Source organism: Homo sapiens, chromosome 1 (assembly GCF_000001405.40).
Source record: "Homo sapiens chromosome 1, GRCh38.p14 Primary Assembly".
Lineage (NCBI taxonomy): Eukaryota > Metazoa > Chordata > Mammalia > Primates > Hominidae > Homo > Homo sapiens.
The window spans coordinates 108,551,701-108,840,058 of record NC_000001.11 but is presented as its reverse complement, the minus strand read 5'-3'; the positions used below and the strand labels follow the sequence as shown (position 1 = coordinate 108,840,058).

General features: G+C 40.1%; 6 protein-coding genes, 2 long non-coding RNA genes and 1 pseudogene across 33 annotated transcripts in view, besides 19 other annotated features; 3 read left to right on the top strand and 6 right to left on the bottom strand.

Annotated features, from left to right (window-relative positions):
* The window catches only part of AKNAD1 (AKNA domain containing 1), a 42,344-nt gene extending 18,186 nt beyond the window's left edge, over window positions 1-24,158 (top strand). Inside the window, exons 7-16 of one of the 2 annotated variants that reach the window (NM_152763.5) lie at window positions 2,353-2,509; window positions 5,003-5,130; window positions 5,531-5,612; window positions 9,409-9,500; window positions 12,757-12,854; window positions 16,371-16,493; window positions 16,582-16,689; window positions 19,433-19,514; window positions 22,882-23,011; window positions 23,757-24,158. In NM_152763.5, the coding sequence (NP_689976.2) occupies window positions 2,353-2,509; window positions 5,003-5,130; window positions 5,531-5,612; window positions 9,409-9,500; window positions 12,757-12,854; window positions 16,371-16,493; window positions 16,582-16,689; window positions 19,433-19,514; window positions 22,882-23,011; window positions 23,757-23,888 (1,132 nt within the window). In that variant the 3' untranslated portion in view covers window positions 23,889-24,158. The remainder of the gene's footprint in view (window positions 1-2,352; window positions 2,510-5,002; window positions 5,131-5,530; window positions 5,613-9,408; window positions 9,501-12,756; window positions 12,855-16,370; window positions 16,494-16,581; window positions 16,690-19,432; window positions 19,515-22,881; window positions 23,012-23,756) is intronic. The other variant, NR_049760.2, reaches the window with a different exon arrangement.
* Window positions 2,851-26,469, bottom strand: LOC105378891 (uncharacterized). 4 transcript variants are annotated; one of them, XR_007066273.1, is made up of 5 exons: window positions 22,807-22,884; window positions 16,341-16,409; window positions 5,723-5,869; window positions 3,591-3,810; window positions 2,851-3,098 (listed from the first exon to the last, which is right to left on the bottom strand). It is a non-coding gene; the product is annotated as an uncharacterized LOC105378891 (long non-coding RNA). The 4 variants fall into 4 exon arrangements; XR_947687.3 differs by lacking the exon at window positions 22,807-22,884 and adding an exon at window positions 26,417-26,469 and having other exon boundaries at window positions 3,056-3,098; XR_007066280.1 differs by lacking the exons at window positions 2,851-3,098; window positions 3,591-3,810; window positions 5,723-5,869; window positions 22,807-22,884 and adding exons at window positions 15,384-16,028; window positions 26,417-26,469.
* Window positions 26,470-30,535: 4,066 nt separating this feature from the next.
* STXBP3 (syntaxin binding protein 3) lies at window positions 30,536-93,385 on the bottom strand. Its single transcript, NM_007269.4, has 19 exons — window positions 93,273-93,385; window positions 87,753-87,802; window positions 86,915-86,996; window positions 83,293-83,369; window positions 81,471-81,549; window positions 79,974-80,074; window positions 67,240-67,394; window positions 63,636-63,726; window positions 60,649-60,773; window positions 57,542-57,637; window positions 57,353-57,410; window positions 46,412-46,477; window positions 45,152-45,232; window positions 43,687-43,825; window positions 43,333-43,439; window positions 41,822-41,914; window positions 39,754-39,839; window positions 32,510-32,658; window positions 30,536-31,276 (listed from the first exon to the last, which is right to left on the bottom strand). The coding sequence occupies exons 1-19, from the start codon at window positions 93,319-93,321 to the stop codon at window positions 31,182-31,184; spliced, it is 1,779 nt and encodes a 592-aa protein (NP_009200.2). The 5' UTR covers window positions 93,322-93,385; the 3' UTR covers window positions 30,536-31,181.
* NANPP1 (NANP pseudogene 1) lies at window positions 72,414-77,560 on the top strand (annotated as a pseudogene).
* Window positions 92,884-93,003: a silencer, noted in NCBI's record as "silent region_1137". NCBI's record gives its function as "represses an Ori minimal core promoter by ATAC-STARR-seq in GM12878 lymphoblastoid cells {active_cell/tissue: GM12878}" and the evidence as "EXISTENCE:reporter gene assay evidence [ECO:0000049][PMID:35858748]".
* Window positions 93,136-93,706: an enhancer, noted in NCBI's record as "H3K27ac hESC enhancer chr1:109288975-109289545 (GRCh37/hg19 assembly coordinates)". NCBI's record gives its function as "activates a minimal SCP1, AML or CMV promoter by ChIP-STARR-seq in naive and primed H9 embryonic stem cells {active_cell/tissue: H9 hESC(naive and primed)}" and the evidence as "EXISTENCE:reporter gene assay evidence [ECO:0000049][PMID:30033119]".
* Window positions 93,204-93,613: an enhancer, noted in NCBI's record as "active region_1430". NCBI's record gives its function as "activates an Ori minimal core promoter by ATAC-STARR-seq in GM12878 lymphoblastoid cells {active_cell/tissue: GM12878}" and the evidence as "EXISTENCE:reporter gene assay evidence [ECO:0000049][PMID:35858748]".
* FNDC7 (fibronectin type III domain containing 7) lies at window positions 97,310-127,151 on the bottom strand. Its single transcript, NM_001144937.3, has 13 exons — window positions 127,063-127,151; window positions 126,530-126,548; window positions 122,028-122,282; window positions 121,010-121,270; window positions 117,467-117,724; window positions 114,055-114,309; window positions 111,994-112,251; window positions 111,173-111,427; window positions 109,131-109,385; window positions 106,527-106,787; window positions 102,535-102,564; window positions 98,218-98,286; window positions 97,310-98,134 (listed from the first exon to the last, which is right to left on the bottom strand). The coding sequence occupies exons 1-12, from the start codon at window positions 127,123-127,125 to the stop codon at window positions 98,255-98,257; spliced, it is 2,202 nt and encodes a 733-aa protein (NP_001138409.1). The 5' UTR covers window positions 127,126-127,151; the 3' UTR covers window positions 97,310-98,134; window positions 98,218-98,254.
* Window positions 117,477-117,536: an enhancer, noted in NCBI's record as "active region_1429". NCBI's record gives its function as "activates an Ori minimal core promoter by ATAC-STARR-seq in GM12878 lymphoblastoid cells {active_cell/tissue: GM12878}" and the evidence as "EXISTENCE:reporter gene assay evidence [ECO:0000049][PMID:35858748]".
* Window positions 117,557-117,666: an enhancer, noted in NCBI's record as "active region_1428". NCBI's record gives its function as "activates an Ori minimal core promoter by ATAC-STARR-seq in GM12878 lymphoblastoid cells {active_cell/tissue: GM12878}" and the evidence as "EXISTENCE:reporter gene assay evidence [ECO:0000049][PMID:35858748]".
* Window positions 136,457-136,546: an enhancer, noted in NCBI's record as "active region_1427". NCBI's record gives its function as "activates an Ori minimal core promoter by ATAC-STARR-seq in GM12878 lymphoblastoid cells {active_cell/tissue: GM12878}" and the evidence as "EXISTENCE:reporter gene assay evidence [ECO:0000049][PMID:35858748]".
* PRPF38B (pre-mRNA processing factor 38B) lies at window positions 137,131-147,749 on the bottom strand. 20 transcript variants are annotated; one of them, NM_001349758.2, is made up of 8 exons: window positions 147,192-147,749; window positions 146,417-146,469; window positions 144,279-144,357; window positions 143,865-144,016; window positions 143,722-143,782; window positions 142,196-142,249; window positions 141,232-141,455; window positions 137,131-140,897 (listed from the first exon to the last, which is right to left on the bottom strand). In NM_001349758.2, exons 6-8 carry the CDS (start codon window positions 142,199-142,201, stop codon window positions 140,039-140,041), a joined length of 1,089 nt encoding a protein of 362 aa, NP_001336687.1. In that variant the 5' UTR covers window positions 142,202-142,249; window positions 143,722-143,782; window positions 143,865-144,016; window positions 144,279-144,357; window positions 146,417-146,469; window positions 147,192-147,749; the 3' UTR covers window positions 137,131-140,038. The 20 variants fall into 20 exon arrangements, 18 of the variants coding, with proteins under 18 accessions (NP_001336687.1, NP_001336696.1, NP_001336699.1 ...); NM_001349767.2 differs by lacking the exon at window positions 142,196-142,249 and adding an exon at window positions 142,042-142,112; NM_001349770.2 differs by lacking the exon at window positions 142,196-142,249 and adding an exon at window positions 142,042-142,112 and having other exon boundaries at window positions 144,289-144,357.
* Window positions 146,287-146,847: an enhancer, noted in NCBI's record as "H3K27ac hESC enhancer chr1:109235834-109236394 (GRCh37/hg19 assembly coordinates)". NCBI's record gives its function as "activates a minimal SCP1, AML or CMV promoter by ChIP-STARR-seq in naive H9 embryonic stem cells {active_cell/tissue: H9 hESC(naive)}" and the evidence as "EXISTENCE:reporter gene assay evidence [ECO:0000049][PMID:30033119]".
* Window positions 147,410-147,970: an enhancer, noted in NCBI's record as "NANOG-H3K27ac-H3K4me1 hESC enhancer chr1:109234711-109235271 (GRCh37/hg19 assembly coordinates)". NCBI's record gives its function as "activates a minimal SCP1, AML or CMV promoter by ChIP-STARR-seq in naive H9 embryonic stem cells {active_cell/tissue: H9 hESC(naive)}" and the evidence as "EXISTENCE:reporter gene assay evidence [ECO:0000049][PMID:30033119]".
* Window positions 147,410-148,097: a biological region, named in NCBI's record as "NANOG-H3K27ac-H3K4me1 hESC enhancer GRCh37_chr1:109234711-109235271".
* Window positions 147,498-147,827: an enhancer, noted in NCBI's record as "active region_1426". NCBI's record gives its function as "activates an Ori minimal core promoter by ATAC-STARR-seq in GM12878 lymphoblastoid cells {active_cell/tissue: GM12878}" and the evidence as "EXISTENCE:reporter gene assay evidence [ECO:0000049][PMID:35858748]".
* Window positions 147,908-148,097: an enhancer, noted in NCBI's record as "active region_1425". NCBI's record gives its function as "activates an Ori minimal core promoter by ATAC-STARR-seq in GM12878 lymphoblastoid cells {active_cell/tissue: GM12878}" and the evidence as "EXISTENCE:reporter gene assay evidence [ECO:0000049][PMID:35858748]".
* On the bottom strand, window positions 173,218-175,792 carry LOC105378890 (uncharacterized). The gene is made up of 2 exons (XR_947679.3): window positions 175,090-175,792; window positions 173,218-174,309 (listed from the first exon to the last, which is right to left on the bottom strand). It is a non-coding gene; the product is annotated as an uncharacterized LOC105378890 (long non-coding RNA).
* Window positions 178,069-178,657: an enhancer, noted in NCBI's record as "H3K27ac-H3K4me1 hESC enhancer chr1:109204024-109204612 (GRCh37/hg19 assembly coordinates)". NCBI's record gives its function as "activates a minimal SCP1, AML or CMV promoter by ChIP-STARR-seq in naive H9 embryonic stem cells {active_cell/tissue: H9 hESC(naive)}" and the evidence as "EXISTENCE:reporter gene assay evidence [ECO:0000049][PMID:30033119]".
* On the top strand, window positions 178,585-191,764 carry HENMT1 (HEN methyltransferase 1). 3 transcript variants are annotated; one of them, NM_144584.3, is made up of 8 exons: window positions 178,585-178,875; window positions 180,097-180,195; window positions 182,480-182,608; window positions 184,361-184,473; window positions 185,209-185,343; window positions 188,850-189,029; window positions 189,671-189,848; window positions 191,068-191,764. In NM_144584.3, the coding sequence occupies exons 2-8, from the start codon at window positions 180,175-180,177 to the stop codon at window positions 191,491-191,493; spliced, it is 1,182 nt and encodes a 393-aa protein (NP_653185.2). In that variant the 5' UTR covers window positions 178,585-178,875; window positions 180,097-180,174; the 3' UTR covers window positions 191,494-191,764. The 3 variants fall into 3 exon arrangements, with proteins under 3 accessions (NP_653185.2, NP_001096062.1, XP_005270468.1); NM_001102592.2 differs by lacking the exon at window positions 178,585-178,875 and adding an exon at window positions 178,966-179,096; XM_005270411.2 differs by lacking the exons at window positions 178,585-178,875; window positions 180,097-180,195 and adding an exon at window positions 178,966-179,096.
* Window positions 178,658-179,247: an enhancer, noted in NCBI's record as "H3K27ac-H3K4me1 hESC enhancer chr1:109203434-109204023 (GRCh37/hg19 assembly coordinates)". NCBI's record gives its function as "activates a minimal SCP1, AML or CMV promoter by ChIP-STARR-seq in naive H9 embryonic stem cells {active_cell/tissue: H9 hESC(naive)}" and the evidence as "EXISTENCE:reporter gene assay evidence [ECO:0000049][PMID:30033119]".
* Window positions 178,833-179,002: a silencer, noted in NCBI's record as "silent region_1136". NCBI's record gives its function as "represses an Ori minimal core promoter by ATAC-STARR-seq in GM12878 lymphoblastoid cells {active_cell/tissue: GM12878}" and the evidence as "EXISTENCE:reporter gene assay evidence [ECO:0000049][PMID:35858748]".
* Window positions 197,321-197,521: a silencer, noted in NCBI's record as "peak351 fragment used in MPRA reporter construct". NCBI's record gives its function as "represses an SCP1 promoter by STARR-seq MPRAs in K562 erythroleukemia cells {active_cell/tissue: K562}" and the evidence as "EXISTENCE:reporter gene assay evidence [ECO:0000049][PMID:32103011]".
* On the bottom strand, window positions 200,737-279,959 carry EEIG2 (EEIG family member 2). The gene is made up of 11 exons (NM_001010883.3): window positions 279,494-279,959; window positions 239,373-239,493; window positions 233,807-233,836; window positions 227,765-227,881; window positions 223,631-223,677; window positions 215,311-215,414; window positions 211,797-211,892; window positions 211,475-211,664; window positions 211,255-211,382; window positions 210,402-210,471; window positions 200,737-204,951 (listed from the first exon to the last, which is right to left on the bottom strand). The coding sequence occupies exons 1-11, from the start codon at window positions 279,628-279,630 to the stop codon at window positions 204,909-204,911; spliced, it is 1,083 nt and encodes a 360-aa protein (NP_001010883.2). The 5' UTR covers window positions 279,631-279,959; the 3' UTR covers window positions 200,737-204,908.
* Window positions 271,019-271,234: a silencer, noted in NCBI's record as "fragment chr1:109111447-109111662 (GRCh37/hg19 assembly coordinates)". NCBI's record gives its function as "represses an EF-1alpha promoter that drives an FKBP-Casp9 reporter gene in an ReSE screen in HepG2 liver carcinoma cells {active_cell/tissue: HepG2}" and the evidence as "EXISTENCE:reporter gene assay evidence [ECO:0000049][PMID:32094911]".
* Window positions 278,756-278,805: an enhancer, noted in NCBI's record as "active region_1424". NCBI's record gives its function as "activates an Ori minimal core promoter by ATAC-STARR-seq in GM12878 lymphoblastoid cells {active_cell/tissue: GM12878}" and the evidence as "EXISTENCE:reporter gene assay evidence [ECO:0000049][PMID:35858748]".
* Window positions 279,269-279,368: an enhancer, noted in NCBI's record as "active region_1423". NCBI's record gives its function as "activates an Ori minimal core promoter by ATAC-STARR-seq in GM12878 lymphoblastoid cells {active_cell/tissue: GM12878}" and the evidence as "EXISTENCE:reporter gene assay evidence [ECO:0000049][PMID:35858748]".
* Window positions 279,759-280,298: a silencer, noted in NCBI's record as "silent region_1135". NCBI's record gives its function as "represses an Ori minimal core promoter by ATAC-STARR-seq in GM12878 lymphoblastoid cells {active_cell/tissue: GM12878}" and the evidence as "EXISTENCE:reporter gene assay evidence [ECO:0000049][PMID:35858748]".

Sequence of the window (288,358 nt, the reverse complement as noted above, 5' to 3'; positions counted from 1 at the left end):
AATTAATATTAGTGAAAGACAGCATTTTTTTTTTTTTCAGACAAAGTCTCACTCTTGTCCAGGCTGGAATGCAGTGGCACAATCATAGCTCATTGCAACCTCAAACTCCTGGACTCTGGGATCCTCCCACCTCAGCCTCCTGAGTAGCAGGGACTACAGGTGCATGCCACCACTCCCAGCTAATTAAAAAAAATTTTTTTTGTAGAGACATGGTCTCCCTATGTTTTCCAGGCTAGTCTCGAACTCCTGGGTTCAAGTGATACTCCCACACTGTGGTCTCCCAAAGTGTTAGGATTACCAGCGTGAGCCATAAAAGACAGCATTCTTGTCATGTTACTAATAATAATGAGAACTCTCCTAAGTATGATTCAAATAGATAAGCTTCATCAAGAGAGTTTTCTTCTATTCCTAGCTTTCTAGAATTAGGGCTTTTGTTGTTATTTAATTCAAGAAAATGTTTAATCAAATGGGATTTAGAAATCTAGTTTTTCTCCTTTAATCTATTAATTTAGTGGAATATGTTAATAAATATACTAACGTTGAACCACAGAATGAGTTGGGCAATTTTCCCTTTTCTTTTTTTTTTTATTGAGACGGAGTCTCGCTCCTCCAGGCTGGAGTGCAGTGGCGCGATCTTGGCTCGCTGCAAGCTCCGCCTCCCGGCTTCACGCCATTCTCCTGCCTCAGCCTCCCAAGTAGCTGAGACTACAAGCATCCGCCAAGTTTTCTGTATTTTTAGTAGAGACGGGGTTTCACCATGTTAGCCAGTATGGTCTTGATCTCCTGACCTCGTGATCCACCCACCTCGGCCTTCCAAAGTGCTGGGATTACAGGCGTGAACTACCGCGCCGGGCCCCTTTTCTTTTCATGTTCTGGAAGAGTCTAATAATATAGGACTTATCTGTTGCTTAAAAGTCTTGGTAGAATTATGTTTAGTGAACTCCAAGGTTCTATACACGTGCTTCGGGGTCTGCATATACTTGATTTAAATTTCTCCTTTAAAAATATATGTTGAAATATATGCTTTCAAACTGTTATAAATTACATTTTAAACTATGTAATACATAAAAATTAACATATTAGAGACATTGAAATTTTTTTTAAAAGGCTTGGTAGAACTCACCCATTATCCCACTCTTCATGCCTTTCATGGAGTAGATTTTTAACACTTTCCATTTTTCTCTGGTTGTTGGTCTTTTCATATTTTCTACTTTTTTAAAAGTGAATTTTAATAATTTATATTATTCTAGAAACTTGCCCAGTTCACCTAAATTTTAAATGGTGTTGATATGGATTTTTCAATGCCTTTTGATTTAAAATTTTTCCTATTTTTCCTTTCTCATTCTTAATGTTATTTGTTTTTCAGACTTCCAGTGGTTTGTTTCATAGATATTTTGGAAGAAAACATGTTTTATCTTATTGATCAAATTCTTTTAAGTCTCATTTATTTCTAGTAATTTTATGAATCCTTTTCTGTGGTTTATTTTATATTCCCTTTTCTATCTTCCTATTTTAAATAGTTGATTGATTTTTGATTTTTTCCCCCAATAATGCATTTAAGACTAGAAGTTTTCCTCAGAGTACTGCTTTAACTGCATTACATTGGTTTTCCTATGTTATTCTCTCATTTGTCATTGACTTGTAAGTTATGCCTAACATTCATTTTTATTTCCTACTTAATCCAAAGCTATTTAGGTATTAAAATTTCTAATTAAACAGGGTTTTTTTTGGGGGGGGGGCTATCTTTTTGTTGTTAATGTCTAGTGATAAGAGAATGTAGGTAGTATAATTTTTAATATTTTGGATTTTCTTGAAATTTTCCTTTGTGGACTGTTACGAGGTAAATTTTTATAAATGTAATGGATTTGAAGAAAATGGATTCTCTTTGTTGGGTAAAATATATATTTATATACACATACACATATATTCATATGGATTAGAACTTGTTAATTAAATTATTCAGATATCTAATATTCTTCCTCTTTTTAAATTAGCATAACAAGTAATTCCATAGAATCACAGTTCTTAGAATCCCTTGTAAGGGATCTCAAAATCATCAAATCCAGATAAGTAAGGTACAATATTGTTATCCCAGGTTATAAGTGAGACATTGGAGGCCCAGAAATACTAAGTGATTTATACAAGGATACGCAGCTAATGGACAGCAGGTGAAGATCAGAGCCCAGGCTGTCAGAGAAACTATGAACAGTCATGCGGGCTCCCATTATCCTTTGTGACAGAAGACAGGCCACATTAATAATATAAATCAATGCTGTATTCAAGAACTGTCATTATTAATTAGAATGCCAACCACATAGCCCAGAAGATGCCTGTGTGTTTATGTTTACTTAGAAAAGTGGAAGGTGAAATCTTCAAATTGGAGATGCTGCTTGAAGATGTTAAAGAGAAAATGGATGAAAGCAAATATACTTCAGCTCCTTCCCTTCCTGTGAGTTCTCCAGTTACCCTGGATGACTTGGCCTCCACCTTCTCTTCACTCTCAAATGAGGTAATACAGCAATGTACAGTCTAATTTTGTGCCAGGAAAAATGGTGTTTTTGCATTTATAGACTCCTAATTCATGGATTCACTGAATTCCATTTTTAATATCTCATGAAAATTTAACTTTCCAAAGTCCCATGAATTATATTATTTTAAATGGAACCAGCTTTTAAAGATTAGAAGCTATTTCAAGTGTTAATTTTTGAAACATCTTTATAGTTTAGGATGTAACAATGCTGTTTAAATCCATTAAACCACCGAAGAGCTATTTCTTCCAAATTAATAAGAAAATTTTTGTAGATCATGCCTGGAAGAAATAATTTTTTTTCTTCATAGTTTTGTACTCACCAGGCTGGAGTGTGGTAGCACGATCTCAGCTCACTGCAACCTTTGTCTCCCGGGCTCAAGTGATTCTCCTCCCTCAGCCTCCCAAGCAGCTGAGATTACAGGTGCATGCCACCACTGCCTGGCTAATTTTTTATATTTTTGGTAGAGATGGGGTTTCACCATGTTGGCCAGGCTGGTCTCAAACTCCTGACCTCAAGTGATCCGCCCGCTTGGCCTTCCAAAGTGTTGGGATTACAGGCATGAGCCACCTGAAAATAAAGAATAGCACACTCAGTGAAATAATTATTTCCCATGAATCCACTTCTGCATTTTCCTTCTCTCAAGTTAAATTCTTTTGGATTTCTACTTATGCAAGATTGGGAATTCAAATTAACCACCACTGTCTTTCTATACTTTTTGCCTTTGTAGCCTCAACTATCAGAACATTCAGACTAAAATCAAAATTCTGAGAAACAGAATCATTTAAATAAATACCTTAAATTGACTCTTTAGTTTCATACAGTATTTGAAGACACAGCCTGGGGCTGATATTCAAACTTGAATGAGGATTTTGTCAAAGCGAAGGACAAAGTGACAAAGATTATGTCAAGGTTAGCCCTTCCGAAGAAGTGTTTGCCTCCTCAAAGCACTTACTTGCCTGGCAAAATCTCACTCATTCAAGGCCCAGCTCTAGCGTCAGGTCATTTATGCATCCCTAGTCAGCCACCCTCCTCACCCCCAAGCCCCCCAATCCCCCGCACCTGGAGGAATTCTTGGCCCCGGCCTCTGTGTCCCCGCAGCACTGGGTCTCGTTTGTCTCTGTGACTCTGCACTCATCTTTGAATCCTGAATGTCCAGCTGAAAGCCCAGGAGAGTCGATGCTTCATAGAGGAAGCCCTGAGCCACCGTGGATGTAACAGCCCATCTCAAGGCACCCAAGCAGTTTCCAGGCTCACAGCGGCTGCCCTGCTAGTCTTGGACCTGCAGGAGTCACAAGTCTTTGTGAGGCCACCTCAGGGTTGGCCCTGCCCTCTACCTGGCAGCTCCCTGGGGTCTGGATCTGCTCTTCTTTACTTGGTCCCAAGTTTACAGCTACTGTTGTGAAATGATGAGAACTCTCTAAATAACTTTGTGGTAAGTGGTTCTGGAAAGAGTCTAGTGCTGGCATCCTTCATTCACTCAGCAGTATGTATTGCTATAGGCTAGCACTTTTCTAGGTATTGGGGATAAAACATGAACAACAAACAAATCACCTGCCCTCAAGATGCTTACATTTCTGTAAGAGAGACATATACTTAACAAATTAAGCCAGGTGCGGTGGCTCACGCCTGTAATTCCAGCACTTTGGGAGGCTGAGGCAGGCGGATCACGAGGTCAGGAGTTCGAGACCAGCCTGGCCAACATGGTGAAACCCCGTTTCTACTAAAGATACAAAAAATTAGCCGGGCGTGGTGGCGGGCGCCTGTAATCCCAGCTACTTGGGAGGCTGAGGCAGGAGAATCGCTTGAACCCGGGAGGCAGAGGTTGCAGTGAGCCGAGATTGCGCCATTGCACTCCAGTCTGGGTGACAGGGCAAGACTCCATCTCAAAAAAAAAAAAAAATTAAATTAACATATAATTATGAAATGTTAAAAAGCACAGTGCAGAAAATAATAATACATTCTGCGTGACTCTGAAGCCAGACTACCTGGGTTCACATACTGGCTCTGTCACTTATTAGTTTTGTGATCTTAGGAAAGTTATGCAACCTCTCTGTGCCTCAGTTCTCTCTTCTGTAAAATGCAGATAATAATATTTGCCTCACAGGGCTGTTATGATGTTTAAATGAGTTAATATAAGTAACGTACTGAAAATAGGGCCTGGCTCACAGTGAGTACATTACTCCTGGGTGTTAGCTATCATGACTATTAAGTAATGGGATATGACCAAAAGTAACTAAATGCAGAAGGTTTGAATTACTAAGGGAGAAGGTTTTTCAGAGAAGGTGAGATTTGGACTGAGTCTTGGAGGATGAGAAGACAGCTAGGTAAAGAGCTGGGGGAGACAGGGGTGGGGGGACGCCAGGCAGGATGTTATGGTGCCTTAGGGGTGCTGTAGGGATGCTGAACTGATTTTGAGTCACCTCCAGTGGGACTGTGGCTCTAATTCAAGTCTTTCTGTGTGGCTCCCCCAGATTCCCAAGGAGCACCCCGGCCACCCTTCTGGGCCTCGAGGCTCAGGTGGGAGTGAGGTAACAGGGACACCCCAAGGAGGGCCGCAGGAGGCCCCCAACGAGGAGCTCTGTGAGCTGGCCCCGCAGACGTGAGTCCTAGCCCTGGAGCCCCAGCAGACACAGGACACAGAAAGAGGCCCCTTCCTCATGCAGCCTCCAGGAAGGCCCATGAGGCTCCCACAGGAAAAGCAGTCTTGGACCACGAGTTACAAAGCCTGGTAGCCTGGCTCCTCACCTGCCCCACCAGCAGGGCCTGGCCAGCCTCTGCAACCCTCTGGGCAGAGATCTGAGGGACGGGACAGCTGGGGCTGGGGGACGCGGGGAGAGGTGAAGGTCAAGTGGCCGCATGAGGCCCATAGCACTCTCTGCCTTAGGTTGCTCGCTCCCACCATCCCAGGGGTGATGCCAAGTGATTCCAAATAGTGGAGCTCCCAGGTAGCTCAAGAACTGATTCTAACATTCAAACTGCTTTTTTTTTTTTTAAATTAGTTACCTAAACGGTCATTATGGAGATGCAGCTGCCCAGAACAAGCCAGACCAAGTGGCCATGAGGCTGTCTTCTAACTCTGGGGTAATGTCCTGCAGCCGGGGCCTGGCTGGGTTCTTCTCATTGTTGGCTCTTTAACTAAAACCAGTGTTGCTGAATGTGACTGTGAAATTGGCATAATCAAGATCACTTACCTCTTCCTAATGGCATCCTGGGTGTCAGTGCTGGTGATGGCTGGTACTGCTGACGGTTTCCCACTTTCTGCACTCCTGAGAATCTCGGCAGGCGTACCTAGACCGGAGCTTCTCCAACTTCTCCGAGCCTATGAATCACCTGCAGATCTTGTTAAAATGCAGGCTCTGAATCAGTAAGTTTGGGGCGAGCCTGCAATTCTGCATTGCTAACAAGCCCCAGGTGATGCCAAAGCTGCTGGTTCTGGTCTGCGGACCACATTTTAAATTCTGAGGGTCTAGAGATTATTTCATTTCGAATGAATTGGAAATGCTGGGATTACCAACCCCGGGGTCTTAAATGATATTATATTATAATATTATAATAAGCAGTAAACAATGATATAATAATTATGTTGGCTCAGAGCTTTACAGTTTGCAAAGACTTTTTGCAGAGGAAGAGTAGTTTAGAAAGGTGATATTTGTTCAGGGTAAATGATAGGTGATGCCCGGGTCTCCAACTCAGGTGGAGGGGCACCTCCCTGCATTCTGCTAATGTAAATCTGCCTTAAATGTCAGTGGAGGAGTAACCCTGTAAGCTCAGCAATGATAAAATATAAAAATTAAAAAAAAAAAACCATGGGAAAAATGGATGAAAAAACCCTTTTTTTTTAAATTATAAAACTGATACATGCTTATTACAAGAGAAATGAGAAAATAAAGAAAAGTATAAAGAAGAAACTTCCACTGAGAGGAAAATCAATCTAATTTTTTTTTTTTGAGACAGTCTCGCTTTGTTGTCCAGGCTGGAGTGCAATGGTGCGATCCCAGCTCACTGCAACCTCTGCCTCCTGGGTTCAAGTGATTCTCCTGCCTCAGCCTCCTGAGTAGCTGGGATTACAGGCATGTGCCACCACGTGCAGCTAATTTTTGTATTTTTAGTAGAGAGGAGGTTTCACCACGTTGCCCACACTGGTCTAGAACTCCCGACCTCAGGTGATCCACCCACCTCAGCCTCCCAAAGTGCTGGGATTACAGGCATGAGCCACTGCGCCTGGCCCATTGCTAATATTTTAGTGTATATCCTTCCAGTCTTTTTTTCTCCTATATATACATTTTGGCCAAAATAGGATTTTACTATATATATTGTTTTATGCTTTTCATTTAATGTTATATTTTGAGCAGCTCTCCACATCACTTAGAATAAACTATCGCTTCATTTTTGATGACTGTACTATATTTCATTATACTAATGTACTCTGACACATTTAGACAATCTCTTATTGATGGAGATTTAGTTTTTTCCAGTTCTTTGATATCATAAACACTGCTTCAGGTAACATCATTTGACATGCAAACATTTGTAGTTGATCATTTCCTTAGAATAAAACCCTAGGATTGCAGTTAATGGTTCAAATGGTACATGCTGAAAATTCTGATAATCTGGCCTTTAGGAAGTCCATGGGGGTTTATAGGCTGAGGGCAGTGCGTGGGAATGTTGGTGTCCCCAGTTTGAGCCTACCCCAGACATTTTTTTCTTTTTCCAACTTTTGCCAAATGCATAAGTGAAAACTGATATCTCATTATTTTAATCTTGCTATTTTTGAAACTCAATCTATTTTCATATGTTTCTTGGCCACTCGCACCTCCTCCTTGACAATATTGATATTTTAAGTTGTTTACAAAACTGAAACCACCATCAATTAAAAAAAATGTAGATAGACAACTGAGAAAATATTAAGGGCAAATAATGTTCATTGTTGAGAACTTCATTATATCAAATGCTGTGACAAATTCCCCAAGGAGCAGAACTGTGGTTAAGAACACAAGCATACTGGCCGGGTGCAGTGGCTCGCGCCTGTAATCCCAGCACTTTGGTAGGCCAAGGCGGGTGGATCACTTGAGGTCAGGAGTTCGAGACCAGCCTGACCAACATGGTGAAACTCTGTTTCTACTAAGACATACCAAAATTAGCTGGGTGGGGTGGTGTGTTCCTGTAGTCCCAGCTACTTGGAAGGGAGGCTGAGGTGGGAGAATCACTTGAAATTGGGAGGGAGGTGGAGGTTGCAGTGAGCCAAGATTGCGCCACTGCACTCCAGCCTGGGCAACACAGAGAAACTCCATCTCAAAAAAAAAAAAAAAAAAAAAAGAACACAGCATACCAGTCAGATAGGTAAAAGTTAAAATCCCAGCTTTCCCACTTACTCATGATGCAACCTTGCCAAATTGCTTAAATCCGCCAGGCCTCAGATCACTCACCATTAAAATGGCGACAACGTGCCAGGATGGTTGGAAGTATTAAGGAGACTATAAGGGAAGCACCTGGCACATCATGAACAACTAGCAAATGGTAACAGGAAAACACTGAAACCCTCCAAGAAAATTAATGGACAAAGGACATGAGCTAAAAAGTCACAAGTAAGGCCGGGCGCAGTGGCTCACACAATTACTCACAATTAAAGTAATCCCAGTACTTTGGGAGGCCGAGGTGGGCGAATCATGAGGTCAGGAGCTCAAGACCAGCCCGGCCAACATGGTGAAACTGTCTCCACTAAAAATACAAAAAATTAGCTGGGGGTAGTGGTGGGCACCTGTAATCCCAGCTACTTGGGGGGCTGAGCCAGAAGAATTGCTTGAACCCGGGAGCTGAGATTAGGCCACTGCACTCCAGCCTGGGCAACAGAGTGAGACTCCGTCTCAAAAAAAAAAAAAAAAGTCACAGGTAGGAAATACAACCAATAAATCAGCATATAGGAACAGACTTATTTCCTTTAGTCACAGAGGAAATGCAAATTAACACAAAAGGTGACACACCCCTCCCTTCAATTAACAGAAACATTTTCAAGTGATAATTCCTGATGCAGAGGAAGGTGTGGTCAAACTGAGCCGTCCACACTGTTGGTGGCTGTGAAATCTGTACAACTTTTGTGGAAAGCAATTTGGCAATATGGGTCATCACACAAACATGTTCGCAACCTTTGGCCCAGACATTTCCTCAGGAAGTAATCCAAGATGTGGAAAAAGCTATGTGTACAATGATGCTTCTGCCATTGTTTATAATGATGGGAAAAGTACATTTATTTTTTACTTACATAAAGGGTAAGACCTTAGTCAAAAATACACAGTGGGTGGTAACAGCCCTCACAGGTCAGTGGAGTAATTGTTTTGTGTTAAAGAGGGACATATAACCAATCATTTAGGCCCCCAGACAGTCCCTAAACCCTGTTTTAATTCATAGTTGAATATATTTATTTAGAAAGGCTTTTAGAGCTCTACTAGCCAGCGGTCAGATTAATAGATCTAAAAATTATGTTCCTAAATCTGTTCATTATCTGGCGAAGCTTGGAGTAATTTGAAACTAAGGGAAAGATAAAAAGGGGAGAGTATTCTGTCATCTGTACACCAGATTTTAAAATCTGTTTAGAGGAGGAAGGAAGCAAGCCAGGGTGGAAACTTCCATTCTTCAGCCCAGGCCATTAGAGGCGCAGCCCCGACTGAGTGACACATCAGAACTAAGGATGGGCTCTTTCTTCTTTCCCTCCTGTCCCCCTGCGCCTCCCTTTCCCCAACTGGAGGAGAGGTTTGGCGAGTCTCTCTGCCTGAGGTGGCAAGTTCAGCCGGACCTCAGCTGCTTGCTGGGCTGTGCGTGTGCAGCCGCGGCGTGAGTCACATCCTCTATCACATCTCCATCTGTGTGCTTTGTGGCGCAGGAGGATCCCAACGGCACTCCAAGAAGGCAGGATTGTGCAGAGATGACGGCACCCAGTCCGAGCTGTGCCTTCTGTCGCAGGCTCCTTGAATGGTGAGGGCTTCTTGTGGCTACATTCCCAGGGTGGATTGGAGTCAGTCCTGGCATAGTAACTCCAGTGAGAGTGGGCGGCAACTAACTGAGGCCACTGGCTGAGTTATAGAGTCACAGATCTCAGGCCTGGGCACAGAGCCCAGCCTCCCTCGCACCCTACAGATCCTCTAGCAGTGGTCCTCAACTGGGGAGACCATCAAAATCACCATGGGAGATTTTACAATCATGCACATGCCTCCATCCCACCTACTGTCTCAGCATCGCCAGCGGTGGGGCTCTGGTAGGAATATTGCTTTTAAATCTCCCCAGGTGATTCCGATAAGCCCCCTTGGTTAAGAATCATGGTTACAGCCCACGGAGGGTGGTCCTGTAGGCTTTTGATCATTGCCCACATGGGGGATTCTTATCCTGTATAACAAACAGCTCCCACCATCCCTACTCTCTCCTTATGATGAGCAAAAGTCTTCTCTGTTGGGTTTCACCTGAGCCCCCCAGTCCCAGGAACAAGCCTCATCCCTCTTCTCAGGGCTGATTTCTTCCCATTCCTAAGGACGAAATCTTCCAGAGCTAACAAGCTGTAAATCATGTAAAATCCTCAGGAGAAATCCTTTGTTTTTGAAACACCCATTGGTGCAACTATTAATCTGTGTCGATTCAGTATCATTTATTTGAAGCTTCTTTCAGGTAGCGAGAGATGTTACCTCTAAGCTCACTGTGGACTCCGGCCAAAGCTCGGCTCATTGACCTTTGGAAGGTCAAGAGTCAGGGAGGCAGCAGGTGTTTAGCAACCACTGTTATATGTACGTAATGGATTCTAATAGAAGCAGATGACAGGGTCTGAAAGACTGAGGCTTCCTGTTAGAAAGCATTCCATTGTGGGAATGGGCACCTGCCTTAAGAGTTCTAATGAGTGTCCACCCCTGAAAAAAGAAACTGCATGAAGCTCGTGCTAAAAATGGTCATGTGTCATTGTGTGTGGGTCATTAAACCACCATGTCAGTCATCAGCTTTGAGCTGCCCTTTAATCCAAGGGGCACTCATGAAGCTTACTCACTGAGTCATCCCAGGCCTACTATTTTTATTTATTGAATTAAAGTCTAATTTTGGATTTTTAAAGGTTTTACTAAGTATAATGAAAGTATTTTGACATTAAAGAACCATTTTTATTAAGCACTCAAGGTACTAAATTTCTCTCTTCTAAATTCCTAGTCTAGACCCTACAGAAGTACATTAAGTACCAAGACAGGGACCAATGTTCCAGACTAAATAATACTTTTTTATGATAGACAAGCTGGAAAGACAAGCACAACCAAGTGTAAAATCAAATCTCACAGTGAATCCACTGCTGGGGAGTGATGAGAAGATACACATGACTTATGAATTAAAATCTTGTAACTTACATAATCCCTGAGGAATTATTGATTGAAGGGAGGACTATATATTCTTTCTGTTAGAAGATTAAATCTCTCTCTGATGGGACTTGTCCTTTATGAAGCTTGCTGAGGTACATACTGTTTTCAGGATATTTGTAAATTGTTTATATATAAGTGGATAAATTACATATGTATAAAATGTAAAATATGCTTATCCCTTTATGTTATTTCTGATGCAAAACTTTGGATTTAAGTGTGTACTTTAGCTGCTTTGTCTTGTTGAAAAACTGTCTTCTCCAGAGGAATTATGTTTGGCCAGAAGATTTGAGTACACAAAGGAGTTTAAAAGCAGAAAAAGTCCTGTGTTGGACTGCATGCACTTGAGTGAGATCCAAGTTTCCCACTTTGGAGAGCAGATGTTCAAATGCCCCAGAGGAGAAGGGTGGAGACAGAAAATGAGGTGTGAGAAAATATGTGACTCAAGAGGACAGCATGTTTTTCCAAGAGGAGGGAAAGAGCCTGGCTTCTCAGCCCCAGCCCCACAAACCCGCAGCCCCATCCCTTCTCCGCCAACAGCAGGCCAGGGCACAGCGCGGCGAGCATGTGTTTGCCCAGCAATGCCTTGGGCTCAAACCCTAGCCCTGGGCAATCTGCCTCATTTATGCCAGGATATCTCGGGCACAGTGCCTTCCATACTAAGAATGAACAACTTTCCCTGGGGGCTATGACTGTATCCCAGGAGCTTAGCAAGAGCTTTGTTCAGAACTGTTATTAATTCGAATTCCTTTGGAGGAGTTGGGATTTCTGAGGAGGAGGGAGGAAGCTGCAGGTGGGCCACAGGAAGGCTCCTGAACAATGTCCATTGCAGTTGCTTCTTTCTGACGCCACCTGGTGGCCATGTGCAACTAAAATCACCTTCACGTGCTCCCTCAGCCTTTAGTCCCACAGACACCCGGCAAAGCCCACTTTGCTGGAGTTGTTGGATGTAATCAGCTTGTACTTCCAGGACCAAAGCTACGTGACCCATTACTGACGTATAGCATAGTTTCTTCCCCTGGTAGGAACTGTTTGTTTGTTTGTTTGTTTGTTTGTTTGTTTTTGAGATGAGGTTTTGCCATGTTGCCCTGGCTGACCTTGAACTCCTAGTCTCAAGCCATCCACCCTCCTTGGCCTCCCAAAGTGCTGGGATTACAGGCATGAGCCACCATACCCAGCCTGGAATGGATTTTGATGCATGAGGAAAACTCCAAATTTTATAATTCCATACTTCAAATGTGTTTTGTGAATGTGTATGTGATGATTAGATATTAACCTCGGCAGAACAAAACATTTATTTTTCATGTCTTGTATACATTTTCTTTTTTTTTTTTTTGAGTAGGAGTCTCGCTCTGTCACCCAGGCTGGAGTGCAGTGGCGCGATCTCGGCTCACTGCAAGCTCCGCCTCCCGGGTTCCCGCCATTCTCCTGCCTCAGCCTCCCGAGTAGCTGGGACTACAGGCACCCACTACGGCGCCCAGCTAATTTTTTGTACTTTTAGTAGAGACAGGGTTTCACCGTGTTAGCCAGGATGGTCTCGATCTCCTGACCTCGTGATCCGCCCGCCTCAGCCTCCCAAAGTGCTGGGATTACAGGCGTGAGCCACCGCGCCTGGCCTGTCTTGTATACATTTTCTTATCAGGCCAAATTGTGCTGGGGTGCAATTTCTTGTAGAAAAGCTCTCAAACAGGCAGGCAGAGGAGAGCTCTGTGTAGAGGATGACAAGCCCCTCCTACACTGTTCCAGGCTCTAATATAACAAAATTTAACGTTTCAACTTTACCAAAACTTTCCCTATCTATTGGAAATGCACTAAAAGTTTACAGGATCTTATGCACCTTTTTTTAGGAAGCAAAACGTGGAGAAAAAGGGCCACGGAAGGATCAACTGTGGAAGATTTTCAATTGTCCTTCATGAAAAGGCACCACACTCAGATTCAACTCCCAGTAAGTTGATGGGCTTGGGCTGGGTGCTCATTTTTCAGTGTCCCTCCCCATGGGGTCTGCTCGCAGTAGGCACCAGCTTGCCATCTGCCACTCCAAGAGCATTTCCCTACACTAGGATGTTGCATGTTGTATTTATTTATTTGCAAAATGTAAAGAATTAATAGGCTGGGCATGGGGGCTCATGCCTGTAATTCCAGCACTTTGGGAGGCTGAGGCGGGTGGATCACTTGAGCTCAGGAGTTCAAGACCAGCCTGGCCAACATGGTGACATTCCATCTGTACAAAAAAAATACAAAAATTAGCCAGGTGTGGTGGCTCACGCCTGTAGTCCCAGCTACTTGGGAGACTAAGGTGGGAAGATTGCTTGAGTCCGGGAGGTTGAGGCTGCAGTGAGCCATGATCATGCCACCGTACTCCAGCCTGGGCGACAGAGTAGGACCCTGTTTCAAAAAAAAAAAAAAAGAAAAAGAAAAGAAAAGAAAAAAAGAATCACTTTCAATAAGATGTGGTTAAGTAGAGTAAAGCATGAACACCTGTTTCTAGCTGAAAATGAAGGACTCCATGGACTCAATCACAAGATGTCATTCAGTCTGTCCATCCTCATCCTTCCCACATGACCCATAACTGTACCTGGTAAGGTTACTGGCTACGTGAGAATTGCTGCTGCTTTGGATATATGCATTTCATAGAAGCAAAGAAAGTTGGAGCTGGGAGGTGCCCCAGTACACGCAATTCAATGGCTTTTAGTCATAAGATCCTTTTTTTCAAAGATAGTTTAAGGAGAGAAACATCTAGCAGAACTGCCCTGGGAGAAGAGGTGGGGCTGGAGGCCTCTGCTCAGGCAGCTTCTGAGCTTAAAAATCACCTCTGAGCCTAACCTACCTACCCAGCTTGTCTCCCCAGCTTATGCACCAGGAAGCTGCACTGGAGAGCTACCCAGGCTTTCTTACATCTGCACTGCCTGTGGCCCAGAGCCATGCCTCCAGCTCTGCCTTCTGTTATGTCACACTTGGTTCTGCACTGGCTTCTCTGTAGATGACACATTTCCAAATAATAATAGGGTTCATTGATTGAAGACGTATTATGCCAGATGGTATAACAAAGTAGGAGTTTTCCAGGTGTAATCGGAGGGTCCCTGGGGTTTCCTGAAACCCTTTCGGGGGGGCCACCAGGTCCTTCCTTTACCAGCCATATAGCTGTGCAACGCTAGTATTACAGGCAACTGATGGAGATGCAGTTATGGAATCCAGTTGCCTTTTATTAAGCCAGATATTCAAGATATTTGCCAAAACGTAAAATGATGCCACTCTTCTCACTAAATTTTTTAGAAATAGTTATTTTCATTAAAAACTGCTATTTTGTTAATATGACATGGATTTATTACTTTTTAAATGCCATAATAAATAAAATTATCTTTTAAACCTCTCAGTTTAAAATTCTAAAAAAAAAGCGCCTTGGAACTGCTCATTTAGTTTTGGGAAATCTAAATGATTTGCACAAGCAAAAAATGACTAGTAATCTATACATTAGTACTTCTCTACCAATCCATCTGCAGTGGACTGAATGTTGAATGCTAGCTGTTCTCCAATGAGGGGGGATTTTCACCTCAGGTATATAAAATGGTATATATTATCATTTTATGGTAGATTAAAACCACAGAAACAAAGGCTGTTTAGGGTCCTCAATTTTAAGAGTGTAAAAGGGTTCTGGAATCAAAAGTTTGAAAACTGTTGCCAGTGTATGTCACATAACTCTCACAACATCCCTGTAATGCAGGAATGATTATCTTTATTTTATAGATAAGGAACTAGAGGCTCAGAGAAATTAAGTGACTTGACAGGACCAAAGAGTGAGTGTGAGTGAGTGTATTAGCTATCTATAGCTGTGTAACAAAGTATCCCAGAACTTAAGGCTGAAAACAACAAACATTTATCATCTTAGAGTTTCTGTGGGTCAGGAATTTGGGAGCACTTTAGCTGGGTGGTTCAGGCTCAGGGTCTCTCATGAGGTTTGGTCAAGTTGTCAGCCAAGGATGCCGTCATCTGAGGGCTTGACTGGGGCTGGAAGATCTGCTTCCAAGATGGCTCACTCACATGAGCATTGGCAGGAGGTCTCAGTTCCCTGACATGTGGGCCTCTCCAATAGGCTGCTTGAGTGTCATTATGACATGGCAGCCAGCTTCCCCCAGAGCAAGTGATCCAAGAGAGAAATACCGAGATGGAAGCTTCAGTGTCTTTCATGGCCTAGGTTTGGAAGTTATATGCCATCACTACCGCTTTATTTTATTTGTTAGAAGTGAGTCACTAAACCCAGCCTATACTCAAGGAGAGAGGAATTAGGCTCTACATTTTAAAGAGTGTCAGTTGGGTGTGGTGGCTTATGTCTGTAATCCCAGCACTTTGGGAGGCTGAACCAGGATTGCTTGAGCCCAGGAGTTCAAGACCAGGCTGGACAACATAGGGACCCAATATTTAAACATAAAAACAAAACAAAACAAAAAAAACACAGAAGGTTGAGGCTTATGATTGAGCCACTGCATTTCAGCCTGGGAGCAACAGAATGAAACCTTGGCTCAAAAAAAATAAAAATAGCACGTTAAAGAATTTGTAAACATATTTTCAACCATCATAGCTAATAAGTAGCAGAGCCAGGCTTCAACCCTGGGCCTTCAAACTCATTCCATTTGCTAATATGAAATGGATTTGTTATTATACAATGAAGTTACTATATATTGTATAATATGTTAAAAGTCAAGATGTCAGCCAGGGATGACTTCACTTTAATGTTAAAAATGAGTCTAACCATGAGTTCAGTAAGGCAAGAAGCATTGGAAGAGGCTTTGTCACTGCAGCATCTGTCCTGCAGCGAGATGTTGCTTGGACATTCAGTCCTGACATGCTCACCCGCCTGGCCCCAGGCTTTCATACTCTGGCCTTACCTGGAGTGCTGTTCCGTCCACAGCCTGCCAGACAGGTTCTAGACCTGCACCAGATACACATGCTGTCTGCTACTAGCTTCTTTGAGGCTAAGAGAGCAAAGTCATGATTCAGGTTCCCTTATAGGCTTATGAATGTCACATAGAAGAAACCCATCTTTCCAGTTGTCTGGATGACAAAATACAAGCTCTTGGCCACAGCAGGGTCTGAGAGAAAGAATGTGGATGTATCAGGCCAACTATGGAAAAACAAATACAAATACAAGGTTGTCTGATAGTTCAGTGGGCCAAATTGCCGCAGATCCATTCATTCAGCAGACCTTTACTAAGCCTAAATATGTATGCTACATCTTGAGATTTTCATACAAGAAATGTTAATTATCAAAACATTTCTCAGTTGTCAGAAGGGAATCCCAAATGTTACCCCAGGCTGGCAACTCCTCTTGGTGACACAGCCGGGACATTAAGCACTTTGGTGCCAAACACATACCCTGCACAGTTACAGCTCTGCTCTCCACACCGTATTTTATGACTATAATCAAGACACTTACCCTTCATTCATGCAACTTGGGCTTTTTCAGATTCTGATACAGGACACAGCTTCTGTTCTGATTCTGGCACTGAAATGCAGAGTAACAAATGTCAGGACTGTGGCACTAAGATTCCTACCTCCCGAAGAGCCTGCAGGAAAGAACCAACTAAAGGTAACACTCACCTGGGGCCTCAGAAAGGCGAGTGGGGACAGTCACTGTTCCCAGGCAATTAACTGTATTTTTAATCTTTTCTTCCCAGAATTTCATTATAGATACAACACTCCAGGACAGAATTACTCAAATCATAGCAAAAGAGGTGCCTTTGTCCAGCCCCATTCTTTAGATGAAAGTAAAAACTCTTCACCCTGTAAGTACATCTCCTGCATGACCCCATCCATATCAACAACCTAATGTCCCAGGTATGGGACATTCACATGACACTGGCCACTGCTTCCATCTGGGAAGCCCTGGCCTCTCCATTTTGCTGCCCAGGTCTTGTGCACTCACCTGACACTTCCAAATCCAGCCCTACATCTGGATGGCAAGAGGCTGAGCTGGGGCTGGAAAATATGAAATCGCAGTGACCAAGGACTTTGAAAGTTATTAAGGGCTACACCAGTGCAAGTTGGTAGCAACCCATAAATGTTTGCTGAACAAATAAATGACTTACTGGATAATCACTACTATTATTGTTACTATTCAGAGGTGGCTAATGCTTTACATATATCCCTACTAAGAGTCAGCATGTAGAGAAGTAGACTATTTTTACACTCCATAGACATCATGTTGCTAACTTCCAATGCAAAAATTTGCTGTCTTTGAAAAAAAATTAAAACCCTACAAACACATATTTAAAAAGATGAATGACATGGCTGCTCCTTCCCAAGCTCTTGAAAGAAAGAAACTCATACCCAAATAAGGAGAGCTCAAAGCAAAATGGGGTAAGTTCAAAAAGCAGGGCAAAGTGTGCCAAGGGAACAGGAAGGAGGGAAGGAAATACTCCTAGTTTTACCACTGAACGACAGCTATACCTGGTTCTCTGACAGGCGCTACATCCTTGGCCTCATACCTTCAGAGCTCTTCCTCTCCTTCTCTGGGAGAGGGCACCAGGGAGAATGTTTCTTATCTTTCTTGATGGTCAGTGCCCAAGACTTAAGAATGTCATTTACCTGACTGACCTCAGCTGTGTCTCCCCTCCCCACCTCCAGCTGCCACATCCTCCAATTGCATGTATTCTTTTGAAGTGACAGTCACTAAGACTGGAGAAGCCACAGGACAGATTTCTTCACTATCTCCTTGGTTTTGAGGTCTACAGCCTGTGACACTTGTCATGCCAGTATACGAACGAGGGCTGCAATGGATTCATCCACAATGTGATCTTGAACTCCATTAGCTAACTAAGGGGGTAGAAGTCATAAGGAGGCAGCTTTTCCTCCAGGTTACAAAGACCCTTACAGCAACTAGAGCAGACAGAAAATGGAGGGGGCTGTGGCAGGAGGTTGTGAGCTCATCTGTGGACTGGAAGGCAATGGATTTTGTCTGGAAGCTGTAGATCTGTACACTGGACTAGAACCGGACCAGGTGACACTGTGGTGCTTTCTAACTCTGAGTTTCCAGTAAAATCCAAAATTACATTTGGAGACCACCAAAGAATCAAGATTGAGCTCATTAGTGCCTCTTCATCATGCCCCAAGTCTAGGTGGTCAGCATGACTAAATCTTGGTTTCTGGCTTCTGCCCTGCCTTGCATGTCTGAGGGACAATCTCTCCCAGCATCCTTTGTCCAACGGGAGCCTCCTGAGTGTGAGTGAAGCCTGGCTACTTGACACCAATGAATAAGACAGGAGACCTGGAGGGAGAACGAGGGGAAGACAGAGAGAAGAAGAAGAAGAGGGAAAGGGAAGGGGAGAAGGGAGCCTTGGTGACAGAGAAGGCAGATTTCTTGGCCACTGACTCGTCTTTTTTCCTTTATCTGTCTTTCTTCTTGTTTTCCATGGTGACTTTTCCACATTTTCCTTCTGTGTTTAGACTCTATTTTCTGGAATTGTCTTTGTAACATAATCATTAATTTCTACTCCTAGAATCTTAACTCCTAAAATTGAAGAGGATTTCAGAAATCCATTTGGCCCAACCTCTTGGAAGATATTATTTCTCCATTTATCAGATGATGTGGTTGTTAAACCCAGAGAAGTCAGATGTCATGCACAGATCACACAGCAAGCACCCAGGGAACCTAAACTCCTGGTTTCTATCTGCTAATAAAACCTTTTTTGTTGTTTTGTTTTTTGAGACAGAGTCTCACTCTGTCACCCAGGCTGGAGTGCAGTGGCACTATCTTGGCTCACTGCAACCTCCACCTCCTGGGTTCAAATGACTCTCATGCCTCAGTCTCCCAAGTAGCTGGGATTACAGGCACCCACCACCACACCCGGCTAATTTTTGTATTTTTAGTAGAGACAGGGTTTCACCATGTTGACCAGGCTGGTCTTGAACTCCTGACCTCAGGTGATGTGCCCACCTCGGCCTCCCAAAGTGCTGGGATTAAAAACATGAGCCACCACGCCTGGCCTAAAACTCCCTTTAAAATTGAATTTCTTTTCCTAAGTTCAGAATACTTCATAGAAAGTTCTTTATTAAAAATTTCATTTTTAGAGACAGGGTCTAGCTCTGTCGCCCAGGCTGGAGGGCAGTGATGTGATCATAGCTCAATGCTTCCTTGAACTTCTGGGCTCTAGTGAACCTCCTGCCTCAGCCTCCTAAGTAGCTACAAAACTGTAGGCACATGCCACCATGCCCAGCTAAGTTAACAAAAAATGTATAGTTAGTATGGAAGGGGTTTATGAATTTTTTTTTTGTAGAGACAGGGAAGACTGGTCGCAAACTCCTGGCCTCAAACAATCCTCCCACCTTAGCCTCCCAAAGTGCTGGGATTACAGGCGTGAGCCACCGCGCCCAGCAAAAGTTCTTTGTTGTCTATGTTTCCCAGTTTTCTGATTTATTAAAATTTTATGAAATATTTCATTCATACAAAAAGTTCAAGGAATGATACATAGGCACCATTTGGGGCTCATTTTTGATACTCTGAATTTAATGATAGCTAACATTTTTCAGCTTTTTTAAAACCCAAACGGATCTGTTCTCAGAGAGTGAATTCAAAATCCTTTAAAGGTGAACATGAGCCCACACCAGGAAAGTAAGTATTATTTCATTATCAGTAACAAAATATTTCTCATTGGTTGGGTGGATACAGTGTACTTGATAGTGCATTAACTACCTACCCCAAGATAACCTAGATGATTAGGAGTAGAGCCAGGATTCAAACCTAAACCTATCTAATCCTTCAATCATTCATTTGTTTATTCAATAAACCAAGTCATTGTACTAGGTACTGAGAACACAGGACAAAGTCAGCCACTGTCCCTGCCCTCACAGAGCTTACTTTTTTGGCAGAGAAGCCGCATAGTCTTTGTAAGTGCCAAGAAGGGGACGTACAAAGTCCCATTGATCTAATTTGGGGGCTCAGGGAAGCTGAGCTTCGAAGGATAAGTATGAACGAACTAGCAAGGGGATCTGGGGGCAGTGAAGAACATTCCAGTCTAGGAAAGCTTCCTGTTGTGAGAAGGCACTTGGCAAGTTCAGGAATGGTGTGGCTGGAACCCAAAAGAGGGAGCGGCAGTGGAGCAAGATGAGGCTGATGAGGAAAGGTTGGTGGAATTGTCAGGGCCAGACCGTACAGAGACTTGTCAGCTCCAGGAAGTATTTCAGAATCTTAGGAGCAAGAGGAAGCCAATTAGGGTATTTTTTTTTTTTTTTTTTTTGCTGTTAATTCATTTTTATTTTTAGAGATAGGGTCTCCCTCTGTCACCCAGGATGGAGTGCAGTGGTGATCATATCTCACTGCAGCCTTGAACTCCTGGGCTCAAGTCATCCTCCCGCCTCAGCCTCCTGAGTAGCTAGGACTATAGGTGCACATTAAAAAAAAAAAATTTGTAGAGACAGAGTCTTGTTATGTTGCCCAGGCTAGTCTCAAACTCCTGACCTCAAGTGATCTTCCCACCTTGGTCACCCAAAGCACTGGAATTACAGGTGTCTGGCCCCCCAGTGAAGTTAAAAAAAAATTTTTTTTGAGGCAGGGTCTTGCTTTGTTGCCCAGGCTGGAGTGCAATCTTGGCTCACTGCAGCCTTGACCTCCTCGGCTCAAGTGATCCTCCTGGCACAGCTTCCTGGGTAGCTGGGAGTACAGGCATGTGATACCACAGCTAGCTACTTTTTTTTTTTTTTTGGTAGAGATGGGGTCTTACTATGTTGCCCAGGCTGATCTTGAACTCCTAGCCTCAGCAATCCTCCTACCTCAGTCACCCAAAGCACTGGGATTACAGGCATGAGCCACTGTGGCAGGCCCACCCAATTAAGTTTTTTAATCAGGGAATTTAAAAATTTCTTAGTGTTTTAAAGGGTCAGTCTAGCTACTGAAGGAGTGGAAACGAATTAGAGGAGTTAAGATTGGAGGACAAAGGCCAAATAAGAGGCCAGTGCAATAATTCAGGTGAGATGATGCAGCTTGACCAAGGGTGGTGGAGATGGAAAGAGAAAAGTCTGTGTATTCATTCAAGAGCTATTTAAGAGACAGAACCAATAGCGCAGCAGAGTGGCTAACAATTCAGGCTCTGCACTCAGAGCCACTCAGTCTGAACCTACTACCCTCCACCATAGTCTAGCACAGTGTTTAAGAACGTGACCTTTGGAGACTTCTTGGTTTTTTTTTTTTTTTTTTGAGATGGAGTTTCACTATTTCGCCCAGGCTGGAGTGAAGTGGCACGATCATGGCTCACTGCAACCTCTGCCCCACCAGGTTCAAGTGAGTCTCCTGCCTCAGCCTCCCGTGTAGCTGGGATTATAGGCACCCGCCACCATGCCCAGCTAATTTTTGTATTTTTAGTAGAGACGGGGTTTCGCTATGTTGACCAGGCTGGGCTCCAACTCTTGACCTCAGGTGATTCACCCACCTCGGCCTCCCAAAGTGCTGGGATTACAGGCGTGAGCCACCATGCCTGGCCGACTTCTTGGGTTTGTCTTGGTTCTGTGTCCTTGGGCAGGTTCCTTGACCTATGTGTGCCTCCATTTCCCCGCATGTAAAGTGGGAATCATAATGGTGCCAAACTCATTGAGGACTGAGTCCATACATATAAAGCACTTAGAATGGTACCAGGCTCATAATAAGTACTCAGCAAGCGATGGCTGTTATACTGTTGACAGTGGAGACTGATGGGATATGGGGAGAGAGAGGACTCTGCACCACTCTGCTATCCCCTGCCCAGAGTATTTCATTAGTTAGGGGCCCCGGATGCTGGACCACCTCTTGCCTGGAGGATCAATCCAATGTGTTAAAATAACTTGCAGAACCAATTGATGCTCCTATGGTAGGGGAGAGGGATGAAAGGATATTTTCTGGAGATGATATTCCTCACAAGTGTTTTATGCACCAAAGTAATGCTTAACAGAGGAAACCTGAAGCCGGAGGAAGCTGTGAGGGTGGCTCTATGACTGCTCAGTCAACAGGCAAGTTCTCATGGCATCCCTCAGGGCCACTGCTCATGCTTGAGAAAAGCCTAACTCCAGGCAGTGCCCTTCACAGACTATGCAAATAACCCCCTAGAGCCATGCTCTGCACAACCTTAACAGCCCAGTGGCCCTGCACCCCTCACTCACCTAGTGCAGACTTCTGGCCCATCCCTGAGAGAGAACCAATCACAGTGTAGCAGGCAAGGGGAGCCTGTTTACTTCAAAAGGAGCTGCTTTTATTTTTTGACTGCTTCTGCCTCCTTGGGGTGAAAGCTCACTGGTGCCAGAATGAACTCAACCCAAGGTACCTGCAATTGGCAGTTTTGTGTATTTGTTTTATAAAAATGCAAGGTAGAAAGTTGGCCCCAAAAGGCCGGACGCGGTGGCTCAGGCCTGTAATCCCAGCACTTTGGGAGGCCGAGGCGGGCGGATCACGAGGTCAGGAGATCGAGACCATCCTGGCTAACACGGTGAAACCCCATCTCTACTAAAAAAAAATACAAAAAATTAGCCGGGCGTGGTGGCGGGCGCCTGTAGTCCCAGCTACTCGGGAGGCTGAGGCACGAGAATGGCGTGAACCCGGGAGGCGGAGCTTGCAGCGAGCAGAGATCACACCACTGCACTCCAGCCTGGGCAACAGAGCGAGACTCTGTCTCAAAAAAAAAAAAAAAAAAAAAATTAAAAAAAAAAAAAGAAAGTTGGCCCCAAAAGAATGAAAACGGAATAAAAAATGTGTTTAGAGTCTTGCCTCTTTCTGTACTAGAGGAAAAGGAGATCAATTCCGGGAGAAAACACCCGCATGGTCATGGCAACAACCATTTTCTGAAGCCCAGCTGCGGTCAGCCACATGGGAGTATGAGAGCTAGGAGGGCAGCGGGTGCACGAATCCACCCACACCCAAACCACACAGAGCCATTACCTACCACAGAGCTGACGTGAACAGGAGTGTGCTTGAGGGTGGCGCTTGACACAAGTATCAATGTGCTTTTGTCTTCCAGAAAAAAACTTCAGGCTTTCATGACCTACAGCTCAGACCCTGCAACACCCTCACCCCATTTCTACTCCTGCAGGATTTCTGGAAGCAAATCCTTATGTGACTTTGATAGCACTGAAGAAATAAAATCTGAGGTGAGGACTTAGAAAATCATTCGAGAAGCATTGCAGCTCGTAAGTTTGATCTTGATGCCCACAGAACTGGCAGCTCTTAAGTTATTACAGTATCAGAGCTTCAGAAAATGCTCTGCTAAAGACAATTTTGTGCTCAGAACTAAGCTAAAGACACACAGCCTCAGCAGTCGCAAGGTTTGTATTATTCTAAATTGGTTCCAAGGGAAATTTCCTGGAGAAAGTGATTTGTGGGTGGTGCCTCAGCTACAGGATTTCCCTGGCCGGGGGTTGAAGGCACTGGGTCTGTTCCAGTGACACTGTGATCAGAGTTGCCAACAGTTTCCTATTTCAAATCACTAACTCGAATCCCCAGGCCACTTTCAAATGTTTCCATACGCATGCGCTGTATCCCTGAATACCCTCTCAGTGGTTATGGCCCCCCAATCCCCATCAATGGCCTCTAAGAGCTGTTCTTTTTTTCTCTTTCTCTGCGGCAGGGAAACAGCCCAGCTGGCGGCTGACCTCACCCTCTGATTCATGCTCATCAGTCACGTGCTGGTCTTTTTTTCAATCCCTTTCCCTAACAAATATATTCCATCTCAGACTGGTCTCCTAGGAAACCAACCCTCAAAAACAGAAATAGACCAAGAGGAAAACAGGAATACTCCCCAAATTCCACCTTGTAATGTTTAATAATGAGAGAACCCAAAGAACAGAAACAGCAGTTAGTTTATGTAATTAAAATGTGTGGACTTTTCCTCTGTAGATTTTAAACTCGGCTTTGGATCATGCCCTAAGGACAGCAACCATTTTGAAAGAAACTACAGATCAAATGATTAAAACGATTGCAGAAGACCTTGCTAAAGCACAGAGGTGGAGGAATCGACTGAAATACTAGTTCAACGCTAGGCTACCAAGGATTCAAAAGAAAAAAATGCAAAGAAAACTTGATCTTCCCCCAAAATGTATTTTACTTACTACACAATTTAGGAAGATGACTTTCTAGAGAAAACACAGAAACCATAAGAAATGGGTAACACAAAGTACTTAAAGGAAAAAGAAAAAAGAAAGGACTTCTGATTCTTAAAATCAAAAGCAACCAACAAGTATTTATTTTAAAATAAATCTATGTTCTTCTTAACTCATAATAAAAGAAATCAAAACAAAACAATGAATTTCCTTTTATCTATTAGTCTGAAAAAAGATTAAAGTTTGAAGAAACCCTGTGTCAGTGAGGATGGAGGGAAACTGGTACTCTCATATGCTGTTGGCAGAAATGCAACCTTTTTGGAAGACTATTTGGTAATATCTACCAAGTTCCACAAATTCCAAATCATGTACCTTCAGAGCAGCAATTCCACTTCTAGGAATTTCTTTTACATATAAGCCACACAATGTGGCATGATATATGTACAGGGAAGGGCACTGGAGCACTGATGGTAACAACCCCAAGGGGGAACTAATCTAAATACCCCCTGTGATGATTCATAAATGACAATACTTTGTGGCCACCGAAAAGAATGAGGTTGGATTATCTGCAAAAGTCAGTGAAAGAAGCAAGATGCCTAAGCATATATATAGAGAGTTGTAACCTCTGGGGTCTTTCTATGTTGCCCAGGCTGGACTTGAACTTCAAGCAATCCTCCCGCCTTAGCCTACTGAGTGGCTGGGACTACAGGCACACACCAATGTGCCTGGCTCTTCATTTGTGTATTTTTTTTAAAAGGGCATACGTATTTTCAGGAAAGATACCTAAAAATCTGAAGTGAACCTCTAGTAAAGGAAACTGGGAGTTTTGGGGGAGAAAGGGGTTTTTACCTTCTTTTCTGTACTATATGAAATTCTCACAATATACTTATAAGTCAAAATTATTTGTTTAAAGATCGCTTGAAGTCAGAAATATGTGAAAATAATAGCCTTAATGAAATTTTGGAAAAGACAATTCATTAAAACTGTGTACCAGAGATTAAGTACATTTTCATGCAGACCAGAGCAGGCTTTTTTTTTTTTCCTTCCAGATCAAGCTTTTGCTTTCCTTCTTTAAGAGTGATTTATTACCTCCTTAGTGACAGCACAGCAGGGTATTGGCTCTTTCCCCCTTCCCTGAAACTTCTGATTTTCATTCACCCTAGACATTCAACAAATGGTTTCCCAACTCCCAGAGTTTGGCTCAGTGGTCAGGAGGGAGTTGAATCTATTCCCACTTTAGATTTTCGTGCCAATGTGAGCAGCTGGTATTCGTCTAGCTGGCTGGAGAATGGACTGTTTTTAACTTTGGGGTTTGTAAATTGGTTTAGGGTGCCCTGGAAGAGATAATGCACAGGTCAGTCTGAAAATACCTCTGACTTTATGGCCAAATTTACTTCAGGCTGTGGCACTGTAAGGAAGATAGCAAGGAACCATGGCTGGTATTAGAAAAAACAGAGCTTAAACTGTGTATGTTCTATTAAATAAAACTTATGGGAGGTCATTTTTTTGGACTAAGCTCCTACAGGGGACCCCAACAGACCAGACCAAACTAGAATGGAGTCACTCATGCTAGGTGCCACGTAATCAAACTGAACTTTAAAATAGGTCAGTTTAAAAGAAAAAAAAAAGACCCAGAACATTCACAGTATCCCATTAGAAGGGGCCCCGTCAACCTGAGCTGGCATAAGGAAGTCCCCTCTGCTTTAACCCATATAAAGACACCTTTTGTTCCTTGTTTCCATTTTCTTCTGTTTTTTTCTGCCTATAAAGCCCACTCCTGTGCTCAGCCTTTCTATTTCATAGATAGGATGCTGCCTGATTCATAAATTGCTAATAAAAGCCAATTAGGTCATTAGACTTAATTTGTTGACATTTTGGTTTTTGGCAGTTCCAAGAGGCTTCCAGTATCATCACATATCTAAATTTAATCACAACTTGCTAATCTGTTTTGTATGTTAGTACCACTATCTCATCCCCAAGTTTAAAATCATATACTTCTCTGGCTTGAAGTGTTCTTATATGATTCATTAGTTCTTAACCTTTTTTGGGCTCATTTTTTGGGAATCTGGTGAAAGCTATGGAGTCTCCCTTCCCCCATGCTCTGCCTTCTCGTGGAAAAGAATACATTCATTTTTAAAAGTTCGTGGACACCATGAAACAAATCCATGGAACCTTGGTTAGAAACGTCTACCATTAACGAATATTTCTAAATCCCTCAAATTAACATTTATAGAAATTGGTAATTATAATCATTTTTGATTTAAAAATATGGCCCATTTCTGCTTTATCAAACCATATTCTAAATGTAATTTTCCATTTCCTTGAAGATTAGGGGTCATTATGAGCAATCACTGCAACACGACTAATCTAAGAAATAGCAAAAAAGGGCAGGCAATGCCCTTAAGGAGTTCCACAAAGACACTAGGCTCTGATTTACAAGGATAATTTTATACTTACTGATCCTGTAGTCTTGGCCATCTCCTCCCTCATGCAATTCTTGTGTCAATTCTAATGACCTCTCTTCTAATTCTGTTCGAGTAATAAACCAGAAAAACAAGCTTGTGAAGTAAAAGTAATGGTACCCCTAATGCTGGCATCAAGGGACTCAGCATTGCCTGAGGGCTGTAAAGAAACACCTGGCAGTCTCCAGGGTGCACAGGCCTCTCAGTATTTACTCCAAGGTCTAGCTGTGCTCTGGCCGCTGGAAGCTGCCAGCAGGATGCAATGGGACTGTCTATAGAGGGCTTTTTATCATCTTTTTATTATTTTTTTTTATTTTTATTTTTTTTGAGACGGAGTCTCACTCTGTCGCCCAGGCTGGAGTGCAATTGCGGGATCTCGGCTCACTGCAATCTCTGCCTCCCAGGTTCAAGTGATTCTCCTGCCTCAGCCTCCCGAGGGATTATAGGCACCCACCACCACACCCAGCTAATTTTTGTATTTTTAGTAGAGATGGGATTTCACCATGTTGGTCAGGCTGGTCTCCAATCCCTGACCTCAGGTGATCTGCCTGCCTCGGCCTTCCAAAGTGCTGGGATTACAGGCGTGAGCCACTGCGCCCGGCCTATCATCTTTAAGACAAAGTTCTAGCCATCCCCTTTAGTTAACTATTATAGTTTGCAAAAGAAATCTCATCTTTTTATCCTATTATAATCTTGCTGTTAATGAATTATATAAAATAGGCCTAATTTGTACTAAATACGAATATGTGTTTATATTTAATAGAAAAAACATTGTTTTGGTGTTAAAAATTTTCCTATAGAAGGAAGACATTTCTTGCTCCTTTGATTTTAGAAGAAATCTGCTTGCATTCCAATAGGACTTACAATGGGTACAAATACCTAGGGAAGAACTGAGTTATGGAGGTGTCGTATCTTACACAATAAACTGTGGGGTCAGGCCCTTTGGGGCTCAAATCCAAGACTTTTGAGATCTTGTGAACTCCTATTGTGATCCTGGAGCAGTAAAGGCTAAGGGTCTAGGAACCAGGATAACAGGATTAATAAAGATATCCTTATTTATTTACTAATATGATTGAAGAATGTGAATCCACTGTACTTTATAAATAAAGCACATTTCAACAGGAAGCAAATCTGTGTTTCAGAGACAGTGAATAAATGGTTTCCATTGGTTGCAACAACAAAAAAGTCTTTTTCTGGGTCTTGAAATCAAAACCTGTAATTTTTTTTTTTCAGACAGGGACTGACTCGCCCAGGCTGAAGTGCAGTGGTGTGATCACAGTTCACTGCAGCCTCCACCTCCTTGGTTCAAGCAATCCTCCTGCCTCAGCCTCTTGAGTAGTAGCTGGGATCACAGGTACGTGTCACCACACCCAGCTTTTTTTTTTTTCCTTTTTTTGTAAAGATGTGGTCTCACTTTTGGAATATTCATAGAACGAAAAAAAAAAAAAAAAGATGTGGTCTCACTATGTTGCTCAGGCTCGTCTCAAACTCCTGGGCTCAAGTGATCCTCCTGCTTTGGCCTGTAATTGCTAATTCTATGGGGGAAAAAAAATCAGCTTATACAAGGAATTTATGTGAGATGACGTCTTATGGCTTCAAATTCATAAGAGATTTTGTAAACAAAGGGTCTCTGCAATTCAAAGCTTAACATATATGTGAAATACAGGACTCAAAACATCCGATATCAGTGTGATCAGGGTAAAGTGGTCACTGAGATGTCAAGTGATCAAATGAATAAACAGTCCAGTGTTTGCTGTCATCACACTCTTAGTTCCATTTGTTCCAGGCCATTGGATTAATCTAAATACCTATTCCACACATGTTCTGACCCTGGAGAGGGAGTTACTGAGGCACACAAAGATCTCAGATAAAATGCAGACACCAAAAACTAATCCTCTTACTGGAGATATATTGTTTTCATGCGTAGTTTGCAAAGAGGGCTGTTTATTGTGCCAGGCCCTTCCTTTCCATGCACTCATCCACACCAAGTTACATCCATCTCTTTGTGTCGGTTTCCTCAGCTTTAAAATAAAGATGATAATCACAGTACCTATGCTCACAGGAATACACGAGAAGATGGAATGAATTAATAATAGAAAGCACTAAGTAAGCATTTGTATATTATTACTTTATTATCAATACTTAGTAAAGTTGTAAGATTAACATATCAAAAGTTGGCCAGGCACAATGGCTCACACCTGTAATCCCCACACTTTGGGAGGCTGAGAAGGAGGATTGCTTAAGCCCAGGAGTTTGAGACCAGCCAGGGCAACACAGTGAGACTGTCTATACAAAAAAACAAAAACAAAAACAAAAAAACCCAAAAATTAGCCATATGTGGTGGCCCATACCTGTAGTCCTGGCTACTTGGGAGGCTGAGGCAGGAAGATCACTATCGCCCAGGAGTTCAAAATTCCAGTGAGCTATGATCACATGACTGCACTCCAGCCTGGGTAACATAGCAAGACCCTGTCTCTATTTAAAAAAAAATAAATAAATTTCTATGTGTAAAAAACCATTTGAAAATAGTAGAAGATTCAACCCACAAAGGAACTACAAAAATATTTTGACAATGTGCAGTAACTATATGAAGAAAATGAAGATTCTGAAGGTTATGAAGATTTAAATGAAAAGACATTTCACATTCCTGAATATCAAAGTTTCAATATTATAAAAGATGTTGATTTTTCCTAAGTTAACCTAGGAACAATGCAAATCCTATGAAAATACCAAAATGGCTTTTTTTGGGAACTCAACAAAAGGATACTAAAATTCATCTAGAAAAATCTGATAGAAAATTTCTGAAAAATAATAGTAATTTAGGTGGATTGAATAGGAACTTCTTCCACTACATATTGAAACATACCATGAATTGAAATAGGGAAAAAGAAATACAAAACAAACTGTAGGTCATTAAAAGAGAATCCAGAAATAGACCACAATACAAATGGAAATTTAGTCTATGATAATGGTGGTATTTCAGATTAGTTGGGGAAAGAGAGATTATCCAATAGGATCTGGTATAACATCTGGCTGTTTAGAAAGGAGTGAAGCTGGACCACTATGAAATACTCCATCAAGTCAGGGTTCTGTGCAGGAAACAAACTTCTCTAGATATTTCAAGCAGAAAGGCATTTAATACAGAGAATTAGGTCGTTACAAAAATCACTGAAAAAGCAGTAGGAGCAGAAACTGGAGACCCACGATCATTTTACCATCTGTGACCCAAAGGACAGGAAGCTAGTGCTGCTGCCACAGCATTAACTCATACCCACGAAGCAGGCGACAAGACACTAAAATGTGGAGTCTGGTTGCTACAAACAATTCCTGTCTGCGGGAGATTGCTTACTGGCATAGTAGATGGCCTCTGCCTCCAAATCTTGACCAAGTGCACATCATTGGTAGAATATAAACTGTTCAGACCTTACTTATCCTAGAACCTGAAAAACTTCATGTTTAGCCTTTCATCCCCTGTGGTATGGGGTAAGGAGGCATGGGACGTCATGCCAAGTACTAAGAGACAATATCTAGCACACATTCTTACACTAAAATCAATTCCAGATGGGTGAGTTACCTGTAAAAAAATAGAATGAATCTATCAAAAATTTATAATCCTGGAGTGTGGAAGGTATTTCTAAGTAGCATGTGAAATTCAGAAGCCAAAATGGAAAAGCGATGGATTTACTTAAATAAAAATTAAAAATGGATATCCATCAATATTTAAATGCACAAATCCCTTGACCACTGCTAGGAATTTACATTATGGAAATGTCTGTGTAAGTCTGCAAAGGTATGTACCCAAACAACGCAGCATTATTTATAAGAGCAAAACTCTGAATCAATAAAACTATGGTCTGCCATATGACAGAACACTATGAGGGCAAGTAAAAGAAGAGATTTGAAACAAAGATGTTCCCTTTGTTTAACAAAACACATCTGCAGACATATATTATCTAACCCTATATAGAGATTACGTTATTTTTGAAAAAGTCATTAGGAGTTATCTTGGTGGGAATATTACGGTAGATTCCTTTTCTTCTTTGTTACTCTAATTTAGAACTTTTAAAATTTGTAACTTTCCCCTCTCCCCTACAGAAAACACAAACCAGAATAATTTTTTAAATTCTATATTTATTTTCTCTTAGAATGTTCATGATTTTTGGTTTTCTAATTTAAACATACATGATTTCAAAATTATATAAAATTGTGTTCTTTAGAAGTATGTGGCAAAACAGTACACACTGTGAAATCACTCCATTTCTATTAATGACTGAATTATTTTACACATAAACTGAATTTTAGTTGAAAGAAAAACTACACTTAGAGGAAACAATTCTATCATACATATACATTTACAGTTTTTTACTTTTACAATCTCTTTATTTAAAATCATTCTTTCCCAAAAACTATACTTCAGCATGAGACTTTTAGATATAAGTATCCAATGGGTAATTAGTATGTACATAGGTGGCTGTGAAAAATTACCCACAACTCTAATATATTCTCCTCCAAAGGTGAAAAAATTTCCTTTTAGAAAGCACTTTAACATTTCTTCTCATCATCTACAAAGCAGCAGCAATATTTAAATTATCAAAAATGACAAATCCAGTAATAATCATAAACAGTTCCTTAAGAAATGTATTTGAAAAGCCATTATTCCATAAAATATTTACATTGTTTAAATTACATGACAGCAACATTTTCTTTCTATTTTAGTTCAACATATTAGTAAGAATCTCTAAACCCTCCAAAAAGAAATGCTATTCATCTTTAATTAAGGAGACTTTATCCTTGGGTTTATTCAGCATCTTTATATCATCCAACAGCTTTTTGGGTGTTAAAACATGTGTAGAACCTGGTAGGAGAAAAGAGAATTTTTCAGAGGCCAGCAGTTAAATCAATTTTCCTTCGCTTAATATAATGTGTTGTCCTTCAAATATGTAAAGTGCAGTAGCCTGGGGTAATGTAACAAAATTTCTGTAAGACATCTTCCTGAAATCTGCCTATGCTGCAATATTTCAATCCTTCTTCACCACTGAGCATGTTCAGTAACTTTTCAGAAACAGCGGCCATTCCTAGTGCTTTGTCTACTTTGTGCTATACGTTGGTATAATGAAGGGCAAAACGGGATTATCCTATCCTCAGCACTATAACAGTTATTGTTCAATAATAGAGATCCACTAAGCAGTGCTGCAGGTCAAGGCTTAACACACAGATCCATCGCCTCCATGGGTCAGGAGAGTTTACCTATCATTGGCTTTGACTGAAATTCTTATTTTTTAATTTTTTGTAGAGACGGAGTTTTGCTTTATTGCCCAGGCTGGTTTCAAACTCCTGGCCTCAAGTGACCCTTCTGCTTTGGCCTCCCAAAGTGCTGGAATTACAGGCCTGAGCCACTAGCCTGGCCTGAAATTCTTAAAACTTAATTCCACACAGGCCTTGCCAATGTCATGTCCATATCCACAAAAAATTCAAAATATTTTTGAAGTAGAAATGTATTTGTGCCTCAAAAACTATTTAATGGTTAAACAAACGTACAGAACATACTATTTTAAAGGAGCAAGCTCCTTTTCCTCAAATAAGCACATTTTAAAATAAAACTATCAAAAAGTCAACTAGGAAAAAACTCCAGCACATCAGACAAAACACATTCTATGGTTAACAATTTTTTTGCATTAAATTTTGTCTCAAATGTATAACACAAGATAACATTTTACATGTATACTTTTGCATTTAGAGTTTGTTTAAAAACAGAAAAGAAGGCTGGGTGCGGTGGCTCATGTCTGTAATCCCAGCACTTTGGGAGGCCGAGGCGGGCGGATCACCTAAGGTCAGGAGTTTGAGACCAGCCTGGCCAACATGGTGAAACCCTGTCTCTACTAAAAATACAAAAATTAGCCAGGCGTGGTGGCAGACACCTGTAATTCCAGCTATTCAGGAGGCTGAGGCAGAAGAATCGCTTGAACCTGGGAGGCGGAGGTTGCGGTGAGCCAAGATTGCGCCATTCCACTCCAGCCTGGGGGACAAGACCGAGACTTAGTCTCAAAAAAAAAAAAAAAAACAGAAAAGAAGAAAATGAAAGTCTTACCAATAATAACTTCACAGGATTTATGTGCCTGAGAAACTTCATAAGCACAACGCACTTCAGAGTATGTGATCCCTCCAATTACAAAAACAATCAGCTTTGACCCATTTTTTCGGTCTTCTAAATAATTAGCTCTGGGTTTCTGGCGAGCACTAAAAAGTAATTTAAAAAAAAAAAAGTAAACATGTTATAAACATTTCCAAAGCCATAATGCTTGTAGACTTAAAAAGCCTAACTCAACCAAACTCAAACTTGCTACCAATTACATTGATTTTTTTTTTTTTTTTTTTTTTTTGAGGTGGAGTCTCACTTTGTAGCCCAGGCTGGACTGCAGTGGAGCGATCTTGGTTCACTGCAACCTCCGCCTCCTGGGTCACAGTTCAAGCAATTCTCCTGTTTCAGCCTCCCGAGTAGCTAGGATTACAGGCATGTGCCACCATGCCCAGCTAATTTTTGTATTTTTAGTAGAGACAGGGTTTCACCATGTTGGCCACGCTGGTCTTGAACTCCTGACCTCGTGATCTGCCTACCTTGGCCTCCCAAAGTGCTGGGATAACAGGCATAAGCCACCGCGCCCGGCCCAATTACATTGATTTTTAAGGAAATGACTTAACCATAGTATGACTAACCAAGACTTAAGCAGGACAGCCACATTTCAAAAACAATTCTAACAAATCATGCATAATCTGGCTTGGCATTTTAACATATAGAGTAGAGCTAACAACCTCCCTTATTATTTCATAAGAAGAAATAATATACCTGAGAAGTCTGCAGCTTCTTGAAATTAAAAAAAAATTAGAGAGTGGCACTGAAAAAGGTTTTGAAGATGTGAAGGGGAAAGGGGCAAGTAATACTTTGGAGCTGATATAGTATTAGGTTGTTCCTTGATGGAATGGAATTCAGGAACCTACGATGGTAGGAGGTTGGCTGTTAAGAATTAGACCTGTGTTTCGATTTTTATTCTGCTTGTTTTTGATTCAGTATGACTTTCAGAAAATTACTTAACTTCTCTCTAAACCTCAAAGGCTGTTACAAGGATGAAATGAAACAATGTACAGAACACACTAAGTACAGAATCTGGTGTTGGGTAAGTACTCAATAAATAGTAGTCATTACTTTTACCATTCCTCCTCCAGATTGCTCTAGATCCCCAGAATCCCATATAGTAGCCACTAGCCACATGAGGCTATTTAAATTTAAATTAGTTGAAATTAAATGAAATAAGAAATTCAGTTCTTCATCCATACTTAGCCACATATCCAGTACCCAAAAGCCACATGTAGCTAGTGGCTGTCATACTGGACAGTGCCAATATAGAACCTTTCTATCACTGCAGAAAGTTCTATTGGCTAGCACTGCTCTAGAGCATAGGAATTACTTTTTTTGTTCACAAGCTCCACTGGTAAAAATTTTTAGCTTTTATTTGAAAAGTAAATATTTCAAAATAAACATTCATTTATAAACAAATATATTAATGTGTAAATGACATATGTGTACTAGTATATATTAGTAAAACTTAATTTCTTCTTTTTTAGGTAAAAATAAGTACCCAATTGTTCATTTTGTTACCTACTTTGAGAGCCACTGTTCTGGATGACCTAGAATGCCTTGCAGTATAGGATCTCATAGCAAATTTTTGTTTTGTTAGAGATGGGGTCTTGCTATGTTGCCTAGGCTACAGTGCAGCAGCTGCGGACCAGCATCATCACAGGGCACTACAGCCTCGAACTCTTAGGCTCAAGCAATCCTCCCACCTCAGCCTCAAGTAGGTGGACTTACAGGGGTGCACCACGGCACCCAGCCCCATAGCAAACTTTTAATAATGTTCTTGGCTGGGCGTGGTGGCTCACGTCTGTAATCCCAGCACTTCGGGAGGCCGAGGTGGGCGGATCATGAAGTCAAGAGATCGAGACCATTCTGGCCAACATGGTGAAACCCCCTCTCTACTAAAAATACAAAAATTAGCTGGGCATGGTGGCGCATGCCTGTAGTCCCAGTTACTCAGGAAACTGAGGCAGAAGAATCGCTTGAACCTGGGAGGTGGAGGTTGCAGTGAGCCAAGATCACACCACTGGACTCTAGCCTGGGTGACAGAGCGAGACTCCGTCTCAAAAAAAAAAAAAAAAAAAAAAATCTGAATCTAGCCTTTCAGATGATTGCTTCCATTCATTACCTTAAAGAATGAGGCAGTGAACAACAGGAAACAAATTTTAAAAACTAAAATTAAAAATTTCCTTTCCTTTTGAAAGATGAAACAGGAACAAGACCCACTCTTGTTCCCAAAGTCAAGGACGTATTAATAACTTTGGCTTAAGAACTGTTTCAACAGAGAGAAATAGAGTAAGAAGGCAAAAGAAAAGGAGACAACACTGCTCAAAACAATTCTAACAATTTCTAAGCTTCTGAATAGCAATTTTAGAGTAACGGGATTATATTTAATTTGTTTCACACACATGTGAAGACTGAGAGATATAAAGATAATTAAATCCCTAGATCCTGAAAACTTCCCTCTAAATAGCACCAAGGAGCACTGATTAAGAGGAAACATGTTTTTAAAGCATAGCTGAGAGTAAACAAGTCAGAGAAATCTCCAGGGCTATTGGTAAAAAGGAAGCTAAATACTAGAATGGTAAACTGAGTTGAGGCTTGGTCTGCCTTGTGGAGTATTTTCTGATGTTAGCAAACAAGGGGCCGAGCCCTGGGTACTGTGCAAGGTACAGATTGGGAGCTGACACCCTGCATAAGGTCAGGACAACCTCAAAGGCAAGGGGAGATGCAAGGAAGCTTCTCCTCTGATAATTTAGCCACAGGCCTGTCTCACAGAGTCTTAGGTATTAATCATACTACCTTCATGGTCTGAGGAACCCCAAACTGAGACATTAATACAAAAAAGAAAAAACCTCTAATCTGGCAAAAGCACATGCAAAACCTGCCTGAAGGGATGCGTTCTCAATGCTGGCTACTGAAATAAACTCAGCATTCAAAATTACAAGACACATACTGAAATAAGTAACTATGAGTCTGCAGAAATAAAAGGCAACAGAATTGAACCCAAAGAGTATAAATTAGTGAATTTATTAGATATAGACTACAAATTAGGTATGTTTAAAATGACAATAGACAATAAAGGAGGATAGAGAGTATGACAAAATAAGAAATAACAAAAAGTCCAAGCATGTTTAAAAAAGAAACATGAGAACTTCTAAAACAGAAAAATAAAGTCACTGAAAATAGAAAAAGAAAAAACAGCTTATACAGCAGATGAGACACAGTGTAAGAGAGACCTAAAGAACTGAAAACTAAATCTGAAGAAAAATTTCTAGAATGAAACACCAGCAGAAGAAACAAAAAAGTTTAAGAAATTAAGAGACATTATGACAGAATAAGATGTTCTAACAAAACCAAGACTACAGAAGTGGCAATATTTGAAGAATTTATGAAAGATGTAAATCCTCAGATTCAGGAAACATAAATGAATTCCAAAGAAAGAAATAAAAATAAATCCTCAGATACACATAGCACAGAGAATATACAGAACCGAGGACAAAAAACAACCAGAGAAAAAAGGTTAATTATTTACAAAGGTACAAGACTGACAGAAAACACAACCCCCTCCACCTTCCCAAGAGCTAAAGTAGAACCCTGGAAACAGCAGAATATTTTCTACAAGTGTTGACTGAACATAACTCAGCTCTTAGAAATTCATAGCTGGCTAAGAACAACGACCAAATGAAGAAACGGATAAAACTGTAAAGACTACCACCGCTGGCCAGGCGTAGTGGCGCACACCTGTAATCCCAGCACTTTGGGAGGCCGAGGTGCGTAGATCAAAGGTCAGGAGTTTGAGACCAGCCTGGACAACATGGTGAAACCCTGTCTCTGCTAAAAATACAAAAATCAGCAGGGTGTGGTGGTGCACATCTGTAATCCCAGCTAGTCAGGAGGCTGAGACACGAGGACTGCTTGAGTCCGGGAGGCACAGGTTGTAGTGAGCCGAGATCGTGCCACTGCACTGCGGCCTGGATGACAGAGCAAGACTCTGTCTTGGAAAAAAATAAAAAATAAAAAAGACTACCACCAACAGACCCGCATCAAAGGATACACTTCAGAAAGAAAGAAACTGAGCCCACACGAAAGGGGTGGTGGGCGATTTAACAGGTTCACATGCACATACAACTGAATTTTAAAAAACCAATAATGCTGCTTAGTAATATGGGGGGTAAAAAAGATACAAAGTGAACACAAATGAAGTATTATAACATTTAAGGGGTGCATGGTTTACATCCAGTTGGTCTAAGGTTCTTGTATTGTTCAAGAGGAGGGCAGAGATACTAATTAATCTTCGACTTTGTTGAGTCAAATATGCTTAGTAATAAACTGCTACAAGAATAAAAATAGATAACATAACCTCCAAACCTTTTGTAGAAAAGGAAAAAATAAAACAAAAGTAAAGAAAAGTCCTCAGTCCAAGGGAAGCACCCTATCCAGATATACGTAAAAGTACAAGAATGCTCACTGCATACTGTTTGTAATAATGCCAGTTTTGAGATAGCCTAAATTTCTATCATGTGGAAAACAGATGAATAAGTTGCTATACTCATATAACTATATACCAACTAGCAGTGAAAATTTATGCATGTATCAGTCTGGGATAAATTTCACAAACATAATGTGACAGAAACAAAAAAGCAGGCTGCAGGAGGACACACAATATGACACTATATTAAGTTTAAAAACATAAGATAGAGAGCACTTGTGGTCATGGCAGAATAAGGTGGTCAGGAGATTCCCCTCTAAGAAAACAAGTATATTCCTGGATGAAATTGTGGGGAAAACAAAACAAAACATTTCAGGTTAACTGGAAACCATAGGCAGACAACAAATTGAGAAGCATTTAATCTTGAATATCTGCTAACATATCTGGTAAGAACGGTGGTGGTGAATATGTAACCTTCTAGCCTGGGCTGCATCTAACCCTCACTGCTCTCCCAGCTCAGTCAGATAAAAGTTATAGCTTTACTGCATTGGTGGAAGACTTGATTCAAGGTGGGGCAGTGAGGCGAGTACAAAATCCTGCAGCTTTGCTAGGTGTGGTCTCAACTTAGGATGGGCAGCCAATCAGGTACAAATAAATAAATTAATTAATTAATTAATTTGAGGTGGAGTCTTGCTCTGTCACCTAGGCTGGAGTGCAGTGGCATGATCTTGGCTCACTGCAACCTCCACCTCCCAGGTTCAAGCGATTCTCCTGCCTCAGCCTCCTGAATAGCTGGGATTACAGGAGTGTGCCACCATGCCCGGCTAATTTTTGTATTTTTAGTAGAGATGGGGTTTCACTATGTTGATCAGGCTGGTCTCGAACTCCTGACCTCAAGTGATCTGCCCGCCTCGGCCTCCCAAAGTGCTGGGATTACAGGCATGAGCCACCGCACCCGGCCAGGTAGAAATTTAATAAGGAAATCCCAGAAGTAAAGAAGCCAAAGAAAGAAAAGATAAGCTCTCTACACATCATTAGTTGACTGCTAAACTATGCATGTGTGGGGAAAACCTGAGAAAGTCCAGGAAAAAAAATGAGGGAAAAAAGGGCTGGCTGCAGTGTCTCACATCTATAATCCCAGTGCTTTGGGAGGCTGAGGCAGGAAGATCGCTTGAGCCCAGGAGTTCAAGACCAGCCTGGGCAACATAGTGAGACCCTGTCTCTACAAGACATTTAAAAATTAGCTGGGTGTGGTGGCATATACCTGGAACCTTAGCTACCTGGGAGGCTGAGGTGGGAGGCTCACCTGAGCCCATGCGTTTGAGTTTATAGTAAGCTACGATCATGCCACTGCACTCCTGCACTCCAGTGTGGGCAACAGAGAGAGGCCTTGCCTCTATTTAAAAAAAAAAAAAAAATTAAAAAAAGGAGGGAGACTTAAGAACTGCCTATTTTGGAATGCAACCCCTAACCCACACTCAGCTTGATCAGTAGAGGATGGAAGCCATACAGGCTTGAAGTGTCTGAACAGATAACTGACTGACCTCTAAACTACACAGACATAGGGGCAACCACTAGAAGCTAAGATAAAAAATTAAAAAATTTTAAAAACTCAACAAGGACATCAGTGGCTACAAGAGAGCAAGAGAGAAAGATTCCATAGTTCAAAGTCCACACAAATTACTAAAACAATTTGGAGTTGCTATAATACATTATCTAAAAGGTCCAATTTTCAACCAAAAATTAGTAGATATACAAAGAAACAGGAATGTGTGACTCATACTTGGGGGAAAAAAAAACATTCAGTAGGAATTAACCCTGAGTAGACTCAGATGTTAGGGACTTCCAAGCAATTATAAATATGATCAAAAGAATTAAAAAGAAAAATATGGTAACAAGTTAACAACAGGGAATCTCAACAGTCAGAAATGGAAATTTAAAAAAATCAAATGGAAATTCTACATGTGAAAGTACAATAACAAATTTTAAAAAGATGAAAGAAAAGAGCCTCAGTAACTCACAGGACAATGTCAAACCCTCCAACTTATGTGTAACAGGAGTTTCAGAAAGAAAGGAAGGAGAGAGAAAGGAGCAGAAAAATATTTGAAAAAAATAATGCCTGAAAACTTCCCAAATTTGATGAAAATTATTAACTTGCAGATTTAAGAAACTCAACAATCCTCAGGTAGAATAAACACAAAGAGAACTATACCTAGACACAACACAGTTAAAGGCTGAAAGCCAAAGATCAAGAGGAAATCCTGCAAGATATAACTCAAGACACTGTTTAGGATACAAACATATGTAGAAAAAGTATAAAGACATACAGGCAATAAACACCAAATTCAGGACAGAAAATAAGGGAAAATAATAAAACCATAGTGTGATATACAGGAAGCTTGAATTATAATGATTTAGTTAATAAGCTGGGCACTGGGCATAAGGGTATGCATTGTAACATTCTCTGTATCTTTTTAAATGTTTAAAGTACCTCAACACAAAAATAATTATCAAAAAGGATTAAGGTCTCTGCTATGTGAAGGAAGAGGAGGTGGGGAAGGAAATACTTCTTGTTTCATGAAAATATTTTTTATAATAAAGTACATTTTCATATTGCTTATCTGGATTCATTTAAAACAAGTTACAGTTAAAGAAAAAATACAGGATTATATACTTGAAAGAAAGTTGCCAAATATGAGTATCTGTGTACCATTTTAAATTATTAGTCCGTAGAATGAAAATTTCATTGATTTTCACTTGTAGAATTTACCTTACAGCTCCTGAACCATTCCATACTGCTGGACACTGGGAACAATATGGCCATTCTTTTGAATCTAATCTATTATCAATAGCATCCTAAGGAAGGAAAGAGTTAATTCCATCAATAAAATTGTAAATTGCAGGACTTTGTTTGGCATAAAGGTCAAAACTTGCATTTGCAATTGAGGAACCTTAGACATAAATATTTAGTATAAGATTAGTCTTTTCTTTGAAACTCACAAACCTTATTTCCTTCAAAAATCAGTGAAATCATTTACTTATTACACCAATATTTGCTGCATGACTCCCTTTCTTCATTTGGAGGGTCCCCATGCTGTTATAAGGATTCCAGGCACCTTATCAGAGCCTTTAGTTCTATGGTGCCGGGGGTCTCTAATCATTATTCCAGTCGTGACACACTTCTAAAGCTTTGCCCTTCATAGCTACTACTGCTATGGCCTAGGGGTACTCAAGACAATTCAATGGGATATGGGAAGTTTTCCTTTTCATTTTATTCTTTAAAATTTTCCCTTTTTTCAATGTTAGATTTTATGATATATGTATGTATATAAATATACTGTATACATAGATTATATATTTTTTATTACAGTAATGCTTAACTTATAAGTAAATAGGTTCATGCTCACATTTTTTTTATGGTTAGGTGTGCATGAACTGAAAAGTATGGAGACCACTGCTTTACGGCATGGTAGTACAAGTAGTATTAACAAGTGGGCACATGGATTGGGCACAAAGTACTCAGTAGTCCAAGAATATTTCAGTAAGACTGCAAGAAGGGAGGAAATCAAGTTTCAGGAGAAATTCTAAAGGCCTAAGACTGTCATGGATCCAAATGTGTATTTTCTGAATTTAACATGCAAATCTTTGTTAAGGGGTTCAAGAAAGTCATTTCTTATTTTACAAATACTAGCCATGGTAAACTGATTAGGAATATGTTTAAAAACAAAAAAACAAAAAACTAGCCATAAGAAACTACTTAGTTCTATATCATCCCTGTGAGAAAGGAAAAAAAATTCTTATGTTAGAGAAAACAAAGTCTAAATTCTTTAGATTTTTCATATATGTTTAAGCATGTGTGAATAACATAAAATTAGCCAAGCAAAACAGAGAAATCATAGTTATGCACTGTACCAAATTAGCTCCCCAAAGAAAGTATAAACTGGGGTTTAAGTCAAAGGAAAAGGGGAATAAAAACTATATGATCATGACCGAAGAATCAGTGTCATGATTTTATTAAGCTCATAATTTTAAAATTAGCTCATTTTATAATTTCCTATAATTGAATAATGTTCTCTAAGTGTAAACAGTATTAAAGGCATGATTCATCTGACAGCAAACTATAATGAAGTTTACATTTTAATCCAAAAACATTTCCAAGAATATTGGCATCTAATACTTTTTAATAGTGGTCCACATACAAATGTTATTTTGTTGAACTTTCATTCAAATAAATTATATTTTGCCACATACAGTTATTAAAACAAAGCAGTATTTTTTATAAAGCATATATGTGTTTATTTTATTTTTTTTGAAACAGTCAGTGGTGTGAGTTTGTCTGAGGTCTTTAAGAAAAGAATCTTCAGCCGGGCGCAGTGGCTCACACCTGTAATCCCAGCACTTTGGGAGGCCAAGGTGGGTGGATCATGAGGTCAGGAGTTCGAGACCAGCCTGGCCAACATAGTGAAACCCTGTCTCCACTAAAAATACAAAAATTAGCCAGGCATGGTGGCGTGTGCCTGTAGTCCCAGCTACTCGGGAGGCTGAGGCAAGAGAATTGCTGGAACCTGGGAGGCGAAGGTTGCAGTGAGCCAAGACTGTGCCACTGCACTCCAGCCTGGGTGATAGAGTGACACTCTGTCTCAAAAAGAAAAAAAAAAAAAAAAAAAAAGAAGAAGAATCTTCAAGAGTTTCCCAGATACAGGCTTTTTTGTGAAGCCTCCAACCACTGCAGAAACTTCCTGCCCAATACATATACTCAGACTGACATAAACTACAAAAAGTAAAGAATACTCTAAAGAGGGCACTCAGGTAGAAAAAAACATTTTAATGATTTTTACCTCCATAATATCTTTGATAAAAGGTGTCCACCGAGAGAGCTGAAAAGTTTCTTCTGCAGACCGATCCTTTCTTAACGGTTTGCCTTGTTGAGACTAATACAATTAGAGGAAAAAAATTAAAAACCAGTAATTCTATTCAAATATAATACTCTTACGTTTCCTAACGAAGATATTTAATTTACCAGTAAATACTATATTGTATTTGACTTAAAACTAAGAGTGGAGATGCCTATTTTAAAAAATCTGAGTGTGGTCGCATAACTCCACTGAACAGTATTTTGTGCTTTAATGCTAAAATTTATTTATAATCATATCAGAACATATGTCTATTAAAATAAAAGTATTATAAAACTTGATGGCTGTAGTCCCAGCTACTAGGGAGGCTGAGGCAGGAGAATGGCATAAACCCAGGAGGCAGAGCTTGCAGTGAGCCGAGATCGAGCCACTGCACTCCAGCCTGGGTGACAGAGTGAGACTACGTCTCAAAAAAAAAACACACACACACACATACACACAAAAAAACTTGATGGGGCCAGATGCAGTGGCTCACACCTGTAATCCCAGAACTTTGGGAGGCTGAGGCGGGCAGATCACCTGAGGTCAGGAGTTTGAGAGCAGCCTGGCCGACAGAGTGAAACCCTGTCTCTACTAAAAATACAAAAATTAGCTGGGCGGATGGCAGGCGCCTGTAATCCCAGATGGGAGGCTGAGGCAGGAAAGTTGCTTGAACCTGGGAGGCAGAGGTTGCCGTGAGCCGAGGTCATGCCACTGCACTCCAGCCTGTGCTACAGAGAGAGCCTCTGTCTCAAAAAAAAAAAAAAAAGATGGGAAAGAGTGAGATTCTAAATAGAGCTCTTCAAAATTTGACTTTGAGCCTTTTTTTTTTGTTTTTTTTTTTGAGACAGAGTCTCACTTTGTGCTGGAGTACAGTGGTGTGATTTTGGCCCACTGCAGCCTTGACCTCCTGAGCTTATGAGATCCTCAGCCTCCTGAGTAGCTGGGACTACAGGTACACACCAACACACCTGGTTATTTTTTTGTTTTTTGTAGAGGCGAGGTCTTACTATGATGCCCAGGCTGGTCTCGAACTCCTGGGCTCAAGAAATCCTCCTGCCTCAGCGTCTCCCAGAGTGTTGGGATTACAGGTGTGAGCCACCATACCCAGCGAGCCTAAATTTTTTTAATCAAGAAAATATATACTTATTTTCTCTGCCATATTATAGTTAAAGGTTACACGTTTAACTAAAATATGACAATTGTTATAAATGAATCATAAAGACAAAAATGTAAGTAGTGAATTATGACAGAAGCCATAAAATACAAATTCGCTAGAAAACTGCATTTGCCCAAATTACATATGGAAAAGAGAACAAAATCTTTAATTGCTTACTTATTCAAAATCTATAGAGTGAACTTAAGAAGACTGTCCACATAAAAAAAAAAAACAGTTAATACATACAACCATACATACACATACATATAAAGTATATACACAACATAAGACTTCTTACTTGGGGAACAATGGGAACACCAAGGTAACTCCAGTTACGAATCATGTCACTCTCATTTTCTATCTTTACATTCTGGATCAACCTGTCCAAATTTTCTTCCGTAGTTCCTTAAATAGGTAAAAATATGAGTGCACAATCACACAATTGCTACCAAAATAATTTCAAGGCTTTAGGTAGTACCCATGAATGAAGCTTTTAAAATAAAAAACAGTCAAATTATATCTCCTTCAGTCTTCTCTCGATTTCATATTTTCCCTTTTATCTTAACCAAGTTCAGCAACTATCTTTCAGTTTTCAAAGATTCTTTTATGATCAATAGTAAAATACTTATTAAAAAGTGATTATCTCCATTACCATTAATACTGAAGATATAAAGTAGAATTGCTCTTATTTTATCACAATTATCATGATTTTTGTTGAGTAGAACTGGAAGGAGTACTCGCATGGAATCTTTCACCTTCTGTCCTTCTGCATCAGTTCCAAGTGCCAGGTCCTTAATGAAAATAAAATATTGTCAGTGATCTATAACCAAAATTCATTTTTTAGTTAAAAACATCTATTATTGGCTGGGTACAGTGGCTCACGCCTGTAATCCCAGCACTTTGGGAGGCCAAGGCAGATCACCTGAGGTCAGGAGTTGGAGACTAGCCTGGCCAACATGGTAAAACCCCATCTGTACTAAAAATACAAAAAATTAGCCGGGCGTGGTGGCAGGTGCCTATAATCCCAGCTACTCGGGAGGCTGAGGCAGGAGACTCACTTGAACCCGGTGGGCAGAGGTTGCAGTGAGCCATGATTGGGCCATTGCACTCTAGCCTGGGCAACAAGAGCGAAACTCCGTCTCAAAAAAACAAAAAACAAACACACAAAATCTATTATTAAATCTTGTCAAATTTTAATGGAACACTGATGACATTACACAAGAAAATATGAACATCACTTGTAAACTATTGTTTATACAAAATACAAAAGGTCAAAAAATAAATCAGAGAAGATAAAAATCATTAATCTAAACCTATGCTATCCAGTACTGTGGCCACTAGCCACATATGACTACTGAACACTTGAAATGGGATCAGTCTGAATTAAGATGTGCTGTAGGTACAAAACACCAGGAGACTTGAAGTAATACAATGCAAAATTATCTAATTAATAACTTTTTATACTGATTATATGTTGAAATAATATTTTGAATACATCAGGTTGTCAAAGTTTTTTTTTTCTTTTTTTTTTTTAAAGAGACAGGGTCTTGCCCAGGCTGCCCTCAAACTCCTGGGATCAAGCAATCCTCCCACCTCAGCCTCCTGAATAGCTGGGACTATAAGCACACACCACTGCACCCAACTTATTCGTAAAATTAATTGCACTTTTTAATTTTTACCTGCATTAACATGGCTATTAGAATAATTAAAATTACATGCAGCTTGTATTCTATGAGGGGCAATGGTCTAAACAGTTGAGGCATGATATAAAAGGCCCCTTGTAAAATGAGCTCTGCTGGATGCTATATTAAATCCCGTACTGAGAAGGTCCTGCCAATAATGCCACCCTGAAATCATGCTCCCAAAATTTAAATCATTCCATTAAACAAAAAATATATAATATATTAGGAGGGACTGTTTACTAAGATACTCTACAGCTACTTGTTAATGTTAGCGGGGAATGACATTAAATACTGCCTAGGTGGCTCCCCTGATAAGAGAGAGTCTGTGATTCTGTAAAAACCAACCACTGTATCAAGCAAAAAGTTAGGTTTTAACTTACAAAGTTTATCCTTGAAATTTGTTATGAACAGAGGCATTTCTGACTCTGCACATACCTGTTCAGTTTTGCAGAGCTTTTCTATATTAAGCTTGAACTTATTCATGCAATCTTCTGCTAAGTTAAGATGGACAACTTGCTGAAAAACAGAAGAAATCAATCATTTAAAGGATTTTAATGACTTTTGTGCAACTGGTAATATTAAACTTTTGAGACAGGCCTGAAAGAAAGTATGGGCTGAGGTGAAAGAAGGTAACATGTAAGCAAGGGAACAGCTCAAGAAAGGAAGTAAATGAGAAGGTGATTTACAGGTGAAATGGTTTGGCTATGTCCCCACCTAAATCTCATCTTGTAGTTCCCATAATCCCCATGTGTTGTGGGAGGGACCTGATGGGAAGTGTTTGGAACATGGGATGATGGGAGTGATTTTCCCCATGCTGTTCTCATAATAGTAAGTGAGTTCTCATGAGATCTGATGGTTTTACAAGTGTCTGGCATGTGCCCTGCTTGTACTTCTCCCTCCTGTAGCTTTGTGAAGAAGGTGCCTGGCTTCCCCTTTGCTTTCTGCCATGACTGTAAGTTTCCTAAGGCCTTCCCAGCCATGTAGATCTGTGAGTCAATTAGACCGCTTTCCTTTATAAATTACCCAGTCCTGGGTATTTCCTTACAGCAATGTGAGAACAGACTAATACAACAGGAGGCAATCAACAGACAGCATAAATGGGATGGAAGCATTGAATTGTTGAATTTGTGTTGAGTTTGACAGTAATGAAAAATAACATGAGAAAAATACCCAGAAGTTCTTCAAGTTCATATTCTATTTATCTTTCTAAATGTTTCAAGTATTTTAACACACACAAAAATCATTGGTTGACTAGGGTGCAACATGACAAAAATGTTAAGATTATTCTGATAGTGTTTTTAAGGAGCAAAAAAATAGTTTACCTGACTAAACAGCTTAAATGCTCTTAAATCTACTAGTAAGTAACTATTACTTTAAAGAAACATGTAGAATAACATCCACTAGTCAATCTAGTGCTGAATTTCTTGTAAGGTTGATAAATGTGACTCTGTTAGGCTATTCAAGACAAAGATATAGAAACTTTAAGCTGGATTCAGATAAATCTAGGTTATACATATAGAGAAGTTATGAAGAAGCTTAGATATATGGGATATCTCTCAGACCTATAGTAAGGTTTTAGAGGACAAATAACACCAAGTATTCCACGAAACCCACTGCTAAATCGAACTACAGAACTGAATATAAACTGAATATAAACTAAAACTAATCAGGTATCTCATATACAATACTGCTTACCTTAGTAATCTGTTTTCGGAAATGGGGCATCTTTTTCATCAGCTGGGTAAGAGCACTAAGTGATGTCTAGGAAAAATCAAACATTTTTTTAGGCAAGCCTATGATTCAGTTATTCCATATTACAACTTTGAAATCCTAGAGTTTTACAAATTATCAAATCTAGTTAATTTACTGAATATTTGACAATTTTTTTGAAAGAAGAATTTAGGAGGCTTCCAGTTTCACTCACAATAACGTAGCTGATATCAACATTACTCTCCCTTCATAAATAAATAAGATTGGACAAATAAATAAAACAATAGCTTTCAAGTAATGGATAAAAATAGCTCACAGCTGAGACAGCTGAGTGAAGGAAAGCACCAAAGGTGATCCCTGCACGCACCCTTCCTTTCCCTAAAGATGTTTTCCAAACACCACTGAAAGGAAATACAGTTCAAGTAGAGAGCAATTATCTCCCTGGGTGCAAAAAAAAAAAAAAAAAAAAAAAAAATGGAGATAAGAGCTTGGGGCTGTGAGGTAGATTTTGGGAAGCAGAGTGCTAAAAAGAAAGGAGCTAGACAGAACATAACCCAAAAATGTGTAAAGAGATTGTCCTTGAACCCCTAAGCTGCACATGTACAGGGCATAACCCTCAAAGGTGTAGTAAAGAACAACTTCTGGGTGGCTAAATGTTGGACAAGATTTCAGAGGGGTCTTAGTGCTAAGAATATACTAGCATCTCCTGATCTAGACAAAGTAAAGAGACCTAAGTGAACATCCTACACATTCAGTCCTGGGACTATGCCTTAGGACTCAGTGCAAAAGTGAAATAAATTTACCATAACATTGTCTAACATGAAGTTACAACAGAATCACGATTATTCCTCAGCAACTTAACTGCCTGCCAGAACAAAACTCAACATTCTGTGTAGAGACAGCATCATCTAGAACCTCTGCAATGTATCATCCACCATGTCTAGCACAATAAAACATTAATAGGTGAAACAGGAAAGTGATTGATACTCAAGTGACAAAACAGTCAATAAAAGTAGACCCAAGATAAGGAATAAGTTCTAGTGTTTGATATCACAATGATGGCTATAGTTAACATATATTTTGTATTTCAAAATAGCTAGAGGAAAAGATTGGAAATGTCCCCAACACAAAGAAATAATAAATGTTCAAGGTGATGGGTATTCTAAATACAATGATTTGATCATTACACACTGTATGCACGTATAAACATATTACATGCCTCATAAATATGTACAGTTACTATGCATCAATAAAAAAGCTAAGAAAAGAACACCTCAAAATGTAAAAACAAAGAAACTCCCAAAAAGTAGACCTAAGATGTTGTTGGCAGAAAAAGACTTCAAAGTAACACATTTATGTTAAAGTGGAAACAGAGGAAAAGATGGACTACATGGATCAAAAGATGGAGTATTTTAACAGAGAACTAGAATTTATTTTCTAAAAATCCAATGAATGTCCTAGAGTTAAATATAAGACTTTAAGTTAGCAAATGATAACATCTGTTCATAGACATGAATGTCTGATATGAAGAAGGTGAATATTTTTAGTAGCTTTATTCATAATTGCCAACAACTGGAAAAACTAAAATGTTCTGAAACTGGTAAATTGATAAACAACTTGTGGTACATCCATATGATGGAATACTACTCAGCAATAAAAAGTAATGAAACTACTCTTGCATGCAGCATGAATGAATCTCAAATGCATTATGCTAAATGAAAAGAGCCATAGTGTATTACTCCATTCATTGGACATTCTGGAAAAGGCAAAACTACAGGGTCAGAAAACAGATTAGTAGTTGTCAGGGGATGGGGACTGAGTTAAGGGGTTATCTGCAAACGGGCATGAGGACATTTTGGGGGGTGATGACATTATTCTCTATCTTGATTGTGGTAGTGGTTATATGAGAGTGTGCATTTGTCAAAACTCACAGAACTGTATACTACAAAGGGGAAATTTTGCTTTATACCTCAGTTTTCAAAAGGATACAATGAATGGGTTTAATAGCAGACTGAATACAACAGAAGACAGAAGTAGGGGACTCAAAGTCAGGTTAATAGAGAACATTCAGTTGCAATGCGGAGAGGTTAAAAAAAAAAAGGTAACAGAATGCAAGAGATATAGAATACAGTCAAGAGATCTAAAAAACATGTTGACTGGGGTCCCAGAAAGAGAGAAGAGAGAGGATGGGACAAAAGGAAGATGTGAGGAGATAATGACCAAGAATTTTACAAACATAATGAAAGTTATCAACCCAGTGACTCAAGAAGCTCAGCAAACCCCATGGAGGATAAATAGCAAGCAAACCACATTACAGTAAGGCATATCATGGTCAAATTGCTAAAAAATCAAAGATACAGAGAAAATATTAATAAACACAGTTTATCTTCAGGAAAACAATAATACTTAACAGCTGCCTTTTTTCAGCAGAAATTATGGTAGCCAGAAGGTGATGTATTGAAAGCTTTAAATTGCTGAAAGGAAAAAAATTGCCAACTTTGAATTCCAAATCCAGCAAAAGTATCTTAGAAAAAATTGCAAAACGAAGATGCCCTCAGACAAAAAGAAAGCTGGGAGAATTCAATCTAACCCAGCTGGAAAAACTGAAGAGCAGTAAGAAATAAACAGTACCAGAATGTATAAATATGTGGGTAATAATAAAAGTCTACTGAGTGTTTATAACAAAATAACATCTTGCTTTTATTTTTTTGGGTTTTTCTTTCTGAAAAAAATAACATCTTGAGTTTATAACATACATTGAAGTAAAATACATGAAACAACTGCACAAAAGAGAAAGGGGATAAAGTTAAACTATTATAAGATTCCTGAATTATTCAGGACATGACATATTCAGGACATACTATTAAACTAGGGTAAGAATACATTTTTAAATTTCCAGTATAATAACTAAAGGAAGGACTAAAGGCAAAACACAAATGTTTATATTGGAGATGAAATGGAATTTATTTTTAAAAAAGACTTGATAAAGAAGGAAAAGAATAGAATATAAAAAATGAAGTGAAAACAAGATACTAGATATAAATTTAACTATATCAATAATTACATGAAATATATATGAACTAAACAAGCATTCTAATTAAAAGATTTTTGGGCTGGATAAAAAAACAAAATTCAACTACAAGCTCTTTTTAAGAAGCACATTTTAAATATCAAGACACAGGTAGTTGAAAGTAAAGGATGGGAAAAGATATACTATGTAAACACTAACAAAAGAAAGAAGATATAGTGGTATTAACATCAAAGTAGACCTCAAGACAAGAAATACTGCAAGTAATAAAAGGGACATTTTATGATGATAAAAGGCCAAATTCAACAGAAAGATAGCTATCTTAAATGTATAATGAACTTAACATAGCTTTATCAGTTAATATAACTTCAAAAGTTGAAAGGACTAAAGAAAAACAAACTAATTCACAGTCATGATCAGAGTTTTTAATATACCACTTCTAGTAACTGACAGAGCAGGTAAAAAAAAATCAGAAAAGAAATAGAAGATTTGAACATGATTAACCATCTTGATTTAACTGACACATACAGAATTTATATTCCTTTCAAGTACACATAGGGCACTTATGATAATATATGCTAGGTCAGAAATCAATTTTTTTTTTTTTTTTTTTGAGACAGAGTCTCACTCTGTTGCCCAGCCTCCTGAGTAGCTGGAGCCACAGGTGTGTGCCATCACACATGGCTAATTTTTGTATTTTTAGTAGAGATGGGGTTTCGCCATGTTGGCCAGGCTGGTCTTGAACTCCTAGCCACATGTGATTCGCCTGCCTTGGCCACTCAAAGTGCTGGGATTACAGGCACGAGCCACCATGCCCAGCCCCATAAATCAAGTCTTAACATATTTTAAAAGACTGATGTCATATAGTGCACATTCTCTGACCACTGTATAATTAAATTACAACTCAGTAACAGAAAGATAACTAGAAAATTCCCAAATGCTTTGAAATTTAAAAACGTATTCCCTATATAACACATGGGTCAAAGAAGAAATCATAATAAGGGTTAGAAAATGTTTTGAACTAAATGAAAATAAGTTATTCCAAAACTCCTGGGATGCAGCTAAGTTTGAAGATGTAAATAACTATAAAATATATACAATAGAACAGAAGAAAGGTTGGAAATCAATGTTCTAAAACTCCAACTCAGGAAGCTAGAAGAAAAAATTTAAACCAGGGGTGTCCGATATTTTGGCTTCCCTGGGCCACACTGGAAGAAGAACTGTCTTGGGCCACATATAAAATACACTAACAATAGCTGATGAGGTTAAAAAAAAAATCACAAAAACATCTCATAATGTTTTAAGAAAGTTTACAAATTTGTGTTGGGCCACATTCACAGCCGTCCTGGGCTGTATGTGACCCATGGGCCACAGGTTGGACAAGCTTCATTTAAAACAAAGTAAGCTGAAGGAAGGAAATAAAACTGAGTAAAAATCAGCTAATTAAAGATAAAACATGCAAGAGTGAAAATCAACAAAGACAAATGTTGGTTCTTTGAAATATTAATAACATATGCAGTGAATTTTATTTTATTTTTTTTTACATGGAGTCTCACTCTTTTCTCCAGGCTGAAGTGCAGTGGCACTATCTTGGCTCACTGCAACCTCCGTCTCCCAGGTTCAAGCAATTCTCCTGCCTCAGCTTCCCGAGTAGCTGGGATACAGGTAGGCACCATCAAGCTCGGCTAATTTTTGTATTTTTTTTAGTAGAGACAGGGTTTCACCATGTTGGCCAGACTGGTCTCAAACTCCTGACCTCAGGTGATCCGTCTGCCTTGGCCTCCCCAAGTGCTGGGATTACAGACGTGAGCCACCGTGCCCGGACTGCAGGGGATATTAATAATATATAGGGGAATAAACAAATTAACAATAGCAAGATTAGTAAATAAAATCTAACTATAGATTCTACACATATTGAAAGGATAAGAGGACATTTCAAAATTTAGATATAATAGACAAATTCCCTGAAAAATGCGATATCCCAAAACTAATGAAGAAAAAGTAAAAAACTAAATAGTTCTATATCTATTAAATAACTTATCATTAATTATAACGAAAGACCTCCCCATAAAGAAGTCTCTATGCCTGAACTGCTTCAATGGTGAATTCTTTCAAGCAGCAATAGAACAAGCAGTAACAATCTTACACAAACTCTTTCAGAGAATGGAATGACAAAGTGTGCATCACAATTCATTTCATAAGACCAAAAAAATCTTGCTGCTAAAACCTGACAAGAACATTACAAAAAAGGACTATTACAGAAAAGTATTTCTCATAAATATAGAAGCAAATATCCTACAACAAAATATTAGCAAACAAAATCCAGTGATAGAGGAAAAGGATGATGCATCATGATCAAGTGGAGTTTATTCTAGAAATGGTTACTTTTATGTTAGTAAGTCAATAAATGTAATTCATCACATTAACAGAATAAAGGGGAAAAAAAGACAATATCAAAATGCCTTTGATGAAATCCAACATCGAAATTTCCTGATTAAAAGAAAACAGAAACAGGCTGGGTGTGGTGGCTCACGCCTGTAATCTCAGCATTTCGAGAGGCTGAGGCAGGAGGATTGTCTGAGCTCAGGAGTTCGAGACCAGCCTGAGCAATATGGTGAAATTCTGTCTCTATTAAAAACACACAAAAATTAGCTGGGCATGGTGGTGCACACCTGTAATTCCAGCTGCTTGGGGGCCTGAGGTGGGAGGATCGTTTGAGCCCAAGAGGTTGAGGCTGCAGTGAGTTGAGACTGCACCACTGCACTCCAGCCTGGGTGACAGAACAAGACCCTGTCTCTTAAAAAAAAGAAAAAAGAAAAAAACAAAAAACAGAAACACATAAAAACCTGTTGGTAAACTAAGAATAGAAAGGAACATCCTTAATCTGATAAAAGAAAACTACCTAAAACTAACATAATACTTAATGATGAAATATTGAACTCATTTCCCATAAAGCTGGGAATGAGACAAGGACGCTCATTATCACCAGTTTGATTTCATGTTATACTGGAGGTATCAGCCAGAACCAGGAGGTATTAACTACTAAAAAAAAAAAATTTTAAACGTATGACAAGCTTGTCTAACCCACCTTATTTTGTTGTTGTTGTTGTTCTGTTTTGTTTTAGGCTTTTTGCAGCCTGAAGCCATGGTTTTTAGTTTCTGTCTCTAGTGATAAGTGGAAAAGAGGGATAAGGAAGGGACTTTACTAGCCGAAACAGAAACTAAGAACCCATGACTGTATTCTCTCCTTTGGACACCTCTGGAAGATTAATTTAGAAAGGAAGACACTAAATTTTCTTTATTCACAGATTATATTACTGTGTATATAAAAATCCAGCTAGGTGCACTGGTACCTGCCTGTAGTCCCAGCTACTAGGGAGGCAAGGGTGGGGGGATTGCTTGAATTCAGAGACTAGCCTGGCCAACAGAGTTCCGATCTCTTAAAAACAAAAAAGCCAATCTATAAACAAAGTACTAGAATTAAAAAATAAATTTAGCAAGGTCACCAGATCCAAGGTAAATATACAAAAATCAATCACATTTTATATACTAATAAAGTAAAATGGAATTTAAAAAATACCATTTATAACACCAAAAAATCAAATACCTAGAAATAAAGAAAAAATGTGCAATACCACTAAAATGAAAATTATAAAATGCGGCTGAGATAAACTATCTACATAAGTGGAGCTATATTCTATGTTCTTGGATCAGAAGATGCAATATTTTTGTCAGTTCTTCCCAAATTAGTGTACAGATTCATGTAATCCCAATCAAAATTTCAGTTAAATGTTTCTGTTGAAATTGTCAAGCAGAATCTAAAATGTGTATTAAAAGACAAAGGTTGTAACAGCTGAGACAATCTTGAAGAACAAAGCTGGAAGACTTATACTACCAAATTTCAAAACCATTACAAAGGTACACTAGTTAAGACAGTGTGGTCTTGTTACAAGGATAGACAAATTGACCATGGAAAAGGACATGGAGTCCACAGACCCACACATTTATGGTCACTTGATTCACAACAAATGCATTACTGCAACTCAATGGTGAAAGGATGGTCTTTACAATAAACAGTGCTTGAGTAATCAGATATGTATATCGAAATAAAATGAAGCTAGACCCTTACCTCACACCATAAATCAAAATTAATTTGAGTGAATGGCATGGTTTGGCTCTGTGTCTCCACCCAAATCTCACCTTGAATTGTAATAATCCCCACGCGTCAAGGGCAGGACCAAGTGGAGATAACTGAATAATGGGGGCAGTTTCCCCCATGCTGTTCTTGTGATAGTGAGTGAGTTCTCATGAGATCCGATGGTCTTATAAGGGGCTTCCTCCTTCACTCGGCATTCTTTCTCTCCCCTGCCACCCTGTGAAGAGGTGCCTTTCACCATGACTATAAGTTTCCTGAGGCCTCTGCAGCCATATGGAACTGTGAGTCAACTGAATCTCTTTATAAATTACCCAGTCTCAGGTATTTCTTCATAAAAGCGTGAGAATGGACTAATACAGTTTTGGTACCAGGAGTGGGGTGCTACTGTGAAGACACCTGAAAATGTGGAAGAAACTTTGGAACTGGGTAACAGGCAGAGGTTGAACAGTTTGGAGGGCTCAGAAGAAGACAGGAAAATGTGGGAAAGTTTGGAACTTCCTAGAAACTTGAGTGATTTTGGCCAAAATGCTGACAGTGATATGGATAATCAAATCCAGGCTGAGGTGGTATCAGCTGGAGATGATAAACTTCTTGGGAACTAGAGCAAAGGTGACTCTTGCTATGCTTTAGCAGAGATTAGTGGCATTTTGTCCTTGCCCTAGAGATCTGGGGAACTTTGATCTCAAGAGAGATGATTTAGGGTTATCTGGCAGAAGAAACTTCTCAGCAGTCATTTATTCAAGAGGTGACAGAGCATAAAAGTTTGAAAAATCTGCAGCCTGACGATATGATAGAAAAACCCATTTTCGGGGGAGAAATTCAAGCTGGCTGCTGAAATCTGCATAAGAAACAAGGAGCCAAATGTTAATCACCAAAACAACGGGGAAAATGTCTCCAGGGCATGTCAGAGACCTTCGTGGTAGCCCCTCCCATCACAGGTCCAGAGGCCAAGGAGGAAAAAATGGTTTCGTGGGTCAGGCTCAGAGCCTTGCCGCTTTGTGTGGTCTTGGGATTTGGTACCCTGCATCCCAGCTGTGGCTAAAAGGGGCCAAAGTAGAACTCAGGTCATTGCTTCAGATGGTGCAAGCTGGTGGCTTACACGTGGTGTTGGGCTTACAGGGTGCATAGAAGTCAAGAACTGAGGTTTGGGAACCTCTGCTTAGATTTCAGAGGATGTATAGAAATGTCTGGATGTCCAGGCCGGAGTTCGCTGCAGGGATGGAGCCCTCATGGAGAACCTCTGCTAGGGTAGTGCAGAAGGGAAATGTGGGGTTGGAACCTCCACACATAGTTGCCACTGGGGCACTGCCTAGTGAACTGTGAGAAGCGGGTCACCATCCTCCAGATCCCAGAATAGTAGATCCACCAACAGCTTGCAACATGTGCCTGGAAAAGCTGCATACACTCAACACCAGCCCATGAAAGCAGCTGGGAGAGGGGCTATATCCTGCAAAGCCACAGGGGCAGAGCTGCCTAGGGCCATGGGAACCCACCTTTTGCATCAACATGACCCAGATGTGAGACACGGAGTCAAAGGAGATCCTTTTGGAACTTTAAGATTTAATGACTGCCCTATTGGATTTTGGACCTGCATGGGGCCTGTAAGCCCCTCTGTTATGGCCAATTTCTCCCATTTGGAACAGGTGTATTTACCCAATGCCTGTACCTCCATTGTATCTAGGAAGTAACTAACTTGTTTTTGATTTTATAGGCTCATAGGCAGAAGGGACTTGCCTTATCTCAGATGAAACTCTGGACTTGGACTTTTGGGTTAATGCTGGAATGAGTTAAGACTGTAGGGGACTGTTGGAAGGGCATGATTGTGTTTTGAAATGTGAGGACATGAGATATGGGAGGTACCAGGGGCAGAATGATACGGTTTGGCTCTGTTTCCCTACCCAAATCTCACCTTGAACTGTAATAATCTCCACATGTCAAGGGCAGGACCAGGTAGAGATAACTGAATCATGGGGGCGGTTTGCCCCATGCTATTCTTGTGATAGTGCGTTCACACAAAATCTGATGGTTTTATAAGGGGCTTACCCCTTTGCTTGGCACTCATTCTCCCTGTGACATGGTGGCTTCTGCCATGATTGTTAAGTTTCCTGAGGCCTCCCCAGCCATGTGGAACTGTGAGTCAATTAAACCTCTTTTCTTTATAAATTACCCAGTCTCAGCTATTTATTCATGGCAGTGTGAGAATGGACTAATATAGTGAATTACAGACTTAAATGTAAAAGCTAAAATGATCAGCCTTACTGAAGAAAACAGAAGAATATATTAATGACCTCAGGGTAAGCCAAGACTTCTAAGGACACAGAGAAAGTATAAAAGAAATAAATTGATAAATTAGATTTCATTAAAATTGAGATCTTCTGTTCATCAAAAGATACATACATACATAAATACATGTATAGGACTCATATCCAGAAAATAACTTCTAGAAATAAGAAAAACAGACAACTCAATTAAAAATGGGCAAAAGACCTTCAATGGGCACTTCACAAAACAGAATATCCTAATGGCCAATATGCACAAGAACATTAGAGAAATTGAAATTAAAACCACAATAAGATACCATCTCGTGCAATGAAATTTTAATTGAAAATAAAGACAAGAATATATCAAGTGTTGGTGGCAATATGGAGCAACTAGAGCACTCAATTATTGCTGATGGGGATGTAAATCAGTTGAAACACTTTGCAAAACTTTTGGCATTACCTATTAAAGCTAAACACAATCCTACCCTATAACCCAATAATTTTACTCTTAATATACCCAAGAGAAAGAGTGTGTATGTCCACCAAATTACATGTACAAAAAAATCCATAGCAGCTTTGTTCATAATAATCCCAAACTGGAAACAAACTAAATGTCCATCAAAAGGAGACAAGATGAACAAATTGTTGTATATTTACATAATGGTATTACTACTATACACAAATGAAAAAAATGAATTACTAAAATACGTAACACAGGTGAATCTCATTATGTGAAGTTCAAGAACACAATCTATGGTGATGAAAATTAGAATAGAGTTTACCTCTGGCAGGAGGGGTACTGACAGGGAAAGGACAAGAGGGAATATTCTGGAATGATGAAAATGTTCTGTATCTTGATTTAAAGTGGTGGTTTCAAGGGTATATATAAGTAAAAGTTATCCAGTATAAATTTAAGATTTGTGTGCTTTACTTATAAATTATATCTGAATGTAAAATCCCAACAATGCATTGATAAAATTGACTAAATGGCCTTAAAATAAACTTTATGGCCAGGCACAGTGGCTCACACCTGTAATCCCAGCACCAAAGTGGGCAGATCACTTGAGGCCAGGAGTTTGAGACCAGCCTGGCCAACATGGCAAAACCTTGTCACTACTAAAAATACAAAAATTAGTCAGGTGTGGTGGTGCACACCAGTAATCCCGCTGAGGCAAAACAATCACTTGAGCCTGGGAGGCGGAGACTGCAGTGAGCTGAGATGGCGCAACTGCACTCCAGCCTGCATGGCAGAGTGAGACTATGTCTCAAAAAATAAAATAAAATAAAAAAATTTTAATGAAGCAGGACAGACAAAAATGTTGTTAACTATTGAAACTAGGCAATGGGTACGTAGGAGTTCATTCTCTACCTCCATGTTAGAACTTTCCAAAAATAAAAAGTTACAGAAATAAAATAAAGATTTTAAACAAACTTTAAAATTCACCTTCACTATTACTTTGAAAGTTAAGTAAGACTCTTACCTTTCCTTCTGTTGCTTTCTTTGTTGATGAAATTTCTTTCATAAGCTTGGGAATTTCCCTGTCAAATTGTGAGAGAATTCTTTAAATTTCTAAGATGTAATTCTTTACAGAACTATTTTAAGGTTACAAAATGTACTATCACATAGTGTCTAAAAATTATGGAACAAAAATTAAAATGAGTTCACATACTCTAACACAACCGCAATATGTCGATGTCGAATTCTAACCCAGAGGTCATCTTCTTCTTCAAGGATGGCCTCCTTTTCTTTTCCATCTGTTTTATATCTACAAGTAGACAGAAGCACTAAAACTTTTTGATTTTTTTCCCTCCAAAATCAAAAGAAACATTTTTACAAACAATAATTTCAAGACACAACTCAAGAAACTGAAAAGTAAAATCCACTATTTTAGGGGGGTAATGAATACCTACTCAAAACTAAGGCACGCTGCTATCCTTACATTAAAAATAAGTCCTAAGCCTACCAAGACATTTTCAAATATTCAGTTTAGGTGCCATTATTAGAGTTTTAGTTCAGCAAAATTGTACTTTATAAAAAAAATTCAACGTCCTACAGTTAACTTTAAGAACAAGACTCAATATACTAACGCTTTGTGTTCTAATTCCCTACAACATTGTTTTGATGTGCTAATAACCCACAGTACAATTATCAAATTTCCATTAAGAACAGGAATATCGGCCAGGTGCAGTGGCTCACGCCTGTAATTTTAGCACTTTCGGAGGCCAAGGTGGGCGGATCACTTGAGGTCAGGAGTTCAAAACCAGCCTGGCTAACAAGGTGAAACCCTGTCTCTAAAAAAAAATACAAAAACTTAGCAGGGTGTGGTGACACACACCTGTAATCCCAGTTACTCTGGAGGCTGAGGCAGGAGAATCACTTGAACCTGGGAGGCAGAGTTTGCAGTGAGCAGAGATCGCACCACTGCACTCCAGCCTGAGTGACAGCACAAGACTCTGACTCAAACAAAACAAAACAGGAATATCCTCCCCAATATAACCTATTAAATATTGAAGGTGTTTCAGAATTGGTACAAAATTCACAAACATTTATCATCTGTTTCTTTATTCTCCCCCAACCCTATAACCACATCTCCTTTACAGAATGAGAAAGAAAATGAGATTAAAAAAAATTAATGTAAGCCATAAAAATTGTGATAGCTTTAATGAGTTCTGCTGAAGTGAGCAACAATTTAAGGGATTCATGAAGCTATTCAAAATGGGCTTCCTGACTGATTCCCCTTATCTTTTTATGCAGACACCCTCCTTCCATTTGTGGAACTAGACAAGACTGAATCATCCTTGGAACTACTGATTTCCTGAGTCAAGATCAGGAAGGACTGCATTGAGTTTTCCTAGCTCTGAACTACAAATAATACATATAGACTTTGCTATATGAATATAATCGTTTCTATAACCCCCACAAATTACACATCAATCTATAAAACCATCCACCTGTGTGGATTACAGATGACCAAAGACAGAATCACTGTGCTCAATTATATAAGGCTGCACTAAGGATGAAAGCCCTTTTGTCATTTAAAATACCACTTTGTTCTTACACAATACCTTTGACTTATAAGTGATCTGTAAACAGAGATAAGAGTAACAAGCCTGACAATACTCAGGTGATGAATATCCCATTTTAAAAGTAAATTTAGTTGGGAGGCCGAGGTGGGTGGATCATGTGAGGCCAGGAGTTCGAGACCAGCCTGGCCAACACAGCAAAACCCCATTTCTACTAAAAACACAAAAATGAGCCAGGCGCAGTGGTGCACACTTGTAGTCCCAGTTACTTGGGAGGCTGAGGCTGGGAATCATTTGAACTCAGGGGACGAAGGCTGCAATGAGCAGAGATCGCGCCACTGCACTCCAGCCTGGGTGACAGAGTAAGACTCTGTCTCAAAAAAAGAAAAAAAAAAAAAAGTAAATTTAAAGAAGGCACCAACATGAAAACTTGAATCTGGACACTTAGAGCTTCCTGCTGCTTTGTATTCTGTTTCCATAAAAAACTGTGATGAAGGCTGGGCGTGGTGGCTCACCCCTGCAATCCCAGCACTTTGGGAGGCCGAGGCAGGGGGATCACCTGAGGTCAGGAGTTCAAGACTAGCCTGGCCAACATGGGGAAACCCTGCCTCTACTAAAAAAAAAAAAAAAAAAAAAAAAAATTGTGATGGAGCACAAACCACAGGGAGCTTTACTTCCATCTAATTCTTATCTCTGAATGTTTTTGATTCAGAAAGAAGGGAGTATAGTAGCTTTTTAAAAAATAAGTCTACTTAAAAGTTTAGAGACCTACAGGGTAACAGAGGTAAATAATATCCCCTCTGAATAAACTGCTTAAAATAACTTTTATATTAGAAAAATAGCTATGTTATCTAACATTAATACAGATAATACAGAGAAAAACTCAGAAACCAAGATTTGACCAGAATGCAAATAAAAATACAATAGAAAATACAAATTTTAACAATATTTAAGAAAAAAAACAGTATCATAACTATCACAAGTGTCTGTATCTTAAAACTAACAAATTAGTTTAAACATAAAATTTCAGAAAACTATTTTCATTTTTATTACTGTACTCAAGCAGTAAATCTTAGCTGACAAATACCAGTTTGGATTCAGAAATCATGACATCAAATAACATTTGTAATGTATGTAACACATACACCATAAATGATACAGAGATACAGTAAGATGATTCCTTGATAGAAAACTATTTCATTTTTCATTTAGGTTTTTATTTGACATTACTTTTAAAGTAAATATGTTTATACCAAGATTAACTCAGTAGAAGGTACCAAAATGGTAAAACTATGCCTGTTGTCCTCAATAGCCATCCTATTTAGTTTTCTAGTGTTCCAATCTTTTAAAATACTTTATGTTGATAAGACACATACACTTTTGAATGTATGATTCAGAACAATTATAGCCTAACAATTTTGAATATGGTTTCTCCTTCAATGATAGTGAGCCTGGTATTTACTTTTAAAAGCAAAAGGGCCAAATTCCCTGTGTTTAAATGTAGCTCTACTGTACACACAGTTAAGGAAGCAAACACACCAAAAATGCTCCAAAGCAATCAAATTACACTTTAATTTACAAGGTCAACATTATCTGTCAAAGACTATAACTGTAGGAATAAGAGAAGGATAAAGTCTCTGAATAGAAAAGGTTATAGGGGCTTTCAGATTTCTGGTGCCTATATAAATCATTAAATGCTCATATTCTATCCTGTTTGTATATGCCCTTTATATGCCCTTCAAGTTATACTTGCTTGTATGTATCATTCTCAATTGGTAGTAGATCATATGCCATTGCCTGAAAGGTCAGTTCATGCAGGACAGTGGACACAGGATCAAAGCCACGATCAATTATTAAGAGCTGTGAATGAGTTTTACCCTAGAATAACAAGATAAAATCATCTTAAGCAGCTTCAATTTCTTAGTGTGAACATAGTTTTAATATCTTAGAATACAAAGCACCCTTTTCCTAAGTTCTGTCCCTTTTCCCCACCAAAAACATACAACAGAACAAAACAAATGGTTAATTGTCTTAAGAATGTGAAGTTATAATAAAACAAAGAAAAATCTGAGTAGCCCAAGAGAGGAAAAATGAAGACTATATAACTAAAATCTAATTACTTTTGTAATTAGAGTAAGAGGGTATATTTAATAACTTGGGTTTGAACTGCATGGATGCACTTATACTCAGAGTTTTTTCAACTAAATAACAGATAGAAAATACAGTATTTGCAGGATGTGAAACCTGCGTGTATGAAGGGCTGACTTTCCAGATATGTAGGTTCTGTTGGGCTGATGCAGGACTTGAGTATGTGTGGATTTTGGTATACACAGGAGGTCCTGGAACCAACCCTCCTCTGTGTTTACCAAGGGACAACTGTATAATAGCTTGAAAATTCCTTTTAAAAAAGTAACATTTTGTTTGCACTATATCTATTTTCTTATGAATTGAGTTCCAAAAGCACTAAAACTTAAATTATGAATAGTAGCTACTATTTGAGCTCTAAATATTAGACATTTTACTAAACAAAAATACATGGACTATTTCATTTAATTCTTTTAGTAATCCTGTGAGACAGGCATTATTATCTCCAGTTGACCATGAGGGCATTGCGGTCTGAAATGAACTAACTTGCCCAAATCACACAGGTAGTAAGAGGCAGAATGGAGATTCAAATGCAGGTTTGCTCCAACATCTGTGCTCTTATCCATTATGCTATTTTAAAAGACTGTACTGATACCAACTAAGATGATAAATCACAATGAAAGCCTTGTTATCATTAATTCGCAAACATCACTAATCACTAAACAGTGAATAACAGTGCTGGAAACATTTATTGTTAATGTCAGTATCTTTCATATTTCATTTTAAAAAGTAATAAATTCTTTGGATTAGTATTCAAAGCAATAACAGATAACTACAGATCATTATACAAACATTTTCTATTTATTTACATATAACAAGTAAATTTTATAGGCTAGATTTTTAAAATATTTTAAAATTAAGCACATTAATTTAATTAAATTTTGAGACAGTATGATATGGTGGTTCAGAGCACAGCCTTGGAAATCAGCTAGGTCTGAATCTGAGTCCAGCCTTGACCACATCTTGCAGTACAAGTTTGGACAAAATGCTTATCCTGTTTACATGGCAGTATTCTCTTTGTAAAATGAACCACAATTATGGAATCTTTGCCTTATAAGATGACTGAAAAGGTTAAACATAATCATACTATGAAACACAGCACAGTAAGCCCTCAAAAATATGAGCTATGAATCTTCAGAAATATAAACAGGAAAAAGTGCAATATAAATTCTATAGCAGGCTTAGGGCTTATGATAGCATGTGGGAGGAAGCAACACTTGGCCTGAAGAGTCAAGGAAGGCTTCAAAAATAAGGTGACACTTTATCACTTTATCAGGTGTCCCTGAATAAAGGAAAGGTATCAAGTATTTGAAGGATGATTAATTTTCCAGGCAGAAAGAGTGGAAAGGACAAGTTTAATTTTTGTGGATTTTGCTCTTTTTCCACTGAAAACATGAAGGACTAAAAGCATATTTGATTGTATATCTCTTCATTCAACAAACATTTATTCACTATCTACGATGTGTACTAAGCCATTCTGTCTTCAAAACTACAACCAGAATAACAGCCTTCACCAGGCCTCTAAACCAAAAACAGGTTACTTTTAAGGTAACTAACCTAACATCTAAGTTTATATCTTCCATTCCAGCCACACTGTTTAATTGTGGATTTTGCCTTTTTCTCTATTGCCTCTACCTGAAGAATCCTGTTTTCCATGCAATGAACTCCCTCTTTATCATGTTACTTCATTCTTCAAGCTAAAGGGCCTCTTCTTCTTGGGATGCCTTCCAACACTCCAGTTTAGAAGATAAGCCCGGGACTATATTCCCATTATACTCTGTATATTCTTCTCTCATTCCACTTATTACACAGTATTGTAATTGGTGGTTTCCTGGCACAACTCCTCTTCTAAACTAGCAACAGTTCCTTTTCTTCATTCTCCAGCTACTGTAATATGGCTTCCTAGGCCTCTGGCACCACCTCTGTCAGTCTCCTCAAGCTCTTCATTCTCTCACCCACATGTAAATGCTGGTATTTCCCAGATTTCAACCTTAGTCTTTGATTATATTATTTCCATAGGATAACAATGGCTGCCATTTATTAAATTCACATTGGTGCCAAATACTTACATGCTAACTTAATCCTCATACCGCCTAGCAAGGTATATATTATTTCATCTATTTCACAGATGGAAAACTCAAGGTCACAGAACTAGTGATAATAGGAATTCCTACATTTATTAAATGTTTACACATTGGCAAGCATTATTCTAAGGACTTTCCATGTATTAACTCATTTAATCATAACTTTTAAAATAGGTATTCTTTTATTATCCCCATTTTATAGAAAAGAAAATGTAGTTACATAGAAGTTACATAATTTGCCCAAATAGACATTAACTATGAATTAAACGGCAGAACTAGATTTGGACACAGTGCTGACTTCAAAATCTGTTAGTTAATAGATCCCCCTCTAAACCATACCATCTATTAAGGTTTGCACGATTGTGTATGTTAATGATTCTCAAATCAGTATTGGAGATCTATGTTAATGACTCCCAAATCAATACTAGAAAATGAATGAGCAAGTTTCTTTGGCTTATAAAGAAATAAGACAGACTTTATGCATAGTCATTACTTGCCTTGCATACATTACCTTTATTAGGCTCTTTTCATCAATCTTGTAGTAGTCTTCAAGCTTTTTTTCAACAAGCTGTGCAAGCTTACTGGCATTATCTAGAGGTTTACTAGAAATGGAAAAAAGGATCAAACAATTATCTTTCTTTCAGTGTATACTTTATAATATCATGAAGTTTAATTCTAAAATTAAACTGAAATTTAAAAAATGTTTACAAAATGAAAAATTATTTTATAAACATGTAAAAGTTCAGATAATGTATCAAATAATCTTATATCGATATATTTGGAATTTACAAGGAAAAACCTTATCATATCTGCTTCAGATTTTTTAATATAAAGGAAATAAAATATTACATGTAAAGTTGCAGTTCCTTTTATTCCACTCCTAAGTCCTGGTCCTCTCCCATACCCCTGCCTCAAACCAAGGCAACCATTATAATTAATTTCATGTGTATTCTCCCTCCAGTCATTTCTGTTTCATATGTATGTGTGTGTGTGTGTGTGTGTGTGTGTGTGTGTTTGAGATTTATCTACATTGACATTGACACACATATCGGATTTATTCATTTTATCTCCTATACAGTATTCCATCATGATTATATTGGATTCTATGTATCGATTCCTCTAAAGATGGACATATGAGTCATTCTTATTACACTATTACAAATACTGAAACAAATGTTTCAGCCATAAAAAAGAATGGATCTTGACATTTACAACAACATGGATGGAACTGGCGGTCACCATGTTAAGCGAAATAAGCCAGGCACTGAAAGAACATTTCGCATGTTCTCACTTGCTTCCGGGAGCTAAAAATGAAAACAATTCTCATGCAGAAAGTAGAAAGATGGTTACCAGAGGCTGGAAAGGGGCAGGAGTGGTGGGTGACTGTTTAGTGGGGATGGGTAATGGGTACAAAAATATAGGTAGAATGAGTAAGATCTAGTATTTGATAGCACAACAGGGTGACTACAGTATATTTAAAAATAACTAAGAGTATAATTGGATTGTTTTTATCACAAAGAAAGGATAAATGCTTGAGGTGATAGATATCCCGTTTACCCTGATGTGACTATTATGCATTGTATGTCTGTATCAAAATGTGTCACGTACCCCATAAATATATACACCTACTATGTATCCACAAAAATTATTTAAGAAAAAAGAGAGAGAGAAAGAAAAAGGCTCTTCACCAGCATAACAACCTCAAAAATGGGAGGTCTCATTGTGAGGGCTTCAAAGTTTTACAGAATCTTTAGGTTGTATACCTTAAAAATAAATAATGTAACATCTATAAAGGGTAATTCAACTCTTTGTACAATAATTAAACTCTGTACAATAAATTGTACAATAAATTAATTGTACAATAAATTAAACTCTTTGTACTATATTTTCAAAAGAAAGAAACTTCATTTTTAAATTATACTTTATAAAGCGTAAAGGAATATTTTGTGGAAACAGGTAGAATTTTAAAAGACAGGATTACAGATTATTTATTAGCATAACTCAAAACTAGCCCTTATGTGAGTGATAAAATTATAAATTGGCTATATTTACTCATTTCCCTGAACGTAACCAATCACCAACAGTAGAAGCTTCAACAGTTACTAAACCCTTAACAGGAGCCAAACCACTTAGCTCCACTGAGTCCAGAATGTAATTAGCACATCTCTGACAAGAAAAAGATAATCCCAGCACTTTGGGAGGCAGAGGCAGGTGGATTGCTTGAGCCCAGGAGTTTGAGACCAGCCTGGGCAACACATAGAGACCCCCATCTCAAAAAAAAAAAAAAAAAAAAAGGAAAGAAAGAGAGAAAAAGAATGTTTCTAATACCCAAGGTATGAATAAAGAGCTTGTCTGGTAATACCTGAATTAAGGAGATAACTTAATCTCCAAGGAGATCACTATACTTTTTCTAAGTACTAATAGTGGAATTTTTAAATGGTAAGTGAAGAGTAATGTGACTTAAAGTACTACATGAATTTAAAATTAAACAGTTCAGCCAGCTAACTTGACAAATGCCAATGTTCAAATTAAAGGACTTTTTAAAAGACAAATGAGTAATACTTATTACGAGTAGTGCAATATATTTACTACCATATTTATTAGTGCTGAATGCTTTACAGATATTAATTCATTTAATTCTAAAAACAACTGTATATGGTAGGTATTATTATCATTCTTATTTCATAGATAAGGAAACTGAGGCGAGAGGGTCACACATGAACTAGCAGACCAAAATTAAAACTAAAACTGCCTGGCACACACAACAAACATGGATGACTCTCAGAAAATAATGTTGTGCAAAGAAGTCAAAAACAAAAAATATCATGTGGTTCCATTTATACCAGCTCAAAATCAAGCAAAATTTAACTATGTGTTAAAAGTCAGATGGTAGTCATCTCTAGGGAAGAAAAGGGACGGGAGAGCTGGGAGGGATCACAAGAGAGGCCTCTGAGATGCTGTTAATGTTCTATTTTTTTGACCTTGGTAGGGTTAGATGGATATGTTCATTTTGGAATGAATTAACATGCCATATCTAGCACGTCCTCAAATAATGTCATTTTGTTCGTCATCTCGATATAATGCAGAGGAAAAAAAAAAGATTCCTGGCTGAGGCCACTGTCTGTGTGGCGTTTGCATGATCCCTCCACGTCTGCATGGGTTTTCTCCTGGTACTCTGGTTTCCTCCCACATCCCAAAGATGTGCAGCATGTTTGGTTAACTGGCATGTCTAAATTGTCCCAGTCGAGTGAGTGTGGATGTGTGTGTAGTGTGCCCTGCAATGGGATGGTATCCTATAATCTGGGTGGGTTCCTGCCTTGTGCCATGAGCTGCTGGGATGAGCTCTGGCCATCCTTCTAATGAGCCTGAACTAGAATAACTGGGCAAAAAAATGATCCTGTTTTTATTAATCTTTCTTAAATGTACATATAGTCACATTTCTTTCAATGTTTAATATTCGAAGTGTTTCAGGTCTTTATGTAGAAGTTTGGTGACATTACATAACCAAGGAACTTAATTCTTGTTTATATCAATTAGCCTATGGTAAAATTGGTTTTGTCAGTTAACAAGAACCTATCAACAACATTTTAAGTGAGGACTTACTGTATAGACAATTTAGGCACTTTATAGTAAACTTCATTTTTAAAAAGAAGTATATAAGTCAAGGTATATTGTACTAAAGTTAAATTTTACCCCTTAAGAAAACCCCAAAATTTATTTAGAATAGGCAGATTAGATACTATAGATACTTTGACATTGTAACAGGTATCCAGAGAATATGGTCATTTAAATTTGTTGGTGATTTAATGAAAAACATTAACTGTAACACTGTATTCCCTATGTGACTATAAAGACATTTCCTCTAAGCGTTCTTTAAACTGATGAAAAACCGTCCGTAAATTGTACCAAATTTAGGCTCCGAAATTCAGTAACAGAAGCTATTTGCTAGTCTGAAATTTAAACCACAAGCTTTAAATCTCCTATATGTAGAGCATGGTAATCATACAAAGAAAATAAATTTTGCAAACCAACATGCCAAGGTACAGACACATTACTTACCTCTATAATGAATGGTAAATAGGAAGCATAACATGTGCAGATGCTCAGTGTCTTACCTTTTATATCTTACTCCGGGATTTTCATCCAAGGTGGCACACACTGTAACTATCTGGTCAGCCATTGTTTCCATAATGGCATCTTTTCCCTTTGCATTACCAGGGTCTGGACTATAACAGTAATAGAATGCATCTGGTACATCAAGAGTATACACCTAAGTTAAGACAAAAAAACTCACTGTTAATCTGGAGACCTGATTTAAAAAAAATATATATTTATATTTATGTTATATATAATGTATATATTATATAGATATATATCATATGTATTTATATATTATATAGATATATATCATATGTATTTATATATTATATATAGATAGATATCATGTATTTATATATTATACAGATAGATATATGTATTTATATATTATACAGATAGATATCATATGTATTTATATATACAGATAGATATCATATGTATTTATATATACAGATATCATATGTATTTATATATGATACAGATATCATATGTATTTATATATGATACAGATATCATATGTATTTATATATGATACAGATATCATATGTATTTATATATGATACAGATAGATATCATATGTATTTATATATGATACAGATAGATATCATGTATTTATATATGATACAGATAGATATCATGTATTTATATATGATATATAGATAGATATCATATGTATTTATATATGATATATAGATAGATATCATATGTATTTATATATGATATATAGATAGATATCATATGTATTTATATATGATATATAGATAGATATCATATGTATTTATATATGATATATAGATATCATATGTATTTATATATGATACAGATATCATATGTATTTATATATGATACAGATATCATATGTATTTATATATGATACAGATATCATATGTATTTATATATGATACAGATAGATATCATATGTATTTATATATGATATATAGATAGATATCATATGTATTTATATATGATATATAGATAGATATCATATGTATTTATATATGATATATAGATAGATATCATATATTTATATATGATATATATAGATAGATATCATATATTTATATATGATATATAGATAGATATCATATATATTTATATATGATATATATAGATAGATATCATATATATTTATATATGATATATATAGATAGATATCATATATATTTATATATGATATATATAGATATATATCATATATATTTATATATGATATATAGATATATATCATATATATTTATATATGATATATATAGATATATATCATATATATTTATATATCATATATATTTATATATGATATATATAGATATATATCATATATATTTATATATCATATATATTTATATATGATATATATAGATATATATCATATATATTTATATATGATATATATAGATATATATCATATATATTTATATATTATATATATAGATATATATCATATATATTTATATATTATATATATATAGATATATATCAAGAAAATGCAGCAACTATTTGGGGCAGTTAAAAAAATACTTGCACTAACCATGCTGTTTCCTGAAACAACTGTGTCTTTACCTTAATCAAATCTCATTTTCTCTGTCATCCTGATTTCATCCTTTATTTCTTTTCTCGCTCTCCTCTCCTGCTTTAGTCTACCTCTCTCCTTCAATTCTTGTTTCATACACAGATTGTACTATCTGCTTTTTACTACCAGTGCAACAGATGAAGGAATCTGAGATAGACTAAAATAAAAATCTAACTCCTAGCACAGAGAAACACAACATTACCAAAATCGGCCTATATCTCAGACATAAATTATAAACCTTAACCCATTAGAGAGTAACCCAAAAATCTCCCATAGTTGATACATGTCTTCCGTTCTTTAGCTTATACTCTTCATGTCCTTAAAATAAGAGACATATTTCCCCAAAAGACATGGCATTGTGCTAGACATAATATAAATCTTACTGTACGTATGTACAGCAAAACCTCACAGATACATTCATTCATTCAATTAACAAAATAATTTACTTATGTACAAAGAACTGGGTTAGAGGATTTGGAGGATACAAAAGCCAGGAGCTCCCTAAATGGTATTGAGAGTTCCCCGTTAAACTAAATTTTGTTGTTTTCTAAACAATGATAATTTCTCTTAAACTATGAAAATTTATTGTAAGTGAAAGTAGGCAAGTAATAAACATTATAGGTTAAGTAATGAATTATGAACAAACTTCTCGCATTTCCTTTTACACACAGTTATTCATTTCTCTGGACATAACCCAGCACCAACAGCAGCAGCCTGAACATAGATGAAAATTTAGCTGTGGCTCATCCACTTATCTCTTTCCTGCTCAAAAGGCTAGGATGCTGTATTAATTGTCAACAAGCACCCTACACTTGAACTGTGGCTTCCTCATAGTATAATATCCCACAGCAGGAGATAACATTATTCGATTAAAAACATTTATCGCACGGCCGCCCAAGGCTTCTCCCTCCCACTCACTGATACCAGGTTTAGCCATGGTCATGTGTAGGTTTGTTTTTGTCTTTGTTTTTTAAGATGGGGACTCACTCTGTCACCCAGGCTGGAGTGCAGTGGCATGGTTATGGCTGACTGAAGCCTTGAGGTCCTGGGCTCAAGCGATCCTCAATTTCAGCCTCCCACGTAGCTAGGACCACAGGTATGTGCCACCACACCTGGCTAATTCCTTTTTTAAGTTTCTTTGTAGAGACAAGGTCTCACTTTGTTGCCCAGGCTGGTCTAGTACTCCTGGGCTCAAGCAATCCTTCCGCCTTGGCCTCCTAAAGTCCTGGGATTACAGATGTGAGCCACCGTGCTCAGCCTGGAATGTATGTAGAAGATACACGTGCCACTTCCCAGCAGAAGCTTTAAAAGCTATTGTGTGGCTCCACTATTTTCTCTTTTCCCTCGGCTATGTCCCAGACTAGCCCTTCGGCCTCAGTACTAGAAGGTAGAGGATGTAGAGCAAAGCCCCAGCCAAACAACAATGGACAACACAAATGAGAAATAAACCTTTGTTGTAGTAATGCACTGAGATCTGGGGGGTTCCTACCACAAATTAATCTAAGCTATCTAATACCCCAATGTACCAAAGATAATCTGGGTGCTGGTTCTCATTCTATACTCACATTTCCTCCATTTCCCTCTTCCTCTATCTCCTCCCCACTTTCCATCACCATCATTAAAAGTTTTTTAAGACTACTGCCACATGCTTTTTTCATCTTTATAAACCTATAATCAGCTCCTTAAATACAGATCCTGTCTTCCATCTACTCTTCATGCTAATCTATAGCTAGCTTGTTTCTATCTCTACCAGATCCCTTCTAGTATCCTCTCTACTAACTGTACCAGACTCTCTGTACTCACTAAGGTTCACTGTAAACAAACTCCCTCATATTCTTGAATGCTTTCTATGTTTGTCTGACCCTTGAACAACAAGGGCTTGAAGTACACAGGTCCACTTATATGCAGATTTTTTTCAATAAAAGTTACAAAGAGTGTGCCTGCCTCCCCTGCCACCTCCTCTGCCTCTGCCACCCCATGAGACAGCAAGATCAATCCCTCCGCTTCCTCCACCTCTGCCTACTCAACTTGACAATGACAAGAATGAAGACCTTCATAATAATCCACTTCTATTTAATAGTAAGTATATTTTCTCTTCCTTTTGGTTTTCTTAATAACATTTTCTTTTCTCTAGCTTACTTTGTTAGAATATAGTAAAAACAATATTAAAATATGTGTTATTCTATTGTTTATGTTATCAGGAAGGCTTCCACTCAACAGCAGGCTATTGGTAGTTAAGTTTTTGGCGAGTTTAAAATTATACACAAATTTTTCAACTGCACAGGGGGTTGGTGCCCCTAACCCCTATGTTATTCAAGGATCAACTCTACTTGCCTTATTATATATGTGACAGCATCACTTACCTTAAATCCTCTGAAAGGGAAAGAAAGATCTTTCTTTAATCCCTTTGACTCATGGAATCACCATGAGTGAGTTAATCTTCTTCCTCTCCATGTAATTTCTAAATGTGCTGATGTCCAACTTTATTTCTTTGAAGCACTATCATATCTGACTTTACCAATCTCTCTGCAATGATCTCCTGACTTCTAGGATTCTACTTTTCATTAAGGACTTTACGACCAGTTCCACAGTTTTCTGCACCAGCTAATTTTCTGTCATTATTTTTGGTAGAACCAGGAGCCTCCTACGTACAATAGCCCCAACCTACCTACAGAGAGCCTATCTTTCATTCCTTCACCTCTTATAAGCCACATTCCTGCTGTTCTCCTGCACTCTTCTGATTCTGTATCTTTACATCTAGATTATTTTTACCTCCTAGGTTCTTTCCCTCTTCATTACTACCTTATAAAAATACATCCATTCTTCAAATATTTTCCCAATCTCCCAGTAAGAATTAGCCTCTCTCAATGCTGGTGCAGTGGCTCATTCCTGTAATCCCAGCACTTTGGGAAGCCGAGGCAGGCAGATTGCTTGAACCCGGGAGTTCGAGACCAGCCTGGGCAACCCCATCTCTACTAAAAATACAAACAAAACCTAACAAAACCTGGCTCCTAAATGCATGAAATGATGGATACATTCCTTGTATCATTATACAACACAGATATGTATCAAAACATCAAATTGTATCCCATAAATAGGTACAATTACAATGTGTCAAATAAATAAATATTTAAAAAGAGAATCTCCCTCCTTTTGTGGCCGACTACAAGATGCTTCTCCAACAAACATCCTCCCCTTTTCAGTAACTGCACTTCAGTTCTTTGTGAAGAACAGCCATATATGCCCAGCTAAAAAATTTTCTCAGTTTCCCATGCACTTATGTGTAGCCATGTGACTCAATTTTAGCTAATGAGATAAAAACGAAAATTATTCTCTCATTCTTTTGTATATCCTCAAATGATGATGTAATAATTCTACAGTATGGCTGGGAGTGGTGGCTCATGCCTGTCCCAGCACTTTGGGAGGCTGAGGTAGGAGGATTGCTTGAGCTCAGGAGTTCTAGATCATCCTGGGCAACATAGCAAGACCTCATCTCTGCTATAAATGAAGAAAAAATTAGCTGGGCGTGCTGGCATGCATCTGTGGTCCCAGCTACTTGGGAGGCTGAGGCGGGAGGACTGTTTGAGCGAGACCCTCTCTCAAAGAAAAAAACAAAATTGGGCCGCCCACCTTGCGCATGTGCAGGCAGCGACGTGGCAGGTTGCAGCAAGGCACAGGTGCTATGGGGCTGAGCCACGTGCAGGCCATTTTCTTTGACCTGGACAACACACTCATCAACACAGGTGTGACAAGCAGGAGAGGCATGTTGGAGGCAATAAAGCTCTTACAATCAAAATACCAGTATAAACAGGAGGCTGAATTCACCTGTGATAAAGCTCAAGTTAAACTCAAGAAGGAATGTTTTCACCATTACAATACATGCATTACTGATCTAAGGACTTCACAATGGGAGGAAGCAATCCAGGAAACAAAACATGGTGTAGCCAATAGGAAACTGGCTGAAGAACGTTACCTCCTTTGGAAAACCACACATTTACAGCACATGACACTAAGGTCAGTGAGATGTCAAAGCTATGCTCATTGAAATCAGAAAGGAGGTCTGCCTACTTTTAGTAATGAATGGGGTCAGACAGACCCAGAGGGAGAAGATGAGGCTTGTGTCTGTCAGTCCTATGTCCAAGTTGTTGTAGGTGAACAGCAGAGGGAGGAGAAGCCAGCACCTTCCATATTTTATTAATGCTGCAATCTCCTTGGAGTACAACCTGTGGACTGTGTGATGGTTGGTGACATGTTAGAAAGTGACACACAAGGGGGTCTCAAAGCAGGGTTGAAAGCAACAGTATGGATCAATAAAATTGGAATAGTGCCACTGAAGTCCTCCCCAGTTCCATATTACAGTTTCTTTTGTGCTAGAGTTACCTGCTCTCTTACAAAGTATAGACCACAAAGTCAGTATGCCCTCTTAAAGCAACTAAAAGGGCATGATTATGAATGTTAAGAGTCAATTTGGAGGGTTTGAGCTAAGAAAACTTAAGGCTTTCTGCTTACTATGGTCCAGTTCTAAGAATAATTTTACTTATGATTTAAGAGCCGATATTGTGAAGGTCCTCCCAACTCAACTGCTTTTAAGTTTTGACAACCAACCTCTCACTGGTATTTACATCTGAAAATTCAGATTGCATTAATATTAAGTCAGCAGTGTGGCCCAGAAAACTTGAAGAAATATATTCTTTGCTAGTCTGTGACTGAAGATTTTAAAACTTCTTTTATTAATCTTTTAGTATCTTGATTCCATACCAAGCAGGATAGCTTACACACGGATGCACAAATGTAACGTATATGTTCTGGCTTAAAAATAGATATTTTTAAAGAATAGCTATTCTAAAACATAGAGACTTATCATAGCAACTGGATATGGTTAATATGAAATAAGTACTAAGTCACATGCAAATCAAAGCATTTCATAGTGAAATTTTACATATTTTCTTTTTAAAACATAAACCATATTTTTGCCTACTTTAGATATATACATTTTTATATTAGGAATCTGATTTTCTTGCATGACCTTTTTTTTTTCAGGGGCGGGGGCAATTTTTCTGTGGTGTGTACATAACAAATAGATTTCTCCAGTTAAAAAAAAGCTATTAAAATCAGCTAGGCACGGTGGCTTGTAACTGTAACCCCAGCACTTTGGTAGGCCAAGGCGGACAGATCATTTGAGGTCAGGAGTTTGAGACTAACCTGGCCAACATAGTGAAACCCAGTCTCTACTAAAAATACAAAAAATCAGCTGGGCTTGGTGGCACATGCCTGTAATCCCAGCTACTCGGGAGGCTGAATCAGGAAAATCGCTTGAGCCCAGTAGACAGAGGCTGAAGTGAGCCAAGATCGCACCACTGCACTCCAGCCTGGTGACAGAGTGAGAATCTGTCTCCAAAAAAAAAAAAAAAAAAAAAAAATGCCGGGAGCAGTGGCTCACACCTGTAATCCCAGCACTTTGGGAGGTCAGGAGTTTGAGACCAGCCTGGTCAACATGGTGAAATCTCATTTCTACTAAAAGTACAAACATTAGCCCCGCGTGGGGGTACGTGTCTGTAATCCCAGCTACTCTGGAGGCTGAGGCAAGAAAAATGCTTGAACCTGGTGGAGGTTGCAGTGAAACGAGATTGCACCACTGCACTCCAGCCTGGATGATGGAATGAGACTCCGTCTCAAAAAAAAAAAAAAAAAAAAAATTAGCATGTGGTGCTTTTTACCATGACATTTTCACACCTTTGCACAGTGAGCTTGTAGCTTTGTTATAGTCTTTGCCTCTTATGGAAATATTTTCACTATCTTTTCCCAGACACACAATGGGGTTGAGGGAACTAGATTGTTTTGCTGGAGATAAGGACAAGCCACATGGCACCAAAAATTATTTTTCTTCTGTGGATCCATAAGAGGAAAATTCCCTTGGCGTGGGCCTACCCATGGAGGCTCCTGTTTGTTTTCTACTGACAATGGTTGCACCCATGTGATGAACCTAACAGAAAAGAAGGTTTTGCAACATGACACTGGTACAAAAACAGACACTCAGATCAATGAAACAGAATAGAGAGCCCATATATAAGGCCGCATACCTACAACCATCTGATATTCGACAAAGCTGACAAGAACAATGTGGAAAGGACTCCCTAATCAATAAATGGTGCTGGGATAACTGGCCAGCTACATGCAGAAGACTGAAACTGGACCCCTTCCATACACCATATACAAAAATCAACTCGAGATGGATTAAAGACTTAAAGGTAAAACCCAAAACTATAAAAACCCTGGAAGACAGCCTAGGCAGTACCATTCTGGACGTAGGAACTGGCAAAGATTTCAAGACAAAGACGCCAAAAGCAATTGCAACAAAAGCAACAACCGACAAATGAAATCTAATTAAACTGAAGAGCTTCTGTGCAACAAAAGGAACTATCAACAGAGTAAACAGACAACCTATACAATGGGAGAAAGTATTTGCAAACTATGCATCTGACAAAGGTCTAATATTCAGCATCTATAAGGAACTTAAATTTACAAGAAAAAAAACCATTAAAAAGTGGGCAAAGGATATCAACACTTTTCAAAAGACATACAGGTGACCCACAAGCATATGAAAAATGGCTCAAATCACTGATCATTAAAGAAATGCAAATCAAAACCACAATGAGATACTATCTCACACCAGTCAGAATGGCTATTTTTAAAAAGTCAAAAAATAACATATGCTGGTGAGGCCGCAGGGAAAAGGCAACGCTCACATTCCGTTGGTGGGAATGTATATTAGTTGAACCATTGTGGAAGACAGTGTGGTGATTCCTCAAAGACCTAAAAAACAGAACTACCATTTGCCCCAGCAATCGCATTACTAGGTATATACCCAAAAGAATATAAGTCTATCATAAGGACACATGCACGTATATGTTCACTGCAGCACTATTCACAATAGCAAAGACATGGAATCAACCTAAATGCCCATCAGTGGGAGACTGGATTAAAAAAAATGTGGTATCTCTCTCTATATATATATGTACCATAGAATACTAAGCAGCCATAAAAAAGAATGAGATTATGTCTTTAGCAGGAACATGGATGGAGCTAGAGGTCATTATCCTTAGCAAACTAATGCAGGAACAGAAAACCAAATACTACATGTTTTCACTTACAAGTAGGAGCTAAATGATGAGAATACACGGTCACAAAGAGAGGAACAATAGGCACTAGGCCTACTTGAGGGTAGAGGGTGGGAGGAGGGAAAGGAATAGAAAAAATAACTATTGGGTACTAGGCTTAGTACCTGGGTGATGAAATAATCTGTGTAACAAACCCCCTTGACATGAGTTTACCTATAACAAACTGGCAAATGTACTCCAAACCTAAAAGTTAACAAAAAAAGTTAGGGCCAGACGCAGTGGCTCATGCCTGTGATCCCAGCACTTTGGGAGGCTGAGGTGGGCAGATCACTTGAGGTCGGGAGTTCAAGACCACCCTGAACAACATGGAGAAACCCCATCTCTACTAAAAAAAAAAAATACAAAATTAGCTGGGCATGGTAGCACATGCCTGTAATCCCAGCTACTCGGGAGGCTGAGGCAGGAGAATCGCTTGAACTCGGGAAGTGGAGGTTGCAGTGAGCTGAGATCGCGCCACTGCACCCCAGCCTGGGTAACAAGAGTGAAACTCTGTCTCAAAAAAAAAAGTTGGGTTTTGCTATGAGCCATTTCCAGAGTGCCATTATAATACTTCAGTGACTCTTATTAGAGTTACCATCTGCCTTATCTGTTTTTCGTATTTTTGGAAATATATCATCATTTCATAAATATCTGCTTCAGTTCACTTGGAGCTTAATAATTAATGGTTCCACAGCAAGGCATCATCTTACACCCACAGAATTTTCCCTAGAGCATTAGGCTAGACAATCTCATGATTACACTAATCAAACCTGGAGTAAAGTGGCTGATAAAGGATAAAAGGGGTTATCCAATGGTTAATAAATATAATTTGGGTTGGTTTTTGGTAGGTTTTTCTTTTAAATATTGAATAAGAAACTACTAATGTAAAATATTAGATTGTATGTTGGAATGTATATAGCTATGTCTCCAAGTTTAATACTCAAAGAATCAAATTCTAGATTGTATCTATCTGTAAACCTATTTCTTTAGCCAGTTGTTTTCTGTCTATTGCCAAGAAACAGGATTCTGTGCCTTGTGCAAATATTCTTTTATGTTTACTTCTTACTCTTGATTTTAAAAAATGTGATTGTGTCCTAACCTGTCCCAGGATGCTGTTGCTGTAACACTGAATGTGTGTGAAAAGGGTATGTTTCTAGTTCCAGGTACAGTACCCATATGGCCTTGACTATATTTCAGCTATTTAAAAATTAAGTTGGAGGATTTTGGCAAAAGTAGTTATGTGTGTGATTGCTCTAACAGACTGGTTGGCATGTGATGCTGAGGTCTTGTCCTTTTAGCTGTCCTACAGGATAGATATAAGCAGTGTCACATTCATTATACTACGGGTGAAGGTTCATTGCTTCAACATGATGGTGGCAAATTTCAACAAGATCACTCCCAGGATATTAAGTGAGCAGTTCTTCAGCAAAAATGAGGTAGGAAGAAAAAATGGAATAACTGAATAATATAATATCACATTCCATTGGCACCCTTCCTATGGGAAGAATTTTGTTATCTACCTTCTGAGTGGAATGTTACAGAAGATATTTTAAAATATTGAAATAAGCCTATGATTTTTATAATGTTTTAAAATAACATTCCTTAAAATTAAAAAAAAGATATAACAGTAAAAAAAAAAAATTTACAATCATCTTAGATCATAAGGGCCATGCCTAGGAGACTAGACCCCTGACAATTTCATAGAGCCAGCATTATCACCCTTATATAGCCTATTCCTGATTTCTTGTGTATTAGGAAGAAATAAATTTCCGTGTTGTGTAATCCACTGAAAGTCCAGAGTTTTCTTTTAATTAGTTGAGCCTAGTCCTACTTGATTTAACCATGATTGAAACAGTTTTTGAAAATGTCTAATACTTTTTAATCTCTTTATAGTATTCAAATGAGGGTAGGACATATATCTTGCTCATCTTTTCACAGTAGACTGCTTTGCATTTAACAAACAACGTCCACTGAACATAATCTTGATAAATGCTCAGTAGGCCTTTGCTCACAGCTCAAAGCACCTAGTAGTATTTCATTTACATTTTCACTTGCAAACAATCAAAAATCCAAAATATTTTCAATGTAATTTCTCCAAAACAGTTAGATTTATTAAGTAGAACCTCTTTTTTTTTTGGAGATGGAGTCTCGCTCTGTTGCCCAGGCTGGAGTGCAGTGGTGCCATCTCGGCTCACTGCAACCTTTGCTTCCCCAGTTCAAATGATTCTCCTGCCTCAGGCTCCCAAGTAGCTGGGACTACAGGTGCTAATCACCATGCCCAGCTAATTTTTTTGTATTTTTAGTAGAGACGGGGTTTTACTATGTTGGCCAGGCTGGTCTTGAACTCCTGACCTCATAATCCACCCACCTCGGCCTCCCAAAGTGTTGGGATTACAGGGGTAAGCCACTGTGCCCAGTCAAGTATACCCTCCTAAGACTCTTTTCAAGTAAGTAAATTAAAAGAAAAAAATTCTTATAGGAAAACCATTCACAGATGGGACCTTACATAATCACAATATTTTGTAAAGACTGATAAGTAGAAACTTCTCAAGAGCATTCTCTAGACATGCAAAGACAGGTTATTTCTATTCACCATCAAATTATTCAGATATCTACACAAATCATTCCTTCAAATGCAGCAACTGCAGAATTTTAATAAATTCTGGGGCTAAAATTATATTTATCTTCTGTGAAGCGAGATGTTCTAGAAATGTTTGTAATATTTCTCACACTACCACTTAAATCCTACATCATTTTCAGAAGCTCATTTTCACCCTATACTAAACTTACATATTAAAATAATAAGTTTAAAGGAAACTTTTGGAAAACAGTTTAATGTTAAGCAGATATGTTAAAATCTTATAATTTGGATTATTATTTTTCTTTGTCAAAAACAGCAGTATCAGCTGGGCGTGGTGGCTCACACCCGTAATCCCAGCACTTGGGAAGGCCGAGGATACTGGATCACCTGAGGTCAGCAGTTCGAGACCAGCCTGACCAACATGGAGAAACCCCATCTCTTCTAAAAATACAAAAAAATTAGCCAGGTGTGGTGACGCATGCCTGTAATCTCAACTACTTGGGAGGCTGAGGCAGGAGAATCGCTTGAACTTGGGAGATGGAGGTTGCAGTGAGCCAAGATTGCGCCATTGCACTCCAGCCTGGGTGACAAAAGCGAAACTCAGTCTCAAAAAAAGAAAAAAACAAAAACAAAAAACCCAGCAGTATCTTAAAAGTAATATAGTAGAAATCCCTTGTCTAGGACTTGTCTATCCCTTAAAATATTGATCATAGTTCCAAACAACAGTCAACTATTTCAATTCTATAAAATGCTAGAATCCAAACACAGAGAACAGAGCAAAACAAACCTTAACAATTCATTAGCTGTGTGATTTGAGGCAAGGTACTTAACCTCTTTGATTTCTTGATCTTCAAAATGGAGAAGTACAATCTATTACTATGGCTATTGTGAGGATTAAATGAATAAATTTATGTAAAACACTCAGGAAAGTATATGACACATAGGGAGTATTATATGAGTGTTTGCTTATATCATTATAATCATTGCTATTATTAATTGAAGGCTCAATGTTCCAAAGGCAAAACAAGTCAAAAATCCCCTCACTTTATAAATTAAAATAATTTACATAATATTATATAAAAAGTTTATTAAAGAGCATTTGTTTTAATATCACAAAAGGTTACACAAGCTAAATGAAACACTTTTTTTGGAGTCATCTAACAAAGACTGTGCTCAAAACTCTCTTGATTTCATAACCTGGTAGTTCTGTAATTTGACAAAGGACTTGGTGGCAGATATGAAATTTAAGCCCTGCTATTCATTTTTAATTCCAATTTATTGCTCACGCGTCTGACTTCATCATGGGAAATGTCTATTTGTGGATTAGGTTCAAAATTCACCAAATACATATAAAAAATATCTTCAGAATATACTTTATTAACAATAAGCCATAAAACCAAATTTGAAACCTCTCATGAACTAAAAAATAAAAATAGAAAGTACCTGAGATTCATGTGGAATGAAGGAAATATTTATTTCTTTACATCTTCTTATTGACTTGGAGCAAGAAGCCTTAATTTTGTTAAAGAGATTATCAGGGCAAACTGAGGGGAAAAAAAAACAAAGCATATAGTTACATCTAGATTTTATTCCTTTTAAATAAATCATTCCAACATCCAAGAATAGTTATACATAATTACTGGCTTTCACAGTTATTATGAGGACATAAATAATATATAAATATTGTTATTTGCTTTACAAAAGATATATTCTACTGAAAAGGACTATAACAGAAATTCCATCTTTCCCATTCACATCCACCACAACCTCAGATGTATTTCCTTAAAGATCTGCTAACAGAGCAAACTGAAATTGTTAGGAAGAAAAATCAAGTCCAAACTTATGACTTAACAAACAGCAGCACTTTCAGGACATCTTAGAAATTTATACTACTTTTCCAAATTGCCACTAAGTGATCCATACTACAATCATACAACACAAATGGTTAATTTTTCCTTCAATTAAAGGCAGCTTTCTAACATTAGAAAATTCTAAGACTCTATAATACTAAGTTCTGGAACTCAGAGCCAGTGTTTTTCCCCTTTCATCAAAGAGTTTATCATTCCACTAGATCTAGGTTGGAATATCAACCACTGGCTCCTAGTATCTTTTAACATGATATTCTTTAGCCTTAAGATTCCTTAAGTTAAAAGAGGGTTCACATTCATTAAATTTCATCAATTCCATAAACATGATGCTCTGTATAATAAGGTTACATTACAAATACTTATGGTGTGACATTTTTAAAAATGCAAACTATTAGGCATGAGATAAAAATTTATAGGAAAAATGATATACTACTTACTTAAAGTGAGGAATCTCTAACAGCAGAGACCAAGACTTAACTTAGATATGATATTTTTATTTTGAAGTATATTATATAACATGTAACATAAGACAGAATTGTATGTGTCTTTGGACTTCTCTGTGATTCTTTAGTTACCAGTTTTCTATGTGATCATATGGCAGAGTAAGATAAATGTGACAGATTTTCTCCCTTTATATTTGCCAAACAGATGGCTGTTTTCTTCAGTGCCCTCTCAAAAGGTCTTTGTTTTTCACAAGAGAATCAAATCCCTAACTGAAATGCTGATTAAAAATATTTCTTCCTGTCACCAGCACAGGATTTGAGGGCTAGCCCTCTCCACCCATCCCTCACATCCCAGCATCCCAGCAAAATGACTGTCTTTTGAAAGCAGTTGGGAATAGTTTCTTTTAATTTTCTATCACCTTAATATGAATTAGGATAGATATAATCTTACATTTTTAGATTCTTTCTAGCCTAATTAGAACAAATGATAAATAGAAAATCACCAGGACTGAAATAATATTATAAAAAGTAGATACTTTAATGACATTTTGGGCTGATTTTTAAAAAGTCGACAGTTTAAAACCAATGGCATTTTGAACAATGAAGCAATAACTTTTTAAAAGACTTACAGTCAGTGAAGTAAATATATGCTGCTTTATACTTGTTCTCCGATTTACTTGCAAAATCATGTAAGAAACAATCTACAGACTTAAAAAAGGTTAGATGTTAATACACATTTTATTAAATATTAATTTAAATATGTTACCTTTTGAAATGACTAAGATTATTTTATTTCAGTGACAAAATAAAACTTTACTGGCTAAAAGTTTAATTTATAAACTGATTTTTTAAGATGCTATGTTCTCCAGCCAGTGATAGCTAATAAGGTAGTAAGGTAAAAAGAGTAAGGTAATATTAACCATTTTTGGTTTTGGAAAAAAAAAAAAAGAGTAAGGTAATATGTATGAACAGGATGCTCTTATTGGCAATGAAGAGGTCTAGGAAAACTGAAACAACATAGAAGACAAGACTATTGGAATATAACAGATTAAGGAACTAGAAACCAACATACTATAAGTATCATCTACATGGATAACGAACCACCAAGACTTATGACTGGAGAAGTGTTGAAGTGAGACACAGTGAGTGAGAAGCTTAAACTATCAAGTGATTAGAAAGATCCAAAGCTTGGTAGGTGACTGCAAGAATGAGGAATATACAATTTTGTATCTTGCTTTTGTCACTTAACATTCAAAATGAACATTTATCTAGGTCACTAACAACCCCTAGAAAAATTATTTTTAATGGCCACATGGGTTTTCATTTATTTATCATTTTATTCATATATTTCATTCAGATATCATCATATGGTCTATTATTTATTAATGCTAAAATTTAATTAGATTTATTTACTACTAGAAACTTAGCTAAACCATTTATTTATTTCCTAACAATAAACTCTAAAATATAAAACATTTTTTAAGGTTCTTGATAACAAATTACAAACTATTTTCCAAAAAGGCTGTATCAATCTATACTCCCACTAGCAGTATATGGCAGTTTCTGCTCCATTATCCACTGATAACCAGAATAGCCAGAATGCACACACACATACATACCCATATATATATATTTTAAATCCCTCTGCCAATTTGCTAGGTGAAAAATGGTACTTTTAAGTTGCATTTTTTTTTCCAATCATGAATTTTTCTCTTATGGAATTATATTACAGATAAGATATAAAATGTCATTAAAACCCACTAGCAGCCAACATGTAGAGACTAAAAAGTGTGTATCTTTTTGTTTTTTTAAAAATGTCTGCTAAAGTTTTTTAGAAGTGAAATGAAACAGAGATTGCCAAATTAACGTTCTACATGGGAATAAGTGAGAGATCAGGTTTTCAAAAATGCATTCTCAGATATTGTACAGAATAAAGAAATCTGATAATTTGGCTCTGAAAGGTTGGCATCAAGTATGAGTTAGGTCATAGAGTCAGATTATAAACTAAAGAATTTCCTTTCACATAAAATATATACATACACACATATATACCCATCTTCATATATACATACAAATATGCTACAGGAAAGTCACTGAGATAAAGAAGTAATCCAAGACTATAGATTATTTCTTTTACCTACATTACCATCCCCCCAAAAGGTATAGTTCAATAGGAACTGCATGAAAAACAAAACATGCAAAGAAATGTTATTTTATACAATTTAATTCTGCTTTCATATATGGGGAAAAAAGGAATCCTTTTACTTATACATTCTCATTCGGAAGAATGCAAATAATCTTCTAACACAGAAAAAAACTTTCCTAAGCAAACTAGTTTATGGCAATATTTTTCTACTAAAGTGTACTTTATTACTTTGAATTTTCTGTTAGTAAACCATAACAATGGTGAAATATTGATGAACCTGCTTTTTAAGGTCTCAAAATACTCACCTTTGATGTCGGAGTGATGAAATAAAGAGCTTTCATTTGTCTGACAGGTTCACGGTTCTTATAAATATTCTCTACAACTAACAAGAAAAAAGGTCATTTTATATAACCAAATATTTATATACTTAAAATAATTTTTAAATAAACTTTACTGTACTTTCCATTTATAATAATATGAAAATACATTTACAAATAATATGAAAACAAAAACATTTACTGGGTTTAACATTTTCTTTGTCTTCACTGGATACATTTTAAAATCCTGAAAAATGAAAAATAAAAATTCTTCATTTTCTTACATGAATAATGTAAGAAATTATTCATTTCTTAAATTAATAATTCATTTTCTTACATGAATTACTCATTAAAATTCATAATAACCTTGCAAGTATTTTACAAATGAGGAAACTGAAGCTTAAAGAAGTAACTTATCCAATCACACAGTTAGGAAGTGGAACAGGCAGGCTTCTAACCCAGATGTGACTCCAGAGCCCAAGTTTTTACCTGCCACAATGCTGTTTAAATAAATTGCCAATTAACGCCTATTCTTTCAAAACCACACATATTTATAAAGTATTTTTTCAACAACAGAACATCACTAGAATTTAGTCAATTATATTTTTTATTATGGAAATTAAGCAGTTTATAAGATTAGCTAAAGCAAAGTGAATATAAAGTTAATAAACTTTGTCAAATTAACTATTTAAAGCTACATATATATTTCTTAAAACTAATTTAAAGTATCCTTCAACAAATCCAGGGAACCATCTTTCAAGATTCATGTTGACAAAGGGCCTAGAAAGAATTAACATTAATGTGACGGGCAAGAGAGGTTACTGCTGGACTTCTCTTTTAAATATGGTGATTTCCTTTTCTCATTCCTAAATGTATATTAGTAATGTATAGGTTTATCATAACTACTACTAGACAATCAAATAATATTTCCAAGGAAAAATTTAATCTTTTTATCTTCATTCTCAACTATTATAGTTTTACTTGAAAAAATTAAGGTTTAATCTGTTTTCATTTATTTCAATTGTTTAATGTTCAAAATGGAGTGTCTTACAGTCATGCTATACATATTATTTTGTTTGGTGAATAATGTATTTGTTAAAACACTGAAAATACTGTGATAAATATGATTTAGGGCTCAGGCTCTGAAAATATTCTGAAATCTCTTTATTAATAACAGAAAGTGCCACTTCTCCATTCACTGAAAAATACACATCTATCAAACAACTAAAAAAACAAAGAGAAAGGTCTTTAATAGTGAAAAAAAAAATCTAATTCCCAGTCTGTTTTTTACTTTTTATTTATTTTTTTGAAATAAGGTCTCATTTTGTCACCCAGGCTGGAGTGTAGTGGCACAATCAGGGTTTACTGCAGCCTTGACTTCCCTGGCTCAAGCAATCCTCCTGCCTCAGTTCTCCAAGTAGCTGGGATTACAGGTATGTGCCACCATGCTTGGTTAATTTTTTTGGATTTTAGTAGAGACAAAGTCTCACTATATTGCCCAGGCTGGTCTTGAACTCCTGAGTTCAAGTGATCTTCCTGCCTCAGCCTCCCGAAGTGCTGGGATTACAGGCATGAGTCATTGTACCCAGCTTCAGTTTATTTTTTTTAAGGTTTTATACTTGACTTTATTCTCCACTCAAGTAGCAAATCCTGACAGAGCATTTTTTTTCCCGATTTTGTTTTAATCCCAAGACACTACTAAATATTTTCATGAATGACCTGAATGACAACAGAAAGTTTGACTGCTGAACCTGCCAGTGCCCAGTTTCATAGAGGGATTTTCAGGAGAGCTAATGTGGAACTCAAAAGGACTGTTTTGAGTTTAAGTTAGAAGATATGACTACAATTAAACCATAGCAAACTTAGGTGGTTCTGGAGGATATCAAAGGTATCCCACAGCAGCGAGCTCTATGATATACAGTCCTATGAAATGCTTCTCAAAAATAGCTTTCTGTGGCCAAATAAGTTTAGAAAACTGAATACTATCATTTTACCCAGGGGATCCACTTATACCTTGGCATATAAAGACTCTTAAGTCCTAAAGAAAGCTGTGGAGCTCTGTTTAATACTGTTTCCTAAATGTACTGGCCATGGAATCCCTTCCTTGAAGAATATCTATTAATAGTGAGCATACAGTAAGAAACAATGGTCTACAAAATGCAATAAAACCTCCCTACAGTGCATAATGGCTCTGCAGTTCCACAGAACTTTTATGTATTATCAAATGGTTCTCACCCTAGTTTCACATCAGAATGACCTTTCAGAACTTAAAAAACTTAAGTGGCTTAATCAATATTTCACTTATCCAGGAGTAGAAAAATCAAGGCTTCAATTTTCTAATTTCTAGTTTAGAGCTTTTTACATTGAGGGTCAGAAAGACCACAATTGAATATGTAATAAACAATAAAGGTTACTTTATGGCTGGGCATGGTGGCTTACACCTGTAATCCCAGCACTTTGGGAGGCCAAGGCAAGTGGATTACTTGAACCCAGGAGTTTGAGACCATCCTGGGCAACATGGTGAAACCCTGTTTCTATCCAAGAAAATATACAAATTAGCTGGGTGTGCTAGTGTGTGCCTGTAGTCCCAGCTACTTCGGAGACTGAGATGGGAGGATTGTTTGAACCCAGGAGGAGGAGGCTGCAGTGAGCCAAAATCGCACTACTGCACTCCAGCCTGGGTGACAGAGTGAGATCCTGTCTCAAAAAAAAAAAAAAAAAGATTATTTTATGTGTAAACATCAAAACATAAATATTATATGGTCAGACTTTCTTGAGAATACTGGGTATACTTTTGAACTTCATTAAGTTAGGAGTAACAGACGGTACATAAACTACATTAGGATCCAAAATATAAATGAATTATATTTCACTTGGAGCCTCAGATTCCTCATTACAAATGAGAGTATTTATCTGTCTTCATAGGGTTATTATGAAGATCAAATTTTAATAAGTGAGTTAAAGGATGATGAATTAAGAATAACATGATTATGCATGTTACAAGATATTGGTATTTTCCTCAATAGGTAATACAGATTAATATCTCAATAACATAATCCCGCCTAGAGGAAGATAACTTCTTATGACATTATGATTTTTTTTCAGAATCTGTAAGTATTTCAAATTTTCATACTAAAACTGATTTAAACTTATAATTATTTGTCTCATTTCTGGTAATAAAGATAAATTTACGAAGTCAGCATTATGCATTTGTAAACATGTACAACAGCTGATTTTATGACATAAATCTTGATATCCATTTTAAAGCGATATATGAAACCATAAACTAAATCAAAATACTGAAGTAAAGCTTGTGTATCAATATACAAAATTGTTTTATATATATATATGTATATATGAGTAAAACATTTAAAGAACAACCTCAACAAAGCAATTAAGTTAGGCTTGGTTAGAGGTCTTAATTATATGTCTCGGCTGAGGGAAAAAAACTGACAGAAGATTCAGAGAAAAGAATGTTAAATCTAATAGTTATGGCTACAGTAATTTAAAAAAATAAGCTCCTTAGAAACACAACTACTAACTAAAATTTAATACCTCAGATCTCCCCCAATTACAATTAAAAAGTGTTCATGCCAAGAATAACACTTACCAGTAATACCTTCTTCTAGAAGATCTGTCATTTTGCAACACGATGCCAAAAGCTTAGTGGTAAATTCATCTAAAAGCATTATCTTAAAACAAACACAAATTTAAAAATACTGTAAGCATCCTATTACCAAGAATGAAAAAAAGAATTTTATCCATTAAACTTTATAAGCCTTTTATAACACAAAATATCAGAACAGTAGGCAAAATGATCTCATCTTTTATCTTGCATGAGCTAGAGATTTTCTCAATATACATGCATATAGTATCGTACATAAGTAAACAAACAGAAATATTTCTAATTTGAAACATAGAGCTTATTCATTTTGAATGACACTGTTTAACATCAAATTTTCTTAAAATTACAATTGCCACTTGTAGAACAATTATTGCACAAAGCACTGTTTTAAGTAATTTCCATGGATTAATTCACCTCATATTTACAATTACCATATGAGGTATTACCATCACCATTTTTATAAACAAGGAAATGGGGCAGAGAGAGGTCAAGTAACTTGTGCAAGGAGCCACAGCTATTAAGTGGTGAAGTTAGTATTTGGAGCCAAGCAGTGTGATTCCAGACCCTATATAGTCATCCCTCGGTATCCATGGGGGTTCGAGGACCCCTGTGTATACCAAAAATCCATGGATGCTCAAATCTCTTATATAAAATAGTGTAGTGTTTGCATGTAACCTACACACATCCTCCCACATACGTCAAATTATCTTTAGATTACTTATACTAGAATACCTAATACCATGTAAATACTATGTAGTTTTTATACTGTATTGTTTTTAAAGTTTGTATTATTTTTTATAAGAGCAAGGTATGCAAACTCTACCTTCCATTCGCCTTCTTTCTTGCAGTCATCAAACACTGTTGCTTTTATCTCTGTTTAAAAAAGAAAGGAATTACTTAGGAATTAAATAAACAGAAACATAGTAATCCAAAGGGTCCAAAATGGCTAAGGAAAAATCCAATTTGAAATTTGTTAAACTACATAAAAAGCATACATATTTGTTAAACCTTACGGAAAAATCCAATTCTAATACCTAGCCTATACAGTACATTTAAACTGTAATCAATTTTTTAACTTTAAAAGGTATTATAAAAAGGGTTAATATATTTAAGTACATGAACGTACCGAGAAAATATTTCTAAAATTATTACCTGATTTGGTTTTTCCTATTCTACTTAAATCCCAAGTAAAACAAGATGAAAACAAAAAACCCACGGGAACATCCTTAAGTTGCCCATTGCTAAATTATATCTGATGATCAAATCTGCATAAACATTTTTCATACTGATTTACTACATTATGCTTTTCAACAATACATATCACAGCATTTGGATACCAATATTCAGTCTTGATTTATAATCAATAAATATGTTCCTTACAATGACTTTCAAAATTATCTAAATATGTTTTAAAAATTAGTTCACTGATTTAAAAACATTTTCCATTATGTATTAAATAATTCATGTGGACAATTTATACAAATATCTGTTCTACTTAATAAAACAATTTCCCACACTATGTTTTATTAATGTTCAATTGATTTTAAAATCGGTAGTAATACATAGTAATACATAAAATATAATTAAAATATAAATTATAGTAACCTATTTTTCATTAAATCTTATTAATGAGATGGTTATTTCATTAACTTAAGCTTTTCTATTTCCTAATTTATATTTAAGTTAATGCTTTTGGGAAATTTATCAACAAGTTTTTGGTAACAAGTCATGTTAAAAACTGACGGCTCTTCTATCAGAGGGTATAAATAATAACAGTTACTGTGGTACAATAAAAAATATTTGGTTTTTACCCCCTGTTCCTAGCACAGAGCCCCTAAAGACCTTGGAATCTCCTGAGTGATAGCATCTCTTCCGTCTGCAAATGAAATGACTCTTGGGTGAGGGGCCCCTATACAGCTTTAGATTGAGGGCTGGTCACCAGACCAAGCCATGTTTAGAGGGTTGGAACTTTCAGCCCCACCCCAGGACCTCTGGGAAAGAAGAGGGACTGGAGATTGAGTTCAATCACCAGTGATGTAATCATTCATGCTTATATAATGAAGCCTCCATAAAAACCCCTTAAGAGAGTTTGGAGAGCTCCCAAGGTGGTGAACAAACCATGTGCCAGGAGGGTGAGACACCCAACTCCATGTGGATAGAAGCACCTATGCTTAGGACCTTTTTTGACCTTACCCTATGTACCTCTCCAACCTGGCTGTTCATTTGTATCTTTTGTAATAAACTGGTAATAGTAAGTTAAGCGTTTTCTGAAGTTCTGTGAGCCATTCCAGCAAATTAATGAACCTGAAAGGGAAGGGAGGTTGTAGGAATTCCTGACTTTGTAGCCAAGACAGACAGAAGTGTGGGTAACCTAGGGACTTGGTACTGGCATTTGAAGTGAAGGCAGTATTGTGAGACTGAGCCCTTAAACCTGTGGAGTCTGACACTAACTAGTGTTCCTAGCTAACTAGTTCCTAACTAACTGGATATCCTACAATTCATTTCAATTCTGACACTAATACAGCTGGTGTCCAGAGTTGGAGAACTGGTTGGTGTGAGGGGGGAATAAAACACATATTTGGTGTCAGAAATGTTGTTAGTAAAAGCAATTCAGTTATTTATAGTCATTTTTAGAATTGTGATCTGGAAGGTTGTATTGTGATTGAGAAGATTTGGAAGTGTTATGAAATATCAATTGAGATAATTATATATTGTTTGCTAGGAGGATTATAGTGTTATATGAGAATTATGGTGAAAGTCCGAAATATTTAACCATAATTTAAGCCAAAAGCGCTGGCTTCTAGAACCCTACAGGCAAAAATAAAGGATTTTCTCCGGTAGAGCTCAGATACAGAAATATTATGCTGCTTTTCCTTTCAAAGCTAGCTTCATTCCTTATACCTCAAACAGCTGAAAATTGAAGACATTTGCTTGTTTTTATCAGATTTATTTGTGTCTTTCTCTTAAGAAATGAATGCTCATGGAATTTATGATGGAGCAGATTGGAGAAAAGCTCCCCAAGCAGAAGTCATCTCATTACAGTCTTTGAAACCTTAGAACTGCATTGTCCTAGATGGTGGAAACCAGCCATATCTGGCTATTGAGCACCTGAAATGTGGCTAGTCTGAACTGAGATATCCTGTAAGTACAGAATACATATGAGACTTCAAAAAACCTTAGCACAAAAAAAGGAATGTAAAAAACTTATTAGGTCAAATATAATATATTAATTTTACCTTTTTCTTTTTACCTTTTTATGTGACTACTAGAAAATTTAAAATTACATATGTGCTTTAAATTTCTAATGATAGAACTGTCTTGGAATCTGAAGATACTTGGATCTACCTGTGTCTGCCAGACGAAAAAATAAAAAGAATCTGAAGATACCTACAGAGTCAGTGTTATTGTCTAAAAGAACGAACTAGTTTTATGGAGATAGTAAGGGCACCCATAAAAAGTGACACAGTCACAGGTAGGTATGTTTAGAGAGGAGTCAAAGGAAATCATATCAACAAATACTATAGAACTAAGGAGGTATTTCCTCTAAATACTAATGAAAATCATTTGACCTTATATCCATTTCTCTAGCATCCTAAATATGGATATATCTCAAGACTCAATTCTCTTACTTTTGCTCTGCTTGTTCTCAGAGCAAAGGTAAGAGAATTTGCTCCTGTGGCTGGTCTTCTCAGAGACCATATTCATCATCAAAGTTTCATCTATCATATTAATCTTTCGATTTTCCACAATCTTACAGCCTTTCTCTCTTTGAACTTCATTCAACTACGCAATACAGATACAAGCAGCTACATGTCTCAAGTTGAGATTACAGCACCCTGAAAACTACTCTAGACTTATTTCTCTAAGTATTATTGTCATTTTCTTAGTCATTGTCTTTGTCTATTTCCTCCTTTCCCCACGCCCACCTATTAGGCATATTGATTGTTCTCCCTGGTAGCTATTATTTTTCATTGCTACTGTCACCCAGCATCGACTTGATTCTTCTCTCTCACTGAAGTACTGCAATAGAATCCTATCTGGATTTCCTGCTTTCCACCTCCAACACCTTTGCTATTTCAATCCATTTTTCACACAGCTGTCAGAGTCACCTTCCTGAAATACAACCCTTTGTTTATATTAATACACACCTCGAAATTCCCTCAAATGCTCACTCTTGCTTATAGAATAAAATCTAAACTCTACTATTTAACATCCTCCACTGACTGGCTTCTACCTAATCTCTAAATTAATCTTCCACTAGTCCAAAAGTTACCCAAATAATTTTTGTTTTTGTTTTTTGAGACTGAGTTATGCTCTGTCACCCAGGCTGAATTGAGTGGCATGATCACTGCTCACTGCAGCCTCAACTTCCCAGGCTCCAGCGATCCTCCCACTTCAGCCTCCCGAGTAGCTGGGACCACAGGTGTGCGTTACCACACCTGGCTAATTTTTGTATTTTTGATAGAGAGAGAGTTTCACCATGTTGCTCAGGCTGGTCTCGAACTCCTGAGCTCAAGCAATCCACCTGCTTTGGCCTCCCAAAGTGCTGTAATTACAGGCGTGAGCCACTGTGCCCGGGCTTACGCTAGCTATTTATTTATTTATTTAGACTCAGGGTCTTGCTCTGTCACCCAGGCTGGAGTGCGGTGGCACAATCAATGTCCACTGCAGCCTCAGCCTCCTGGGCTGAAGGGATCCTCCTGCCTCAGCCTCCCATGTAGGTGGGAACACAGGTGCATGTCACCAAACATGGTTAATTTTAAAATTTTTTTGTAGAGATGGGGTCTCACTTTGTTGCCCACTCCTAGGCTCAGGTGATCATCTTGCCCCGGCCTCCCAAAGTGTTGGGATTACAGGCGTGAACCACTGCACCTGGCCATAATTTTTTCTTTTCTTTTCTGCTATCAAAATTTTTTGCCACCTCAAGGTATTTAAAAAGCAATTTAAAATGTTAATTACGAGATTGTGAAGCAACATGAAAAATGTTGAGTCAATGTCAGTTGTTTAAAAAAAAGGAAGTCACAGAATGACAGATAATAAAAACAATGTCTTTATCTGTATGAGGATCAGAAGGAAAATGTGAAAAAGGGAAAAGCTTATGATTCAATATGTAAAGAACTGGCTTAAATACATACATGCGGATGTTAATCACATATATATCTTGGAAATTATACAACACAATTTGTTACCCATTTTCACATAAATGTATTTAAATACCATTGTTTTAAAACATCTCAAATCTTAAGTCAGCCATGTAAATCTTGAAAAAGCAAATGCCAACCTTAAAATTATCTAATCTTTTAAAAGATAATTTCATATTTTTCACCTATTTATACATTTGCTTAGTGCCTGCTATATGTTAAGCACTATCCCAGTTACTGATTTGGATTTTTAATTTTAGACAAGGAACTCTAACTCCCAGAATTCTGCTGACTAAATCATTTGTTTTTTGTTCAACAAGTTGGACTAAGAAATACTAATTAGATGCTACTCCCTTTCCACTACTAGGCCATAATTATCTTGAACTCAGAGATACCAAACAATGATGGTTATTCCTGTTGGGTGGTTTCATTCTTTCTCTAACCTGCCAGACCTAGGTTTGGAGCGATGTTTATGAAAGTTGTGGATGATACCGCAGAACATCAGTAACCAATAAGGAGTCCGGTCCTAACAGCAGGGAGGGGCCCCCGAGAGTAGGGAAAACGGAAGGAGCGGCTCTTGCCCAGGCTATGCAGGAAGATGTCACGGCTGGACACCGGTCATTCCAATGGTCTCTTCTCAAGAACTTTTCAGAAAGTAGGCTCCTCTCGGAATAGGGGAAGATGAGTCTGTTAAACAGTGAGGTTTTTTGAAAAGCACGGGTTGATACTAACACGAATAAGCAGAATAAACAGTCCTTGCAAACTCCAGTGTGGGGTGGAGATGGGGGCGGAATAAACAGCGCCCGAATTGTCTCGGATGGAGAGACATCCCCAACTGGTGGAGCGCGGACGGGAGCGGAGAAGAGTGGGGAGCGCGGCCGAGGGCACGCACGGGCTCCGCGGGAGGGAAAGCCGGGCCGGGCGGCTCACCCGGGGCGGAGCTTCGCGGCCAGAGCGCGGCCGAGGCGAGGGGGTGCCCGACGCCAACGAGAAGGCCGCGTCCCGTCGCACCCCGCCCATCCCTGGTGCTGGCAAGGAATAAGGCAGGGCAGGAAAGCAGGAAGAAGTCCTCACACAGGTCCCAAAGCAACAAGTGCTCGCGGCGGCTCCTCAACAGACCGCTGGGTTGGGGCTGCAAAACGAGGCCCGGCACGGCAGCCTCCCGGCCTTCCCTCTCTCAACCCCTACCCCACCGCACTCACTCTGCCACACGACGCTCTTTAGCCCCCTCTCTGCCACCGGCGGCGCCATCTTCCCGACACTGCGGAGCAGCAGCCACCACCTTCCACTCCCAACCTACTTTGGCCGCAGAAGCGGCGTTGGGGTGGCCCCGCCCCTTGCTGCAGGGGAATGCCCCACCCCCTCTAGCAGACCGCGCCCTCCGGTGACGTCACGCGCGTCAGCAAGGGAATTTCCGCCCACTCCCGGACGGAGGCTGCGCAGTACAGGTGGAACCTCCGTGGGAAGTCGGGAGCCCCCTAGCGGGAGGCTGCTGTCGCCCGAGGTTCGACGTCCTGTGGCCTAGGAACGCGAAGTGCCAAACCGATCGTGAGCCAAGGCCGTCTATGAAATTCCGAGTTCACACATACACGAAGACTGGAGGATCCTCCCCATTACAGAAGAACCCTTCACTTCGCAAGGCGATTCATAATAGACTTCACTCAGTAGCCAGCCCAACTACCCAATGGAAAATGTACTGTCCCCAAATGATTATTTCATTCATTTTTTCAAGGACACAGTAATTGCGTAGAACTGTGAGGTTCCCTCCAGTGTGCCAAGAACTGTGCTGGACTTTTAGGAAACTCAAAGAAATGAGAGATCAACTCTTTCCCCTGAATAATTTACAATCTAATTAAAGAGCACAATTCCTGGAATGCTGCAGGTAGTTAAAACTTAGTTTAAAAATTGAATGCCTTAATGATAAGATATACATAAATGAACCAACAAAAGAATAATCATTTATTAACAAATTTATGCAACAAATGTAGGGAGGGCCTGTTAATGCTTCAGAATCTACAATTATTGTTGAAAGTTGATTCACAGAGGAGGAGATCTGAGCTCAGAAAGTTTAGGTAGAGATCTGTTTACTGAGATGGTTCCTTTGGGACTTTAAATCAAAGTAATCAAACGTAAGTGAGATCAGTTTAGTTGCTAAGAGCCCTAACTGTGAGATAACCATGTGACATTGGCAGAAAGTAGGCTTTCCTAGAAGGATTTGCAAAGAACCAGTGGCTGTAAAGATTCAAATTGGTCACACAGGGAAGTAGAAGTGGTTAGATACTACTACTAATAATAATGTCTAATATTTACTGAGTGCTTACTTACCATATGCCAGGCACCATGCTAAGTAGATTACCTCACTGATCCTCAAAGCAACACTTACAACAAGGAAACTGAGGCTTAATGAAGTCAAGTAACTTGCCAAGGATGCACTTAGTGGTGGAGTGGGAACAAAGATCAGGCTTGGGCTACATGGAAAGCAATAGAGTAGTCTGTGGGGTAACCTGCAATTTTTAGGAGAGGAAAGGCAAATGAAGAATTAAGAACAGGCTGGGCATGGTGGCTCACACCTGTAATCCCAGCACTTTGGGAGGCCTAGGCAGGAGGACTGATAGAGGCCAGGAGTTTAAGACCAGCCTGGGCAACATAGCAAGACTGCTGTCTCCACCAAAAAAAAAAAAAAAATTAATAAAAAAGTTAGCTGGGCATGATGGCGCATGCTACCTGCAAGCTGAGGAGTCGTAGCTACTTGCGAGGCTGACGTAGGACGACTGCTTGAGCCTGGGAGTTCCAGGCTGCAGTGAGCTATGATCATGCAACTGTACTCCAGTTTGGGGAACAGAATGAGACCCTGTATCTAACAATAAAAAAGGCCATAAAATGGGTTCTGGCACAACCTATGGCTGAGTGGTTTTTCTGTTCAAGGCTTATATGAGAATAGAAGCTGGAGCCCTGACCTCCTTTAAACCTACTCTAAATTGATTCAGTTGCTCAATGTTTTAAACAAGTGCACATATGATTTCCCTCTCCCTTTTCATTTTAAGTTAGGTTCTGCTTAGTTTAGCAGGGTGAAGCCCCAATCCATAAGAAAAATATGTGCCAGGGAAAATTCACCCTTCTGAGGTGAAGCCCCTTGCTCTGAAGAGCCAAACCAAGAGGGAAGAGTGAGATGGGTGAGGTGCCTCCATCTCTTACCCTTCAGGAGAATGACCAGGTGCCAGGGAATAATACAGGTCCCTCTGGGTTGGAAGTTTGACTCTGGTCACATGGGGTGCAGTTCTGGCTCATGCTCCTGAAGGCCAGAGTCCTTGGTGGCACTGCGGAATAGTGGAGCAAGCATGGTCTTTAACTGCACGTAGGCATAGGTTTACATCCTACAAAATCTGGCTCTGCCTCTTACTAGCAGTGTGACCTCAAACACCTCAGTTTCATTGCACCTGTGTGCTGAATATGAATATATTATCTCAAACCTCGCAACAGCCCAGCAAGATGACCATTGCCATTTTACATATGAGAAAACTGAGTCTCAGGGAGGTTAAATAAATCATGAAAAATCTCAAAATGAGCTAGGATCTGGATCCATCTGGCTCCAAGGCCATTGCTCTTTCTAGTGTACCAAATTGCCTATCCTCCCAGGCTCCCCTAGATTTGCATAAGCTCCCTAAGCAGTTTCTCTACGTCTCCTCTAGTTTGCTTGCCTAAACAAATTGAAAAATGAACTTGGATTCCCTAAATGTGACACAGCAAAGTAGAAGGTAAAATCTGCTAACACTGGCCAGGGATGAAAAGCTGCTTTGTATAATTCAGAGCAGGTAAATGGCCAAAATAACCGAGGGTTGAATGTACACGCACTTGAGTTAGGGCAGATCACTCACTCACTATCCTATTCCCAGATCTCCTCTAATAAGCGATCACTTATTCATAATAATCTAGAGAAATATTTTCCATAAAGATATCATGGGAGGCCGGGCGCGGTGGCTCACGCCTGTAATCCCAGCACTTTGGGAGGCAGAGGCGGGTGGATCACAAGGTCAAGAGATCGAGACCATCCTGGCCAACATGGTGAAACCCCGTCTCTATTGAAAGTATAAAATTAGCTGGGCGTGGTGGCGGGTGCCTGTAGTCCCAGCTACTCGGGAGGCTGAGGCAGGAGAATCGCTTGAACCCAGGAGGTGGTGGTTGCAGTGAGCTGGGATCACGCCATTGCACTCCAGCCTGGGCGACAGAGCAAGACGCCATCTCAAAAAAACAAAAACAACAACAACAACAAAAAAAAACAAAAGATATCATGGGTACCTAACATAAAGATATGATAAATGCTTGAGGTAATGGATGCCCCAATTACCCTGATTTGATCATTATACATTGTATACCTGTATCAAAATGTGACATGTACCCCATAAATATATACAACTATTATGTACCCATAATAATTAAAATTAAAATTTTAACTGAAAGATAGCATGAATTAGCAGGTCTAACCAATGCTACTTACTTCTCTCCCTGAAACTTTGTGTTTGAACTGATTAGCCGTGTGAACATGGGTGGGCTACTTGACCTTTCTGGGCCCGTTTTTCCCTACCTGTATAAAGGAGATAATGTTATTACTTAGCTTGTAGGGTTGTTATGAGAATAAAACGAGCATATGGAGAGCACTTACAAGCTGGTAGTTTGTGCTATATACACGTTAAATAACCTAATTTTATCTTTACCCACTGTGGATCACATTTTCTTCTGTGACATTCTGACCAAAACAATTCAGCCTTAGGTGCCTAGCTAGGCAGATGGCTATTTCACTTTCTGTGCCTTGGTATTTGTAGGGTATTAGGTGTGCTCTCTGATGCTTCCAATTCCATTTTTAGAGATATATACCTTTGGCTTGTCTCTGTTCATGTACAGATGTTCTGGGGAAGATCTCTTATTAGTGACCCATTACGTATCTCTGATCAGTCTCATAGAGAAAGCATATCACTTCTCTCTTGCAGCGCACGTTGATAGGAAGTTGAGAGAACAGAAAGGGAAGTTTGTTCTTTCTTCCATGCTTAGTTCGAGCCTAATTCCATGGTCCAATTCCCCCTGGGCAGAGTTTTATGGTTGTTCCTAACTAGAGACATGCTTGGCTCCATAGCCATGTGTTTGGGGAGCAAGCACTATAACTGTGTGTGTGCATGTGCGTGTGTGTGTTATACAAGTCTACTCACATGTTTTAAATTAGGTTACTGATATTTGAAGGACAAACTTTTTTAGGTATGAGAGATTTATGTTATATTTCATTGCCTTCCCCCTCCAAAGATGAAAAAAGTAATTACAATATGAGTGGGGGATATGGCCAATAAGATGGATGGTCCTCCCCCAAAAGATGCACGCATGTCAGTCGGCCACAGTTTGAGGCTCTCCATTTGACATCTTCTCTCATGCAGAAAGCATAACTGCAACCCTTCTAGCAACAGGCTGGCAGCTCTGCTTTCCCAGATGCTCCCATAGATGTCACGCCACCTGATGCTTTGGCTCAGCGAACCCTGCAAGCAGCTCAGCTTTGCTCCTAACTTGCGATGAGGGCGTTTGTTATCTCAGGTTGCCCTGGCAGCTACTGCTTTCCAACCTATACTGAAGTCCTGCTGGAGGTTTGTCTTGGGATAAGTGCTGTCTGCATGTGGGTGGCTTGACTTTCTGGGAGTGAACATTTCCAGCCCCTGAGGGGGCTGCAGACAAGTGCTGTTGTAAAACACTCATGAAGTGGATGTGTTGAAGTCTGTGGTGTGTGTGGATGTGAAATCTCAGAATTTCTGCTAAGCAGAACTTTCTTGTTTCCAGGGTTCTCACAGTGTGCCAACTCAGGCTAGCAGCCGTCCAGGGGACTTTCTGGATTCATTTCTCTCCAGAGTCCTCACATAGCAGATCTCCAACTGCTGTGCAGGTGAGGACACACCTGACCTTGCCCTCAGGAAGCAGAGTCAGAGTTGTTCTTCTAAAGGCCAAAGGAGCTTTTCCTATCCTAGAGGCATTTTTATTCTACATTCTAGTAGATCTTTTCCATCTCTAATCACTAACAAATGAGACAACTCTGCAAGACAAATGGGAAAACATTTTAAACAAAGACAAAAAACTTTGCCATAAAATCACACAAAATCAATTTACGTTACTCACTTGGTCAAGTTTTTGTTTTTATCTGGGGCTCACTTTGTCATTCTTCATTTCTCTTCCCTCTATAAATCACTGAAAAGGGTAAGGAAGGGAAGCAGTAAAAGATGCATTCAATATGCAGACATTTTCTTAAAAAGCACCAGTGTCTGAGATTTTATGTGTATGTTGATTTGAAATGCTATTTTTGCAGCACTTCACGGCAAGTAAACATGAAACTATGACAACTGACAAAGTGTTCAAACTGATCAGCAGTTTCTAACCAGAGCAGTCTCTCTCCTGCTTCACCAAATGAACCCTCCCAGAGTCTCTTTAATCCCAGACCACTGGTTCAAAACAAAAGGACTTTCCTTTTCACCCCCAGGCCAACTTGCTGTGCTCCTCAGGGAACTCCAAAATTTTAATGACTCAGGGAGTTTTATATGGAAAACATAAACCTGTTTAGCTGCTAAGTATGTCACAGAGAGGAAGCTTCCTCAAAGTTGCCCAGGATGTACAGGTGACACTGAAACATGTTGGGTCCTAAAGATGAAGGAACACCCCCAGCCCCTGCTCATGGTGTGATGTCAGGCACAAACCCCTCCCATCTATCTACCTCTTGTTAGAGCCGCTATCACCTCAAATAGGTTTTTTTTTTCCTTTCCCTTCCAACTTGCATCAAATTTCCAGCATTGAAATAGCTTTCTTGAATTAAAGCCATGCTTTTTGTACTTTAGCATCCATCAGAAGCACTTTGAGGGCTTGTTGAAACAAAGAAGGCTGGGCCCTAGCCCCAGAATTTCTGATTCAATAGGTCTGTGGAAGAGTCTGAAAAATTGCATTTCTAAGAGGTTCCCAGCTGATGCTGATACTTTTGGCACCAGGACCACACTTAGAGAATCAATGAGGAAGTGTATTATGAGGACCAAGGTTAAAATGCAAATGTCTTCGTTAGAAGTAGCACATTAAAATGTTAATAATTGGTACATAATAGAATGTGATATGAGCTTAAACTGAATATGAATTAACAACTACCATTTATTAAGTAGTTGTTATGAGCCTATTATTGTGTCCAATAATTTACATTCTCATTTAATCCTGATTTTCTTTTATGAGGGATTATTATTTACTCTAATTTTCAGATGAGGAAACCTAGGCTCAGAGAGAATTTACACAACTTGACTAAGAGCAAGTGATGGTGGCAGGATTTGAATCCAGATCTCTCTTAAAAAGTCTGTTTATGGCCGGTGCGGTGGCTCACGCCTGTAATCCCAGCACTTCGGGAGGCCAAGGCAGGTGGATCGCATGAGTCTAGGAGTTCAAGACCAGCCTGGCCAACATAGTGAAACCCCATCTCTGCTAAAAATACAAAAATTAGCCAAGTGTGGTGGCGCACATCTGTAATCCCAGCTACTAAAGTGGCTGAGGCGCGAGAATCGCTTGAATCCCAGAGGTGGAGGTTGCAGTGAGCTGAGATTGCACCACTGCACTCCAGCCTGGATGACAGAGCAAAACTCCATCTCAAAAAAAAAAAAAAAAAAAAAAAAAAAGTTTGAAAAGCTTTAGGATACTCCAAGAGTCAAAGAAAACCCAAAGAAAACCTTAGACCAGCAAGATTCCCATGGCTCCCCTCAGCATATCCAGAGGCTCCAATGTCAGCCCAGGGACCTGATTGGACTTGCTCTGTGTTTGGGGAGGGGAAATGCTGAAATTGAAGACAGCAATTTAGAATTTCCCCCTAGATATAATGACTTCCATATGACCTTAGAAACCCTCAAATAATCTGGCTTACTCTTGTTTTTGGAGGGCCTTGCGGGATTTTTTTTTTTTTTTTTTTTTAGAGAGATGGCGTTGAGGGCAGGGGGCTCTCACTATGTTGCCAAGGTCGGCCTCAAACCCCTGGGCTCAAGTGATTCTCTACCTCAGCCTCCTGAATAGTTGGGACTACAGGTGTGTGACACTGTGTCTGGCTCCTACAGGATTTCTACAAATATCTACTTCAAGAGAGTAGCAGATTTCAGGCTAAAGACTGAGCCCTGGCTAAGGAAGGGAATGGTGAAGATAAGCTGAAGCCTAGAAGGACAGAAAAGAGGACATTAGTGATCTAAAGCAGTGCTCCTCAAACTTCATGTGTATCAAAATCACCTGGGAACCTGATGGAAATATAGAGGCACTTCACTAGGCCAGGACCTGGGCCTCTGCATTCATTATTAACTGTCCAGGAGATTCTAATACACAGCAGAGTTTAAGAGCAGTACCTAAGCAGTGCTACTCAAACTTGAATACATGCACGAATCACCTGGGGATTTAGTAGGTCAGGATGGGGCCCAAGACTGTACATTTCTAAAAAGCTCTCTGGTGATGCTGGTGTCTCACTCTGTCACCCAGGCTGGAGCGCAGTGGTGCTATCATAGCTCACTGCAGCCTTGAATTCCCAGCCTCAAGCAATCTTCTCACCTCACCCTCCCAAGTAGCTGGGACTACAGGGGAACTACAGGCACATGCCACCATGCCTGGCTACTTTATTTACACTTTGTAGAGACAAGGTCTCGTTTTGTTGGCCAGGCTGGTCTCCAACTCCAGGGCTCAAGCAATCCTGCTTTGGTCTCCCAAAGTGCTGAGATTACAGGCGTGAGCCACCATGCCTGCTCTCCTTGCCACCCCACCTTTTGTGTTTTTTGTTAAAACATAGACATTCTTTCTTTTCAAACATTTTTAAATTTTTTTTTTTACATTTTTACATTTTTATTTTTTTTGTTTTTATTTGAAACCCTTCCTTGAACAAAATCATAGGCAAGGCCAATATATCATACACCACTCCTCTCCCCTGGGGACCTAGGACACTTCTACCACACCTCTATGTCTCAGGGAGATACTGATTAAAGAATGCAGACCTAGGTCCATGTACCTTTCACTGAAGACCAGGGTGTATGGTCTCTACTACTTTGGGAGACTTTTTTATAATTAGAAGTGTCCTCACAGTTTGTTTTCAGTAAGCCAAGTCTGTTCCTTTTTGTAGTCATAGAAAACAAAAACTCTTGAAAAATTAATAAGGATTGTGCTTATTTCAGACCTGCAGGTGGGACAGGAATTGAAAAGTGTGTAACCTGCTGTGCTCAGAGAAGCAATAGACTGGGAGAGGAAGGGAGCCCAGGCAGAGAACAGGGAGTGGAGACTCTAGACCCAGTTCCTGCCAGTGGAAGGGGGTGTGGGTGGGGAGCCAGCCCCGACTGGAAGGCTGTCCAGTGGGGTTTACGGGCAAGAAGGCTTCATTTACACTCACACCATTCAAAATCAGCCATGTCTGAATGGGGAGGGGTGGGGTGGGGGTGGGCGGGAGAGAAGTTCTGTAGTTTGGGGTTGATAATATTCCCAGGGGATTTTTTCCTAAGGCCCCAGACCAAGCTGTCCCCTAAAAGGCTGTGGCAAGGACTCCTCATGAGGCAGCATACACTGCTTACTGGGTCAACACTCATGGCTCCATTTGCTCATCTCCACTGCCCTGCCAAGAGTCATCTCTGTGGGGGCAACCAAAATAGCCTAGACAAGATCATCCCTGAGCAAAACCAAGGAGGCAGTGAGGGTTCTCTTTATTCCAACTGCCCTTTCAGCACCCTCTCTCTCCACGGGGTATACCCACTCATGCAAACCAGGAGCAAACATCGTAGCTCTCTGCAGGCCGTTAACAGATTCTCTCTAACTCCTGGCTACTCCATGTGTGGTCAGACCAGCAGCCTCGGCATCGCCAGCATCACCTGGACCTTATGGAAATACGGAGTCTCAGACACTTCCTACACCGACCAAATCAGAATCTGGCTTTAACGAGGCCCCAGGTGATGTGTGTGCACAATAAAGTTTGAGAAGCACGGCTCTAAAGTAGCAGTTCTTAGCCTTGGCTATACTTCAGAATCACCTGAAGAGCTTTTACAACTCCTGATGCCCAGCTCTCACCCCAGACCCATTAAATCAAACTTTCTGGGGACAGAACCAGACATCAGTTAATTTTAAGCTCTCCAGGTGACTCCAGTGTACAGCTGAGCTGGGAATCACTTTCTGAAGTGTGAGGGATGAAGCCGCTGCCCCTCCCAAAACTATTTACATTTTCCTGTAGGATCCTAGAATACTAAAAAGACTTCAGAATTCAAAGAAATTCATCTCAACTGGTGGAATCTCAGAGGAGGCACTATAATGGGGAGAAAAAGTCATGGGATAAGAGAGCAGGAGCCCCTTGTATCAAAGAAAGAAAGCATTTGCTTTCTAATTGAAAAGTCAGCTGACTTCATTAACCCCAAAATGGAGCAACAAAAATCCTGTTCTATTTTATCCATGAGAAAAATGACTTACCCATTCCAAGTGTACTTCCAGAGCAAGTTACTGTAATAAAAACACAAGCATTTAAAATAAAATCTATTCATTTATGTATTTAAGATAGTGAAGATTTAACTTAAGAAAGAATAAAAGGAAAGTAAACCAAAAAACGAACAAGAACGAACTTGGGTGATAAGAGAAGGAGATACTACTAGCAGTATGACCTGGGCAAGTCACTTTACTGTGCCTCAATTTATCTGAAAAGCAGTAAGAATAAGCATACCAAGCTCAGCTGGGCGCAGTGACTCACACCTGTAATCCCAGCACTTTGGGAGGCCCAGGTGGGCAGATACCTGAGGTCAGGAGTTCAAGACCGGCCTGGCCAACATGGCGAAACCCCCATCTCTACCAAAAAATACAAAAATTAGCCGGGCATGGTAGTTGTGCACACCTGTAATCCCAGCTACTCAGGAGGCTGAGGAGGAGAATCACTTGAACCTGGGGAGCGGAGTTTGCAGTGAGCTGAGATTGCGCCATTGCACTCCAGCCTGGGTGACAGAGCAAGGCTCCATCTCAAAAAAAAAAAAAAAAAAAAAAGAATGCCAAGCTGATAGGTTTGTTGTAAGGACTGAGTTAATATATGTAAACCCCTTAGAACAGTGCCTGGCACATGGCATTCAATAAACATTAGTCGTTATTGTCATTTACAATATTGTCCTGATTATCAGAATAAGACATCACTGATACTGCAAACAAACAAAACCAAAAAACATCTCCCAAATGTATGGCTTTTACCAGGGACACTGAGCAAAGGAGGATTTCCTAACTTGAGTCTAGATACCTAATGTTACTAAGCTGAAATGGCTACAGGCTTGAGATGGCATCCCATCAAAGAACTTGAGTTCTAACTCACAAGGACTTCTGGTGGCTAACCAGCCCTCAGAGGAATGACTCTCTAAGGGTGAAATTGTGGGCATGGAGCAGGAGAAAGAACAAAAGACTTCCATCACTCACTTAGCTGTATATTCATTGATTCATTCTTTTTTAAATTTCAAATATATCAGGCAACAGTTACGTGCTACGTACTGGGAGTCAAATAGATAATCATTTATTAGGAGAAAAGCACACATTCAATTCACAGTAATATGTTGCAGTACAGATAAGGGTGCTGTGGGGTCATAAAGGAGGGAGAGAGAGAGGGCTAACTCTGCTTATGATAATTGGAGAAGGCTTCACAGACAAGGAAAATTGGGGCCAGTAGAGTTCTCTTGGTGGAAGTGGGGTGGAATTCCGGGCAAAGAGAAGAGCACTGCAGTAGCTCCAGAACATGACATAGAATAGGAGGTGTGTGTGGCCGAAGCAGGCACACGTTAATGATGCCAGATGCCTAGACTAGAGAATAGAGTCCTCTCAGGACGGATGTTGTGGAATGAGCCTAGAATTTCTCTGTTCAGGCTGGGCACAGTGGCTTATGCCTGTAATCTCAGCTCTTTGGGAGGCTGCGGCGAGAGGATTGCTTGAGCCCGGGAGTTCAAGACCAGCCTGGGCAACAAAGCAAGACCTTGTCTCTACAAAAAAATTTTAAAAATTAGCCAAGCATGGTGGGGCATGCCTATAGTCCCAGCTACTTGGGAGGCTGAGGCAGGAGGATTGCTTGAGCCCAGGAGGTCAAGGCTGCATTGAGCAGTGATTGCACCACTGAACTCTAGCCTGGATGAAAAAGCAAGACCCTTTCTCAATAAAAAACAAACAAAAAAACCCCACAAAAAAAAACAATTTCTCTGTCCAGTACAGTGGACACTGAAGTAGCTATTGAACATATGGCTAGTTTGAACTAAATGTACTATAAGTACAAAAGACACACCAGATTTCAAAGACAGTATGAAAAATGTACAAAATATCTATTAATAATTTTTATATTGATTAGATGTTGAAATGATAATATTTTGGATATATTGGGTTAACTAAAATATATTATGAAATTAATTTCACCTCTTTTTACTTTTTTAATATGGCTACTAGAAAATTTAATTTTTCATGCATGGTGCATATTAAATTTCTATTGAACAGTGCAGGTATAAGTAGACAGGGGACAGATTATAAGGGACTGTGAACACCATGCCCAGAGGATTGAATGTTATCTTATGGGGAAATGGAAAAGTTTTGAAGATGTGGCAGCATAAAAGTAACACAATTGGACCAGTGTCCTGGAATGATAACTCTGGTAGCATTACAGAGGCTGGAGTGAGGACAGGGAGATGGGACTGGTGCAGTAGTCTAGGGGAGAGGTGGTGAGGGCCTGAGGCATAGCAGTAGCTGTGGGAATGAAGAGAAGACTCGGGATTTAGGAACCATCATGAAGGTGACCAGGACGAGAATTCGAGATTACTTAGATATGGAGGGTGAGGGAGACAGAAGCTGACTCCAGGGTTTTTAGCTAATGTACCTGAAACAAGGACGATGGGAGGAAGATCAGAAACAGCAGAGGATCAGGAGTTCCTTTTGCCCCTGAGGGGTTTGAAATGCCTGGGCACCTCCAGGTGGAGGTATCAAATTTGAATACGGACTTAGGGGTCAGGAGAAGAGAAGAGTTGTAGATAGAGATTTGGGAGCCTCTGAGCTTCAGTTTTCTCATTTACAAAGTGGAGATAATGAAATATGTTGAGCCTATAGCATAGCATATTTTGAGCATTTGATGAGATTTGTGATATGAAACCACTGGATAAATTATAAAATATTATGCAGTTATGATGCAGTATTGTTATTGAGCTGTAGACTCATCTTCCTAAGAGCTCATCCTGACACCAGGAACCTATTCCTGTCCCTTCCCATAGGGCTATGCTTTGGGCCAGCTTGTCCTGTGGACCAAATAATGGAAAAACAAGGAATCAGAGCATGACAGCCAGGGACAATGAGAACAGCCCCTTGGGAGGAACTGTCCTCCTTCCATCACCAAGGGCCATCCTGAACCTCCTGTCACCTACATATCATTCAAAATTTTAGATTCTGGCTATCAGTAAGGGCTTGTGAGCCAATATTTATTCTTTTTTTCTGTGTTCACCTGCAAAATTCTAGGGCTTCATCATCTCTTTTCTTCTAGGAATACATGAAAAATATATGACTGTGCCCTGGGCAAGGTAGCAGAAGGTGCTGGAACACAGAGCGGAGAATTGCTAATGTTTTCCTGCCAGCTCTGGTGAGATGGTAGTTGCTGACAGCCATGCTTTGTGATCACAGATTGTCTGCCCACTCATATTGCCAAGCCTAGCTTGTGATTTATAAATTTATTTTTTCTGATCCTCTAACTTTTCCTCAGTCATAATTCTCAGTCTGTGCAAATAAAAGTTCAAGTTTCCTAATTTCCAACATCCCAGGATGTCTATCATTATCAGCAAGACTATGTTAAAAAATCTATCCCTAAATCTCAAAGCAGAAAATTATCTTAAATTTGCTTTACTAATTAAGCAGCAAGCATCTAGTCCTTTTTAGGAAGGGGAAGAGTGGGACAGAGAAGATAATCTCTAAATTAAATAAAGCATCACAATTCCAAAGAATCTTGGGGTCTTCCACAGCCAGAATCTGCCTGTGCTGTGTAGAAATTTTATACCCTTGACTGGGTGCAGTGGTTCATGCCTGTAATCCCAGCACTTTGGGAGGCTGAGGCAGGAGGATCACCTGAGGTCAGGAGTTCATGACCAGCCTGGCCAATATGCTGAAGCCCCGTCTCTACAAAAATACAAAAATTACTCAGGTATGATGCCAGGTGCCTGTAATCGCAGCTACTTGGGAGGCTGAGGCAGGAGAATTGCTTGACCCTGGGAGGTGGAGGTTGCAGTGAGCCAAGATCATGCCATTGCACTCCAGCCTGGGCGACAGAGTGAGACTGTCTCAAAAAAAAAAAAAAAAAAAAAGAAAGAAATTTTATACCCTCTGTGCCCTTCATACATAGTAAATAAGTTTGATTGCATCTTAATTCACAGATATGAGTTCAGGGTTAGTTTTAGATAAACTGTCATAACTTGCTTTACCTGAATATATTTTTTTTGGACAGAAAGTAAGCTTCAATCCTGTTTTAGCAACTGGTGAGACCATCACAGTGTATACATCCCCACAGGGTATCTCAGTGACATCACAGAAACTGAGGCCAGCACTCGGGGTGCACGTGAAAATGCCTTTGGAGCCATAGAGGTCAGTGCTGTAATTGGCAGAGCCCCTGGAGGCTTGCCAGTAGATCCGGATGCCATTAGGGCCCAGCCTATATAATTTCACCCCCAAAGGGCAGCAGGCACCTAGGCAATAAAAATAACAAACACAAAATCACTTGTTTTATTCCACCATCATCCAAAAATGGCCTTGATTACTGCAGGGAAAAAATATAAGCAAACTAGTCTAAGTAACAGGATTAATTACTGGTTAGATCAGAGCAAGATTTGAAGGGGTACTCGAGTTATTTCCATGGTGGGCCACATAATCAGAAATCCATGGGTGGCTGGGCATGATGGCTTATGCCTATAATCTGAGTACTTTGGGAGGCCAAGGCAGGAGGATCGCTTAAGCCCAGGAGTTTGAGACCAGCCTAGGCAACATAGGGAGACCCTGACTCTACAAAAAAAAAAAAAAAAAAATTAGCCAGTTGTGGTGGTGCACACCTGTGGTCCCCTTGGGAGGATGAGGCAGGAGGATGGCTTAAGGCCAGGAGTTCAAGGCTGCTGTGAGCTATGATTGTGCCACAGCACTCACTCCAGCCTAGGTGACAGAGCGAGATCCTGTCTAAAAAAAAGAAAGAAAAAGAAAGAAAGACAGACAGAAAGAAAGAAAGAAAAAAGAGAAAAGAGAGGGAGGGAGGGAAAGAAAGAAAGAGAGAGAGAGAGAAATCCATGTGTGAAGGTGGTGTGCAGTATGAATTTTTAATACAGAACAATGGTGAGTCAGAAAGGTCCAAAAATTGGCAGATACATATTGTACATGATTCAAACTGTGAGTCAAAGGCACAGAATCCTTGTCAAGATCCCTCATAATGCCCTAGTTTTATTTGATTTTGGTGGCATTAAACTTAAATATAATTAACTGCATTCAGCCTTAATTGAAGAACCAATTTTGCCGAGATGAGTAGTATGACACTTTAGGTGCAGCCATTTATACAACATGCCAGTGACCAAGTTTGCTGGTCCACGCTTCATCCATGGTAGCTGATTAGTATTTTTTTTTTTTTTTTTTTTGAGACGGAGTCTCGCTCTGTTGCCCAGGCTGGTCGGCTCACTGCAAACTCCGCCTCCCGGGTTCACGCCATTCTCCGGCCTCAGCCTCCCGAGTAGCTGGGACTACAGGCGCCCGCCACCACGCCTGGCTATTTTTTTGTATTTTTAGTAGAGACGGGGTTTCACCATGTTATCCAGGATGGTCTTGATCTCCTGACCTCGTGATCCGCCTGCCTCGGCCTCCCAAAGTGCTGGGATTACAGGCATGAGCCACCGCGCCAGGCCACTGATTAGTATTTTTTTCCTTTTCTAAATACCTTGAGCAAGCCACACATTAGGTGCCAATAAGGGCATCAAATGGATTCCTTAGTAACTAAGTTAAAGATCCTACTGTATAATTTTTAAAAGTTATTATAATCAGGCTTACTTGATTTATTCTTAAAAGAATAAGCAATGGGTCATATTCTGAGAACTGGATATCAAGGTGAGAACTTAAGCAGTAAATCTAATACAAGATAATGGGTCAAAAGAAAGTACATACCAGCTGACATACGTGCAGCATGTTCTGAATGTTCTCACATTATGATTTATTTTGATTCTCAAAACAACTTCGAAGGAAAATATTACTATTCCTGTCTTTTTCAATGAGGAGACAGAATCAGGGAAGATTAGGCAACACAGCTTATTAGAATCCATGTCTAATTTTGACTCCCAGTTAAGACTCTTTCTACTACCTCTAGGATGCCAAAATTATATTCCAACTCTTCCATCCCATGCCCCAGGCAGAGGTAACTTATCATTGTACTTTTTCTCCTTAAGCCTAGGAAGCATCCTCAAGAGTTTTATCAAAACCGTGTTACAAGCAGCCACTTCAGTGAATTAGAATCATGCAAGAGATTTGGTAACCTTGCACTGCTTTTACTTTCCCCTGCTATTCCCTAATGGTTTGGTCTTTGTGAAGAACAAGGTACAATACTGTCAGTAGACAGATGTCTTTGCTCTCTTAGCCTGTTGAAATAAGAAACCATTGAAGCAGCTGAAGAAGCTTAGAAAAGAGAGGTAGTAGCACAATAATAATGAGAAGAAAAAAATGCAAACCAAACAGAATGTGTGATCTAGCTTTCAGAAAACTCTGCCAGGCTACGTTACTCTGTGTTGCAAGTAGCTATGTCATATAAAGATACATGGTCCCTTCAGAAAAAGCATAGAGGAACATTGTTACTAGGGGAGTTAATTCACCAACTACCAACAGAAGCCTCTGAAGCTTTGAGGTTCTAAGTCAAAGGGAAACTATAACCATTTTAGAAAGTAATCTGAGTTTATAATGCAAACTAGGTGGAGATGCAGCATCTTTTTAAATGAGGAGGAAAGGCTCATGCCTGGATTGATAATAGTCAAGTCCTTACTGCTACTCTAGAGCTAGAGTTCACTTACCAGAGAAATAACTTTGGTAGGAGCAATCTGCAGTCAACCCGGTGGCACTAATTGCTTTTAATGTCACTGTGTAATTGATGCCACATGTGATGCATCCTAGGAGGCAGTGGTTTTGATGAGTGTGACACTTAGACTGTCCAGTGTGTGACTCCAGAACTGCAACATGGGTTTGAGCCACTCTCCCAATAGTCCAGCTCACGTTGATTACTGACTGGGTGATTTGAGTTACTGTCAGACCGGTTGGACAGCATGGCACTTAAATGGGATAAAAGAAAAAGAATTGGAGATTTATTTCCACTGAAGATTATTTGTGAAAAATGATAAAGAATGGTATTTTGCCTGTGTTTCACTCAATATCCTACATTCCCCAACTTTCCATTGTTAATAAAAAATTTCCTTTTGTTCATTCCCTCTGATGCGTCATGTAACATTCACTGTATATAGTGGGTACTTTCCCCAAGAATGCACTGCACCAACTGGCTGTTGCAGGTTTCCACCATTTTTTTTTTTCAGAATAAGAAAGACATCCTTTGTTGCCCCCATCTTCAACATTTTTTTTTTTTTTTTGAGAAGGAGATGGAGTCTCGCTCTGTTGCCAGGCTGGAGTGCAGTCAACCTCCACCTCCCAGGTTCAAGCGATTCTTCTGCCTCAGCCTCCTGAGTAGCTGGGACTACAGGTGCGTGCCACCATGCCCAGCTAATTTTTGTATTTTCAGTAGAGATGGGGTTTCACCATGTTGGCCAGGATGGTCTCAATCTCTTGACCTCATGATCTGCCTGCCTCAGCCTCCCAAAGTGCTGGGATTACAGGCATGAGCCACCATGCCCGGCCCATCTTCAACAATTCTAACTGCAAATTTCAAAGTAACGGTTGCTTTCACTTCTCCCAACAGAACATTTCATAGCATTAGCAATTAAGTATAATTTGCCTTTCTTGAAAATTTCATAGTACATCACTGATATAAAAGCTTGATTTCTTAGCTGTCTAAAATACCACAGCCATCTTGACTTTTCAGGGACCCATTACCCGAATATAGGATACCTAACATCTTCACGTATGCAGTATTTTGTATGGTCTCTATCTTACTGCTGGCTTCTTTTTTTAGGTATTTCAACTTTTATAGTCCAAAGTGCCATCTATCACTGTATATAAGAAAAACTAATGTCCACAGGCTTGAAGTGATTTGCCACGTTTCATTCATACACAATGCTACGCTGTAATAATAGTTTTCTTTTATGGAGCTCTTGCTGTGCATCAGGCATTATGCTAAGTGCTTTGCAGCATTAGTCAACTTAATACTCATAGCCACCCTATGAGGCCATTATCTCCCTTTTACCTATCAGGAAATTGAAAGTCAGAAAGCATTTTTTTTTTTTTTTGTGACGGAATCTCACTCTATTGCCCAGGCTGAAGTGCAGTGGCATGATCTCTGCTCACTGCAAGCTCCGCTTGCTGGGTTCACGCCATTCTCCTGCCTCAGCCTGCTGAGTAGCCAGGACTATAGGTGCCCACCACCCCGCCTAGCTAATTTTTTGTGTTTTCAGTAGAGACAGGGTTTCACCGTGTTAGCCAGGATGGTCTCGACCTCCTGACCTCGTGATCTGCCCGCCTCGGCCTCCCAAAGTGCTGGGATTACAGGCGTGAGCCACCATGCTGGCCAGAAAGCATTTTTTAAAGAGAAAAATTTGAAAGGGCTGAGCCAAAGAAATAAGTAACAACCCAGCTCATTTGGCTACTCATTTGTTAGCTGTTTCGATAGATTATATCATAGGGGAATATGAATTCAAATAAATGTTTTGCAGAATGAGTAAGTATTCCTTCTCTGATGCCAGTGAATGGATATACTAGTCTTGAGGATATTTTTACAGAACTTGTAAAATATTGAAAATTTTATTGTCTATGACCGGGACTCTTTGAAACGTCTCTGAGTTTAATGTATTTCTGTTGCACTGAGGGTAGATTAAATAAGGAAGTTCATGTCTTGAAACACTCCATAAGGACCCCACTGAAGTCAACATTCAGGCTGGTGGTTGCTACATACCTGTTTCCAGGGGCACACTGTAGCTGGGCAGGCTCCGTCCTGCCTGTGTTTCGGCCACAGCAGTGACAGAGAACACTGAGCCACAGGGCAAGCCCCGCATGGTGCAGGACTCTCCTGTGCTGCTGCACTGATACAGTCCTTTCTCCCCTTGGGCAGTCACCGTGTAAGTAGCATCATCATTAGTGGATCGCCAGTGCACATTAATCATGGAGAATGCATCCCTTGAAACATTTTTTATTTCAGGACTGCAAGGAGCTAAGACATTTTAGAGTATTAATTGAACCAGCATGAGTCAAAAATATCACATGTGCCATTTGGTCTAAAACTGATTTTGCCCCCAGTGAGATCATCACAGTTTTCAACCACGTCATGCATGCGGGCCAAATTCATAGTGCCTATGCGTGGGGAACTGTTGACATTAACACAGGGCATTGGGTTCATAGAGTACTGGACTAGCTGGAAAATGTTTAAAAGCATTGTGAACTCCAAAAGCAAAAGTAAGTAAGAAACATATTTATACACCTTCATGGTGTGAGTACAGGCAGGCCCCTCAAAGATAGGAGGAACCGAATGGCTGAAGTCATCATGGGCAAAACCTTCTACTCTCCCCGTGGTCTCCCCTTTTGTTTTCATTTTTTCCACTTTCCTCTTCTGCCTTCTCCTCTGCCTCTCCTTCGTACAACGGGGGCTCTCTTGGTCTCCACAAAGATTGATTAATGGGATTTAACCTTTTTATTGGTCTCACTGAATGCCCATCCTGAGGCTCAGAGCTGGGGTGAATCATTCAGACACCAGTGAGTGGAATGATAGCTGTGCCTTACCTGTGGTTATGAACTGGGGAGTACATGACATATTGCTGCCTCGGACTTCATTGAATGAATACACTGTGATGTTGTACTTGGTGTCACACTCTAGAGCCGAAAGGGTGCACGCAGGAGTAGTGTCATTGCACTCAACCATGTTGTACCCATCTACAGCCTTGGTTTCATACAGTTCGGCACCACGGACAGGAGACCAGACAATCTCAACTCTGTCACTGGACACCAACACGGGGTTAATGTCACTAGGACAACAGGGAGCTGAAAGCAGGAGCAGAGGGAAAATGGCGGTCCCATCAAGAGCAATGCAGCTGGGGGTACACTGTGTCCTGACCTCCCATGCCCAGAGCCTCTGCCACTGCCCTCCCTGATGACTACAGTGACTCCCTATGGGTCTGTCAAGGTCCAATCTTGGCCTAATTGCCACTGCATAGAGGGTAAATCCTCAGCATGACATTGAAGGTCATTGCAAGCTATAAGGTTCTGCTGTACTCCCCCCACTCCCTGCCACACCAGACTCCTCAATTCCCCCACGCCACGTGCGCCCTTGTTCTCTATGCAGAGAAGATTGCTGACCCCTCCACTGGAAAGCCATTCCCCTCTTCTGCCTGGTAAAATCATATGCAGTCTAACTTCTCAGATCCTGTCAGCCTTTCCAGACAGTAAACCAAATAAAACTGGGGGGTAGGGCTCACAGTTATATAAGTAGTTTTTTTGTTGTTGTTGTTGTTTTGTTTTTTCAAAGAGACAGGGTCTTGCTCTGCCACCCAGGCTGGAGTGCAGTGGTGTGATCTCAGCTCACAGCAACCTCTGCTTCCTGGGTTCAAGTGATTTTCAGGTCTTAGCCTCTGGAGTAGCTGGAATTACAGGCACATGCCACCACGTCCAGCTAATTTTTGCATTTTTAGCAGAGACAGAGTTTCTCCATGTTGCCCAGGCTGGTCTCAACTCCTGACCTCAAGTGATCTGCCTGCCTCGGCTTCCCAAAGTGTTGGGATTACAGGCGTGAACCACTGTGCCCGGCCGTATATAGGTAGGTCTTAAGAGACCCTAAAGAACCCCACTGGCAAATGTCTGACTCAGCTTGGAGTTTCCCTGGGATGCTCTTGCCCCACCTACATTCCCATTCATCCTTCAAGATCCAGTTCAAGGCCACTCTGGAGGGCCCTCTCGTGTCGGGACCTTATCGATAGCCTCTTTTTCCACATTCCAAAGGCACCAATGATTTAGATCCCTCATCCTGTCAAAATTTACTGTAATTCAGCTAGACTTTTACATAATTATGTTTGAGTATTCTTATTTGTAATGTAGTTATTTAATTTCAAATCACTCCACTCATTCTTCAAAACTTGAGCATCTCCCATATGCTGATCACACTATTATAAGCACTGAGGATGAAGAGATAAATAAGACATAATTCCTGCCTTGTACAAGATGCAAGCCTAGTAGAGGAGAATAATAGCAACAGCAACGGTGATGCTAATAATAAAAATATGTGCATCATGCTTTGTCACACACAAGACCTTTTTACATTCATGTTTTCATGATTTGTCCCATTTTGCAGTGGAGGATACTAAGGAACTAGCAAGGTGGGCATCATTATCCTCACTGAAGGAATGAATTAGTGGTCAAGTTAGGGTGTAAACCCAGGTGTCCTACTCCAAAGCCCTCCACACCATGTAGCGTCTTGGCCATTGTATGTCTGTCTTGGTCTCAGGGAAAGAGTGACCTCCTGAAACGGAGGCACTGCCTTCTCTCTGGCAGCAGCACATGCTAGAACACTCACTGAGTACATCTTTGTGGCGAGTTCAATCTTTCAGAGCAAGGTTGAACAACTACATTCTTTCTCCTCTTTTCACTCCCAAACCTTGCAGTCTAGTTATGCTTAGGTCCACAAAGCCAAAATTCCCTAGTCTGGAAAGAATGTGAGATAAGAGATTACTTTCTGTTCTTGGCTCTAGAATGACTCCCAGGTGGTAAGTCAATAAGTGGAATAGGTGATCCATTCTGCTGCTGAGGTTAGAGATCTCAGAACTCCCTTAACAAACATCAAATGGGACTTACCTGTGGTATAATTGAATATGTCACCCAAAGGACTTTGCCCTGCCTTGTTATAGACAAAAACACTAATAAAATAAGTGAAGCCACACTCAGATAAGAAGTTGCACTGAGTGAGAGATGTGTTGCAGTGTACTTCCAAGCCATCATCACTCTTCACAAAGACCACATAGTAGTCACCCAGATCTACACTGGACCAAGCCACAGACAGGTGGCCAGGGGGATCTTCTTGGATCGTCACTCTTCCGGGTGCACAAGCAACTAGGAAATGATCAATAATAAACATGAGACTACTGCAGGAGATTTTCTTCGCATCTTTGCAATTATCCAAGATTTCAATACAACCCAAATTAGCAACTCTGAGCTTTGTGACAGATTGAATTTGGTGCACAAAATGCAAAACTGTGCACTGGAAGCATTAGAAGATTTTCTTTATAGGACCAAAGGCTATGTTACAGGCCCCAAACCACTACAACAAATTTTAATGACCTCTCACATTCTCTTGTTATATGAAATATTGTTTGAAATAATGAGCCATCAGAGATTCATAGTCATCTTAAGACATACAAATTTTCATCGTTAGATTATTTGTTGAAATATTTGACTTCATCCAGAGATGAAGCTAGTCTGGCTTGAGTGGAATAATGAATATCCCAGAAGTTACCTGTTTTAGAGATTAAAATACAGACATCATTCATTGTGTTTTATATTAATATATTCTCTAATTCTTCCAGCAACTATCATCATTTTACAATTGAGGAAACTGAGGCTTATAGAGGTTGGTAAGTTGTCTAAGATCACATAAGTAGGAAGGAATGGAGCTGGGTCTTTCTGGGGGTTTATCTGTAAAGCCTCCATAGCATGGAAAATTCTTTTATTAAAAAAACTATTTTTTTAAATTTATTTTTTATTTTATTTATTATTTTTTTTGAGACAGAGTCTCACTCGGTTGCCCAGGCTGGAGCACAGTGATGTGATCTCGGCTCACTGCAACCTCCACCTCCTGGGCTGAAGTGATTCCCTTGCCTCAACCTCCCAAGCATCTGGGACTACAGGTGTGCACCACCATGCCCAACTAATTTTTGTACTTTTAGTAGAGACAAAGTTTCACCATGTTGGCCAGGCTGGTCTTGAACTCCTGACTTCAAGTGATCCTCCCCTCTCAGCCTCCCAAAGTGCTGGGATTACAGGCAGGAGCCAATGCGCCCAGCCTAAATTTATTTTTTAATTAATTAATTAATTAATTTTTTTTTTTTGGAGACAAGGTCTCGCTCTGTCACCCAGGCTGGAGTGCAGTGGTGCGATCTCAGCTCACTGCAACCTCTGCCTCCCAGGCTAAGGTGATCCTCCCACCTCAGCCTCGTGAGTAGCTGGAACTACAGGTGCATGCCACCATGAGCAGCTAATTTTTGTATTTTTTGTAGAGACGGGGTCTAGCCATGTTGCCCAGGCTAGTCTTGAACTCCTGGACTCAAGCAATCCACCCATCTCGGCCTCCTGAAGTGTTGAGATTACAGGCATGAGCCCCCGTGTGCAACCTGGAAAGTTTTTCTAACTGCAGCCTCTCATGCACTGAATGACAGAATACATTCTTATGCCCATTACATCCTCCAGGGAGCATCTTAAGCATAGAGTTAAGATACTAGATGCTACGAATAAGGAACAAATCAAATAGTATGTACAACTCAGTACAAACCCAGGAGACATTCTCAGATGTCCTAAAATTTATCTCACACAATAAGTGCTAGACTATGTCAAAAGCAGGCATGTATTGATTTGATTAATATTGACTGTTTCTCTGTGTTAAGGCAATACCTCATTTATCCACATAATGCCTCATTTATTGATGGAACAAAATCTTCTGAAAGAATGAATTCAAGTAAAGTTTGTTCATTCAAGTGCTAAGCTTTAAAAATTTTAGTTTTCTCTAGTGGAAATCTTCCCGAAATATATTACACACTTCTGGGCCCCAGGAGACACACCGTAGTTTGTAAACATAGTTCTTTTATTAATAAGTCAAGGTCATCCCTATGATCATGACTGTGTTATACACAAACTGCCTTAGAACATCCTGGACCTGTTAAGTGTGAAGGATTATTTCAATGGCACTTAACCCTGACTGCATAGTAGAATCAACTGGGGAGCTTTTACAAACTATTCATATCCAAATTCTATTCCCAGCAACTCCAGTTGGTCTTAAGTGGGACCTGGGTATTGGGATTTTGTAAAAGTTCCCCAGATGCTCTTAATGTGTGTCCAAGATTTAAAAACTCTGCATGGTTCTCCCCTGCATTAAATGCCTAACTGCGTAACTCAGAACTGCTATGCTTTTGAAAGTATTTTTTCTCTCTTCTCCCACTCTTAGCTATCTTGTCCTCATAATCGCTTCTAATGTACCATTCACATTAAATCACAGTTGTCAAAAGAGAAGCCAAATCATCAAGTTTGTTATCATTGACCTTAATTTAACATAACTATAAGAGAGTGCGGGCCTGAAAGAATAGCTTTATTTTTTTTTTCCTGTGGAATGGAGTGCATCAACTTGATGACAGCTCCTTTTCTTTCTGTTCAGAAGCTTTTTAAACTTAGAATGACATAACTGACTGTTAGATAAAGTAGATATTATTGTAATTGTCAACATTTTCTTTGGCTTTAAGCATTGGAATTAGGCAAACTTGAGCAGCTTGAATCTCAGCTCTACCACTTATTATCGGTGTGCCCTTAGGAAAATTATTTAACTTCTCTGAGCTTCAATTTTCTTATGTAAAAAAAGAGAAAATAGAACCCACCTCACTGAGTTGTCATGAGATTTAAATGAAATAACATACTTATAGTGCCAGAGACATAGTAGGTCTTCATTAAGTGTTAGTTTCATTAAGTGTTAGTTTCCATCCCCAAGACACATAGATATTTCTAAATAGAGGAGTCAACTTCCACATGTGTATGTGGTTATCTCTCTGATAAGAATGAAAATGGAAAAATATCTAAACGCATGTTCAGAACTAGAAATATCCTATCTTTTTCTTAAAAAATGGCGGCTCCCACCAAGCCTAGGACATGAGACATGACGCAAAGAAGACGCAGTTATCTGTATGCACAGTTAGAGCTGTGTACAACTCAAATCACATCTTAGAATTTTCACAGCTTTACAAAGGAAAAAGAAAAAACTAATTAATGAAAGATCTGGAATAGAAACCAGGCCTCCTAATTTTCCAAAAAGTGCTTTTTGCAATACACAATATCTCGCTTCACTATCAATATTATTCAAACTCATGAGAATGTCCAACTCTATGCTTTCATTTAGACCAGGCTTTCATTTTCATTTTTTCCAGAGTATTCAGAAACATTGTCAGTGAACGTCTCCCTTACAGCAGTCAGGGCTGCAAGCCCGACAGCAGTCTCACTCTTGTTTACATACCAGTTTTCAGGGTCATTGCTGAAGATGATTTGCTAGATCCAGCATCATTACTTGCTAAAACTGAAATCAAGTATTCAGTTCCACACTGGAGGGAAGAGATGGTGCAGGAACTGAAAGTTGTACTGCAGGTCAGCTCTGAAGAGTCGCTCAAAGCCATCACAGTATAATTGAAAGCTCCTTCTGCCCGTGCCCAGGAAAAAGATGCCTTCAGAGCTCCACTATCGAAAGAGACTTGAATGTTGGCAGGGGCCCGAGGACCTACATTTTAGAGAAACAATTAAGATTTTGTAGTAGCCTTACAAACTACGTAAGAGTTGGCATAACAATGTTGCAGAGCCTGGAGGATAAGGTACCCAATAGTTGGATAATTACAAGTGTTCAAAGCATAAAATTGGGATTTAGGATGATGCCTGGGAACTGGTAATTCATCTGCTACTATGCAAACTCATAATATACTGTGTGACCTTGACCCCATATTATTTACCCTTTTTGTTATTTATTTTTTTCTTATATCTAAATAGATCTAATAAGATCCATGCCTAACACCTATAGGTGCCAAAAGACATATTTTGAATGAATTAATGCATTATTTAATAAGTAGTTAAAATAGTTAAATGAAATTATAAATGGGGAGAACTAAAAGGGCCACGTGGGTACGTTATTATTAAGTGATAGGTCAAATATTTTCTGTTATTGATCAATGAAACTAAACATATCCCTTCGTTACTTTTGACATCTGCTACAACTTTTACTGTAATAGCTTTTCGGTCATAATTGTTTCTAGAGGAGCAGATTTTCTTTCCATTCATTATCAAAAGGAAGGAAGGAAGGTGTCAAGTGTGATGCATACATATTAAGGCAGTCTTTTAGTGTCTCCAAAACACTTAACCCTACATTCTTGTAAATATACCTTCCTTTCTTAAGAGTTACCGCATTAAAAAAGCGTAAGAAGGTGTCCTGGCCTGGGGAGGGGAGAAATTGGCCTCCGTTCTTTGGAATCTGTACTGTAATAACGCCCACGCAGCAGGCCTTAGGAAACTGCTTAAACAGTCTGTGAGCAGAGACCAGCATCCTCTGGACATGTCTGGGACAAACAGGGAAGGCCTCTTTTTTTTCTTTTTTTTGAGACGGAGCCTCGCTCTGTCGCCCAGGCTGGAGTGCAGTGTCGCAATCTTGGCTTACTGCAAACTCCGCCTCCGGGGTTCATGCCATTCTCCTGCCTCAGCCTCCTGAGTAGCTGGGACTACAGGCGCCCGGCACCATGCTCTGCTAATTTTTTGTATTTTTAGTAGAGACGGGGTTTCACCATGTTAGCCAGGATGTTCTTGATCTCCTGACCTCGTGATCCACCCGCCTCAGCCTCCCAAAGTGCTGGGATTACAGGCGTGAGCTACCGTGCCCGGCCGGGAAGGCCTCTTTGAGGACATGAGGACCTAACTCATTCTCTGTAAGGCAGGCATCTGCCATGATTTTCCCGTGGGCCATCTTGACAGGCCCCTTCCCACTGCATGGTCAGCTAGTCTGCAGAGGCAGTTCTGCTTTAGGGAAGTGCTGGGCCCAGGGCTGGTAGGGGTAGCCTGCAGTGTTTTAGGGCAACTTGCTTTTCCCACAGGAAGCATGGGAGAACTAGGAAAAATAGGTAGAGTAGTGAGAGCCTGTTATGAGTTGACTTGAGTTCCCTCCAAGTTCATATGTTGAAGTTCTTGCCCCTAGTACTCTCAGAATGTAGCCTTATTTGGAAATAGGGTCATAGCAGATGTAATCAGGTAAGATGAGATCATTAGGGTGGGCCCTCATCCAATATGGCTGATTTCCTTATTAAAAGAATAAATTTGGACACAGATACACATATATAGGGAAAATTCCATGTGAATGTGAAGATAACCATCTACAAGCCAAGGAGAGAGGCCTGGAACAGATTCTTCCTCACATCCCTCAGAAGGAACCAACCTAGCCAACACCTTGATTTCAGACTTCGTAGCCTCCAGAACCATGAAACCAAACATTTCTATTGTTCAAGTCACCCAGTTTGTGGTTCCAGCAGCCCTAGGAAACTAATCCAGAGGTGAAATCTAAACTCTGTAAAGCTTTGTAAAACATGGGGAAACCTATGTAGGGGAAGTCTTTAAGAAACAAGTTATTCTAGGGGATGCTGTCTCAGTGCCCCAGCCTGATGAAGATGCTGCCTCCTGTGCCTCGCTGTGTCGGCAGCCTTCTGCCAAAGCACTGGTCAGGTGAAACTGGAAACGCTGACTCACCATTGGTCTCTCCTTTGACATAGTCCATTCTTTGAATGGAGGGATCATGCTTTATTTGCTTTTGTATTTCCATCAGCTAACTTATGCCCAGCACACAGTGGGCCCTCAACAAATGTGGAAAGAAAAAAGCAGTGTGAAAGGGAAAGGAAAGGGAAGGACAGGAGGGGAAGATAAGGGAAGGAGGGAAGAAAGCAAGCCAGCCAGCCTAGGAAAAGGCCCAGGGAGACTGACTTGTCACAGACATCCTGACTCACCAAGACTGTCATGAATCACCGCAGGGCTATGATTATACTACCTCCCTAGGGAAATAGTATAAAAGGCAAACCCCTCTCTTCTCCCTACATTCTGCCTTGGCCCATACACTATGGGGCTTCCATTCCCCTCCAAACTTAGGGAAAGTTGGAGAGAACATTTCTGGTTTCTTTCCATCCTTTCCTGTGTCCTCCCCAAGTGGAGAAACAGCTAATCTGGTTGGTGAGAGTCTCCTATCTATGTAGGTTACATTGCCAGTGGATGGCTTACTCTGCCTCAAGGAAAGAAAAAACACCCCCTCTCGTTCTCTCTCTCTCTCTCTCTCTCTCTCTCTCTCATTCGCTTGGCTCACTCCAGCAGCTCAATTTGGACCTCCAGTTGTAATGCTGCAGAGTCCTTTGCTCGGGGGACCTCTAGGTGGGACGGTGAGAAAATGCACACCAAGCTTCAGCTTCTCCCCACAGCTGGAGGAGCAATAGTGGGAAGCCCCATGCTGACTTCAGACCCAAGCTGAGGCCTTTGGGAAACAGATCTGAAACATGAATTCCACTGCAGCATCAAGCACTGTGCCTGCAGAAACCTTGCTTTGCTTGCTGCTGTATCTCTAGAACAATGCCAGCTCAAAGTTGGCACACACTCACTCAGTATCTGCTGAACAAATGAATTCCTATTTGGCCCAATTCTTATACTAATTGGCCTGAACCCAGAAAGGGACAAGGGGTGATGGGTAAACTTAACAAGAATCATCTTCTTTTGTGTGAGGTCGAATGTGAATGCTGAAATTGAGTTGGATATTAGAGGGCGGAGCCATGCTGTGTGCATTCTGAGTAGCATTTCTTTATCCATGCAGGAAGCGTTTAAACTACCGAGGAGGAATAGACAAGGCACTATAAATAACTTTATAATAAATTTAAATAGCTGTTGCCAGCTGCTCTGTACTTGTCATGTAACACTGCCCTTGATGGCTGCAACACACAGCCCCCCTCATTAATCAAAAGTAGAATTGTTCGAGGCTGAGCTGAGAAGTTCTTACTTGTTCTCTGATTGCAGGTGGAGTCATCCCCAGGGATTCTGTTGGCATTCCATGCATAGGCCTTTATGGTGTAGAGAGTTCCGGCTTCTAAACTGGTGAATGTCAAGGAGGTGTTTGTAGTATTCTCTTTCCATATACTCCCCAAGCCATTGGCTCGCATAATGGACACGGAGAATGCAATTGCCATATATACAGCTTCCCACTGCACAAGAATGGAGTCTGAACTTGGAGAGCTTACTTCTAGAATTGGTGCAGCCAACACTAAAAAAATAAAAACACATGCATTTGTGTTACCAAAGTCCAATAGAGGATAATTCAAATTTAGAAGCAAGTAAATTGATATCCATAATATACAATAATTATTTGCTTTAGAAGAGCATTCACAACAAAGTTTCATTAAATAATTGCTATTTAAGTGTATACTAATCATAAATGACTTGGCAGAGGAATGGGAAACAGAGAAACGCTAAATATCAGGCACTACTTTTAACTGAAGTTAGTCAGAAATTAGATAAAACATTCCTATAATCATAATATAAATCAATGGGAAAATTAGGGGTTACACCATTTTAATGTGCACATAACTTTTCAGAAATATGCCTAGGTACAACTTTATCAAATCAATTTCAGTAATGCTGATGACAAACTCCAAATGCTTTTATTTGTTTTGTTAACATATATGCCATACGGTCAGAGTGCAGCAAAATCCCTTCTCTGTGTTCTTCATTTGGCGTGTTAAAACCAGAAATCCCTATTTCAGAGATTTAAAAGCTGGGATGCTTTTAAAGATGCCCAGAAATGGGCTTTATTTTCCAAAGCAAAGCAGCTGGCATTTAAATGCCACCTCCTCCGCAGATAGCTGAATTCTCAAACAGCATCATTTGGTAGCTTTCACTTCTGGGCCTTGAATTGTAGGCACTCATGTGACACCAAATCACATTCTGCATTTGCAGCACCAGGATAACTGATCCAAGTCACAAGCAAACACTCAACGGAGGATGAGCATCCATCCAGCCACCTGTCTTTGCCTGCTTTGGAGGTGACGCCTGGCTTCTCCCAGCAGCGCTGATGGATCTGATGGTGATTTCATACCAGGTTGCAGCCTTTAGTCCCGTCACAGTGCCTGGGGAATTGGCCACCGTGGTTTCAATGACTGTGTCCCCGTCTTCAGCCGTGAGGAGGTAACTGGTGGCACCCGGCACTGTAGCCCATTCTACAGTGATACTGTTGCTGAGTTTTGAATATGCCTGATCAATAGTGGGTATTTCAGGAGCTGAAAGAGGTTTTAGAGTTGTACATTAGCCAAGATACCTACGAGGATGACTTCTTTCATCATTTTACTCTTCAAGCTAAATCATTCTCATGCCTTCCTTCAGACAGAAGTTTTGCCCTTATTATTCAGATCAAGGAAAAACAGAGAAAAAGAAAGACAAAGCTACTCTCCAGAAGAGATCCAGAAAGCTCAAACCTCTCATTCAGGGATGGGATTTTAAAGTTTTCCCCAATTGCCTGTGGGGTAATTTGCACTTTTTGTACTTTTAAAAGAGCTAAATAAGAATGAGAAGTAATTACGGGAAAGAACTCTGGGAAGAGAGAGAGAATAATTGAGAGGCTTTCTTCCAGAGTATTCTACTCCAATTGGGCATTCTGTGACTTTTGCAGGCTGCTTTGCCATTGATCTCCCCTCCTGGTCCCACAGCCATCCCACTGCCTCCAGCTGGACCCATCTCCATTCCTCCTGCCTCCGCTCAGTGGCTGCGGTCACTCTCTCATGCACTTTGCACGTTTTCCAGATAACCTTTAATCCAATGGAGCAAGGAGGGAGGATTGAGTTCTTTGTTATAATTACTCCATAGCACTTTCTTTCATATTATCAGAGTGGAATAATTCTCAGATTCTTCCATACAAAATAAAAGTAAACTTTATTCTCCCTTTCTCTATCACAATATCTGCCTCAGCATAAGAATGTGATGGGCCGGGCTATGGTTTGCCAGGAGATATGAATGCTTATGTCATGGGCTTACACAAAGCATTCCTACACTCAGGAGTATGGAGTAGGAGATACAGCACAGTAATCAGATTGACTACTTTACAAAATTCCATAGATGCAAAAATGTCTTGGATATAGGAGATCTAAGTGGAAGAAAAGGTCAAACAAAAATAGCTGAGTTTTATTTGAAACTGGCACTTGGACTTTCAGGTTTAATGTACTCCACTTGCTGGGTAAAATCACTATATGTCAAATTCAAAACTAAAGGGAAGACAAACAAGCAGAACTATAGGGCAAAGAGGGAGAAGGAGTAAAGACAGACAGGTGATTCTCCAGCATCAGCTCCCCTTCTCCCAGAGCCAAGTCCCTATGTGCACGATACAGACAACTTTCTCTTTCTGTACCAATAGCCCAGAGAGTTAGCTTTGGCAGCATCTCAGAAATAACCATGCTGCAAAAATGAACAAAGTCTCCTCTGTGCCCTGGCCAGACATTCCTTGAACATCACCCAGGATAGTCTCTTTTGCCATTGAAAGAAAATTATGACACTTATATATGCTGGAGGAAAATCTCAGGCCTGCTCATCATAGCCACTTGCCAGTGGAAGCCAATTCTATAGGAAAGGGCTTCGCTCCCTCTCTCCCCTACAGAATAGAAAGCCCCAGCAGGGGCTCCCTCTTCCAACACACACACACACACACACACACACACACACACACACACACACACACACACACACCTCTCTTCTGCTCCCCAAGCTAATGATCCTGTGCTATATGCCTTCTTTCCTCTAATTTTCTGGTGTCTCTCAACTCCTTCTGTTTCCTCTGTCCCCAGAGTTAATCTTATCTCCTATGTTACCAGTTCTGTTCATTGGAATGAACTAACTTCCTGGGAAAATGACAGCCAAACTGGCCACAGACACAGGAGGCCGGATCATGCATTCACGGAGCAGTTTGAAAGGCATCTAAAAGGCTAGCATGACACAGACCCTCTCCCCACAGGCCTGTCATGGGGCCCGCGGGCTCCACAAAACTGGCCTCATGGAATTGATCTAGGAGAGGCACATTTGCTTGGAAGTCATAATGCAGGAAGCCAGTATCACAGAATGAAACTCGGGGTTGTGTGGTGGGAAAATAGCAAAGGGTTTGGATTCAGGAGCTCTGGGTTTGAGCCCTGGCCCTGCTATTTACTTTTGTGTGTGAAGGCATGCAAGTCATTTTACCTCTTCTAGACTTGTTACCTTCCTTGACAAATACGGATTATTAATACCTACATATTAGGATTTACTTTGAAATTTAAAATACCTGCATTTTAGGATTGTTGTAAAGAATAAGTGAAATAATGTATGTTAGGGCACTTGGAAAGTGTGTGTGTGTGTGTGTGTGCGCGCGCGCACGCACGCGCATGTTTGTGTATGAGCCAAGACAAGTAAATTTTGATGGGTTCGGAAAAGCCAGACCATATGGCGCTGCCATGGAGGGGTCCTGTGAAAGTGGGATTCTGAGGAGTATGCGGCAAACACAGGCTGGAGAGAGAGATTGTCTGTTTTACACCTGGTTTTAGGGCAGGCTGTGACCAGCATCAACAATGAAATGAGATCAACACCTATGTAGTATGTTGCCCTTTAGTAGATGAGAAGCTGGAGTGTAAAGTCCATAAAATAGCAGCAGTTCCTTACTCTTTCTTACTTCTATGTTTAGCCCACTGACTGGACTGATGAAAGAGAAAACTTTATTCCCTAGATGTGCAACCAACCACTCTGGTCAGTCAAAAATGAACCCTTTGATTCTCAGCATCTGTGCATTCCACCAGCTCAAAGAGATCTAAATTAGCCCACGAGGCCCCAGTGACCAGACACAGATACACAGCAATACCAGAGCCCAAAGAGAATCAAAACACACACAACCAAAATGAAACCTTCTATACAGTGTAGCTAAAACACATTCTATCTGTTGAAAAGCCGGGACTCAATTAGCAATTGAGTCAATTAGCAGCAGCATCAGTAGCTTAGCCTGACCCACCATTTCTCTAGATTAGTGCAGATGCTATAAACACCAAAAAGGGGCCTGTTCTGAGGGCTTGGTCTGTCCTGGGTGTGCTAGGACCTTGTAAGAGACGGCAGAGTTAGATTCTGTCCACCCAAAGTCGACTTATTTAAGAAGCCGGCCGGGCGCGGTGGCTCACGCTTGTAATCCCAGCACTTTGGGAGGCCGAGGCGGGCGGATCATGAGGTCAGGTGATCGAGACCACGGTGAAACCCTGTCTCTACTAAAAATACAAAAAATTAGCCGGGGGTAGTGGCGGGTGCCTGTAGTCCCAGCTGCTCGGAGAGGCTGAGGCAGGAGAATGGCCTGAACCTGGGAGGCAGAGCTTGCAGTGAACCGAGATTGCACCACTGCACTCCAGCCTGGGCGACAGAGACTCTGTCTCAAAAAAAAAAAAAAAAAAAAATGCCACTTTGTATATGGCCAAGCAGACCCTCCTATAGTTTCCTGGCTAATCCTAAAGATCTCTCAAGAATAAGACAAGTAAATAAGAATAAAGCAAGAGGTGGGGTGTTGCTATGTTGCCCAGGCTGGTCTTGAAATCCTGGGCTCAAGCAATCCTCCCATCTTGGCTTCCCAAAGTGCTGAGATTATAGGCGTGAGCCTTGGTACCTGGCCAGGAAATAGAAATTTTTAAAAACTTACTGTATATGCATGAATTTTATGAAATTTCATGGCTCAGACATGTATCTGTATCAAATTTTTTAACTGTCTTAATTTCACTTCCTTTTCTGTGGTGTAGACAAAATAATAAATAAAAATTTTTCTAATTTATGTTGAATCACTATGAGAATTTATCGGTGATATGGTTGATATTATGTGGTTCCTACAGATAAGTTAACCCTCCTAAAAATAAATTTCCATTCCAGGTACTTAGATTTCTAGCACAAATGAGCTAGGAGGGGCCTCTAGATAAATTATTTTTGCCTTCGGTTATCTACTCAAGAAAGATGGAGATCAACTATTTTTAAAAGAGGGTCCCCTTTCAGCCCTGAGTGACTATTGTCTATATTTCAAATATGCAATATTAGAAGTATAAAGTTCTTTTTAAAGTAGGGAATATTGACAATTTAATCAAATATAACATTTCTCATTTTCCCTCTAATTCCCCGGAAGATAAACAAGAACATTTGTATAAATTAGACTCTGTACAATATCTTAACTGGAATGATGATCATTGTAATATTTCACACATGGCTAACCGTATATGAGAAAATGCATGCCTACATGGCTCTGTACATTATAGTCCTCAGCAAGAACACTTTATGAAGATTTGTCTTTCGAGTTCAATCCATTTATTTGTCTTACCAGTTATTGTCTCCCCAGGACCCAATAGAGTGCTTAGCACCCAGTGTGAGTGCTCAGAAAATATTGAATTTTTTTTTCTCATATAGCCTTTAGATTTCAGGGTAGCCCGTGAATTAACAATGGAAATTAAAATCAAATACGAGAAGGAAAAACTTGCAGGTCAGAAAATTGTACCTGATTTTGCTGAAGCAACCTGAAAAGGAAAGTTTGGAAAATTAGAACCACACAGAAAAACACAACTTGAACAAACGTAAAACATGAATAAAAGCGGTAATAAATTAATCACAACATTTTTACATCTAACGTGAGCAGTCTTTCAATCCATACAAGTATTTCTCCACACAAATCATTTCCCAGCACCCAAATCTACCACAAAACAACTCTAAATAGAATTTAGAGGCTGGAGGCAGATCCCATTACTATTTCATTTTTTTCCCCTTTGAATCTGCCTATTGAACTAAGTCAGTAGCTGCTGACAGATTTTTCAGAAATCTTTGTTCTTAAAATATAATGATAATCTTGTTTTCTTTCTCTAGTATATGGCATTAAATTTCAAACACGCAAACATATACAACCTCGGTACAAACCAAAGTATTCTGATTTCTATCTCCCTATTCCCCAACTCCTCAAAAAAAAAAGGAGAGAAAAATAATGTGTCTTTCTTTTTTCCCCTAAATAGTTGTGGGTAGTTGGAATGATGAACTCACCATTTTAAGACAGATAAGAATGAATCCAATCAAAGGCAAACATGTCTCTCGTCCACCAGCCATCCTGTTGGACATAGTACTCACATGGCACAAAACAAAGCAATCCGGGTCCTCTTTGGCCCCCAGGAGTATAACACCGTTGGTCGCTGGGATGTAGGGCTGTGATGCTGGGAAGAGACCCTAGGAAGTAGCTCCTCCCCTTCAGTGTGGAGCTGACCTGTAACCAGGGGCACTTGGAGACCGGCAGGGACAGGTATTGCAAAGACTGAAAAGAAGAAGAGAGTTGGAGAAAGCCACGGCAAGCGGGCCAAAAAGCTACTGTAACCTTGGTTTCAAAGCAACCTTCTTTTTAAAACAATTTCTGTCTAAATAAAAATTTTAGAAAGCTGCACAGAAAGTTGTTGATGTGGTAGAATAATTATTTTGAACTCGGGGATGCTGACCAGTTTTATTTTTCTTTTTCACCTTTATTTGTTGTTGTTCTTTTAGTTCAAAGTAAGTGATTGGTCCTACTGTCAGGAAGAATTTGTTGCAAAACTTCAACATGGAATATGAAAGGGCAGGAGCATGTCCCTGTACTGAGAAAGATAGTGAGAGGTCCCTGGTGAGCACATTAAATTTATCCATCCCCCGTACCACCCTGCAGTTCCAGTACCTTTTTTTTTTTTTCATTTTTTTAGAGACAGGGTCTTGCTATTTTGCCAAGCAGCCTCCAACTCCTGGGCTCAAGCAATCCTCCCACCTCTGCCTCCTGAGTAGCTGAGACTACAGGCATGCACCACTGCGCCTGGCTAGTTCCTTTTATTTCCGGAGCTGTCTTCCTAGTTCACACTCTTAATAATAATTAGCATTTAATTTAAGAATTACAATGTATAATTTTAACAATGAACAGATACATAAATGAATAATAAACATAATTAATTGGCTTATCTGAAATCACACAAGAATTAAATGATCAAACTAGAGTTAAAACGCATCAGTCTGATTTCTACTTTCAACCAAGATAGGATTACAAAAAAGGGAAAAGAACTGCATTTACCGTCCCTGACTTTAAGATTTACCATAAAGCTAAAATAAAATAGAGACCGGGTGGTATTGGCATGAAGATAGATAAATAGATCAATGGGACAGAGAGTCCAAAAATAAACCCACGCATATATAGATAATTGATTTTCAACAAAGATACAAGGCAATCCAAAGGAGAAAGAATAGACTTTTCAACAGATGGTGCTGGAACAACTGGATAACCATATGCAGAAAACATAAACTTTGGTTCATACCTCACACCACATTAAAAAATGAACTCAAAATGGATCATAGATCTAAATGTAGCACCTGAAACTATAAAATGTCCAGAAAAAAAAACACAAGAGAATATCTTTGTGACTTTGGGTTAGGCAAAGATTTCTTATATACAACACTAAAAGTATAATCCATTTTTAAAATTTGATAAATTTGACTTCATTAAAATGAAGAATATCTGCACTATTAAGGGAATGAAAAGATAAGCCACAGACTGCGGGAAAATATATATCTTATAAAGGACTTGTATTCTGTGTGTGTGTATTCTCAAAACCCAGTAATAGGAAAACAACTCAATACAAAATGGGCAAAAGATATGAACAAACACTTTACAAAAGAAGACATACTCGTGGAAAATAAAGGCATGGAAAAAATCCTCAGCATCACTAGTCATTAGCAGAATGCAGAAAAGGTTTTTTTTTTTTTTTTTGGAGACGGGGTCTCATTCTGTCATCCAACCTGGAATGTAGTGGCGCAATCACACCTCACTGCAGTCTTGACCTCCCAGGCTCTAATGATCCTCCCACTTCAGCCTCCTGAGTAGCTGGGACCACAGGTGTGCAGCACTACACCTGGCTAATTTTTGTATTATTTGTAGAGATGGGGTTTCACCATGTTGCCCAGGCTGGTCTCAAACTCCTGGGCTCAAGCCATCTGCCCACCTTGGCCTCCCAAAGTGCTGGGATTATAAGCGTGAGCCATTGCGCTGGGCCCACAGAATGCAAATTAAAACCACAGTGAGATACATACTTATTGGATGTCTAAAATTAGAAGCTGGTCATTGTGGCTGTGCCTGTAATCCCAGCACTTTGAGAGACCAAAGCAACAGGATCACTTGGGGTCAGGAGTTTTGAGAACAGCCTAGGCAACATCGTAGGACCCTGTCTGTACAAAAAATTTTTTAAAATTAGCTGGATGTGGTGACATGCGCCTGTAGTGCCAGCTACTTGGGAGGCTGAGGCGGGAGGATCACTTGAACTCAGGAGGTCAAGCCTGCAGTGAGCCATGATCGCACCACTGCACTCCAGCCTGAGCAATAGAATGAGACCCTGTCTCAAATAATAAATAAATAAATAAATAAATAATAAAATTAGAAAGACTGAGTAAACTAAGTGTTGGCAAGGATGTGGAACAATCAGAAATCTCATACCTGGTAAGAATGAAAAATGGTACGATCATTTTGGAAAATAATTTGGCTGTTTCTTAAAAAGTTAAACACATGCCTCACCATTTCACTCCTAGGTATTGACTCAAAAAAAATGAAAGCATATGTCCATACAAAAACATACAGGAATATTCACAGTAGCATTATTTTTAACAATCCTCAAACTATAAGCAAACCAAATGTCTGTCAGCCAAAATAAGTAATAAACAAATGAAATTTTTCCCAGCAAAAAAAGGAACACACAAAAACATGGATGAATCTCAAAAAAAGTCAGACCTAAAAAAAGAATACAGATGGTTTGAACTAATCATATAAATTTCTAGAAAATGCAAACTACTCTTAAAAACAGAAAGCAAATCAGTGGCTGCCTGGGGATGGAGAATGGCAGGAAGGAGGGATTACAAAAGTGCAAGAGGAAACTCTTGGGGGTGAAGAACATGTTCATTATGTGAACTGTGGTGGTGAATTTATGAGTGTATACATATGTCAAAATGTATTGAGTTTATGTCTTAAATATGTGCAATTTATTAAATGCTACTTATACCTAAATAAAGGTGTTTTCAAAAATCAGTCTAACTCCAAACCCTAAGCTCCTTCCACTAAACCACTCTGCCTTATGAGCTGACTACTATGAATTTAAGGCGTTTCAATTTGTGCACCCATCAAATATATGTTGACATATTGAGGACCTAATGAAGACCAGGAACTATTCAGGACATGGAAGATACAAACAAATCAGAACCCTGTCCTCTTGGAGCATGCACTCTAGCAAAGGAAGGCCAAACCAAGCAGCTAAAGTAATAAAATATGTTGAGTGCTGCTAAATTTTATGAAGAAAAAGTGGAGTGATAGGAGAGAATACAGCTGTTAGGGAAGACCTCTCTGGCAACCAGATGCTTGAGCACAGGCCTAAGGGAAGTGAAGGAGTGCATCCTTTGGAAACTTAGGAAAAGAACATCCAGGCAGAAGGAAGTGGAAGTGCAAAAGCCCTGAGGAGGGAGCAGCTTGGTTAGAACAGCCTGTGCTCTTACGCCCCCAGCAGCAGGGAGTGTTGGTGGTTGACAGCTCCCGCTCAGTCTCTTGCAGACTTGCCCTTGGCTCATGAGAGCTGCCTGGCTCAAAGTCATACCTGCTCCCTGGGCCACCTACATCCAGTGATTGGTGGATAAAGGAATGTTAGTGCTCCTGGCCCGGATTCAGGACAACTCTGGAGGGGAGATCTGGATGGTACACCATGGTGTCCACCAGGGCAACGGAGGCACCTAGGGTGCAACATTTAAAGAACACCCACTCTCCAGTTCGCTGAAGCCCAGAGTTCCAGAAGGGGGCAGCACAAACCCCTCAAGTGGGTCATTGGGAGTGATGGCAAACAGGACCAGTCATGTTCAGTCACTTGTGTGCACAGAGTAGACAGAGAGTTGTATCTAACTTGGATTGGAGTATTACTAGACAAGGGTGATGGAGACCGCAGTAAGGGAGTTAAGAGTGTTTTCAAGGATGTGATTTATAATATTGTACAGTGGAAACTAAGCTGGGTAAGCAAGGAACTGTGGCTTGTAATACCTCACTGCAATGGAGGCTAAAGGGGCTGCAATGGAATGAAAAGTTGGCAGGAGCAATAGAATGGAGGACCCAAGGGAGTTAAAGAATTGTTGGAGAGGATCTTAGAGAAAGTAAGCAGGAAATATAGGAGTTGGTGATTAGAGAATGGGATGCTTGATTGAAATGGAAACCGTGGAGAAGTGCCAGTTATTGATGATGGCCAGGTCTATGATGTAACCATTGGAACTGGCAGCTGAGGTCAGATGGAGGAAAAAAATCATTGGAGGTCAGGAGGTCAAAAAATTGAGAGGTCTGAGTATTGGAAAGATTGTTCAATGGATATTGGAATCACTAAGAATTATGGCAAGAGTGGTGAAAGAGGTATTGAGCCTCTATTAAACTCTATAATTATTAAAATATTAGGGGAGTATCTATTGGGTATGGATGATATAGACAACTGAGGGACAGTAGATGGTGTAATCTGATGACGTGTTTTATAGGACCTAGGGGATTCAGGAAAGAGAGAAAAACAATGGTCTGGAAGTACAATGATTTTAAAGAAATGAGTTAGGAAAGATAATTATTGTGTTAGCAACCGTCTCTGGCTAATGTCAACTTCTTGGTTGTCAAAATAGGTAATGAGTGTTATCGCTGAACTGTTCCATTGGGAAACAATGCAAATAAAGCGGTTGCTTTTGTAATATGAATTTACTTTAAAGCTTTGAATGACTAAATTTACCAGCTGTCTGAAATTCTCGCTTCAGGAATGAGATTCTGCAAAGCAGTGAATGCATGAATTTTGATACTGAAGGGAATGGAGCTAAGACAACCAAGAGGGGAAATAGCTACAAGAGTAAGTCTATTTACACATTATTAGTGTACTAATAAGGTAATATCAGCAAATTTAAGATTAGTAAATAATGCAAAGGCCAGGAGAGGGACTGAAAATAAAAGATAAAGATAAGAGTCTGGAACGGAAGAGGGAGAAAATGTGAGGATGCTCCACACAAGAATCATCCACTTTCCAGACCACACATGCCTGTGTTGATGCTTCCTGACACCCACCCTCCTTCACTAAGCTCATGCGCACTACTTTAGCTTATGTTACTTGGTGTGCAATTCCAGATCTCAGAACTGTGATTAGTCGGGATTAGGTTTTGCTGAGAGTGGACAGAAAACCTATAACAGTGGCTTAACCAGAAGTTTCTTCCTGATATAAAATAGTAGAGGCAAAGCCTCCAGGAGTGGCGTGGCAATTCTATTCCACGGAGTCTTGAGAGACCCAGGCTCCTTTTTCCTCTTTAGTCTGCCATCCCTAGGAGGAGGCCCTCCTTCTTGGTCCAAGATAAAGTTCCAGCTATCACATTAAAGTTCTAAGCAGCAGAATTCAGTGAGAGGAGATAAAAGAGACTAACGATACATTCCAGTAATCTCTATTGGGGAACAATTGGCAGTCTACCACACAAATGAATGAATAAATAAATGTGATCTGGTGCATAGGTAGATCAGCCAAGGGCAGAATTTAAGACATGTAACGGAAAGATATAGAGAGAGGTGGCCAGGCGCATTGGTTCATGCCCATAATCCCAACACTTTGGGAGGCCAAGGCAGGTGGATCACTTGAGCCTAGGCGTTTGAGAGCAGCCTGGGCAACATGGAGAGACCCCATCTCTACCAAAAATATAAAAAAGTCTCCAGGTGGGGTGGCGTGTGCCTGTAGCCCCAGCTACTCAGCAGGCTGAGGTGGGAGGAGTGCTTGAGCCCAGGGAGGTCAAGGCTGCAGTAAATATGAATATGAAATGAATATGGAGATGAAGTAGGAACTTCAGAAACTAGTAAAGATTTGAAGTGGCCATTGTAGGGGATATCAAAAAGAAATATTTAGGGATATAGAAGGAATGTAGAGTAGGATTAACTCCAGGAAAACATTGGAAACTGCAAGATTTTTAGTGGCCCTAATCCATAATGTAGTCTTCCACCATGCCCTTACATCCCCCTTCTGCCAAAGGCAGACCATTTCCACCAAAAAAAAAAAAAAAAGAGGAATCATATAAAACTTCCTATTTGGGCCCAGCATGGTGTCTCATGCCCATAATCCCAGCATGTTGGGAGGCCAAGGTGGGAGGGTTACTTGAGCCCAAGAGTTCCAGACCAGCCTGGGCAATGCAGTGAGACCCCACCTCTATAAAAAATTAGCCAGGTGTGGTGGTGTGTGCCTATAGTCTCAGCTACTTGGGAGGCTGAGGTAGGAGGATCACTTGAGCTTGGGAGGTTGAGACTACAGTGAGCCACGATCGTGCCACTGTACTCCAGCCTGGGCAACGGAGCAAGACCATGTCTCAAACAAACAAACCCCACTTTTTGTCACAAACACACACCACTTTTTTTCTTCTTCACTCAAATTAAGTAGATGGTATTTTCTTGCTGGTACTAACAAGGATAAACAGATTAAAAACTCAATGTTAGAAAATATCAGGAAGACCCTTACTGATCAGAGATTCCTGGTTATTACAATAAAAGAAACCAGAGTTAGGCTCCTGTATTCCAGGGAAGAGAAACTCAGGCCACCTTAAGAAAAACAGAGAAATTGCAAGGATATCCACTGACCAGACTGGGAAAAAACTAGAAAGCCAGCAGGAAGTGAGGCAGCTTCAGGGTCCGGTGACTCTTTTACATGGTCACTGTTGTAAGACAACTATGCATCTTGTCCACTCTTCTAAGGACTGGCCAATTCTTAGTTTTCTGTTAAAATTCTGAAAGAAGCCTGTCTGATTCACTTACATAATTCTCAACAAACTTCTTGGGCTGAGCCCTTTATACTAGACTACTTCATCAGCCAGCCAAAGGAGGGAGCATCCATATGACTGGCATCATTTTAATACATTGTACCATTCAGGGTCCAGTCCAGAGACAGAAAACACACAGTAATTCCAAGAGGCAAAGTTTGATACAAAGAATTATTAACCAGTAACGGGGTTAACTACTAAAGGTAAAGAGAAGGCTAAAAAAATACAGTAATAGTGGATATAGGGAGCAGCCATTACCTCTAGTGCTGAGGCAGAGGACCCAAGAAAAGAACAAATGTGGGGGACGTGGCTGGGCACAGTGGCTCACATCTGTAATCTCAGCACTTTGGGAGGCCAAGGAGGGAGGATTGCTTGAGGCCAGGAGTTTGAGACCAGCTTGGGAAACACAGTAAGACCCAGTCCCTAGGAAGAAAAATAAAAATCAGCCAGTTGTAGGGGCACCCGCCCATAATAATCCTTCCTAACCACTCAGGAGGCTGAGGCTGGAGGATTGCTTGAGCCCTGGTTGAGTCTGCAGCGAGCTGAGATCGTGCCACTGCACTCCAGCCTGGGTGACAGAGCAAGGCTCTGTCTAAAACAACAATAACAACCAAAACAAAACAAACAAACAAAAAACGAAAACATTAGGAGACGTTCCCTTGCTAGACTGAGATTCAGACCTTGTTGGCGAGGGTGCAGTTGTGGCTTCTCAGCAAATGCTGAGAAGCTGAAGGTTGGAGCTGGAGAGCAGAGGTGTCAACAAAAGTAGCTAGGAGGCCACCCACTGGGGTGCCACTGAGACTTACTGGGAAACCTGTGAGGTCCTGCTGAAACTCCTGGGCAGGTGCCTGCTGGAGCACTAGCAAACTTGCTGGGAAGCGGGCAGGGGACTCGTGGACTTGCGGGGAACTCCCACTTCTCTCAATGAGATGGTACTGAAATTTGCTGGGGGATATATATTGCTGGGTGCTCTACATGCCACTGGCCCCTACACAATGGAGAAGCAAAAAGAAAAAAGAAAACACACCTCTCTGCTGCAGCTCCCTCCAGCATGCTCCACTGACACGCTTAACATTATGCCAGCCGGCAATGGAAAAATGTTTAAAAGGCCCAGCTCCAGAATCACGAAGCAGGGAAATAAAAGGTGGATGTGGAGCTAGAAAATGTATAAATAACTGGCACATCCACAAATCACTGGCTGTCCCTGCACAAGTTTCGGCTAACCCATGGAACACTTCATTCAGGAAATGTTCACCGAACCAGTACCTGGATTGGCTGGATGAGTGTTGCATTTAAGATTTTCCCTCTATTGGTATAGTCGAATATCCAGGACATTGACTTCAAAATTTCTAAATAAGAGGGAAGGAGAAGACAAGAGGTCTTCCCTTGCATTTGCTCAGCAAGCACTGCTTGTTTTCACTTAGATTATATGTTTATTTTGGATGTCAGAGGTTCATAGCTGATGGAATTTGTTGGAGGGCGGGGCAGGGATGTGTGTGACTAATTGCACTGACTCAAGAAACAGAGAAATAATTCAGCTTCAGAATGGCCAGAACAAGAATCAGCCAAGGAAAACCAACTGAAGATTGGTGGACTTTAAGTACCTGCAGATCAGGGAAGCTTATGTGAGGATTTCTTTACAATAAGTAGTTCTTTTTCCAATCCTTGTGGCAAAACCTCAGGGCTTACATGAAATGCTGTAAGGTCAGTTCTCTGTTTATGCAATAGGCTGAAAAAGCACCCCCCACCCCCTAACACACACATCTGGATACATATCTGTGCTACACATTGTGGATCATGATTATGTAAATAGAAATGCTTTGAATATCAATACTCTGAGAAATCAAATAACGGATTTTAAGTCAGCCATGATGCTAACATTTTCCAGTTGTGACAATGGTCCCAATAAATGCCATTTCAGAGGTACTTGCAAAGTACTGTGGGACTTTATAGGGTGGAATGACGGAGGGGAAATTTCAGAGTGACACTACCAAGAAGCGTTTCCTGCCACGTAAAATCATCTCTACTTAAGAGGTCCTATAATTTAGTCATTCAAGGCTGATTTCAGCATTTACGTAATAGAATCAAACTAGGAACAGAATCAACGCCCATCAGTTGGCCAATATCACCTGAGAATTGGTCCACTAGTCAGTGTTTGAGGTTGCACGTTGGCATCAGTTGAAAGATGTACAAACTGCCAGTGGTGGGACCTCATCTCTACTAACCAAAAACTTTATAATAAAGCACAACTTTTAGGGAAGAGAATTAAGTGAATACCATTGTCATTTTTTTCTTCCTCTGCAGCTCTAAGTAAAATAACAAAACAGATACTGCCTTTGCAACTAACTGCCTAAGTACTCTTAGGAACTTAAGTTTCTGGTTTATTAATTCCCAAACACTGTACATCTAAGCATAGTTTTAAAAAAATCAGTTAATGAACAGAACCAAAGTCCTAGGGCAGTTTGTGAGTTCCTTTGAAGTTACACACAAATTTTAAGGTACTTTTTGAGACACAGCCTCCTTCTCTCGCCCAGGCTGGAGTGCAGTGGTGAGATCTCGGCTAACCGCAACTTCCGCCTCCCAGGTTCTAAGCGACTCTGCTGCCTCAGCATCCGGAGTAGCTGGGATTACAGGCGTGCACCACCACACCCGGCGTATTTTGTATTTTGTATTTTGATTTTTTGAGACGGAGTCTTGCTCTGTCAACCAGGCTGGAGTGCAGTGGCGTGATCTCAGCTCACTGCAACCTCTGCCTCCTGGTTTCAAGGGATTCTCCTACCTCAGCCTCCCAAGTAGCTGAGACTACAGGCATACACCACCACACCCGGCTAATTTTTGTATTTTTATTAGAAACGGGGTTTCACTGTGTTAGCCAGGCTGGTCTCGAACTCCTGACCTTGTGATCTGCCCGCCTTGGCCTCCCAAAGTGCTGGGATTACAGGCATGAGCCACCACACCCGGCCCGTATTTTCCACTTTTTAGTAGACATGGGGTTTCAGCATGTTGGCCAGGCTGGTCTCAAACTCCTGACCTCAGGTGACCTACTGGCCTCGGACTCCCAAAGTGCTGGGATTACAGATGTGAGCCACTGCACCTAGTGGGGTACTTTTTTTTAGACAGGATGGTAGCTTTCATCAGATTACTAAAAAGTGGGCCCAGAACTCAAAACAACCATTGCCTTAGAGGAACTGAGGAACTAAATCAGAGTTAGGAGATAAAAACAGGGCAATATTAAAATGAACACTTTATATTAAAAGTTTAAGATTGATGATATACTCGCCCATGTATAGAATTTAATTGCAAATTGAACATTAAAAACAGGCAAAAGATTTTAATACATGGAAAGGTGAAATCATTCCAGTAAGTACAAAAACTGGATGGAGGATGCTTATTAAGCTGTATTAAAAATTTTTTTAAATTATACTTTAAGTTCAGATACATGTGCAGAACGTGCCGGTTTGTTACCTAGATATACATGTACCTTGGTGGTGAGCTGCACCCATCAACCTGTCATCTACATTAGGTATTTCTCCTAATATTATCCCTCCCCTAGTCCCCCACCCCACAACAGGCCCCGGCGTGTGATGTTCGTGTCCAAATGTTCTCATGTTTCAAGAAATGTGAGATGTCTTTCATAGCCACTTGTTTTCCCAGTTTCTTAGGAAGCCACTCTCCAAATAAATCATGCATATATATAGCAATAACTAGCACAATTTACATGTTCTCACACCTACCATAATTTTCCTCAAAAGCAAACATATTTAAAAATCGTAAGAAGGGACTGGAGTGGTGGCTCACACCTGTAATCACAGCGCTTTGGGAGGCTGAGGTGGGTGGATCACTTGAGGCCAGGAGTTCAAGACCAGCCTGGGCAACATGGCGAAATCCCAACCCTACCAAAAATACAAATTAGCCGGGTGTGCTAGCATGCACCTGTGGTCCCAGCTACTTAGGAGGCCAAGTTCGGAGGATCACTTGAGCCAGGGAAGTGGAGGCTGCAGTGAGCAGAGATTGCACCACTGCACTCCAGTCTGGGTGACAGAGCCAGGCCCGTCTCAAAACAAAAACAAACTAAAAACCCACAAGAAATCAAATGTAGTGACGATCATCGAACTGTCAATCGAGGTGATAGTTCTTTCACCTCCATGTGAAGTAATTTAAATTCTTTCCACATTTTACTTAAAATAGTCAGATAAAACATTTCACATGGAACCATATCCAAAGTAGTAGCTCCATAATTTAGGTATGCTAAAAGTAGATTTTCAACACAAGACAAATTTAGTGGCTTTCATATTATACAATAGGTTTTTCTAACTTCTGGGTGTCTATAGCACTAATTCACTTGATGCTCAATTTAAAAGACAAAGGAATTTTCTTAAAAAAGAAAAAAGCATATCATTTTTAGAAGAATTCATTTAATGAGATTTTTCTAAAATGGAGTGGTACATATGTTAAGCCCACATATGGAGGACTCTTGCAAGTGTACTCGTTTGCTCCATTTAACATTTTTGCAAGGTGGCTTCTGAGTGCGCATTAGTTGGCCAGTATAACCAGTGAGATAAAACAAACCTCAATGTGCGTGCCAGGTTCACTACACTGTCAGAATACTGAGTTTTAGCCCTAGCACTGACATCATTACTTTGGGCCTCTATTTTCTTTTCTAAAAAGAATTGGGTGAATTATCTTAAAGAATTTCAAGTCCAAATTTTAAAAAATGCTAACATATTGTCCAAGTAAAAGGTATCCCAATAAACGTCTTTGACATGGAACAAAGTAATCAAATGACACATGTAACAACCACTGACAAAGGGAACTGCCATTATCAAGTATTCTAATAAAGATTATTGATTACCACATGCCCAATCCCAGTCTATGCATTTCTCCAAAATTCACTTGTCATCTGGGCACTAAGACATCCCTGTACACAAAGTGTGACTCTACTGACGTTTCATCAATTTCCACAATATAAATATGCTAAAAAAATTTAACAAATGGGGGAAAAGCCAAGACCCAGGATAAAGGATTTAATCCAGTATTTATTCCACACTCATGATGGTTCTGTAATCAGAATACAAGTTGTAAGAACAATCTATCAAATAATTTGCTGATAGTCTTAAATAATGCAGCACAGCATTACTTTTAATACTCCTCTGTTCTAGATTAAGTTTAAAAACTCAAACAGCAATCTCCATTATCAATAAAAAAAGTTCTGAATTTTAAAAAAAGGACACTATATCAAGCTGTTTCATAATTTAAGGATTTTCCATTTATAAAAATGCTTTGGAAGCTTGAGGCTTGAATCTGTTTCTCTACTCATCTGCCCCACCCTCTCCCCATTACATGTTAGTATAGGGTTCTGCAAGAATGCTAGGCTTTAGACATTAATTTTTTTCTTTAATATAGTACTTTAAAATCTGAGAAAGAATTCAAGAAAAAAAGATTACATGTCATGTATTTTTTCAAATAAAAAAGGAAAACTAAGTGAATAAATTTTAGGCATACTAAGTGTCCCTTTGAGGTAGAATGCTAAAAGGACTTTTGATGAAATCACAGCCTAAAAACCTCTGCATCAGAAACTAACTTCTCATAAATTCTCTCTAAAGGTAACTGTGGAGAATATTAAGTGTAACATATTAACAAGAGCCTTCCAAGATAATATACAGTAGACAAGAATGTTAATCCTACAATGCTGCCTTCTTGTACATTGGCAGCACATACTTCTCCTATAATAGACATCCAAGATCCATTCTCAAAGTCTTTAGCATTCTATTACGAAAAGCACAGCCATGCTAACTTCAGTACACAAACCATAATCCCACACCTACAAAACAAAAATAGATTAGTGGCAGTTTATTGCCTTATACAAATTTAACCAACATGGCAACCATGCCAAAGGAATTAAAACATTTTCAGGACATATGTACAGACTGTACATTTCAAAAACAAACAATAAAAATGCAAGAACAATCTGTGCATCATGTATCAAACTTAACAATTGGGTGAAAACACCAATGCAATAAATGGAATTACAAAGGCACTTCCCTACACGAAAGAGGAAATGAAAATGCAGCCTACAGGGAGAGCTTGAGGAGTGCGAACTACTGCACAATCTCAACGTGGGGGAAAAAAGCAGATTTAATCATTTATAGGATTCAATGTGATCCACTTTTACAAAATATTTTCACACAGTCTCATCTTTGTTTTTATGCTGTTTTTCTTGGCTCTCTTGTTCTATACTTTGGCTCCTTCGACGATCATGTTTGTCTGACTGGTCCTTACTATCACTGTGATCTCGTTTGTGGGAACGTTCTTTGCTTCTACTACGCTTTCTAGATTTTTCTTTGCTGGGACTATGTTCCCGTTTTTTTGATTTTTCAACACTGTCAGTTCTTCCTTGACTGCCACTTCGACTTCGTTTATTTGATTTTTCTTTACTTTCATTTTTATGTTTACTTGATTTCTCTTTGCTTCTACTTCTACTTCGTTTCCCTGCATTTCTACTTCGACTCCTACTTCTGTGTTTCCTTTCTCTGCTTCTGCTTCTACTGTGTTTTTTCTCTTTCTTGGAATCTCTTTTGTCATCTCTGTGCCGCCTATCATCTTTGTCTTCTTTATGTTTCTTCTCTTCTACCTCTCCCCTACTTCTCTGTTCCTTGGACCTTTCTCTTGATCGCTCTCTCTCTTTTTCTCGTTCATTTCCTCTTTCCTTATCATAGTCACGATCTCGTCTTCTACCTCTCTCATTTTCTTTCTCTCTTTCTCGATCCCTGTCCCTTCTATCCCCTTTCCTATCACGACTTCGACTGCGACTTCTATGCCTTTCCCTACTTCTGCTGCGCCTGCGTTCTAACCCCCGGTCAATACTTCGGGATCTTCGCCGTTCTTTCTCCCTTTCTTTGGCTTCACGCTCTAGTCGCTGGCGTTCTTTCTCTCTTTCTAATTCTCTGTCAAAACTAGAAGACCCATGGCCCTCCCGATGATGACTTCTACTTCTTGACCTTCTTGGGGACCTCCGTGGACTCAGAGATCTCCTTGGAGACCTAAGGAAGGCGGAGGGAGAAAGAAAATTTCAATGAATAAAACATATGCAATTCTTTTCACAGTAAAACTTTCAACAGCATTATTTATTCATGTCCTCAAGCTTAAGGCCATGTCAAGAATCATTAAAGCAAAAAATTTTATTGTTCTCATTTACAGATGCATAATTTTATAGAAAAAGCCCTGAAAGGAAGAAAATAATCTTTGGGGGGTAAAAGTGACAAACTAATAAAATGAACAGTAAAAACAAATTCCTAAGAACTTGCTATTTCTCAGAACCATTAATTTTGTATAAAGCATATATGAAAAATAAGCATAATTCAAGAGTGACATTACCTTGAACGTCTGCGTTCAACATGTCTGTCTATTTCCTCAGCACCTTCCTTCCCATCTTTCTTGATTTTTCTAGGTCGGGTTTTAATCTGTTGATCAATATTCTTTTGAACTGGAACTGGAATTCTTGGAAACAAGGTAGAAAACCACTCCAGTTTTGTGAGAAAAGATCGTAGCATTTCTCCAATGGTCATTACACAGCCTCCACCAGCCTTCACATCTAGGTCCTACAGAAACACAAAAGATACCCTAGCCGTCAAAAAAAGTATTTCCATATATACATGAATATTATAAAAATATTACCATCTTTGGAATCTCAATACAAAAAAAACTAACAGAAAAATTTTATTTTCATATCCTGATCTGACAATGAATGAACAGAAATATTTGGGCTTAGTGTGTGCATGCAAGTGAGAACAAACCCTGCAGCCTCACAGGCATAAAGGGAACTGATCTCACTCAGTTAACAATATGAAAAAGCCCCTTACATTTCTAAACTATGCGGAACGATTGACTTAAATTTACATTCCACATACCTACTATGTATTTATTTCTGTGGACATATTTGCACACATCATATACCTTGCACCATAACCTAGCTACATATGATCTACTTTAGATAATTCCTGTCTAAAGGTTATCTTTTAACAGCTCTAATATAAAATGAAGCCCTAATAAAACTGGAAGCAATAGCAAACCAACTGCCATGAAGCAGTGAGGTTTCTAATTTAGTTATGTAGAAAATAAATAAATGAACAAATAATTGGAAACGCATAATCCATGATGACCATTGTCTCTGAAAAGGGTCATTACCGCATGAAGGCCTTCTTGCTATGCCCTCTCACAGCTCAGGACATGTTAGTCAGCTATTGTCAGTCCCAAACCTATAGTGCAAGCACACAAGGAAAGTGAGATTTGTTATCTAAACAGGAAAACAAGAGCTAAAGGTAAAACTGCTTGCACTCACACACATTTAAGTGTTCAGATATACAGTATTTCCAAATATAATCGCTGCAGATATCTAAGGAAGAAAACAATAAGTTAGCTTAAATAGAGGACCTCAGATTTGTAAACACAATAAAAAACATAAAATAGAGGCATCCAGAAACAAAACCAATACAACACCAATTATGAAGAGGAACATGCTTTTTTAAAGACAGAAGGGAGAAGCACTTCAGTCTGAAAAACTGATCTAAAGATAAAAAGACCTTAAAGATTGTGATTTAAAACACGTTTTGCTTCTTCTGAGTGAAGTAACTCAGTTAACAGGCAAAAAAAAAAAAAAAAAAAAAGAGAAAAATAAAAATTCTCCATGTCTAAATGAGATTTTTTTTTTTTTTAGGTGTGCATGTAATAACAAAACACAATAGATTTCCATTAGAACCATCCTTTAATTCAATAAATTCTTTGGATGAACTCTGTAAATAGACTACTGACACATAGCACTCAAAAAGTCTTATGAACCTTAAAACACAAAGTAGTAGACTGGGTAGACATAGGGACAATACAGCTCATCATTTCATTTTTGACATGTTGGACTTCACCATGCAAGTAAATTAATGCATATATGATATTTTGTTTTGTTTTGAGAAAGGGTCTTACTGTGTTACCCAGGCTGGAATGCAGTGGCAATGATCTTGGCTCACAGCAAATTCTGTCTCCTGGGCTCAAGTGATCCTCCCACCCCAGCCTCCCAAGTAGGTGGGACTAAGATGCATACCTCTATGCTCAGCTAATTTTTAAACTTTTTTTTGTAGAGATGAGGTCTCACTATATTGCTCAGGCTGGTCTTGAACTCTCGAAGTGTTGGGATTACAATGTGAGCCACCACGCCCAGCCAATGCATACACGATTTAAATCTAACTTAGTATTTCAGATTTCAAATTAGGGAGACTCGAATTACAATTTAAAAAATTTCTTTTTTAAAGGTGTGTGTGGTGTACTAGGAGTCAGAAAACTGGAATTAAAATTTTGTCACCTTGAACAAGTCATCCAAACACTTAGCCTATTTATGTAACACCCAACTCTTCAATTCTGCACTTCTATGCAAGTGGGAATACTGATATTTGGAAGAAGCTAGAGGGTGAAGAACTGAAATGTTCCAGAAGAAAAAAAAGCTACAATTAGTATTCTATGTGCATATCTTTTATTATCTGTTCGATCTTGAGCATGCCCCATCTTGAAAAGTCACTATTAACTATACAATTCAGGATCAATACAATACACAGAACATAATTAAGAAGAGAAAATTTTCCAATAGTTACCAAACACATTTAAACAATTTTAAAACAAGAAAATAAAACTTCAGAAATTTACCCTAAAATACATAAAAGCCATCAGGTCTCAGTAAAAGGACATTAATTCCAAAAGTATCTCACTGAAATAAATTTAACTACAGGAAGTTCTTGAAGACATTAAACCACCAATAAATAAAAGATAATAAAAATATGAGAGTAATCAGAAGAAAACAAATTATTACCCTTGTTGACATACCTCTTCATCATCAAGGAAGGATTCAAACCAGTCCCACAGATCTGTAGGGGGCTGTGTATATCTAGAATTACAAAAGACTATTATTAAACACATGTGAATTAAAATGAGATATTTACTGGAAATGTACATAAATGTACGCTCACCTTATATACATAAATCCAAGCGCTCTAATATATGGAGAGTCTGTGTGTGTTATAAGACCCATCACTTGCTTTCGAGTTAACTTCAGGGTAAATAATTTGTATAACAGGCAAAATGCTGTAGAAACAATTCCTCCTGTTCCAACACCTCGAACCTTTAGGGGAAACGAGTTAAGAAAAAGTAGTAAAATAATTAACGGACTCTTAACACCAATTGATTAATCCTGTTAGGTATCAATAACAATCCATAATCCAGAACTAAGGAGCATTAAAAAGTAACACTTTTCTAACCCTATTTCACTGAACACTTGAATTTGGATTAAAAAAATTGTCACTCAAGTGTATAATTGACAGGCCTCTAGTTCTCTAAATATAAACTTAGTTATTAGACACAGAAAAACTGAAAAATGCACGTACTTCTACTTACCCCTCCGCACATCCCTGTCTGGCCCGCTGTTTTCCTGCTTCCTTTCTCCCATGGTTCAACGTGCGTGACCTGAAAATAGAAAAGAGGAACACAACAAACATTCATACTTTGAATTTGTTTAAAAGCCTGATAAAAGTAAACCCAAGTCCATAATAGAGCAGCTCTTCCAAAATTATTTTGGCATTAAGTATATGTTTACTGATATTAAGTGTGTAAATCATTTTTGGAAAAACTGCTTAGACATTTAGACAGCACCCATAAAGCTACTAGGGTTTAACAAAACCTTAATAGCTTTGCAGAGGAGAAATCCCACTCAACTAGCTTTATAAAGAGCTGATATCTACATCTGGGAGTCAGAAAATTTCTATAGTCTCACTTGGTTGCAAAAACTATTTGGTAATATTTTAACTTTGATAATATTTGACAATTTAACTTATGGGTTGCTTAACATTTTCCTTTAAAAATGGATTTAAGTCTCCAATTTAAAGCAAAAAGTATTAACGTTAAGCATTAATTTAAAAACTTCAAAACACCTTCAATAGTTCAATTTTATTGTAATTTAAAATCTACATTATAAAATTAAGGAAAATTACTTGAAGAAAATTTTCTAAAACAGTAACGAGTTACTTGTGATGCAAAATTATGGAACTTTTTATTTGTACATTTTTTCCACCAGGGTCAGGTTTATTCCTGATTAAAGATAAAATTACAAAGGCCACACTTACAGAGATCATTGTTGTAATTAAGCTTCAGCCTAATTATGTGTGAACCAATCCAATTATTCCCCAGAATATAAATTGTGTCAAAAACTGAGTGTGAATAGTCACTGGCATATACTAAGTATCATCAAAGATGATACAGTATCATATTTGCTAAGAGGAACATCTTACAAAAACTAGTCCTTATCTAAAAATAGCAACAACAACAGCAACAACAACAAAAGAATATTAACTCTAAAATAGAATCCAAAAAGGTCTTTTGGGAAGACCCATCTTTGTTTTTTTTTAAAAACATAAAAAAAAATCCTGTTTTTTCACTGCATATTTCTAAAATTCTATTTCCACCCACATGGTAAATTTTGTAGTCCTGAACAATGGCTTTAGATAGAAAAGCGTGCATGTAAGTTTAAGCACTACACTATTTTGCAGTGCTTTAACGTTTCCTTTCTTCCCCACAGATTGCCATGTAAAAGATGTTTCAATTCCTTAAAAGCTAGCCAAAGGCAGGGCTGGATGCATACAAAATAAAATTACAAAGTTGGAAACTTATAAATTTCAGTGAGTATTTGATCTGAAAGTCTTAAGTCTTCTTAATATTAGTAAAAAAACTGGGTCTTTAGTTTTTTAACGGAATTTAAAAACAATTCCTGGTAGAATCTTGTTTCAAAACACATTTGAAACTTAAAAACGAGACTTTCCTCTATTACATTAACATTTTGCCTATGTTAGAAAACAGAACCTGCCGCAGAAAGAGCAGGAACCCAATTTTCAACTGTTTAAAGTTTACTGCATAAATAAAGCTAAGGATTAAATGTTATTCACCATACTGTATCCATGCTAAAAAGGTCTTACCTTTTAAAAGCTAAAAAAACTAATTCATAGAATTACAATCAGACCTACTCTCGTAAGAGGATTCCAAATTTATTTGTGTACTTTATCAACCCAAAGTTGAACTGTATTCAAGAGATGTTTTCTATAAAAAGCAACTAATCTCTCAAAATCCTTCAATAACCTAATTACTCAACTGGGGGAAAAGGTGGGCAAGACAAAAGAGAATGTCCTTTTGTTACCATCTCTACACATACGTTCAAATGATAGAAAACACTTTGTGCGGTCTGTCAAGTTTTTAAGAGTGAATATAGACAAAAATGGATTGTGTATTAGATGCTCCGGATAAAATTTTTAAAGACCACTAAGGCTATTATTAATATTCTTTAAAATAGAAATTAACTTTCGGAGGCCTGGAAGGTATTTTTTATACTACATAATTTGCAGGGAAGTGGAAAAAGCCTACCTAATTGGTGAAGGACCAAAAGCAATGGCCAAAAAAACCCACAAAAATCTAATTAGTCGTTCATTTAACCAGGGAAATGCATTTATGGCGATTGAGCATGATTAATAGTGCATACCTCTACCTGCGACCCTGGGCTGCTCCGAGCCTCGCTGCAAGACTGAGTCAATCCTGCTAACGAAACAAGAACTGAGACAAGAGTGCAGTGAGGAGGCGCCAGGTGAGCTCCCCAGCACAGCCAAGCCAGCACCGACCCTGCCGCAGAAGCCCAGGGCCCAGATAATTCTAAATTAGCCCAATGCACAGGTGGCTGAGACCTCTTACTCCTGACTTCCTGCTGGGAAAATTTCCAGGCCTTCTGTACACCTCTTGAAATGGCACCTCTCCACCCTCATCCCCCCACCCCACCCGACACACACGCACTGACCATTTCCCTGCCTGGATCGGATAGTGAGTACCAACAACACGAGGCCAATACTGAAGTCATTACACGCCCTGGCCAGGGGTGAGCGGGAGAAGCACCAACAAGTTGGCGCTCAGCAGATCCACGTCAAAAGGAATAATTTTAAAGCTGTAAACTGGAAAGGCTTCTGTTACTCTTTCCTCCTCTCCCCCATCCCTCTTGCCCAACTCCCCCCAGGGGTGGGCAGGAGGTTGGGGGAGGAGAGAGATCAATAGTGGCGGGCTCTCCCGGCCCTAAAAATCTAAAATGGAAACGAGAGGGCGGCCCCAGTCCGACCCCTCCCAGACACACTACAGGCCGCAGCCACCCCTCCGCCGAACCACCTTCCCCCACCCACAAATCTTCAGATTTCGGGGGCCGCCTTCGCCCGTTTCCTCCATACCCCCTCTTCCGAACTTACCCCCAAAGCCAAGGCCTACACACTTCGTACCTTAAAGTAGATCTCGTCCACCACCTCGTGGTAGGTCTTGAGCTCGTAGAGCTGTACTTTGAAGTAAGGCGACGACAGGATGTTGGTCAGGATCATGGGGTTGAGGTTCATGGTCTTCTCGTTGCCCCAGAGCGGGAGCACATTGCCCTGCTTGCCGGAGACCGCCGGCTTGGTAGCGCCGCCGCCGCCGCACTGCTGCTGTTGCTGAGCCGCAGCTGCAGCCGCCTGGTGCTGCGGCTGCGAGTTGCCTGTCAGCGCGGGGCTGTTGTTAGCCATGTTGCGGCGGAAGGAAGGAGGGAGGGAAGGAGGGGGGGGAGGGGGCCAAGCTCGATCTCGCTCTTCGGGACAACGGTCTGGGACCCTACTCCATCGAACGTCGTCGGGAGAAGGGGCCGCCTCGCTGTGCCCCAGCTGGGCAAGAGAGGGCACCCGACGCCGACAAAATGACCCCGGGCCAAGAGCAGACAGCGAAACCCAGACCGCGAGAACTCCACGCAGAAGGCGAGCCGGCAGCCAGGGAGCTCGATCTCTTCCGCCAACTGCCCCTGGGAACAAGATGGCGGGCCCGGCGGATATGACGCCACGCACCCCAGCGTTCCAAGCTGAGCTGGCGGCCAATCAGAGACGCTCAGTTGGGCTGGAGCGTCCTCTTCCTAGGTCCCCGCGTTCTCTGCACGCTGAAGTCGCTGCAGTGACCTCCGTACCTGACTCTTAGGGGATTTCTCCTGAGAATTTGGGGGCCGGGGGAGAGGGTTGTAGGCCTAATCCGTTGTTGTTGTATTTTGACTGGGGGCTTGATTTCTTTTGTCGGGAGCTGAGCCAGGAAGGGTTCGCATGGCTGCGGTGTGCTTGCTAATATCGTCACTCTGACTTCTGCAGAGTATCCGAGAGGGGTCTCCTGGGATCTCAGTTTTAAGGTTCTCTGGAAGGTACAATGGTCAGGGACCCCACTCCTCCAGGAGATTCTGATCAAAGGTCACGTACTTCGCCAGCCTCTAGTGTCCAGCCAGAAGTCTTAAATTTATTCATCCGTAAGATTGAGATAACATCTGGCTGGGCTGTTGTGAGCATTGAAAGAGCTAATGTACTTGTAGTGCCTAGTAGACTGTTCCAGGCATCTGGTAGGCGCCTTTTCTTTTTCTCCCTGCTCCAGATCTTTGGATTCTAGGAATGTATCCGGAGTGATAAACATTGGGCGAGATACTGTATATTGGGAGTGGGTGTGTGAATGTGTGGGGAGTTTGAATGTGGCAATCTTGACTTCAGTGGCGCATACACAGGAGGAGAAAAGGATAAGATGGAAACTTTGGGGAAAATCCACATCTGGATGAAAATAAACCAGAAGAGGAGAGAGAGAGAGCGAAGACCAGCAGAAAAGTATTTAAACCAAGAGACAGTTGTTTGACAGAATACAAGGAAATAGAAAAGATAAGTGAATGGAGTGATTGATTAGTGTTTGGAGCTGTACGGTACGAAAGTGGATATCCTGTCTGGTTCCTTTGTTTTAGGTTGCAAGAGAACTAGAACCCTGAGAGGAGAAGCAGTTTTCACCTTCTTACTAGCAAATCTTGTTTTTCTCTATAGTGGTTTTTATTAACTTCCAAAGGAAAACTGAAGATCCTAACCCCTGTGTCATGAGTTATCACGTTAAAAGTCCATAGAAAAAATTTTTTTTAACCCAGTTCTTTTTGTGTATATATTTTTTGCCTTGATAATACTAGTTTATTGAGTTTGCCGAGTGACACATTGCCAAATCTTATGCCCTATTTTTAATTCCTCAGATACATGATCTTTCTGTATAGTCTTAGACAGTCTTTACCCCTAGTCTGTTTGGATGAAGAGCTTGGTAGAGAGGTTGAGTTTGATATCTAAGTGTCAGCGGCATCAAACTCGGAGCCAGGTATTATGATAAAGTGCTTTAACATATTCAGTGAATCCCTACAACAGGCTGAAGATGTTATTTTTATCCCCATTTTTTAGAAAACTTTATTCAGTTATAATTGAAGACCTCTACGCTGCACATATATAAAGCCGTAAGTTTGGTTTGATCAGTTTTGACATATATGTATACCCATTAAACCACTACTACAATAAACATAATCTTCTGTCAATCCCAAAAGTTTTCTTGTGCCCTTTGTAATCCATCTCTCTTTCCAACCTCATACCGAAGCAACCACTTTCTGTCAGTAGAGACTAGTTTGCATTTTCTTGAATCTTAAATAAATGAAATCATTATCCCCACACAGTGTTCTCTTTTTTTTTGCCTCCTTATTGCATGTATCAGCAGGTTGTGTTTTGTTTTAATTACTGATTAGTATTCAGTTGTATGGATTTATCACTATTTTGTTTATCTAATCATTGATGGGAACAGCATTTTTATTTGTAATAGCCCCAAATTAGAAACAACACAAATTGTTGTTGAAAATGCTGTGAACATTTGTGACTAGACTGTCTGGATTTTTTTTTTTTTTTTTTGAGACAGAGTCCCACTCTCTGGCCCAGGCTGGAGAGCCCTCTTTCAGCAGGAAGTAGCCAGATAGACTTGACATCCCTCTTCACTATGCTATTTTCTCTTTCTTGAGACCATGATATGCAACAGGCTGACTTGAGCATGGGGGAATATAAAGGGTCCAAGATTTGACCAAGTTATTTGTCAGGGGAAAATGACCAGAGCAAAATTACCTGGTGACCATCCAGCAGGCCCTGGAGACAAAAACTTCTTATCTGAGGAATTCAGAAGTAATTAGACTTTCCTGTTATGTAACACAGGCATCTGGTTCCAGTTTTTTTTCCCCAAAATTTATAAGTAACTAGAATTTCTATACATCTCTTGAATGCATGCATATCAAAACTCATTGTGTGACCCTTGCTGACATTAAGGCACCAGAATGTCTACAAATGTAATCACTTATCATGACCTACATGGCTAATATGGTCCAAATTGCCCGTAAGCTCCCTCTTTGAGGTCCATAAATATCCCTAAGGAAAAATTCACTGGCACACTCAGTCCTCTCTTTCTGAGGCGCCCCGCTGCACTCTTTTGCAGCATTCTATTTAATAGAAGTTTCCTTTTTAAACCTATACTGTTGTCTGTAAATTCTTACCAACCCGTGAGTTGACCACTTTCTAGTGCTAGGGCTCTGACACCTCACCCAGCACTTATGAAATAGCCAAACTGTTTGCTGAGATGGTTGTACATTTTTCATTCCCACCAGCAGTGTATGACAGTTCCAGTTGCTCCATAACCTCACCAACACTTAGTTTTAGCTATTCTGGCTGGGAGCAGTGGCTCACACCTGTAATCCCAGTGCTTTGGGAGGCTGAGGAGGGAGGATCCCTTGAAGCCAGGAATTTGAGACCACCCGGACCAATGTAGTAATACCCATCTACAAAAAAATAAAAATCTAGCCAGGTGTAGTGGTGCTTGCCTGTAGATCCAGCTACTCAGGGGCGCAAGAGGGAGGATCACTAGAGCCCAGGGGTTTGAGACTGCAGTTAGCCATGATCCCAACACTGCACTCCGGTCTGGGTGACAGAGAAATCTTGTCTCTAAAAAGGAAAACAGAACATTTTTTTTTAGCCATTGTAATGGGTATAAGGTGGTATCTCATTGTGACTTTAATTTACATTTCTCTTACCACTAATGATGTTGAACATTTTTTCAGGTGCTTATTGTCATTTATATATTTTCTGCTGTGAAGTAACTTCAAATAATTTGCCAATTTTGTTATTTTGTTTGTCTTATTGTTGAGTGGCAAGGACTGGTTACATGATCTGTATGTAAGTCTTTTGTGTATATATGTGTTTCAAGTATTTTTACACAGTCTTTGGCTTGCTATTGAATTATCTTATTTTTCTTTTTTTGGAGACAGAGTCTCTTTCTGTCACCCTGGCTGGAGAGCAGTGGTGTGATCATAACTCACTGTAACCTCAAACTCCTGGGCTCACACAATCCTCCTGCCTCAGCCTCCCGAGTAACTAGGAGTACAGGCATGTGCCACCATACCCAGCTAATTATATATTTTTTGGTAGAGACAGGATCTCACTATGTTGCCCAGGCTGGTCTCAAACTCCTGGTCTCAAGCAATCCTCCCTTCTCAGCTTCCCCAAATGCTGGGATTACAAGTGTGAGCCCCTGTGCTGGGTTGCCTTTTCATTTTCTTAATGATGTCCTTCAAAGAGCAGTTTTTTTTTTTAATCAGGTTCAATTTATCCATTTTTTGTTTTGTTTATGTGATTCCTGCTTTTTGTGTTCTGAGAACTACCAATCTCAACCACACAGGAGAGTGTAATATTCTCCTATGTTTTCTAAAAAGGTATAGTTTGGATTTTTACATCTAGGTCTCAGATCCAGTTTGAATTAATTTTTGCTTATGGTGTGAGGTAGGGTTGATGTTCATTTTTTCCCCCCACAGGTCCTGAGTTGATCCAGCACAATTTGTTGAAAAGACCTTCCTTTCCGTTTGGAATTGCTTTAACACTTTGTCAAAAATCAATCAACCCTACCATGTGTGGGTCTACTTCTGGCTGTGTTCTATCGATCTTTGTGTTTATCTTTTCACTGATACAAAACTATCTTAACTACTATCACTTACAGTAAGTTTTGGAATCAGGTAGAGTAAGTATTCCAACTTGATTCTTCCTTTTAAAAGTCTCTTTGGTTACTCTAGGTCCTTTATATTTCCATCAATTAAAAAAAAAAGCCTGGCATATTGATATGTATTGGTGCTCAGTGAACATGTATCATTCTTGAATAAATGATTAAAATGATGACCATGTGTAACTAAAATAACAGAAACTGAACATTTCATCGTTCAGAACAACACAAATCTAGAGTAACATAAGAAGCCATTGACTAAAGTACGCAAGAACTAAAAATCTGAAGCAATTGGTGGTTTGTGTTGAAGAATCAAGGGTGTTGGACAAAACTACCCATCTCCTTGGTTATTACTTCAAAACACTGAATCAGATGAGTTATGAATTGAGAGTTAAGAATTACTTGGAGTTAACTAGGTGAATAAAGGGGAACAGATATTCTAGGTAGGGCAAACCTGTGCAAAGTCTCTGAGGCACGAAAGAACAGATGATGTGTTTGGAATGGGTTGTCACTATTAAGGCACTTGGCTATTTTTTCAGGGACAAATTAAAAACCAGTGGTGGCCTGGCATGGTGGCTCATGCCTGTAATCCCAGCACTTTGGGAGGCCAAGGCCGGTGGATCACTTGAGGTCAGGAGTTCGAGACCAGCCTGGCCAACATGGTGAAACCCCTTTTCTACCAAAAAAAAAAAAAAAAAAAAAAACCCAAAAATTAGCCGGGTGTGGTGGCTCATGCCTGTAATCCCAGCTTCTTGGGAGGCTGAGTCATGAGAATTTCTTGAACCTGGAAGGCATAGGTTGCAGTGAGCCCAAATCGTGCCACTACACTCCAGCCTGGGCAACAGAGTGAGACTCTGTCTCAAAAAAAATAAAAATAAAAACTAGTGGTTCATACAAATGCATACTTGCTGAAGAATGGGGCTGAATATCTGCTTGTCATCTCCGGCCACCAGAGGAAGGGTCTATGCCTTTCATCTAATCATTCCAGGCCCCAGGCACACAGTGATTGACATATAGTAGGTACTAAGTAAATATTTATTTATTGAGATAACAAATAAATGAAAGAATTATTGGTTCTACGTGGCTGGAAAGTAAGACTGATCCAAAGCCTTTAATGAATGTGAGAACAGTCCAGGAAGTCAGTTAAAGCCATGTCAGGGGAAAGAAGATATACGTCTCACAGATGCAGCAGTTTTATTCAAGGGAGGAATATTACAATGTAAGATAACATAAGAATGAACCTGAATTATTTAAATTATGGTCATTTGATTATGGCATGGGGTTATATATTTTAGAAAACTTTACATGAAAATTATTGAAGTTATTTAAATTCACCTTGAAAATGTTATAGAAGTCTTATTTTAAAAAATCTAACAGTTAACTTTAATTCCCATGAGGAATCTAAATTCTGATACAGTGTTTGCCAGGGACATTTTTGTGTGGCTGCCAACTATGTAGCATGGCCAGGGTTACAGATGGAAGTGATCTGCTCAGCAGATGGGTCATAAATTTGTTGATACTGGATTCATTTTAAGCTGCTGATAAGAAATATTCAGAGGTTATATCTCAAACCTTTGGAAAAATTACACAAGAGGGGATAACTGTCACTATCTTTTTTTTGAGATGGAGTCTTACTCTCTGTTACCCAGGCTGGAGAGCAGTGGTGGGATCTTGGCTCACTGCAACCTCCACTTCCTGGGTTCAAGTGATTCTCCTGCCTCAGCCTCCCGAGTAGCTGGGACTACAGGTGCCTGTCACCAGGCCCAGATAGTTTTTGTATTTATAGTAGGGATGGGATTTTGGTATGTTGGCCAGGCTGGTCTTGAACTTATGGCCTCAAGTGACCCTCCTGCCTCAGCCTCCCAAAGTGCTGGGATTAGAGGTTTGAGCTACCGCACCTAGCCCTTTTTTTTTTTTTTCTTTTTGAGACAGAGTCTCGCTCTCGTCACCCAGGCTGGAGTGCAGTGGTGCGATCTCGGCTCACTGCAACCTCCGCCTCTCGGGTTCAAGCGATTCTTCTGCCTCAGCCCCCCGAGTAGCTGGGATTACAGGCCTCCACCACCAAGCCTGGCTAATTTTTTTGTATTTTTAGTAGAGATGGGATTTCACCATGTTGGCCAGGCTGGTCTCGAACTCCTGACCTCAGGAGATCTATCCACCTCGGCCTCCCAAAGTGCTGGGATTACAGGCGTGAGCCACTGCACCTGGCCCAGCCTATCTTTTACAAGACAAGTCTTTGTATGTCTGATCAGAGACAGAGTACTGGACTGAATGAGTGATTGTCACACCTGGGCCCAAATGAGATTAGGTAATGGATTCCAAACCTTTTTTTATCCTTTTGTTAATTGCTTTTGCTGCAAAATGAAGTCAGGATTGAAGAGTTCTGACTGGTCCCTTCTTTATTTGGCCTTTGTAAACCCATTGCTCCTTGTAAGTGAAATTGTCTCATTCACAGTGCTATTGACAGGGCAAACTTATGTGGCCATGATTTATACCAAGCAACCCTGGCTCTCTCACCACAGCCAGTTGGACCACCTGTGGCACTAATCTACATGCTAGCCAGGCACCTGTTATATAGCTCCCTTGTGAATTGATCTAGGGTTTCCAGATCCTGGTAGGAATTTGAATGGGGAACAGAATCAAGCAGTTAGCAGTAGGCACTAAAAGAAAGAATGGAATGAGATAGGGAAGGAAACATTCAGGTTCATACCCAGGTTCTGAGTAAACAAAATAAGCAGGCGCTATGAAGTGGAGAAAAGATTAAGTTCTCAAGTCAGTATACTATGAAAATGTAGCATAATCAATATTACCCTTTAAAAATTTCTTAAATAACTTACAAGTAGTACAATAACATAGTTTTGTGAGGTTCTCCTGTATACATGGACATTCGGATTGTTTTAAGGGATTCACTTTTTCACTTTCCAGGTCCTCAACTTCTATGCTATATTTGTATCTAAAAGTGATGATGTAATATGGGTTCTCTTTTCCTGCCTCCTCCTCTTCCATGCTGCAAAAGAAAGGTACACATCTAACTCATCCAGATCTTACAATAGTGCGTTGTCCTGAGGTATAAAAACCTCAAGGTACCAAAGTGCCATTTTAAAAAAATGGTGTTGGAAAGACCAGGTAAAATTTCCTTTTGCAAGTCTGGTGGTTTCCAGTGTGCTGCTTTCAACAAAATAGGTGAAGGACCTAACCAAATTGTCCACTGAGAAATCATTAAACATATATATATATATTTTTGAGACAGGGTCTTGCCCAGGCTGGAGTGCAGCAGCTTCCGCTTTCTGGGCTCGAACTATCCTCCCACCTCAGCCTCCCAAGTAGCTGGGACTACAGGCATGTGCTATCATGCCCAGCTAATTATTTTTGTTTTTTTGTAAAGATGGGGGTCTTGCCATGTTGCCTAGGCCAGTGTTGAACACCTGGGCTTAAGTGATCTTCCCACTTTGGCTTCCCAAAGTGCTGGGATTACAGATGTGAGTCACTGCACCTGGTCATTCACCATAATTTTAGATGAAAGCTCACGAAGTCATTTTAGCATGTAACTTGGAACTTTTTCAAAGAATTGTCACACTGCTATAACAAAACTTTGAGACCCATTTACTCATTTACATAAATGAGGTTTCTCAACACATCTAATAAAAAAATAGGGATAGTATTGATGCTAAACTGTCTCATTTTTTGAATCAGTAATATTCATAAACAGCTATATGAATTGCTAAAAAGACATATCATCTCATCAAAAGACATAGTTACAATAAAATGCTACTTTTTGTGTTTAGTAATTACTTATCAATATTTATATCTATGTTATTTTGATATCAGTTATGTCCTAATAGTAACTGTTTAAACAGTCAAACAGAAGAAAAAAATTTCAGAACTTAACAGCCGTATTGGAAATGAAACATTTTTAAAACATAGGCAGTTTTATATAATAATGTGACCAATAGGAGATGTCTGAACATAAAAATATTTGTCACTAGGATAAAATTTTATCCACTCCATATCCAGATAGGGACTTTCTTGTTAGCAGATACCATTAGTTTGCCAGGTCTGTAATTACCATATTTATAAGAATCATATGTTTGCTTGCTTTCCTGGGAATATTGCTCTATAAAGGGAGAAGATGGATTATAGGTCTTCTACTTAACTCCTTCCTTCCCACTCACTGATAGATGAAAAATGGTATTTCATTGTTTATTTTAATTTACATTTTGAGTGACATTGAATATTTGTTCACATGCTTATAATTGATTTGCACTTCTTTTTCTGCCTTATAGAAATAGCAACAAAATATTGAAAACCTGCAAAGTAGATGAGTCAAGTGGTCGTTACCTGAGCAGACTTGAGAAATAGGGATCTTAGCAGGCTTTGGAGCAATCTGATTTACACAGCTAAACCCTGCATAAGGCTCAGGAATTGGGAGCACCAGCTAATCCTAGAAGACAGCATGATGGGCTAAAAATATAAGGAATGGTAGAAAGTCTGCTATAAGAATCAGTGAGATGCGGCTGGGCATGGTGGCTCACGCCTGTAATCCCACCACTTTGGGAGGCCAAGGCGGGCAGATCACGAGGAGGTCAGGAGTTCGAGACCAGCCTGGCCAATATGGTGAAACCCTGTCTGTACTAAAAATACAAAAATTAGCTGGGCATGGTGGCATGTGCCTGTAGTCCCAGCTACTCAGGAGGCTGAGGCAGGAGAATCACTTGAACCCGGGAGGCTGAGGTTGCAGTGAGCCGAGATTGTGCCACTGCACTCCAGCCTGGGTGACAAAGCAAGACTCCATCTCAAAAAAAAAAAAAAAAAAAAAAAAATCAGTGAGATGCTCAGATTCCTTCCCTAGCATAGCAGAAGCCCAGAGATTTAGCCTTGGAAAAGGGTAAGACATAGATTCTCCAGCTTGGAGGATACCAGGCCCATTTAAGAGTGAAGATCTCATGTAGAAAAAAAGCAAGAAAATTAGAGGACTGACCTCTGAATAAGGGAGCTCATAAAAAGATAGGGGAGGAAATAATCAAATAATTTAATCAATAATCAATAACTCAGTGCTATTTATAATCTTTCAGGCTGACCAGTTTATTTGATTCATATTACCTGTAAAATGACATTTTCTAAGTTTTCATAAATGTTGGGGATAGTCAAAGGGCCTTTGTTCAGGTGATTAAAGGAAGGGGTTTGCATTACCTCTCCCCTAAGCAATCATACCAAAGTGGCAGAACTAAAGAACTACGATTAAAAAACAAATTAAGAAACAAAAAGAATGGATAATTTATAGAAGCTGTGCAGTGACCTGCCTATAGAGCTCAATAATCATACCTTAAGTTGTCAGTGTATAAAGGCTGAGGCTGTAATTGGCTAAAGCTCTAACTGGCTAAACTACCAAGGCAGGAAGTCCCCCCTTACAAGCAAATATAAGATATATAATCAACCGTAGAAGAAAACAATCACTTCTGGGTCATCTATAGAGTCTGGGTAGTCTCACTGTCCTGTCCAGGCCATAAGAAGCTTTTCTTCTAAGTGAGGCATTTCAGTTCAAGCCAGCCTGACTCTGGGTTAGTAAACTCACAGGTAGTGAGTCTAACTGTGGGTTTTCTCTTATTTGTTTGAGGGGAATAGAGCAGTGGAGTGGCCATGCAAGGGCCATTTGCCATCTGAAACTTGAAGGTTCCCGTGTCTGGATCTAGCTATTCCAGGTTACAACTAAGGGATACAGGGAAAAGAACACTGAGTCCTCATCCCCAAATCTATCCAAACTAGCATGTAACTTTCAGGAAATCTCCTCTCTGGACCAGCTATTCCTACCATCTAAAAAAAGGAGCCTGGACTAGTAACGCTTAACATTTCCAAGTCTAGGATCAAATAGATCTCTTTTCTTCAGAAAAGTCCCTAGGCAAACACAAAGCAGGTCACCACCTTCTAAACGTCTCATTAATCCCAGTATGGAACCTCAGCGCCCATGGTGAGGGATGTCACAGAGCTTCCTACACCTCCCCAAGCACCCTCCACACATGGCCCCCAAGAGTCAGTTATTATTCCTCCCTAAAACACAGCATAATCTGGGGGATCAGGATCTAAACCACGTGTTAGGAATAACGCTTAAAATCCTAAGGAAATTGAACACTTCAACAAAGGATTCTTAGCAAAGCAATTTTACTTCTGTGCAGAGGGGTGCCTCCTTGGCCAGTCGCCATGAGAGCACACCTGAACAAAGGGGCACAAGAGCCTTTATTCCTGATGCAAGTCCTGCCCCTGTACCCTTTCCCCATTGGCCGGGGTCGGGTCATGCAATCTAAACTAATCCCGGTTGGCTAAACATTTGATTTTTTAGATAAGATGGGCCTGTAAAAGGAAGTAGAGAGGAAGGGAAGGGGTGTCTGTAATGAGCTGTAAAGTTAGTCCTCTTTCCAAATAAGGAAAGGAATGTGAGCTGGTACTGATAACACCTAGTACTGTGGTGTGCCTGGGCATTTAACAAAGGCAAAAAGGAAAAGAGGAGAAAAAGGAAAAAGTGGGAGGGGGATAAAGGATTGATCAGATTATTTGAAGAGAAACCTCATCATATCACACACGCACGTGGACCGGGGCTCCTCTGGGTAAAGACTCAAAGGTGGAATGAACTCCCTCAATGATCTCCATGTCTTCTACTTAAACTTTTGATGAAAAAATTTAGATATTAATTTAAAGATAGCTAAGAGACATTTCATAAAGGCACATGTAATAAAGGACTTTTATTCAAAATATACAAAGAACTCTTTTTTTTTTTTTGAGATGGAGTCTCACTCTGTCTCCAGGCTGGAGTGCAGTGGTGCGATCTTGGCTCACTGCAACCTCTGCCTCCCAGGTTCAAGTGATTCTCCTGCCTCAGCCACCCAAGTAGCTGGGACTACAGGTGCTCGCCACCACGCCCTGCTAATTTTTATATTTTTAGGAGAGATGGGGTTTCACCTTCCCAGGATGGTCTCGATCTCTTGACCTTGTGATCCGCCCACCTCGGCCTCCCAGAGTGCTGGGATTACAGGCGTGAGCCACTGCACCTGGCCACAAAGAACTCTTAACACTCAACAATAAGAAAAGAACTCAATTAAAAATTGGGGAAAAGACCTAAACAACACCTCACCAAAGAAGATACACAGGTGGCAAATAGGCATATGAAAAGATGTTCAAAAGCTGGGCATGGTGGCACACGCCTGTAGTCCCAGCTACCGGGGAGGCTGAGGGAAAGCAATTTGCTGGTGATTTAGCTGCCGAGCTTTTATATAAGCAGGTCAACATAGCAAGAAAGGCAATGAAACTTGAAATAAGCTTGTTGAAGAAATCTTGGAGAAGAACTGGCATATAATTTTACCATTAATTATATAACCATTAATTATATTACCATATAAAATAACCATTAATGGTTAAGAATTTTTTTCTTAACCATTAACAAAGTTGAAGCACCTTATTCAGGTGGAGATGAAGGAATTGACTGATAAAAACATTTATCTATTGGTTTTCAAATTGTTTGACAATGAAAGGACATGCAGTCATCCTACTTTATTTTTTATTTTTATTTATTTATTTATTTATTTATTTTTGAGACAGAGTCTCGCTTTGTTGCCCAGGCTGGAGTGCCGTGGCACCATCTCAGCTCACTGCAAGGTCCGCCTCCCGGGTTCATGCCATTCTCCTGCCTCAGCCTCCAGAGTAGCTGGGACTACAGGTGCATGCCAACACGCCCGGCTGATTTTTAGTATTTTTAGTAGAGACAGGGTTTCACCATGTTAGCCAGGATGGTCTCGATCTCCTGACCTCGTGATCCGCCCGCCTTGGTCTCCCAAAGTGCTGGGATTACAGGCGTGAGCCACCACGCCCAGCCCCTACTTTATTTTTAAGGCTTGATATTATTTTTTCTTTCTTTTTTTGACACAGAGTCTCACTCTGTTGCCCAGGCTGAAGTGCAGTGGTGTGATCACAGCTCACTGTAGCCATGACCTCCCAAGATCAAGCAATCCTCCCACCTCAGCCTCCCAAGAAGCTGGGACTACAGGCTGGCACCACCATACGTGGCTAATTGTTTATTTTTATTTTTTGTAAAGACAGGGTATCACTACGTCGCCCAGACTGGTCTCAAACTCCTGCGCTCAAGCAATCCTCCTACCTTGTCCTCCCAAAATGCTGGGATTACAGGTGTGAGCCACGGTACCTAGCCTGATAATTTTTCCTAACCCATTTCCTGTTTGCCCTGAGAAATGAGCACTGGCAGCGGAGTTGCACTTTCTTTTCCTAAACAGGAAATGGGTTAACACGTCCAGTTCAGCTTTTGTCAGTAACAAAGATGACATTTTAATCTCCATTTGTCTGAGTTAGCTGTCTGTTGATTCTGAATTCAAGCCCTGTCAAACACCTAACATCTAATATACCCAAAATAGGGTTAAAGGATCTGTTGTTTTGGGAAGGCGGCACTTCCTTTCCTTAGGTCAGAAAGACATGTGACCCATGGCAACAATAGCCAAAGCCTGCTGGCAATGTCTGGCAATAACAGACCTGAAGCATCATTGTTAAAACCTATTACGGCAATACAAAAAGGAAAGAGCAGGTTTTTGAGAGGCGAGGAACACTTACGTACAGTCATCCCTTGATATCCTTGGGGGACTGGTTCCAGGACCCCCCCAGGGATACCAAAATCCTCAGATGCTCAAGTCCCTTGTATAAAATGATGTAGTATTTGCATATAACCTCCCATATACTTTAAATCATCTCTAGATTACTTATTTATTTATTTTTTGTAAAGGTGGGGTTTCACCATGTTGCCCAGGCTGGTCTTGAACTCCTAGGCTCAAGCAATCTGCCAGCTCAGCCTCCCAAAGTGTGGGATTACAGGCATGAGCCACCATCCCAGCCTTATCTCTAGATTACTTATAATACTTAATGCAATGTAATACTTTGTAAATAATTATACTGTATTTTTTAATATATTATTTTGACTGTTGTATCTTATTTCTTGTTTCTTTCCCAAATATTTTCAATTCACTGTTATTTGAATCTGTGGATGCAGAACCTGCAGATATGGAGGACCAACTGTAGGTAATTGTTCTTCATTCTTCCTTATTCTAAAAAAGTTTTATGAAAGAGAAAGTAGAGGAAAAAAGTAGCAGAGGTGTAGGTTGGGAGGGTCAGATCAGGTAACCTGAAAACCCCAGCCTTTTTGCACTCCTGTATATAAATTGTGCATAGCACTTGGAGGGTATTTCCTCACCAAGGGAGAAAATATCAGTTCCCAGCTCCAACCAGAGCATGGTGAGAGCCAAACTGACCTGACCTCTCAGTCCAGCTCTGGTGCTTATGGAATTTATAATCTTGAGTAACTATAAATCTCAGTTCCTCATTTGTAAGATGGAATCAATGGAGCCAGCTGCAGTGGCACGTGCTTGTAGTCCCAGCTACTAGGGAGGTTGAAGCGGGAGGATCACTTGAGCCCAGGAGTTTGAGTCTGTAGAAAAAACTCTAGGAAAAAGAAAATAAACTTATCTGAGGAATGCAAGCGCCTTTAAATTATAAGACCCAGAAAGCCATCGAAAGTCGTGTCCCACACCCCACTTTGAGCTAAGTAATCTGCCTGCTATATGGACTCCAGACTGAGTGTCAACACCAATAGCCATAAATTAATCTAATGGAGTCATACTCTGGACACCATAACTCATACCCTATGGTTAAAAAATATATAGCCAATCACCAATCAATGTTATTTCTGTATACCAATGAAAATTCCTGGCAAACAACTTTTGTAATTGTCCCTTTCCTGATTTGTCCTTTTTTCTTTAAGAAAACTTGAGCCTCTTGGAGGTATTTCCTTGGTAGTTGTCCTGAACCTTGGCCCAAATAAACTCTCTGTATTAATTTTGACTCTATTTCTTTCTTAAGGTCAACAGATATGATCAAGACTGTGAATAGGGCCAGGCATGGTAGCTAACGCCTGTAATCCCAACACTTTGGGAGGCCAAGGTGGTAAGATTGATTGAGTCCAGGAGTTTGAGACCAGCCTGGGCAAAATAGTGAGACTTCATCTCTACAAAAAATAAACAAAATTAGCTGGGCACAGTGGTGTGTGCCTAGAGTTCCAGCTACTCAGGAGGGTGAGGTGGGAGGATTGCTTGAGCCTGGGAGGTTGAGGCTGCAGCAAGCCGAGATTGTGCCACTGCACTCCAGTGGCACAATCCTGGGTGACAGAGTGAGACCTTGTCTCAACAAACAAATAAACAAACAAACACTGCAAATAGCCACTGCACCCCAGCCTGGACAACCTAGTGAAATCCCATTTCTAAATGAAAAAAAGAATTAATGATACTCAGCTTGCAAGTTTTTATGAAGATTAAATGATTAATGTATGTAAAATATCTAGTACCACAATGTACACAGAGTAGTTGGTTACAAAAGGTCAGTTATCGTAAAGCTGGGTGTGGTAGTATGCACCTGTAGTCCCAGCTACTCAGGAGGCTGAGGCAGGAGGATTATTTAGCCCAGGAGTTCAAATCCAGCCTGAGCAACATACAGACCCCCATCTCTAAAATTTAAAAAGTTACAATAAAGTACTAATTTTTTAAAATTATTATGTCATTATTGACTGTAATCCAGCTCTTCTGGACTCTTTCTGTGGATTTTGTGGCTCGAGACATGAAGGCACACAGGTTAAGCATCCCTTATCTAAAATTTTTGGTGCCAGAAGTGTTTTAGATTTCAGATTTTGAAATATTTGCATGTACATAATGAGATATCTTGGGGCTAGGACCCAAACCTAAACATGAAATTCATTTGTATTTCATATACACCTTATACACATAACCTGAAGCCAACTTTATACAATATTTTATTTAAAAATTTTTCAATTTGTAATTTTTATGAGTACCTAGAAGGTGTATATATTTATGGAGTACATGAGATATTTTGACACAGGCATGTAATGCATAATAATCACATTATGGAAAATGGGGTATCCATCCCTTCAAGCATTTATCCTTTATGTTACAAACTATTTATTTATTTATTTATTTATTTATTTATTTATTCATTGAGACAGAGTCTGACTCTGTCACCCAGGCTGGAGTGCAGTGACATGATCTCAGCTTATTGCAACCTCTGCCTCCTGGGCTCAAGTGATTCTTGTGCCTCAGCCTCCCGAGTAGCAGGAATTACAGGTGTGTGCCACCACATCCGGCTAATTTTTGTATTTTTAGTAGAGATGGGGCTTTGCCATATTGGCCAGGCTGATCTCAAACTCCTGACCTCAAGTGATCTGCCCGCCTTGGCCTCTCAATGTGCTAGGATTACAGGCATGCGCCACCATGCCCAGCCATCCATTTATACTCTTAATTATTTTAAAATGTACATAGTATTAGTTCTTTAAATATTTGGTGGAATTCAGCAGTGAAGCCAGCAGGTCCTGGGCTTTTCTTTATTGGGAATTTTTTTTCTTTTTTTGTAGAAGGAAGGGCTTTATTCAGCTGGGAGCATCGGCAAGCTACTGCCTTAAAATCCGAGCTCCCCGAATGCACAATTTCTGTCCCTTTTTTTATTTTATTTTATTTTATTTTTATTGATAATTCTTGGGTGTTTCTCACAGAGGGGGATTTGGCAGGGTCATGGGACAATAGTGGAGGGAAGGTCAGCAGATAAACAAGTGAACAAAGGTCTCTGGTTTTCCTAGGTAGAGGACCCTGCGGCCTTCCGCAGTGTTTGTGTCCCTGATTACTTGAGATTAGGGAGTGGTGATGACTCTTAACGAGCATGCTGCCTTCAAGCATCTGTTTAACAAAGCACATCTTGCACCGCCCTTAATCCATTTAACCCTGAGTGGACACAGCACATGTTTCAGAGAGCACAGGGTTGGGGGTAAGGTCACAGATCTACAGGATCCCAAGGCAGAAGAATTTTTCTTAGTGCAGCACAAAATGAAAAGTCTCCCATGTCTACTTCTTTCTACACAGACACGGCAACCATCCGATTTCTCAATCTTTTCCCCACCTTTCCCCCCTTTCTATTCCACAAAACCGCCATTGTCATCATGGCCCATTCTCAATGAGCTGTTGGGCACACCTCCCAGACGGGGTGGTGGCCGGGCAGAGGGGCTCTTCACTTCCCAGTAGGGGCGGCCGGGCAGAGGCGCCCCTCACCTCCCGGACGGGGCGGCTGGCCGGGCGGGGGGCTGACCCCCCACCTCCCTCCCGGACGGGGCGGCTGGCCGGGCAGAGGGGCTCCTCACTTCCCAGTAGGGGCGGCCGGGCAGAGGCGCCCCTCACCTCCCGGACGGGGCGGCTGGCCGGGCGGGGGGCTGACCCCCTCACCTCCCTCCCGGATGGGGCGGCTGGCCGGGCGGGGGGCTGACCCCCCCCCACCTCCCTCCCGGACAGGGTGGCTGCCGGGCGGAGACGCTCCTCACTTCCCAGATGGGGTGGCTGCCGGGCAGAGAGGCTCCTCACTTCTCAGACGGGGCAGCTGCCGGGCGGAGGGGCTCCTCACTTCTCAGACGGGGTGGTTGCCAGGCAGAGGGTCTCCTCACTTCTCAGACGGGGCGGCCGGGCAGAGGCGCTCCTCACATCCCAGATGGGGTGGCGGGGCAGAGGCGCTCCCCACATCTCAGAGGATGGGCGGCCGGGCAGAGACGCTCCTCACTTCCTAGATGTGATGGCGGCCGGGCGGAGACGCTCCTCACTTTCCAGACTAGGCAGCCAGGCAGAGGGGCTCCTCACATCCCAGACGATGGGCGGCCAGGCAGAGACACTCCTCATCTCCCAGACGGGATGGTGGCCGGGCAGAGGCTGCAATCTCGGCAGTTTGGGATGCCAAGGCAGGCGGCTGGGAGGTGGAGGTTGTAGCCAGCCGAGATCACGCCACTGCACTCCAGCCTGGGCACCATTGAGCACTGAGTGAACGAGACTCCGTCTGCAATCCCGGCACCTCGGGAGGCCGAGGCTGGCGGATCACTCGCGGTTAGGGGCTGGAGACCGGCCCGGCCAACACAGCGAAACCCCGTCTCCACCAAAACCAGTCAGGCGTGGCGGCACGTGCCTGCAATCGCAGGCACTCGGCAGGCTGAGGCAGGAGAATCAGGCAGGGAGGTTGCAGTGAGCCGAGATGGCAGCAGTACAGTCCAGCTTCGGCTCCGCATGAGAGGGAGACCTTGGAAAGAGAGGGAGACCGTGGGGAGAGGGAGACGGAGAGGGAGAGGGAGAGGTAGAGGGAGAGCGGGAAACTTTTTATTACATCTTCGATCTCATTACTTGTTATTGATCTATTCAGGATTTGGATTTCTTCATGATTCAATCTTGGTGAGTCATGTCTAGGAATTATCCATACCTCTAGATTCTCTAGTTTATTGGCATATAGTTGCTAATAGTAGCCACTAATGATCCTTTGAATTTCTGTGGTATCAGTGGTAATGTCTCCTTTTTTGTCTCTGATTTTATTTGGGTCTTCTCCCTTTTTTTCTGTTAGTCTGGCTAAAGGTTTGCCAATTTTGTTTATCTTTTTAAAAAAAACCCAACTTTTGGTTTAGTTTATCTTTTGTATTGTTTTCTTCATTTCAGATTCACTTATTTCTGCTCTGATCTTTGCTATTTCTTTCCTTCTATTAATTGTGAGTTTGGTTTGCTCTTGCTTTCCTTGTTCTTTTAGATGCATGCACTGTTAGGTTATTATTTGAAGTTTTTCCTTTTTTTTGATGTAGGCTTTTATAGCTTTACATTTTTCTTAGTACTGCTTTCACTGTATCCCATAGGTTTGGGTATGTTGTGTTTCTATTTTTATTTTTTATTTTTATTTTTGAGACGGAGTCTCACTCTGTTGCCCAGGCTGGAGTGCAATGGCGCGATCTCGGCTCACTGCAAGCTCCGCCTCCCAGGTTCATGCCATTCTCCTGCCTCAGCCTCCAGAGTAGCTGGGACTACAGGCACCCACCACCAAGCCTGGCTAATTTTTTTTTGTATTTTTAGTAGAGACGGGGTTCCACTGTGTTAGCCCGGATGGTCTCAATCACCTGATATTGTGATCTGCCCTCCTCGGCCTCCCAAAGTGCTGGGATTATAGGCATGAGCCACTGTGCCCAGCCCATTGTGTTTCTATTATTTGTTTCAAGAAATTTTTCAGTTTCCTTCTTAATTTCTTCATTGACTCACTAGTCATTCAGGAGCATATTGTTTAAATTTCTATGTGTTTGTATTGTTTCCAAAATTCCTCTTGTTATTGATTTCTAGTTTTATTCCTTTGTGGTCAGAGAAAATGCTTGAAATTATTTCAATTTTTTTGAATGTTTTAATATTTGTTTTGTGATCTAACATATGGTCTATCCTTGAGAATGGTCCATATGCTAAAGAGAAGAATGTGTATTCTGCAGCTAGTGGATGAAATGTTCTTTTAATATCTATTATGTCTATTCGTTCTTTAGGGCAGATTAAGTCCAATGTTTCTTTGTTGAATTTCTGTAAGGGAGACTTGCCCAATGCTGAAAGTGGGGTGTTAGAGTCTCCAGCTATTATCCTATTGAGGTCTATCTCTCTCTTTAGTTCTAATAATATTTGCTTTATATATCTGGGTGCTCCGGTGTTGGGTGCATGTATGTTTACAATGGTTATATCCTCTTGCTGAATTGACCCTTTTATCATTATATGGTGACCTTCTTTGTCTCGCCTTACAGTTTTCATCTTGAAATATATTTTGTCTGATGTAAGTACAGCAACTCCTGCTGTGTTTTGGTTTCCATTGGCATGGAATATCCTTTTCGATCCTTTTATTTTCAGTCTGTATGTATCTTTATAGATGAAGTGTCTTTCTCGTAGGCAGCAGATCCGTGGGTCTTGTTTTTTTCATCCATTCAGCCTTTTTATTGGAGAGTTTAGTCCAGTTATATTCAATGTTATTATTGGTGAGGAGGGACTCACTCCTGCCATTTTGTTATTTGTTTTCTGGTTGTTTTGCAGTCTTCTCTTTTTTTTCCTTTATTCCTGTCTTTCTTTTAGTGAAGGTGATTTTCTCTGGTGGTATGATTTAATTTCTTGTGTATGTGTTGTATGATTTTTGATTTGCAGTTACCATGAGGCTTGCAAACACTATCTTATAACCCATTATTTTAAACAGATGACAAGTTAACACTGATTGCATAACAAACACACACAAAAAACTAACAAAAAATCTACACTTTGACTTCGTCCCCCTGCTTTTTAGCTTTGGTCCTCTTTATGTCTTATTGTATTGTCTACATCTTGAAAAGTTGTTGTAGTTATTATTTTTTATTTGTTCATTATTTAGTCTTTCTACTTAAGTCAAGAGAAGTTTACACACCACAGTTAGTGTTATACTATTCTGTGTTCTTACCCTTGCCAGTGAGTTTTGTACCTTCAGGTAGTCTCCTCTTGCTCATTAATATCCTTTTCTTTCAGACTGAAAAATTCACTTTATCATTTCTCACAGGACAGGTCTGGTATTGATGAAATCTCTCAGCTTTTGTTTGTCTGGGAAGGTTTTTTTTTCTCCTTCATGCTTGAAGAATATTTTTGCTGAATATATTATTCTAGGGTAAAAGTTTTTTTCCTTCAGCATTTTAAATATGTCATATCACTCTCTTTTGGCCTGTGAGGTTCCCACTGAAAAGTCTGCTTCCTGCCAGATGTATTGGAGCTCCAATGTTTGTTGGTTTTTTTCTCTTGCTGCTTTTAGAATCCTTTCTTTATCCTTAATATTGGGATTTGATTATTAAATGCCTTGAGGTAGTCTTCTTCGGGTTAAATCTGCTTGGGATTCTATAATCTTGTACTTGAATGTTGATAACTTTCTCTAGGTTTGGGATGCTCTCTGATACTATTGCTTTAATAAACTTTCTACCCCTATCTCTTTCTCTACCTCTTCTTTAAGGCCATTAACCCTTAGATTTCCCCTTTTGAGGCTATTTTCTAGATCTTGTAGGCATGCTTCATTCTTTTTTATTTTGTCTTCTCTGACTGTATTTTCAAATATCCTGTCTTCAAGCTCATTACTTTTTTCTTCTACTTGATCAGTTCTGCTATTAAGAGACTGATGCAGTCTTCAGTATGTCAATTGCACTTTTCAACTCTAGAATTTATGCTTGATTTTTAAAAATTATTTTAATCTCTTCGTTATATTTATTTGGTAGAATTCATAATTCCTTCTCGGTGTCATCTTGAATTTCTTTGAGTTTCCTCAAAACAGCTATTTTGAATTTTCTGTCTGAAGGTTAACATATCCCTGTCTCTCTAGAATTGGTCCCTAGTACCTTATTTAGTTTGTTTGGTGAAGTCATGTTTTCCTGAATGATCTTGATGCTTGTAGATGTTTGTCAGTGTCTGGGCATTAAAGAGTTAGGTATCTATTGTAATGTTTGCAGTCTGGGCTTGTTTGTGCCCATCCTTCTTGAGAAGGCTTTCCAGGTATTTGAAGGGACTTGGGCCCCAAGCCCAATAAAGCTGTATTTCTTGCATACTTACAGAGGTACTGCCTTGGTGGTCTTTGATAAGATCTGGAAGAATTTTCTGGACTACCAGGCAGAGACTCTTGTTCTCTTCCCGTACTTTCTCCCAAACAGAGTCTCTCCCTGTCCTGAGCCACCTGAAACTGGGGGTGTAGTGATGCAAGCACCCCTGTGGTCACCACCACTGGGACTGTACTGGGTCAGACCTGAAGCCAGCACAGCTCTGGGTCTTGCCCAAGGCCTGCTGTAACCACTACCTGGCTACTACCTATGTTCACTTAAGGCCCTAGGGCTGTACAATCAGCAGGTGGCAAAGCCAGCCAGGTTTATGTCCTTCCCTTCAGAGCAGCAAGTTCCCCTAGGCAGGTCCAGAGATGAGCCAGGGATTGGAGTCAAAAACCTGATACATTTGTCTGATATTCTAGTCTACTGTGGCTAAGCTGGCACTGAAACCACAATACAAAGTCCTTCCTGTTCCCCTCTCTGCTTTACTTAGGCAGAAGAGCCTCTGCCTATGGCCACCATCAGCCCAGAGCGGGGTTCTGCCAGGCCACTCTTGATTTTCACTTAAAGCCCAGGGGCTCTTCAGTCAGCTTGTAGTGAATGCTAAAAGGCCTGGGACTCACCTTTCAGGGCAGTGGGCTCCCCTCCGGCCCAGTGCAGGTCCAGAAATGCTGCCAAGAGCCTAGGTCTAGACTTGGGAACTGCAAGAGCCTGTTTGTTGCTCTACCCAACTGTGGCCAAGCTTGTATCCAAGGGGCAAGACAAAGTCCCCTTTCCCTTTCCCTCTGTTTTTCTTAATCAGATGGAGTGTGTCACCATAGCCACCACAGCTGGGAATGTACTATGTCTCACCTGAAGTCAGCACATCTCAGAGCCCAAGGCCCATGGCATACTGCCTGGGTATCATTGCTGGTTATACAGGGCCCAAGGGCTCTTTAGTGAGCAGGTGATGAATCCTGCCAGGACTGGGCCCTTCCCTTCAAGGCAGTGGGTTCCCTTTTGGCCCAAGGTATGTCTAGAAATGTCATCCTTGAGCAAGGGCCTTTAATGGGGGCCTTATGACTCTGTTCAGTGCTCTATCCTATTGCAGCTGAGCTGGTATGCAAGACAAAGTCCTCCTTACTCTTCACTCTCTTCTCCTTAAGCAGAAGGAAAGAGTCACTTTTGCCACTGTGAACTGCACTGCTTGGGGTTGTGGAAGCACTCCTTCAGCCACCCTGCCTGGTGTCTCTCTAGGTCACATACCATCCTAGTCCACTGGCTCAGAGCCCAGCCCAGCAATTAAGAATTGCCTAGGAATTGCAGTCTTTCTGTCCTAGACTGCCTTTCAACTTTACTAGGACCCCAGAGCACTTTGACTTGCAGTGGCGAGGCTTACCAAAAAAACTCAAGTTCTGACCACTGGGGTGGGTGATTCCCCGCTGGCTAGGTATGGTCCAAATGTTCCTTTCACGCGCAGGCACTGCCTGATTGCAGCACAGCTTTCCTCTCCTCTCCACTGTGACAGGGAAGCACTGAGTTCAATGTAAAGTTCCCCAGTCACTGTGCTCTCCCACCCCCAAGTGCATAGACTCTCTGTGCCAGGGGATGAGGAAAGGGTGGTGTTGGCGGTTCAGGACTGTCTCTCTGACCCTCTTCAATGCCTTTTTCAGTGATAGGAAGTCAAAATCAGGTACTGTGATAGCTCATCTGAGTTTTGGTTCTTGTGACGGTGCTTTTCTGTGTATAGATAGTTGTTAAAATTTGGTGTTCCTGCCAACGGGCAGGGGGCAAACAGTGTAGGCTTCTGTTCCACCATCTTACTCCCCTTTCTTATACAATATTTTAAATAATGTTGTGCTTGAAACAAAGTTTTAACTGCGTTTTGGCTGTGACTCATCATATGAGGTCAGGTGTGGAATTTTCCACTTGTGCCATCGTTTCGGGTGCTCAGAAGTTTCAGATTTTGTATTTTTCAAATTAGGGATACTCAACGTGTACTTTTCTGTGGTAGAAATTTGTTATTTGTAGATTTGAACACTGTCCCTACATTTCGGTAGTTTCCCACGTAATGATATTCATCTTACCCAAATGGAAGCCTCATCCCCACCACCTAAAACATTTTACAACCCAAGACCCTTGAAGCTGGAAATAACCTAGGCTCAATCCATTAGATACGTGGATTTGAGAATTAGATTCAGAAGCCAGTCATGGTGGTATGCATCTGTAATCCCAGCTACTTGAGAGGCTGAGGCAGGAGGATCGCTTGATCTCAGGAGTTTGAGACCAGGCTGGGCAACACAGCAAAACATTATCTCAATTTAAAAAATAAAATAATGAGTAGGGTTCTTTAGTTGTCTAAGAGATTGGGTGAGAGTTCAATAATAAATTACTTTTCGGCTGGGCGTGGTGGCTCATGCCTATAATCCCCACTTTGGAAGGCTAAGGCGGGTGGGTCACCTGAGGTCAGGAGTTTGAGAACAGCCTGGTCAACATGGCTAAACCCTATCTCTACCAAAAATGCAACAATTAGCTGGGCATGGTGGCAAGCGCCTGTAATCCCAGCTACTTGGGAGGCTGAGGGAAGAGAACTGCTTGAACCTGGGAGGCAGAGGCTTCAGTGAGCCAAGATCTCACCTTTGCACTCCAGCCTGGGCAACAAGAGTGAAACTCCATCTAAAAAAAAAAAATTACTTTTCTACTTAAACCAGCCTGAGTGCATTCCATTGTTTGCAATTAAGAACCCTGACTGAATACATACTTCCTCTCCCCTCCCTCCCTTTCTTCCTTCTTCCCTTCCTTCTTTCTTCCCCCTCCTTTCTTCCTTCTTCCCTCCCTCCCTTCTTTCCCTTGCTTTCCTCTTCCCTCCCTTCTTTCTTTCTCTTTCTCTGTCTCTCTTCCTCCCTCTCTCTCATTTTTATTTTTTTCTGACACAAGTTATCCAGGCTGGAGTGCAGTGGTGTGACCATAGTTCACTGCAGGCTTGAAATCCTGAGCTCAAGTGATTGATTGTCCCACCTCAGCCTCCCATGTAGCTGGGACTATAGGCATGGACGACCACACTGGCCAATTTTTAAATTTTTTATAGAGATGGGGTCTCGTCATGTTGTGTCTGGAGTTGGTGGGTTCTTGGTCTCACTGTCTTCAAGAATGAAGCAGCGGACCCTCGCGGTGAGTGTTACAGTTCTTAAAGGCAGCGTGTCCAGAGTTTGTTCCTTCTGATGTTCAGATGTGTTCGGGGTTTCTTCCTTCTGGTGGGTTCGTGGTCTCGCTGGCTCAGGAGTGAAGCTGCAGACCTTCGCAGTCAGTGTTACAGCTCTTAAGGTGGCGCGTCTGGAGTTGTTTGTTCCTCCCGGTGGGCTCGTGGTCTCGCTGGCTTCAGGAGTGAAGCTGCAGACCTTCACGGTGAGTGTTACAGCTCATAAAGGCAGTGTGGACCCAAAGAGTGAGCAGTAGCAAGATTTATTGCAAAGAGCAAAAGAACAAAGCTTCCACAGTGTGGAAGGGGACCCGAACAGGTTGCCACTGCTGACTCGGGCAGCCTGCTTTTATTCTCTTATCTGGCCCCACCCACATCCTGCTGATTGGTAGAGCTGAGTGGTCTGTTTTGACAGGGCGCTGATTGGTGCGTTTACAATCCCTGAGCTAGACACAAAAGTTCTCCAGGTCCCCACCAGATTAGCTAGATATAGAGTGTTGACACAAAGGTTCTCCAAGGCCCCACCAGAGTAGCTAGATACAGAGTGTCGATTGGTGCATTCACAAACTCTGAGCTAGACACAGGGTGCTGATTGGTGTGTTTACAAACCTTGAGCTAGATACAGAGTGCCGATTGGTGTATTTACAATCCCTGAGCTAGACATAAAGATTCTCCACTCCCCACCAGACTCAGGAACCCAGCTGGCTTCCCCCAGTGGATCCTGCACCAGAGCTGCAGGTGGAGCTGCCTGCCAGTCCCGCGCCATGCACCCGCACTCCTCAGCGCTTGAATGGTCGATGGGACTGGGCGCCGTGGAGCAAGGGGCGGTGCTCATCAGGGAGGCTCCAGCCGCACAGGAGCCCACGGAGGGGGTGGGAGGCTCAGGCATGGCAGGCTGCAGGTCCCGAGCCCTGCCCCGCGGGAGGGCAGCTAAGGCCAGGCGAGAAATCGAGCACAGCGCCGGTGGGCTGGCACTGCTGGGGGACCCAGTACAACCTCTGCAGCCACTGGCCCGGGTGCTAAGCCCCTCATTGCCCGGGGCCGGCAGGTCCCGCCGGCTGCTCCGAGTGCGGTCCCCGCCAAGCCCACGCCCACCCGAACTCCAGCTGGCCTGCAAGCGCTGCGTGCAGCCCGGGTTCCCGCTCCCGCCTCTCCCTCCACACCTCCCTGCACGCTGAGGGAGCCGGCTCTGGCCTTGGCCAGCCCAGAAAGGGGCTCCCACAGTGCAGCGGTGGGCTGAAGAGCTCCTCAAGTGCCACCAAAGTGGGAGCCCAGGCAGAGGAGGCGCCAAGAGTGAGCGAGGGCTGTGAGGACTGCCAACACACTGTCACCTCTCAATGTGGCCAGGCTGGTTTTGAACTCGTGGCCTCAAGTGACCCTCCTGCGTTGGCCTCTCAAAGTGCTGGGATTACAGGTATGGACCACCATGCCCAGCCTGGATACATTTCTAAGTATACAAATGTCAGAAACCTTTTCTCTTCATTTCATCTACCCCATCTTTGTGATCAGATCATCAACTTAGTGTTAGAGATCATTTTAGTTTTAAAAAACAATGGTAAATTTATACACTTCTTTACAAATTTTTTCACTTATCTCACCAGAATGACCCCCTGAAGTTGGTAGGTCTTATTAATCCTCATTCTATAGATAAGCAAACTGAGATGCAAGAAAAGTACTATATAGGTTAAAAAAAAAAAGCTCAATATTTTGGGGCCTTCAATGTGCTCAAAATATTTCCTCTCTGTATTAGTCCATTTTGTGTTGCTATAAGCGAATACCTGAAACTGGATGATTTATAAAGAAAAGTAGTTTATTTGGCTCATGATTCTGCAGGCTGTGCGTGAAGCATGGTACCAGCCTCCGCTTTTGGTGAAGGCCTCAGGAAGCTTCCATTCATAGCAGAAGGTGAAGGGAGCAGTTGTGCCATATGGCGAGAGGGGGAGCAAAAGCAGGGAGGGAGGTCCCAGACCTGCCCTCAACATTGAACATCAAATTTCAACATGAGATTTATAGGGGACAAATATCCAAATTATATTACTCTCTAACCATTTATCTCTTGAGAAGTCCTGCTCTCCCAAGTCCAGAGAGGCAGCCCTAAGTCCCTTGTGAGCCCAACCCTTTCTCTAACCCTTACACGTGATTGAACTAGGAAAGGAGACTTGGTCGAAATTAGCCCATCAGATTCTCTCTTGCGAAGTGGGACCTGGACCCACAGAACTACATCTGTTAAGTGTGAGAGTATTGCTGTAGACTCCAGAGCTGAGGTTACCACCTGCCCAAGGCCCTGCCGACCTGTATTGGGATAATGGAATTGTGATGGATAATTTTATGTGTTAAGTTGTCTGAGCCATGGGACTTAGATATTTGGTCAAATATTCTAAATGTTTCTGTGAAGGTTATTTATTTTTTTGTGGATGAGATTAATATTTAAATCAGTAAACTCTGAGCAAAGCAGGTTTCCCTCCATAATGTTACTGGGCCTCATCCAATCAGTTGAAGTCCTTGGTAGAGCAAAGCCTGACACCTCCCCTTTCCATCTACTCCTGCTTCCCCAGTGTTACCCAGCAAGAGGGAATTCTTCCAACCGACTTTGGACTTGAACTGCAACTCTTCTCTGGGTCTCCAGTCTGCCCATCTGCCTGCCCTACAGATTTTGGACTTGCACCTCCATAATTGCATGAGCCAACTCCTTAAAATAAGTCTTTCTTCACATATATACACATATCCTGTTGGCTCTGTTTCTCTGGAGAATGCTCACTGATGCAGGGATGATCAGATTGGTTGTGCTATTGTGGAAGTAGTAGTTTTCCTCTAGATGCTGATCCTGGCAGGGCAGATCCAGGTTTTGTGGGGCCTGAAGCTTATACAATGTCAGGGCCTGCTATAAGAAAAAGCATAAAGAATTATGGATATGAAATTACAACTTTGCATGTCTGACAACTGGAAGAATTTTCCAGACTCTTTTGGAATCATGCTTTTCAAATCTTATTTCTTCTTTGCTACTTTCATAGGTTCACAGCTGGCCCATAAAACACACTCATAGTGTGATTCAACTTCTGGCCCTGCACCTTCCCATCAGGATATGAGGCAGCTCAATGGCCATTCTTACACCGAGACAGCCAGCAATAATTTCACTACTGTGCAGAAAAAATATCCAACACTTGGAAATAGATTATTTCACAGTATTTAACATTTTCTAAAAAAAATTTATTTTTAATTTTGGAGACAAGGGCCGTTCCCAGGCTAGTCTCAAACTCCTGGCCTCAAGCAATCCTCCTGCCTCAGCTTCCCAAAGAGCTGGGATTACAGGCATGAGCCACTGCACATGGCTGACATTTTAGTAACATGCCAGAGAATTAAGCCTGTCTCTCAGGCATATGGCTCTCTTGGGGACTCTAACTTTCTCTGAGTCACTCCCTACAAACAAGAGAGTCCAAACAGTTAACAACCCTGAGAAGTTAGAGGTTAACTTGTAGAATATTGATAAGGTGAGAACGTTTTTGTTTCTTGCTTGGTAGAGAAGATGCTCCAAATGTGCTCTTATTGCTCCATAGGTGGTTATTCAGTTATGTACATAATTCAGTGTTATCAGTCAGCTTGGGTAGCTGTAACAAAATACCACAGACTGGATGGCTTAAACAACAAAAAATTATTTTCTTACAGTTCTGGAGGCCGGAAGTCTGAGATCACGGAGCTGGACTTTTATACATCCACACCGGTCAGTCATTAGCAAAGCACTACCTAGGAAAATGTAAATTTTCAGGCACTTCCCACTCTCTGTGCACATGGACAGAGCTGCTGTCTTCAGTCAGTTTAAATGGCTCACCGGGCCTGGAGGATTCACTTCCAACATGGCTCACTCACATGGCTGGCAAGACAAGGTGGTGCTGGCTGACAGCCTGGGATAGCGGGTGAGGGGGGATTGAGTTTTCTCCATGTGGGCCTCTCCGTGGGGCCCCTTAGTCTTCTTCGCAGATTGTCATTTGGGTTCCAAGAGTGGATGCGTTAAAAAACAGGAAGTAGAAGCTGCCAGTTTCTTAAGTCCTAGGCCCAAAAACTGGCAGAGGTATTCTATTCATTGGTGAAATCACAAAACCCATATAGATTCAAAAGGAAAAGAAATAGACCCCGTTTCTCTCAATAGGTGAGAAGGAATTCGTACATCTTAATCTGTTACAATCTTCCTTCTAGACACAAACTATTTACATTCCTCTTACATGGAATATACAATCACCCTCTTCTCAAGACCTCCAAATATTCCATCCTGTTAAGCATCAGGCTCAAACTGGCATCCAGAATAACTTAAAAAATTTTGTCAGGCGCGATGGCTCACGCCTGGAATCCCAGCACTTTGGGAGGCTGAGGCGGGCAGATCACTTGCGGTCAGGAGTTCGAGACCAGCCTGGCCAACATAGTGAAACCCTGTCTCTACTAAAAATACAAAAATTAGCTGGGCATGGTGGTGCGTGACTGTAATCCCAGCTGCTCATGAGGCTGAGGCAGGAGAATCGCTTGAACCTGGGAAGTGGAGGTTGCAGTGAGCCGAGATCACGCCACTGCACTCCAGCCTGGGTGACAGAACCAGACTCCGTTTTAAAATATTAAAAAATATTTTAAATTTTGAAATTAATTTTTTGTTAGACAGGGTCTCACTCTGTTGCCCAGGGAGTGCAGTGACATGATCACAGCTCACTGCAGCCTCAAACTCCCAGGCTCAAGCGATCCTCCTGCCTCAGCCTCCTGAGTACCTAGGAGTACAGGTGCCCGCCAGCATGGCCAGATAATGTTTTTTTTCTTTGTAGAGACAGGTCTCGCTATGTTGCCCAGGCTGGTTTTGAACTCCTAGCCTCAAGCCATCCTCCTGCCTCAGCCTCCCAAACTGCTGGGATTACAGTCATGAGCCACCTCACTCAGCCCAGGATAACTCTTGATTACCTATTGTGTGCCAGACACCTACACCTGCTGGACTGTAAAAGCTATGAAAGGATCTTTATCTGTCTTTTAAATTCAAACAAGTACTTGATCCATAATAAATACTCTATACACATTTACCAAATAAGTAATCATTTCTCATTTTTTAACTTAAAAAAACCCCCTAACACTCAGAGAGGATGCAACTTCCAAAGGTTATGCAGTAATAGTAAAATCTGGATTTAAGGCCTATTTGACTTAAAATCCACTCTAAAAGACGTTACATGGTCTATAACTCAGTAGGACTTACCTTGTGTACGAAGGAAAGATGAGTTATAATGACAAAATGAGATGACAAGGCTAAGCTATTAGCTGTGGGAAGGAACAGATGGTAGATGACAGCTTGAAGAAGTCAAAATTTGGTGATTGTCCAAGTGTGGGAAGGACAAAAATGGACAGAGCCAAGGATGATTTTTCAGACTCTAATAAGAGTAGGAGGCCAGGAGAATGATGAAATAGGCAAATTTGGAGAGGGAATGGACATGAGGAGCTCAAGTTCATAAATGGGCTAACCAGCAGGGGAGGCAAAAACCCTAGATCCAGGAATGCTGTATAGATGATAGCTTTTATGTTTTCCTTAAAATTTTTGAAACTGTGGTAAATATACATAAAACCACTTTAACAATTTTTAAGTTCAGTGGCATTCAGTGCAACCATCCTATCTACAAAACTTTTCCATCACCCATTAAACAACTCTCAATTCCCTCCTCCTCTCAGCCCGTAGCAACCACCATTCTACTTTGTCTCTATGAATTTGGCTACTCTAGGTACCTGATATAAATTGAATCATGCAGTATTTGTCCTTCCGTGACTGATTATATATCACTCAGCATATCATCATCAAGATTCATCCATGTGGCAGCAAATGTCAGAATTTCACTCCTTTTAAAGGTTGATTTTCCTGAAACTCTGATTGGAAAAATAAAGGCTGAATATTCCATTGTATGTATATCACATTTTGTTTATTCATCCTTTAATGGACATTTGGGTTGTTTCCACATTTTGGCTACTGTGAATAATGCTGTTACGAACTTTGGTGTACAAATACCTGTTTGAATTCCTGCTTTGAGTATATACCCAGAAGTGAATTTATTATTTAAACATTCTATTTTAAATTACATCCTGTAGTAAGGTGTACACTCCTTTAATGAAGTCTGCTAAAACTAGTTTCCCCAAGTCAACAGGAACCTCTCAAACTGTAATGTGAAATTATCACTGAGTGTTTTTTCTTTTTAGACATGGTCTGGTTCTGTCGCCCAGACTGGAGTGCAGTGGTGCAATCATAGCTCACTGCAGGCTCAGATTCCTGGGGTCAAGTGATCCTCCGGCCTCAGCCTCCCAAACAGTTGGGACCACAGGCAGGCACCACCATGCCCAGCTAATTTCTTTTTTTTTTTGGTAGAGACGGGGTCTCACACTCCGGGGCTCAAGTGATCCCCCAAAGTGCTGGGATTACAGGCGGAAGCCACGGTGCCGGGCCTTATGATTGAATTTTTGAAGCTTATTGTTAGTTATGTACTTCTTTACCTATGACACTAGACTCCCCAAAATGCCAAAAACAAGATTGGTGTAATTTATCATTGTGGTACCCTTAAGCTGTCAGCATAGTGCTTTGCATACAGCAGGCGTTAAATGTTTGAAAATACAGTTCCAATATATCATTTGTGGCATATTAATAGGCTATTAATTCAGTAGCAAAAACACCAGCTTTTGCATCTTTCAAAATATAAGTCAATCTTTTTTCCCTAAAGAAGGCAGCTTCGTCCCTCCCCTCACCCCCCTAATACTCTTCCATCATATACAGGAAAGAAAGTACTTATATATATTAAGTGGAGTCTCCAGAGGGAAGGATGGCAGGATACAATAACTTTTCCAAGAGATCAACAGTTCTATCCACAACACTCGGGGAAAACTATTTCGGGGGTCGGGTGGCGGTGGAGAGGGGGCGTTGGGAGCGGAAAGAACGTTTTTCTGAACGCAGGTGTCACTGGGCCAACTTCACCCAGCCTACATTCCTTTAAGGCCCCCGTGGACTGCTCTGGGATGAAAGCGGAGGCTGACTGGGACTCCAGCCGCCGGCCGCCTCGCGTGGAGCCTTGCTGCTCCTCTTGCCGCCTTCCGCTGGCCAGGACCGTTTTTAGGCCTTTGCCACGCCTCGGGAGCGCCACGAACTCAACAGCCGCCCAAGCCGCCTTCCGGCTCGCGGTCTGCGGACGCGCTCGGAGTTGGGGGCCTTCGCCAACAGCTGCCGTACCGTGCCGCGTCGCAGCCGCACGCTAGCGGGGTCAACGGCGCGGCAGGCGCAGGGGTCCTCGCCAAGGTTCGGAAGAGGACCTTGAAAATGGCTTCTGGGCATGCGCCACAGCGGCCGTTACGAGACGCAAAACCGACGCCTTGGAACTGAGAGCCTAGAGGGACGGAGCTCGGCGCACCATGAGGCTCCCGGGGCCCAAGGCCGACCGTGAGAGCGCACGAGGTTGGCGAGCCCCGCGGGGAGGCCGAGGCGCGGGTGCGGGCGCCGGCGTAGCCGCGGCGGTAGCGTCACGCAGCGAGGCCGTGCGTGCGCGGGCGTCAGGGCGGCGCTGAGTTGAGGACGCTGGCGGCTCCGCGACGAGCTTTGTTTTTTCGGTTGGGCATGCTGCTTACCGCAGGATGATGGAAGCGACGGCCCGTACAAAGACAGAAGCGTTGGTTTCAGTGAGCAGGGTTTCTTTTTCTTTTTCTTTTTTTTTTTTTGAGACGGAGTCTCGCTCTGTCGCCCAGGCTGGAGTGCAGTGGCGGGATCTCGGCTCACTGCAAGCTCCGCCTCCCGGGTTCATGCCATTCTCCTGCCTCAGCCTCCCAAGTAGCTGGGACTACAGGCGCCCGCCACTACGCCCGGCTAATTTTTTGTATTTTTAGTAGAGACGGGGTTTCACCGTTTTAGCCGGGATGGTCTCGATCTCCTGACCTCGTGATCCGCCCGCCTCGGCCTCCCAAAGTGCTGGGATTACAGGCGTGAGCCACCGCGCCCGGCCAGGGTTTCTTAATACAAGTTGGTGACTAACATGTTGCCTAGATTCCAGATTAAAGTCTAGTTGTTGGAGACACATGTGCAATAGAGAACTAAAATTTAAATTCAAGTTCGTGAGTGAATTGAATAGATGTTGGAGCATCTCTAGTTTATCAAGGACACTTTTTTTCCCCCTCGAAATTTCATTTTGACGATGTGTGGAAAAATTTTTGAAAAAATTTGAAGTTGAGGGTCTTAGCAATGAAATGGGCAGAACTCCTAAGATTGCTCCGTTTGTATCTAGTTGAACTATTCATGATAGTAAAGGGAAAGGATGGCTGTTTTCGCTCTTAGTAGGGTTTGACGTAGTGAAAAGTTACGCTTTCTGAGCCTGTTTGCGAATGTCTGAAAAAATACTGGATACATTCTGTGGATTAAATGGTAGTCCACATTTAATCCACAGATTGGCTATTGTGAATAATGCTATGAACTTCGGTGTATAAATATCTGTTCGAGTCCTGCTTTCGTGTTTTTTTTTTTTTTTTTGAGTACTCAGAGGTGAATTCATTATTTACTTTTAAGCGTTCTATTTAAATTATATACTGTAGTAAGGAGTAAGAAAGAGGCTTTCGTTCTTCCCTTCTGAACTAGGCAGCTATTTCTTTCAGGTATCGCTTTACAAAAACGGTTTTGTATTTATTACAGCTGAGTCAGTGCTGATTCTCTCAAATAGAGCTTGAAGGATAAATCTTCATTTTTGTTTCAACAAAACTTCGAAACAAAATGGAAGAAAATAATCTACAGGTAATGCCACCCTTCTTAGCTGCGTCTTTGACTCTTAAGAATTATCACCTGGATGTATTGTGAGATAATTGCAAACAAAATTGATCACATTTAGGTCCTAGCATTTCCCGGGGTGTTGGTTGAGGTAAACAAGGGTATACATAGATGAAAGAGTCACATTTGGTGTATGTAAGTAAAATAAATGTTTTTACTTTTATCACTAGGTGTTAAAGTAGCAAAATCTATTTTAAAAACACTCTAAGTAGTGTTCCCCAATGTGGTTGTGTATATGGATCACCTGGGGATTTTGTTAAGTTGCAGATTCTGTTTAAGGAGGTCTAGGGTGAGGCCCAAGCTTTTGTGTTTCTAAAGTTTCTAGGTGAAGATGCCACTGGTTTGGAAACCACATTGGGAGTACCTAGGGTGTAGCTCCCTGCTGTCCAGTAGCTACACATGGCAAGTGGGCACTTGAAATGTGGCTAGTGGAATTGAGGAACCGAACTTTAATTTTTTTTTTTTTTAAGACAGGGTCTTGCTCTGTTGCCCAGGCTGGAATGCACTTGCCCAGTCACGGTTAACTGCAACGCTGACCACCTGGGCTCATAACTTCATTTTTAATTTTAAGTTTAAAATTGGATATTTGATTACATTATTGGAAAAAAGTATGTTTGGAATAACTTGGGTATGTGCATGTATATTTTAAATGTAAAGTTTTTAAATCCAATACAGACAAGTATTTCTGATGAAGGTTTTGGAACTGAGACGCAGAAGTACAAAATATGTAGCACACTGGATTTTGAAGACTTAATGTGAAAAACAAGAATCTAAAATCTCTTATATTGATTTTATGTAAAAATTATATTTTCGATATATTGGTTTAAATATTCTAATTCCGATTATAATTCCAATTCTTGGGCTACAAGAAAGTTGCCTACTTGTATTTTATCTATTGGACAGTGCTACATCAGATATCAAATACCCTTTGGACTACTTTTATAATACTGCTGTATAGGAATAGTAACAGCTATTACAGATTAATCTTATAAATTCTGTTTTTTCTTGGGGTCATGTTAAAGAAAAAATTAGTCTGACTTTATTGAGGACTGTTGCAATAAGAACATTGCAAAGATGAAGAATTTGACCAGATAGGGTGATCAGATATCAGGGGTAGAAGATTCTGTCTAAACTGACTTAGAAGTATTCTTATTAAAACTGGGCTAGGCAGCCCAAAGATAGGATTGGGGCCAGGGTTTGAGGTCTATTCAAGAAGATGGCTCAGAGGAACCTGACTGAAGTTTGGTCAGTGAGAGAGTCTTTTGCTGGTGTGTTGGAATGTTCCTACAGATGCCCAACTACTCAGGAGGCCGAGGCCAGAGGATTGCTTGAGCCCAGGAATTTTAAACCAGCCTGGGCGACATAGTGAGATCCTCTCTCTCTCTTAAAAAGAGTGTTGGCTGGGTGTGGTGGCTTACACCTGTAATCCCAGCACTTTGGGAGGCCAAGGCGGGTGGATCACGAGGTCAGGAGTTCAAGAAGAGCCTGGCCAACATGGTGAAACCCGTCACTACTAAATACAAAAATTAGCCAGGCATGGTGGCGCATGCCTGTAATGTAATCCCAGCTACTCGGGAGGCTGAGGCAGGAGAATTGCTTGAATTGAGGGAGGCGGAGGTTGCAGTGAGCTGAGATCGCGCCACTGCACTCCAGCCTGGGTGACAGAGCAAGACTCCGTCTTGGGGGGAAAAAAAAAATATATATATATATATGTGTGTGTGTGTGTGTGTATATATGTGTGTGTGTGTGTGTGTGTGTGTACATATATATGTGTGTGTGTGTGTATATATATGTGTGTGTGTGTAAGTGTGTGTACATATATGTGTGTGTGTGTGTGTATATATATGTGTGTGTGTATATATATATAGTCAGTCATTATAAATATTTTCCAGCCTCCTGCCTACTTGGACCACAGGCTTTGGCGACTCACTCCACAAAAGGTCCCTTATGGTTAGGAGTCATCTAATTGTTTTCATTGAATACATTCATTGGTAATGTTCCCTTCAGCTGAAACTAAGCTATAGGGAGCATACAGCTAGATTCTCTCTTGTTAAAAGGCATGAGAGGATGCTTACATGAACTGTGGAGGAAATGCAGTGCTACCTAATGATTTTAGGACAAAGGGTATGTGAAGGCCAGTGTGTTTTTCAAAGTGATTGGGGGAAATAAAGTTTTTTTTTTTTTGCCCCTTATTTAATTTCTGAAGTCATGCATGATTTAGAACCTGTCTTTTTTTGTTTGTGAACTTCAGTGCAGTAGTGTGGTTGACGGTAATTTTGAAGAAGTTCCCAGGGAGACGGCAATTCAGTTTAAACCTCCACTATACAGACAGCGGTACCAGTTCGTTAAAAATTTAGTGGATCAACATGAGCCTAAGAAGGTAGGTATTTCTCTTTCCAAACATTTAATTATTAAGACTAGTAGACTAGTCATATGAGGTGTTTTGTCAAATGGATTAGTATGGAGAGACTTTTCACAGGGGTTATTGCAATAGGGAGAATGCCGTAACCACAAGATCTGCAGGTGTCTCAAGAGTTAAGCAAAAGGGGTTTTTCTTTTACTGGAGAAGTGAACAAAGCTAGAAACTAGGGAGGTGGGATGAGAGGGTGGTTTGAAAGGACAGTGGAATGGGGAGCCTTAAGGAGGGGGCTGTTTCCTCAGGCTGTAGTGCAGGGCCCTGGGGGAAGAAGTAAAGTTTGAATAAAGTATGGTTAAAAAAGGAATTTTCTTCCCATTGATCAGTGGGGACAAGTATTCATGATAATCATTTGAGGCAAAGAATGGAAACACAAGGAATCTTATCTAAGTTTTATGGAGGAGGGTGGTTTTTTGCAGTGAGCCCTTTCCTGGAACACAAAGCACAGGTGGATTCCTTTAGCAGATGCCAGAAACACAGGGCTCAGACAGAATTCAGCATTGTCAGGTTCAAATGTGAAGAAAATCTTAAGATTTTATAGTTGGATGTGATCTTGTAGGTACCGTACTTCTAGAGCATTTAGTTAGAATATCAGGCAAACTGGTATTGTAGCCACAGGTATTGTGGTTCTTTTAAAATTAGATGATAATGGGCCGGGTGCAATGGTTTACACCTGTAATTCCGGCACTTTGGGAGGCTGAGGCAGGTGGCTAGCTTGAGACCAGCCTGGCACCATAGTGAGACCCTGTGTCTACAAAAAATAAAATTAGCTGTGCATGGTGGTGCGTGCCTATAGTCCCAGTTACTCAGGAGGCTGAGGTGGGAGGATCCCTTGAGCCCAGGAGGTTGAGGCTGCAGTGAGCTGTTATCACCTGCATTCCAGCCTGGGCAACAGAGAAAGAGCCCGTCTCAAAAAGAAAATTAGATCATAATGAACCTACTCGGTTAACTTCAGAGTAAAGTCATAATTGCATATAATCTACATCCATCCATCCATACCTGGTTACTATACTAATGGATTGGATGTGAATTAGATGCGGGTAAGGTGAATTTCTAGATGAAAGCTTTCTTTTTCTGCTTGATGTTGAAGACTCAGTGAAGATTCCTGTGTGTGAAGGTTTCCCTTAACTCCACCACTACTGTTTCTACACTTGGACACAAAGGCGTAGGTATTAGTTTATATCTTTGTAGCCATCTAGGCATGTGTATTCAGGTAAAGCATCTAAAATTGGCTTTTTGGCAGCTCAGAGTTCAGTATGGAATTTCAGATGGTTTGAGGTAATTGTTTAATCAAATAAATGTGTGAGGGGTGAAAGCTAAGTTTTAGAAAGCTTTGTTTGCTGAAATATGCTGAGAATATTTGACTCCAAATTCTGATTCTGAATGGGAAAACTGTGTGTACGTAATTGTTTCTCATTAGTTCAATATAGACAATAACAGTTGTTCTGGAATAGGAATGGACCTTTCTATTTTAGTGTGATCAAATAGAAATTTGCCTATGGGCTTATAAAGTTTCAGGTTAGTGTGTGTGTGTGTGTGTGTGTGTGTGTGTGTGTGTGTGTGTGTAGCATCTTCTGCCAAAAAGATCCTTCCATATAATACTTTCATTATTTTATTACTGATATATACTCCACTCTCTCCTCCTCAAAAAAAAGTTTTTGATCATACTTCTCTTGCTATAAATGTCTTTGAAATAACATTCTGTCTCATCTACAGGTTGCAGACCTGGGATGTGGTGATACTTCACTCTTAAGGCTGCTAAAAGTCAATCCATGCATTGAATTGCTTGTTGGAGTAGATATTAATGAGGATAAATTACGATGGAGAGGGTAATACTTAGTTTCTGAAAGAATTATGCGTTAATCTAAAACTAATGGCATTATTGAGTTTAGAGAAAGTGTTGATTTTATATTTGTTTTAAAAGATTGGGGCCATTAGGGATCTTCAACTCACTGAATAATCAGGCTTTGCCATAACACTAAAAATACCTGCATTTTATTGCTACCAACTTAAAGAATAGCCTCAATTAAATGATTATAATAATCAAAGCATTGTAAATTAAAATTCAGATAGCAAAATCTCATCACTTTAATGCTGGACACTATGATAATTTATAGCAGAGGATTTAAAATGCCCCAGAACACTGAGGCCAAGGCTCCAGGCCACCGCCTGCATTTTGAACCATAGCATTTCTCCTATCTCTTGTATATATAGTATATATACATTAGATTTCCACAGATTGCTTCAAGAATATTCTTTTTCTAAAGAACAAAAATCTCAAAATCACTGAATCAAAGTAAGCTGGAAAACCAAAAGTATTACAAATGAAAACAATATAACAATATTAAATATTCAGTCTTTTTTTCATTGGCCAGTAACTTCCCACTGTGAGAGGAAGTTTCCCCATGACCTGGTCTTTAATATGTCAAGACAAGGAAAACAGGCTGTGTCAGACTTATATCAATAGAGGTAGAAGATAATTATCAGAGGATCTGAGTTCTGTAGCTGGTGAGAATTTTTAAATAGATAATGTTCAGAAAGTTTCTTCAATAATTATTTTGCAGGGATTCGTTAGCTCCTTTCCTGGGGGATTTTCTGAAACCTCGGGATCTGAATTTGACCATCACATTGTATCATGGCTCCGTTGTGGAGAGAGACTCTCGTTTGCTTGGATTTGACTTGATAACGTGTATTGAATTGTAAGTTTTAAACTGATACACTGTATAACTGTTCATTTGAAAAGCCTGAATAAGTCTCAGTGATCTTAGTGTCCTAAATATAATAGGTCTTGATTATTGTAAGGAAAACTGCTCATTGGTTGGGAATATCTTTTTACTCTGCTTTTCCAACATTTTACTTAGAAATTTCAAGTATACAGATAAATTGCCACAAATACATAGTACCAAGAATACCTATACCCCCCTTTATCCAGATGTTAACATCTCACTTTTTAAATCATTTGTACATTGCACCCTCCCTCTCCTGTTCACCCCTCCTCCATCTCCCTTTAGAGTTATTTTTTTTCCTGAATCAATTAAGGGTATACACATGGCCTTTTGCCTCTACTAAAAAATTCAGTTTAAAAGTTGGAGGCCTCACACTACTTGACTTGAAAATGTACTACAAAGCAGTAGTAATAAAAACATCGTGGTTCTGGTATAAAAACAGAGACATAGACCAATGGAACAGAATAGAGAGAACCCAGAAATAAATCCATGCATTTACAGCCAACTGATTTCAACAAAGACACCAAGAACATACATTGGCAAAAGGACACCCTCCTCAATAAATGGTACTGGGAAAACTGCATATCCATATGCAGAATGAAATTAGACTCCTATCTCTCACTGTATACAAGCATCAACTCAAGATGGATTAACGAGTTAATTGCAGACCTAAAACTATGAAAGTACTGGAAGAAAACAGGAAATGCTTCAGGACATTGGTCTAGGCAAAGATTTTGAGTAAGACTACAAAAGCACAGGCTACAAACAGAAATACACAAATGGGAATATATGAAACTGAAAGGTTTCTGCACAGCAAAGAATAGAGTGAACAGAACCTATAGAATGGGAGAAAATACTTGCAAAGTATTCATCAAGGGATTAATATCTAGAATATACAAGAATCTCAACAGCAAAAAAACCCCAAATAAAAAGTGGGCAAAGGACCTGAACAGATATTTCTCAAAAGACATACAGATGGTTAACAAGTAGATGAAAAAATGCTCAACATCACTAGTCATCAGGGAAATGCAACTCAACCACAGTGAGATATCTCACCCCATTTAGAATGGCTGTTATTAAAAAGACAGTAAATGCTGGCAAGGATGCAGAGAAAGGGAACTCATATAAACTGGTGTGAATGTAAATTAGTACAGCCGTTATTGAAAACAGTGTGGAGGTTTTTCAAAAAACTGAAAATAGAACTGCCATGTGATCTAGCAATCCCACTACTGGGTATTTATCCAAAGGAAAGAAATCAGTTATATTGAAGAGAGATGTGCACCCCAATGTTTATTAACAGCACAGTAGCCAGGATACGGAATCTACCTAAATGTCCATCAGTAGATGAATGGATAAAGAAAGTGTGGTATTTAGGCTGGGCATGGTGGCTCACGCCTGTAATCCCAGCACTTTGGGAGGCCGAGGCAGGTGGATCACCTGAGGTCAGGAGTTCAAGAGCAGCCTGGCCAACATGGTGAAACCCCGTCTCTAGTAAAAATACAAAAAAATTAGCTGGGCGTGATAATGGGCCCCTGTAATCCCAGCTACTTGGGAGGCTGAGGCAGGAGAATCACTTGAACCTTGGAGGCAGAGGTTGCAGTGAGCCAAGATCACGCCATTGCACAACGAGCAAAACTCCGTCTCAAAAAAAAAAAAGGGATGTATATGCACAATGGAATACTATTCAGCCCTAAAAAAGGAATGAAATTGTCATGGATGAACCTGGAGGGCATTAAGTGAAATAAGTCAGGCATAGAAACACTGTTGCCTGGGCTGGAGTGCAATGGCGCGATCTCGGCTCACTGCAACCTCTGCCTCCTGGGTTCAAGTGATTCTTTTGCCTCAGCCTCCCGAGCAGCTGGGATTACAGGTGCCTGCCACCACACCTGGCTAATTTTTTGTATTTTTAGTAGAGATGGGGTTTCACCCTATTGGCCAGGCTGGTCTTGAACCCCTGACCTCGTAATCTGCCCACCTCGGCCTCCCAAAGTGCTGGTATTACAGGCGTGAGCCACTGTGCCTGGCTGGTTTACAATTTTCTTGTGAATTGCATAGAAGCTCAGCCCTCTGTGAAGCATTTTTGTCAATGTCTAGTTTGCTTAGGACACACTGACTTAGATGGGATGGCAGCAAGACTTTGTCAGACCCGGTTTTGGTAACATTTAATTGTTATATAATTGCAAATTTACAGAAGTTGCAGGAATGGTCCAAGGAATTCTCATCTGTTCTTTACCTAGATTTACCACTTATTTATATTTGATCCTATTTACTGTGTCTTTTTCCCTAAATATAACTTTCTACGTGTATTTTTTATCTGAACCATCTCAGAGTAGGTTGGATACACTGTGTCCTGTTACCCTAGATACCTTGGTATGTATATTCTGAGAACAAAGACTTCTTACCATAACCATGTAATTCTATCAGGAAATTGAACATTGATACAGTACGATTACCTAATCTAAGTCCACATTCAGCATTCATCATTTGTTCCAGTAATGTCTTTCTATAGCTATTTTAAAATTTAGCTATAATTTAAAATGGCCCAAGATCACACAATGCATTTGTCACGTTTGCCTGGGCTCCTTTAATCTGAAGCAGGTCTGTGCAGCCTTTCTGCCTGGTCCTATTTGCCCTTGATATTTCTGAAGAATATGTGCTATTTTCTAGAATGTCGCTGTATCTGAGTGTCTCCTCATTATCAGATTCAGGGCATGCATTTTTGACAAGAATATCATAGAAGTGATTTTGTCCTCCTTGATGCATTATATCAGGGAGGTATAACCTCAGAGACTTTTTTTTAGAGGTATTGATAATGAGGCCATAGAGCACAGCAAAGGACCTTGGTTGGATAAGGGAGCCATCATAGATGGAGTTGGGGGGTAGGAAAGGATGAGAATATATGAATAATTGTTCTTTTTCCCCCTCCCCTCCCCTCCCTTCCCCTCTCTTCTCTTCTCTCTCTTTCTCTTTCTTTCTGTCTGTCTCTCTCTCTTTCTTTTCTTTCTTTCCTTCCTTCCTTCCTTCTTTCTTTTTCTTCTATCTTTCTTGACTGAGTTTTGCTTGTCACCCAGGCTGGAGAGCAATGGTGCAATCTTGGCTTGCTGCAACCTCTGCCTCCTGGGTTCAAGTGATTCTCCCGCCTCAGCCTCCCGAGTAGCTGGGATTACAGGCATGCACCACCACACCCAGCAAAATTTTGTATTTTTAGTAGAGACAAGGTTTCATCATGTTGGCCGGGCTGGTCTTTAACTCTTGACCTTGGGTGATCCATCCACCTTGGCCTCCCAAAGTGTTGGGATTACAGGCGTGAGCCACTGTGCCTGGCCCGAATAATTGTTCTTAGGTCATATAAGCATTATTACATATTCAAAGAAGGGAGAAATCGATACACAGATGGAAATTGTTTTTGATAAATCAATTAGAAAAATAGGTGCAAGTGAAGCTAGATTTTATTATGTCTTTCTCATTAACCATTTTAGAATAGAACATTTGGATTCAGGTGATCTGGCCAGATTTCCTGAAGTGGTATTTGGGTACCTGTCTCCATCCATGATTGTCATCAGCACACCAAACTCTGAATTCAATCCCCTGTTTCCATCAGTGACCTTAAGAGATTCAGATCATAAATTTGAGTGGACCAGAATGGAGTTTCAGACCTGGTAAGTTCAGAAGGGTTTTTGTTTATTTGGGATCCTGTTGGAGTTTAAAATCTTAGGAAATAAATATTGATATACATACATTACCTAAATTGTTTTGTACTTTCTTCCAATAAAATTGATTCCAATGTGTGACTTAGTATGTAATAAGATCACAAAGGAACCATTGCATTTGGGCAAGTGTGGAAAGGGGGTGTGGTTACTGGGCACCTTTTATGTGAAGGCATCTGTAGTACTGGCATGGAGATGAGGAACAAAACAGAGGGAAGGTTTGGGACAGTGAGAATGAGCCTCATGCCCCTCCCCGGGATATCTCCTGAGGCTTAGTCATGTTTTCTGGTGTAATTGCAAACCCAAATGGGTAGTTGGGTTGAGCACTTGTTGCCTCCTTGTCCACCCCTACACCCTGCCCATAATTTTCCTTTCGTCTTCCATATTCTTAGGGTAAATTGGAAACTGACACTATATCCTTGCCTTGACTTCTCTTAGAAATAAATACACTGGTGGTTAGGAATTTGTAACTTAGAAGTATTTATGTTCATTGTATTTTTCATGTTCTCTTTTACTGCTGACCAGAAATGGTTCCTTATTTAACAGTAGCTCTACATTTAGAAAAATGATTGCTGTCCTCGTTTTGGTTTCAGGGCTTTATATGTGGCAAATCGCTATGATTACTCTGTGGAGTTTACTGGTGTCGGGGAACCACCAGCTGGAGCTGAGAATGTTGGATACTGTACCCAGATAGGAATCTTCCGGAAAAATGGAGGAAAGGCAACAGAATCATGTCTTTCAGAGCAGCATGATCAGCATGTTTATAAAGCTGTGAGTATTCTTTGTGAGATAGCTATCAGGGCTAGAGATACATTAGGATGGTGAACTTTTTTGGGGAGTAAGAATCCCCAAAGTAGAGATGAGTGTAAATGACCTTGCTTTGTGGTTCACTCTAGGAGAATTCTTCAGGCCCCATGACTACTGTCCGAGTTAGCCTACGGTGTCCTTTGAGACTGCCTGGCCTTTTGGTGTTTCAAGGCATGTTAAAGGGAATGATCTGCTGGGGTTGTCTTAGAATACTTCAAAGTAGCTGGGTACAGTGGCTCACACCTGTGATCCTAGCATGTTGGGAGGCCAAGGTAGAAAGATTGCTTGAACCCAGGAGTTCGAGTGCAGCCTGGACAACATAGTGAGATCTCCCATCTCTACAAAAAAACACCCAGAATACTTGAAAGCAATAGTTGAGCAACCTCTTTTTGTAATCTGTTAGGATTATCAGTAGTAAAAAGGAAAGCCAGCAGCAGTTTCTCCCCAGCTTGGCTTAGGACATTACTCTTTGAGCCTACAAACTTCTCAGACCCTTTTGGTTTAAAGAGAGAAGAAGAAGAAACACTTCCTCCCCCTCTTTAAAAATTTTATTTAATTAGGGACAGGGTCTTGTTCTGTCACCGAGGCTGGAGTGCACCGGCACAATCATGGCTCACTGTAACCTTGAATTCCTGGGCACAAACGATCCTCCCACTTGAGCCTCCTAAGTAGCTAGGACGACAGGCGTGCACCACCATGCTCAGCTTTTTTTTGTTTTGTTTTTTGTTTTTTTTTCCGTAGAGACAGGGTCTCACTATGTTGCCCAGGCTGGTCTTGAACTTCCATCCTCAAGCAATCCTCCTGCCCCATCTTCCTAAAATGCTGAGATTACAGGTGTGAGTCACTGCACTTACCCACGTTTTCCCTTTTAACTGAACCATTTTTCATTTTTTTTTGCCCTTGCCCCTGTAATATCAAGTAGAAATACTGGGTTCATGTGACTTGGTAGAAACCTGGCTGGGAGACATTGGGCATTAGCATTAGAAAGCAAATCGGATAGTTAATTTCTATGTGTCAGTGATTTGATTCCCATTATAACTGAGGCATTTACGATTAGTAGGATCTGACATATATTCAATATGTACATTTATTCTTACATGGCAAAAAAGTTATTGATGGCTTTGAAAATTTATGTATGTTTATATTATTATACACTTGTAAGTGTTTTGTTTTTTCCCTTCAGGTTTTTACCACCTCATACCCAAGCTTACAGCAGGAAAGGTTCTTTAAACTTGTGTTGGTTAATGAGGTGTCCCAACAAGTGGAAAGCTTAAGAGTGAGCCACCTGCCAAGGCGGAAAGAACAGGCTGGGGAACGGGGTGATAAGCCCAAAGACATTGGTGGCTCAAAGGCCCCTGTCCCATGCTTTGGACCAGTCTTCACAGAGGTTGAGAAGGCCAAGATAGAGAACTCTCCCACACCCTTCTGTGTTGGAGATAAATTTTTCGTACCTCTGCAGAGACTCCTTGCGTATCCCAAGTTGAACCGCTTATGTGCTAATGAAGAGATGATGAGATCAGTCATTGCTGACTCAATTCCTCTGAGCAGTGATGGTTCTGCAGTGGTGGCTGACCTGCGTAATTATTTTGATGAACAGTTTGAGTTTTGAACCATGTTTATTTCCTGAAATTTCAGGGTCTCAGCGATAGTTGTGCTCACTTAGAATTTAGTTTTTTTTGTGTAATCCTAATTCAAGTAATGTTTTTAAAGTTTCACTGCAAAAGTCTATGTTCCAAGCCATTGGACAGACCTGCTTGAGATATGGCCAGACTGCAGTGAGCCCTGAGAAAGATATGAGGGTTTAAAACGGGTGCTTTCCTTTGATTTTGGACTTTTTTGTTTTCTCAAGAATAAAGAAGTTGGATGTGGTAATATGTTAATTTTGAACTTACCTATTTTTTTTGTGTTAAAGCCATGAGTTGATTGTTGTTAGTCTGTTCTCACATTGCTGTGAAGAACTACCTGAGACTGGGTAATTTATAAAGAAAAGAGGTTTAATTGACTTACAGTTCTGCAGGCTGCACAGGAAGCATGCAGGAAGCTGGGGAGGCCTCAGGAAACTTACAGTCTTGGTGGAAGGCGAAGGGGAAGCAGGCACGTCTTATATAGCTAGAGCCGGAGGAAGAGAGCTTGGGGAGGTCTACACACTTTTAAACAACCAGGTTTAATAACAAGAATAGCAAGGGGGAAATCCGCCCTCATAACCCAATCACCTCCCACCAGCCCCCTCCTCCAATATTGGGGATTACAATTTGACATGAGATTTGGGCAAGGACAGAAATACAAACCATATCAATTGTGATATTAAAAATTTAAGAGAAAGTTATCAAATATAGTGTTCAAAACCTTTTCTTTGGGGTAAGAGTAGCTTTAAAATTTTTCTGGGATTCTCTATCTCCTTAATGCCAAATTCTAACCTGTGTAATATTTAGCCTAGAACATCAATAAAACAGGAATGCAGGTGGTTGGAGGGCATAGAAGCCTCTTCATGATGTAATTGCTGTCCATGTTTTGTTGTTGTTGTTGTTGTTTTTTTGAGACAGGGTCTTGTTCTGTTACCCAGGCTGGAGTGCAGTGGCACAATCATGGCTCATTGTAGCCTCAGCCTCTGGGCTAAAATAATCCTCCCACCTCACCTCCTCCCCACCAGTAGCTTGAACTACTGGCATGTACCACCATGCCCAGCTAATTAAAAATTTGTAGAGATAGGGTCTCACTATGTTGCCCAGACTGGTCTTGAACTTCTGGGCTCAAGTGGTCCTCCTGCCTCAGCTTCCCAAAGTGCTGGGATTGTTTTTTGAGCACCCTCTTCTGAGGATGGAATTGGGGTGGTAGTACTTCTCTGGTTGGAATTGGGGTGGTAGTACTAATGGGAGAAAGAAACATAGCTTCACCTCATGGGGGAAAACAGTAGTTTAAATGAGAGGCATTTCTTAGGCACAGGAGTCCAGAGGTAAGCCCCAGGCATGGGAGCTCTGCCACTTTTGGGACCCAGACGTCCATCTTGCATGTTGTGGCTACTTAGTATGCCATCCAGGGACAGAGAGAGAGATTTGAGCTCTGGCTACTACTTTCATATTCTGAAACAGCAGAAAGAAGAGAAGGGACAAAGGGCACACACAAGCTGTCTGGTAAAGCTTGCTGTGGGTTGTTACGCAACACGACTGCTTACTTCCTGTTGATCAGAATGTGGTCTTCAGGCCACACAAAGGGAAGCTGATATATTAGTCTGTTCTTGCATTGCTGTAAAGAAATAGCAGAGACTGGGTAATAAAGAGGTTTATTGGCTCATGGTTCCACAGAGTGTACAGGAAGCATAGCAGCTTCTGCTTCTGGGGAGGCCTCAGGAAACTTCCAGTAATGGCAGAAGGCAAAGGGTTGGGGCGGGGCGAGGCATCTCACATGGTGGGAACAGGAGCAAGGCGGAGCGAGGGGTGGTGCTGAACACGTTTAAGCAGGTCTTGGGCGGACTCTGTCACGAGAACAGCACTAAGGGGATGGTGCGAAACCATTCACAAAGGACCCACCCCCATGATCACTTCCCAGCAGGCCCCTCCTTCAATATCAGGGATTACAGTTTGACATGAGATTTGAATGGGGACACAGATCCAAACCGTATCAGCTGCGAAATACAGTTTTTATTCTGGGAGGTCATGTGTCCACTTGGTCTGCCAAGGAACAAGGGGAGAAGGAACACTGGCAAATAACCATCTGTGCCACAGCTAGGACATCCTGAGCGGTCTGGAATGGGGGCTATGGAGATGCAGAGTTGGTGCCTGGGAGAGGGCTGGGGGGAGTAATTCTCAAGCTGAGTTTCCAAGGGTTAATAATTAAGCAGATGGGAAGGGGATTTGGTGAGGGGGGAGAGAATTGAGGGATTCTGATGAGAACCGTCTTTTAATCACATTACATTGGTAAACCAGCTGTTTTTTCCTTGAATTTCTAATACTGCTATCAGACTTCCCCCATGAATGCTCAAAGGTGCACATGAACAAGAGATTTGTAGCCCCACCCTATTCCTGCTCTCAAAGGCCCTCTGTCCGTCCTCACCTTTCTAGGCCTCTGCAGTTTTCACTCTAGAGTTCCCTTCTCATCATTGCTCTTCTGTGGTAGAGCCAAGGTTTCTAGCCAAGACCAGCCGTTTCTCTGATCTTTCTTGAAAGTTAATCAGTTAACTTTGTTCGAGCCTAATCACTGGAGCCCCCATGTGGAAACATTTTAAGTGCTCATGACTGCCATGGGGGCTGGAGCTGCTCTTCCCCATGGCCTTCCCGCTCTCTCTGCGGCTTCTGTACCTACGTTCTTCTTGAGAAGTTTGTCTTTCCCCCAACCTGGATACAGGCCTTTCTTTGCACACTGAAAGGCTCATTAATACTTGAGGTCAGGGGTTGCCAGACGTGCTTTTGGGGCTAGACAGTAAATCTTTGCAGGTGATCCAGTCTCTATCACAACTATTCAACTCTGCTTGAGTCAAAGCCACCACAGACAATGTGAAAACAAGTGCGCTGAGCAGGAGACAGAGTTTAATCTGCAGTCTTCTTTGAGAGAAGGTTCTCACTGCCACTGCCCACCTCCCAGACTAGATACGAAATCTGCACTACCAGGTATTGAAACCTCCCTGGCCCTTGAGATCTGAATATAATTTGCCTCCAACTCCTATTTCCATAGTCTGGGTAACTCCAAAACTCTGAGACTTCTATGATTTCCTAAAAGCTTACGTTATCACAGCACTGCCTGCCTTCAAGTTCAGTTCCATACAACTGAGATGTGAATCTCAGCCCCTTCTATGCTGCTCCGAGGCTCCTCAAACACATCCCACCTTACCCTCCTTCTCATCTGGCAGCAGCTCCCAGCTCACCTTCCCCAGCTGCCCTCGCTTGCCCCACCCCCTCCCCTCCTTTCCTGTGACTGCCAACCTGCTGCCCCACGGCACGCCCAGCAGTTCAGCTCCCTTCAAGTGTTCTCAGCCCTCAGTTCTGCCAGCGGTTATCAAGGGAGAACTCCAAATAAAGGCAATTTCTTCAACTAGAGTTTGGGTGCCAAGAACATTAAATCTTTATCTCGTTATGCCTGGTCCTGTGGAGACTGTGTGTCGAGCAGTTGACAGGAAGTCAGGGACTGAGCAGTGTCAGCAGTGGCAATGTGGTCTTTTGAAGACTGAGAACTGTGGGTTTCTGCCTTCATGAAGGATGCTAGGTGCTAACTACAGCAAACATGGCTTATCATTATATTTGTGAACCTCGAACATTTGAGACAGGTCTCAGCTAATTTAGAAAGTTTATTTTGCCAAGGTTGAGGACACGCTCCCATGACACAGTCTCAGGAGGTCCTGACAACATGTACTCAGGGTGGTCGGGGCACATCTTGGTTTTATACATTTTAGGGAGACATGAGACATTAATCAATATATGTAAGAAGTACATTGGTTCCATCCAGAAAGGCGGGGACAACTCAAAGCAAGGAGGGAGCTTCCAGGGCACTGGTAGAGGAGAGACAAATGGTTGCATTTTTTTGAGTTTCTGATAAGCTTTTCCAAAGGAGGCAGTCAGATATGCATCTACCTCAGTGAGCAGAGGGATGACTTTGAATAGAATGGGAGCTAGGTTTGCCCTGAGTAGTTTCCAGTTTGAATTTTCCTTTCGCTTAGTGATTTTAGGGGTCCAAGATATTTTCCTTTCACATATATGATGCACATCCTTGGTGATATCTAGAAAAAGGGGACAGCTGGGAATATTGCTGAGGTCTAGCAAACAAGCTGCTAGGAGCTGGAAGTTGGAAATGTGTATAGTAAATGTTAAATACAAGCTTTTGAAGCCAGCAGTATGTGTTAATACCTTTTATCTTGAAAGTTAACAATTCATGTCCTCTATTTCTCTGTTGGGTTCTTAATGTTCCTGCTGAATTGTGTGTACTCTGCCTGCACACTTTTGCCTCCACTGCTGCAACAATCTCATTTCTTTCTACATGCTCAACTTCATCCTGCATGCTAGACTCAAGCTAGAATTAGTCAGATTAAACTGTGATCTGATTGTATTGTCTTACCCAACAACATGACTCCCTGCTCCCACACATCACCCTTGACCCATCAGAGCCTTTGCTTTCACTGAACAGGCTCTGTGTGTTCTCACTGCTGTTTCCCACCTGGCCCTGTACATATGTTCTTTACCATGCTGCCCAAGCAGTGCTTTTGGGTAGAAATCTTCATGGAACTGTACTTAGAGAATTTTTCATTAATCCTACACCAAAGGAAACAATTTTACTTTAAGCAAAATGTGCAATGCTTCAAAGTCTGTTGAAATTATTTCAAATTTTAAAAATTACAAGATAAAAAATGTGTTTTTCCTTTGGTCTAAATTTCATGAAATATATGTGAAATAGGAGCAGATAGGATCACTTGAGACAGGTAGATTTGAACTGAATCAACAGACGTTCAAGGCCAGAAGGTGGCACACTTTTCCTATTTTAAGTAGCTGCACATACTCGCTTTAAGGGTTCCCCAATATAAGATTCAAAAAACAAGATGCCAAAAAAGCTTAGCATGCCAACTTTCTGCAGAGGTTTGAGGTTTTCTGCAATGCATACACTAAGGAAAAACAGTGTTGAAATGGTTTGAAGATCTGCGGTGAAGTCAATTTCTTAAGAAATGGTTGAGGTAATACCTCAACCTAGCTGGGTTATAAATGCATGGGAATGAGGTCTAAACATTCATTTGGGAAATTTTCTGACATTTCCTATTAAATAGGTTCACATGGAATAGAGATCACTGACCCAGGGACTGTCTAAATTTATGCCTGTTTAGGTTTCTTTTTTTTTTTTTTTTTAGACAGAGTCTTACTCTGTCGCCCAGGCTGGAGTGCAATGGCACGATCTCAGCTCACTGCAACTTCCACCTCACGGGTTCAAGTGATTCTCCTGCCTCAGCCTCCCAAGTAGCTGGAATTACAGGCACCCGCCACCACGCCCAGCTAATTTTTTGTATTTTTAGTAGAGACGGGGTTTCACCATGTTGGTCAGACTGGCCACAAACTCCTGACCTCAGATGATCCACCCACCTCGGCCTCCCAAAGTTCTGGGATTACAGGCGTGAGCCACTGCGCCCAGCCTAGGTTTCTTAATTTTCTGTTAAACTTTGTATAATGTGGACTGGATTAATTCCACCAGTGATTTCCTACCTATCATACAAATGGAAGGAAAGATTTCATTATGTGCTGCTACCAGATAAGTGATGCATAGGTACAGGAAGCGAAGTGAAAACAGGTGAAAGAGAAAGGGAAGGACAGACAGAGAAAGAGGAAGAAAGCCACCAGGTGTTGAAGAAAGGTGGGCCAAGTCGAAACAAGAAGGCTGGGTCTGAGAACTCCATGTTGGAGATGTGGGCAGCATCTGAGGGGGCAGATCAGAGTCCTGCCAGGTTCTGCTGTGATCTGGTACAAAGTTATTCTGGGTGATCCTCTGTACTGGGGAGGAGTGTGGAGGTTTTCCCCTAGAGTGTCCATACCCTACTCTGTCCTGACAAGAGCAGGGTGCTTTCTCTTTAGTCATATAACCTTTTTAAATCTGCACTGTCCAGGGAGGCCCTGACAATCTGCAGAGAAGATGCTGGGTTCAAACTGACATTAAACCATAGTTCTTTATTAATATTAAATTGCTATTATAATTTGAATATCAGCAGAGGGACACTGTTGGCATTGTTTTTGTTCTCTGAGGACATTCTGGTCTATGGGAATAGAACAGTCTGTACGAGGATATAGGTGACATAAATACCATTTGTTAAGTGATGATCTTAAACTGTAATAGTGAAAAAATGTTTGTGGGTACATAGTAGGTGTATATAGGGGGTATATGAGATATTTTGATATAGGCATGTAATGTGTAATAATCACATCAGGGTAAATGTGTTTTAACATTTATCATTAATAATGTGAAGTAACAGTATCTGTTACTTCAAGCATTTATCCTTTGTGTTACAAACAATCCAATTATACTTTTTTTTTTTTTTTGAGATGGAGTCTTGCTCTGTCGCCCAGGCTGGAGTACAATGGTGCGAGCTCGGCTCACTGCAACCTCGTCTCCTGGGTTCAAGCGATTCTCCTGCCTCAGCCTCCTGAGTAGCTGGGATTACAGGCGTGCACCACCACACCCGACTAATTTTTGTATTTTTAGTAGAGATGGGGTTTCACCATGTTGGTCAGGCTGGTCTCAAACTCCTGACCTCTAGTGACGCGCCTGCCTTGGCCTCCCAAAGTGCTGGGATTACAGGCTTCAGCCACTGCGCCTGGCCCAATTATACTCTTAAAATGTACAATTAAATTATTTTTGATTATAGTTACCCTTTTTTGCTAGCAAATACTACATCTTATTCATTCATTTTTTTTGCCCACCTCCCACACCCTACCCCCTAACTACCCTTCCCAGCCTCTGGTAACTATCCTTCTACTCTCTTATCTCCATGAGTTCAATTATTTTAATTTCTAGTTCCCACAAATAAGTAAGAACATCTGAAGTTTGTCTTGCTGTGCCTGGCCTATTTTACTTAACATAATGGCCTCCAGTTCCATCCATGTTGTTGCAAATGACAGGATCTCATTCTTTTTTATTGCTGAATAGTACTCTACTGCATTTATGTACCACATTTTCTCTGTGAATTCATCTAAGTGTTGATGGACACTTAGGTTGCTTCCAAACCTTGGGTATTGTGAATAGTGCTGCAATAAATGTAAAAGTGCAGGTATCTCTTCAATATACTTATGAGAGGTGACAGCATGCTGGCAGTCCTCAGAGCCCTCGCTTGCTCTTGGCACCTCCCCTGCCTGGGCTCTCACTTTGGTGGCATTTGAGGAGCCCTTCAGCCCCCCCACTGCACTGTGGGAGCCCCTTTTTGGGCTGGCCCAGGCTGGAGCCCACTCCCTCAGCTTGCAGGGAGGTGTGGAGGGAGAGGCACCAGCGGGAACCGGGGCTGCGTGCGGCGCTTGCGGGCCAGCTGGAGTTCCGGGTGGGCGTGGGCTTGGTGGGCCCCGCCCTCGGAGCAGCCTGCTGGCCCCGGGCAATGGGGGACTTAGCACCCGGGCCAGTGGCTGCGGAGGGTGTACTGAGTCCCCCAGCAGTGCCAGCCCACCGGCGCTGCGCTTGATTTCTCGCCCGGCCTTAGCTGCCTTCCCGCAGGGCAGGGCTCGGGACCTGCAGCCCGCCATGCCTGAGCCTCCCACCCACTCCATGGGCTCCTGTGCGGCCCGAGCCTCCCCGACGAGCACCACCCCCTACTCCACGGTGCCCAGTCCCATCGACCACCCAAGGGCTGAGGAATGGGAGCGCACGGCGCAGGACTGGCAGGCAGCTCCACCTGCAGCCCCGGTGCGGGATCCACTAGGTGAAGCCAGCTGGGCTCCTGAGTCGGGTGGGGACGTGGAGAGTCTTTATATCTAGCTCAGGGATTGTAAATACACCAATCAGCCCCGTGTTTAGCTCAAGGTTTATGAGTGCACCAATCGACACTCTGTATCTAGCTGCTCTGGTGAGGACGTGGAGAACTTTTATGTCTAGTTCAGGGATTGTAAATACACCAATCGGCACTCTGTATCTAGCTCAAGGTTTGTAAACACACCAATCAGCACCCTGTGTTTAGCTCAAGGTTTGTGAATGCACCAATCAACACTCTGTATCTAGCTGCTCTGGTGGGGCTCTGGAAAACCTGTGTGTGGAAACTCCCTATCTAACTAATCTGATGGGGACGTGGTGAACCTTTGTATCTAGCTCAGGGATTGCAAACACACCAATCAGTGCCCTAACAGGCCACTCAGCTTTACCAATCAGCAGGATGTGGGTGGGGCCAGATAAGAGAATAAAAGCAGGCTGCCTGAGTCAGCAGTGGCAACCCCCTCGGGTCCCCTTCCACACTGTGGAAGCTTTGTTCTTTTGCTCTTTACAATAAATCTTGCTACTGCTCACTCTTTGGGTCCACACTACTTTTATGAGCTGTAACACTGACTGCAAAGATCTACAGCTTCACTCCTAAGCCCAGCAAGACCACAAGCCCACCAAAAGAAACAAACAACTCCAGACGTACTGCCTTAAAAACTGTAGCACTCACCACAAAGGTCTACAACTTCACTCCTAAGCCAACAAAACCACAAACCCACCAAAAGGAAAAAACTCCAAACACATCGAAACATCAAAAGGGACAAACTCCAGACACGCCACCTTAAGTGCTGTAACACTCACCGCGAGGGTCCACGGCTTCATTCTTAAAGTCAGTAAAACCAAAAACCCACCAATTCCGGACACACTTATTTCCTTTCTTTTGGGTATATGCTAATAGTGGCACATTTAATAAGCATCTGTATGTCCAACACTAGAAATTAGTATATGTGTGTAGATGCTATACGAAGGCAAATTTTGGCTTGATGGACCACCGAGTGCCTAGAAAGTAGCATACTCTTAACAATAATGCCCGTGTCTTTCATCACAACCCAGTAAGAGTGTTGGTGTTATGCCCATCCTAGATTAGAAAATAGGTTCAGGCCAGGCGCATGGGCTCACACCTGCAATCCTAGCACTTTGGGAGGCCAAAGTGGGAGGATCACTTGAGCTCAGGAGTTTGAGGCCAGGTTCAGAGGGGAGTTTGTATTCAGACTCAGGTTTGTCTCACCCAAAGCCCAGGTCCATGCCACTGCATGGGCTGCCCAAGGGTTCAAAGAGAAATCCGCCACTGGGGGCGTTCAAATCTGTCCCATGCTCCCTGGTAATAAATAAATAAACCCTCAGGGATAAGTTATTTTGGTTCTTTCATTTCACCTTGGCACAATTTTCTGATGGAATCTTAACTGATATTTTAAAAGATAAAGAACATCTAAACTTTTAATATATGATTTTTATTGAACATGTTCACCTTTACATTATTACAAACATTTTACAAATAAAAAGTTTTTGTAAAAAAAAAAAAAAAAGGAAACATTTCCTGAATTATCACTGGATAGTTGAAACAAAGAAATAAAATATATAAATATGAAGGTCATTCTCCAAGTATTAGAACAGAATACGGATGGAATCACTTCAGTAAAGTTATTCATAAACATTTGCATGGTTACCCACATACTGTATCACCTTCCAAAAAATCAAACACATGAGAGGAAGGGGAACCTCAAATGAGATGTCTTTTCTCCATGGGATTTGGTCAACGCATATCAGTAAGATAATTTCTTTGCTATATACACAACATAAACATTTGAAAATGCAGAATACATTGTGTAAATTAAAAATTTTGTCAGCTTTGTTGTATGGGGAGTAACTACACAGACCACCCACACAAACATTTAAAATATACTGTGTATATATTATCTTACAAAAATCGCATGTGTAAGGGAATAAGGCCTTTATTTCCAGAGCATCTTAACATAGGATTAATATGGGTATATTCATCTTTTATATTTTAGACTTCAAATTCTTTAACATCTCAGCTATTAACATTATGCGTAGTACCTAAGACAACATGAGTAGTGGCATAACACAATTTCAACTACAGTGCTTGGTTGCATTCACATGACGTACCATCTAGAACTGACCAAACAGAATTTCAGAACTGCCCAATTTAAAGACCTGTTAAGAAAATAAAATGCAACCCCGTCATATGAGCCCAGTTTGTCTCTCAGAGCGTTGCTATATATACTGGAAGCCTGACACTTCAGAGTATGTACTTAAATGAAGTATTTGGTAATAATGTCAGCTTCAGCCTGCAAAGTGTTCTAGTCAGCATAGAAATCTGAAAGTCTAAAATTACTTCTGTATGTTAATTAAAACTAACTGCTGTTTGAATTTGAGTATGTTTTGTCTGGAGGCTAGTTGGAGATTTTTTTCTCCCTTCTAGCAACAAATTGGCTAAGTGGTCAACCTCTGTGGCTCACAGTTTTGTAAAAAAAGCATACAGAAAAGAAACTAGGCTGGGCACAGTGGCTCATGCCTGTGGTCCTAGCACTTTGGGAGGCCAAGGTGGGAGGCTCATTTGAGCCTGGGAGTTGGGAGGCTGTAGTGAGCAACGATTGCGCCACTACACTCCAGCCTAGGTGACCGAGCAAGACACTGTCTCTCTTAAAAAAGGAAGAAAAAAAAGTAAAAAAGAAAAAAATCTGGAATTTGGATATTATTCTGATAGTGTTAAGCTGGAATGGGAGGAGTGGTGGAGTTTAGGATTCTTGGTCAAGACTTTTTCAAGATCATAAGCACTAATCCACATTAGCTGTTGGTATAAGCAGCCTTCAAAAACACCACAAAGGGGAGTCAACAATTCGAGTGTAAACTGATGGCTCAGGGCCTTCTCTGCCCTTTACTAGCCTTCATGATCTGTCGGGTCTCAGCAGCTCAGGGCACAGGAGGAGGTGGGTCTCCTGACTGGCCTGTGCATTCTCCCAAACAAGATGTTTAAGACTCTTCTTTATCTCGTCACAAATACACAGCTTTGAAATACCATTAGTCTTTTTCTCTAGGATATAATTAGAAAAAGCCAGGCATGGAGATAGAAAAGACATAATTAGAAAAAGTATTGTATACATCTGCAAATTCTTCAACACTGGGTGATTTGAAATTTGACTTTAATATTTAAAAATAAATTTATTAATAATCTAAATTTTCAAGTCAAATTTTCTAAACTCAAAACATAAACAGAAGTGAACTTGTTATTTAATAAACAGATTTTTTCAACAGCTATATGGTTAAGATGTTCTTAACCATGCTCTCAGAAAAGGACAATCAGAAAGTAAGGCAGACACTTAGGCAACCCTTAGCGAGTATTTTGAAAGGACTGCACTGAAATTTGAACACAAAGTGTGCCAATGGAACACAAAATAGAAAATGGATCCAGACTTTTGCTGACTACAGAAGACATAGACATTAGTTCTTTTTTCTTCCTTATCAGTGTTTCTATTTATTAAAATATTTGTTATATTTACTACTACATAAATCAAGGTGTATCTGATGGCTGCTAAGATTATAAAGGCATGATTTTTATGCTTTTCAAAATCTCTCTACTTTTTAAAAAGAATTCTGTACCATTTAAAATACTGAGAACCAGTCTTGTATAGAGAGGTGTCGGACCAAGGGCAGCCAAGGATGAGTAAGATGGGCATCACCCTGATTGCAGCACCTCTTACGTGTCTGATGAATGTCCTCACTGAACCCCACTTACAATCTAGTTTTATCATTTTCAAAACTGCAAAATCATTTGCACAGCACCAATAAAAATATAGCCTAGAAATAATATTTTGAAAATAGAAAAATATGTTTTTAAAAAATGTCATAATAAATATCTCTCTAAATAATATCTTCATATCTCTATAAAAAACTTTCTTTGATTTTTCCCATAATATATAATGAACGGATCAGTTCACATGAAGACATAATGCAAGTCTTTACCACTTAAGTCCCTTGGTTAGGCTAAAATGTTCAGGTCAATGTTTTATTCTTAAAAATAAATCTTAAAAAATAAAAAGTATAACTCAGAACATTCTCTCTCTCAGAGTCTCTCTACATTCAAAATATAAAACAGGGTATCATTTTTTAAAAACTTCCAGAATCTCTTTGTTGGAATAGTATTGGATTAATGCAGAATACTCAATCCTTGAAATATAAAAAACAGCAACATAAGTTCTAATATTAACTATTCAAAATTTTCCAAACCTTTAAATTTGGATATTAAAATAATATAATTTCCTCCTTATTTTTGCCAACGTGAAAACACCTAGACCAAAGTCATTCTATTCTGACATATTGTCTTTCTTGGATATGACTTTGAAAGTAAGAATTGGGGAATTACTGGTTATACAGATTCTACATTTTTCTTCACTAATAGTGATTCCAAGAAAGTTTAGATCTTTCCACATGGAAACCGTCATGTAAGAACAGAAAAACTCTAAGGTTTATCTGCTGTGCTGCTCAACTGGATCCAGACCAGGTATTCTTATTTTAAAAGCTATATTTGATAGATGTTATATTCTACTCTTGCTTCAAAACAAATCACTTTCGACACAGTGGGGAAGAAAACAGTACCTACAGAGAGCTAAAATGGAAACCTAGTAGTCTGCATCAGTCATGGCAAGCAGCTGTCATGCTGCTACCCACCACCACTTCGGAAAACTGTTAGCCTCAGATAAGTCTGAATTTACATAGAAAAGGCTTCTCTGTTTCTGACCATATTACAATTCTCCTCTTTTTCTACATTTTGACTCCTGAAACCAGCAGATCTTAATATTCAATGAGTTAAGATAGCTCTTCTGTTAGGGTGCCCAACACAGTAAGTGTTAAACTTATTTTGAGTCTTTTATGTAGTGCTTGGGGGTGGTTCTGCAGCTCATCTAATATTAATGACAATTAACAATATATACTGCATAACGGCATTACATCCATTCACGTATCTCTGACTTAAATGCACTTGTTATTTCATTTATGACTGATACACTGAGAATTATGAATAAGCACATCACATGTTTAAATTGTAGTCTAACATTTTCCCAAAGCATGAACACCCACACTTTATACAATGCTGTAGGTAGTGTAATAGGGAAGATTTCCAGAACAGGAATTACAACTATCTTGACAAAATCTATAGGGTTTAAGTTATATTCATGTACTGTCTCTCAAACTAAAAAAACCAAACCATAGAGCCCAAATCTATTGAGCCTCTTGATCACAGATTTTTACACTTGAATCCTAAAATGATACTCCGATGTATATAATGCTGTTTTCTCCGCTGGGGTGTTCTGAAAGAAAAAGCAGGCTTTTCATTATGATGTGCAGTGACCACAGAAGCCAGGTGCTTCCAAGGCACACAGTGGCACAGTGCCTGGAGACTGCCATGTAGATGTTCCCCTTTGGTGGCTGGTACAGGATGGCGGTGGGTCCTTCCAGAGAAGAAACCAGCATTGGCTTTCCTCTTGATAGTTGAGGTTCATTTTCTATTAAGTGCTTGAATAAAATGCCTTGATACATCAACTACTCACATCTTAAATCCACAAGGAAATGTTTTCACCGACTTGACTTCTAGCGTTTGATCACAACTTGTTCATAAGCTCCAGACCCCACCCTAAAACAGCAGTGGAAAAAAACTTCAAAATTTTGAGCTGCAGTGTTTGAAACTGTTCCAAGTAACCTTACCCCTGGAGAGATGGGGCACTGGGTATTTTTCTACTAGATTTGATTTCCATAACGTTTAAAGGCATCACGGATAGAAACTATGTGAAATATTAAATGTTTATCATTAATACATTGGATTAGCCTAGATCCTGATTCTCTCACACTTATTCCCACAATAATCTATTAGAATTCCCCAATTCTTGACCTATCGACAAATGGTGGCAAGAAATGCTCTTCAAACATGTTTATCTATTCATTCTAAAATAGGTCTCATCCAAGAGCATATGTTGACTCTGGCAGTGCATCAGGACTTGCACTGAGTTAATGATGATGGTCTTCAGCTGTCATAATATTGTGGCGTTTTCATGGCAGGGTCTCATTCTGTTGCCCAGATGGAAGTGCAGTGGCATGACTGAAGCTCACTGCAACCAGAACTCCTGGGCTCAAGCAATCCTCCTAACTCAGCCTTCCAAAGTGCTGGATTACAGGCATGAGCCACCACGCCTGGCCCATTACTGCCTGAAGTTATCACCAGGTACCCATTTCCCAATTTGTCAAGATGTTAGGGTATACCCTACTACTTGTCATTTTACCATGAGTGTGCCTGAGTTTAGTAAGCCCAGAAGCAACCACCATGACTAGTGTCTCTCCTTAATGGCATTTTAAGAGGAAATTCTAAACAACAGAAGTAAGGTAGTGATTACTAGCCCACCATGGACTTGGCTGGACTTCTCAGTTGATTGCCCAGAAACTCCTGTTCTCACAGATTCATTCTACAGAAGAAATAGGAACTTCCTCAACAGAATGCCAGTGAGCACCCATTCATCCTACAGAAAATCAGAATTTGAAGAAACCATGGTGGGCAGCATGGCACACTGGCTTTTAGATGCCCTTTTAAATATGTTCTGCCTCTGGCCATGATGAAGTAACAGGAACCAGATTTTCCCTCCTGCCTTATATAATTAGAAAACCGGATAGAATAAGTGAAATGACAGTTTGCACATACTAGACAACAGGCAGTGCAGGACTGTGGTCCCAAGAAACAAGAAATAAATGAAGAGAGCCCGACAACCGCCCCAGCTAGCTGCCTGAAGCAGTTTCCTTCAGGATCTTCCGAGCCTGCAGTGCAGAGAGGAAGACCCCAAACACAGCCTGCTGGTCTCTCTGAGTGAAGGAGTCAGAGATCAAAGCTCAGAGGGGCTAGGGACTAGAATTTGTAGATCAGAATAACAGAAGGAGGGGTTGGGGAAAATAATGGCTGGAGAATTCCAGATTTGATGAAAACTGTAAACCCATAGATCCAAAAAGCTTGATGAACCCCAGGCAGAATAAACACAAGGAAAAACATATTCAAGGCACATCATAGCCAAAGTGCTAAAAACCAGTAATAAACAGAAAATCTTAAAAGCAGCCAGATATAAAAGACAAATCACATACAGAAGAATAAAATAAAAATACAGGCAGACTTCTTGTCAGAAAAAATTTAACGTCCCTAAAGGAAAGCAGGCAGGTGCATGCCGGTCCCAGTAAGAAAACCCAAGTGGGCCAGGCTGTATCCTGGGCAACACAGCAAGACCTTGTGTCCACAAAAAGTTAAAAAAGAAAAGCTGGGCATGGTGGCTCACACCTGTAGTCCTAGCTACTCAGGGGCTGAGGCAGGAGGTTCGCTTGAGTGCAGGAATTGGAGGCTGCAGTGAGCTGTGATCACATCACTGCGCCCCAGCCTGGGCAACAGAGTGAGACCTTGTCTTTCAAAAATGAAAACCAAAAAATGTTACATAAGTCATCTAATTTAGTCTTACATCCTATGAGTTCAGGATCTTATTTATCACTCTCATTTTATAGGCAAAGAAACTGAGACTTACAGAGGTCAACAGTATCAATCAATAGTGGAAGAGCTAGGACTTGATCCCAGGCAGTCTAAGACAGCCCGTGCTTTTGACCATTTACTATTTAAATGCCTTTTGGTTGAAGGCTTGGCACAACGGCTCATGCCTGTAATCTCAGCACTTTGAGAGGCTGGAGTGGGAGGATCACTTGAGGCCAGGAGTTTGAGACCAGCCTGGGCAACACAGTGAGACTCTGTCTCTATAAAAAAAAAAAAAAAAAAATGCTGGGCATGGTGGTGCATGCCTGTAGTCCTAGTTACTCAGCAGGCTGAGCCCGGGGTTGAAGGCTGCAGTGAGCTGAGATTGTGCCGCACTCCAGCCTGGGTGACAGGGTGAGACCCTATCTCTTAGAAAAAAAAATTCCATTTGGTTGGAACTACCTTTTCTGCTGTTCTGTACCTAAATTAATAAAGCCAGGGCTTACTGAGTATATTATGTCATTTACCCTTTAAAATTACTCCATGAGATAGGCATGGTTATTCCTACTTTTCAGCAGAGGTAACTAAAGTTCTATTGAAGTTAAGTGATTTACTCAGGCCCCAAAAGTGGTCTGGCTAGGATGTGAACCCAAGTCTCTAACTCAAAAACACATGTTCACTCCATCATTCATACCACTGTCCTCATAAATGTTACTTTTCTACCTAGTTCCCCCTGCTACTGGTCTTTCCTTGCTCTAATCTACCCTTCAAATTATGGCCGGTTATTTTTCTAAAATGCCAATCTGATAGGTCACTTCCCTGCAAAGATGGCCAATGGCTCCCCACTGTGCACATGAGAAGAAGAAACTTTGTTATGGCAAGTGAGGCCCTTTACAACCTAGCTCAGAGATGCTTGCCAACCTCATGCCCCTAAATACCCTTTCACAACCCCCTCTCCTCAGAAGAACCTGAACTATGTTATATTATTAATGAGCCAGTAAAATATACTGGTTAAGTACAATGGGATTTGGACTCAAAGAGACATGAGTTTTAATCTTGGTTTTACCACTTACTAGTTTTAAGGCCTTGGGCAAATTACTTCTTCTTCTTCTTCTTTTTTTTTTTTTTTTTTTTTTTTTGAGACAGTCTCATTCTGTCGCCCAGGCTGGAGTGCAGTGGTGCAATCTTGGCTCACCGCAGCCTCCACCTCCTGGGTTCAAGTGATTCTCCTGCCTCAGCCTCCCAAGTAGCTGGGATTACAGGCGCCCGCCACCACACCCGGCTAATTTTTTTATTTTTAGTACAGATGGGAGTTTGCCATGTTGGCCAGGCTGGTCTTGAACTCCTGATCTCAAGTGATCCACCTGCCTCGGCCTCCCAAAGTGCTGGGATTACAGGTGTGAGCCACCATGTCCAGCCTCAAATTACTTCTTTGTATCTTTGTTTCCATTAAAAAAACACCAAACTAATTGTAGTATGTTGTGAGCACTGAAAGATACTACTACATAAGAATTGAATAAAAAATATATATGTACCTGTGCCTGGCACATAACTAATAAATGCTCAATGCTACCTATAATTGCTATATGTTTATTATGATATAATTATATATCATAATTACTGTACTTATAAACTCATTCTATTTGTTACCAGGAGTATTTGTATTCATCATATTCACCTTATAAGCCCCCCACTTATTTTTTATTCTCCCAAAGTCTCTCTTCAAGTGTGAACTCTGAGATCCTGTTTCTGTTCTCTCAAACTTCCCTCTATTACAGTATTTATTATAATGTTATGACTTTTAGTTTGTCCATCTCATCTGTAAAAAAGAGTCAGTAAATATTTTAGGCTTTGTGGGCCACAGAGTCTCTGCTGCACCACTCAGCTCTGCTACTGTAGCATCAAAGCAGCAGTAAACACTATACAAATAAACAGGCATGGTTGTGTTCCAATGAAACTTTATAAATACAGGTAGTGGGCCAATTTGGCCTATGGGCTATAGCCTGCCAGCCCCATGTGCTAGACCATAAGCCAGCAGAGGGTAAGAGCTGGGTCTTTTCTACTTGCATCCTTACCTACAAATTGGCCCAAGAAACAGTTACTGAATTTAATAAGCAGATGAGTCAATCAAAGATCTAAATAGTGTTACATCTTCTGTAAATCCTTTTTCACATTACTCCCTGAAAGTAGCTTTATATGTCTCTCTCTTACCTACTTATGATATCTGATTGTAGTTAATCGTTGATGTAGGTTTTTGCTGTTAGTCTATTTTTGAGCCTTGTAATGTGCTGGACAAATAGGAGGTACTCATTAAAATGAGTATTAGTAAAAGAAATGAATGCAAAATTCTTTTAGGTTTTGACCACGAGAGAATACAATAACTGTCTTGGTCCAAGGAGCTACCCACCTGCAACTGTGACTCACTCTGTAGTTGTGCAGGGACTCTACATAAATACGACATGGAATGGAATTAGGGGTGCACAGAAGTGTGGGGAGCAGGTTGTTAAGGAGCAAGTGAGTGATTAGAATTCCTACACTGTCCTTGGTGTCTGTGCTCACTATTATCTGCTGCAGTGCTGATAATCAATGTAAGTTTGGCAGGTGACTTTTCTTCATCTGCATCTGAATAACTAGCAAAATGGTATTTGGTTTTTCAGAACTTTTCTTTTTTTATTATTATACTTTAAGTTTTAGGGTACATGTGCACAACGTGCAGGTTAGTTACATATGTTTACATGTGCCATGTTGGTGTGCTGCACCCATTAACTCGTCATTTAACATTAGGTTTATCTCCTAATGCTATTCCCTCCCCGCTTCCGCACTCCACAACAGGCCGTGGTGTGTGATGTTCCCCTTCCTGTCTCCATGTGTTCTCATTGTTCAATTCCCACCTATGAGTGAGAACAAGCGGTGTTTGGTTTTTTGTCCTTGCGATAGTTTGCTGAGAATGATGGTTTTAATATGTATGGCAGTGGGGTGGAGAAAAGGAGAGTACAAGAAAGGTTAACAGCAGCTTAAGTTGCTCAGTGGCTGTGTAACTGCTCGGAAAAGATAAGATCATTGACTGAAAATGTAATTTTGCTTTGCTCTTCCTAAATTATCAGACTAGCGATGCACAGTGGCGCATGCCTATGGTCCCAGCTGCTCAAGAGGCTAAGGCAGGAGGATCACTTGAGCTCAGGAGTTTGAGGCTACAGTGATCTATGACTGCACCACTGCACTCCAGCTTGGGCAACAGCCCTGTCTCTAGAAAATAAATTAATAAAAAATTAATGTTTTGAAAGACTAAGAACTCTTTTCTAAGTGTCCTTTTATATTGCAACTTTCCCAATGGTCTACTGGTCCTTGACTAATACCCTTTAAAAATATTTCTAAGGAAATTAAAAACTAATTTATAAAATATAATGTCAAACATACCCAGAATTAAGAAAACTGAGAGCTACACTAAGAGCTGTAACTCTTCGCATGTAACTACTACTATCTGTGTTTCCTTGCTTCAGCCTAGTACAAACTTTGCAACCATCATCCTCTACTCATGATTTTTTTAAAAAAATTAGTCTATATTTTAATAAGACACTATTTGTACTACTTACCTATTTGGAAGATGATGACTGCCAAAGGTTGTACTTCCCCCAGGACCCACAAATAGCCTTAGTCCTTCTTCTGCAATACACATTTAAAATGTTTGTTACATGTACAATTATTAGACTATTGTCAAATATATGGATATTGTAATAATTCATATTTTACAATTGTTTATTAGAGAAATAAACAACTTAAAAACCAAAGTTATATACATGTTTTAAAATAGGCAATTTAAAAGATACTCTAAAGGTTATTTCTCTTCAATGTTTCTAAAACTCTTTTTCTTTTAACTGAGTAATGGAGATAGCTCTTCCTAGAAATTTCCAAAGTAAGGTTTAATTATTTCTCTTTACACCCAACTACATAATGAAAATAAGTCCACTGTTAAGTGCTTTCTATTCACATCAACATGAGTAATTATACCTTTCAAATTGGTGGCATACAAATTTTCAGCTTCAGTGAAAATTCTAAGGAGGGAATGAAGGATTCCATTATTCACTATTGTTCTAAGACCACCTCCAAATTACAACAGTGGCTTAAAGCACTTATAACAAAAGCAGATGTAGATACCTATCATTAGGTATACGAACGCTGTAGACATCTAGGCATAATTAAAAACACAATAAATGTTTTATTTAAAATTGATCACTTTTAACTAACATTTGTTCTTTTTCTAAACTCAATACTCATTCTCATTAATAAATGAGCTATAAAGTTATCTTGATATTTTTATGGGCATGAAATTTACTATACAAATATGCAACAGTCAGTATTATGATGTTCTGAGCCTCTTTACTGCTGACTACACAGATTACAAAAACCTGGATTGCAGGAATCTATGCTTAACAGTTACCTACACACCTTCCGCACTGGAATCTAGGCTGAAGTCTTGACTTTGTAATATTTTCTCTACAATGTCATCTGCATCCACCCTGGTGTCATCAACTCGCTTCAGCTGAGATTCTACAGAATCTTGTTTCACTGGGCATCTTTGAAAAGAATTACATTTTTTCCTTTTTATTATGTTATGAAAACAAAGTTTTTTAAAAATTAAAATTTATTCTTTAAACTAAAAGGATACCTGCTGAGTTTTTCTGAAGCTGTATCTTCTTTATCAGCTGTATCAAGATTTGGCTCAGCGATTTTCTGCTCAATTTCATCACATGGCTCTAGAATACTTTCAACTCCTGTTGATGTGCTTCCCACTGAGGTATTTCTCCTGTGGCAGAGCTCAGAGAAACTAGATGACCGGGAGTGACACGTGCTATACCCTGTCAGAGAAAATCACCTTGGATATAATACTCATATCAAACACTCTGCAATCTGACATCGTTCCCCCACACCACAGCAGTTTCAAGTCCCTTTGGAACAATAAGGAATTCAACTTCACTGTTAGCCTCTACCTGATACTTTTGACTGCTGACTTGCATAGCTTGATGTTCTAGAATGTCCACAGGCACCAAGTTCGTCTGGAACAGAGGCACTCTTTGCTGAAAGATCTGTAATATGTCATAACATGATGTCATTCTTATTGCCAAAAAGTTAATGGTCAATTTGTATTCTACTCTGCAGACTTTATAAACTCTGCCAAGTTCATTATCAAAACAATAAGTTACAAAATGAGGGACATCCTTTTAAGTCAGTGCAATGGAAGTAACTGTATTGCAAGATATACAAAGTATTTAAATACCTTAGTTCGCTGAAGAATTATATTTTTCATAACATTAAAAAATTATTTCAGTCCTTTATTAGTTCAGTCTATGCAATAAACTCCTGTTGTTCAAAACATTTAACAGCACTCTATCTTAAAACTGCTACAGTTTTAGTGTTCAGTATTTCTCTAACAAAAATGACTCAGATGTATTCTTATAAATGTTCACAAAATTGGTAGGTTTTAATGTGGTTTCTAAGGAAATACTGCTTCCTTAAAAATCCATCACAACAGCAAGCTAAAGAGTACTCTATTACTTTAATGTTAGTGTTGTTAGTGCTAGGCTATAATTTGGGCAATGTCTGTGGCTTAAATCAACACAGCATGGGACGTAGCACTGAGAGTAAAAGTTCTTAAGAAAGTGATTATAGTATTCATATTCAAAGTAAATGTACAAAAGGCAGTGTCAAAGCCATTTCTAATAGTTTCTGATCATGTGTATGTTCCAGGTGCCAATTACATATTTTCAGAACCAGGCTTCTTCCAGAGAATGCAGAACTGTGACCATTTTCCCTAGGGCACAATCATATTTGGAAACAAGAACTGTTTTTAACTTAGAAGCAGAAGGAAAGCAATTGAGTAACATAGCTATTATAGCAGCTATTCTATAAATGATACTGCATGCAGTTGGACCAACAAATGCTGCAAAACAAGGAAAATACTGGAGTAACCTGGTCCTTCTGCAAAGGTTTCTCATTTCTGGACAGAGTATAAGTGGTCCAAAAGCAAACATTCAGCAAAATCTGAACTCAAAAAGTTGGTTCATATCGAGTTATGCAGCGCTCTTTACTTCTGGGTTTGGCCCAGATCTTAAGTCATCCACATATCTTCTGGTTTTCAAAATTTATTCATTCAATCAATATTTATTAATATTTTACCCAGTCAGGTGCCTAATACTGTACAAGGTATAGGAAGTACAAAATAAGACAAAATACATGCTTAGAGTTTAGAGGTAGAAGCAAAACTTATACAATGTGGTAAGTACAAAAATACAAGCACAAAAAAGCAGCTATTAAGAGCTCCAAAGGACAGTGCATCTGACACAACCTGGTAACAGAGGAGGTTAACCCCAGGACTTGAGCGACGTATAGGAACTCCTGAGCTAGATGAGCAAGGAAAGGCACCGGGAAGAGCATGCCTTCTTTGTAGGGAAGCAGATCGTTTGGTAAAGTTGGCATATAGGGTAGTGGAGTATAATAACCGAGGGAAAAGGGGCTAGAAAGATGAGTAGATGCCTGTTGATGAAGAACCTTCTATGAGTTTAAAGAAGAAAACAGTTCAGTGGCTTTAAGAAAGGGTGTGACATGATCAAATCTACATTTTGGGAAGAACACTCTGGCAACAGGATAAACAGGGGGCATAAGAGTGTAGGTTTTCATAATAATCCAGCTGAGAGGGAGAGATGTTTCATAGGCACAAATAGCAGGACTCAATAAGAAAGGAGAAGTTTGTGTCAGGAAAACTGAAGTAGAAAAGACAGGAGGAAAAGGTAGGAAGACTTGTGCTAGATATGCGGAATTAGAGACACCTGAGGATGCCTATTCAACAGTCACTCATCTACTGTGTCCCGGGCCTTCTGCTGGGGATACAGAAATAAATAAGACCTGATCATGAAGAACTTAGTTAGACTCTGGCTGGGTAGAAAGAGAAACAGATGGATTTCAGTGTTACATTTGGTATGAAGTGGACCTTTCCCCAAAGCATTTGATCACATGTACATCACAGAATCACATTTACATTTATGTGATAGATAAAGCCAAGGGTATAGATGGTATTGCTCAAGGAAGTGAGGGGACCAAACCCTTTGGAACATCAATATGTAAAGGGAAGTTGGAGGAAGATGAAGAAGCCTCTAAGAAGCTAGAAAAGGAAAGATCAGAGAGGTAGGAGCCAAGGGAAGAGAAAGCATCAAGAATGAATAACTGGCCATCAGATAAGACCAGAACAAATGTCCACAGGACTTGACAATCATGTATCAGGGGATAGCAGCAAGAGAGGGCAGATGATGGAAGCCAGACTGCTAATGTGTTTAGGAATAAATGGACAGTATATTCTTTCTAGAAGTTTGGCTATAAGAAGTGTGTGGTACATATATCATCTCTTGCTGATCTTTCTCTCTCTCTCTCCACACACACACACACACACACACACACACACACACACACACACACACACACACAGAGAGAGAGAGAGAGATGTATCTATATTTGGGGCAGAGTGGGGGAAGAGAGAGAGCATGTGAGCACATGCGCCAGCCTGCTGGAGTCTAAGGGAGTGCAGTAGATAGAGAAGGATGTAGGGCTAAGGAGTTTTTGTTTTCATTTTTTCAGTAGGAGAAAGAAATCAGCATATTTACATGCTGAAGAGAAGGAGCTAATGGAATGGTTACAAGTTCCCAAAAGATCCACTGATCCCAAAACAGGAAATTTCAGAGTCACCATTATTTATAAGAAACCAAATATTTGCATATTTTAAAAGGCAGTGAAAGGGTTAATTATATAACTTCACCTTTCCCTTCTTTCAAACAATACATCCTGTTCACATAATACTGAAGAAAGAAGGAAGCTCCTAAGTCCTTTTCCTCCTGCAACCTTGACATTATCCCCACCATGCTTTTACTTCTGGAGCAGATTCTGACTGCTGCCAGAAGTGTGTCTGGAAATGTGGATCTCAAGGTGTGGTCAGGGACTAGCAGCATCAGCGTCTTGTGGGAATGCCTTAGTGATACAAAACTTCAGGCTCTAACCCAGATCTACTGAATCGAACACTCTGGCTGCTGCCGCCAGCAACCTGTGTTTTCACAAGCCCTCCAGGAGACTCTGATGCACACTAGGGCTTGAGAACCACTGACAGAGGGAAAGCGATTCATGGAAGAGGAGCGACACCCGAGAGGCAGAAGCTGCTTTGCAGAAGTTGCAGGGTAATGGAACGGGAAAAATGGAAAAAATCCTGTAGTATTCTCTTGTACCTGTGGGGAGTAGATGCATACAGTGAGGAGAGTGTCATTGTAACATCTAGTTTTTAATCTGTCAGAGCACAATACTTTAGACAAAATAAAGCACTGGATCAACCAAGAATTACATAATTAAAACTGTTGATTCTTATTGGCCTGTTTCAAGTCAAATACCCACACAATTCCCAAAGAATTTTTAGGGCATCAAGTCGTCTCTCACAAATTAAAAAACCAGTAAGCCACACATCCATACCTGCTATTCCAAGATGCACTTTGAGAGTCTCTCCACCTTTTCTATCTTCTTGCAAAGATTCAGATTCACCAGCAATTGGTATAGACATTGAAGTGGAGGGAGGCCTGTAAATAAACATTTACGAACTGGAGTTGTGGGGGAGCCTCAAAGTTTACAATAGTTATTGATTGGTGAGCTTAGTAAGCCTTAGCATAGACTGCTTGGTAATGTTACCCCTTTGAGAGTGAAAGTAACAAAGATCAGCAAATAACGTATAAGCATCTTTTCAAAACTTGAATAAAATTCATAAAAGAAAAGGGTTTTTTTTTTTTTTTTTAACATAACAAGAAAAGGGCATTGTCTCCATAGAGTCCTAAAAAGAGAGGCCTCTGTCAGTGTGAACCCAGCACTGGTCAAGGGAGGGTTGCTCTAACTGTCAACTCAGGACAGCACCTTTCAGCTGAGGAAGGCAGTGCCAAGCCCTTTTGAATCAGGCTGGGAGGAGAATGCCTCGTGCCTCCTGCTTCAGAGACTGTGCTCCCTGGCTGGCTCCACTCACTTTTTAAATAGTATCCATGGTTTTATCTTCTACCTTCATCTCTGTAAACAGTTCACCTGCCCAGGGAGAGTCTACAGAGAGGCCCAGTTGTTTAGATTTGTTTTTTGGATTGGATTCTCTGGGAGTAGTAATGGATCTATTTTCATTGGTTAATTCAAACTCCTATTCCACGTAAAAGCTGTGAAGCAAGGAGGGGTAAATTTAATTTCTAACAGTTTTTTTTTTCTTTAAAAATTTTTGGCTGGGTGCAGTGGCTCACGCCTGTAATCTCAGCACTTTGGGAGGCCAAGGCGGGTGGATCACCTGAGGTCAGGAGTTCGAGACCAGCCTGGCCAACATGGTGAAACCCAGTCTCTACTAAAAATACAAAAATTAGACGGGTGTGGTGGCATGCATCTGTAGTCCCAGCTACACAGGAGGCTGAGGAAGGAGAATCACTTGAACCCGGGAGGCAGAGGTTGCAGTGAGCCGAGATTGCACCATTGCACTCCAGCCTGGGCGACAGAGCGAGACTCCGTCTCAAAAAAAAAATATTTTTTTATTTTTGTAGATACATAATAGGTATATACATTTATGGGTTACATGAGATATTTTGATACAGGCATGCAATGCATAATAATCACATTAGGGTAAATGGGGTATCCATCACCTCAAGCATTTATCCTTTCTTACAAAACAGTCCAATTATACTCTTTTATTTTTTACTCATTTATTTTGAGACAGGGTCTCGCTTTGTCACCCAGGTTGGAGTGCGGTGGCGCAATCATGGCTCACTGCAGCCTCCACTTCTCCAGCTCAAGCAATCCTTCTTCCTTAGTCCCCCAGTTAGCAGGGACTATAGGCACACAGAACCATGCCTGGCTTTTTTTTACATTTAGTAGAGACTTTAAATTTTTTTTGCAGAGATGGGGGTCTCCCTATGTTGTCCAGGCTGGTCTCGAACTCCTGGGTTCAAGCAATCCATCTGCCTCAGCCTCTCAAAGTGCTGGGATGACAGATGTGAGCCATGGTGCCCAGACTCTTTCAGTTATTTTAAAACGTGCAACAAATTATTGTTGACTAGTGATCCCATTGGGTTTCCTTTTTAACATAGGGATTTTTATTAGAAAACATCCCTAACCTTCTAAAAACATTTTTTTTTAGAGACAGGGTCTCATTATGTTGCCCAGGCTGGTCTCTAACTCCTGGTCTCAAGTGATCCTTCCACCTTGACCTCCTGAAGTGCTGGGATTACAGGTACGAGCCACCATGCCCAGCCAATCCCTAACCTTTTGAGGCTGATATTGCAGAGGAAAACCACATCTTCCCAGAAACTATGCCTTGGTGACCAGAGATAAAACAGGGAGGTGGCTGAAGGAATCATGCAGCTGACCTGCTTTATGGCAATTCTTAAATTCTTACCCTGTTATTCTTAATGGAGTTCTCAGGCTACTCGGATTCTTGGGGATAGAGACATTTAAGATTGCTATTAAATCTATTGCATTTATTGACTATTTCCAGCCTAGGATCTCCTAAATTCTAGACTTACATATCCTATTGAGACGCTTTCAAGTATTTGTCCTACAGGTACGTGAAACTCAATATCTCCCCAACTAAACTCATCTTTCCCAAAACTGTTTTCTTCTTGTATTCTCTCTGTAAATGTCATTGCAATCCACAAAGTCACCAAAACTAGAATTACGGATATCACCTCTGCCTCCTTCCTAATAACATTTTCCCATGTCCAATCAATTTCCAAATCTCAGATCCTCATTTAGTATTTTTCCTATTCATCATCTCTTCTCCATCTCCACTAATTACTTGAGTTTTGGCCTTTGTACCTTTCTCCTGGCTGACTGCAAGGGTCTCCTTGCTGGTCTGCCAATCTCTACTCCATGCTACTGTCACTGTGGTCTTTCTGAAACTTGCCTCTGAACATGTTACTCTCTTATTTAAAACCCCTCCATAGCTCCTTCGGCATAAAACTCAAATCCCTCAGAACTTGCAGTCTGGCCTAGACCTGCCTCTTCAATTACCAACAGCTGTATTTTCTTTCTCCTTTCTTTTTTCTTTTTTGAGACGGAGTTTCGCTCATTTCCCAGGCTGGAGTGCAATGGCGCACTCTCGGCTCACTGCAGCCTCCGCCTCCCGGGTTCAAGTGATTCTCCTGCCTCAGCCTCCTGAGTAGCTTGGATTACAGGTGCCCGTCACCATGCCTGGCTAATTTTTGTATTTTTAGTAGAGACACGGTTTCGCCATGTTGGCCAGGCTGGTCTTGAATTCCTGGCCTCAGGTGATCCATCCACCTCGGCCTCCCAAAGTGTTGGGATTACAGGCGTGAGCCACCACGCTCGGGCTGTATTTTCAAATAATGTAAAATAGCTTTGTGGAAAAAAAAAAACACCCTGCATTAAATATTTCATGGGAAAAACTAATACACAGAAGAAACACAAAGAATGGAGCCTACAGTCATAGTCATTAATCACTGATGGCTGACTCATGCCTGCATGTCTAAAAATTCTTACCTTTTTAATGCCAGTTTCTTTCACAGGTGACCTGATTACAGTGTCCCTATCCCCTCTATGTCTTAGACCTGTTTTCCAACCCTCAGAACTCCCAAACATTGGCCCCTTCCCTCTCTATTTCCCTCTGGCTCCATTCTCCCTTCCAGCCTGACTCCACAGCCACAACTCTTTAAGCAACACCTTCAATTTGGCACCCCTTGTTCTGCGGTCTCAAAAAAGCTGAAGAACTGCAACCCTTGATAATATCAGCCATCTATACTAACTGCTCTATTACTGGGGCAACTAAGCATTATGGAGAAAATTCACTGACTATGGGGACTGATAGTAAAGCAAATTTAGAATCCAAAATCTTAGCTGGGGCTTGGCAGCTCTCTTACCTCCCTGGACAACTCAGTCTTGTTGAATAAATAATCACTGAGTGCTTGCCATGTGCCAGTTTTTGTTCCATTACCCCTTTTGTTCTGAAAATGCTTTTATATCTCATCTGAAATCACTTAATGTGGGTCAAGTATAGAAAAAGAAATGGGATTACTTTAATTTGATTGCTTTATAGTAATGTTAAGAATATGTGAAAAATGACCTCATAAAACGACAACATTACCTATTTGACATTTCTTAAATACTCAATGCCCTGTAACGATGGCATAAACTTGTGCACAGTTTTCTCTCCTGGGGTGTCCCTACCTACCTCCTGTGCTTAGTAAATTCCTAGTCATCCCCTAAACTTAGCTCAGTGTCCCCTTCTCAGTAAAGATTTCCCTGGCTTTCAAAGAACTGTGGCTAGGGATCCTATCCTGTGTGCCCCAGTGACACTGTATGCTGTGTGCCTGTCTCCCACGTAATCAGTGAATCCCTTCAGAGCAGGGGCTGGTCTTTTCTAGCTTGTTAAGTCTTGGCATGTGGCAGGCAATCAATACACATGTACCGAATGAATGATTGCATCCTGGGACCCTGGAAGAATTAATTCCTTAACCTCTTAGTCTCGATGTCCTCACTCAAAAATATGGATAATATTTATATTACAGAGTTTTAAGAATTGAGAGACAGTAACATTCATGAAATCATTTTCACAAATGATAATTTCCTTCCTTTTGGAATATGAACGCGTCAGAACCTTGCTATTCAAGAGACTTATATCACCCCTAGATCTGCTTTGCCACCACATTCCCAAATGCCAGCAGAGTATACACTTTCTCTCTCAAAATATCTTTTTTCTTTATTAGCACTTTTCAGAGTGAATTTCATTCTTTTACAAGAGTTGGTGGGTGTTTGATGAGTTGTAGAGAACTATGCAATAAAGTTTAGGGTAGGTGGTTAGGCTGACTTACCAGCTGTCTTCTTCATAAATTCTGGCCTTATGGTATATAATTGGTGCTTCAGAAGAATTATACAATCTATGTCACAGATCTTCTGCTCAGAAAATATTAAAACTAGGATTTAAACTTGAGACTAAGGATCTGCTATACTCCTGTTTCTCAAGTAAATTTAAAACAATTTATATCATGAAAAATTTAAAGATAGACAAAAGCAGACAATGGTAGAATGAAGCCCTCCAGCAGTTATTTACATCTTCATTCTGGACAAAGATACTGAGTAAAGTCACACAATTGCTCTGTTACTCCGTTTCCTCATCTGTACAATGAGAACTTGGATTACACCAACACTTTTAAAACTGGTTTCATGATCTCCTTTAGGGACTTCTGGAAGTAGGTATGGGAGTGTGCTCAATGGAAAATCTATTCTTATCTTACCTAAGTTGGAGGGGATATAAAGTAAAATTTTATATACTAGGATTCATAATATATTTGCTTTATTTTTGAAACAGGTCTTGCTCTGTCACCCAGCCTGGAGTGCAGTGGCATGATCTTGGCTCACTGCAACCTCAGCTTCTTGGGCTTAAGGGATCCTCCCACCTCAGACTCCTGAGTAGCTGGGACGACAGGCGCACCACCACGCCTGGCTAATTTTTTAATTTATTTTTTGGTAGAGACAGGGTTTCACCATGTTGCCCAGGCTGGTCGTGAACTCCTGGACTCAAGTGACCCACCTGCCTTGGCCTCCCAAAGTGTGGGATTACAGGCATAAGCCACCATGCTTGGCCTCATAATATATTTGAGCAAAGGATTTTGTAGCTAAATAGTCTAAAAAAATCACTGGATTAGACAACTTCCAACATTCTTTTCGGCTCTAAAGTAATGTGACTTTACATATTTGACATATATTTAAATATAACTTGATAAAACTAATTTACTTTTTACATCAGTAGTTAAAATGTTTTTCTATTCAGTACATATTCAGTATGTGCAAGTGTATGAATGTGTTAGAATTTCCCCTTTTTCAATGACATTTGAACAATTTCAAAGAGAAAAGAAAAACTACTGAGGGTTTGATTCTCTTGAAAAATATTTTATGTATTTGGAATTAGGTAATGTCTGCTTATTTTTATGAATTACAAAAGTCTTTCTCTGTAAATATAAACTCCAGATTGTCAGAATTAAATTTATGGAGATAATATAAAACATTAGATGATCTACTTTCAAGCTCTTCAATATGTGAGTTTAAGTAGAGAGAGAAAAGGGAAGAGAAAGGGCAAGAAAGGGAATATCCATAAAAAGTTCATGAGAAGGAACGATCAATTTATTTTCTTCTACTAAGTTTTGCTGCTCATTTTCTTATTTTACCCTAAATCTTACTCCAATAGAAAAACAGTTACCTGAGACACCAAAAATAGTATAGCAAAATTGGTTTAATCCCAAGAAAGCAGAAAATAAAGGAGTCAGGAAACCATGGTTTATCAGAAGACAGCACAGGAAGGCTAAGTTATAGGAAGATGTGTGGTTTTAATCAAGAATTGATTTTTTTTTTTTTTTGAGACAGGGGCTTGCTCTGTCACCCAGGCTGGAGTATAGTGGTGCAATCTTGGCTCACTGCAACCTCCACTTCCCAGGCTCAAGCAATCCTCCCCTTAGCCTCCCAAGTAGCTGGAACCACAGGTGTGCATCACCACGCCTGATTTTTGTATTTTTTGTAGAGTGATCCTCCTGCCTCGGCCTCCCAAAGTACTGGGATTACAGGCGTGAGCCACCGAGCCCGGCCAAATGTTGCTTTCTAAGTTACAGCTATTAAAAACATGAAGTTGATACATAGGGAGGTAATGTTTTCTTTAGTTTTCTATGTGTATTTTTCTCAGATATTTCAATGGTATCAATGAACTTTCACTTTTAATCATTAAGTGTCCTCAAGGCTGCTGACAGGCAATCCTGCATTTCCCTGTTCCATTCATGCTCACTCTCTGTGAGGACTTCTGCACACCTTTTCCTTTCTTCAAACCCCTTCCTCTATCTTCCCTGTCCTTGCTCTTCAATGAGCATCTTGTTTCCTATTTCACTAAGAAATCAGAAGCAACTGGAAAAGAACTTCTATATGCTTCCATTTCTCCTCTACCTGCGTCAGTAGCCATGTTCTCTGCCTTCCTCCCTCCAACAATCCAAGGGCGCTGTTCTAGCAACAGTCCCTTTTCTGGATCATCAGTTTTTCCCTCTTGTTGAGCCAATACTATTGGTACTCAAATATGTTATATCATCTTCCATCTTAAAAATGAATAAAACCTGCCCTACTCCAAATCCTCTCTTTACTTATGACCCCATCTTTCTGTTTCTTTTTTATAGCAAAACCCCTCATAAGAATTGTTTATACTCACTGTCTCCAATTTTTCTCCTCCCAAACTCTCTTTAACCCATGCTCAAAAGGCTTTAGTCTAAGGGCATTCTACCAAAGTGCCTGCCAAAGTCATCAATAGTCTCTATACTGCAAATTCCAAAGGTCAATCCTCAGTCCTCATTTTCTGAGACCCACTCCAGCAGCGTGTGACACAGGTGCTTATTCCTGCCTTTCTGAGGCCGTTTCTTCATTTGGTTTTCAGGACAGGACTCTGCTTTGCTTTCCTCCTCTGATCACACTGGTGGTTTCTTTGCTCATTCTTCTTCCCAATCTCCCCGACCTCTAACACGCTGGGGTGTCCCCACCTCAGTCTCTGGTTCTTTTCCATCTCTACTCGTTCCCTCTAGTTACTTATTCAAGTCTCATGGCTTTAATTACTACCTGTATGCTGATGATGTAATAATTTCCAAACTTCTATCTCCTGCCCAGATCTCCCCACTGGACTCTAGTTGATCTATCCACCAATTGCCTACTTGACATGCCCCGCTGGATGTTAAATAGGGATCTCCAATTTAAAACGTCTAACACCCAAGCTCCCAATTTGTTCCTCTTGTCTTTCTCATCTCAACAAATGAGAGCACCATTCTTCCAGTTACTCAGGCTTAAAACCTTGGATTACTGAAAACAGCCTTTTATCTACTTATTTGTGTCCCTGTCCTCTCTGTTACTCCTACAGATTGTCTATTCCCTATCTAGCAGCCACAAGTCAGATAATTTTACTCCTCTGCTCAAAACCTCCAATAGCTTTTCTATCTCACTCAGAGTGTGAGTGGCAGTCCTTTTTATAATGGCCACAAGACTCCTTATCATCTGACCTCATCTCCTATCACCCGCCTCTTCATTCACTCTGCTTTAGACCCGCTGCTCTCCAGGCAGCTACTTGAACGTGCCAAGAACACTTCTCCCTCAAGGTCTTTGTCCTTGTTTCCTCTACCTCAAATACTCTTCCCCCTAATGCCAGTGTGACTTGCTTCCCACCTCCTTCAGGTCTCTACTCAAATATCATCTTTACCGGGGGGGGCCTCCCCTGACTACTATATATAGAATAGCAACACTTCTCTTCACGATGGCCCTCCCATCCTTTTTCTCCAAAGCGCTTATGAACCGTTTGTATATTATATATTTACTTGTTAGCTTATTGTCCATTTTCCTCTTAGAATATAAGCTCCAGGATGGCAGGGACTTAATCTATTTTTTTCACAGCTGTTTCTCTAGTATCTAGAATATGGCCTAACACATGGTAAGGCACTTAATAGGTGTTTATTGAAGAAATGAATATGTTCACAGAAGCCGTATTAAAAATTTTTGCTTATATAATTTTACGCAAAACCCGAAGATGATGAAAGACCTATAGCATTAATAATTTGGAGTATGGAGAACTCATTTGGTAATAGGTAAACATAACTTCTAAGAGGGTCAGGTCAGTCTCCCAGGGAAGAAACTATCCCTTAACTGGTATTTTCTTATAAGCACTACAAAATATTAATGTAAAAATTTAAACAAATAAATCTTTCTTATACTTTTAGATACATAATCCATTTATTGGGTATCAACTTACGTTTTAAAACATGGGTCACCAGACATCAGTTGCATACTGATCAAAACCTAAATATAAAACAAGAAATATCACGATTATAAAAAATTATAAAATGCTTCCTTCACAGCACTTAGTCCGATATTTTCTATTGGGAAAGCATTAAATAAAATGATTGTTGAATTGGGTTATATCCACGGGAGGCTAAGGCAGGAGGATTGTTTGAGCCCAGGAGTTTGAGGTTATAGTAAGCTATGGTCATGCCACTGCACTCCCGCCTAGGCAACAGAGCAAGACCCTGTCTCTATTAAAAAAAAAAAAAAAAAAAGAAGAAGTGGGTTATATTCAATATTCAATTACTGCTCCATATAGATTAAAATCATTTTTAACATTCAAAACCTCAAAATTGCAAAAATCTGAATGGAAATAATGGAAACAAATAGCAATAATAATTTACCAGTAATAATCCTGTGGGTGTGTGGCTGTGCTAATCTATCTGTCTTTACTCCCAAATTCCTGTGGTACCTAAGTGTCTGGTAATGTTTTCCTTCAAGTTGCCACGTTGATGTTTCAAGGGATGCCAGCTGGTGGCTTCTAAGAGTAAAAAGCTTCTGACCTTTGTTCCAGCTTTAGATCAGAATTTAAAACTTTTTTTTTTTTTTTTTTAATTCTTGAGATAAGGTCTTGCTTTGTCACCCAGGCTGAAGTGCAGTGGTGCTATCACAGATCACTGCAGTCTTAAACTCCTGGGCTCATGATCTTCCTGTCTCAGCCTTCTGAGTAGCTGGGACTATAGGTGCACACTACGCCTGGCTAATTCTTTCCTTTTTCTTTTTTTTTTGCAGAAATGAGGTCTTGCTTATGTTGTCCAAGCTGATCTTGAACTCCTGGCCTCAAGTGATCCTACCCCTTGGCCTCCCAAAGTGCTAGGATTATAGGTGTGAGTCACTGTGCCCAACCAGGATTTAAAGCTTTTCTAATACTTTCTAAGATGCTGCTATTCTCTAGTTGCTGACTACCTTTAACAGTCAGTCATAGGACCTCTTTATGTTCTTATGGGAATAATAATGATAATGGTAATAGTAACAACAACATTAACAACAATCATGATTTGAGAATTCATTATGTGCCAGGCATAAGCTATGTGTTTAATATGCATTATTTCCTTTAATTTTCAGTATTCCTAGGAGAGAGCAATTATTTTCATTTTAACCTCAGGGAGATTAAGTGATATTTTAAAAACCAGATAACTAGTAAAGGGCAGAGCTGAGATGTGATCCCAGGGCTGCACATAGCAAAATTCATAGTCTTAATGAATACAAGAATATGTACATTGTTGTATGTTCTGCAGCTAATGGATGACATGTATCTTATATAGCCTTATTTCATTCCTATCTCCTCATCCCAGCACCTCCATGACTCTTTTTTCTCTTTAAATGCCAAATCTATCCTGCTGCACTGATTTCCTCATCATCTCTTCTTTCATAGAACCCTGAGGTCTGCTTTCCAACTCCATCAAAACTGCACTCTTGAATATCACGGATGTCTCAGAAAGGAGATGGAGATGGCACATACAGCTTTAAGGAACTGAATAGTTAAGTAGAACAGAGATGTGGGACAGTAGTTGAAGAAGATGAGAGGTTAATTTTTGTCTTTCTTTATAAATATGGGAAACAGTGGAGCTGTTTCTTTATATGTTGATGAGGATGATTCATTCGAGGTAGAGATGATGAGAAGAGGGGATAGTCTAAGGGGTAAAGCTCTTGATTAGGCAAACTTTGGATTCCAGAAGCCAAGAGGAAGGACTGACTTCTGACAGGAGAGGGGACATGCCATCCATTGTAACAGGAGACAAAAAGGATAAGGCGGGAGAGGCAGGTAAAGTCTATGATGGGAAGATGAGGGAATTTGAGTTTAATGGCTTCTGTTTTCTCAATAGGATAAGGCAAGGTCAGTATCTGAGAGCAAGAATAATGTGTTGGGATACGAGGAGAAAAAAGGTATGAGACAGAATATCTAAAATTGAGAAAGGAAGCATATGAAGGAAGTAGAGTATGACTGCCAGATGGCAGTGAGCATGGCTTTAGTAATGGCAGCTAGTCTGGTTGTGTGATTCTCTTCAGCAATGCTCAGCATGCAAGGGTAGATATTTAATAAGTGAGTTAACAAAAGTTGGGGATTATTCAGACAATGCAGGGAGACAGGGACAGAGGAGCCAGGAGTATTTTTTTTTTTTTTTTTTTTTTTAGAGATGGGGTTCTCACTATGTTGCCCAGACTGGTCTTGAACTCCTGCCCTTATGGACCCATGAAATTTAAGCTGGATAGACAGGGAAGTAGAAGCAAGTCAGGGCTGATGGATAGTGGGAGAGTGGTAAGGTTAAAGATAGCTAAGTGAGTAGGAGACTAAGAGGACTGGAAACATAAGAGACAGTGGTAGGAGGAAGAAAACTTTAAATTGAAATTTTTTGGGGGTGAAGTTTCTAGGAGTAAAAAGGTCTAGACTCTAGAGTGTGACCATGGGAGTAGGAACTGAGATGAGGAGGAGGAAAATATTGCTGGAGATAGGGAGTTTAAGGAACCGAGAAGCCTTAGACTCATAGAAGATCAGCTATCAGGAGAGAAAATATAGATAAGATAGTCCACAAGGCTAGCTCGTCTGCACAGATGGTGAAGCTATGGAAAAATGATGACCTGAGAAGAGATATAGAGAAAAACTGTGAGCCAGGAGCTAAGTCATCAATGGATAGGAGCGAGACGGTACCTAAGGGGTCAGGAGATGGCAGAGATTGGGAAAGGAGAGAGTGTTATGACTGAATGGCATGATCTTCAAAGAGTATTTTTTTTTGTAGGACAAAGTGGGAGAGACGGTGTGGAAGGATGAATGGGAAGCCAGAAGGAAATTACTCCATGAGTTGGCTCTTAGGAAAGTGGGGGTCTGAAATTAAAAAGTTATTTCAATTTCCAATGAAAACATTGTCATTCTGAGAAGAATTATCCATCTTTTCATATAAGAAATACGAGGAAATAAGAACCCTGACCAGGCAGGAGAAGACATGCACTGTGGTCCCAGCTCTGCCACTGACTACTTTTGTGAGATACTTTAGTTTCAGCTCTTCATCTATAAAATGTGAATAACAATCTATCCTCATCCGTCTAACCCTGTTCATCTCATGGAGATATGGGCAAGTGCTTTGAAAACTTTTTAGAGTTATAAAACCACAAAACTATGCAATCAACATGATGTGTACAGAAGTTTATATTGTGATACTTTTCTAATTTCTTCCTTGTCTTCTGAACATTTTCCTTCCCATATCAACTCGCTGTCCCACCTTTCTTTCCAGCTGCTAAATTTGTGTGAGGGTTACAAAAACCACTTTATGCATTGGACTGGCCATAATAACCATTTTACACATTTTCGTATGTTCAGAGCTTAAGATTTGCTGCAAAAAAGTTTGAAAACTGTAGAGTATCAGGTAATTCTTTGCTTCACTAACTTTTGAACACCAGTTTTTACTCAGAACTATTTTCCTTTCTTATTAGATAACTTACCATCATGGGGTAACCTAACTGAAACACTGCAAAAGGTCTATCTAATGGGGTTTCCTAGGCGCAAAGTACTTTACAAATATTTTCTCAATTAATCTCATTTAATACTACAATTAACTCTATGAAGTATACATTCGCACTCATTACTAGAGCACATAGCTCCTGATGGTACTTGGAAAAAGCCGGGCAGATGCCCAGAAGTGGGTTCCATCTGTCACTTCACTAGTTTACAAGAGAACACAGTGGCTTCTATGTACCTATCGCAGCTGCTCTGTAAATCACCTTATGGGAGCTACAAACATTTTAAGGTATTCATTAATTCATCATGCTCCTTCCTCCCAATGAGCTCTTATGTTATAGTGGTGTATGTATTCTCTGAATGCTCAAACGTCAAAGAAAAACACCTTTGGACCATGAAGGTGAACATTTGTTACTTTTCACTGCATTTGTGACTTAGATGGGGTTTTTCCCTAAGTGATGAATACTTCAGTGGTATGGTCAGTTTATCATATCAGCACTGATTCACATCTTGTCCTTGACAATATATACATACGCTTATTTAAAGGCAGATAATTTTATTCTTGACAAGTAAATCCTGAAACGTGCTTACTTTAAGAATGGAATTATCCTGTCTTGTATTTTTGGTATCATAGCCTTCCAGTAAACAGCGGCGAGTGGTATTTCCTGATCCAGCAAACTCTGCCAGGTTTAGATCTGCAAAGCCCAGCTATGAAAAGAAAGAGAATTATATTAATAGACTATCTAGTAGGCTTCTATCATATGCTCCTTAAAATAAATATTCAACCCATACCCTAGACAGGTTTTCTCCAACTTCATTTATTTGCAATTTTTGACTCTTAATACCTGTTCTATTATTTGCTTTGTGTTTTTAAATTGGTTCACCTTTTATATGAATTTATTTATTCTATTCTTGCGTTCAGCAACAGGATCTTTGAACTCAGATTTGATGTGGTAAATATATTTTTTCTATATACATTAAAGAATATATATTACTGTTAAAGTAAAAATAATGTGTATCAAACAGCTAAAATCATTGCAAATAGTGGTATTTACACCACCCTGTGGGAAATACTAGCAAACCAAGAGTGATAATTTGCATACACATAGAGAAGAATGATTAGACCCTTCTCTCCCTATTCTGGGTCCAGTTCTATGCCAAGTTAACCACTGGTGAAGGCAGATAGTTGCAGGTTATTAAGTTTTCACTTCCCATGCAAGAACTGGAGTGACTTAAGTGAATCACCTATTTTCTTTGGTACCAGTGCCTTCTCTTTCACTACCTTCCACATTTGCCTTGCTGATCATCCTTGAACTAAATCTCTCTTTATGAAACCTAATTCCTCCCTTTCTCAGAACTCTGCCCCACATCAACCCTCTCTGCTGCTGTCAGATGTTCAGCTCAAACCTGTTCCTTCTTGTTATTACTGCTCAGGTTCAGTCCCCATTTTCTGCAGCTGCCAAAGGTTGCCCTATAGTCTTTCCTCTGTTGTTGCTCAACCCTGTTTCTCATTTCCATGTGGTACAACAAATCAACCTCATTGTATCATTTTTTGAGCAAGCTAAGTCTATATACAGTCTTTTTATTAACAAAAAATGAATTGAGTTGCAACTTATTAAGCATATTTCCATAAATATACAATAAAAAGTATTATACATTTCAAAAACTGCTGTGATTCTAAGTTGTTTGCCTTAGGGTTTTAAAACACACAGTGGGCACATATAAATGGCATTCAAGATGAATATTTTAATTGCAGGCTGGAGCATTATTTTAATAGCTTTTAATTGGTACAAAAAGAATGTAAGAATAAGAACCCAGAGAGCAGCTGAAGGGCCACAAGCCCCAAATGCAATAAGTCAGACACACATCAGGCAGCAGTAATACCCACCTAATTTGCACATGGTTACTCTAGTCTTATTGCCTCTCTTTTTTTTTGAGATGGAGTCTCGCTCTGTCACCCAGGCTGGAGTGCAGTGGCACGATCTTGGCTCACTGCAAGCTCTGGCTCACTGCAAGCTCTGCCTCCCAGCTTCACGCCATTCTCCTGCCTCAGCCTCCCAAGTAGCTGGGACTACAGGCGCCCACCACCACGCCTGGCTAATTTTTGTTTTGTATTTTTAGTAGAGATGGGATTTCACCGTGTTGGCCAGGATGGTCTCGATCTCCTGACCTCGTGATCCGCCTGCCTTAGTCTCCCAAATTGCTGGGATTACAGGTGTGAGCCACCGCGCCCAGCTGTCTTATTGCCTCTCTTAGAGGGGCAAAAGATCAGCAGAAAAAGCTTGGATATGTCCAGGACAAAGCCATATCCAACTGGGCATGTGAATACTTACATGAATGATCACACATTATCAGTGCACCCTATTATGATTCATACATTATCCTTTTCGTTGACCCTCCAACATCGCTTTCTCATCCTCACTCTCTGCTGATGACCTTACTTCCTATTTCAATCGGAAAATTAAAGCAATCAAAAGAGCACTTAACTTCCATAAGCTTTTACTGCCAGTGACATCCACTCACCTACCTGCATCTGTGCCCACATGCTTGCTTTCCCACTTACAGCACTGTCTGAGGCCAACCACTCTCCTCTCACCCACTCAAGTTAATCACTTCAGTTATGCTTTCTGCTCTTGTGCATTCTAAAATTTCCCTTCTCTGCTGGATCGTTTCCAAAAGCACACAAACATGCTGGATTTTCTCCTACTTTAATGAACAAAAGAAAACAAAACAAAACCTCACCCTTTGTCTCTCTCCAGGCTATTGAACCATTTCTCTGGCCCTCTTTACAGCAAGATTTCCTGTAAGAGTTTTTTAAATTTTGATTTTATTTTAAGTTCTGGGGTACATGTGCAGGACGTGCAGGTTTGTCACATAGTTTGCTATGGTGATTTACTGCACCTATCAACCCATCGCCTAGGTATTAAGCCCAGCATGCAACAGCTATTTTTCCTGATGCTCTTGCTCCTCCCGCCCCCTCCCGACAGGCCCCAGTGTGTGCTGATCCCCTCCCTGTGTCCACGTGATCAACATTTGCTCAGCTTGCACTTATAAGTGAGAACATGCAGCGTTTGGTTTTCTGTTCCTGCATAAGTTTGCTGAGGATAATGGATTCCAGATCCATCCATGTCCCTGAAAAGGTCATGATCTCGTTCCTCTTGGAAGAGTTTTCTCTGCGGTCTCCTATTCCTCTGTGCCTGGCTACCTGGCCAACTTCATTTCCTCCTCCTCCGCATTTACTCTGGCAGCCACAATGTCCTCTTTCTTGAAAATGCCAAGATCACTTCAAGGCCTTTAGCACTTACTGTTCTTTTGCGGGAAATGCTGTCTCTCGGATTTTCTTATAACTTTCTCTTTTACTCCATTCAGGTCAATGTTTAAAAGTCATCTCTCTAAAGGGGCCTTCCCTGACCATCCTATATCACATCCCTCTTCCCTGCCTTACCTTGTAGTTACCGCCTTCCACCCCTTACCCCCTCTATTTTTCTCCTTAGTAGTTACTATCACATCATGTACACACATATTTCATATTTGCATATTGTCTGTTCCTCCAACGACCCCTGCTTCCATTAGCATGTAAGCTCCACAAATGCAGGGGATTTGTCTGTTTTGTTCACTGCTGTATCTCCAGTACTTAGAATAGTACCAAGAACAGTGCCTGGCACTTAATACATATTTGTTGAATAAAACAATAGCCCATTGGCTTACCATCTACTATTGTAATGTTGGTATATTACAATGTCAATAAGTTAAAAAGGGGGAGAATCTGATCAGTGCCTCTTATGCCTGCATGTTTATGTCCCCCCAAAATTCATATGTTGAAACCCTAACCCCCAAAAGGGTGGTATTAGGTGGCAGAGCCTATAAGAGGTAATTAGGTCATGAGAGTGGAGTCCTCAAGAATGGATTAATGCCCTTTTAAAAAGACAAAAGAGAGCTTGCTTCCTTTTTCTCTGCTCTCTGCCATTTGAGGACACCATGAGATGACAGACATCTGCAAAGCAGAAAGCAGGCCCTCACCAGACTGGATCCACCAGCACCTTGATCTTGGACTTCCCAGCCTCCAGAACTGCAGGAAATAAACGTTGTTTAAATCACCTAATCTATGGTAATCTGCTATAGCATCCCAAACTAACTAAGACAGCCCCTATTAAAAAGTATATTAAAAGGTGGGGCATGTCAATGTGATATTTCAGGCTAAAAGTTACTAATGAGTGAAGTCAATATTATCAAGCATCTTTTATATGACAGGCTCAGTTGCAGACACTGGGAAACAGTGATGAACAGGACACCTACTCCGCCTTGAAAGAGCTTACATTCTAGTGAAGAACCAGAAAGTCTATGTTTCCTTATGATTTTTTCTTTGGCTTCACTGAGTAACTGTCTCATGAAATGGCATATATACATAAACACTAGCTGTATTTGTCCCAGATATTAATTCATTCATGAAATAATCTTCAGCATCCACATTTCAGGTAATATGGAAGTCATTCCTACTCTTATAGTTTAATAGGGGAGGATAGAAAAGTGAACAGATTCTTTAATGCAGTGTGAAAGTGCTGTGATAGAGGAAGACACAGTTACAAGAAAGAGAGGAAAAGAAAAGTTCTCAGTGGGGAGGGATGACTAAGCTGAGTCTTTAACGATACATGAGTTGACAGGACAAGAGGAGGGAGAAATATAAGCATGGCAGGAAAAACATCAAGTTACAAATCAAAAGGCTAAGATAGCATGGGATACTCCAGGTTTGTGAGGGTGGTATGTGTGAGGCATAAGGATGAATGTATGAGTGTTTACTTGTGTGTTCATGTGCAGATGACAGTAGAGATGACAAGATGTGTCTTACATGCCAGACACACGTAAATTAAGAAATTTTCATTTTCCTTTATAAGCAATGAATAGCTGCTAAAGGACTAAAAATGGGGGAACGATATGATCATGTTTTAATTTTAGAAAGATTATTTTGGCAATAATATGGAGGATGGAGGGAGATAACAGAGACAGACTCTAGAAGGCCAGTGCAGGCTGTAAATAAAAAATAATGAAGGCATAACCTGAGGCAGTGGCCCTGGGAATGGAGAGAAAGTATGGTTTCAAGACCTTTTTAGAGGGGAAAAATCAAGAGGACTGGTCAACTACAGCAGACCTTGTTGTTTGCCTAGCCCAGAATCAATGCCCTGCTATTCCTTGATAGCAAAGCCTTGATTTATTTTATTTATTTATTTACTGAGACAGGGTCTCACCATCTTGTCCAGGATGGTCATGAATGCCTGGGCTCAAGTGATCCTCCCACCACAGCCTCCCAAAGTGCTGGGATTACAGGCATGAGCCACCACGCCCAGCCACAAAACCCTGGTTTTATTCAGGCGTCCAGCCTCAGTTCACCCATGTGTACAAGGAAGGAAACCCAAACCCTAGCTCATTGTTAGATTGTGATTAGTTTAAGCTAACCATGGCAATCCATTCCTATTGCCCACAACTAGTTTACGGTGGGCATATAATCTAGTTCCAGCCAATGAAAGGTATGGGAAAACCCTCCGAGGGCCATCTAGGAAACATTTCCTCACTCAAAAAAAAGTAATACAGGGAGAAGCAGCTGGATTTTTGTCATACGTGAATGTGTTGACTTAAAATTAAGCAGCCAGCCACCTGGTGTCCAGGAGGGGAGCTGGCCAAGAACAAAGTCATCACATAGAGAATGGCAGAATGGAAAGAGAAAAATAATGAGTTCTTGATGACGTTCTTCAGTCAGTGGATTGACCAGTTTTGAAGCAAGTCTATCTCACATCTCCTTGTTTTGTAACATAGGAAAAATCTCTAGTTGAGGAAGGTTTTCTATTACTTTAACAAAGAACATCCTGGCATTGCAACCAACTAGATTTAGGGTGTTTGGTAGATATGGAAGTTAAAACTAGTGTACAGGGGCTAGGCATGGTGGTTAACGCCTGTAATCTCAGCACTTTGGGAGGCCAAGGCAGGAGGATCACTTGAGGCCAGGAGTTCAAGACTAGCCTGGGTAACATAGCAAGACCCCATCTCTACAAAAATAAAAAACAAAATTTAAAAAATTAGGGGAAAAAAAAGACTAGTGTACAATCTCTCAGTTCAGGTGACTGGATTGATGGAGGTACCATTCACAGAGACTGGAAATACAAAAGGACTATGTGAATTTCTGGTAATGTTGTTACTAATTCCTTCTAGTCAGCAAAAAGGTGAGCACATTCTCTAGTAATTCCACATAGCTAGTAAAAGTAAAAACCAGCAGTACTGATCATGTATACACAGAGTGCTAAGACAGCATAAAGGACAGGTCCTCTTACAGTTGGGGGAGGTGGGCCTGGCAACACTTCCCAGGTGAGATCCTTTGAATTATCACATGCTATGGCTTAATGCAAACTAGAGATCATCCTCTAGCAGGGAGGCTGAATCTAAAGAATAATATTCCATAATCAGCATTTAGAAAGAATATGCCTATAATTTACTGTTAGATCCAACTGTTCAATCTCCAAGTTGCATACAAAAAGAGCCAAGCTTGAACAGATATTAGAAGAGTAAACAATTTAATTTTTAAGCCTATAAATAGCAATAAGCAACATTACATGTTCCAAAACAGTTAAAAGAACATCTGCTTACCTTTGCATAAGCTTTTCCACCTTTTAATTCCTGCCAAAGACAGAAAATACTATAAGGATATCACATAATGAAAGATTTAAAATTAAATATATGTCAAATAATTCTGAAGCAGACATATATATGCTGGCAAATATCATAGACAGTAAAATTCTGACGATCTTAAATCCAACTATTTAGACTCCCACAAGCCCCCCAAATGACCAGAATTTTTATTTAGCATTTAACTTTAATCTAAATGAGACAAATGGTGAGAATATAAGCTAATATTTTATCTATTTGCTGAAGAAGAAATGGTCAAAAAGTGTTGTGGACTCACTGCAAAAACCTGAATCACCAAAGAAAGGTTAAATTATTTACTCAGTTAAGCATACTAATATAATATAGAAAGATTTCAACAGGACTTGAAACCACACCCCAGGGACAACCAGTTTTTATGAATCATTGAAGAGATACTCTGTGCATGTAAAAGTATACATTTAGTATAGTACAAACCCTCTTACCTAATGTGAAAAGGCTGGCCAAAGTGGAAAATAATAAAAAATAATAGATGATGTCTTTTTTTAACTTAAAATATGTCACTGTACATAAATTTGCCAAATCTTTAGATTTGTTTTCACACAGCTGTGAGAATTAAGTGTAAAACACTCAGAACAATACCTAGCACATGGTATGTGTTTGTATATATGTCTTTGTCATTATTATTAGGGCCAAACTCCCCACTCCCTACCTACTTTTAAAAATGCATCTGCTGGATGGTGTTGTCTCTTATCTTTCTTGCATAAATCAGATACATAATGCATTATCTATCATTTCCATCTTTCAAGCAGTGAATACAAATATGTTAAGGAACAATCTATGATAAACTCTATTATCATTCATGAATATTTGCTGTTCCTCCCCTTCCCTGCTTCAGTGATTTCAGGTGTGGCCATCCCACTACATCTACCCCATTATGAGTGATCACATTTTCATTAGGTCACTGTTATATTCCTTAATAGTGCCCTTCCATAAGAAAACAAAATTTTCTCCAGATGATCCTTGTTTCTGCTAGCTAATTCTTTTCTTTGCTCCCCTCTATAGCCAAACTCATCAAAATATTTATCTATATTTGCTATATCCTACTCTCTCTTCAACCCACTCCAATTGGGGTTTCATCCTTATTTTCCCTCTGCAATAGTTCTTTTTCATTTTTTATTTATTTTATTTCTTAGAGACAGGGTCTCTCTCTATCAACCAGGCCGGAGTGCAGTGGGATGACCACAGCTCACTGAAACCTCAAACTCCTGGGCTCAGGAGATCCTCCCACTCAGCCTTCTGAGTAGCTAAGACTACAGGTGCGTGCCACCACACCCAGCTAATTTTTTTTTTCTCTTTTTTTTTTTTTTTTGGAGAGGTGGGGTCTTGCCATGTTGCCTAGTTTTGTCTCAAACTTCCGGCCTTAAGCAGTCCTCATTCCTCGGCCTCCCAAATTGCTGGGATTACAGGTGTGAACCACTGTACTCGGCCCTTTATAATAGCTCTTCAGATTACCAATGATCTTCATTTTGTTAAAGCCAAAGGCTCCCGATCTTCATCTTATTCAACATCTCAGTAGTAGGTGACACACTTGGCCACTCCACCTCCTTTGTTGCATCATTTTCTTCGCTAAACTTCCATGGCACCACAATTGCCTGGTTTTATTCCTACTTCACTGGCAACTCCTCACTCTCGTTTGCTGGATCTATTCCTTCATTCAATCTCTGTAGAAAGAATGCTAGTCATATCCCAATCATCCATATCCCCCACTCCATAGTAACAGAATCCTCTATTTTTAGTTGGATAACTGGCTGCACAATAATGACCACTTATATGTTTTAACTCTATTCAAAACATAAGCACTTCTCCCTTCAACTAACACAAACCACCTAAGTGGTCTCTGTGATTCATCTAACACAGCAGCAAAAGTGATCTTACAGAAGATGATGTCTCTCCTTATTAAAATCCTCCAATACTTACAATTATAATTAGATCTAAACTCTTCATAAGGCCCGGCCTGATCTACTGCGTCCAATCCCACTACCAAGAACTTTGCCTCTCTGTTTCCCACGCCACAGCCAGGCTGGTCTTGTCATTTAAACATGCCAGACTTGCTGTTTACACTGCATAGGGTTCACAGTACTTCTGAATCTGTGGTTCGATATCTTTGATTGGTTTTAGAAGATTCTCAGCCACACTCACTTGTCTCTCCTCCTAGGGCTTATACAATTAGACCTTTCTACTGTCTCCTACATGTCTTACCTTCTTTCTTGTGTATTCCACCCTTGTTCTCTCTGTGATTTAGCCTGAATATTTTCTTCTATTTTCCAATTTACCAATGCTCTCTTCAGTTATGGTAAACCTGCTGTTAAATCCATCTGTTGAAGTTTTATTCATTTACTTAGCTTTAAATTTTAGTTAATGTACTTTTCAGTTTTAGAATTTAATTTGCTGCTTTTTTAAAAAACAATTTTAGTTCTCTGATGAAATTCTCCATCTTGTTCACTAATTATAGTTATTGTAAAAGTTTGTCTTTGATCTTTCCAAAATCTGTATCTTCCATGGGTCTCTTCTTATCATATTTTTCCTTTTGATTTTTGGTCATGTAGTCATGTCTCTTCGTATGCTTGATAACTGGGTATGAAAACTTGAAGAAATAATTTGAGGTTCAGAGTGATGTGATATAGGAGAAGGCATACATTTGCTTTTGGCAAGTAGTAAGGAAGAGGCAGATCACCTTCATCCAAGAAGGGATTGAGCGGACTGGAGGCTGGGTTTGTCTTTGTAAGGCTGATCTGTGTGTATTACACTCTTCCTACTAGGTTGAAACTCTCAGAGAGTGAGTCCCAACTGAAAGCCTGAGGTGTTTATCAAGGCCCCTCCTCTTTGGTTGTCCCCAGATTTCAGTTTTTGTTCCTTTAGACCTGTTAAGATTGCTGCAATCTCAACTCAGTGTCTTCGCTGCTCAGCCATTCTTTTGTGCTCAGTTTCTTTGCCACTACTTGCAAATCAGCAAATGCTTTGAGGGTAAAAGCAATGCCAAATGTCAGGCTTATCTCTATGCTTCCCTCCTCTATGGATTCTAAGCCTCTCAAGTCCTTACTACCTCACTAGCTTCCAATGCCTTCAAGCGGCTGTTTTGGATATTATGTCTAGCTTTTCTAATAGTTCTCAGAGGGAGCAGTGGTCTGCAACAAGCTAGTCCATTAATATCAGAAGTATTAAAATAATCTCCATGTTTATTATACTTTAGGGCCTGTTATGGGTTGAATTATGTCCCCCGTCTCCCTCATCCAAAAAAAGACATGAAGTCCTTACCTCAGAATGTTACCTTATTTGGAAGTAAGGTCTTCTTTTTTTTTTTGAGACAGGGTATGGCTCTGTCATCCAGGCTGGAGTACAGTGGCATGATCATGGCTCACTGCAGCCTTCTGGGCTCAGGTGGTCCTCTAACATCTGCCTCACAAGTAGCAGGGACTACAAGTGAGTGCCACCATACCTGGCTAATTTTTGTATTTTTTATGGAGATGGGGTTTCTCCATGTGACCCAGGCTGGTCTTAAAATCCTGGGCTCAAGCAATCTGCCTGCCTCAGCCTCCCAAACTTCTAGGATTACAGGTGTGAGCCACCACACCTGGCCAGAAATAGGGTCTTCATATAGGTACACAAGTTAAAATGAGGTCCTAATCTGATATGACTGGTATTCTTATAAAAACAGGAAATTTTGACAGAGAAACAGACATGCAAAGAGGGAAAATTATGTGAAGACACAAAGGGAGAAAACAATCACGTGAATGGAATAATGTATCCACAAGTCAAGGAATGCCTGAGGCTGCTGGACATTAGGCGAGAGGTGTGAGAGTTTCTCCCCCAGCACTTCCAGAGGGAGCATGGCCCTGCTGACACCTTGACTTTGAACTTCTGTCATCCATAACTCAGACAGTAAGTTTCTGTTGTTTAAAGCCACCCAGAGTGTGCTATTTATTTATAGCAGTCCTAGGAAACTAGTACAGGGGCTTTTTTGCTTTCAGGTCCTACTCTTTTAGAATGGCCTTTCCCTAGACCTTTACATGGTTGCCCCTTCTTCAAATGTTACCTTTCAGAGAAGTCTTCACTGACTCCTGCCTCAGTTCTCTAAAATAATCTCCTTTGCCCAAGCTATTCTCCATTACTGAATTGTTTCCTACACATAAAACTTATCATGACCTCAAATAATCTTATTTGGCTACATGTTTACTATGGTCTCTGTCTTCCCTATCACACCTCCCCCAACTCCATCCAGAAAGTAAAGTCCCTGGGGGCAGGAACTCATTCCAGTTCACCACTGTCCTCCCAGTGCCTGGAATAGTACTGCTGGCTGGTCACTGATTGCTTCCCTGTGTCCTAGGCAACAGAGCACACTATCAAACTTTTTCATTTTTGTCAACTTTATAGGTAAAAAATGGTATCTTATTTGTAGTTTTGTGTCAGATTGAGCACATTTTTATGTTTAAAAGCTATTTATAGTTTTTTTGCCAAGTGTTTATTCTGCCCCTTGCCTATTTTTCTAAATGGTTGTTTATTTTTAAAATTAATTTATTTGAAAGTGCTCTTTCTATACTAAGGAAAGTAGTCCTTTGTCACAATTTGTGACTATTTTCCCCTAATTTAAGACTTTATGTTATATTTTGTAATGCATAAAATGTTTATATAGTTGAGTTTACTAATTTTTCTTTTATGGCTTCTTTTATATAATACTTAAAATATTATTTAGTATATTATATTAAGTATTTTATGTAATACTTAAAATACCATGGCAATGGTATTCTGACTGACAAGGACGCAGAACTGGCGTGGAAAAGAGCAAGGCCAGAGACTCTTGCTTTCATTCTAAATCCTTCTTCTCTATTTAATTTTTGACCATTATATGTATTATTTTGGTAAGTAAAACACATGCATACACACACACACGCACAAACACATACACACACACACAAACAGAAAGTTGAACCATATGAAATTACCATTTTTTTTTTAGATTATTGGTAATTTGCTTCAACCTAATACTGGGAAAGAAAATATACAGGAAAGAAAACAGACTTGGAGTCAGAAAACTCTGTTTGAGTCCCGACTTTGCCATTTATTAACTATGTAAATTTGGGCAAGTAACTTCTCTGAGCCCTGGTTTTCCTGAAAATGGAGAAAATAACACCTAATTTCAGGGTTATTAGATATATTACACATAAAGTTCCCAGAACAATGCCTAATAAAAACTAGGAATTTAACAAATAGTGGATATAGATATATACAGTCCCCAAACTAACACAAGTAAGATTAATACTTATACGTATAGTGACAGTGAGATGAAGGTTCTTGAATAATAATTTTAATTTATAACCTCAGATTCTTCATCATATTTGCCATGGTATTTTAATTACTGCAGCGAGCATGAAGTGAAACTGCATATACAGTTCTAATGAAACAGATAAAGCAGAGATAAACAAAGCCAGCCAGTGACTACGGAACTAATTATGGTTTCTGAAAGGGAAGAAGTAATAGGCTATTTTTATACCTTCCTCACGGATACTCTGTAGATACAAGGATCTAGGATGCCTGTGGCAGCACTTGCACTCATTTTGCACATAAATGAGAACTTCTTTCTCCAGCGAACACAGTTTGCTTGTACCACCTCCCTGAAGGAAAGAAAAAAAGAGCCAATTAATTAACTATTATTGATGACATGTTAAAAAGCACACCCATACTTTCACTCAAGTCTAACATGCAAAAGTAATGTGTTAAAAGCCAGTATTTGTAAACAGTGTAGCAGGAAGGAAGCAAATTCCTAACAATGTGATCTGAAAATCTTTGGAAGGTTTTAATTATCCACTGGAAACTGGAAAAAAAGTGAATTTACTTATCAATTCAATCAAAATATACATTAGGCTACACCATTCATTCATTCAACACATAATGTACATTTACTTTATATGCTGCGCATGTGGTACATGTTTAAAACATAAAGACGAGGACAGAGTTCCTGACCTTGTAGGGATTATATTCATAGTTAATGCAAGAGGCATAAATATGAACAAATGCTTATTCTAGGAATAAGCAAATTCTTATTTTAAGATGAACTACTGTCATAGTTTTACTCCAGCCATAACAGCAAGAACAGCTACCATTTATTGAGAGCTTACCATATGCTATGAAATCTCCCAACAACCTTGTGAAGTAGCTGGCATTTTCTTCACTTTACTTATTTTGAGACGGAGTCTTCCTCTGTCACCCAGGCTGGAGTGCAGTGGTGTGATCTCCGCTCACTGCAACCTCCGCCTCCTGGATTCAAGCAATTCTCCTGCCTCACTCAGCCTCTTGAGTAGCTGGGATTACAGGCACCTGCCACCACGCCAGGCTAATTTTTTTGTGTTTTTAAGAGACAGGGTTTGGCTATGTTGTCCAGGCTGGTCTTGAACTCCTGACCTCAGGTAATCCACCTGCCTCGGCCTCCCAAAGTGCTGAGATCATAGGCGTGAGCCTCGTCACTTTAAAGATAAGGAAAATGAAGTGTGATGAGAGAAGTGAACTCAAGGTCATTTAAGTAGGAGGTGGTAGAGAAGAACTGGCATTCAAACTAGGCCTGTTTAAATCTAAAGCCCACTTGTCCACAAAGGAGAATCTGTATTTTTCCACAACTTTGCTCTTTCAAGCTCCCAGGCCTTTGTACATACTGTTCTCTCTGCTGTCGTATGTAGGTATTGGGGTGGGGGGGTGCTCAGCCTTAGAAAAAGATAACCATTCCTCTAACATAGGAAAGAGACAAAGATAACAGATGAAATAAAGAGAAAACTAGAGAAAGCAAAAGAGAACGGCAAGAGAGCCCAGGTTGAACAGTTTTGATTTTCTTAGGGGAGTAATAAGTCATATCTACGGAGTGATAGGACTGGTAGGTGAGTTGAAAATTTAGATAAAGGCTTAGAGACAGGAAAACTGCTGTGGTGAATGTGACAGGCAGTCAAACTTATAGCTGCCTCAGGGAATAAAATAGATTTTTATTACGATCTATCAGTTGTTTTTTTTTTGTTGTTGTTGTTTTTGAGACAGGCTCTCACTCTGTCACCCAGGCTGGAGTGCAGTGGTGCAGTCACAACTCACTGCAGCCTTGACCTCTCAGGCCAAAGAGATCTTCCCACCTCAGCCTCCCAAGTAGCTAGGACCATAGGCATACACTACCACACTCAACCAAGTTTTGTATTTTTGGTAAAGATGGGTCTCTCTATGTTATCCAGGCTGGTCTGAAACTCCTGGGCTCAAGTGATACTCCTGTCTCAGTCTCCCAAAGTGTCAGGATTACGATACTCTTGTCTCAGCCTCCCAAAGTGCTAGGATTACAGGTGTAAGCCACCTGGCCTGGTTTTTCTGATTTCTCCATCAGTACACAGAAATCCAAGAACAGGAATTATAAAAAAAAAGCAAACATAATTTAAAAATCAAGTATGTATTTGTGTGTCATATGTGCACTTTTGTTTACTTTTATGTTCTAAACAGACACACAAATGGGAGAGGAGGGCATGCATTCTACCACCAGTTCTACTATGATAACTTTGGCCATTTTTTTTCCTTAGGAACCCTTAAGTGATTTAATGAATCATGATATGAAGAATGTATGTGTGGGTTCACAGTGGAGTCTCCCTTGAAATCCAGGCAGGGTGTAATTTATTGGTATGGTCACAATGCAGGCGAGATAAGTGTTATTTGACAAAGGATGGACCTGGAGGTACTTGTCAGGCAGCTGGAGGACTCCCTGGTAAGGAGGGCAGTTGCTAACCTGTACACTCAAAAATAAATACATTTAAAAAACTGTGAATAGTAATAAAAATAAGCAAGAAAAAAAAAATCCAGATTTTTTTTTTTTTTTTTTTTTTTTGGATACAGGGTCTTGCTCTGTCGCCCAGGCTGGAGTGCACTGGTGCAATCTTGGCTCACTGCAACCTCCGCCTCCTGGGCTCAAGCAATTCCCATGCCTCAGCCTACTGAACAGTAGCTGGGATTACAGGTGTGCACCACCATGCCTGGCTAATTTTTGTATTTTTGTAGAGACGGGGTTTCACCATGTTGGCCAGGCTGGTCTCAAACTCCTGGCCTCAAGCAATCTGGCCACCTCGATCTCCCAAACTGTTGCTATTACACATGTGAGCCACGGTGTCCGGCCTAGAATTTTTTATTATTGCTTCTCTCCCAACATCTCTTGGCCTCAAGGCTTGCTGGAGGCATCAGCTATGGTGTCCGGAGCTCCCAACAAGGAGATATAAACACTGATGTCCTGGACCCTTCAGGGTCCACTGAGCATCAAGGCGCTTGGTTGTTGCTGTCACTGAGACCACTGATATATGATCAGATATCAAGAAATAACATTTACAATAAAACTCTTTTACTTTTCTTACAAAATTATATACAAATTTATAGTTAAACATGGCAGGTTGAGTGCATGTATTAGCCTCTGCTCCCTCCCCAAACCTACTAAATAAAAACAAGCAAAGGCATTATCTCACAGGGACAAAGAGAACTAGAGACAAAAATAAGTGGCCAGAGACAGACAGACAAGTGATAACTAGTTTAGCATACTGAGGAAATTTGAACCTCATGCTGGCAATAGTAAAAGCCAAGAGAAGGAAACTTAAACAGGTTTTGAAGTCGAATGAAGGAGGGACACAGCAGAGGATTGATCAAAAACTGTTTTGGAAATAGTCAGACTGCAGACCTCTCCTTCCCTGACTCCTGCAGATGACTGAGATGTATTCTCCTGATAAGATGAAACAGAAGGATCTCTGGACAGCCTGAAGTGAGGGCAGGTATCAGAAAGAGCACAAAGAGCACAAAAGCATGCTGGCTGGGGTAATGAAAGATGACTTAATGCTGAGACTTCCAACCTTCTTCCCCTAACCTGGCTTCTCACAATGCCAGAACCAGGCACCTGTTCTTCAAAATGTGGGAAGAATATTCTCTGGGGAATCCAACCAGCCTCAAAGAAAAGATTTCATGAGACAGATGTTGAGGGTTCCCAATGACACAGCCAGCCAAATCAGCCTACAATAAAAATCTGAGATGACAAGCACCTGCCACATACACAGAGCTCCTAATCAACTTTTAGTGCTTCATAGTTAAATATGGGCAGATAAGTGAGGAAAGTCTCTTAATATGAAAGAAACCAAGATGAATAGAAAAAAACTAACTTGGCTGGTTGCAGGGGCTCATGCCTGTATTCCCAGCACTTTGAGAGGCTGGTGGAAGGGTCCCTTGAGCCAGGAGTTTGAGACCAGCCTGGGCAACAAAGGAGACCCTGTTTCAACAAAAAATTTACAACTTATGGTGGCGTGCACCTGTAGTCCCAGCTACTCAAAAGGTTGAGGCAGGAGAATCACTTGAGTCCAACAGTTCAAGGCTGTAGTGAGCCATGAGTGTGCCACTGCACTCCAGTCTGGGTGACAGAGCAAGATACAGTCTTAAAAAAAAAAACAAAAAAACAGAAAAATAGCAACTTGAACAAAACAGAGCCTGTGCTTGAAGAATAAAAAAATTTCTGAGTGATATAAAAAAGAAACTGCATCTACCATACAGGAATAGGATGCTATATTTTTAAAAAAAGCATACAGGGAATTAAAGTGCTCATGGAAATCCAAACTAGTGGGCTTGATATTTTATCATTCCAGATTCACTCTACCCTTCTCTGTGGTCCAGGACGCCAGTCTTATGAATTACATCAACCAAGCTCCCTTGCCCTCTACCTCCGATTGTGCTAAAGTGACAAACATTGCAAGGATAGAGGGCAGGAAGGGAGGGAAGCTGATGCATTTATTCTCCTGGCTCCTTCCCTGTTGGGCCATGTGAGAAACAGGTCGGTTGTTGGGGACTGTGCTTTTCCATAATATGCCTTGTGGAACTTAGACTCTAAATTATTAGTATTTATGACTTTGTTAAAATAAAAACAAATTCAAAAACATTGTCAAGTACTGAATAATCTAAAAATGGGAACAGAAGTATATAACTTTAGATGCCTTTTTTTCCTAATTGCTAAAAAAAAAAAACCCACTAAGAATTTTCTTTATTGTCTAACATGAAAATTGGATGGTATCTTAAAAAGCAAAGTCCTAATCCCTGCCTCCCTTACTTCCTGTTCACTATCTCTATTTTACACTGTAATTCCAATTACCTGTCTGTATTTATAATGCTGTGCTGAAGTTTCTTAATCTCTTGTTTTTTCCCCAAGCCCATCAAACTTAATGTTGGCTTCCTCCACTCTCTAACTAAACTAGATTAATATTTCTGCAAATACGTCTTTCCTGCTTGTCTGGTTTGTTTCTTAAAAGAAACATTCACATACAGAGTTCACTTGATTTCTTTGGTTTTTATTACTCAGGCCAAAGCTGCCCTCCATTTGTGCAAATGATAACATATACGATTAGGCATGTAAAAGCTACTACATTTCCCTCCCTTCCTCTCTCCCTCCAGCATGTAAAAGCTATTACATCTCCCTCTCTCCCTCCCTTCCTTCCCTTGGCATGTAAAAGCTACTACATTTCCCTCCCTCCCTCCTTCCAGCATGTAAAAGCTATTACATCTTCCTCCCTCCCTCCCTTCCTTCCCTTGGCATGTAAAAGCTACTACATCTCCCTCCCACCCTCCCTTTCCTCCCTCTCTCCCTCTCTCCCTCCGTAAAAGCTACATTTTTTTCCTCCCTCCCTCCCTTTCTCCATACAATTAGGCATGTAAAACTTGCTACATTTCCCCCCTCCCTTCCTTCCATCCTTCCTCCTTCCCTCCCTCCCTCCTTTCCTCCTCTCTCCCTCTGTAAAAGCTCGCTCCTTCCTTCCTTCCCTCCCTCCTTCCCTCTCTCCCTCTGTAAAAGCCACTACATTTTCCTTCCTTCCTTCCTTCATTCTTTCCCTCCCTCCCTCCCTTCTTCCTTCTCTTTATTCTTTCCCTCCCTCTCTCCATCCCTCCTTCCCTTAATTCCTTTCTTTTGAGATGGGGTCTTGCTTTGCTGCCCAGGCTGAAGTACAGCAGCATGACTGTCACATTTCATTTGTTTGTGAAATAAGTGGAATTCCTTGGCAATACTAATATATAAATACTTTAAATGCCCTTATAATGTAGTAGCTTTTACATGCCTAATCGTATATGTTATTATTTGCACAAATGGAGGGCAGCTTTCGCCTGAGTAATAAAAACCAAAGAAATCAAGTGAACTCTGTATGTGAATTTTTTTTTAAGAAACAAACCAGACAAGCAGGAAAGAAATATTAGCAGAAATATTAATCTAGTTTAGTTAGAGAGTGGAGGAAGCCAACATTAAGTTTGATGGGCTTGGGGAAAAAAACAAGAGATTAAGAAACTTCAGCACAGCATTATAAATATGGACAGGTAATTGGAATTACAGTGTAAAATAGAGATAGAGAACTGGTTTTCATACAGGACATGTCTTTTAATCTTACGGGAAAAAATACACTTCCCACAATTCCATGTCCTCACCTACTTACTATCACTCTGCCTTCAGGTCCAAGCTCCCTGAAGATGATGATACTAAGGATAATGATGACAGCACTTATTGAGTGATTATTATTACAGGCATTGTTATAAATACACATATTAAAAATTACACATATTAACTACTAAATCCTCAAAGCAACTATATGGGGAGGGTACTACTAACTCCATTTTATAGATAAAGGAACTAAGATACACAGAAATTATGTGACTTGTCAAAGGTCACTCAGCAGGAAAGGTTGGAACTGAAATTTGAAGAACTGTCTCTACAGTATAGACATTTTCCATCTCCTCACCTCCCAGTTACTTTTCAGTCCCTCTTAATCAGGCTTCTACCCCGCACAATTCCACTGAAACTGCTCATGAGTAAGTAACTAATTGTCAAATCCAAGGGTAATTTTTTAGTATCATACTTGACCCTTCTTATACATTCTTACAATATTCTTGTCCTTGGTATTTATGTGACTATTTCTTTGCAGTTTCTTGCTCCTGTCTCCTTAAAATGTTGATGTCCACCAAGCTTCTGTCCTTGGCGGCTTTCTCATTTTTTTTACTCTGATGGACTTAACTATTATGCATGTACTGAGAACTTAAAAATCTAAGTCCTCAGGCTGGGCACGGTGGCTCAATGCTTGTAATCCCAGCACTTTCGGAGACCAAGGCAAGCGGATTGCTTGAGCTCAGGAGTTCGGGACCAGCCTGGGCAACATGGTGAAACCTCATCTCTACAAAAAAAATATAAAAATTAGTTGAGCATGGTGGTGTACGCCTGTGGTCCCAGCTTCTCGGGCAGCTGAGGTGGGAGGATTGCTTGAGCCCAGGAGGTTGAGGCTGTAGTGAGCTGAGATTGCGCCACTGCACACTAGCCTGGGCAACAGAGCGAGGCTTTATCTCAAAAAACAAACAAAACAAAACAAAACAAACAAACAAAACTAAGTCTTCTTCTTTAGTCCTCAGATTCATATATCAACATGTTAACTGGTGAACCCACCTAGTAGTCCTAGCCTCTAGATAAGGCTTTAGGTCTCTGACATCTGTTTATCATGGTACTTCCTAGCAGGCTAGTAAGTAACCTACCAGCTTGACTAGTCAAATGGTTTGCCCAGGAGCGTATGTGGCAAAAACTGTCAGTTACTTATCCAATATGCAGTCTCTCTTCTTCCTTAAAAGGAGAACCCTGATTTTACTCAAACTGGCAATATGTCCAGTTAAAAGACTGCATTTTCCTGACCTCCCTTGCAGCTTACAGGGTAGGCATGGGATGGAGTATAAGCTAATGAGATATAAATGGAGGTTATTGGGTATAACTTTTGGAAAGGCAGAGTAAGAGAGGGACAGTTGAAACATACCCTTTTACCTTTTATTCTTTCCTCTGCCTGGAAAACTGTCATGATGATGATTAGATTCTCATCAGTCATTTTGGACCTCGAGGTTACCCTCAGGAAAAGCCATGTGATGATGGTGCAGAGCCAGAAGGAAGGTGGGTCTCTAAGAAACATGTAGCCCTGGACTTTCTCCCTCCAAACTCCTTTTATTTATGTATTTATTTTTTATTTTTTTGGAGACAGAGTCTCACTCTGTCATGCAGGCTGAGTGCAGTGGTGTGATCTCAGCTCACTGCAAACTCCACCTCTCAGGTTCAAGCAATTTTTCTGTCTCAGCCTCCCGAGTAGCTAGGACTACAGGTGTGTGCCACCATGCCTAGCTAATTTTTGTATTTTTTGTAGAGATGGGGTTTCACCAAGTTGGCCAGGCTCATCTCAAACTCCTAAACTCAAGTGACCCGCCCACCCTGGCCTCTCAAAGTGCTGAGATTACAGGCGAGAGCCACCATGCCTGGCCAAGTCACCACACCCAGCCCAAACTTCTTAAATCTTATTATTTAAAATGCTTATTTTGGATTTTGTTATATGCAGCTGAACTAAATCCTAACTGACATAGACTAAGTCTTACCATTTCCAAATCTGCAAAGTTCAAATGTTATTCACATTGTTGTAGGTGGTCCATCCCAGAGTCCTGTTCCCCTCATTTAAGTATACAGACGAAATACACTGGAACCTATTGTACATATTTTTCATGACCCGTAGAGTCCCACCCAATGAAGACACAAATAAGCTCTGATTCACTTCCTGGGCAATAAGCCCCTATCCGAACACATAGATACTGCCTCCCAAGTAGTAGACTGACAAATGTGCTAGGACTCTGAAACAGGTTCTTATGTGAGTAAGAAAGTCAAATAAGCCAAGACAAGAGATCAGGTTGGGATGAACTAGAGCCATGCGAAGTGCAGTTGTCTATTAATTACCTCATGATGTGCAAACAAAGAATCCTTAATGGAGAAGAAATCCAGAAATGATGAAGGTGGGAAAGAGTACAGCATAACACTAATCATTTGCCAAACACAGGAAACAATAAAGATTTGTTGACCAAATGAATAACTGAAGTCAGGCATGGGCCACAAATGACTGGTTCCAGCTACCAATTCTTGCCTGTGTTACTTCCTATTTGTAAATCAAGCCCTTTCCTGTGTCTAGCACCACCACAATTCAGACTCTCAATATCTCTTCCCTGAAGCATGGCAACAGCCTCCTTAATGGTCCCCGCTCAGATCTATCTTCCTCATTGCTACCAGAGAACTCTTTTTAAAATACAAACTTGATAATGTCATTTCTGTTTAAAATCCTTCACTGCTTCCTCTTATAGGATTAGGTTCAACCTCCTTAATGGGGCCTCTTTATGATTAAGCCCCTGTCTGTCTTTAGTCTTATCTCTTGACCCTTTCTTTCTGTCTTATATTGTTTGTCATTCCCATTTACTTCACACTATTTCTCATTTGCATGCCTTTGTTCATGATTTTTTCTTTCCCTTCTATTCCATCCACTCTCCTTTCAACTTCCCGCACTCACCAGTTTAATTCTAACGCATCTAGTTTTGTCATTACCTCCTCTAGAAATCTCTCTGCAACTCGGTGTCCCATATGACCAGGCCTGCCTTGGTTCCCTTCTCAGTGTCCTCTTTTCCCTACCCTAGAGCACTGTCCCCCAGGGAGGGGCAGGAAAGAGCTGGCTGCCTCCACTTCTTCCATCATTCACTCAGTCTTCAGTCTCCCAAGACAGTGTCCTCATTTCCCGTTCTCTCTGCCTTGTTTCTGGCAGAGTCTCCTATGATTGATACATTTCAAATAAACAAATATTATAAATGAATTTTTTAAATGTATGGGCTTAAAAATTGATGACTGTGTGCCCTTTCTTAATAGGAACTGAAGTAGAAAGATATGTTAAGTAATCTTTATCGTTTTGTAACATCAAAATAGCCTTGGATTCTCAAACAATCTCTCTAAAAAAAGGTTTTGTTTGTGCAACTAAGGCAATTACTCAGATTTTTTTTGTGTGTGATAATCTTTAATGTGTACACACACGCACACACACAGCTATCAGAAAGCTGTCCAAATGAAACAAACAACCAAAAAAGTAGCAAAGTTAGTTTGCGACCATTTGTTATACTGATGGGTTACCATGGAAACAAACTCAGACTACTTGGCATCTGAGACAAAAGTCACATTAGTAAATGGTTTCCGTTATGTGAGTCATTAATTTCCTATGACTTTTATACAGTTGCTTAACCACTTTCCAGAAACAAAGCAACAGAATATGATTTGTGTTGATACTGTGAAAACCCAAGTATTTCTAAGATAAAGTGATACAGCTGCTGACATAAAATAAGCAGAGGACTCAGAAGAAATGTTGCTATGGCCTTGTGTTTCAAACGAGTCAAAGAAAATCTAGAAAGTCTTTAAAAAATAAAAGTAAAATAAAAGGAAAATTATGGATCCATTTTTTTGTGACTACTGTACCAGCAAAATGCATTACTTATTCTCGAATAACTTGCATAGGTATACCCTAGGTACACATTTAAAATTATGCCATGTCTTGGTAATTCAGTATATTTTTAACTTTTTAAAAAACAGTGATAAGAAACTGCTATGAAGAATGCAAACTGTTTGCCAGATAGTATTGCATAGAGGTTAAGAGCTTAAAGGATCCAGAGCCAGGCTGCTTGTGTTCAAATCCTGCCTCTGCTCCCTGCCAACTGTCACGCTGGACACGTTCCTAACCTCTCTGCATTCTGCATTTCCTCCTCTGTGAAACAGGATGTAACAATACCTACAACTCATGGGAATTTGGGGAAACCAAATGAATTATTACACACAAGAGTTCAGAACAGTGCCTGGCTTACAGTGTATCTCAATAATAAATGTTACAAGTTATTATCAAGGATGTATATAGTCCACCTCAATTTGCCCACCAGAGTGAAATAATGGTCAAATTTATAAGGAAAGATTTTTTTCAATATTAATGAAGATTTCTACTTCTTAAAAGATACAGACTCTTGAGAAAAAAGAAACCTGTGGGAACAGAGGCAAAAATAAGTATTTTAATACTCCAAGGATAAGTCAGATCTACAAAATTGTGACACAACACTAAGGATAAATGAACATCTCATACATCAGAGATATTTTTGGCTTGGGTAAATGGGTGAAAAGAATTGGACACAAGAAGATTTTGTTTTATTTATTTCTTATTTATTCACTCACTCATTTTGCTAGTGGGATTAGGGAGTGAGGGAAATGATAATCCAGTTTTGGATATTTTGAGGTTGAGGAGCCTGTGGGTTCCCTATTTGGAAATGTCTAGGAGGCAGACAGATACACAGACCTAGAACTCAAAGGTGGTCAGGGCTGAAAATACAAATGTAAATGACAGGCTGCACATGATGGCTCAAACCTATAATCCTAGCTACTTGGGAGGCTGAGGTGGGAGGACTGCTTAAGCCTGGGAGTTTGAGGCTGCAGTGAGCCATGACTGCACCACTGTACTCCAGACTGGGTGACAAACTGAGATCTTGTCTCAAAAAAAAAAAAAAAAAAAAAAAAAGGACAAAAGACCTCAGCATGTAAATAGTCACTGAAGCTATGGGAATGGATAAGGCCATTCAGGGAGAGTGGGTAGAGGAGAAAGGGAAGAGGGCAGAGTTTGGAACTCCAAGGAACATGAACACTTAGGGTATACGAGAAGAAGGGGCACAGGCAAAGGAGGCTAACACGTCAACAGTGGGAGAAGCAAAGGAGATTACGTTGTCACCAAAGCCAAGGGGAAAACCTTTAAAGAAAGAATTGTTGAATTATCAAATGTGGCAGAGAGGTCAGGTAAGATAAAGGCTAAAAAAAATTTAGCAATGAAGAATTCACTAATAACACTAGCAAGTGTAGTTTCAGTAAAAGGAGGGATGGAAGCCGGATTACTATGAGGAGCAGAGACAGGGAACACAGACATTTCAAATATTTTAGTAATAAAGTGGAGAAAATTAGGGTGGCAGCCAAATGGGGATATGCATAAAGTGAGGATTTCATTTTAACATGTAAGAAGAGACTTAAGCATGGTTTAGTGCTGATAGTAAAGAACCTGTCAGCACTAACAGTAAGGAGAAAAGATTTGAGAGGGTATGAATAATGGTGCCAGAGGAGGTTCATCCCTGAGAATGCCAGACGATGGGATCCAGGTGATAATTAGGGGGACTGGCCCTGAACAGGAGAAGAGGCTCCTCTTCCATCATGAGGAGATAAAAAGAAAAGAGTGAGCTCTAATGCAAGGAACTTTGTCAGTAGACAACTGTTCATTGTCTAGAACTGTTCTAATGAGAAATTTCATATAAAAACATAGCACTGATTGGCACACAGTAGGACCTCAAATGAATATTTGCTGAATACTTGTTTATAATCTTCTATATTACAAAAAGTCTTATAGCTTCATGCAGGGTTTTTATTCAGTGACTGACAGATGTCTTGATGAAAAATTTCATTAAAAAAACGTATGTCCCCTACAGAGGGGAGAAAATATTTACAAACCTTACAAACCATATAGCTGATAAGGGGTTAATATCCCAAATATATAAGAAACTCATACAACTCAATAGCAAAAAAAAAAAAAAAGTCAAATAACCTGATTAAAAAATAGGCTAAGGACTCAAATAGAGATTTCTCAAAAGAAGACAAACACTAAGAGAGTAAATTTCAAATGTTACCACAAAAAACATCAAGTATCTGAGGTGATGAATACATTAACTAGTTTATCCCACATTGTATTCATAAATTATGACATCTCTTTTTATACCATAAACTTATACAATTACAAATTGTCAATTTACAATAAAAAAAGAAGACATACAAATGGCCAAGAAGTATGTGAAAAGATGCTCAACATCATTAATCATCAGAGAAATGCAAATCAAAACCGCAATGAGTTAACACTCCTATCAATTACAATGGATATTATCGAAAAGACAAAAGACAAAGTGTTGGTGAGGATATGCAGAAAAGGGAACCCTTTCACACCGCTGGTGAGAATGCCAATTGGTACAGTTTGGAAAACAGTATGGATATTCCTCAAAAAATAAAAAATAGCACCATGATATAACCCAGCAATTCCACATCTGGGTATATATCCAAAGGAAATTAAATTAGTTTTTTGAAGAGATATCTGCACCCCCATGTTCATTTCATCATTAATCACAAGAGACAAAATATGGAAACAACGTAAATGTCCATCAACAGATGAATGGATAAAGAAAATGTGGGATGTATATACATAAATGGAATATTATTCAGCCTTAAAAAAGAAGGAAATCCTGCCATTTGTGACAACATAGATGAACCAGGAGGATATTATGCTAAGTGAAATAACCCCGGCACAGAAAGACAAATATCACATAATCTCACTTATATGTGGAACCTAAAAAACTCAAACTCACAAAATTTATTTTGCTCTAACTATGCAAATTCTACATAGCATCACCTCTCCACTTTCTAGAACAATATAGATGCAGAGGACACAATAAAAATGAAGTAACAGGAGAAAAAAACATTCCTAGATTAATTGAAGGAAAGACTTCATACCGAAAATTTCAGAATACACATCATAGACTGGGAAATCTGATGAAAGCTACACAAAATTTTCCTACGGATAAGGTAAAAATCCTGCAAGGATATAGGAAATTAAAATTAGCTTATGAACTATGACATACTGGAAAAGGCAAAACTGTGCAGATAGAAAAGAATCAGTGATTGCCAGGGGTTGGGAGTAGGAGGGATGAACAAGTGGAGCACAGAGGATTTTTAGGGCAGTGAAACTTCTCTGTATGATGCTATGATGGTGGGTACATGTCATTATACATTTGTCAAAACACAGAATGGACAACACCAAGTGTGAAGCCTAACGTAAACTTTAAAGTACTTTAGATGATGCTGCGTCAAGGAAGGTTCATCAACTGTAACAAATGCGCCACTCTGGTTAGGAATATTAATAGCTGGGGGATATTGTGTGTATGTGGGGACAGGAGGTATAGGAGGCATTTCTGTACCTTCCACTCAATTTCTCTGTGATGCTAAAACTGCTCTAAAAAACAGTCTATTCAAAATCAGATTATGCACATAGAAATGAAAATATGTTCTCCACAACTCTTAAAAACAAGGACACAGGGAATAAATAACTTCACAAAACCCAGAAGTTGATATGAACTATGGATTCTACACCAGCCCAAACTAAGCATTGTGTAGGAAGGAGAAAGAAAGATAACTCTTAGGCAAAAAACTATCACCCAGGTACCCTTTCTGAATAAAACACTTGAAGAAATGAAAAATGAATTACAAGTTAGATCTTAAGAAACAGGAAAATGTACATTGGTGTTGTGTAGGAAATTTAAATAACAAATCAAGAAAAGGCAAGAAACCAAATTAGTAGGTTACTTGTTCTTCCAAAGAGACTTTACTTTTGAACAAAAAGACTTATTCTTTCTAAATATTCTAAAAAGGTGTGGGAAAATAATAGTTGTAAACAGTTTCTTCAATTACAGCTCCAATCAGCCAGTTTCCAGATCAATAAATTTATGGCTTCTTATGTATGTACACGAAAAACCAAACTCTTCAGCTAGTATTCAATCTTCTTCCTTCAACCTCTCAAATTTGCGCCCCTACAGTTCTTCACTATTTTCTGCCCTGGCACTATGCACCTGCATGTCTGCCTTCGTGGTTTTCCCATCCTTTAGGATGCCCTCCCAAATGTCTTCTTATCCTTTCCTAGTATCCAGCCTCACCCACATGGTAAAAAGAGGAGGGAACAAATTTTAGACTCAGCAGATCTGAGCTCAAGTTTAATTTCAACACTGAAGGGATGTTGAAAGTAATTTGTAATTATTCTCCTCTGTATAAATTTCCTCTTATGAAATGTTTTATAGTTAGGTACAAATTGGTAAACATATGTTGTCTGGATCTAAAATGCTTATAAAAACTTACTAAATTAAATGGCATTACACACACACACACACACACACACACACACACACACACACCCCTCTGCGTAAACCACCAAGTGTTATATAATTCAAGACATTGCTCAAAAGCTTTTCCTATGATGCATTTCCTGAGTCCTTGGGTAAAATGATTCTCTGGTTCCTAAAAACTCCTGGAGTCTTCTGCATGCATGTCTGGAGTAGCTGCCTTGCAAATGAAAGCTACTGAGAGTAAGGGAAATAGGAGTTTAATGAAATTTTTGCTATGTATTATTATTAATTTTGCCATCCTCCAGTACTGTGAAAAATACTGCTACATATTATGAAAGTATTCCTCCGTTGGTATTTTCACAAGTATAATTATCAAAAAGGAACTCTATAATATCAGAGGAGGAAAATGTATCAGTTTTCTGGAACAGGAATATTAAACAGTAAGTTCAAAAGAATATGTTCGGGTCACCAAGACATACTTGGAAATACAGGTAAGAAGATGGTAGGGTGTTTACATTCTTGAGATCAAGAGAGAAATGAGCCAACGACATGGCCAGGGTATGACAAAACAGCACAAAGAGTTATTACAAACTGTACTATGAAGGCTCTGCTCTGGTTGTCTTGCTTATCCTTACACTAATGATATTACAATAATTCAGCACTTATGCGGATGAAGTAACTTATAATCAAAGGCACAGCAGCACAGCCTACTATTAATATAGCTCTACTTTGAAGGAAGGTCTGGGGAGGAGATGGAAGGGATCATATGCATTGGTAAAAGGATGAGATTATAGATGGCTGTATATAAAAGGACTGTAGTGAGCATACATGCTGGGACCTTCCTTGAGTGGCACAGACCTGCTGTGGTATCTCCTGCTGATATTGATTACAGTCAGTGTAAACAGATTTCATGTTTATGCCTTATATTGTGTTACTTGACCCATCTGACACCACTCCTCACATAGAAGGAAACCCCAGAGGGAGCAGGGTAGGTTAGAGAAACTCTAACAAACAGTTAAAATAGCTTCTTAATTATTTTGAATGCCGGACTGATGTTCCTTTGAAGGCAATACAGTACCAGCAGAGAGTCATGTGGCAGCTAGGGTTTATATAAGTTATCTTAGCAAAAATAGCTCTTGAATTCATTTTGACTTACTACCAGTTGGTAATAATTTTCAGTTTCTTGAATGAGCAAACAGTAAGAGCTAATATTGCAGTTATTACTGAGTTCCTAGTTGCTTCAGGAAGGCTTACACTTGATTAGCATAATGACGGAAGTTACAGTTTTCAATTGTGTATAATTACAAATGCATATTATCTGTATTCCTAGTTTGATGATTTTGTTTACTTTTCTATTAACAGAAATTATAAAGGTAATTTATGATTGCTTATAAGAGGTTATTAATTTAGTTTAAAGCAAAATCTTGCAACCAATTACCTTTTTTTGGAAGGACTATGAATAATCTTTTCTAACTACTTCCTGAGGCTATTTCTAAAGCTATTTCTATGTATTTCTGCCTCATACATAAAGGAAATAGTGATGTCCACAGAACTGTCCACATAAGATATTCAGGTACACTTCCTGTAAGTCATTTGTTAACCATAAAGATGCCTGGGATGGTACACAGACGTGATACTTTAACAATACAAAACCTTATGGTAACCTGAACTGGCCTCAAAAAGGTAAAAATAGCAGATAAAATGTTAATAACCATGTTTAGACACCAGCACTAGAGAATTCTCAGAAACTGCCATTGAAAGGTGGTTGTAATCTGCGAACAAGGAAATACAGAAAATGTTAACTAGAAATAAAATGTCACTAAATGCGTTTATTCTTATGCTATGCTAGCGATGACTCACTTAAATAAAACAAAGCAAACATGCAAAGTCCAAAATCGATACTATGGGTAGTTCCTCATTTCAGTAAGATAAAATAAGTCTTGGGTGTAAGCCAGTTTTTAAGCCACAATGCTTGGAAATAGCATTTGATTAGGAAAAGTCTGGGAATTTCTTCTTAAACTAGTAATCAGGTTTTAGGACAGAAAAAAAAATATTTTTTAAGAAAGCATACAGACTCTCAATCATGAGTTTGTTTTTAATATTTGTATCCCTATTTTCATTTACACTAATCCTTTGCCTCAATGTATAATCATGTTCAAGTCCTTCTCCTAAAAATAAATAAAATATTGCTGTTTATTCTTGTCTCTTTTACCCAATTGCATTTTTCTCCTTTTCTTCATTAACAGGGCTTCCAAAAGAAGTTACACTCCACACTTCTGCTCCTTCACCACCTGCTTGCTCTCTAATCCCTTGAAACCTGGTTTCTGTTCCTACAACTCCATTGAAACTTTTCTCTCAGAATTCCCTGAAGACTTGCTGATTGCCAAATAAACAGAGCATCTCTCATATTACCCCATCTCTCTACGCTATGGCAGAGCTGAACACCCTGTCCTCTAACGTACTTTCCATAGTTAGCTTCTGTGATACCACATACCTCCCCAATGTTTGGTCTCATTGGCCCTAATTAGGTCTTTTTCTACCAAGGTTCTGTCCTCTGGCCCTTGTGTTTTGTCCTGCATACTATCGTTGGCTTTATTATCTTGTCCCGGTGGATTATCTTAAAATCTAGGTTTGCGATCCTAACTATTCTGCAATCCTAACAGTTTATGTCTGTTTTCAGACTTAAACTTTCAGCCACTTACCACATACTGTCATATACCTCACTTGCTTCTTACACTCAAATGTTTAACAGCACAGAATTAGCAATAAAGGGAATACGTAGGAAACAACAGTAATAACCAAAACAGAAGAACTGTTACTTAATTTACACTCCATCCATTAAAGAATATGCATAGTATTATTGAAATAAATATACTAAAGTTTTTAGTAACATGGTACATGCTTATATTACAATGTTCAGTTAAAAAAAAAAAAAGCAGGAGGGTTGGACACAATGGCTCATTCCTATCCCAGCACTTTGGGAGATCAAGGTAGGTGGATTGCTTGAGCTCAGGAGTTCAAGACCAGCCTGGACAATGTGGTGAAACTCCATCTCTACAAAAAAAATACAATATTAGCAGGTGTGGTGGTGTGCACCTGTAGTCCTAGCTACTCAGGAGGATCACCTAAGCCCAGGGAGGTCAAGGGTGCAGTGAGCTATGACTGTGCTACTGCACTCCAGCCTGGATGACAGAGTGAGACCCTGTTTCAAAAAAAAACAAAAAACAAAAGGCAGCATAAAAAATTATGTATGTAATTTGGTTTCAACTGTGTAAAACACAAAATGGAAGACACTGGAAAGCTATATTTTAAGATATTAGCAGTGATTACCTCTGATAGGTAACATTTTCTTCTAATTTTATATATTTTCCACATTTTGTATGCTGATCAGGAGAAAGTGTGTGTGGGGGGTTCAAATCATATTACCTAAAGAATAAAATCATCTTCATGTGACTGCACCCAAGGCCTGCCAAATTCTGGTTCCCAGAGGACCTTTCCAGTCTTGTCCTTCACTGCATCCCCCAAATATGCTCTACTCTGCTCCCCCACTCAGCTACCATATTCTCTGCAATGTATCTGTTCATGCGCTTATCAAGTCTGTTTCTGTCCTACCCCAAAGCAGGACATTTCTACCCTGAAGATCTTTGCTGCCTAAACCCTGCTACAGAGCTGGAGGGCAATGCTCAAAATTCTCTCTTGGATTTGCTTAAGAAAGAAAAAATTCTGTTAAGTCTTCTATCCAAACCATGATGATTATTATTGGTAGTAATAACAAACATAAAACTCACTGGCTAAAATGACACATGATAGCATTTGCTGACTATAAATTGCCACAAAAAAATTAAGAATTCGTAACAGAATTTAGATATGTAAAATCTAGTCCTGAAAAACTGAATTTAATAAAAATTATAGCCACTATATATATTATGGCAGATTAATACAAATTAAGATAGCTATTACAATCTTTATACTTTGTGTAGATAATAGAATAAACACTAAAAAATAATCTCATAATGTAAAAAAATTGCAGTGAAGAATAATATAAATAGTTCAATGGCCTGGAATACAGGCATACCTCAGGGATATTATGGGTTCACTTCCAGACCACCGCAGTGAAGCAAATATCACAATAAAGTGAGTCACATTCATTTTTTGGTTTCCCAGTGCATAAAGAAGCTATGTCTACACTATATTTTAGTCTATTAAGTGTATAACAGCATTATGTCTAAAAAATGTATATACCTTAATTTAAAAATACTTTATTGCTAAAAAATGCCAACAATCATCTCAGCTTTCAGTGAGTAGTAATCTTTTTGTTGGTAGCAAACCTTGATGTTGATGGTTGCTGACTGACAGGGTGGTGGTTGTTAAGGGTTGGGGTGGCTGTGGCAATTTCTTAAAATAAGAGAAGAAGGAAATTTGCTGCATCAATAGACTCTTCCTTTCATAAAATATTTCTCTGTAGCATGTGATGTTTGACAGCATTTTACTCACAGTAGAAGTTCTTTCAAAATTAAAAATCCTCTCAAACCCTGCTGCTTTATTAAGTTTATGGTTTATGAACTATTCTAAATCCTTTGCTGTGAGTTTAACAATTTTCACAGTATCTTCACTAGGAATAGATACCATCTCAATAAACCACTTTTTTGCTCATATGTAGAGAAGCACCTCATTGTCCATTCGAGTTTTAATCATGAGATTGCAGCAATTCAGTCACATCTTCAGGTTCCACTTCTAATTCTTGTTCCCTTGCTATTTTCACCGCATCTGCAGCCAGTGAAGTCTTGACTCCCTCAAAGTCATCCATGAGGACCGAAATCAACTTCTTCCAAACTCCTGTTAATGTTGGTATTTTGACCTCCTCCCATAAATCACAAATGTGCTTAATGGCATCTAGAATGGTAAATCTTTTCCAGAAGGTTTTCAATTTAATTTACTCAGGTCCATCAGAGGAATCACTATCTAAGGCAGCAACAGCCTTACAAAATGTATTTCTTAAATAACAAGACTTGAAAGTCAAAATTACTTTTTGATCCACAAGCTGCAGAATGAATGTTGTTTTAGCAGGCATGAAAACAATATTTATCTTGTACATGTTCATTAGAGCTCTTGGGGACTAGGTGTATTGCCAATAAGCAGTAATATTTTGAAAGGAATCTTTTTTTTTCTGAGCAGTAGGTCTCAACAGTGGGCTTAAAATATTCAGTAAACTATGCTGTAAATAGATGTGCTGTCATCCAGGCTTTGTTCTTCTATTTATAGAGCACAGGCAGAGTAGACTTAGCATCATTCTTAAGGACCCTAGGATTTTCACATTGATAAGTGACCACTGGCTTCAACTGAAAGTCACTAGTTGCATTAGCTCCTAGCAAGAGAGTGAGCCTGTCATTTGAAGTTCTGAAGCCAGGCATTGACTTCTCTCTAGCTACAAAAGTCTTAGATGGCTGTTTTGTCTACATTGAAAATCTGTTGTTTAGCATAGCCCCCTTCATCAATGATCTTAGCTAGATCTTCTGGATAAGTTGCTGCGCTCTTACTTTAGCACTTGCCGCTTCACCTTGCACTTTTATGTTATGGAAATGGCTTCTTTCCTTAAGCCCTGTGAATCAACCTATGCTAGCTTCAAACTTTTCTTTTGCACTTCCCTCACCTCTTAGACTTCATAGACTTGAGGAGAGTTAGGGAGTAGGCTTAAGGGAATTTGGTTTAAGGGAATATTGTGGCTGGTGTGACCTTCTGTCCAACCACTAAGATTTTCTCCATATCAGCAATAAGGCTGTTATACTTCCTTATCATTCATGTGTTCATTGGAGCAGCACTTTTAATTTCCTTCTACAACCTTTCCTTTGCATTCAGAGTTTGGCTAAATGTTCAGTGCAAGAGGCCTAGCTTTTGGCCTATCTCAGCTTTCAACATGCCTTCCTCACTAAGCTTAATCATTGCTAGCTTTTGACTTAAAGTGAGAGAAGTGCAACTCTTCCTTTCACTTGAACATTTAGAGGCCATTGTAGGGTTAATTAGCCTAATTTTAATATTGTTTTGTCTCAGGGAATAGGGAGGTCCCAGAAGGGGAAGGGAGATGAAGGAATGGCCAGTGAGTAGAGCAGTCAGAGCACACTCAACACTACTAAGTTCGCCACCTTCTATGGGTGCAGTTCATGGCTCCCCAAAACAATTACAACAGTAACATCAAAGATCACTAATTACAGATCATCATAAGAGCTGTAACAATAATGAAAAAGTTTGAAATGCTGCAAAAACTACCAAAAAGTGACCTAGAGATATGAAGTGAGCTCACACTGTTGGAAAAATAGCACTGAGCCAGGCACAGTGGCTCACATTTGTAATCTCAGCACTTTGGGAGGCTTAGGTGAGAGGATGGCTTGAGGCCAAGTGCTCGAGACCAGCCCAGGCAACATAGCATGACCTTGTCTCTACAGAAAAATTAAAAATTATCTGGGGGTGGTGGCATCCACCTGTAGTCTCAGCTACTCAGGATAACTGCTTGAGCCTAGGAGTTCAAGGCTGCAGTGAACCAAGAATGCATCATCGCACTGCAGCCTGGGTGATAAGAGAGTGGGTTTCTTTCTCTCTCTCTCTCTCTCTCTCTCACACACACACACACACACACACACACACACACACCAAAAAAACAAGGAAAAACAGCACTGACAGACTTGCTTGGTGTAGAGGTGCCACAAATCTTCAATTAAAAAAAATGCAGTGTGGTGTGGTGCTGAAAAAAATGTATATTCTGTTGATTTGGGGTAGAGAGTTCTGTAGATGTCTATTAGGTCCGCTTGGTGCAGAGCTGAGTTCAATTCCTGGGTATCCTTGTTGACTTTCTGTCTCGTTGATCTGTCTAATGCTGACAGTGGGGTGTTAAAGTCTCCCATTATTAATGTGTGGGAGTCTAAGTCTCTTTGTAGGTCACTCAGGACTTGCTTTATGAATCTGGGTGCTCCTGTATTGGGTGCATATATATTTAGGATAGTTAGCTCCTCTTGTTGAATTGATCCGTTTACCATTATGTAATGGCCTTCTTTGTCTCTTTTGATCTTTGTTGGTTTAAAGTCTGTTTTATCAGAGACTAGGATTGCAACCACTGCCTTTTTTTGTTTTCCATTTGCTTGGTAGATCTTCCTCCATCCTTTTATTTTGAGCCTATGTGTGTCTCTGCACGTGAGATGGGTTTCCTGAATACAGCACACTGATGGGTCTTGACTTTTTATCCAACTTGCCAGTCTGTGTCTTTTAATTGGAGAATTTAGTCCATTTACATTTAAAGTTAATATTGTTATGTGTGAATTTGATCCTGTCATTATGATGTTAGCTGGTGATTTTGCTCGTTAGTTGATGCAGTTTCTTCCTAGTCTCGATGGTCTTTACATTTTGGCATGATTTTGCAGCGGCTGGTACCGGTTGTTCCTTTCCATGTTTAGCGCTTCCTTCAGGAGCTCTTTTAGGGCAGGCCTGGTGGTGACAAAATCTCTCAGCATTTGCTTGTCTGTAAAGTATTTTATTTCTCCTTCACTTATGTAGCTTAGTTTGGCTGGATATGAAATTCTGGGTTGAAAATTCTTTTCTTTAAGAATGTTGAATATTGGCCCCCACTCTCTTCTGGCTTGTAGGGTTTCTGCCGAGAGATCCGCTGTTAGTCTGATGGGCTTCCCTTTGTGGGTAACCCGACCTTTCTCTCTGGCTGCCCTTAACATTTTTTCCTTCATTTCAACTTCGGTGAATCTGGGATGCAAGGCTGGGTCAATATACGCAAATCAATAAATGTAATCCAGCATATAAACAGAGCCAAAGACAAAAACCACATGATTATCTCAATAGATGCAGAAAAAGCCTTTGACAAAATTCAACAACCCTTCATGCTAAAAACTCTCAATAAATTAGGTATTGATGGGACGTATTTCAAAATAATAAGAGCTATCTATGACAAACCCACAGCCAATATCATACTGAATGGGCAAAAACTGGAAGCATTCCCTTTGAAAACTGGCACAAGACAGGGATGCCCTCTCTCACCGCTCCTATTCAACATAGTGTTGAAAGTTCTGGCCAGGGCAATCAGGCAGGAGAAGGAAATAAAGGGTATTCAATTAGGAAAAGAGGAAGTCAAATTGTCCCTGTTTGCAGACGACATGATTGTTTATCTAGAAAACCCCATCGTCTCAGCCCAAAATCTCCTTAAGCTGATAAGCAACTTCAGCAAAGTCTCAGGATACAAAATCAATGTACAAAAATCACAAGCATTCTTATACACCAACAACAGACAAACAGAGAGCCAAATCATGAGTGAACTCCCATTCACAATTGCTTCAAAGGGAATAAAATACCTAGGAATCCAACTTACAAGGGATGTGAAGGACCTCTTCAAGGAGAACTACAAACCACTGCTCAAGGAAATAAAAGAGGATACAAACAAACGGAAGAACATTCCATGCTCATGGGTAGGAAGAATCAATATCGTGAAAAAGGCCATACTGCCCAAGGTAATTTACTGATTCAATGCCATCCCCATCAAGCTACCAATGACTTTCTTCACAGAATTGGAAAAAACTACTTTAAAGTTCATATGGAACCAAAAAAGAGCCCGCATCGCCAAGTCAATCCTAAGCCAAAAGAACAAAACTGGAGGCATCATACTACCTGACTTCAAACTATACTACAAGGCTACAGTAACCAAAACAGCATGGTACTGGTACCAAAACAGAGATATAGATCAATGGAACAGAACAGAGCCCTCAGAAATAACGCCGCATACCTACAACTATCTGATCTTTGACAAACCTGAGAAAAACAAGCAATGGGGAAAGGATTCCCTATTTAATAAATGGTGCTGGGAAAACTGGCTAGCCATATGTAGAAAGCTGAAACTGGATCCCTTCCTTACACCTTATACAAAAATCAATTCAAGATGGATTAAAGATTTAAACGTTAGACCTAAAAACCATAAAAACCCTAGAAGAAAACCTAGGCATTACCATTCAGGACATAGGCGTGGGCAAGGACTTCATGTCCAAAACACCAAAAGCAATGGCAACAAAAGCCAAAATTGACAAATGGGATCTAATTAAACTAAAGAGCTTCTGCACAGCAAAAGAAACTACCATCAGAGTGAACAGGCAACCTACAACATGGGAGAAAATTTTCGCAACCTACTCATCTGACAAAGGGCTAATATCCAGAATCTACAATGAACTCCAACAAATTTACAAGAAAAAAACAAACAACCCCATCAAAAAGTGGGCGAAGGACATGAACAGACACTTCTCAAAAGAAGACATTTATGCAGCCAAAAAATACATGAAAAAATGCTCATCATCACTGGCCATCAGAGAAATGCAAATCAAAACCACTATGAGATATCATCTCACACCAGTTAGAATGGCAGTCATTAAAAAGTCAGGAAACAACAGGTGCTGGAGAGGATGTGGAGAAATAGGAACACTCTTACACTGTTGGTGGGACTGTAAACTAGTTCAACCATTGTGGAAGTCAGTGTGGCGATTCTTCAGGGATCTATAACTAGAAATACCATTTGACCCAGCCATCCCATTACTGGGTATATACCCAAATGACTATAAATCATGCTGCTATAAAGACACATGCACACGTATGTTTATTGCGGCATTATTCACAATAGCAAAGACTTGGAACCAACGCAAATGTCCAACAATGATAGACTGGATTAAGAAAATGTGGCACATATACACCATGGAATACTATGCAGCCATAAAAAATGATGAGTTCATGTCCTTTGTAGGGACATGGATGAAATTGGAAACCATCATTCTCAGTAAACTATTGCAAGAACAAAAAACCAAACACCGCATATTCTCACTCATAGGTGGGAATTGAACAATGAGATCACATGGACACAGGAAGGGGAATATCACACTCTGGGGACTGTGGTGGGGTGGGGGGAGGGGGGAGGGATAGCATTGGGAGATATACCTAATGCTAGATGACGAGTTAGTGGGTGCAGCGCACCAGCATGGCACATGTATACATATGTAACTAACCTGCACAATGTGCACATGTACCCTAAAACTTAAAGTATAATAAAAAAAATGCAGTATCTGCAAAGCACAATAAAGTGAAATAGATAAAACAAGATATTACCGTAGGCAGGTATTTGCTAAATTAAAAAATGAATTTGTCCAGGAATTATATTAGTTTAGGGGAATTTTGTCAGAAAATGCTTTTTTAAGAAAGCTTTATTAGGAGCCAGGCACAGTGGTGTGTGCCTGTGGTCCCAGCTACTTGGGAGGCTGAGGTGAGCGGATTGCTTGAACCCGGGAGTTTGAGAACAGCCTGGGCAAACAGTGACACCTGTATCTCACACACACACAAAACAAATAACATTAAAATGGAAAAGCCTGCTTTACTGAGATATAATTCACATATCATATCATTCACATATCATATCTCATTTTAAGTGTACAAATCCATAGCTTTTAGTATATTGTTTGTGAAACTATCGCCAGTCAATTTTAGAACATTTTCATCACCTCCAAAAGACACCTCATATCCACTAGCAGTCACTGCCCATTTCTCTCCAATCCCTCAGCCCTAGCCAACCACTAATCTACTTTCTGTCTCTGTAGATTTTGCTTATTCCAGATGTTTTATATCAATTGAATCATAGAATGTGTTTTTTTGTGACTAGCTTCTTTACTGAGCATGATGTTTTCAAGCTTCATCCATGTTGTTGCATTTAGCAGTACTTCATTTCATCTTATTGCTGAGTAATATTCCATGCTATGGATACATCAGGTTTCATTTATCCTTTCATCAACTGATGGACACTGGGGTTGTTTCAACTTTTTGGCTGTTATAAATAATGGTGCTAAGAAAATTCATGTACACATTTTTGTGTGACATTATATTTTCTTTTCTCTTGAATACAGAATTTCATTCCACCTAGGAGTGGAATTGCTGAGTCATATGGTAACTGTTTCCCTTTTCTGTTTAAGTCCTACCAATCCCTGAAAGTTCCCAGAAGGAAGGGAGTTATTAATTTTAGCTGAGAAATTCGGGAAGACTCCTTAGAAGAGTTGGCATCTATAAGCTTTAAAGGATTAGTAGGATTTAACCAGGAAGGGCAAAAATGGGATGATAGAATGTCAGACATTTTGACTCTAATAACATTTTGACTTGTGCTTATCGTGAAAAACCACTTTAATAAAGAGTGCTATAGCAACACTGAATCTTCATCAGGAAAGCATTTTTCAGTGTAGCCTCTTTAAAAAACAGTCTGACAATTCCTCTGATGTTAAACAGTTATCATATGACAGAGGGATTTTTCTAAAACTGTTAAATAAAAATCAATTACTGTTTAAGCCCATATGTGTATATTCTACTAAATCGCATTAGTTGATAGAATGATTGCAGGAACTCATCATTGCTACTGCAGAAAAATTCATAATGAAATGTTCCTAAATTATGAAGTTTAAATAAGAGAAAACTTTTTTTTAATGGAGTCTATATTAGTTGAATATACTAATGTACAAATAATTGGTTTGGCCTAATAAACATTTGGAGGGGATGAAATATTTATTCATTTAAAAAATTGTGGTAAAATACTCATAAAATTGACCATCTAACCCCCCCTTTTCTTTGAGACGAAGTCTAGCTCTTGGCATCCAGGCTGGAGTGCAATGGCACGATCTCAGCTCACTGCAACCTCCGCCTCCTGGGTTCAAGTGATTCTCCTCCTCAGCCTTCCGAGTAGCTGGGATTACAGGCACCTGCCACCACGCCCAGCTAATGTCTGTATTTTTAGTAAACACGGGGTTTCACCATGTTGGCCAGGCTGGTCTTGAACTCCTGATCTCAGGCGATCTGCCTGCCTTGGCCTCCCAAAGTGCTGGGATTACAGGCGTGAGCCACCACGCCTGGCCCATCTTAACCATTTTTAAGTATACAGTTCAGTAGTGTCCAATGTCCAGAACTCTTTTTATCTCACAAAACCAAAACTCTATATCCATTAAACTCTTCATTTTTCCCTACCACAGGCCCTGGCAACCACCATTCTACTTTCTATCTCTATGACTCTGACTACTTTTGGTACCTCATTTAAGCAGAATCATAAAGTATTTGTCTTTTTTTTTTGTGATTGGCTTATTTAGCATAATGTCCTCAATGTTCACCCATGTTGTAGCATGTATTGGCATTTCCTTCATTTTTTAAGGCTGAATAATATTCCACTGTATGTATATACCACACTTTGTTTATCCATTCATCCTGTGATGGACACTTAGTTTTCTTCTACCTTTCAGTTATTTAGAATAATGCTGCTATGAACATGGGTGTCCAAATATTTAAGTCCCTGCTTTTAATTCTTTGGGTATACATCCAGAAGAATTGCTGGTTTAAAGTTTTTTGAGGGACCACCATACTGTTTTCCATAGGGGCTGCCCCATTTTACATTCCCAACAATGCAAAAGGGTTCTAATTTCTCCACATCATTGCCAACACTTGTTATTTTTTTGTTTTTGTTTTTTGTTTTTGATAGTTGCCATCCTAATGAGTAAGAGGTGATACCTCACTGTGGTTTTGATTTGCATTTCCCTAATGATAAGTGATGCTGTATACCTTTTCTTGTGCTTCTGGCCATTTGTATAACTTCTTTGGAGAAATGTCTATTCAAGTCCTTTGTCCAGTTTTTACTGGGTTGTTTGGTGTTTTTGTTGTTGAGTTGTAGGAGTTCTTTACTTATTCTTGATATCAATCTCTTATGAAATATATGACTTGCAAATATTTTCTCCCATTCTATGAGTTGCCTTTCCACTCTTGGCCTAATACATTGTAAATACAAACAAATTCTTGGATTTATTGGAGACTCTAATATCCTCATCACTAAAGGCCCTAACAAAGACTGTAGTTACCTTTCCAGCCTATTCCCTTTCCCAGCCAAGGCTATATGAGGTACTGTAGTTTTTCAAGGGTTGTGTAGCAGTTCTTGGCTTGGACCTCCAGGTGAGAAATCTAAACTCTATTTCTCTGTTACGTAATAAAGAGGTCACATAAGATAATGAAAAAGTCTTGGATGAATCGGCAGGAATCTTGAATTTTAGACTTGCTCTATCACTTACTACTAGTATAATGTTGGGTAAATCATTTGCCTTTTCTGATCTTTATTTATTTGCAAAGTAGAATCCTAATAATTGCCCTCATTGCCTCACAAATCCTGTGGAAGCCTTTAAAGATGGGTGGGCAATACTCTTCTGATATGATCCAGCAGTCATGCTCCTCAGTGTTTAACCAAATGAGGTGAAAGCTTATGTCTACACAGAAACATGCACACACAAATGTATGGCAACTTTATTCATAATTGCCAAAACTTGGAAGCAACTAAGATATGTAGATGAATGGGTAAACCATAGTATATCCAGATAATTACTATTATTCAGTGCTAAAAAGAAATGAATTACGAGGCCATGAAGGAAGAGGAACCTTAAATGCATATTACTAAGTGAAAGAAGCCAATATGAAAAAGTTACATACTGCATGTTTCCAACTATAGGACATTCTGGAAAAGGCAAAACCATGGTGAAAGCCCATCTGTACTAAAGATACAAAAAAAATTAGCCGGGTGTGGTGGCGCGCTCCTGTAATCCCAGCTACTTGGGCAGCTGAGGCAGGAGAATTGCTTGAACCTGGGAGGTGGAGGTTGCAGTGAGCCGAGATCGCACCATTGCACTCCAGCCTGGGCGACAGGGCGAGACTCCGTCTCAAGAAATAAAATAAAATAAAATAAATCAAATAAATCAAGGATTAGAGGAGAAAGACGAATGAAAAGGTGGAACACACAAGATTTTTAGGGCAGTGAAACTATTCTGTATGATACTAGATTGGTGAACACATGTTATTAGATACTTGCCGACCCCCTAGAATGTACAACACCAAGAGTAAACCCTAATGTAAGCTGTGAACTTTGGGTGATAATGATGTGTCAATGTAGGTTCTCTACTGGCAAAAATGTACGACCGTGTGGCAGGATGTTGCTAGTGGGGGAGGCTATGTGAGTGGGAAGCAGTGGGTATATGGAAACTCTGCGTATTTTCCATTCAATTTTGCTCTGAAAATAAAGTCTATAAAAAAAGGGCAGGCAGAAGAAGTGCCTTCAAGCAATTCAGAGAAGGAATTAGAGATGTGAAGAATAGGATTCATGGAAGTCAAGATAGTCAAGTTTCAAGAAATAGGTAATTTTCAGAATGTTTCAAACACAGTACAAAGGTACAAATGAGAAAATACTGATTAGACATGGCAATCAGGGATGACTGATGGTATTAGCAAAAACAGTTTTAGTTGAGTGCTGGGGCAGCAGTCAGAGTGCAGGATTGAGGGCAGAGGAGGAATGCTTAAGAGACAGGAAATGTAGTTATTTTTCTCATGAAGTTTGTATCAGAATTGTATAGAGAAGGAGAAGGAAGGTAAACAAGGACAGGATCAAAGATACAGAGAAATGGCAAGGAACAGAAGGAAGAATAGTTCATCCTCTGAAATAATAGTTAAAAGACTGGTGAGGATGAAGATTAAGTTTGTCAGCAGAGGGGTGTGAGACAGTAAGGAGGAAGGACGGACAATAAAAGGAGGGATGGACAATAAAAGAAGGCATGACCTCCTAGGAAGTGGGCGGCAGGACCTAACGCAACCTCATTTTTACACTCCAAGAAGTAGCAGCCAGAGAAACTGTCTTGTATCACTTGACACTAAATTATTTCATATCCACACTGAAAATTTTGAGGCCAGTCAGTTCAAATTATACCTTTCATCCCTGTAATCTGTAGGAAAAATCTAAGATGAAAGTCTTGGTCACCTATTCTCCCTAAATCCTCAATCTTCTCTGTCCTACTGTTCTGTTTTTCCTCACTTCAACTCATTCTGTTGCTCCTCTCTCTCCCAACTCATTCCACGATAACCACCTGAAACCTCTGTTCTAGGATTAAACAAACCCTCATACTCTTAGTCTCTTCATAGAACACTCCTCTTATTGTCTAACCGAAACCTGGCTATCTCACGAGGACACTAGCTGTATTGTACCCCTACAGCAGAGGTGATGTTTATTCTCCACCCCCATCTTCCACAGGTCCAGAGGCAGTGCCGGCACTCTCATTGCCACTTGCAGGCTGTAACTCTACTACTTTCAAGCTTAGGGTTTAAAAGCTTGAGGCACGTGATGTCTGGCTTATGTCACACTCTTCCCCTCCAGGTTGATGTGACAGTGAAGTAGCTGTTTTGCAATTTTTCTCTCTTCACTCCAACACCTGCAATCATTCTGGCTATCGTAATATCATGCAAACAACACGCCCTAGACTCACGGTTCTTTGCCCTATGCCATTCTTCACACCATCTCAGCAACATCCATACCCTGCCAACTGTGGCCTGCTCTACTGAAGTAATCCCAAGCGTTAATATCCCACTCTGAGTACAGCCCCTCCCCACCAACTAATTCTGCACAGCATCTTTCCTTCCACACATATCTTCCTTTAACATCACTAAGGCCTTCATCCTCCAACTGTTCCATATTTTCCTTATTTATCTTCCTGGCCTGGTTTTGCTCCATATGAAATCTGGACCCCATTACTGATTCTTTAGATTCCTTTCTCACCAGTACTCCCAACTGCCTTTCCACATACCCATAAACTTCCAAATCTGAATCAATTCTACTACCCACTGCCTCCTATCCCTGACATACAAGCACTGCTGGAGAAAACTGCATGAACACGTATACTGCCATCATTAAAATTCATGTTTTTAAATTTCAGTTGGGCCTTTTGGACTTGTCTTTGGTCAGCTTCCTCTCCCATTCCTTGTGGAAGCTTTTCTGATCTTTCATCATTATCCTCACATCCCTTATTCTACCTTTCTTGGTTGCTACTGAGAAAGCTAAGGTCATGTGTCAGATGAGAATTCTCTTCAATTCCAACCCTAAACCAAACCACTAACTTTGCATATCACTCCCTGCTTTTGGCTCCCTAGACTACAGCACAGAACCAAGTCTAGGCTCCTTGAAATGACCACTTCCTCTCCCTTCCTCTATGTGGCAGCAGTTATACACCACTCTACCCACTGTGCCCTCAACACAACATGCTGCTTCATGTCACTGTGTCTTCTGTTCCCTTTATCATTCTGTTTTCTCCTCCAGCTAGACTTTTAAAAAAACCCTGCTAAGGAATTCTCTTCCATGACACTTCCCCTGACCTCACCCCCACAAAAAATCCCAGTTAAACACTTTCTCCTTTCTACCTATTCTTGAGTTTATATTTATTACTGCAAATTGTACACTGTATGGTAATTTTTCATGAAGGTAATTAAAAGAGTAAATTTGGTGTGAAATGACTGGTAGCAACAAGAACTGTAAGAATTGAGTGACAAGTGAAATCACAGTGGGATGGTGAGAAAAGTTTTCATTCATTCAACAAATAACCAACATTAATTAAGGATACAGTATGTGTAGTAATGTTAGGAGCCGTGGGTGGACTGTAGGTTGGACACGTATGGGTATAAAACTGAGAAGATAACTGATTTAGATCTTAAAGAATGGCTGAAATGTGGACTGACTAAAAGAAGGGTGAAGGAGAGGATATCAAAGAGACACAAATGCACACATAATTGGCTGATATAAGCTGTCCAGTCCCAGCTATAGTGAAAGATTTAGGAAGAGTAGTATTAAAAGACAAAATTGAAAGCTTAGTCATAGAATTTTGGAGTTAGAAAGGGCCTTAAGAATCATTTAGGTGAGGCTAGGTACAGTGACTCACACCTGTAATCCCAGCAGTTTAGGCGGCTGAGGCAGGATTGCTTGAGGCCAGGAATTTGAGACCAGCCTGGGCAACATAGCAAGACCACATCTCTACAAAAATAGAAAATTTAGCATGTTCATGTGGCACACACCTGTAGCCCCAGCTACTTGGGAGGCTGAGGAGAGAGGATTGCTTGAGCACAGGAATTCAAGGCTGCAATGAGCTATCATCGTGCCACTGCACTCAAGCCTGTCTAGCCTGGGCAACAGAGTAACTGCCTCTAAAAAGAATAATCAGCATCATCATCTAGATGACCCATCCTCCTAACGAGGAATAACATTCCTGACAAATGGATGAGGTCATTCAACTGTTAGTAGTACTGAGGTAGTCTACTCACTATTTTACTCTCCTAAATGTTAGAACTTATTTGTTTTAATGTTATACTGAATAGAAACATGCCTTCTTTAACATCTCCCCACTGGTCCTAGTTCTGTCCTCAGCTGCACCCAGCATAGTCTATTCCTTCTTTATGGCACAATTTTTCAAATATCTTTCATTAGTTGATATGTGACTTTGAACAAATTATTTTCTAAGGATCAACTTTCTCATGTCTAAAAGAGTGGTATGACAGAGGCTAATTATCCTGATATCTGTCCTCTCCTCCCTTTATTCTAATTCAGTGTTTCGTTAGGCATACAGGCACCCAGCAAAAACTAAATTTCTCAACCTTGGGGCTGGATGTGGCATGGTGCTGATGTTCTGGTCAATGGACTGTGAGCACAAGGGACCTTCCCTTCCCCTCTCCTCCTTCCCAGTGGCTGGAATTCGGATGTGGGGTGAGCCAAGTCAGTCCCTGTGGATGAGAACAATACCCTGAGAGCAATAAGACAAAAAGAGTCCAGGCCCCTGACAACTGGACAGAGCACAGCTACCACACTAGGTTGGACTTCATATGAAAGAGAAGTAAACTTCTATCTTGGTTAAGCCAGTTATTTTTTAAAAATACCTTGTTATAGCACCTGACATCCATTCTAAATCAAAAACAGGTGACAATGGTTTCCTACTTCTATTAAAGGGGTTTTGTAAGAATCAAATAAAATTAGGAATGTAAAATATACATATATACAAGTCAATTTTTTAGTATTTGAAGACCATTATCTTCTCTCAAGACTAACCCCAGTCTCCTGTTATTAGCATAATTCAAGATTCTTAAGAATCCGAATATCTTCCTTGGACCTCCATTTGATAACCCTCAAAGGCCTGCACCCCAAACCGAACATAATTTTTTACAAGCTGTGTAGATAAAACATGATCTACTTCCCCATATATTTAATTTAGTGATCTCTGTATGTGTGTCATCTTTAGCAAAACTACAACAGATCTTTTCTCCCAATATTTGCTTTCTTTCAATATTTACAAAATGCTGGCTATGTAAGGCTCAGTGATACAGTGGTGAATATTAACTTACTGGTGTAAAATGGCATTAATACTATTTTTATAAGATATGACTATCCAATAATGTGACTAAATTTTGTGAACTTAGTTGTACAAAGCCACATCTTGAAAAAAAAAGTGGCATGAGTACCATTTTTCTTTTCTTTTGTTTTCTTTTCTTTTTTTTTGAGACAGAGTCCTGCTCCATCACCCATGCTGGAGTGCAGTGGTGTAATCATGGCTCATTGCAGCTTCAATCTCCCAAGCTCAAGAGATTCTCCCACCTCAGTCTCCCTGAGTAGCTGGGAACACAGGTGCATGCCACGAAACCCAGCTAATTTTTAAATTTTCTTCAAAGACAGGGTCTCACTATGTTGCCCAGGCTGTTCTTGAATTTCTGGGCTCAAGCCACCCTCCTGCTTCAGTCTTCCAAAGTGCTGGGATTACAGGCATGAGCCCATAAAAATGCCTCGCTGCATTTTACTTATCTTTCATATACAATTGCCTCAGGGAAAATCTAAAGGGGCCAGGTCTTGTAACCTGTTTAGTGATGTCACATATTGGAACCAGTTTTCTGAAACTGACATTCAGAAAAAGTTATACTACATATATTTACCTACCATTTTTATAAAACATAAAAATGAGAAAGCATACAACACAAAGCCTGAAAGGCAGTAGAATTTAGTGATTAACAGTGGTCCTTGGAGCTAGAATGCCTCCTAGCTCTACCACTTACTAGCTGAGTAACTTTTAGCATCTCTTTGTGCTTCTGTTTCCCCAGGTATAAAATGAGAGTAATAGCAGCAATAATGGCAAGGGCACTAATAATGGTAATGACGTAATAATAGCACCTTCCTCACGGGAATATCTTGAAGATTAAATGTAAAGGCTTAGAAAAGTTCCTGACGCACTGGGAAAGTGCTCAAATAAATGTCAGCTACTATTATTACAGGTATTATAATAATGTGAATTGATGACTCCATTTCTGGTCAGGGTATAAGGAATTTTTTAATTAAAAAATTTTTTATTTTAATTACTTAACTATATTAAAATATAGTTGACAAAAATTGTATATACTTACTGTGTACTATGTAATGTTTTGATATGTGTATATATTGTGAAATTGCTAAACCAAGCCAATTAACATAGCCATCAACTCACATATTTATTTTTTTTGCTGTTGGAGAACACTTATGATCTATTCTCTTAGCAATTTTCAAGTATAATACATTATTATTAACTATAGTCAGCATTCTGTACAACAGATCTGAACATATCCATGCCACCTAATTGAAACTTTGTGCCCTATGACCAACAGTTCCCCATCTCTCCGTGCCCTCACCCACTATGAGTTCACCTTTTTTATATCCCACATATATGTGAGATGATGCAGTATTTGCCTTTCTGTGCCTGGCTTATTTCATTTTAAACAAAAGTCCTCCAGGTTCATCCATGTTGTCACAAATGACAGGATTTCCTTTTTTTTTTTTAAAAGGCCGAATAATTTCCATTGTATATACCACATCTTCTTTATCCATTCATCTGTTTACAGACACTTAGGTTGTTTCAATAACTTGGCTATTGTAAATAATGCTGCAAAGACAATAAGAGTACAGAATTCTCTTCAACATACTGATTTCAATTCCTTCGAATGTATACCCAGAAGTGGGGTTGCTGGATCTAGTGTATAAATAATTCTGTGCCATATGGTCAGACAGTACTTTCTACTACTAGTAACTTTTGATAATTTGCTGCTTATTAGTGATTACTAATCTTAAAAAATCAATTTAATGCACTGAAGGGCAAGTTGGTAATATATATCAAAACCCTTAAAAATCTGCATGCCCTGTGACTCTATAATTCCATTTCTAAGTGTTAATCCTAAATAAATAATAATGGATGTATACCAAGCTTGGTTATAAGGATGTTTATTGTAGTTTATTTATAAAACTATTAACAAAAAAGAAAGGAAAGGAGAAAGCCTTTCAAAAGTGACTTGGTTCAATAAGTCATGGAAACTCATACAATAGAATAATATGCACCATTAAAATAATCTTGTAATTGAATATTTAATGATATGAAAAGATACATGAAGTAAAAAACCATACTAAGTATAGTATAATCTCATTTTGGCTTAAAAAGGGTATGTGATAGTTGTGTGGGGGAGTGTGGTCATACATGTATGTGTACAGATCAATAAAGGCTCCTAATTTCTATACTAAAATATTTATAATAGTGATTATCCCTGGGTGGTTCATTTATGGGCAATTTTTGTTCCTTTCTTTCTGCCTTTCTATTTTCTAAGTTGTCCATATGAATCTGTATTACTTTTTCAATAAAGAAATGTTTACTAAAAAGAAATACACAATGTGCAGTGAACTAAAATCTTGAAAACAGAAGGATGTACTCTGGCCAAAAGAAAGAAATCCTTTCCGCTTGTTTAGAGTAAAAGGTCCAATACATAGATGTGCTCATCAGCTTCCCAGACACTCCCCAAATTCACATGTGTTTCTGCCACAGCCTCATGTGAAACTTAGAAAACTATTTGGCTATCAGCACAAAAAAAAAGATGAACAAAATAAGGCAAACTAGGGAATTCTAAAAGATATAGAAAAAATTTCTTCCTATTATTCCTTTGTTTAAGTAGGCCAGAATTAAACCTGCCATGCCAGTTTTAATAAACCTTAAAAGTGATTTAAATGCTTTTGCAAAGGAAGTACGGTGAAAAGATTTAAATACAATAATACTGTCCTTTTGAAACATCTTCAGAAATACAGTCATGTACTGCATGAGGACATTTTGGTCAACAACAGACCAAATACACGATGTGGTCAGAGCAACAGGCTATACGACATAGTCTAAGCACGTAGTAGGCTATACCATCTAGGTTTGTGTAAGTACACTCTATGACTTTTGCACAATGATGAAATCGCCTAAGGATGCACTCCTCAGAACAGATCCTCATTGTTAACTGATACATGACTGTATTTTATTAGACAACAATTTAGCCTCAGTTGAATAGACCACCATAATCGTACAATGTATTTTCCAAATATTTTATTAACTATGGCATGTAAAAATCTGACAATTTACCCTGACCATTTTAATAATATTTATTACAAATAATTACCTTTTAGTCTTTATATTTTTCCAATCTCTTCATTGAAAACAATACCAAGAAAAACTGGCTTCTAAAATTAATTTTCACTAATAATCTTTATTTTTATTTATTTATTTTTGAGACAGAGTCTTACTCTGTTGCCCAGGCTGGAGTGCAGTGGTGGTGATCTCAGCTCACTGCAACCTCTGCCTCCCGGGTTCAAGCGATCCTCCTACCTCAGCCTCCTGAGTAGCTGGCATTACAGGTGCCCACCACCACATCTAGCTAATTTTTTGGTATGTTTTTTGTAGAAATGGGGTTTTGCCATGTTGCCCAGGCTGGTCTCAAACTCCTGAGCTCAACCAATCCGCGTGTCTCGGCCTCCCAAAGTGCTGGGATTTACAGGCATGAGCCACTATGCCTGGCCTTTTTTCACTAATAATCTTTAAAAGGGTAAAAACAATGTAAGGAAATTCTAAATAAGTTTAGTAAGCAGGCCTATATGGCTCCAATAGACAACATCTAAGAAATCCACATACCGCATAAATGCCTCCCACTACTCATCAGGCTGTCACCTCAAATGTAGCATGCTAAGCATACAACTTAACCCACTATATCTTCCACCACCATATGCAATATTCCCCTTAAACAAAACAAATAATTTTCCTGACTTCTTTACTTCTGTGGTGGCGTCAAGGCATCTGTCATAAGATTATCATTTATCAGTCACTTACATGAGACACCTCGGAGTTCAGGTTCTCATTAGCTCCTGCCTGGGTTATTTTAATAGCCTCCTAATTTGTCTCCCCATCTCTAATTTCCCCCCCACCCAACCTTGAATACAGATAGCATCAGCCTGTCAGCCAGGTGATACGCCACTTTAACCACACAACAACTCAGTTCAAGAATCTTAGGTTTAATTTTACCCTATGAGCAGTAGAAAGCAACTCTCATTTATAGAAAGAGAGTAGAAAGAAACTCTTTACAACAGTATTCAAAGTCTTTCTCTAATCTTATCTTCTGCTTCCATTCAACATGAACGCTCTGCAATCAGGCTGATCTATTATCAACTCCTATTGATGACTTGCTCAAGCTGTCCTCCCATCCTCACTTTGTCAATGCAAACTCATCCTCCCAGAGTGCTCCACAGAAATGCCAATGTGGTTGTCAGTAACCATTACAGTTGTAAATTAACTCTTTTGCTTTAGAATTTCAACAACACTCAATATATTGTCTGATCCATTGATTGGGCACTAAGTCACACTGTCTTCTACTGTCAAGCAATTATACATCTATGATCTAATTTCATTAGAAGTAATTCCCTTGTGGATCCTTATATTTGTTGTACTTCTCACAATCCCAGATGGAGAGCTATTAATAGAAACCTGGTAAATGCTCAACTAATACTTGGCCAAGAATAAATGATCTGCATGTTTAGTTGTTGTACAAAGCCAAATATATTAATATATATATCAAATACATATGACCTATATATATTTGGGTCTCTCTATTTATATCTATATATGCAATTTTCTGTGTGCCTCTAAGGCTTTTCTGTAGCAAGATGAGTATTATTTTATAAAGGTTCATCCATCAGGGAGTCTCCAAGACCAATCCTAAGTTTGGTGATTCATTAGGACTCACAGGACTCAGCATACAGTCCTACTCATGGCTAAGGTTTATTACAATGAAAAGATACAAAGTCGAATCAGCACACACTTAACTTCTCTAGAATTAAATTGTGATGTGCTGTCTACCAGGGAAACTCATTAGAGACTCAATGCCCAAAATTTGTATTAGGGCTGGTCACGTAGGCTGCCTAGCAAGAACCAAAATTCCAGATGGAATTTAGCATAAACCACTCCGTACAGTCTAGGCACAGTGAGCCACTCTTATCATTTACGTAAAGTTTTGTATCATGTATGGAACCATTTACCATTCAAGCTCCCAGATGCCAGCCAAGGGCCAGCCTTGTACATAGGCCTTTCTAAGAATAGCAGTCTTGGGCCTGCTATATTACCTCTTTTCTATGTAATTCATTTCATATTTTTACAGGAGAAATGTTACAGTGTTAACTACACCTGACTTTTAAGGGGCACATACAGCAATTTTTTAGAAGTTAAAATCTAGCGTTCAATTAGAGATGCACTGCCTTGACTGGCACCCACTAATTAAAAGTTCTGTGATTTTGAAATAATTCACTTCCTTTAGATATTTCAGATTTTCTTTTTTTTTTTTCTTGTAAAATGAGGTCTCTTTCTCAAACCAACAATTTTGTAGTTGTTAGGATAAAGGAATCAAATATAACATCTCAAGCAAATGGACCTTCTTGGACAAGTTCCTGGTCTCCTCTTTAAATGCCAACTGGGTGCTAAGGCACTGTTTAGGTGTTTTGGGCACATCATCTCACTAAATCCTCACACCACCACATGTCAGTGATGGTTTCTATTTTACATACAGAAGTTTTGGGACTCTAAGTAACCCATCCAGGTTTACCACAGTGGAACTGGGGTTTAGGCTTAGACTCACCGCATTCCAAATCCTTGCTCTTAGCTTTACACCAACTATCTCTACCTAATGTCAAAGGCACAGGCTCCTTATTGTGAGTCATTTCCCCCATACTATATGGCTTTTTGGTTTGGCTACACAGAGCACTATTCCTAATCTTACTTAAAATCAAATTGATCAAAGTCAAATTTTAATTGGAAGAAAAAGGGGTGAGTTTAACCCAAGATACTCAACTTTTTCATTTCTAAGTCTTGCGGAGTATACCCCTTGCTCATTAAAGTCATTAGGAAGCTCCCTATTCAGAAACTTTCATATATGGCACACGATTTATTCCTTTATCTGGCACCACCCTGTTTGAAGTTACACAGACCTGATCAGAATCTTGGCATCGCACTTACCAGCTGAGGGGACCTTAGGAAAGTTAGTTATGCTTTCTGAGCCTCAGTTTATTTATCTACGAAATGGAACCCCTACCTTATAGACTTGCTATGAGAATTAAATAAGATAATATATTTAGAAGCCAACACATATTTGCTGAATAAATGACTGCCTACAACGAAAGAATAAGTGACTTGTGGGAAGTAAGCCAAATAAACATAACTGAGGTAGGAAGGAAGCCCCGTAGACAAGTGCCCTGACCACCAGGTGTCACCACTGGCCCAGGAGCGCCAGTCTAACTGCCTGGCGTCGGGGGTGGCACCCTGCAGCAAAACAGTCTAGGCCTCAGGGCAAGACTGTCACCTGCACCAACAGGACCTTCACGAATCGGCTTAGGCTTTTCAACAAGTAAGAGATGGTCCAATATTTTTTTTGCACCAAAATAGGTTACATTCTTCTCTTACAGGTGTTTAAAATACTTAGCTGAATATCCACTGATGTGTCACCACAGTTTAATTTTAAAAACTGTCTTCGGCAAACTATTAATTTCATATATCCTTTGGTTTAGCCAACTAGACATTTTCTGGCTTCCATAGGCTTCAATATTGCCCCAAAGACAAGTTTCTAGCCCCAATTCCACAATCCAGTGACATTATTTCCTTTATACTATAAATGGGATGACGGAATTTTTTTTAAGTAGAATATTTTTAGGGCAGAAATAAAGCCTAAGACCAGTATATATGGGCAAAATAACATTAACTTTTAACCCTTCTTGATCTCAGGAACTCAAAAGTTCATTTAAAAAATTGTTTTCTCTCTCTATGTATATATTTTAAAGAAAGCACCTTAGGGTACATCTGTCAACCTGTGAGTAGCTCTGAAATTACTCAAGAAACACTGCCACACCTATTATTAATGCCACACCTATTATTTAATAGCTTCATTCTGTAACCTGCTAATGCCTCTCTCTGGGAGTGCCCAGGGGCTCATTTTAAAATGAGGGCAGGGCCTGGGCTCCCCATCTGGCTCTAAGCCCTCCCACAAGGAGACCTACTAGTGGCCACTTCAAGACTAATTCATCCAGCATTAGCGCCTAACTGGAGACGCCGCTCTCTGATGAGGCACAGACCGTTGTCTCGTCTGCCAGGAGCACTTGACTCAAGTCAAGCCTGGCCAGGCCTACCCCAGCCTCAGAGTGGGTGGCCAAGTCCCCTTGTAATCTACAAGGGAGAAGGAATTGTGCTAAGCACAGGTTTCTGTTCAGAGCTGGGCTCTTGGAACTCCTGCAGTTTGGGTTATTTTAGTTTTTAACAGCTCAAGTTCTACTTTGCATTTCACAAATATGGAAATGTCTTAAGAGAAAACAGAAGCATCCTCCCTCTCTGGCCATTGCTCCCATTCCTAGAGGATTTGGGAGGGAAGAGCAGATACCAGGCACCATCTGGAGTCAGGAGCGCAGGAACCAAGGCCAGCTGAGAAGAACCCATTTGCAAAGCACTTTGCAGATCAATAAATTCGACTGATTTTAGAGCGGTCCCTAGGGAAAGGCGAGCAAATGGGCCAAGGAGAGATGCTGCCCATCCAACAAGCCCTGGCCAAGCAGAAAGGGGCGAGGCGGCGCGGGAGGCGAGTTACCTGGAGGACTCGGCGGTGAAGCTGCCGCCGTCCAGCAGCCGCATCTTGCAGAAGAGGACCCCATTGACGAAGGGCACTGAGGAGAGCTCCTCGAGCTCGAAGTCCACCTTAAACTTAAACTTCTTCTTCTTCATCATCGTGAGAGCCAGGCGCCTGCAAGCTGGGCGCACGGCCGGGCGCCGCCGCCTCAGCTTGGCCGAGCCCCGGATCAGCCCAGCCCCATGGCCGGGGCCGCGAGCTGTGCGCGGGGGCGCGGCCGGGGGGCGCCGCAGGCCGGCCGCGGCCGGGGCCGCTGCCGCCGCCTCTCGCGGCAGCCTGGGCCGGAACGCGGCGGCAGCTGCGGCGCGGACCCCGACCGCCCGCGGGGAGCGGTCGTGCTGCAGCTCGCCCGGGGAGGTGAGCGCCCTTTTGGTGCTCAGCTCGCCGCCGCCGCCGCCGCCGCCTCCGCCGCCGCTGCCGCCCGTCTGGGAGTCGGGAGAGGCGAGGCTCGAGGAACCGCCGCCTCAGCGCCTCGGGGGTCGGGGGCGCCCCCAGCGGCCGCGGCCTGCAGCGCACGGCGGGGCGGAAGCCGGAGGGAGGGCGGGGACTTTGTGGGCGGGCGCGGGCTTGGCCGCGGACTCTAACCCGCGACGGCAGTTAGCACGTCACGCCTTTCTGGGGTTAAAAAAAGACAAACCCGACAGAGAAAGCTTCCTTCTACCGCTTCCTCTCCGCCTTTCTTTTCAGTTTTTGCACCGCCTCCTTTCTCCCCCACCCCCTCCAGTGGTTTCTTTCCTTTGGGTTTGAGAGCCATGGGTTAATAGAGGCAATTAAAATCTCAGCGTTGTTTTGGTCAAATTGAAATCCTAAAACTAAAATTTCCGTTAGGTACTCTAAATTCACGAGCCTTCAAATATAAAAGGAAGATAAGGTAGGAAAAAGGAAAATGATGTGCTGAGGGACTATCAAGGGCCCAGGCACCGTACTGCTGCAGGCGCTTTCTCTGGGGTATAGCTTATCTAGTTCCTGTCACCCAGGACAAAAGATAAAAGAGCAAAGAAGCAGTTAAAATAATACCCTCCCTTTAAAAATTTGTCTGTCTATACTGAGAACTGAAATGCTTAAAATCAAATTCTGCAGGCAGTCTGGCATGGCTACGCTGTAATCCCAGCTACTCGGGAGGCTGAGGAGGGAGGTTAGCCTGAGCCGGGGAAGCGGAGCTTGCAATGATCGGAGATCGCGCCACTGCACTCTAGCCTGGGCAACAGAACAAGCCCCTGTCTTAAAAACAAAACAAAATCTTCAGAGCAGGCTTAAAAAAAAATCTCCCTAGGGGAATAACAATTACCTGCCTTCTGTAATCATGCATGTATTGTTACAATGAATGTTACAAAGTTGGTTACGTGATGTTCATGTTTTTAAACTGAGTTATTGTCATTTTCACTCAGATTCTGCCACAGTAATTCTGAAAGGGTTTAATTGAAAATATTTTCTTTCTCAGTTTACTCGTTTACTCATTCATTCATATAAAAAAATTGCTTAAAATGTCAATCATCGGCTAGACCCCATAACCAAAAGCCAATAACTGCCCTCAAGAATTTTACAATCTAGTGAGGAAGACATGTTTAGACAGGTCATTAAAAAAACACAACCTAGCACCAAGCTATGTAGAACTCAGAGAAGCAATTAATTGAAGTTAATCAGTTTTCTGAATTTCAAAGGATGAAAATGATTTGGGACAAAGTGGGGTAAGTTGTTCTAGGAGAAATAAATTAAAAAAAAAAAAAGATTCAGAGGCAGGTTCGGGGGTGGGGATTTGGTAATGGATAAAGCTTCTTACCCTGCAGGACAGGGGGCAAAGACAGTGAGATGCATTTGGGGACTTTGAGATTTGTCATTTAGAGCACTGGATGAATGTTAATTTCATTGACTGAACATTGAAAGCAAGAGGAGGGCAGGTTGGGAATGGAAGAGATAATGAGTCTTTATGGGATCTGCTTGCAGTACATCTAGGGAGAGAGAGGCAGCCTTAGCTCATAAAAATGCATTGGCAATTGAAAATATACATTTGGGAATTGAGGTAATCGCTGATGGCTGAAGCCCAAAAGGTGGATAAGGATGAGTTACTCTGAAGAATATTTAAAGGGTAGGCAAAGAGGAGATCGTGAAGGTGCCTAAGAACAAGCAGTCAAGAGAAAAAGGAGATGAAGAAAGAGATGGCCTGGAAGCCCAGACGGTTTTAATCATGTAACATTCGTAGTTACAAAGTTCTATTGTGTGCCAGGCACTATGCTGGGTACTAGAGATGCAAATGAATAAGACATAGGGGCTTATAAAGGAATGGAGAAAAACAGAGATATGCAAACAGATCAACTAAAGTGTGTGTGTGTGGTATGTGAGTATGTGTGTGTGAGAGAGAGAAGAGAGAGAGAAAGAAAGAGAGAGAGCAATCTGTGATCCATGTAGGACAGAGGACCATTTCAAGAGAGTGCTGCAGAGCAGTCCCAGAGGATTTGGACTGAAAAGAAGCTACTGAATTGAAGGTCTAGGAGGTCATTGGTAATCTTGGCAAGAGAAGTCATCATAAAAGATAGTGACAAAGTAAGATGAAAAGTGACAAAGTAAGTGAAAAGATGACAGTGAAAAGTAAGATAGTGACAAAGTAATGTGGGTAAATAAAAATTATATTTTTATTGATGTTTTTCTGATTTTTTTGTCAGCGAATGAAAAGAGAGAGAGAATGGTGACCAGAGGAGGACAGTTCAATCTTTTTCAATAACATTCAGGAACTATCCAATATTTATTGAGTGTCTATTAGGTGCCAAGCACCTTAATAGGTCCTATGGATTTGAAATGCCGTCCCTGTCTTAGATCTCACGGTCTACTGGAGGACACAGAGAAGTAAGCAGGCAGTTGCAGTACAATGTAACACTGAGTGCTGTCTGTGTATGATGGTGAGTGGAGACTGCTGTGGGAGACTATAAAAGCTAACAGGGATAAGTAGTAGGTTTATGGAATGCCTTCTAGGGTAAGTGAAGCCTGAATTCAGGCCTTTAAGCTGAGGCCTGAATAATGAGCATGGGTGGGGAGCAGTTTCCAGGAAGGAGGTAGTGTCTGTGCAGAGGCTCAAAGGAAGAGAGACCATGTTGCAGAGGGAACTGAAATTAGTTCTGTCTGGCTGCAACTTAGAGTTGGGTACAGTGACAGGGGTTAACAAAGAGCCATTGAAGTTTTAAAGAAGAAGCATGATATATTCAGATTTACATTTTGTAAAGCTCTTCTACTTTATAAAATGGAAGATAGGAGACAGTCTGTTACTGTTTTTTAGACTCATGGTTTGATTATTAAACCCCTGATAGGAGTCATAGTCAAGGCAGGAAACAGATATCATATTCAATGTGTTTAAATGGGGAAAATTTAATGAAAGGACTCTTCACAGAGTTGACAGGGTAAGGGACCCACAGTCTGGTGAGAAGTTGAAAGGAAGAAGGGATAAATATCCTGATTTCTCTCACCTCCTACTTTCTGATCTCTTGGTGGTGCTTCCCATGATCCAAAACCAACCAAGGCCAGAGGGTAGAGGGGCTCGGAACATGCAGTTCATACAGGACAGACTCCTGGGGCACAAAGTAGGGCACTGAAAGGTAGAGAATGGTTGGAGGTAAGGGGATGGAAAGCCACTAGCACACAAAGGATACAGTCAGGGTTCACCATAGGAAGCTGAAACCACTCTGGATGTTTCAAAAAAAAAAAAAAAAAGGGATTTCATTCAGGCACTTCACTGCTTCTGAAATCTGTGGAAGGGCTGAAGGGGTTGAGGTCAGCAGACTGTCGAATTCAAAGTCACATGCTTTGTGGTAAACATTACTAGTGTTCACTAGTATCCGGTCCTCCTTGATTTCTGAGCATATGGGAGTTTACAGTTCCCAATTCCCTTGCGGTTAGTGGGGCCTTGTGATGAGGTCTAGCCAATAAAATGTGAGAAGTAACACGTCACTTCCAGGATGAAACAGTGAAAAGCCTTTGAGCAGTTCTCTAGACTACCTCTTCCCTGCCACAATAGTTATAGAGGAGACCTTGGGTTAAGATGTAGCAGCCACAAGATTGAAGCAGCCCAGATTTCTTAAGTCAGCACATGGAGAGCAACTGCCCACACCTGCAGGAAACATTTTGTCTGTGAGAAAGCAACTTTTATTATATGAAGCCACTGAGATTTTGGGGGATGCTTGTCACTACAGCATAAGTCTAGTTTATTCTGACTAACATACACTGCAGCTGGGATGGGAAGCTGACACTAGAACACTGCTACTGCTGCTGCCACCACCACTGGCTCACACCTGTCAAGACTATGAGGAGTCTGAATGCCACAGGCATGTCATCACACCTTGCTTGCAAGTGACACAGCAGTAAGAAGAGAGCCTCCATTTCACTTGCACCTGTGTTTTCATAAGGAAATTTATTTGGCAGGCCTTATTTGCACCCAAAAATTGAGTGGCAAAGGAGTCTGAGAAATGTAATTTTCAGCTTTCCAACTTCTTCAGATAGGATGGTGGAATGAATGTTGAGGCTAAGTATCTACTCCAGTACTTATAATTCAAGTTTCTTAAAGGCAGGGATGGTTTGCTGATCATCTTTGTATCTTTTCTAAATAGCCCAGTACCTAGTGGGTATTCAATACATGTTTCTTGAAATGACCTGAATTTATAGACCTATCCTAAGTGTGTTAACTCTCAGGTAAAACAACAGAGTGAATAGACATGTGCTAAGACTGCTTACTGCCAGAGGTGTGACAATTCTTACAGGTTTATTCAATTCCCTTGAAAAGCATTTACTACCCCTTAAAAATGCGTACACTCCCCCTTTACCTCTCCCCTACAAAAAGGATATTTAAGTCTCAACCCTCTGGTCTTTCTTTGAGTCTCATATTCGCAGGACTACTCTGTCCATGTGCACTGATAAATTTGTATGCCTTTTCTCCTGTTAATCTGTCTATTGTCAGTCATTTCAGCAAAGCTTCAGAAGGCAGAGGGGAAGCTTTCCCATCAATCTTATACCTACAATAATTTGGTAAGAAAGTAAGATATCTATGAAACCCATAGTTCTATAAGAGGTTGAAAAATGGAATGTTAGTAGGTTATATTTATGGCTGCATTCAGTAAGATATTGGAAACATAAGATGAACTCATGCAATAATTAGCAGGTTTGCAAGCATAAATTAAAAGGAATATAGAGAGTCCAGAAATTTGGAGCCTCAAGGGATGGGAAAAACTAACTGCTCTATACCTCAAAGAATAGGAAATAAGATTGAAAAAGCTCTTGAGCAACAAGGGCCCATTAAGACTCAGCCGTGAAACAAAGATTATATTTAGGGTGTGGTCTTCACATTTAAGTCTGATGTTCTCAAAGTAGCCTCCTTAAATTGAGAGGAAGAGAGGAGTGAAGAAGCAAAGAGATAATCAGGATTGAGAATTATCTCTAGGAAACCTCAGTGTTTCTGGCATATGGAACTGACTGGAAGCAAAAAGATCAAATACTTTTCAGTTTTTGAACTACTGTATTGCTAAAGAAATCATGAGCCTGCGTTAAAAGTTGTACTCTCCTCAAGAAAGTCACGTTCCTCGACACTCATTTTAAATGTGGGCTTAGAGGAAAAATTTCCAGAGGGCAGAGCCAGGGACCACAGAGGACAACAGATAAGCAGATTCCTCACAGATAATGGAAACAGGGTGTAGCTGAGAAACAGCTCCCACTGCCAGCTCAGAGCCATCACAATGCCTCCCTGCAAAATTTCATTTTTGTGATGGGCCAGGGTCCCACTTTTCCCCCTTTCCTACCTGGAAGTATTTACTATATTTGTTCTATCATTATACATTGTGTGTGAGTGAGGGAAGATATTTTATTAGTTCATAAGCCACAGCTCTAATTGAAATGTTAGACTGGACAATTCTTTACAGTGGGGCTGTCCTGTATATTGTACGAGGTTTAGCAGCCTCCCTGGCCCCTACCCATCAGTTGCCAGTATCATCCCCCTCACTCCCAGTTGTGTTAATCAAAAATGTCTTCAGACATTGCCTAATATCTCCTGGGGGACAAAATCATTCTTAGTTGAGAATAACTGGGTTACAGGACGATGTGGAATTATATTCAGATCTGACTGAGAATTCTGTGCATTACATGGAAATCCTGCACTTTGAACTTGATGCAGTGACTGGGTGGATTTTAGGTTATCTCATTTGGTGACAATAATGAGTGTATTATTTATTTGGGAAGAAGAGTGAAATGGCTTTTTTTTGGTATCAGATGGATGGACTATGGCATAGATGACTAGGTCATGACCAAACCTGTTTTCTTGAGTACACAGTTCGACTATGTTTTCCAGTTTCCCTTGCAATTAGGTGCTGCTGCAAGACTGAGTTCCAGCCAGTGGAATGTGTGCAACTTCCAGGCCTGGCCCATAAAAACCTCTTGCATATGACCCTTTCACTCTTCTCCCATCTGATAGCTGGATGTTGACGTCAAGGATGATGCTAGACGCCAGATGTGGAAGATAGAAAAGCCTCTACCTGCCTGGGTCCCTATTGGCAATTTATAACCAGGAAATCGATCTGTGAGGTTAAGTGAGAAATTAGCATTTAATTTGCTGTGTGTGATTTTAAACATTACTGTTTTAAAAAATTGTGGAAAAATACATATGACATAAAATTGACCATGTTAACCATTTTTAAGTGCACAGTTCTGTGGCATTAAGTACAGTCACATAGTTGTGCAACCATCACCCCCATCCTTCTCCAGAAGTCTTTTCATCTTGCAAAACTGAGATTCTGTACCCATTTAACAATAACTCCCCATTCCCTGGAAACCACTCTTCTACCTTGCGTCTCTATGAATGGAATCACACAATATTTGTCCTTCTGTAACTGGCTTATTCACTTAAACATTTAATCTTTTAAGCCACTGAAATTTGGGATGTGTTTGTTATAACAGCTAGAATTACATACTGTATGCCTGGAACAGAGCAGATCCTCAAATAAATGTTTGCTGAGTAAGTGAACATTCAAATATTGTTAATTTGAAACATATGTTTAGGACATTATGTTGTATTTAATTTATAAATTTATATTGTTTTATAATGATATAAAAGTTATAAGATATTTAATTTTATGTGTAATATACACTTAGGTAACATTATAATTATGATAATTTAAATCAACATCAGGAGTCCATGACTTTTTACCCCATACATCATTTATTTTTGGGAAAAACTGCTATATTGGGTTGTTTGAAAAAGCATATATTCTAAGAAAACTGAATCAAGTACTTGCTTTAATTTTCCATTGCCTAAAACCAAACTTGACTAGAGTTGTTGAGGATTCATTATCAGATAATGACCTAGGAGCTTGAATAATTACATTCCCAGCCAAGCAAAAAGTTTTTTAGTTTACATCAAAGGGAATATGACAGTTAAAAAAAAAAAACCAGCAACAAAAAAAAGCCTCTCTCTTTGGCCTATGGTTGAATAGGGATGTTATTGATACCTAAATACTGACATTTTATCATCTTGATTACTAGTCTGTCTGACAGGAGAATAAAGGCTTTCAAGGAAAGAACCAGATACTTTCTGAGGCACCTCCTTTAATTCTAAAACTTGATCTCTTTCATAACTAGTTCTTTTTCATCTAATTTTCAAATTTCTATGGGAAGATGGCAAATTGCCTTTGTAATTCTTAAAAGCAACACTAGATTATATACTTTTCTATCAGAAACCACAATATTTGTTCTATAACTTCTTTCCAGTCAAGACATATCTAGAGTGGATCAAAAAGTGTTCTTTGAGTAATTGTAATATCTCTAAGAACTCTAGACTGATAGCATGTGGGTGATCTCAACTCCAATTTTGCCCCCCACTTCCTTGCCTCCTTCACATTCTAATGTTAGGATAGCTATGGGGATGATCACTTCCTAACCTCATATAATTATTCCTGTCCCGCCAAGCAGAACTGGATAGCTCTTTCTGGGAAATACTAAATACTAATTTTATAAACACATACATTTATGGAAGTTGTAGAAAGTAGGCTCTTTCTCTAAGAAAGAGCATTTTAGAAAATACTGATGCTTTCTAAAACAGTTGCGAAAATCTTTTAAGAATTTAAACCAAACCCACCTTAAATTCCAAATCTGGAAAATCTTAGTAATTTGTTGATTTACTTTGCTTATATAACCTGTACATATGTGTATGTGGAAATGCTTGGGAGATGTGTGTTTTTTTCCAATTAGTCTGGTTCCCATCTCCTTAGAGGTGCACTATATCATGTTTTCTGTCATTGTACTTTTTTCTTTCTTAAGACCAATTTTCTTGCAGTTCTTTGGTACGCACTCAATAGCTGGTGATGTTGTATTAAAATATGGCCTTTGTTTTTAAATTTAAAAAATCCCCTTTGTTTTTTGAAAAAAGTAACTTGTTGATTTGGATCCAAATAATTTTCAAAAATTAATAAACCAAAGAGGAATGCTTTTAAAAAACCAAAGCAAAAAGCACATTTGACCAGAGCCTATGCTGTGCCTTTTCTAAGTAAATGGTCACAAGACCAGAATACTATAATATTTTATTTAGTTAGATACCTGGAAAGTATTTTTAAAATTAGCATTATTTTTTCTTTCTATACCAGAGGTACAGAACTTCCAGGTACATTTTTTTAACCTGTTATATATATTTTTATCAAACATGCAAATTGATCAAGTAAAATACAAAAATAAAATCACTTCTATGACAATCATAACACAAAGACGATGTTTCCCCTAATATCATACCATAAGCTCATATGGAGCTTTAAGTTAGGGCCACATACAGTTAGAATTCTGAAATGAATCAGAGGTATGACTCAACAA

Excerpts from the sequence above, each read along its gene's own strand:
- PRPF38B (NM_018061.4), bottom strand. The coding sequence starts at position 147,467 with ATGGCTAACAACAGCCCCGCGCTGACAGGCAACTCGCAGCCGCAGCAC. Across the intron at positions 143,783-143,864 it reads CTTGGATTTATGTATATAAG|ATATACACAGCCCCCTACAG; the intron begins GTGAGCGTACAT and ends TTGTAATTCTAG. Across the intron at positions 140,898-141,231 it reads GTTGAACGCAGACGTTCAAG|GTCTCCAAGGAGATCTCTGA; the intron begins GTAATGTCACTC and ends CGCCTTCCTTAG.
- STXBP3 (NM_007269.4), bottom strand. The coding sequence starts at position 93,321 with ATGGCGCCGCCGGTGGCAGAGAGGGGGCTAAAGAGCGTCGTGTGGCAG. Across the intron at positions 43,826-45,151 it reads AGCTCTGCAAAACTGAACAG|GACCTGGCACTTGGAACTGA; the intron begins GTATGTGCAGAG and ends ATTTTCATTAAG. Across the intron at positions 32,659-39,753 it reads AATGGTTCAGGAGCTGTAAG|TGCTCGCCAGAAACCCAGAG; the intron begins GTAAATTCTACA and ends ATTACTTTTTAG.
- FNDC7 (NM_001144937.3), bottom strand. The coding sequence starts at position 127,125 with ATGGCTGGTGGACGAGAGACATGTTTGCCTTTGATTGGATTCATTCTT. Across the intron at positions 106,788-109,130 it reads CTACCAAAGTTATTTCTCTG|GTGCCTGCTGCCCTTTGGGG; the intron begins GTAAGTGAACTC and ends TTTATTGCCTAG. Across the intron at positions 98,287-102,534 it reads TGGAAGTACACTTGGAATGG|TGATTTATAGAGGGAAGAGA; the intron begins GTAAGTCATTTT and ends TACCCTTTTCAG.
- EEIG2 (NM_001010883.3), bottom strand. The coding sequence starts at position 279,630 with ATGATGAAGAAGAAGAAGTTTAAGTTTAAGGTGGACTTCGAGCTCGAG. Across the intron at positions 239,494-279,493 it reads TTCACCGCCGAGTCCTCCAG|GGAGGTGGTACAAGCAAACT; the intron begins GTAACTCGCCTC and ends TCTTTCCTTCAG. Across the intron at positions 204,952-210,401 it reads AGTCATCATCTTCCAAATAG|GGTGGGGTCTGGAGCTTATG; the intron begins GTAAGTAGTACA and ends CTGCTGTTTTAG.
- HENMT1 (XM_005270411.2), top strand. The coding sequence starts at position 179,052 with ATGATGGAAGCGACGGCCCGTACAAAGACAGAAGCGTTGGTTTCA. Across the intron at positions 185,344-188,849 it reads TTGATAACGTGTATTGAATT|AATAGAACATTTGGATTCAG; the intron begins GTAAGTTTTAAA and ends TAACCATTTTAG. Across the intron at positions 189,030-189,670 it reads AGAATGGAGTTTCAGACCTG|GGCTTTATATGTGGCAAATC; the intron begins GTAAGTTCAGAA and ends TTTTGGTTTCAG.